This window comes from Diabrotica virgifera, chromosome 8 (assembly GCF_917563875.1).
Source record: "Diabrotica virgifera virgifera chromosome 8, PGI_DIABVI_V3a".
NCBI classification, from domain to species: Eukaryota; Metazoa; Arthropoda; class Insecta; order Coleoptera; family Chrysomelidae; genus Diabrotica; species Diabrotica virgifera.
The window spans coordinates 58520272-58808629 of NC_065450.1; the positions used below are offsets into that span (position 1 = coordinate 58520272).

The following is a 288358-nucleotide window of genomic DNA, read 5'->3' on the forward strand; positions in this document are numbered from 1 at the left end:
CGCTTAAAAGTATTTGCCCACCCCTGTCCTAGACGAAAGTATCATGCTTTCATTTAAACAACATATTGGCTAATTACCAATTAATAATCCACTTTGAACGACAGACTCCTCAATCATACTAAATACCCAAAATATCTAGATGTGACACTCGATAGAACGATAAGCTTTAAAGAACATCTTACAAAGACGACTGCAAAACTTAGAACACGAAATAATATTCTACAAAAGGTAGTCCGTTTGGGGTTCTTCAGCGACTATACTTAGGTCGACAGCACTGGGACTCGTGTATCCCGTTGCAGAGTACTGTGCCGTGCACCGGTATGCATATTTACAGATGCTAGCGTGTGTAGACACCAGGGTGTGGAAATCAGTTAGGGTTTGGAAAAACAGTACATTTACAGATGCTAGTGCGTGTTGACACTACGGTGTTGAAATCAGTTAGGGTTTGGAAAAACAGTTCGTTTACAGATGCTAGCTTGTGTTCACACTAGGGTGTTGAAATTAATTAGGGTTTGGAAAAACAGTACATTTACAAATAACACAAAAGAACAACATAAAAAATAGTGTTGTTGTGAAGCTATTTTCATGTGGCATTTTTATAATTAACTATTTAGATGGGAAATAAGCCACAATTAAATTGAAAAAAATAATTTTATTAACAAATCAATGGGGAAATCCCAATAGTTGGCTGTATACCATAGTTTAAAAAAACCAATACAGAAGTGAAAACTTCGAGATGTATTCTGGTATAAAATCGTTTATTTAAAACTATAATAATACTATATAATAAACGATAATAAAACGATAATAAAACTATAATAAAACGATAATAAAACTATAATAAACGATTTTATACCAGAATACATCTCGAAGTTTTTACTTCTGTATTGGTTTTTTTAATTTTATTAACGTTTCGACGCCCAAATCGGGTGTCGTTGTCAAAATACAAAATACTACTAAATTAAACAAAAATGTTGTTGCTTAGTAAAAAATACCTTAAAATGTATAATATATGTCTGAATTGCCTATATAAATGAGTCAGATTAAACAAATTTAAAACCTAAGTGGAAGAAGGACGTAAAATTTCCATAGTTTCTTAGTGAATGAAAGTGGTATGTAACTTAACTACCATATTATGCCACTTTTACTGTACCTCTAAAAAGGTTAATAAGAGATATTCTAGTGGATGAAGGAGGTATGTAACATGTAGAATACAATTCTTGAATGGAAGAAGGAGGTATGAAACATTTTTCGTCTTTTTCAGGTTTAAATTGTTTATAACTCGAAAACTATTAACTTTAGAGAAAAATTACAAAACACCTTTTTTGTTTCCAATGATCAAAAAACCTAAAATAATGTACACAGGCTGAAAAAATTGATTTTTTTAATTTGTTTAAATTTTTTTTATAAATGTATTTAAGGCTACGGTAGCTATTAATAAAAAAGGCAAGTTAGACGGAAGAAGAAACGCCAGGTCGAAGAAGAAAGGCCTGGTCACAGAAGACCGTCATAGCTTAGACACTTGTAAGAATGGTTTAACAGATCCTCTGCATCCCTTTACGGGGCTGCCATTAACAAAATTACTATAGCCAGTTTGATAGCCAACATGAACATAGCAACATGAAGAAGAAGATTATTTTGTGTTCAATTACATAAATTTGTGTAAAACTGAATATAGAGCATTATTTCATGCCACATACCCCCTTCATTCATTCAGATAAACTATCGTTAGACAAACTAAAATTAATGGAAGAAGGCGGTATGTACGGTTTTTATTTATTTTTAGAAAAAATATTAAAAATCAAAACAAATTATCAACATTATATGTAGAGGAATGCTTATAGCAATATAAATAAAACCAAATAACACAAACAATATTTTCATGATAAAAGTAGAGGAATAAAAACTTTAACTGCCCATATCTAAAAAGGTAGGCTTTGTAGCATACCTCCTTCTTTCACTTAGGTCTTCAATTATTAGAAGAATTTTTTACTAAGCAACAACATTTTTGTTTAATTTAGTAGTATTTTGTATTTTAACAACGACACCCAATTTGGGCGTCGAAATGTTAATAAAATTATTTTTTTCAATTTAATTGTGGCTTATTTCCCATCTAAATAGTTAATTATAAACATGCCACAAGGAAATAGCTTCAGAACAACATTATTTTTTATGTTGTTCTTTTGTGTTAATATTATTGTTTATATCCTAGCAACGTTTAATTATTTATTAATACCTAAATCACTTAAATATTTTTCCACAGCAGTAGGTATATAAAATCAATGTCAATAGCCGTTAGCATATGCATGTATACCCACTAAAAAAGCTAGCTGCTTTCAACACTCTGGTGTCCAAATCTGTTAGTATTTGTAAATGTACTGTTTTTCCAAACCCTAACTGATTTCAACACCCTAGTGTCAACACACGCTAGCATCTGTAAACGTACTGTTTTTCCAAACCCTAACCGATTTCAACACCGTGGTATCAACACGCGCTAGCATCTGCAAATGTACTGTTTTTCCAAACCCTAACTGAGTTCAGAACCCTGGTGTCTACACACGCTAGCATCTGTAAATATGCCACCGGTATGGCTCAACAGCCCACACACCAAACGTGTGGATGCCCAACTAAACCAGGCTTTGCGTATTATATCAAGGCCACGCCAACGTATTAGCTACCAACACTAAGTCACATATTATACAGTGAGCACGTAAGGGTTGGAATAAATTCATTTTCTCGAAAATGGACGATTTTGGAAAAAAATCCCGAAACAGGTCAATTTTTATTTTTAAATTACGACTTTTTGGCATATATATCATACTAGTGACGTCACCCATTTGGCCGTGATGACGTCTTCGATGATTTTTTTAAATGAGAATAGGGGTCGTGTGATAGCTCATTTGAAAGGTAATTCAATTATCTATTCAATAATATAAACATTAACATAATTATTTTACAGGGTGGCGAAAAAAATTTTTTTGAATTAAATTTATTGACATAAAAAGAAGAATACGTGTAATTTATTTAATTCAAAATACATTTTACTGCTCTCAGAAAACAGAAAATAATGTTTACTTGAAAAAAATTCTTGCTTTTCGCTTAAATTAAATGCTCAAATTGTCAAGAGGCAGGTGGGTGGCTGCTTTAATATTGAATTTGCAAAAAACCATATTTATTTGTCAAATAGACATTTTTTCCTGTTTTATGATAGCAGTAAAATGTATTTTGAATTAAGTAAATTACACAGATTCAAAATTTTTGTTGCCACCCTGTATAAATAATTATGTTAATGTTTATATTACTGAATAGAGAATTGAATTACCTTTCAAATGAGCTATAACACCACCCCTATTCTCATTTAAAAAATCATCGATGACGTCATCACGCCCAAATGGGTGACGTCACTAGTATGACATATATGCCAAAAAGTCTTAATTTATAAATAAAAATCGACCTGTTTCTGTATTTTTTTCCAAAATTGTCCATTCTCGAGAAAATGAATTTATTCCAACCTTTACGTGCTCTCTGTATGTCGAGAACATGCCCTTGTCAGAGAATATAGAAAAATTAACGCCGATCCTGTGCTCCGCTCTCACGTTAGTATTAACGACAGAGACATAAGCAGGCGTCGTTCAAGGAAAAATCCTCTGGATTCTGCAAGGATACTAATTGAAAGGAATTTCGAAATAACCAACCGTTGGCAAGAAGATTGGGAGAAGAATGCTCCGCCTAACATCCGAAATATGCCATGTTTTACAAGCAAGCCAGAGGGTTTCAATCAACCAAGATTGTCTAATCTGGTCGACACTAAACAGAATTAGAACCAACTGTGGCAGGTCACAGTTGATATGGAGGGAGGGAGAAACTGCAGGAATAATGGTAAATGGAACGCCAATTAGCAACATTAGATATTCGGACGATAGTATCATAATACCGGAAAACCTTTAAGACCTCCAAAGCTAATGAACAAGATAGTTGAGTATGGAGAAGAATATGGATTATCAATAAACATCAAGAAAACTAAATTTATGAGGATATCAAAAACCAAATAACAATATCAAAAACTGAAATAAGACTTGAGATTTTTTTATTTAGCGTATGGCTTAAGTATATCACAGAATATAGTTAGATTTATGCATTATACAATGCATCACAAACAGATGTCCAATTTTTTTATATATTCGATTGACCCTTCGGTTGCCATTACAAAGTCTATAGGGTCGCCTGTGTATGCTCTGCGTGGGCAGTCCTGAACAATGTGACTGATCGTCTGTCTTGCAGCGCCGCAGTCACAAGAAGGCGAGGGGAGTTTACCCCATCTGTGGAGGGAGTCGGCGCATCTTCCACAGTTTGTGCGAATTCGATTAAGGGCTGCCCAAATCTTACGGGGACGTTCAAATTCGCCAGGTTTCCCTATGATGTCCGGTAGACTATGGTAATGCGGATCTGTCCTACTTTCCCAATCTTCTCTCCATCGGGTATTTAAGTCAAAGTTGGATTGCTGCAGCGCTTGAGCAGATTGTAGAGGGGGTAACCTGGATCGGAGACGGTTTCCAAGAATATCGGGGATGTCGTTGTGGACTAGAAGCTGGCGACTGTCCATTATTTTGTTATATTCTTTAACCAATGCATGTTCGCGGCGTAGGTTGGGTGGTGCTATATTACTAAGGGTAGGTAGCCACATTGTAGGGGTGGGCTTTATTGTGCCTGTTATCATACGCATAGTACGGTTTAGTTGGGTGTCGACCAGGTGGGTATGCCTGCTATTTAGCCACACTGGAGCACAGTATTCTGCCACCGGATATATCAGGCCAAGAGCAGAGGATCTTAATGTTGATGCTGTGGACCCCCATGTAGTGCCGCAGAGTTTCTGTATTATATTGTTGCGTGTTTTCAATTTTGCTGCTGTTTTCGTCAGGTGTTCTCTGAATCTGAGCGTTCTGTCTAGAGTAACCCCAAGGTATTTCGGGTATTTATTGTGTTTTAACAGCTTGTTATTAAAATACACTCGCAATTCTCTGTTTGCCAACTTGTTGTTTAGATGAAAAGCTGATACTTCAGTTTTTGTAGTACTTGGCTGTAGTCTCCATTTCTTAAGGTATTCGCTGAGGATGGATAAGTCATTCGTGAGAGTGATTTCTGTAGTTTCTAAAGATTGGTGGCTTGTTGCAAGGGTCCAGTCGTCAGCATATCCAAACTTCCGAGATTCGGTTTCAGGCATGTCAGCAATATAGAGGCTGAAAAGTAAAGGGGCAAGGACAGAACCCTGTGGAAGACCATTGTTAAGTTTCATCTGTCTACTCGTCTCCTTTCCCATTATAACCTGGAAGGCTCTGTTGGTCAGCATGTTGTCAATGAGGTTAATTATCTTTCTGCAGGGGATAATGCGGGCCAGTTTATATATTAATCCCTGTCTCCAAACAGTATCATATGCTGCTGTTAGATCTATAAATACTGTTGCTGTCTTTTGTTTCTTTTGAAAACTAGCTTCTATAAAAGTTGTTAATGACAGCACTTGGTCCGTACAGCTTCGATGAGGGCGGAAGCCAGCTTGTTCAATGGGGACATTTTCTAGTATCCTGTGACTAATTCTGTTGAGGAGAAGCTTTTCTAATAGTTTATATACCATGCTGAGTAGAGCTATGGGGCGGTAGTTTTCTGGCTTATCGTTTGATTTGCCCGGTTTCGGAATTGCAATTATCTTTGTTCGCTTAAGTGAGAAAGGAATGTTACCTGACTGAAGTATATCATTAAAGAACATTGCAAGCCACTGTTTCGTGTATGCACCACTGTGTATCAAGAACTCTGGATGGATACCATCAAACCCAGGTGCTTTACCTGATTTCATTTCTTTCAGCGCATGTGTGATTTCAGAAATAAGTATTCTTGCTGAATATTCGGAGTTCGTTCTGTTCATTTGTTTTAATGCCCTTAAGTCTCTTTTCACGTTGGTAGTATGTGTTCGATCTCGTGGAGCTCTGGATAGAGATACTATATGGGAGGCAACCTTGTTAGGAGACATTTTAGACTCTCTGGATTCCAGCTGGTTAGCTCCTCCAATTTTCCGCAACAAGGACCATGCCTGCCGGCTTGATTTTTTGAAGTCAAGGTTTTCGACAGTCTTTATCCATTTTTGGCGTCTAGCTGTATCGATGTTGTGTAAAAGCTCATCGGCTATTTCTCGGTCACCACTTTCGAGAAACTTCGTGTATAAGTCTTCACATGTTTCAGTCCATTCAGGCACATATTCTTTGCGATACCCCCTAGGGATGGTTTTCTTGGCAGTGCTTATTACTGCGCCCACAAACCTCTCATAATGTTTGCTGGTTGGAGGGACCCAGCTCAAGGTCCGGTCTAGTTGTTCAGAGAATTTCTTCCAGTTTGCTTTTCTAAGATTCCACCTGGGTCGAGGATATGATCTAATTATTGGAATTGATATTCCGATGGTGATAAGCACCGGACGATGTTGAGTATGTGGGAAGTCTGCAAGGACACTTCTCGCAGTTGTTAGTGGTCTGTCATTGATATCTTTTGAGACAAAACATAGGTCTGGGTTATATTCTTTTCTCCATGCAGCTGATTTAAATGTTCCTCTGTCTTTGGCATCAAAAACTAGGTATGTGTTTTGCTCTTCGGACCATTCTACTAGTGCCTCCCCATTTTCATCATTCGTGGTGTACTTCCACATTTCGTGGTGGCTGTTGAAGTCGCCGATGTATATAGTAGGATGTGGATGAGTCTTTAGCACTTCTGGGTTCCATGTAGTGGCTGGAGGTTTGTATATGTTAACTACGGTAATATCTCCAATCTTGGTGACTACTTCATGTATATTATTTTCATTGGAAGCAGAAAGTAGGAAACCATTTTCTATATTGCAGCGAATGTAGGTTGCGACGCCGTAATGTTTATCATAGGTGGCTCCCAGTAAATCGTAGCCAGGTATCTTTCCCCTTAAATCAAGCTGGACTTTGTCTTCAGTATGGGTCTCTTGTATGGCAACCAGGTCAATGTCGTTATCGTGTAGGATTTTTTGCAACACTTGGCATTTTGCCTGGCTTATGCCCTCGATGTTAAGGTGACAGACTCGGATACACGGTCCGAGATCTCTAGTCAGTTGGTTCTGAGAAGAACCTTTATTTGTTCCCATCGTATGTTTACGTATAGATAAGATTTCTGTTTGTGATCTGTGATGTTGGCAGGATATTGTTTTTGTTTTTCGTTCGTCTGCCGCCAAATTTTTGCTAGTTCATTTAGCGTTACCCAGGGTGCACCACATGGAGGCGAACTAGCATTACACCCCAGTAAGACTTGAGAGTTAGGCTGGCAAGGTGATATATTTTCTCGACGCTGCTTTACGCGATAGAAGCATGGACATTTAACGCGTCAACTACTAAGAAGTTGGAAGCATTTGAACTGTGGGTGTATAGAAGAATCCTGAAGATATCATGGACCCAACATGTAACAAACAACGAAGTCATGAGAAGAGTATACAAAAGACTGGAAATATTGGAAACCATCAAGATACGAAAGCTGCAATACCTGGGGCTTGTTATGCGTAATGACAGATACAACATACTTAGTTAATTATACAGGGGAAAATCCAGGGCAAAAGAAGTGGAGGAAGGAGAAGGATCTCATGGTTGCCTAACTTGAGGGAATGGTAGGGAGGCACATCAATCAACCGAACTATTCAGAGCAGCAGCATCTAAGATCAGAATAGCCATGATGTTTGCCAGCCTCCGTCGCGGAGATGGCACGTAAAGAAGAAGAAGAAGAAGTGGTTGGTACTCTGACTCACTTTTTAGATTTGGAAAAATACCTTCTCCAAATTGCGATTGCGGTGCTGAAAGACAAACAGTGAAGCATTAGTGATTCAGTCAATTTGTTCTCTACGAGCTCCCATGTGGGAAAGTTTTGGGGTAGTTCTGATTTCTTTCATTATATATGGATTTTGGGCTGCTGAATCCGAATATGAGGTTTGCGGACAAAATTTCTTGCCGGAACATTGAAAAAATCGCGAGAAAATCGAAAAATTTCAGCTTTTTTCCGCTTTTCTGCTCAAATCTCGACAACTATTAACTTTTAGTAAATGGTCTGTCAACAGAAATTAAAGTACTTAAAATTATCTACAAACATAACTATTTACTTTTTTTTTCAGATGAACCGTTCGGTCTAAAGTGCAAGTTAAAAATTGCCAATTTTTAACGGTCTCGGCAAAATCCACTTTTTGCATTCCAAAACTTTAGTTTTTATTGAAATGCTGTCATTTGATAAATTTCTCCTAGTTTTCTGTACAAATAATAAATGTTAGTTCATAATATGAATATGCTATGTCTCTTCTCATAGCTTCTATGAATCCATTCCATCCTAAAATACCGATAATGTCTCTGCTTTTCCCTTAGAGCCACAGAAGATCAGGCACAGATGGAGTCACAGTTTCAGTTGGTGTGAACATTCCCTTCGGATCTTAATTTCTGATAAATCTTGAGGTTTTGTCCTTTCAAAATATATTAGTTGAACGGCTCTCTGACTTCCATAAACCTCAGGTGCGGGTTTAGTTTTTAGCCGAGGAATGGATTGGTTAGAAGTTAGGAGCTATTGCATGTTTTGGTGCAATACAAGAAATGCCACCCATGACGTAAAAAGTGTGGTATCCGTCGATTGTATGTACGTTAACCCTTTCTGTCTCAACGCTGCATAATATATATGTTTTTAAAAAAGTGGGTCTGTATTCCCAGCCCCGTATATATACGTTCAAGGTTATGGTCTCAATTTACCAAAGCCGAAAATATGCGTTGCTTATAAAATTTTAGACTCATTGGTGTCACAACGCCGTAGAAATTTGTCCGAAAATGTTAGATTATTGTTCCCAAAGCCTCAAAATGTTGGCACCTAAGACAGGTCTTGCGGACCCATTGCCGTTTACATTTGTTCACATATGTTAGATATATTGTAGGCTATATTGTAGCACTGGTGGCAACGCTTATAGGTAGCTGCTAGAAGGTGAAGCGTTTGTAGCCACAGAAAAGACCAGAAAAAAAAGAAGCGAATCGAGATACATGTGTGTAAGATGCGGAGTCGGCGTTTGCGTAATGTCATGTTTTGAGGAGTACCACACAAAAGAAAACTTTTAATGTTAATTTACATTACATTATTTTGTTTAAGTTAGTTACATTGGTTCAAGTTGGTTTTGCTCTCTGATGAGTACTTTTGAAAAGAAAACGTTTAAGTTGGTTAAAAAAAAACTCATAAAAAACATGTTTTGGTCATTTATTTGTTTATTTATATGCGACGTATATATAAGGCAATTGGACTCTAAGCAGTAAGGGCCAGATAGTTGGTCTCACCATTCCTTGCAGGGTTGGCCGTTTTCTCTACAAAAAGTACGGCTCACGAAAATAGGTTGATGTAGTTTCCTCTTTGGGGTTTTGTTCATCCTATACAGAAGCTGTGCGCCTGGAAGTGTCAGCATTCGCAGGCGATCCGCAGAAAATTGACCTGCCGTGCTTTACACAGCAGGTGTACGATAACGCTGATTTTAACGTACATACAAATGACGAATACCACACTTTTCACGTCATATGGTGGCATTTCTTGTATTGCACCTAAACATGCAGTAGCGCCTAATCAATCCATTCCTCGGATAAAAAAGAAACCCGCGCCTGACGTTTATGGAAGTCAGGGAGCTATTCAACTAATTCATTTTAAAAGGACAAAACCTCAAGGTTTATCAGAAATAAAGATGACAGATCCGAAGAAAATGCTCACACTAACTGAAACTGTGACTCCATCTGAGCCTGATCTTAGGACGGAATGGACTCATGGAAGCTGTCACAGGAGACATACCATACCTATGAACTAACATTTATTATTTGTACAGAAAACTAGGAGAAATTTATCATTCTAATAAAAAATAAAGTTTTGGAATGTAAAAAGTGGGTTTTGCAGAGACCGTTAAAAATTGGCAATTTTCAACTTGTACTTTAGACCGAATAGTCTAGGCGCCAGATAGAGGTCACCGTGTCATTTTCAATTCTGATGGACAAACTCAACGGTTTCTTATGGATTTTGGGCTGCTGATTACGAATTTCGAGGGGGATTTCGATCCGAGTGGTCAAAAATTGTTATAAACAATTTAATTGTTTATAAATTGTTTATAAGGCTCTGGCTCATAAACTAAAAGAGATAAAAAAAAATGTTTCAAATAAAATGTGTTAACTAATAAAAAACGAGGAAACAACCGTCTACTAAACTTAAATCCGACCATTAGAACTCAAGATATTGTAAAATTAGTGCACAATGCAAATTGCAAATTGCAAAATAAGTATTTTTCGAAGCTTTACCGATCGTAACTCGGCTTCTACGCATGCAAATGAGCCTTATAAGGTGTCCTTTTAAAGCTTAATTAAGGGGCTTCCAAACAAAGTTTGTTAAATTATTTCATCTTCATTTGTTTTAAAGTTATACCCGTTTGAAGTTATAATTTTCTTTAAAAAATTGTACATTAATTTGTTTATAAAGGTTTCAAGCAAACTTGAGCTATAAACATTTATACTTTAATTAACAATAATGATAAAACAACTCAAAAGGAACAATTTGAGCTTACGAAAATGTTCGTAAGTTTATTTTTGGCTAAGAGGTCGATATTTTAATGGCGCGCTATGAGGCGCAAGATTGCTCACAGTCAAGTAAGCATGTATTCTTCGACGCTTTATCGATCGTATCTCGGCTTCTACGCATGAAAATTAGCCAATATGTGATATCCATATAAAAATGGATCGAGTTCTTTTGCAGCATCATCATTGCATATAAAACGAGCATTTACGATGTGGCGGCATACACACAATTGATGGGACTTGATGATGCTGCAAAAGAAATAGATCCACTTTATATGGATATCATATAGATAATTAGACTCTGAAGCCTCAAAAAGTTTTAGTTTTACTGCCTACAAGAACAGACTTGTACCACCATGTAACTGTTAAAATTTCGCTAAGAACTTATGCAGATGTAAAAAAGCTGATATTCCCTGTATAACGGTTCGTCTGAAAAAAAAAGTAAATAGTGATATTTGTAGATAATTTTAAGTACTTTAATTTCTGTTAACCTTCGGATGACCAAGCGGGGGAAATGGTGACCCCAGCGTATGTTTTTCTTTAATAAATTCAAAAGTATTTTCAATTTTTAACTCATTATTTTTTTATTTGACTTTAATATCATTCTAGATATCTTCATATTTTGAAATAAAAAAAATTCCCTATATTTTACGAATAAAAAATATATTCTGAAGTTAATGTTTAGTAAAATACCGTCTATTATGTGTAATTCCAAGTAGTTTTACGCTAATGACGTTGACTTTGAAAAGTAACAAGACACTTACTCAACATACACACTACACATGACACTAATACTCATGTTGTGACTGGCTGAATGACATAAAGTCCATGCCATAAAAAAAAACTTCATTTTTTGTTAATTGTTATTTTTGACATTTTTGACCTGGGGTCATTTCAACTCCCCTTGGTCTTGGTCATCCCTGTAACAAAAAAAGGTTGGTCATCGGAAGGTTAACAGACCATTTAGTAAAAGTTAATAGTTTTCGAAATTTGAGCAAAAAAGCGGAAAAAAGCTGAAATTTTTCGTTTTTTCGCGATTTTTTCAATGTTCCGGCAATACATTTTGTCCGCAAACCTCATATTCGGATTCAGCAGCCCAAAATCCATAATGAAAAAAATCAGAACTACCCCAAAACGTTCCTAGTCAAAACACAATTTTATTGAATCATAGGTGGAGGAATGCCCCATCAGATCCTACAGTGGCAATCGGCCCGATTTTTTAGTGGTGACTAATGAGTTGATTGAATATATTTACCAACTAAATTTTTGTTTATAAAAATTAATTATTATTTATTTATAATGTATTGTTATCTTTATTTATATACAAAACTGTGATATAGCCACACGCTAAATATATAATGGTGTAATAAAATATTGTCCTGACCTGTCTAATCAATCTTATAACAAGTGCGTATTACTCTATTATCTAAAAATATATTTTACGATGCAATTGCATACTGTTGCATACAAGTAGCAGCAAGGTTACAAAAATAATGTATTTAACGGTATTCTCGTATTTAGCACTCTGTGCAGGAATATTGTATTTATATCTAAAATGGAAGTTCACATATTGGAAGAGGGTAGGTCTGGAATACCTGGAGCCCGTAGATCTGGTCTACGGAAACATCAAATATATGGTTCTACAGAAGCTCTCAATTGGGGACTATTTTCGTAATGTATATAACGATTTTAAAGCGAAAGGTCTGAAGCATGGTGGTATATACTTTTTCTTCTTTCCTACCTATGTTCCTGTTGACTTGGATATTGTTAAAAATATTTTTATACGAGATTTTGAATATTTTGTGAATCATGGTGTTTATAAAAATGAAGAGGGTGAACCTCTTTCTGGACATCTGTTTGCTTTGGAGGATGATAAATGGAGAAAACTTAGAGCGAAATTGTCACCTACTTTCACAACTGGTAAGCTAAATTTTTAATTAATTCGACTTTCTCTTTTTCTTCTTACCGTGCCTAACCGCATCTGAATGTTGTCATTCTGCTAAAATAATTTTATTTTGTCTACAAATATTTAGTCGGGGAAATGAAGCATTTTGGCTCGCAATTTTTTTTGGGTTTACTTGAAATTTTCACAGAAGGTAGTTTTTTTTGGGTTTACTTGAAATTTTCACAGAAGGTAGAGAATAGTCCAAGGATCATTTTCTATATCATGATTGTAATTCTGTATCATGCTTGTAATTGCTATATCGTTTACAATGTTTTTATATAGGGTGTTTCATTAATAATTGTCCATATAGTAGCTGGAGAAACCTTAGCACAAAATACGAAGATTTAACCTAAAACACTTATATAAAATGTGGTTCCTTACTCAGTTACAGGGTGTATTATCTAAAAATCTAAAAATTATTTTTGCTCAGCATTTTAAAACTATTCGACGTATCCTTTTCATACTTGGCAGGTAGTATAGGTACTGTACAAACTACTAAATTATGTTAAAAAAACGTTTCTGGATATTACCAGAGGCGTACGACGGGGGAAAGTGAATTGTTGACCCTTTCAAAATTCTACGCCACTGGCGAAATTGCTATTTTAGTTCAATTTTTGGATTCCAATACTTTCTACGAAGATAATATACTCTTCATTCGTAACAATAAAGTCATTACTTTTCGGGATCTTTGAAGTTAAAAATGAAACGACACGGTTATTTTGATTAATGTATTGTGTCGCTTCCTTTTTAATTCCAAATATTTCGAAAACTAATTATTTTATCGTTACGACTGAAGAGTATATTATTTACATAAAAGTATTGCAAAATCAAAAAATTACACTAAAATAGCAAATTCGTCAGTGGCGTAGAATTTGGGAAGGGGCAACCAGCCACTATCCCCTGTCGTACGCCTCTGGTAGTAGCTAGAAACATTTATTTATCTTAATTTAGTAGAGTGTACAGTACCTACACTTTCTGCCAAGTATAATAAGGATATGCCAAATAGTTTTAAAGTACTGGGTACACATAATTTTTAAATTTTAATCATATGAATCATATCATAATTAATCAAAATAACTGTACCGTTTCATATTTAACTTCAAATATCTCGAAAACTAATGACTTTATCGTTACCAATGAAGAGTATATTATTTACATATAAAGTATTGGAGATTCTAAAAATGGCACTAAAATAGTAATTTCCCCAGTGGCATAGAATTTGAGAAGGGTCAACCATTCACCATCCCCTGTCGTACCCCTCTGGTAGCAGCTAGAAACGTTTGTTTATCATGATCTAGTAGGGTGTCTAGTAGTCGCACTTTTTGCCAAGTATGAAAAGGATACATCGAATAGTTTTAAAATGCTGAGCAAAAATAATTTTTAAATTTTTAAATAAAACAATCTGTAACTCAGTAAGGAACCATATTTTATTTAAGTGTTTTAGGTTAAATTTTCATAATTTGTGCTAAGGTTTCTTCAGCTCATATATGGACAATTATTAATGAAACACCCTGTATAATTTTTGACAATAAGGAGTAGTTTACACCCCTAAAAATAATCAACGCCCTTGAGCATGATATAGATTATGAAGTACAGGGTGAGATGATCCTAATCCCAAATTTTTATGTAAATCATTGCAAGCTGAAATTATTCTTTTAGGATAAGTAAATTTTTTATATATAGCTCCAACAAGGGTGGTTTTAAGGGTTGAAATATTTATGATAGTACATATATCTTAAAGCATAAAACAATCATTATGTAACTAATAAGAACCAAATTTTGACAATATTAAAGTTTAAATTGTTATTTTATAATTTTTTACAATTAAGGGTAGTTTTCACCCTTAAAAAACCAAAAGCGTAAAACGGCTCAATATAGAAAAAGAACTAGAGGGTGCAATGAGCCTAATCCCAAATGTTTGTACAAATCGACGCTGGACGAAAAAATTGCGAGGTTTTGCCATTTTTTCAGTTTCATTTCCTCGACTAATTATAATTTTCTAGGTTTTATTTTGTAAAATATTTATTTTTACCTCAGGAAAAATAACTTAAAAAATGTAAAAATTACTAGGCTATATTTTTTATCTGGAATATATCTCGAGGGTATTGAAATTTTTACAGAGTTAGGGTTTTTTATTAAAATTTCCGCATAAAGGCGACATTCATTATTTCAATATTATGAAAAACTACGCATTTTAAATGAAAACGTTCAACAGATATTTGCCGCTGTTGTCAAATGCAAACTCTTTGCGCTTGCTCCATTTTTGAAAGTTCTAGTTAGGTACATAATGTTTTTATAATTTGAAGTAGTTTTTTATAATTTTTTTAATTCGCTTTTTAGTAACTTTCTAATTTGTATATTAGGGGAGTGCAATTAGAACGAAAACATGCATTGTTTCGGAAAAATTCAAACAAGCTTATATTTTTCTTAAACTTTTTTGTTAGTTTATATACTTGTTAAAGTAAAATGTTCTACTCGCAGATTTGGCCGCTAATTGTTTATTAATTGTTTAAACAATAACAATTGTTTTGTATATATAATTTTAAAAATATCGTTAAATTCATCATTTAACTTTGATCAAATATATTTCTATTTTGTTTTTGATTATGCCGAATCCGAATATGGCATTGCAATTTGAAAATTCTTATGCAGAAGCTTTTAGACAGTATATCAGCGTAGCTAGGAACCGCATGGAAAACTTTTTTATTATCAATTGTACGAAAAAAGTTATTGTTCATAAAATGCTCTGGATAGTCAAAAATCTAAAACTCAAGCATCAGATATCAAATTTTATCAATTTTATACGAGTTATGTCAAAAATATGAATTTTGTTAAAGAGTAAAGTACCTTTATATTCCAGAAAATCAAAAAATGATATGAAAAGTTGTTTGAAATTAAAAACTATGTTTAAATATAAAATTACATCATTCTAATCGAAAACAATTATTTCAATTTTTTCTCAAATTACGGATACTCATCATTAAAGCTTGGATTTATAGGCAACAAAAACTGAAGAAAAAGGCGCCTATATAGGCAAAGATTTTTATTAAAAAAGGCAGGAATATTAACATTTAGGCAAAATATAGGCAATAAAGGAATATAACTTATTATTTATAACCACTTAAAATTTTATCATTAATAGAAACAACTAAATGTTTTTCAATATTTTCGGTCTTAAAACTATGTCTTCGATCACTTAAAAGTAATTTGTACATTGAAAACGAACGTTCGACATCGACAGATGCAATTGGAGCATATTTCAGAGCGGATAATAAATCTGGCATAATTTGTAATTCCTCGGAAAATGTCCCATTCAAAACTTTAGCAACATTAGATAAAAACGAAAAAACTTCATTCTTGTCGAAAACATATTTCATTTTTTTTTAATTAATTGATCATTACTTCCAGGTGCCGATTTAATTTTCGTCTTTAAATTATCTATCAATTTTACTGACTCACATAAATTTATCTCTTGTTTTTTTAATAAGGTAATTGCGGTAACTATTAATTTATAATTGTCATTGATATAAGCGAGTTCCTGGTTCAATTTGTGATTTTTTAATATTTTTTTTGCTTCTCGAATGGCTTCGGAAATATCATCATTAAATTCTGACATAACTAATTCTATTTCATTGCAGTGTTCAAAGTAAAAAAAACTGCTTCGAGCCAGGTTCCCCACCTTGTAATTACTGGTTTAGGTGGCAAAGGGACACCGGGAAGTCTTTCTTTATATATTTGCACCCTCAACGGAGCCTTTACAAAAACTTTTTTCATAAAATTTGTAAAATTACTTACCAACGGAAACAGATTTCTTATTTCTTCAGCAATTCTATTTACCCCGTGGGCTACACAACTGCAATGAATTAAATTAGGATAAAAAATCTTTAAATTAACAGCAGCTTTTAACATATATGCCGCAGCATCTGAAAGCATTAAAACTATTTTATTCACTGGTATAGGGTTGGGTAAAAAGAGGTTTGTTAAACTATTTTGTATAAATCGACTTATTGTTAAATTGTTTGTTTTTTCCAATTCTTTAACGGCAACTAAATAAGGTTTTCTCACAAAGTTTTCGTTCAAAACTCCAATCATTAAATTAGCTATATACCTGCCGCATACATCTGTCGTTTCATCCACGATAATATACAAAAAATTGCCCTCTAACTCCCGCTTAATTTTTGAAATACATTCCACATAACATTTTCCACAATATGTTTTCTCAATGTACTCTCGTCCGGTAAGGATTTATTAAGATATTTTTCGAAAAAGCATTTAAAACTAGGGTTATTAACTTTATATAGAGGAATGTTGGATGCAATCATCATCTGGCATAAATCAAATTTAAATGCGTCTTCCTCCTTTTTTTTTTAACTGCTTAAACTATCCCGCAGAGATATTTGGGCTAACTTAGAGGAATTTAATTTTTCCAAATTACGTTTATGAACTGGGGTTCCACAATGCTGGTCAATAAAGTACTTTTTTCTACTTGAAATCTGAGAATTTAAAAAAAAATAATTAGAATTCTAAAACCGCTTTAGAATTTAGTTATGTTGTGGGACGAGAAAAAAAGAGAAAAAATAAAACTTACTGATTTGCCGCATGGTTTACAAAACGCTCCATCTCCTTCTAGAGAAAGTTCCGAAGGTGCGATCCATAGCCTTAATTTAGATGTCATCTTTTCACACAAATGTCTAAAACGTTTTAAAACGTGTTCTTTGCTTTTCGGTATACGCAACAAAACTAAACTAGGATATAGCAATTTGTGACTAAACTCTGATACAGTAACCGACTGTACAACTGATAATAAACTAATAAAGCTTAGGGATTTCCAAATAGTTAACCCTCAAGTCTCGATCAGGTACATTTTCCTAGAAATCTGTTATATAAACAAACCATTGATATTTTATTATTGACCCAAAATTTTATTATAGAATGGTTTAGTAATATCACAGATTAACCTTGGGTTAACCCTAATGTTAGGTTAATCTGTGGTAATACTTAAAATAATATCATGGGTAGTACCATGAAATTTAAAAAAAGGCACAAATAAGCGGAATTTACGAAAAAAGGCAAAAAGTGCAAAAAACAATTATAATAGGCGAAATAGGCAAAAAAAGGCATTTTGCCTATAATCCGAGCTTTACTCATCATCATTTTATTACAATTATGAGAACTATATTATTATCACTTTTACGAAGAAAAGTTATTCTTCATAAAATGCTCTCTCTGGTCTAAAATCTAAGATACAACTATCAGATATCAAAATTTTTTAATTTTATACGAGATATGTAAAAAATATGAATTTTTCTTAAGAGATAAGTGCCTTTATTATTCACAATATTTTAATTAGAAGAATGTAATTCAACACTTTAACAAAATTTTTAATTCCAAACAACTTTTCTTAATAACAATTTTCGATATTGTGAAATATAAATGTACTTTACTCTTGAGTGAAATTAATATTTTTTGACATATCTCGTATAAAATTAATTAAATTTGATATTTGATGACTTCATCTTAGATTATATGTGATGCAGAGTATTTTATAAAGAATAACTTTTTTTCGTAAAACTGATAATAAAAAAGTTGTCAATAGGTTCAAAGTTACGCAGACATACTGTATAAAAGCTAAAAAAATTTTTTTACTGAACATTTATTATTGTTGAAGCTTAATATTAAATGTATTTTAGGTAACTTTTACAGAAAAAAGTTTTGATCATTTTGTATAAACATTTTTTTAGCTGGTAATTTTTGGTTTTTGTATTACATTCTTGATATCTTTCTTAATTTTCTCAAAAAGCAATAGTGTATTTCATTTCTAAAGTAAAATAATTTAGTGCATTTTAAAGATTACATGCACTTATAAAACTGTAACAGATCTGTTCAAACTTGAGTAATACCGCCTTAAAGTGGTGGTAATTCTATAAAACTACGAAGATTTCAAAAATTACATTTTTTTAGACGTCATATCATTTGAATTAAATTTTTGAGCTTTTTTTTGAATGAAACATCATTTGGTAATTTGCTTGAAATGTAAGTTATGCAAAAATGAGAGTTTTATAAGAAAAATTGTATTAGTTACACATTTTTAAATCATTTTTAAACAAAATTCATGTAAGGCTCATTTTCCGTCCACACCGTATTTATGCCCATACATTTTATTTCTTTTTATTATAACCATAAGATAGCTTAATTACTCTTCTTTCACGTTCAATTTGTAAAATTTAATTTGATCTATTAGTTGAAGAATTACATTAAAATAACTCAACCGTGCACTTCGCCGTACGCTAGTTTACAGTGCGCCAATGTTTGTGAGAAGGGTGACTTTAGCGTTATAAATAAAAAATTATAGAAGATACAGATTTTATTTTAGTAAATTATTTATATCAGGGTTTTTTTGTAAAATTTTCTGAATTTTTAATGGTCAAGTCAGTTTTTTTCTAAAATTTATATTTTCGGAAATTTAAAAAAAAACATCCAATTTGTTTAATAAAAAATTAAGCACCCACTTCTCGAGTAGAACTTTTTGATATGTTGTTTATTAAACATTTCTTAATGAAATTACAAAAAGTTCTGTCTTGTTTGATTTTTTCCGAAGTGAAAATCTATATGCACTTCCCTATATAATATTTTTATAACTTGAAGTGGTTTGTGATGTATTAGATGAATCGATAATATGACTACAATCATTGAAATGATTACAAAGTTAACAAAAATAATTATCAATACTTATTGTCTATTATTTTTTTAAAAGTGATCAAAATCTATTTTATTAATTTAAACTGATTATTTCTGTTTTTAAAAAAGCAAGTATATGTAAGAAAAAAAAATTAGGCAAAAACATTTTATAAAGACATAATAATATGCTTTGTCATAAACAAAATTGGTATTTAAAGGAGTTTCAAACATTGTATTCTTTCAAAAAATATAAAGAAAATTGAGTAATTAATAAAAATATTAATAAAAATAACAAATCAAAAAATACAAACAAAAATAAAATATGGAAAAACGCTAAATTTTTACGGGTTGGTAGAGGTTTTCTAGAAGTGAAATATACAGTATATGATACAACTGATCCAAAAGATGGCATAACCCAGACATCCAAAGTGAAAGTTATCCTCCAACACCAAATTGTTTTATATGGTCCACAGGGTGGGTTGTGATTGCGCGCAGCGGTCAAATACCTCCTGCGGTTCTCTCACTCTATTACCCGTAAGTTAGGTTTGGACCGAAGGGTTAGGTCTTCCTCCTTTCTGACCGCTGCGCGCAATTGCAGTGTGCCCGGTCCACATACTGTTCAGAAAAACTCCCCCCCGGGTTTGGGGGGGGGAGAGGGGGGAGAAATCGGTAAATTCGTAGTTTTTTTGGTTTTTCGTCAATATTTCTAAAACTATGCGGTTTAGCATGAACAACCTTATATACAAAAATGTTCTACATTAAATTTTAAAAAGGCATTAAAAGTAAAAAGGCCTTACGCATAATCCTTCTAAAATGAACGGTTCCAAAGTTACGGAGGTAGTATAGTGTAATTGGTCCAAAAAAAGGCATAACCCAGACATTCAAAGTAAAAATTTTCCTCCAACACCAAATTGTTCTATATGGTCCACATATTGTTCAGTAAAAAGTTACACCATTTTGAACGTCCGGTTTGGGGGGGGGGAGGAGATGAGGGAGAAGTCGGTAAATTAATAGTTTTTTACGTTTTTCGTCAATATTTCTAAAACTATGCTTTAGCGTAAACAATGTTCTACATAAAATTTAAAACAGAAAGGTCCTATACATAATTGTTATAAAATCAACGGTTCCAGAGTTACGGAGGATGAAAAGTGGAGGTTTTCGACACTTTTTATATTTTTTAAGCAAATGATGATGATTTTGGGTGGTTAGGCTGACGTTTTTCAAGGGCTTATCACTAACATACCATCGGCCACTGAAATAGCAAATTTTATTTACAAAACACAATCCTGAAAAATTTCTTTTATCAGTAATAATATTAGATATAAATTGCCCAAAAAATATAAAAAGTATCAAAAACCTCCACATTTCACCCTGCGTAACTCTGGAACCGTTGATTTTATAACAATTATGTATAGGACCTTTTTTGTTTTAAATTTTATGTAAAATAATTTTGTATAGAACATTGTTTACGCTAAAGCATAGTTTTAGCAATATTGACGAAAAACGTAAAAAAACTCTAATTTACCGATTTCTCCCCCATCTACCCCCCAAACCGGACGCTCAAAATGGTGTAACTTTTTACTGAACAATATGTGGACCATATAGAACAATTTGGTGTTAGAGGAAAACTTTTACTTTGGTTGTCAGGGTTAGGCCTTTTTTGTACCAATTATACTATACTACCTCCGTAACTTTAAAACCGTTCATTTTAGAATGATTATGCATATGGCCTTTTTTATTTCAAATTTAATGTAGACATTTTTGTATAGAAGGTTGTTCATGCTAAACCGCATAGTTTTAGAAATATTGACGAAAACCGTAAAAAACTACGAATTTACCGATTTCTTCCTCGTCTCCCTCACAAACCCGACGCTCAAAATGGTGTGACTTTTTTCTGAACATTATGTGGACCATATAGAACAATTTGGTGTTGGAGAATAACTTTCACTTTGGATGTCTGGGTTTGAGTCTAGTTATACCATACTAATATTAGAACTTATTATTTAGACGAGCTACCCCAAATAAAGTTAGCGGCCGTGGAGTAACGGCATAATCGCTAGCCTCATACGCCAGTGCACGTGGGTTCGAGCCCTGCCAAAGACAAACCATTTTCAACTGACCGGAACTGACCGAAAGGATCTCCCCGGCAAAAATGCCATACGATATTATTATTATACCTCAAATAAAATAAATTAGGCCCTACATTTTGTAAAACCGTATTGCAGTTTTTCAGTTTTTCAAACGCGCTCAACGCGCATGAACGCCATGTCACCTCGGCGATTTTCTTTTGGTTTATGTTTAATTATGCATATATTAAACCTAATTTAATTTTAGATAAAAACCTAAAACTTTATTGACAAACAGTCGAAAGGGTAGTCCCCTCTCCCCGTCAAGATAGGCAAAATGCGCCCATTCCCACTATTCAATTTTTTTCATTTTTGAAGATATTCTTCTTTAGCGGCGAATCGATTGAGGGTAAAATTGTACATGAACCACGCGCCTGCGCACACTGACAGTATGTAGTTCTGACAGTATGTAGTTCATTGCTAATCTTTCAAGATAGGTATGTATGTATCTGTAACCGTGCAAATAAGACATTAAAAGAATATATTAGTGGTTTTAGGAAATGTATTATTTATTATAATTCTTGTGTTTTTGGATTTGTGTTTCCCTGTAGTAAAATAATAAAATATGTAGGCATAACATTTTTACAGTTTGTCGCCGTGTTGTGTAATTATATCCGAAACTTACGTGTCAATTCAAGTGGCTCGATGGCGTAGTTGGCAGAGCGGTGGGACAGAGAACGGAAGCACACGGAAGGTCGCGGGTTCTAATCCTGGACGATTCATACTTTTTTTATTTTTCGTTATTTTAATAAAAATTTTTTGAAAGTGGTAGATAAGAAAGTTAGTTTAATTTTTAAATAAAATACAAATAACCTGTTAAGTATATTTACTTCGTTTAAATTACCTATATAATAGAAGAATATCTTCTTACGTGCGTACAAAGTACACACACATTCTTTTTTACGTTCTATGTGATTAAATATTAGGTTTGGCTGGATTGAAACTCCACCCCTTCCCTCTTCGGCTCCTCCCAACAAAATCGTCATTTTTTCGTTTTTATTTTTTTTATGTTTACAATTAATTTACAATTTCAAAAAATTCACAGCCATGGTGTAGGCCTACATATCCTCAAAATGCATTTTTATTTTATTTTATTTGAGAAATTCGTATAATTTTTTTTTGAGATGGCTTGAGGTCAATTTTTGTGTTTTGTGTACTTTATTAAAAATTTTCAGATTTTTCCATAAAGTGTGTGATCTTGAAAATTCAAAAAACTTGTTTTTTAGGGGTTTTTTGGGAATTTTTCCCATTTTATAGAATTTCAAAATAGACCAAATCAAGAATTTTTTATAGGTTATAAAATATATAATTTAAAGTAACTCAGTCCTTCAGAACATTCAAAAATGGGAGAAAAAGGTTTAAACCTCCAAGAAAGGTGGGAGGTCTTTATTGGGGGGTTTGAACGTCTTGAGTAGTTTGAACGTTCAAACCAGTTTTTTAGATTTTTCAAAATGGCTCATCTTACGGAAAAATTTTTAAAAAATTAAGAATATAGTTATTGATAAAATACATAAAAATGCAAAAAATTAGACCCTCAGCCGTCTCCAAAAAAAGTTATAGGTAGGTAAGCATTTTTCAAAAAAAAACTAAAAATGCATTTTGAGGTCATGTCCACTCAACTTACGGGTCTATACAAAATAGACATGTTTTGTAATGGTAGGGGAGCAAAGTATGCTAAATGTGCAGTCACTCCAGCGTTATGGGGACCTATTGGGTTGTGAAGAGTAGGTCCTAAAACCAAAAAAAGTTAAGTAAAGTTTTCCATTTTAGTGGGGACTTTCCATTTTTAATTTAATTTTCTATTTCCAACAATCGTTTTTTTAAAATATAGCGCCATCTACCCATAATTAGAAAGAAAGTCTCAAATAAAAGGTACTTATTTTTACGTAAGGAATCAAAATCTGCAATAAAAACGCTGGACAGAAGGGCCGCCCCAGAACTTTATCGTACCGATCTATTATCGTTATCGTACTAGATACTGGCATTCTATAAAGATAACAAAGTTACTGGTTATTTTGATATTTTAGAAACACCTTGTATACTTGAAAATATTTTATGGTTCTACGCATCATTAATTCCCGCATTTGAGAAAATGTTCGGGGACACACTATAGATTATTGCATAAATCAATAGAATATTAGTCATACTTTCATTTCAAAGTAGTCCATTTTTTTGAGAAATTAATAGTTTACAATATCTGCATTTTACTGCATGGATTGTAATGAAATTTTGGGAGTAGTCCAAAGCCCAATCTCCTAATTCAAAGTCTATCCTATATACTATGGCGCTTTTATCATGGGGGCGGTTCTCACCACTTCTCGGGGATAGAACATTTTTATTTTCGAATTGCATGGAGCAAAAGGAAGAATATAATTTGATCTTATTTTTTTCACCCGTCCAACTTTTTGAAAGCAGAAATAACACTATATTAAGAGCTATTGCAACAGAAAAACAATGCATTTAAATTCTGGTGAATGAGGGGTTAAATGTATGTACTTCTCATTTTTACTTTAAGTATATTAGTCATATATTTTTTTGCACCATATCTCGCTTAGTTTGAATGTAACCGACATTTAACGGTGCTCGTTTTAAAGGCCTTTTCAAACACTACAAAAGCATGAGCACTTTGAGCATGCACCAAAAAACAAACTCTTTTTACCTACCATATCTCTTTTTGTATTATAAATAGAAAATTTACGAAGGAACGAATCTCTTTGTTATTTATAATTAAAAAAAAATTTATATAGTGTTTTTAGTTTGGTGCATAGTTTTTAAGGTATTCACAAAAAACCGTCCGAAAACGTGTCATTTTTAAATGAAAATGGCCAATTTTCAACTACGCATAACTCAAAAAGTATTGAGTTCTCAAAAAAAAGTATAGATCAGTTTTTGCTTAAAAATAGGTTCTCTAGCCACTTCCAGGCTTATTTTGACCAATAAATTATCCACCCCCTTGAATGGATGGGAATTGCCCCAAGATAAAAGCGCCATAGTATATAGGGTAGATTTTGTTTCTTGAGCTATTCCCTACTTACTGTGAAAATATCAAGTACATCGATGTAGTAGGATGGAATTCGGAGCCAAATACCCTCATTGACTGCCCTATAATAATGCTCTGCTATGATCGCGTGAGAGGGGACACACACAAGATTCTAGCAAAGATTCAATTTTCTGTAACTTTTCGAGTTTTTGAGTTACAGCAACGAGTTTTATGTCATTTGAAAGATAATTTTACATTCTTTCAAAATATGTAAAAATATATAGGGCGTATGTAAAAAATTAAGATTTTTTTTTGATTTCCGGTTAAAACGGAAGCCATATTGAGGTAAAATTTACTGTGCTAATAGATAACAAAGTACTATATAAGTCTGCCAAATTTTAAATTTTAGTTTCTATTACAGAGGTAGTTACGGGCACTCGAATATTTTTTTATAAAAAATTCATAACTCCCCTCCTATGAGGAGCTAAGAAATCTGACTAATGTTATTCAATTTACCGATAGGATATCAAAAATATATTAAAAAATAAACAAATTCCTTGGAGTCATTTTTGAGAAAATTTAGTTCAAATTTATGTCAAATTTTGACCCCTTAAATATAGGCAACCCATAACTTTTTCTGAAAAACAATAATATTCTTGTTATAGCCCCATCTTTAGGCTATATAAATGTTTTTTCAAATTAAATTTATCTTAAACAAGTTTTTAGATTGGTAGGGAAATGTATCGGGTGGGCGGTCGGCCATGCTGGCCGCCATTTTGGATTTGGAAATGTCAAATTCCGTATTTCTATTTACCTATCGATGAGCTAACTTTAAGTTAAATTTCATTCGTTTCTATCAAAATTTGCAAAAATGGACCCCAAATAACCCCCCTATTTCGGCCCCCCTTTGAGAGGTTTTTTCAAAAGCTTAGTTTCTCGACAAAATTCTCTTAAACTTACTCATACCGAATTTCATCGAAATCGGTCCAGTAGTTTTTGCTGGGCGGTGGCGACATACGTACGTACATACGTACATACTTCCGACATGTTTTTTTTTATTTGCTTTTTAGACTCAGGGGGACTCAAAACGTCGAAAAAAAGTGAAATCTGAAAAAAATTTTTTTTGCACGATCCTATAACTTTATCTATTATACTCATACTGCGTATGTAGTACGATAAAGTAAAAATGGGGGCTCCCATTTAAGATTTTAAAGTAACCCCCCACCCCACCTCCGTGGGGGTCGTGTTAGGTGCCATTCGATAGATTTTTCAAAAATATTGAATAAGTGTTTCAGTTTTTCGAGTTGTTCTAAGGATAGTTTTTTTTCGGTCCCCCTTAACGAACTCCCCTGCATTAAGAGCCAATATATGGCAGAGGTACATTTTCAGGGTACAAGGTTTCTCCCCATATAATAATCCGACGCGCTCGAGTAACTGCAAAAATCCCTGCTTGTGCTCCCCTACCATAATAGCCTCAACTATGCCTGTGAAATTTTGAAATTTTTAAATTAATTGAATCCTACCTAAACAATAATAAAAACGAAAAAATGACGTTCTTGGTGGAGGTGGGGAAGGGGGTGGATTATTAAATGCTTTGTTTCCTGGGGGTAATGCTCAGAAATATCCAGTGCTGTAATACCTACGTATTTGGTAAAGTGTAGTTTAAAACTTATAATAGTTATTTATGTACCAAATCAGTAAAGTGACTCTTTATCGAACGAGTCTGATATTATGAGCCGAGCGAGCGTAGCGAGCAAGGCGAATAACAGACGAGTTCGATAAAGAGTCTTTACTGACGTGGTGCATACAAAATTTTATCGCCAATCATAAAAAACATTAACACTTACTTAACAGTTACTTAATTACATCCTTTTAATGAAAAAAGAGTGTGTGTACTTTGTACGCACTAAAGAAGTTATATTTCTATTATCATGGTTTCAACGAAATAAATATATTTTAAACAGTTTTATCGTATTTATATTTAAATAATATACTAATGTTAATACTTAAAGTAAAATACCAAAAATTAAAAATACCGTAATAGTTACGTCATTGTTTATGAAATGTATCTTCCCGCAGCGAAGTTGATTTTCCCGTGATGAATAGTAGAAAATCTAAGTAAATATATTTGCTAACGAATTATCAGTACCTACATATTTATCACCGTCCTATATACAATCGAATTAACAAAAACACCATTTCATACTATAATTTATATATTTACATTAATACGAAACTTAAAAGATTTAGGAATTCTTTTACTTTTACACGAAATAAACATTTCGTATGACAGTGACAGTAATGACAGAAGGCTCTTGAATGATGGCTGATTTCGATGTTTAATCGATAGTTGTTAGGTATCAATATTGAATACCTAATTACTAAATCTGTAAAATCTTGATTTATGTTTTAGTCCAAGCTGTGGGTGAAAAATAGGTCGATTTCAGGATATAATTCAGGAATTTTTGAAACCTATCAGGTGTTGTAAAGTACGATGCCAGGAATAACTTATACTAAAATGTAACCAAAAATTTTGTGCGGCTTTTTAGTTATGACGATTTTCATTTGTTAAATTTACAATTTTTAAAGATTTTTAATTTTGCAGCTTAGGATATTCATTTTAGAGAAAAACTTTTAAATATAAAATTGTATTAAATTAAAAAACCTACAATTTGAGCTATTTCAAGTTTAATTTTATTAATACGTTATTGCAAAACAGCCTGCGAAAGGTTCAAAAATGGCCGTTTATTGCAATTGCGTTTTTTATTGTAAAAATAACTTTTATGTATTTTTATGGCTTTAAAATTAAGATCTTTCAATATTAAACAAAAAAATTTGTAGTGCCCGATTTGTGAACTTGTTGCTTAGATATTATAATTTGTTTATCCCAAGAGGTCAAATGTCCAAGGCTATAACTTTTTGAAAAAAAATCGTACAGAGTTAATCCAAGATCCACTCTCCTTCTAAAGACTTATGTTTTCATATTCTGATGTAAATAAATGCGTATAACATTTTTCAACCTCTTGTTTCGGGTTTGAAAATAAGGGGGCAAATTTCGTTATAAACATTTAGAACTGAAGCCGCCCCTGTATATCCTATGAGTTTCTAACTTGCAGATTATTGTTGCTGAAGCCAAAATAAAGATTCAAAACCAAATAAAAATATTCTACGACCAACTGAAGCCGAGATAATTGTTTTTGATTTCTTAAATCGTAGTGACTTTATTTATAACAATTGAGAAATTATTTCACAGTCATTGACTAAAGAAAGACTGATATTATCTTAAAATAAAAATTATTTTGACCGAAAGTTACATTTAATTATTAGAAATGATTTTTAAAATGTAGTGGAGATTTATTTTTCGTTTCGACTGTGATTTATTGTGTCGGTTGCCCTTAGCAACGACTAGCAACTTATAATACATTGAATCACGGTTTTCGCTTTAAATTTTAAAGCACCGCTTGGATTGACATGAAATTTGGCAAACACATAGATAATATGTTAAAGAATAAAAATGATATTGGGCCTCTGTGTGCTTTTGTCCTAGGGGTGAGTTTCACCCCTTATAAAGGGTGAAAACATATATGTTCAAAATAAGTTCGGAAATGGATAAAACGTCTAATTCTAAGCACCTTTTATTCTATAGCATTTTTTCACCAAGTTAATACCATTCGAGTTATTTTCGAGTAAATACCTTCATTTTTCAAAAACAAAAAAAACACGTTTCTAGGCGGAATTTTACAAATAACTCAAAAACTAAGTATTTTATTGAAAAAAAGAGTTTTAACAAAAATATAGCAAATTAAAAATTGAAAAAAAATGGTGTACGCGTGAAATCTCTAGACCTAGTAGAAACAAAGTTCTAGCTAATGAAAAAGAGGTTCATATGCGTCAAATTTCAAAGTGAATTATTTCAACGTGAAATAATCGAAAAATTATGCACATGTTGATCTCTTTTTTTTTTGGTAAAAAAACTCGGGAAAGTCACCCCCTAATTAGCGTCAAAAATGAAATTAATCAATTTTACTTCAACGTTGTTTTAATCGTGTATGTGTCGTTTATGTTTGTAAGTTTCATCGGTTCAAAGTGCTTATTTTAGAAGGGACAGTAGTTAAAAGGACTTGAACTAGTCAATAATCACGAGTGTATGCAAATTTAGAACAGCCATATCTTAACAAATTTTTGCCTTCCAATAAAATCAAAAAATCCAAAATATTCATAACAGCAAAAACTAAATTTTTTACTCTTTGTGATTTTTGGTAACATTAATAAATTTTAAGTTATTTAGAAAAAAACATTTTTTTAAACTAAAAATTAAAACAGATTTACTTAAAAACCAATTTTTTTTAATAAGCCCTTTGAACCGATGATACTTACAGATCATATAAATAATACATGAGCAAAGTACCTTGTGAAGCGGTAATGATTAATTTGATTTAAGATGCTAATTGGGGGTTGACTTTCGAGTTTTTTGACCAAAAAAAAGAGATCAACTTTATTTTCAGTAACTTGCTTACTTAAAAAAATGATTTTTCTCCTAAAAGTGCATGATTTTTGATTATTTCACGTTGAAATAATTCACTTTGAAATTTGACGTGTATGAACCTATTTTTCATTAGCTAGAACTTTGTTTATACTGGGTCTAGAGATTTCATGCATACATAATTTTTTCAATTTTTAATTTGCTATATTTTTGTTAAAACCCGTTTTTTCAATAAAACACTTATTTTTTGAGTTATTTGACAAAAACCGCCTAAAAACGTGTTTTTTTTTGTTGTTGAAAAATTAAGGTATTTACTCGAAAATAACTCGAAAGGTATTAACTTTGTGAAAAAATGCTATAGAACGAAAAGTGCTTAGAATTAGACGTTTTATCCATTTCCAAACTTGTTTTGAACATATATTTTTTCACCCCTCATAAAGGGTGAAACTCAACCCCAGGACAAAAGCACACAGAGGCCCAATATCATTTTTATTCTTTAACATGTTATCTATGTGTTTGCCAAATTTCATGTCAATAAAAGCGGTGCTTTAAAATTTAAAGTAAAAACCGTGATACAATGTATTATAAGTTGCTAGCCGTTGCTAAATGCAACCGACAATAAATCATAGTCGTAACGAAAAATAAATCCCCATTACATTTGAAAAATCATTTTTAATAATTAAATGTAATTTTCGGTTAAAATAATTTTTATTTTAAGATAATATCAGTCTTTCTTTAGTCAATGACTGTGAAATAATTTCTTAATTGTTATAAATAAAGTCACTACTATTTAAGAAAACAAAAACAATTATCTCGGCTACAGTTGATCGTACAGAATTTTTATTTAGTTTTTAATCTTTATTTTATCTTCAGCAACAATAACCTGCAAGTTAAAAACTCATAGGATGTACAGGGGCGGCTTCAGTTCTAAATGTTTATAACGAAATTTGCCCCCTTATTTTCAAACCCGAAATAATAGGTTGAAAAATGTTATACGCATTTATTTACATCAAAATATGAAAATATAAGTCTTTAGAAGGAGAGTGGATATTGGATTAACTCTGTACGATTTTTTTTTAAGTTATAGCCTTGGACATTTGACCTCTTGGGCAGTGGCGGCTCGTGATTTTTACAATAGGGGAGGCTATACCTAACTGTAAAATATCTAGACAAATTTGCACTAGCAAAAAAATGCGCCAAAAAATGTAATTTAAGGCCCCATCTTTTGACCATTTTTTATTTACATTTCATAATATCATCCTAATTCATAATTTCATGATATCATCATTTTAAAAATAGTTAGTCTAATAGTAAAAGTTTAATACCAAAGTTTGTGTCGTTTATTTGTTAACAATTCCATCTATTTGTAAATAGATACCTATGCATATCAAAATAAATACAGATTTGAAGTCTTGCAGTCCATACATAATGAAGCTTCAAATTTTTAAGATACTCAACTGAATTTTTTTAATTCTAAACGCGGCCTACTGCGAATTCAAAAACACGATAAATTACCGATATTTTGCTTTGAGTTAGAGATATCGGAAAAAGTTATTTGAGCAAGTTGTTCCAAATATTATTATAACCCCACATACCAAATTTCATAACAAAATTCGCACTTTTAGATTTTTCATTATATTTAGTCAGGACCCTAAAATTCGTTGTCCTGAGACACACCCAACCACCCAACGGAGCTGAGAAGCTACACTGCCTCCCTTGGTATATCTCCGGGCAACGTGTGATGGCGCCGTAGATGCCACTGTTAGGAGACCGGGTCTCCTTAAACGCCTGCTGCGCTGCACGGAGCATTAGCAACGGAGAAAGCTGGGCTTCTCGGCTCCGTTCGTGCATCTCGGGATAACCCAGGGTCCTGCCTACAATAATATGTAATAAAACTGAGACGCGATCATGCATTCTAATGCTAATGCTCCGTACGTATGGATAATTAGTGATAATATGGAATTTACACGTTGTATAATAGTGAGAGTAATTGTTGTTTTCGCGATTCATGATAAACAAAACAGTATAGAGTGTGTAAAAAATTTATGGGGAGGCTGAGCCTCCCTTGCCTCCTCTGATGAGCCGCCACTGCTCTTGGGATAAACAAATTATAATATCTAAACAACAAGTTCACCAATCGGGCACTATAATTTTTTTTTTGGTTTAGTGTTGAAAGGTCTTCATTTTAAAGTCTTAAAGAATACATAAAAGTTATTTTTACAATAAATAAGGCAATTGCAAAAAATGGCCATTTTGGACATTTCGCAGGTTGTTTTGCAATAACATATTAACAAGATTAAACTTGCTATAGCTTAAATTGTAGGTTTTTTAATTTACTACAATTTTCTATGTAAAAGTTTTTCTCTAAAATGAATATCCTAAGCTGCAAAATTAAAAATCTTTCAAAATTGTAAATTTAACAAATGAAAATCGTCATAAATAAAAAACCGCACAAAATTTTTAGTTACATTTTAGTATAAGTTTTTCCTGGCATCGTCCTTTACAACACCTGAGAGGTTTCAAAAATTCCTGAATTATATCACGTTTTTTCACCCACAGCCTGGGGTATTTATAAATATAATTGCAAAATACTACAGAATTTCATTTTCTGACATACATTTAATTAATCATAACGTAAATTTTGTACATACAATATTTTTAATAATTAAAGTAAATAAATTTTAAGGTCACTCAAATAAATAATCGATTACTGCCATCGACCACTTACATTCAATCTCGGTTAATTTGATTAATCGCGGCAGGTAAAGTAAAATCCTTCTTTCAATACAATAAAGTGTTACTTTACTGCCGCAAATGAGAGCAAATGAGTATAATAATGAATGACTTTAGTGACGGTTGGCGATAAAGAAAATTATTAAAAGCTGTTTAGACATAACGTTAAGATGCACAAAAAGTATGGCTTATATATATTTTTTTTATTTTTAGGAAAAATTAAAATGATGTTTCAAACACTTTGCTCTACATCTAAGGGATTAACTGAGGTTCTAGAAGAGCATGCTAAATTCAACGAAGTATTAAATATAAGAGACGTAGTTGCCAGATTTACGACTGACGTCATTGCAACAGTTGGATTTGGATTGGAATGCAATTCCCTAAAAAATCCAAACGAAGAATTTAGACATAAAGGCCGCAAAATATTTGATTTAAGTGCCATTGAACGTTTTAAGGAAACACTTTTGTTTATATTACCGATAAAAGTTGTAAACTTTTTTAACTTGAAGACATTTCCAAACGACGTTACCAATTTTTTCCTGGACGTCATTGAAAAAACTGTCAATTATAGAGAAACAAATAAGATCAGCAGAAAGGATTTCATGCATTTGCTGCTACAATTGAAAAACCGCGGAAAAGTTGCCGATGACCAGTTCATATTTAAACAAGAGGGAGAAAAAGAAGGAGAGAATTTCATAACTTTCAATGAACTGGCAGCCCAGTGTTTAATATTTTGGATTGCTGGTTATGAAACTTCGTCAACTGCAACGAGCTTTGCATTATTGGAGTTAGGCAGAAACAAAGATATTCAGAATAAACTTAGGGATGAAATTAAAAGGGTGTTGGATAAGCACAATAATGAATTGACTTACGAGGCCATACAGGAAATGAAATATTTGGAACAAGTGGTTTATGGTAAGTGTCTCTATTTTTTAATAATTATGCAATACAGATCTTCTTCTTCTCAGCTTATTTGCATCCACTCCTGGACAAGGGCCTCCCCATGAGCTCTCCACTCTTCTGTTTTGTGCTATTTGGTGCCAGTTTCTCCCCACTTTGGTTTTGATGTCATCTAGCCATCGTTTTTGTGGTCTTCCTCTACTACAACTATGTTCGCGTGGTCTCCAATGTACAATGTTTCTCGTCCACCTGTCGCTGTTTTGCCGTGTCACCTGCCCTGCCCAGTTCCATTTCATTTGCGCTATTCTTCCAATTACTTCTTCCACCTTCGTCCTGTTTCGCACGTCCTCGTTTCGTATATGTTCTCTCAGAGATACTCCCAACATTGCTCGTTCGATGGCCCTCTGTGTTGTTCTTAATCTATTGGCTGACAACTCTGTACGATATCCCTTTCATAAGTCAAAACTGGTAGAATACAACTGTTGAGTACCCTTTTCTTTAGATTTATTGGTATATTTTTGTTTTTCAATACATTACTGAGTCTTTCTACTGCTGTCAAGTCATTCGGATTCTTCTAGTTATCTCTGCCGTTTGATTCTGTTTGCCTAGTTTGATTGTGTGATCTAGCTATATATACATTTCAACACTTTCGATTTCACTTCCATTTAAGTCGTTTGTGATATTTCGATTTATCATAATATTAGCTCCGAATTCTATCCTATTCTATACTGCATGGATTTTAATGAAATTTTGAGAATAGCCTGAAAATATCTTCTTATTCAAAGTCTACCCTATGCCGATGTGTGCTTTTGTCTTGGGGGCGGTTCCCACCCCTTCTCGGGGGTGGAAAATTTTTTGGTTAAACAACTACGGAAGTTGCTAGAGAACCCAATTCTAAGCAAAAACTGTTCTATAATTTTTTTTTTCGAAAACTCAATACTTTTTGAGTTATTCGTGGTTGAAAATTGGCCATTTTCATTGAAATATAACACCGTTTCAAACGGTTTTTTGCGAACACCTTAAAAACAATGCATCTAACTAAAAAAATTATATAAAACATTTTTGTAGCTCATAAAAGACAAAGAGATTTGTTCCTTCTTCAATCTTCTACTTATAACACAAAAGGAGATATGGTAGGTAAAAAGAGTTCGTTTTTTTGGTGCATGCTCAAAGCAGTGTATTCAACTTGAAATCACAGAGAAACTGTCGATTTTATGTATATAATGCTAACAATACCTTATATTGTGCTTGAAAAGTCCTTTCAAATAAGCAATATTAAATGTCGAGACAAATTAAACTAAGCGAGATATGCTGCAAAAAATTGATGACTATCTAATTTTAAGAAAAAAATTGAGAAGTATAATATTTAACCCCTCACCCACAAAAATTTAAATGCATCGTTTTTCTTCTACAACACATTTCACTACAGTGTTATTTTTATGTTCAAAAAGTTGAGCGGGTTTAAAATGAATGGTTTTTGAAAAAAATAAGATCAAATTATAGAGCGCATATTTAAATTTTCTTAAAAATCTTATTTTTCTACATGTAACTTGAAAATGATAAGACATACTGTTATAAAAAATAAAATCAAAATGTTTATCTAAAAGAAACCTTCATTTTTGTATGGCATCTTTTTTTTGGCATCTCTTATCATTTTCTAGTTACATGGAGAAAAAGGAAGATTTTTAAGAAAATTTAAAAATGCGCTTAATACTTTGATCTTATTTTTTTTTTTCAAAAACCATTAATTTTAAACCCGCCCAACTTTTTGAACATAAAAAGAACACTATAGTAAAATGTATTATAGAAGGAAAACGATGCATTTAAATTTTTGTGGATGAGGGGTTAAATATACTTCTCATTTTTTTCTTAAAATATGTTAGTCATCAAATATTTTACAGTTTATCTCGCATAGTTTGAATGTAATCGACATTTAATATTGCTTATTTTAAAGGCCTTTTCAAGCACAACAGAAGTTATTGGTAGCATTATACACCTAAAATCGACCGTTTCTCTGTTATTTCAAGTTAAGGACACTGATTTGAGCATGCTCCAAGAAAGCAAGTTTTTTTCACTTACCATATCTCTTTTTCTGTTATAACTAGAAGATTCATAAAGGAAAGAATCTCTTTGTTATTTTATAAGCTACAAAAATGTTTTATATAGTTTTTTTAGTTAGATGCATAGTTTTTAAGGTATTCGCAAAAAACCGTTTGAAAAGGTGTTATGTTTCAATGAAAATGGCCAATTTTCAACCAGGAATAACTCAAAAAGTATTGAGTTTTCGAAAAAAAATTATAGAACAGTTTTTGCTTAGTATTAGGTCCTCTAGCAACTTCCGTAGTTATTTAAGCAAAAAGTTTTCCACCCCCGAGAAGGGGTGGGAACCGCCCCCAAGACAAAAGCACACATCGGCATATGGTAGACTTTGTTTCTTGGGCTATTCCCTACTTACTGTGAAAATATCACGTAAATCGATATGGTAGGATAGAATGCGGAGCCACATACCCTCATTGACTGCCCTAAAGGCAGTACAGCTTTTTCGTTTGATTTTTATACGTTTTTTATCAAATTTCTTCTCACTTCATATCTTATTATAACCAAATAACCTATGACCTATGAGTTGTTAGCTATACCACAGTATAAAGAGGTTCTGGAATATACTGTGGCTATACAATTGGATCGCTATACTGACTGTTATTTCCTTTAATCGTATGCGATTTTATCAATAAGTTATATTAAAATTTGACGTTAAACTTTTATACTTACTTATTCTATTTATATATTTTAGAAACTCTTCGAAAACATCCACCTACTCCAAATCTTCCCAGAAAATGTACCAAAGATTATCCCGTTCCTGGAACTAATGTAACGATTAAAAAGGGAGTCCAAGTCATTATTCCAATATTGGCTATCCAGAATGATCCAGAGATTTATCCAGATCCGGAAAAATTTGATCCAGATCGGTTTACAGATGAAAATAAAGCCAACAGGAACCCAGCAGCTTTCTTGACATTTGGAGAGGGTCCCCGATATTGTTTAGGTAATTAATTCAATTAATAATTTAAAAAAAGGTTAAATGATAATAATCTTAGGAAACAAATATTACCAGCATGAGCCTAATAATATTTAGGAATATCCTTCTTAAACTACTTTCTTGTTTAGATTTAGATTTCTTTATCACCTACTATTTTTATTTGGAATAGACCACAATTTTATTGAATATAGATACCTACGTTATACTTAACATTTATATTTTTACCTCACAAAATTATTGAGATCGACATGTCATCAACTCCGCCTGGGTTGTCTGATGAGTATCGATTAATTCATCGGATGACACTGCCGGTCCCAAGCCCGGACAAAGGATGAGGGTTCCTATGGTGAGGTTAGCGACCTACCTGGGGTAAAAAACCCATACTACAAAGGACCCAAGGAGTCAGATCAACAAAGCATCTGCATTGCCAGTTTGTCTGTGAGAGATAGTTTGGTCAAATTGGTATATGTGCAAAGATAGTAAAATTAGAATCTACAAGACTTGCATACGACCGATCATGACATATGGTACAGAAGTGCGCGAAGACACCAACAAAACGAAACAGATGCTAAAGGTTACCGAAATTAAACCCCTAAGAACAGTAGCGGGGAAAACAAGAAGAGACAGAGTGAAAAATACAAACATTAGAGAGCAATGTAAAATTCAAGATATTGTAAGATGGGGAAGGCAGCAAAATAGGATGTGGTAAAACCATATAAGACGAATAGATGAGAATCATCATCCAGCCTCAAAAGTCCACTGCTGAACATAGGCCTCCTCCTCTTTTTTCCAATCACGTCTACCCTGCGCTGCTCTCATCCAGTTTTTATTTAGCTTTCTCAAGTCGTCATTCCATCTTGTAGGCGGTCGACCGACGCTTCCCTTGTCTTCTCTTGTCCAATAATCTCTTTGTCCATCGCCTATCTGTCATTCTAGCTATGTGTCCTGCCAATCTTCACTTCAACCTGACTATCCTTTCGATGACGTCAGTCACCTTTGTTCTTCTCTTGATTTCTTCGTTTTTGATTTTGTTTCGCAGAGTTATTCCTAACATTGACCTCTCCATTCTTATCTGCGTGACTCTTAGTTTGGTAGCCGAGGCTTTAGTTAAGGTAAGTGTTTCTGATCCGTACGTCAAGACTGGAAGGACGCACTGATCAAATATCTTTCTGTTTAGGCATGTGGACAACTTACTTTTAAAAGTTTCTCTCAGTTTTCCATATATGTTTCCCACCCAAGACCGATTCTTCTCTTCAGCTCATGAGTCTGGTTGAGAGTCTGGATGAGAATAGACTCCTAGAAAACAACCCTTCCGGTTCAAGGCCCCACGGAAGCCCACCTAAAAGGTGGAGGGATAGTTGACAATCTACCTGCCAGGAAATACACCAGAGGCAGCTTCAGAATTAAACAGATCGAAAGATCTCCAAAAAGTAAAAGAAGAAGAAGAAGAAATGTCATCTATAATGTATTTCCATTAGAGCAGGTTTTTCAAACTCCATCATACAATTATTTGGTAATTACTTTTTTGTGTTTGGTTTTCTATAAACTTTGGTTGTATACCCTGTGTCCTCATGTGTAATTATCTGAATTATCTGGAGGTGTTAATGTATCTCTCTGTATCTGTATCTGTAAAGTAGGGAGGGCGAGTCAAGTCCCACAACACTTAGGCCACAATTAGGCAATCCAAACCACGTGATTTTTTTGACATTTTTAATGGACGTATGGCAGACAACACAATCGATTTTTATTGGATATTTTATTTAAAATCAAAATTTAATATTTAAGATACAATATTTAATATTTCAAATACAATATTTTGTTGAGTTATATTAAGATTGATATTATTTCTTTATAGAAAATAATTATTGATTATTTATAATTTTATCTTGAATAAAATGTTGACTTTTTCACACACTTTTTCATATTTTTATTTTGGGAGGTAATGCTCTCATCCATTATTGTCTGTGTTTAGCAGATAATAAGTGGGCAGCATGTTTAAAATTCAGTGGTTTGGAAACAGCAAAGAAAGGTACTTTATCTCTATCCAACCTGCTTCCACAGTTAGATACATAGAGGTGTAACCAGCATGATCCTAGGGGGGGGTTACATCTACTTGAAGGTCTCTTTGGCGTATGTAATAATAATGGTGTTAAGCGTATAGAGCTCAAAGTACATCCAAAGGGGGGTTATAACCCCTAAAACCACCCTCTGTTTACGCCTATGACAATACATTGTCAGTCGCTTAACAACTATTACTATTAGGTACCTAAAATAATAAAATATATATTTAGTCCGTTCTTTAACGGTAAAATATAGCAAAACTTCTAAATTTTAAAGAACCGCTTGGATTGACATGAAATTTGGCATACACATAGCTAACAAGTCAAAGAAAAAAAGTGATATTGTGCCGATATGTGCTTTTGCCCTGGCTAAATCGATAAACTGGCTAATTTTAAGTAACTTTTGTTGTATAGAGTTTTTTCACTAAGTCGATACTTTTCGAGTTATTTGGCAGTGAATATGTTCATTTTTTCAACAAAATAACCACGCTTTTAGACGGTTTTTCGCAAATAACTCAAATAGTAAGTATTTTGTCGAAAAAGCATTCTTAGCAACAATATAGCCTGTAAAAAATTTAAAAAAAAAATGGTGTATATTTCACGTCTCTACACCAAGTAGAAGCAGAGTTATAGCTAATGAAAAATAGGTTCATATTCGTCAAATTCCAAATGGAATACTTTAACGTGAAATAACCAAAAATGAAGCACATTTCAGGGAAAACTCATTACAACTTATTTAAAGTGTTTAAAAAAAGCTTCATTTTTGTTTTATAAAAAAAATTCTAGCATAAAAATTAAACAAGTTACGCTCAAAATAAAGTTAGTCCCTTTTGGGTTTTGGTAAAAACATCGAGAAAATCACCCCTAATTAGTATCTTAAATGAACTTAATCGTTACGACTTCACAAGTTTCTTGACTCGTGTATATATTGTTTATATGATCTGTAAGTTTCATCGGTTCAAAGTCCTTATTATTGAAAGGGCTGTAGTTAAAAGGGGTTGAACGAGTCACTGATCACGAATGTATGCAAATTTAGAAACACCAAATCTCAATCAATTTTTATCTAACAGAAAAACAAAACATACATGATATTCAGAAAAGCAAATCAGACTTTTTTTGTTTTTCGAGATTTTTGGTATCTCTAAGAGTTTTTAAGTTATTTTGAAAAAAAGCATATTTTTCAAAATTAAAATTTTTAAAATTTTAATTTGAAACCAAATTTTTTCAAAAATAAGCACTTTAAATCGATGAAACTTACAGATCATATAAACACAACATAAGTAAAATAATTTGTGGAGGGGTAACGATTAATTTCATTTAAGTTGCTAATTAAGGGGTGGTCTTCCCGATTTTTTTTTTGCAAAAACAAAAGGGACCAACTTTATTTTGAGCGTAACTTGCTTAAATTTAAAGCTAGAAACTTTTTGTAAAAACAGAAATAAATCTTTTTTAAACACTTTAAAAAAGTTATAATGGCTTTTTCCCAAACAGTGCTTAATTTTTTGGATATTTCACGTCGAAATATTCTATTTGAAATTTGGTGAATATGAATATATATTTCATTGGCTATAACTCTGGTTCTACGAGATACAGAGACCTAACGCGTACACCATTTTAATTTTTTATAGGCTATATTTTTGCTAAGAACATTTTTTTCGACAAAATACTTACTTTTTGAGTTATTTGCGAAAAACCGTCTAAAAATGTGGTTATTGTGTTGAAAAATGAACATATTCACTCGCAAATAACTCGAAAAGTGTTGACTTGGCGAAAAAGCTCTATAGAACAAAAGTTACTTAAAATTAGTCAGTTTACCCATTTCCGGACTTATTTTGGACATATATTTTTTCACCCCCAAGAGGGGGAAAGTCACCCCCAGGGCAAAAGCACACATCGGCACAATATCACTTTTTTTCTTTGACATGTAAGCTACACGTATGCCAAATTTCATGTCAATCCAAGCGGTTCTTTAAAATTTAGAGCAAAAACCGTGAAAGAATGGACTAATTACTACGATGATTAATTTTACCTAAAATCTATTTTAGGGATGCTCAATATTATTTTTTAATAAACTTATGAAATATAAAATTTGTTCAATCTTCCAAATTACTTAGTGAAAACTTTTTAACTACTTATTAAAGTTTATTGAGGTAAGCAATAGTTTTTACTATGTCACAGAAGTATTTAGCAATACTACTTACACGGACATAAAATACGAAAATTGCTTTAAAATACTAAAATAACAATACTAAAATAACAATAATCATATGCCTTCAATGTATTGTATGCCATAGGCCAGACATATTGGAATAATTTGACAGATCTTTGGATCGCCTAATGCTTTGCATTGTGCATCCTTCCAGGGGGTTGTCGTCCTTAGTCCATTATCCATCCTGCCATTTCCAGGAAGGTGGACAAATCGCTAGGGCACATCTCCCCTATGTCGGCAGGTGTTAATGATTATTTACATTTTTTTTATTTGATTAAATTTTGTTTTATTTCTTTTAGGTGCCCGCCTTGGTTTAATGCAAACCAAAGTGGCATTAATCACATTTATTAAGAATTTCCAAGTGGATGTGCACCCAAAAACCAAACTTCCAGTAAAATACATTTCCCAACGATTTATTCTGGCAATGGACGGTGGTATATGGTTGTCAGTTTCTAAATTGAAATAATACTGTTGCAAAATTATGTAAGAACTTTTGTGTGGATGTGTATTTTTGAGATAGACGCAAATCAATTCAAGCAATTTAATTGGCAACAAAAATATTCATAAAACACTTGTATTAATTTTTATGTATTGTGAAATGCTTATAATCTCCAACCGCTAATCTATGATAGGCAACCATAGATACACTAACATAACATTTTACCATTACCATTATTTTCAGAATTCTCTGTTAAAATATGTTAAAAATATGCCTTGGAATAATAATAAGAATTGACAATTTTTTTATTTTATTTGACTTGGGTACTGCTCCCTCATAGGCCGATCAGATGACCTCATATTCTAACGCCCAAGTTTTTTTTTCATTTAAAAATCTTTACTTTTAGGGTTAATTTGATGAAAATGTTAATAATTTAATCCAAAAAAAAAGTTTTTCGGTTTCCTGTCTTTTTTTTTAAATTATATGGTGTTACCATATAGTAACGCTGGGCGCTTAAGGAATTTTTAGGATCGTTGAAACCAAAATTTTTAATTTTTTTTAATATTTATTTGAGAATATTTTCATCGTCTGGTGTGGTATCCTATAAAACAATTAACACACAAACCAACGTTGCATTTTTTACACATTGTTTGTCCAGATGTTGTACATCTGTCTCCAGCACATCGCCTTCTACTGCTTGATGTAACAAATGGTCGAAGCGGTCAAAACGAAGATCTGGCAAGTTCTGTCTATGTAGACTAGGTCTTCCTGTATATAGGGGACGACTTCCATATCTTGCGAGAAGAACTTGGGCCAATTCTCTCCTAAACGATAGCCAGGATATATTTTTTTATATAAATGCCCTGAATTATGGACTGCAACATCCAACAACCATGTTACAATTTGCCAGTACCATTTTTACTGCAAATTGCTACTCGATAGGTTGAAACACCTTGATCCATCCAATCGGTACCCACCATATTTTGTTGTATTCAGCAATATAGTGAGGCCGACTAACTTGAATGTGGCCTTTTTCTTCATGAGAAAATCTTTTTACCTTGCCCAATGCTGAACCACCACAACTCGTAGATGCTATTGTAACAACAGAGTTATCCTTCCATCGCACCAGTAACACTATCGCTTCTGCTAACAAAAATCCACGACTGAAAAAAAAATAAGATTATGACTCCGTAAGCGCCCACTGCAACCATATGGTAACGGCGTACTTTGACTATTCCTACCGAATTCGCTACATTTAATTGTTGATAAAATACAACAATTTTTAATAAGTTGTGGTATAATAAACTTAGTTTTTTTTTAAATATGAAAATATAGTTACTAGAAAACTATCAAAAATTGCTTACGCAAAACGGACGTCCATCTTTTTCTATAAATTTAAACCACCCTGTCATATGATTATCTCTCGACGGTTGAGAAAAGGCTAAAATACGAATCTGTTACGTTTTATGGGTGCCTGAAGTATTCCTAGAAACGATAGTTCTCAAAATATGTGGCTGACTAATTCCATGGGCAGAATTTTTAAAAATCATGTGTTTTACGTTACCATATGGTAACGCTGGGCGCTAATGGGCTAAGCGCCAGATTCATATTTAGAATTTTATACTGACGCGTTAGGGCGAAGTCCCATGTATCCGATTTCCGATATCCGATATACGAAAATCGTCTCTTTTCGTAGGAGCTAGTTTAGCAGCTGTCACATGGTTGCGATTATCGGATACGAAAATCCGTATAAACTATCAACTGTCCATGGTCAAATGTAAATTTTTTGTTTATTGTTTGACATTTGTTTTTGTTATTTGTTTGGTTTGGTTAGGTGCTAATAGTAATTGCAATATTGTTGTGAATGGATAACGTTGAAGAAATAATGGAGGTGATGCAAGAAACTATGAAAGAGTTGAAATATTTAATATTTATATTTAATATTTTCTTGGCCGCATTGCACGTTTTGGTTTGGTTTGGTTAATTTGGTTTTGGTTTGTTTTTGCGAATTAAAAGAAGCAGACATAATAATAGGATTTTATTAAATTTACGAACATAACTTTTTCGAATCAAATCCATGTTTCAATAAGTTGAATGCACAGAAATAAAATGAGGTTACGTTACAATTACAAAACGTCCGTTTTATCGGAAAAAGTTAAAATAATTTCAACTTTATCCGATGTCGGAAGCGTAGTTAAAACTTTCGAATGAAATTCGGCGCGAAAATATTCTGATTCGATTCTGACCAATGAGAATACATTCGGATCAACGTATCGTCGGAAATCGGATACGTGGGACGTCGCCCTTAGCCTTTTTGTTTTTCCGATGGCCTGGCTGGGCTTGAACTCACATACCTCACGTCGAAGTGAAGTGCGGGTCAGCCGCTAGCAGCACTGAGCTATCCGATCGGCTTAAAAACCGTTAAACTTAAATGTAATCTAGGTCAACTGTATTGAACACATACTTTTTTTAGCTTGTTCAGTTGTGCTTGTTCAGTTTCTATAAGGGTCTGACGATGGCATATAAACTGTGAATGTCGAAACAGGTGGCTAACAAACTGTTTTAAATAAACACCTTTAATAAGATTGTGAGTATTAAGTATTAGACTCCTCATACCCTAACATCCCAGCTAACATTGTTCGTATATATGACGTCAAACAAACGTCAACATTTTGGGAGAAGTTACGTCAAAAGTTACATCAAATTTTACCTAAAATATACGTATAAAAATCAGAGCGATGTTACGTAACAGTTTTACGTAATTTTTACGTAACCTTTTTAACGTCACAAAAACGTCACTTTCTAGTTGAATTTTCGGTATAAATAATATATAGGACTTTTCATCGATTGTCATTTGTTTCGAGCTTTTGTCATGTGTCACATAATATTAATATATCTACGTCATACGTCTTTGGTTTGTATTATTGGTATATGCCAATAACGTATGACGTAGATATATTAATATTATGTGACACATGACAGAAACTCGAAACAAATGACTGAATGAAAAGCCCCATAAGACCTTAAAATTATTGTGTAAATAAAACCGCATACATGATTTTAACACATTTATTAATGTGTTAAGATCATGTATGTGGTGTGTGTCTATTTGAAATAAACATTTATTATATACAGTCGACTCTCGTTAATTCGAAACTCGAGGGACTCTTAAAATATTACGAATTATTGAGTGTTTGAAATATCAAATGGTTCGAAATTTGTGAGGGAAAATAAATAAAACTTCGAATTATTAAGTGTTGATCAATTATTATTTATTAACTGCTATTCTATAACGATGACAAAAGTTTAGAGGTACATTCGTGTACATACATGTATGTATTCATAATGTGAATTAATCAATCTTTCGAAAGAACTCTATTATACTATACTGCTTTGCTTCAAAGCACATTGCTGCTGCCCAGACTGCTCAATATCTTTTTTTAAGAGAAAAAGTGCCTGAAATGCTTTTTCATCACTTTCGTTCTGTAGACAAGGTATCGAACGAGGATCTTGCTTCCTTAACTGAAACAAAGGCGCGTTGAAAGAAGTTTGAAAACTGTACTTACTATAATCTTTTCGCCTCTTTCTCTCTGCAACTTTGAATTGTCGAGGGTTGGACGCCGATGAGTTCGAATTAACGCGTCGTTTTGTCATATAGCAATGATTTTTTTCTCTCGAATTACCAAGTGCATAAAAATGTATTGATTTAGTTCGAAATATAAAGAGATTTTGTAGGGAACTCGTGATAACTTTGAATTATAGATAGTTTCGAATTATCGCAGGTTTGAGTTAACGCGAGTCGACTGTATTTGACTTTTATGTGAGCGGTAGCTACTTTATCTAATACATAAACATACCCTTAAAGTAATCTTCATTCTTAAACTGTAAACTGCACACTTTCATATAGCGACTAGGCTCCTTTCCCATCTTTAGAAGATATTTCCATACATTTCTTTTTTCAACTAAACTGCCATTGAATAGAATTCTATCTAGTTTATGCTTTTTAGGGAAAGAATGAAACGACAAATTACTATTACGCTTTATCCAAGAATCACATTGAGGCACACACCATTCATAATTCGATTTTTTGCCATAACTCAATAAAAACTAACACGATTTTAAGAATTGAAAAATGTAAGGTTATGTATTAAAGTATATTTGAAAGGTTCGAAATAAATACGCGATGGCGCTGCAATCTTCAACGAGATTGTCACGGTGGCTATACCACCAAAAAGCCATGTTTTAGGGACGAATAAATTCATACGTGTTAAATACCTACCAAAGAGCCACGTTTCAGAAACGAATAAATACATACGTATAATATACGTGTTAAAATTTCGTATCAGTAATGTCATTTTTTGATAGATGTTACGTAACAATACAAAAAAACCGAAATTTAACGTTAAAGTAACGTTATCTTGCTAGCTGGGATATTAATCATGTGCTTGGTAATGGTATATGGTAATGGTATATCGGGGCAGGACCCACTTGTGAGCCCTTCAGACACTTAGACCTCCGACGGCGGGTCCATTGTATCACCCCTATCTTGCTGATCAGATCAGGTCCATAAGAACCTGGTCTTCGGCATTTATGGGGCCCAGGCTGCACCGAGCTCCCATGCTAGTCCCCCAGAAACCTTATGGCCTCACAGAAAGCCACAAGTCTCTTGAAAGACATCTCCCTCACCTGGCTCGGCTGCATAGATGCCGATCCCAGGATCTGCCACCTCCGATAGGCCAATACCGGGCACTCCCAGAGGACATGTGAGGAGATTTCCTCCTCCTCATTACATAGACGACACCATGAGCCATCCGCCAGTCCAAGCAGATGAAGGTGCCGTCGGAGTCTACAGTGGCCGGTGAGCATACCGACCACCAGGGAGCATCTTCTACGATCCAGAAGAAGCAGTCGGGCTATAAGACTTTTGGATGGCCCCACTATGTGGAGCCTGGCCTGTCTCATGCTTCTACAACTGGCCCAGTAGTCCTGGAACCTCCGCATAAGAAGCTCCCTGAGACTACCCCGACCAGTACTGAAGGGCACTCCAATCACAGGTTCGGGTCCCACAGGCAGAGAGGATGAGCCCCGTCTTTCCAGGGCATCAGCCCGTTCGTTACCTTCCACACCTGTGTGTCCCGGTACCCATACCAACCTAACCCTGTTGGTTATAGCAACATCATCCAGAGCTTTCTTGCACTCAAGAACCAGCTTAGAGCTGATCCTGGGTGCTTCCAGAGCGCTTAGCGCTGCCTGGAATCATGTGCTTACACTAGCAACAATTTCATCATTCGAATTCAAAAGGTTTCATAACGATCCGTCTTACTTTAAGAAAATATAGAGGTGTAACCCCAGTTTCACACACTAAGAATTTGAACGTGCGATCCCTAGAACGCACGATTACATTCCAATGGTGTCTTTGGCAACCCCATGGTAACTTTTTACGTTATACTCACTTTCACGAACCTATATCACACGGCGCGGCGGTTGGAACGTTCGCTGAAGTCGCCGTGTAATGGGAAAGTTACCATGGGATTGCTTGAGCTACCATTTGGAATGTCATCGTGCGGTCTAGCGATCACACGTTCAAATTCTTAGTGTGTGAAACTGGGCTTATGCTTTTTTTCCTTGCTTATATGTTAATTTTGATGATCAGAATTGATTTGCTATTAAAACTTACACACGCCCAAACTTATATGGAATCATCTGATATTTCTTACTATTTCGTGCGAATTTAATAAAACGAACACACGAAGTCAAACAATATTTATTTTAAAGCAATTTAATAACAAATACATAACAACTAAATAAAACAATAAAGTATTTAACAAACAAATTTAAAGTAGTTGTTTTAAAGACAATAGCATACAAAATTTCAATATAAACCGAATACTGTTTAAATTGTTTTTATTTATTTTTTTGTATTTTGTGGTACTCAGTGTTTTGTCTAGTCCTTATGCAAGCTTCAGTTTGCGTGGGCACGCTCCTAATCAAATTATTAAAATTTTGTTGTCGTAGGTTGCTCCATCCTTTAAGACCAGCTTGTACAAGCCTTGCGGTGTTTTGTGGATTATCCTGACGAGCTCTAATTTTCCTTTTAAGCATACCCCACAAATACTCTATAGGATTAAGCTCGGGTGAGCGAGCAGGCCACTCCATACAAGGGATACTTTCTGCTTCAATGATGTCTGTAGTCACTCTAATGGTATGTAGAGTGTCGAGGTCCATTATCATGCAATACAATTAAATTTTCTCCTGTTGCTCCTCTCCAGAGCCTGACTACAGGTTATCAACATACCTGTGAGCAGTTAAAGTTGATTGGATAAAAATTAAAGGAGTTTTTTTGCGGATCACAATTCCTTTCCAGAACATTACACTACCCCTGGTATATTTGTGAACAGATCTGACAGTTTTCGTTATTGCTTGTCTTCCTCGACCTCTAAGTATACGATTTCGTGGGTCATCTGATTTTACACAAATCCTGACTTTTTTGAAAATAGCCCATTTTGTCAATTTCCAATGTTCCGTTTAATTGTTTAATTTTTGATATTAAATTACGCCCTCTAGCGGTTGACCTACAATTATGAAAATAATTTCCAGGCTTTTCCGGAGGTAACTTTTGTTATAAATATTTTTTTCTCAAAACTGTACAATAAATGGTTCCTGAGCTTTGGCTAAGAGCCATTCTTATTGGGACACCCGGTACATCCGTACCATTTTCTGCGTCTCCTTATGTTTCTTTTTCCGTGACTCATTCCCTGTATAATCAATTGAAGTAAGTTATATCTCTCTCCACGTGTAACATATCCGAGATATTCTAATTTTCTTGTTTTGATGGTATTCAAAATTTTCATTTTTTTAATACGTTTTTCTAAGAACCTCTTTGTTTGTGGCGTACTCTGTCCACGATATGTTCAGAATTCTCCTGTTCGCCCACAGCTCGAATGATTATAGTTTTTTCATTGATGCCGCATTCAAGGTCCAAGCCTCCATTCCATAAAACAAAGTCGAGAAAACGTAGCACCTAGCCAACCTAACTCTTAACTCCAACTTCAAATCTCGTGCAGAGCATTTTTCTCATTTTTTTTTAAATTGGCTCTAGCCTTTTCTATTCTGATTTTGATTTCCTGGAAGTAATCACATGTGGAGTTGATCGTTGTTCCAAGGTTCTCGTTATTTCTTTGAGTTTTCGATATTCTCATAAATTTTTTATTCTCGACGTTCATTGTTAAACCGTACTCTTGTCCAAACTCCGTTATACTGGTCACCAGCCTCTGAAGATCCTAATATTTTCTGTGTGTTATACTAAATGTCCATAATTATTTTCGTCAACAGAATGTTTCTTATACCGTTAACATTCCAGTTCAGACATCATCCACAGCAAGGTAAAGGGATATGGAAAATAACTATACAGTGAGGACGTTTGAGTTGGAATAAATTCATCATCTCGAGAATGAGCTAATTGGAAGAAAAATCCTGAGACAGGTCGATTTTTATTTTTAAATTATGACTTTTTGGCATCTATGTCATACTATTTTCGTCATCCATCTGAGCGTGATGACGTAATCGGTGATTTTTTTAAATGAGAGTGGGGTGATTGCTCCGGAGAGTGTAGTTACTTAGTGTAGTTAGGTCCTCGTTTAGAGCTCGTTCTCCAACTTCCTTACTACATATTATCTTGGAAGCCAATAACTAGGTCGTCTGCATAAGCGAATTTTCCCGATTTTGTTTCAGGTATATCTGCTGTATAAAGGTTAAATAATAAAGGAGCTAGCACTGAGCCTTGAGGTAAGCCGTTGTTAAGTTTTATAACGTTACTTCGTGCACCATTTATATAAACCTGAAACAGTCTGTTAGTTAGTAGATTGTTTATCAGCTGACAAGTTTTGAGACAGGGTATGATTTTCATCAACTTATAAATAAGGTCCTCTCTCCACACAGTGTCATAGGCAGCCGTTAGGTCTATAAATGTTATGGCAGATTTTTCACGTCTTTCAAAGCCAGCTTCGATGAATGTAGTTAAGGACAGCACTTGGTCACAGCAGCTTCGTCCTCTTCTAAATCCAGCTTGCTCAATTGGTACAGCGTCCTCAATGGTGTTACATATTCTATTATATAAGAGTCGTTCTAGTAATTTATAACAGCAACTGAGTAAGGCGATAGGCCGGTAACTTTCAGGTTGTCTTTGCCAGGCTTCTGGATTGCGATAATTTTTGTTCTTTTGAATTCTGGGGGTAGCATAGCTGTAGTCACAAAATAATTCTTTGAGCCATTGTCTTGTTTTTGTACCAGTGTGGACTATAAACTCAGGATATATTCCATCGAAACCAGCTGCTTTTCCCGTTTTGGTTTGGTTAAGTGCTTCGTTTATTTCATCCAATGAGAAGGCACGTGAGTATTCTGATGTTGCGGAAGTATTTGCTTTAAGTTGTTTAAGAGCTTTTTTACCGTCGATGTATGAGTTTTCTCAGATAGAGCTCGAGAGTTCTCAATTATTCTATTGGCTGTCTTATTTGGCTCAATTATTGATTTGTTTAAGTGTTGTGCTCTGCTTGCTTCGCCCAGTTTGCGGATCAGTCCCCATGCCTTCCGACTGGAACGGGAGAAATCAATATGTTCTACGGTAGACTTCCATTTATTAAGTCTAGTTGACTGATTTAAAAAAATTCGTCATATAGTTTTTGGGCTTTCTTCCGTCCAGCCTGGGATGTACTCCTTTCGGAAACCTCGGGGGATATGTTTTTTGGCAATGGAGATAACCATTCTAAAAAACGGTGATAATTGTTGGCCTTCGGGTCAATGAAGCGAATGCAGGTGTCCAGCTCTTTGGTGTATTCAGGCCAATTTGCTTTGTTAAAATTCCAACGTGGTTTCGGCGTGGATTCAACGATAGGAATTTGTATGCCTATTTCGATTATGACAGGTCGATATTGGCTGCGGGGGAAACTAGGCAGTACAGTTCGGGAGCTTGGGAGTGGTTGCAACTGTGAATTACTCGAAACCCAGCATACATCGGGGTTGTAGCCTTTGCGCCATCTTCTAGAAAAGAAAGTAGTTTTATCTTTTAGACTATGGATAAGGTGAATATTGTTTCCTTCGGCCCACTCCAGGAGTTTTTCCCCATTTTCATCATTGTTTTCATACCCCCATTTGTTATGGTGACTGTTAAAGTCCCCAATGGAAACTGTAGGTTGGTTGTCCTCAGCTTTGATTACATTTATTGGCCATTTAGTTAATGGTGGTTTGTAGATGTTCTTTCTGGTTATACCATTCACTTCTGTAGAGATTATGGATACACTATTTTCGCAGCTGCAGTCCGTTAAATACCTTGGAATTTTGTATACTGTTATGCACGTAAGTTGCAGTGCCGTAAACATTGCTGTAAGTGGCTCCAATCATGCTATATCCCTGAATTTTACCCCTCTTAAGAAGCTCGGTTTATGATGGTGCGTGAGTTTATTGAATGACTATGACGTCAACGTTATTTTCGATTAGTTATTTTGAAAAAATTCAGATTTTGATCTACTAAGTCCCTCTATGTTTATTTGACATATACGGAGAGTTGGTCCGATACGTCTCGTCAAATGGTGTTGATAAAAACCTTTGTAGTTTTCCATATTCCTATATGGAGATTCCTTTTCTTGCTTTTCTTTATCTTTCTGGTTGCCAGGATAGCTCAGCGGCTAGTTTGGCGTCCAAAAATTGATAGACCATTTAGCGTTACCCAGGGTGCACCACGTGGACGCGATTTATTACTACACCCCAATGGTTTAACTGTTTACCAGGTAGTTCTTGAGTCCCTACGTAAAGCCTCATTACTTGCTGATCCCCAGATTCAGAGCTTTATATTGGGTCAATTCAAGTTTGTCGAATTGGAATGTTTTTGTAGCAGATCGGGTAGCAAATACACAATCAATAAAGAAAACCTTTGTTTGGTATCAGGTTATATCTTATTGGAATCCACCAGACATGTTCAATAGAGATGTAGCAGTGAAACATTTGTTGGTTTATTTATATTGATGGCATGTCACACCATTTTTATCACTTTAGGTAGGTAGGTATTTAGGAATAATATTTATTTTACGCAATATTACAAATATTCGACAAAAAAAGCAGATTACCTTGTCAAATATTCAAGGACAAAGTAGCATTTGGTTATCAGCTTGGGAAAGATATTCGTCATTTAAAAATATTTAAATTAAAAAAAAATAATATTTAATTCCTAGCGAACTAGTTCAAAATGCATATAAATTTTATAGTACGGGGGATGCAACAAAAACATGTTAATAAAGTTTTGAAACCGTTTTCTTGAGATAGGACTGCGAATGGGCTGGCTGGATTAGTGGTACATCTAGTGGTACCCTTATTAAAATACACGATTCTTTATCATCTATATTTTGTTGTGGCCAATCATTTTCCTTTCTGTAGATCAAGACCAGTTTCTTTACCATTAATCTGAAGCTATTTTCTTGTGACATCTTTTTCAAATTTACTATTTGAATTGGGAATAGGCCATAATATACATACATTCAGTACATTCAATTTATTAGATGTTTCGACTGCCACTTCGGAACATTTTGTTAACGATTTCCAAAAAGAGAGAGAGAGAGAGAGAGAGAGAGAGAGAGAGAGAGAGAGAAATTTTTTCCTTTTTATCAAATGATGAGGATAACAAGCATAATGTTGCCATTTTCTTCCTCGAATTATATTTTGCGTAGGCTTTATAGTCCATTAAAATGTTACATTTTTTAGGCCGTACCTTGCATTTCTTAGAGGAGTCAATTTTATTTCTTTAATGTGTAGGGGGGATCAGTAGAAGCTTAAGTTCAAGTTTATGGGGTCGCCATCCTTATCCCCCGGTCGCCATCTTGGAAATGGGGTGCAAAGGGGTCTCGCGCTATATCTCGTAAAATACCAACCCTATGGAAAATCTAATTAAACATTAAATGTAGCAAATTAAATTTTTCACAATTTTGTTTCTATTACTTTTTATCGTCAAGTGACCAACAAAAAGATATAACCAAAAATATGTAAATTTTTTTTAACAAGTTTCCTTTTGGATGTTTTAACTTTTTTTCAGTTCATTTTAAAATAGAATAACATTATAGCAATTTTGTAGAGGGTTTTTCAGCGAAAAATTTCCACTATAAACTTGTTTAATTCTATTTATTTATAAGGTTTTACAGCGCTCCAAACTTGACCAGATTCTCGAATGCTCATAGGGATACAATAAAAAAAAAGTTAGGCTTACTTTTCTATCTATATATATTTTTTATTCATACAATTTATTATGATTTTAACATTCCTATGCTATTATTAATCTGTTTTTGACCTTTCTTCCCACTATAAAACTTATAACTCTAAGCATATATAGAAAACGCCCAAGAAGTTGTTTGAGGACAAATTCGCCGCTTCACAAGAAGAATGACGCAACCGCAAAATGTAAAATTCTTAAGCAGAGCAAAAAAACGATTTTTGATATCAAGATCATAAAGTATGATAAAAATTAGCCATTCACCACACCGTGGTCAGGATCTCGAGATATAAGCGTTTTTTGGGGTGTGCCGCTTGTATATGAAGTAACATAACTTTTTTCCTATTATATATTTTGACTTAAAATTTTCCAAAAAACTTCTTCATGAACTATATTTTATTGTAGTGTTGGTTAAAATTATAAACTAAAAAGTTTGTCACTCAAATTTTTTAAGTAAACATGAAACTAACGAAATGTGATGACAAAATGTTAATAAATTAACAACTCCTTTTTTAATGTGTTTAAACATTTTGGACAAATTTTATTGTTATCTACATACTTCAAAGATGACACACTAAATTTTTAAAAGGAAATATTTACAGCGACCAAAGATACAGCGAGGTAAATTTGAAAAATCATCAAAATAGATTTTTGGCATTTTTGTATAAAATTTATTTTTTTAACATGTTCCACCAACTCTAGATAAAAATAAACTTCATATTCGAATTCAGCGACCTCGAATACATAAAAATAGACCAACATTGACCATTCACCTTAAATTTGATTTTCGTGGTTGGCCTAACGGTTAATGCCGCTCGTCTAATATTATAGATAGAAAAGCATTATTTTTCTACGAGAATTCCAGAATCTGGTCAAGTTTGGAGCGCTGTAAAACCTAGATAATAAATAAAATTAAACAACTTTATAGTGAAAATTGTTTATTTAAAAATCCTCTACAAAATCGCTATGATGATATTTTATTGTGAAATGAACGTAAAAAAAGTTATAACCTACAAAAGGAAATTTCTTACAAAATTTTCTCTTATTTTTGTTTATAACTTTTTTGTTGGTCACTTTACGATAAAAAGTAATAGATATAAAATTGTAGAAAATTGAATTTGCTTCATTTTATGTTAAATTAAATTTTCTGTAGGGTAGCTAGTTAACGAGATACAGCGCGAAAGCCCTTTGCACCTCTTTTCCAAGATGGCGGCCGGGAGACAAGGGCCTCAACCCCAAAAACTTGAACTTAAGCTTCTACTGAACCCCCCTAGATATTAAAAAAATAAAATTGACTCCTCTAAGCAATGCACACTAAATGTAACATTTCAATGGACTATTACTCAATACATTTTTTTTCTGAGAGCGATATACATTACCGTGAAAACAGACTAGGAATTATGTTGGAGTGTTAGTAAGATAAAAAGTCGGAGCGTGAATGGAGCCGAGTGTCCAACTAGTAGTTCTTCCCAATCTGAACGTGAATACCCCGCTCAAGTAGTCTGTCCAAACGTGGACGATAGACGGCTAAGAAGAAGAAGAAGAAGAAGATTGAATATTATTTATTATTACAGTACCATTTCCCTTGTCCGCTGGTAAGATAATTAGCTCCCGAACAATATCTTTAATTCGATCTTTAATCCCGTTTTAAATTTACCTACTTTATCTTGATTGGCGTATTATTATAACTATGCTTATTAGACTGACCTTGACAATACAAAATAATTAAATCTCTTCTCTGAAGACAATATAAATAAACTATAGATTGGTGAATGTCCATTCTACCTGTTTTTTTTTTTGGTTTGAATCGCTCATTTGAATAAAGATTTTTGTAAATACGTAACAATGAAATTTTTGAGATATGTAACCAGTAAAATATTATTGGTTGCTCTAGCTACTAATTTTGTTACTGGGGTAAGTAGATATTCTATAAATTTATTATCGATTTTTCAATTTCGTTGTTTTTTACATCTAAATAGTCTAGCCGGTTAAGATAGCGAAAATGTCTCCAGTGGTACAGCAATATTCCAAAAATAAAAATACTACGTTGTTATACATCAAAGAGTATTCAACTAAATTAATTTTTAGACTCCTAGCCCCACCCATAAACTTCCAAAAAATTTAAACGTGTTTTTTCGTTTTTTGGCAATATCTTGGGTTCTAATCATACACTGAACCAAAAAAGTACGTAAATATAATGAAAAAAACATTGATTCAAAAACGGGGAGCATTAATTTTCGTTCAAAGATCAGTATCATTGGTCCAATGTAAGTAGATACATTAACTAATGCCCAAAAACATTAATTTTTATGAATTAGTACGTTCGTTCAATGTACTTTCTAGTTAAGAATCAATGTATCGGTACATTAAATCAATGTATCGGTACACTGAATCAATGGATCGGTACATTAAATCAATGGATCGGTACATTAATTTTTAACTAGAAAGTACATTGAACCAACGTACTAATTCATAAAAATTAATGTTTTTGAGCATTAGTTAATGTATCTACTTACATTGGACCAACGATACTGATCATTGGACGAAAATTAATGCTCCCCGTTTTTGAATCAATGTTTTTTCATTATATTTACGTACATTTTTGGTTCAGTGAACGGCATCTTTATGTATATTTGTACATAACATACAAATAGTTAATAAGTAAACAAAATGACGACTTAATATCTACATAAATATTTCTCATATAGGTTAAAGCAACGATTTTTTGCCGATTCTCAAACTAATGTTAAGTATTATCTATAAGTTTAAAGAAAAAAACATATATTTTTAATTAACAGAAACAACTTTTTATAATGTAATTTGGAAAAAACTGAATAACTAAATATAACAGAAATTGATTCTTCTTATAAAATATATAAAAAATACAGTGCTAGTCAAAAGTCCGTACCCCCCTCGTATCTTTTGAACGGCTGTACCTATAATAGTGAAATTTGGAGGGAGGAAATAAACGGACGTAAGCTTCTTAACTAGTTATGACAGGTGACGTAATAGTGACAGATGACGTTACAGAGCCACTGTGACCGATAATTTTAAATGGGACCGTATGGCAAGTGATACCTCGTTTGAAAGGTATTGAAAATACCTATTCAGTCATAATAATTTTGTTTGAGTTTAAGCTAATTTTGATGAACAAATGAAATAAATATAAAATTGTAGATTGTAGTTTCGCATTTAATTAATAAAAATTCAAAATTCCGCCTATGTTTACTTGTCAAACAGATTGACGTTGACGTAAAAACTACTAGAGAATTAAAAAACGTTAACTTTTTTGACAAAAAATCCATAGGCGGATATTTGAATTTTTATTAATTGAATTCGAAACTACAATATTATATTTATTTAATTTATTCACCAAAATCAAAATCAACCTAAACCCAAAAAAATTAATATGACTAAACAGGTATTTTAATTACCTTTCAAACGAGGTATCACTTGCCATAAGGTCCTATTTAAAATTATCGGTCACAGTGGCTCTGTAACGTCATCTGTCACTATTACGTCACCTGTCATAACTAGTTAAGAAGCTTACGTCCGTTTATTTCCTCCCTTCAAATTTCACTATTATAGGTATACCCGTTCAAAGGATACGAGGGGGGTGAGGACTTTTGACTAGCACTGTATATATTTATATTATATAAAAAATGTATACCTGATATCGTGAAAATAAATACATCTACAATAACATCTCCATAAATACAACATCTCTGTGGGATTAATTATCACCACCCATACAAAAAGCAAATGGTTGAATGGCATTTTTCTTTGATTTCAAAAATCTAATATGATCTTCGACTTCTTGCTGGGTCTTCCCGATGTAAGAATGATTACTGAAAATCTCTGATGTATATTTGATTAGTTCGTACAAAATATCGATGTAGAACCCAAAGAATAACTGCATGTTAGCCATATACAATTTATTATAATAATTATTATAAAAAAATAAATCTAAATAGTGAACATAGTTGTATTTTTGGGTATCACTTTTTTTTATAGAAATATTTTAATTTATCCTGAAAAAAAAATGCTAGATGTTGAGATGTTTATTTTTACTTTGATAGATACTACCGACTGCAAGAGTTAATAATATTTTTCAATTATTTACGGTTTAATCACCTAAAGATTTAATTTACTAATCTTTTATAAGATTACACCATTTAGAAATATTTTCAAATGGTTCTTATTTTCTTTTACCTATGGGTCGAATTAGCTTTTGAAAAAATTTACAGAGAACAAAAATTAATTAATACTGGATATGCAGGATTGAATAATAAAATAGGTACTTACATTCCGTAATGTCTTCAAGGGTAATCTTTTCAAATAAAAATTTATTTGTTTTACCCTTGATATGACTTTCACACTGAAAAAAGGAGATAATTCTTTCGAAATTGCTGTCCCATCCATCAATAAGTCCATTTCCATTTCCAAATGCCACTCCAAAGTCCATATCAATCTGCAAAAGTGGAAATAGAAGTACAACTTTTCTTTATAGAAATCCAACAAAATAATTTATAAATACAGTTAAAAATATATGTAAATACATACCTTAGAAAAATCAACCAAATCACTAGTGCCAAACACCGCTCCTCAGAGTCTGCAGGGTGACTATCTGCTAGGAGGCTGCAACTGTTGTCACGTGATTTTTTTACACCAATAAAAACATTTATAGAGTTTTAAGAAATGTATCAGTTTATGTACAAGATCATTGCTCATTGTACATTGCTCATGTCAAGATCATGAATTGATCATTGATTCAGGTATATTACATTAATACAATGATTGCGTTACATCAAAACAATGTATCGAGTTATTAATCAAAGTCGAAAACATTGATTTAATGTTACGAAAACAGTGATTCAATAAACGAGTTCGTAATTTAAAGAACACTGTACATTAGTGCAACGTTTTATATTCATTAATTTAACCGCATAATCCTGATGTATAATTTCATATACATATACAATGAACAAATTATTAGTATCATGAAAAAAGTCATTGGATAGATAAAAAGATTCATTGGATTAATGATTCTATTCAATATTTTTTAATGAATAGAATTACATTGTAATAATGAATATGGTCATTACTTAATGACTACGTGTTTATAGTATTACCGAAATTTTCATTGAGTCAATGTAAAAAAAGTCAATGGTTGGCGTTCATTGGTACTATGTACAATATTTTTTTCAGTGTAGTCGAAACTTCTTTTTTCTTTCACTTTGTATTTTTTTTTAATGATCAACACAATATTTTTCTTCAAAATTTTTGGTGCGAAATTCAATTTTTTTGTTTTTGAAAATTTTAAACCTCGTTTAAAAAAATAGGCTGGAGAAATTTTCTTTTCAGACTTTTATAGGGTGAGGGGCATCATGGTCAAAATAACGAAAATTAATTTTTCGGTATTTTCTTTAATGGTTTTGGACTCCGATTCAATTTTAAAATCATTTTCTGCCTTAATTTTTCTTTTAATACAACCCAAAAAAGATCAAAAAAATTTTTTTAGAATCCTAGACCTGAACACAATTTAAAAAAAAATCGAAACTTATTTTTTCGTTTTTTGGCGTTATATTCGGTTCTAATCATCGTAGAAACTTCTTTTTTCTTTTAGTTTGAAGGTTTTTTATTTCCTCAACCATACTCAAAACGGTTAAAGAAAATACTTAAAAATAGGATGGCGGTTTTTGACAAAAAACGGTTTTTGGTTTTACTGGTTTTTTGCTTACGGTTTAACCTGGCGGTTATAACCGGCCAAATAAACCAGTTTTTGCAAAAACCGGTTTTAGGTTTTTTTAATCCAATAGGTTACAATGTTACATTTACGATGCACCACTCGACTCGATACTCGATATCAATATGATCAAAATTAGTACCTACTATCGAAAGAACATCAATATCATTATAAATAAAACACAATCTTTAATAAAACTATTTTATTCTATTATTATATTTATTTATTAGTTTATTATTATTATGTATTTATTGATGTTTAATATAACATAGCGCAAGATTAATATATACATATTGCAATAATATAGGGTGAGGCAGATAACTGGCCTATTAGAAATATCTCGAGAACTAAAGGCAACAGAATCATGAAAATTGGAGTAAAGGGGTTTTGAAGGATGATCTATTAAATGAAAATATTTTCATCTCTTCCGGTTATACCGGAAGTTGCTTATAACTTCGTTTTTTTTTAATGGGACACCCTGTATATTTTTACATTTTTGGATTCTCTTCGACGTCTTCTTTCTTAAAATATGAGGTTTTGTTATATTACACAGGGTATTTTAAAAGATAATTACGTTTTTTTATTAATTTCGTAGCAATATTCACACCCTGTAGAATTGTAGTAGTTTGGCATCTAAAACTCTACTTACGTTCAAATGATTTTTAATATATTCTACTATTGTTAATAATCATTGGTATAGCTAAATTTTTTATTTTAGTATACAGGGTTGGTCGAAACTCGGAATGAGTATTTTCTGAGTTTTCTTAAATGGAACACCCTGTATTTTTGTATTGTATTGAAATGATATTTTATAGTACTTTTTTATTTCTTAAGCATTCCCTATACCTAACTGCTTTAATTTGTGAGTTATTGGTGATTCAAGCTAAACATTAATTGCAACAAAAAATACGTAAAATTTTATTAGGTTGGCCGTGAAAATACTCAATCCCAAATAATTTTTCAGAAATTAAATACATATTAATCCAGACTGGTCCTTAAAATTACCAATAATGGTGTAGCTATCAAAATACCTACGTAGTTAAGATTGTTGTTGCGATTAACAATTAATCACAAATTAAAGCAGTTAGGTATAGGGAATGCTTAAGAAATAAAAAAGTACCACAAAATATCATTTCATTACAATACTAAAATACAGGGTGTTCCATTTAAGAAAACTCAGAAAATACTCATTCCGAGTTTCGACCAACCCTGTATACTAAAATAAAAAATTTAGCTATGCTAAAGAAGACATCGAAGAGAATCCAAAAATGTAAAAATATACAGGATGTCCCATTAAAAAAAACGAAGTTATAAGCAACTTCCGGTATAACCGGAAGGTGCAAAGAGATGAAAATATTTTCATTTAATAGATCATCCTTCAAAACCCCTTTATTCAAATTTTCATGATTCTGTTGCCTTTAGTTCTCGAGATATTTCTAATAGGCCCTTTATTTTCCTTACCCTGTATACAATTTAACCCAACCATTTCAACTTATAAAAAATTTCCCAGACTCTTTCAAATGGGATTTAAAAATAAAATAGTATCAACATAAATATTTTTCTTAAAAATAAATTGAATAATGCAATTTATCTTTTATTTTTACTAGGTACCATCAAAAGAAATTTATCATGTATTTCTTTTAACACGTTTGTATATTTGTATAATAGGTACATTTTAACTGATTTAATACTTCCTGTATGGGTGTATCGTTTTGAAAAGGTAGGGAAATCCTTGGAGATTCGTATTCGCAATCGGTAATTCGATATTCATAGTCAGAACATTATTTTTGGCAATCAGAAAAAGTCATTCACCCACTTTCAATATCAAAAGTCAAGTGTGAAAAATAGATGATGTTTGCGTCTATTTCAACCAGATCACTTCTTATGTAAATATTATGATTACAAATACCTTTTCAACGAAATATTATAATAAAACTTAATTGTTTCTGGCTGATTTGAGTTTGCACTTTCAGGTTGCTTCTGTTTTTATAAAATAAAATTTGAATTATGGTTTTGTTTGGAATAATTACTTGAGAATAATAATTATGATTGAGATCCAAAATAATACCTAACCTAATCCTAATCACCGTAAAAACGTAATAACCGGTTTTTACTTTAAAAAGAAAAAACCGGTTATAACCAGGACCAAAAACAACCGGCAAAACCGGTTATTGCGAAGTAAAAAAACCGGTTTTAGTTTAAAACCGGTAGGTTTTTCTCATCCCTACCTAAAAATGATTTTTTGTTATTTTGACCATGATGCCCTATAAAATCTGAAAAAAAATCGTGGAGATAACTTGACATGCAACAAATAATATATTTATTATTCGGCATTTTGTTCCGCCCAATCTTTTTAAACGAAGTTTAAAATGTTGAAAAGTAAAAATAATTTAATTTTGCGTAAAAAATTTTGAAAAATAGAATGTGTTGCAGAAAATAAAAAAAACCTCCCTACAGTAGGTATAGTGCAAATAAAAGGAATAAATTCGTTATTTCGTAAACCGGCGATATTAGGGAAAAATCCCGAAACAGGTCGATTTTTGTTTTTAAATTATGATATTTTGGCATATATGTCATACTAGTGACGTCATCCGTCTGGGCGTGATGACGTAATCGATAATTTTTTTAAATGAGAATAGGGGTCGAGTGCTAGCTCATTTGAAAGGTCTTATCATCATTCTCTTTGCCTTATCCCTATGCAGGGTCAGCTTGCCTAATTGCATTTCTCCACACAATTCTATCTTGGGTCATATCAATGTTAATCCCCTTTACCAACATGTCCTGCCTAATCGTCTCCCCCAGGTCTTCTTTGGTCTTTCTCTCCTACTCCTTCCAGGAATCTACACTTCAGCTATTCAACATTATGACTAACTTTTCTGAAAATATCTACAGGGTGGGCGTATTTGAACCTTGTTTCTCTGACCATCGAGCACAATTTATATCTATTGATTCTGATCTTAAAGTTGTTGACACTAATCAATCACTTCAACGGTCTATTACTTCTTCTGGTTTGCAGAAGCTTAAATATGCACTAGCTGGTACAAAGATGGACTTTTTCTATGACACCAATAACGATCCCGATGTCTTGATGTTCTTTTTAACTGAAACTTATAACAACTTAATATTAAAGTTTTTTCCATTAAAAAAAGTACGACAAACTGCTAAAATAACACCCGTGCAATGGTTTAATGACGAATTAAGGTCTTACAGATCTAATCTTTCTCTCATTAAACACATTGCAGATGTCACTAAGGATCCCGATATTTTCAAACTATATAAACAACAAAAATATGAATATAATCGGCAGTTACAAAATGCTAAAAAGTCGGCTTACTCTGGTTTTATTACTAACTCCAATAATAAACCTAGAGACTGCTGGAAAATATTAAACTTCGAAAGAGGCAATACAAGATCCAGTTCGGTACAACCAGATCTATCTCCAGACGAAATAAATCAATTTTTTATTACAATCGCAGAGAATATAATTACATCCCTTCCCACTATTAATAACGATATCCTCTTCAGTTACAGAAACTATCCTTCCCCGAGTAAGTCCTTTTGTTTCCGACCCGTTGTGGAAGATGAGATCTCTCAAATAATTAAATCTCTTAATAATTCCAATTGTAAGGACGTTCACGAAATTAATAGCAAAATTTTAAAAGAAACTTACCAAATAGTTTTAACACCTTTCACTCATCTTATTAACTTAATTTTATCAACTGGAGTATTTCCAGAAGCACTAAAGTACTCAAAGGTACTACCTATCTATAAAAAAGGTGATTCCTCGAAAGCTGACAATTACAGACCCATAAGCATTGTTTCTACATTCGGGAAAGTGATTGAAAAGGTGATCAAACAACAATTATATTCTTATTTTGAGTCTAAAAGTTATTTTAGCAACTCGCAATATGGATTCAGAAGTGCTCGTTCTACTACAAACGCGGTATACAGGGTGGTGAATCGGAAAACGGGCCATAGGAAACTCAATGTAAAATTTTAAACTGTTGAATTCCTGCTTCCCTAATTATGTTACATCAAAAGTCATGAGAAGTTATTTGTAGAGGATTGAAATCTGTATTAAAAACAGAAGTTACAATCGTTCTACGATTTAAACACATTCCAAAATTTTGAAGAGTATAATGTATTTACCGCAGTAGGTATGTGTGGGCATGTTAGGCCACACGTTATTATTTAACTGACAGTGAGCACACTATTGACTGAAGAAAATATCTTTATTATTAATACTTTCTCCTTAACTGAGGGTATCTGATCAACTTTATTGTGTTTTAAACAATAAATGATAAAATAAATAAAGAAATTGACAGTTCAAATTGTTAATATAATAAATTCATTGTCACCGAATGCACTCTTATACACATTATTGCACTGTGTGTGGCGTAACTTTGGCGTATTTCTCTGAAAATTGTATTATATTTTTACAAAATTTTGAATAATTATTGTTCGTAGAACAATATTAACAGTTGTTTTCAATACAGATTTCAATTCTCTACAAATAGTTTCTTATGACTTTTGATGTAAAATAATTAGGGAAGCAGGAATTCAACAGTTTAGATTTTTACATTGAGTTTCCTATGACCCGTGTTCCAATTCACCACCCGGTATAATATTGTGAGCGAGGTGATTGAGGGGCTTGAACGTGGCAATCGCATAGCAATTTCTCTCTGCGATTTGTCGAAGGCTTTTGACTGCGTTTCACATGACATTTTGCTCCACAAATTAAACTATTATGGAATCAGAGGTATCCCTCTTAAGCTTATCTCTTCGTACCTATGTGGTAGACACCAGGCTGTAGTGTCTAAAGGTTATCTCTCCGATTTTCGACCCGTAAAACATGGAGTCCCACAAGGTTCGGTCTTGGGACCTCTTTTATTCATTATATATGTCAACGATTTGCCTCATTTCATATCTCCGTACAAATCAGTACAATTTGCGGATGATACGACATACATAATATCAGGTAATAAAAATGAGGATTTAAAAATGGCTTACGAGGAAGTCTCTGATAAATCTAGCACATGGTTTGCTGCGAACAAACTAAAACTCAATACTGAAAAAACGCAGGACTTGATTATATCTGCAAGTGGTTTACATGGCGATCCAGATGACAAAGACACTGCTAAACTATTAGGAATAACCATAGACAATCGATTGAACTGGTCGGCTCATATTTCACAAGTAAAGGCGAAGCTGTCTAGTTCATTGTTTCTTATTCGTCAACTATCAAGGGTTGTCAACTTTGAGACATTGAAGGTGACATATTTTTCTTTATTTCACTCACACCTAAGCTATGGATTAATCTTATGGGGCAATTCAACAAATGCTCTTCAAATTTTCAGGATGCAAAAGAAAGCTATCCGGATTTTAGCAGGGGTTAGTTATCTGGAACATTGCCGACCTCTCTTCATCAAATTAAAAATTATGCCGCTACCTACTCTGTTGATATATCAAGTTCTGACTGAAATTCACAGAAAAAGGTCCCATTTAACAAAGCAGTCTGATGTTCACGTTCACAATACGCGATACTCTCACTATTTACGAACAAATCGCTCTAGATTGCGTCTTTCAGATAAAAATTGTCTTAATTATAACTACTACAATATTTTACCAAAAGATATTAAACAGCTAAGCTGTAACAGTTTCAAAAAAGTAATAAAAAGGTATCTGTTGAAACATTGCTTTTATTGCTCGGAAGAATATATGACTCATTGCAGAACATCTACTGAAATGCTTACCGTGACACAAAATATTTTTTGTTAATCTATATTCTTGTTTGTGATACATATTTATAAGTTGTGTATTATATTTCTGTTTTATATACCTTGTGATTTTATATACCTTGTAATTTTTATATTCCTTATTTTGACTTTGTAATTTTGACTTGCTACAAACAATTTTTTTTGTAAAGTAGTTAAATAAATCTATCTATCTTCTTCGTATTGGGTAAATAACGTCGCGATGTTGAACATGACCTATGCTCTCTCATTTTGGCATCAATTGGTGCAACACCTAGACTTCCCCTAATATACTCATTTCTAATTTTATCCTTCTTTGTCACTCCACTCATCCATCTGACCATTCTCATTTCAGTCACATGAATTCGTTGTTCCTCTTTCTTTTTCACTGCCCAACATTCAGTTCCGTACAGCATAGTCGGTCTTATGGCTGTTTTATAGAATTTTCCCTTCAGCTTCATTGGAATTTTTCTGCCACACAACACACCACTCGCTTCTTTCCATTTCATCCATCCAGCCCTAATTCTACTGCATGCATCTCGATCTATTTCTCCATTACCCTGTAATACCGTTTCATCGTTCCTTCTTAGGGGACCTAAGTCCTAGGTACTTAAAATTATTGCTTTTCACAATCATTTCACCATCCAAAAATACCATTTTATTTGTAGTAACTCCATCTTTAAATGAACATTCCAAATACTCTGTTTTTGTCCTACTAAGTTTTAAACCTATTTCCTCCAGAGCTTGTCTCCACTGTTCCAGTTTTTGTTCTAAGTCTATTTCACTATTTCCTATTAACACTACATCATCAGCATACATTAGGCACCATGGGATGCTACCCTGTAGTTTCGCTGTTATCTGGTCCAAAACTAATGAGAATAAATAAGGACTAAGCACCGAGCCTTGTTGCAATCCTACTTTCACTTGAAATTTATCAGTCTCTCCCACACCTGTTCTAACACTAGTCGTTACTCCCTCATACATATCTCTCACAATCTTTACATATTCGCCAGGGACTCCTTTCTAATTGAGTGCCCACCACAGAATCTCTCGAGGAACTCTATCATATGCTTTGTCAAGATCAATAAATACCATATGAGCGTTGTTCTCTTTATTCCTGTATTTTTTCATCAGTTGCCTTACAATGAAAATTGCATCTGTTGTTGATCTGCCCTGCATAAAGCCAAATTGATTATCGGATATTTCGGTTTCTTCACGTATATGTCTATCAATTACTCTCTTCCATATTTTGATGGTGTGGCTAAGTATGTAGTTTTATAATAGCCCTGTAGTTTGTACATTGTTGTATGTCTCCCTTGTTTTTGTAGACAGGTACTAATAATATACTGCTTCTCCATTCGTCTGGCATTTGTCCAACTTCCATAATTCTATTAAATAAACCTGCTAGCCAACTTATTCCTGTCTCTCCCAATGCTCTCCATACTTCCCCAGGAATGTCATCTGGTCCGACTGTTTTTCCTTTCTTTATTTTTTGAAGCTCTTGAGCCACTTCCTTGTTTGTTATTCTGGTAACCATTGCTGTTACTGTCTCCGTTAACTCCACAGGCTCTGTCCGCTTTTTAAATGAGAATAGGGGTCGAGTGCTAGCTCATTTAAAAGGTCTATTTAATAATATAAACATTTACACAATTATTTTTATAGCGTGGCCAAAAAAAATAATTAAATTATTTGACAAAAAAGAAGAATGCACGTAGTTAATTAAATTCAAAATATATTTTACTGTTGCCCAAAAGCAGAAAAAAATGTTTGTTTCAAAAATAAATATTGCTTTTCGATTAAATTCAATGTTCAAGCCAGCTCCCGCCAGCCATCTGCCTCTTAGGAAGTTTGATCATTTAATATAAGCCAAAAGCAATGCATATTTGTGATATAAATTTTTTTTTACTGATTTATAACAGCAATAAGTGTATTTTGAATTAAATATATTACAGAAATTCTTCTTTTTTTTGTCTAATAATTTAAATTTAAAAAAATTTCTGGACACCCTGTATAAATAATTATATAAATATTTATATTACTAATTAGAGAATTTAATGACCTTTCAAATGAGCTAGCACACGACCCCTAGTCTCATTTAAAAAAAGTCATTGATTACGTCATCACGCCCAGATGGACGACGTCACTAAAATATGGCAAACTATCATAATTCAAAAATAAAAATCGACCTGTATTGGGATTTTTTCTTAAAGTCGCCGGTTTACGAAATAACGAATTTATTCCTTTCATTTGCACCATACTGTATAATAATATAATAGTTTTCGATATACAGGGTGTCCAGAAACTCTACCGACAAACGAAGACAGGAGATTCCTCATATAATTTTAAAACATTTTAACCCAATTCATCTTGTCCGAAAATGCTTCCTACGGGAGCTAGAACTCTTTGAAGATGGCGTCTTCTAATTAGTTTTTGTTAAATACCTGCAGAACGCTTCTATTTAGAAAAACAAAAATGTTTACGCATATTTATTTTCCAGACATAAATCGATTCCATTTATTGTGAATTTCTAGTACCGGTCATAGGCGTCCGTTTTGGGTAGGGCAACGGTTATTTTATCGCATAACTTTTTTGCCTTTAACTTTTAAGCATTTTGATACTGGATTATTATATTGTGAGATATTCTAGTAATAAAAGGTACTCTTGATTTAAGTCGGTAGGACACACCGTTTTCTAGAAAAATCGATTTGAAAATTTTTCGTTTTTTGAATTTGAAAAAAAATTGAAAAAAATTTTCAAAAAAAAAACGGTGTATTTTACCAACTTATACCAAGAGTAACTTAGTACTAGAATACCTCATAATTTAATAATCTAAAGTAAAAAATTCTTAAAAAGAAAAAAAATTATGCGATACAATAACCCTTGACCTACCCAAAACATACGCATATGATCGGTACTAGAAATTCGCAATTAATGAAATCGATTTATCTCTAGAATATAAATAAACGTAAATAAACTTTTCGTTTTTCTAAATGGTTTTTTTTAATTTTTTTTTTTGGCAATTCAAAAAACGAAAAATTTTCAAATCGATTCTTCTAGAAAACGGTGTGTTCTACCGACTTAAAGCAAGAGTACCTTTTAGTACTAGCATACCTCATTACTTAATAATCCAGTGTCAAAAATGCTTAATAGTTAAAGATATAAAAGTTATGCGATAAAATAACCGTTGCCCTATTAAAAACGGACGCCTATGACCGGTACTAGAAGTTCACAATAAATGTAATCGATTTATCTCTGGAAGATTAATATGCGTACAGATTTTTCATTTTCAACGAAAACTTTTCGTTTATAAATTTGCAAAAGTCTGTGTGTTATTGCATCGCCGCTCCTGCAATACTTAGAGCAGATGTATCGATGGATTCTTATGTAGTTTTGTCTTCTGAATCCAAATCTGAAAACGGCATTTCGATATCTCAAACCGTCTTCGAGATAATCGACCTCAAAATCTAAAATGTGACGTCACAATCCGGTTATCTCCTATCAGGCACTAAACGTCAGCTGAAATCTTTGATTAGGAAGTAGGCTACTTTTTTAATCTGAATTTGTTAAGCAAAGCAAATGTTATTATTTATATTTGAGTTTGACACTTCGTTAATGTCAAACTAAATTTTAAATTATTTAGCTATAGGGCTTTTCATTCACAGTCATTTGTTTCGAGCTTCTGTCATGTGTCACATAAAATTAATATATCTACGTCATACGTTATTGGCATCCACCATGATACAAACCGAAGACGTATGACGTAGATACATTAATATAATGTGACACATGACAGAAGCTCGAAACAAATGACAATCGATGAAAAGCCCTATTAATAAAATATAAATGACATTTCATAGTGAATTTAATTATTGTAATAATATGTGTAATAAATGTATAAAAATACAATTTGAGTATATTTTGAAAGCAATAATACATATTATACTATATTAATAATGAATCAGTACAAACGATTATATTTGGTAAATTCTCCACTTGACCAGCGACCAGCGCACACAACTCAAAACACAAGTACGCAAATACGGTTGCGTGAAGCGTGGCGCAAAGCCGTGTAATTTACGAGACTCGCTAGGTCTGTAGATCCAAGTAAAGTTCATCAGTAAAAAGTATCTTTATCATGTATGTATTATTTATTTCACAATATTGGAAAATTGTTATTTAAAATGTAGTTTGGAATAAAAAAGTATGTTCTGATATATGAAATTACATCCTTCTAATAAAAAAAAATATTTGACGAATTTTCTCAAATTATGGATACCAACATCATTTTCATTTATAACTCTTGTATTTTTAATTTGACGAAGAAAAGTTATTCTTCATAAAAATCTCTTCTTGGTCTAAGATTTATGATGCAACCATCATGAATCAAATTTTATTAATTTTATACGAGGTATGTAAAAAAATATGAATTTCGAGTAAAGTATCTTTATAGTTCACAACATTTAAATTAGAATGATGTACTTGCACATTAAAACATAATTTTTAATTCTAAACAGTTTTTCGTAATAGCAATTTTCTATATTATGAATTTAAATAGGTATATAAACAAAGTTTTCGTTATGATAATGCTCGCAATTTCAGCTTGTTCTAAATAAAAGCGTTCTGGAGTTATTTAAGAAAAACTAATTACAAGATGCCATCTTGAAGAGCTCTAGCTCTTTTAGGAAACATTTTCGGACTAGAAGAATTGGGTTAAAATGTCTTAAATTTATGTGAGGAATATCCTGTCTTCATTTGTCAGTATAGTTTCTGGACACCCTGTATTGGAAAAAGAACTATTTTAATTTTGTAAATGCAAAGAGCTGTAACTTTTTTTATGTACACATTTTTACTAAGGTGACTAGAGTTAATAGGCTATTGATTATGTATTTTAGAAAGGAACTAAAACGTTAACGGGGTTTTATTATTTCATATAGTCAGTGGACCTCTAAATATGTAAAAACCGCAGAGTGCTACCATTTAAAAGGGTGCGTTTTGAAAAAGGGGTGAATTAGTTCCTAGGCACAGGGTGCATTAGGGTGAGTTGTACAAACACGTCTACAGAAAAAATTTTCCAGGTTCAATTTACTATCAAAACATCACATTTGAAGTCAAAAATATTTTTTTTTTACAAAAATATATTCAAAAGAAAAGCAAGAAAAAAACACGAAAGATAGCAATTTTGGTTTTGGCCCCATAACTTTTTTCCACAGGAACATAGGTATAGGCATTTCTTTACAAAAAAAAAACTTACATCCTTACTCTTTAAAATGACGTTCGGAAAAAGTCTCTGTGATTTATGGTTTCCAAAATATGATTTTTCAAACTTCGCCACTCACAGCGATTTTGGCCCATTTTTCTTGTTACTTCTCAAATATTGTTCTGTAACTTTTTTCTACGTAGCTTTAGGTATATGCAATGTACATTTGATAGGAAGAAAAGTCAATTAGCTTTAAAATGGTCTACTGTGAAAGTCTGTATGACTATTTTTAAGCAAGATATGGTTGTTCAAAGTTTTATACTTTGAATGATTTTTGATATTTTAGGATTATTTTTAAATTTCTCATTACATATAACTTTTTTCATTGTATATTTACATACATTGTACAATAAAAAAGAAAGCTTATTGTGTTTATTTTTGGTGCATGTAAACAATTCTAGGACTATTTTTAAAAAATATATGCTTTTTCAAAATGTGACATATACACATGCAATAGGTCCCACTGGAAAGTTGGAACCATTGGAAAATGGTATTTTTTATTATTAACTTTATGAAAAAAATTCTATATAAAATGCTCTGCATAGTCTAAAACCTAAGATGCAATCATCAGATATAATATTTTATCAATATTGTACGAGGTATATTAAAAAATATGAATTTCGCTCAAGAGTAAAGTACCTTTATATTTCACAATATCCAAAAGTGTTATTAAGAAAAGTTATTTGGAATTACAAATTACGTTATAATGTGTAATTATATTCTTCTAATTGAAAAAAAAATAAAAAATTTAAATTTTTTCTCAAATTAAGGATACCCTTGGATATCCTACGGATATCTTGTTTAAAAATAGTCCTAGAATTTTTTTCAATACACCATTTGAAAGTAAAGAAAATAAGCTTTTTTATTCCACATTGTATATACCTAAATGGCGAAGAAAAAAGTCGTAATGAAAAATTTCAAAAATAATCATTCAAAATATCAAAGATCATTAAAAGTATAAAACCTTGAAAAAGCATAACTTGCATAAAAAGAGCCGTATGACCTTATACGATAAACCATTTTAAAGGTAATTGATTTCTCTTTTTAATATATGTAAATACCTAGAGATGCGTAGAAAAAGTTACAGAACAATGTTTGCGAAATAATGGGGAAAATGGCCCAAAAATGCTGTGAGCGGCGAATTTTATAAAATCCTATTTTGAAAACTGTAAATCCTAGAGACTTTTACTAAACTTCATTTTAAAGAGAAAGGAGGTAAGCTTTTTTCTGTGAAGAAATGCATATATCTATATCCCCGAGGAAAAAATTTATAAGGGAAAAACAAATTTGCTATCTTTCGTGTTCTTTTCTTGCTTTTATTTTAAATATATTTTTGTAAAAAAAATATTTTTGACTTTAAAATGTGATGCTTCGATAGTAACTTTAACCTAGAGCAATTTTCCTGTAGACATGTTTGTACCAAAAGTGCATAAATCTCACCCTATTTCACCCTGTGCCTAGAGACTTATTTACACCTTTCTCAGAAACGCACCCATCTAAATGGTAGCACTCCGCGGTTTTTTCAAATATAGAGGTCCATTGACCATATGAGACAATAAAATCCCATTAACGTTGTAGTTCTTTTTAGCTCTCTTTTTTTGTTCCAAGGATATGTGATTTAATTTATGACAAGCCTTTTTGTTACACCCTGTATAGACGCATAAATAGAACTCTAGCAGTATGCCTGTTGAGATATTTTTATTGGATAATAAAATCTAATAATAATAAGAGGTAATAAAAAAATAAAAGGGATATAGGAACATAACAATTTATCGAGAAAAATAAAAAATAAAACCGCTATAAAAAAACTGCACATTATTATGCTTATTAGACTATTATTGGCAATATAAAACAATTAAATATTGTCTCTGATGATATTATATTATTATATATTATAAGCTATAAATTGGAGAATCTAGTATCTATATCTAGTTTTTTGTTTTAATCGTTCATTTGAATAATAACGATTTTTGTAAATACGGAGCAATGAAATTTTCGAGAAATGTAACCAATACCATATTTTTTTTTGCTCTTTTTGCTGTTACTTTTGTTGCAGGGGTAAGTATATTATATTCTATAAATAATTAATTTTGGATTGTCCTTAAGGACATAATATTCGCAAAATGACGCCTGTCAAAATGTTCAATGTATTTTAAATGTATTCATTTTTTTTTCGAATCGAATGAGAAAACTAATAAGTACTATTGAAAAATTTATCGGAACTATAGCGGAAGAATAAGAACCTATGAGCTGAGAAACTTGCAAACAAGAAATGAGTATATAGAAAAACAGAAAACAGTTTGCAAGGATTGAAAAGAGAAGACAAAGTAGAAATGTGGAAGAAAAGTGGATCAGATTTAAGGCAATACTATTAGAAACAGCAGGGCAAGTTTGCGGGTATACCAGAAGAAATAATCATAAAAAGCAGACAAGCTGGTGGAACAACGATATTAAAAAAGAAGTCAGAGAAAAGAAAAGGCTATGGAAAATGTACATACAAAAAGAAATCAAGAGGCATACGATAAATACAAGGAACAGCGCAACAAAGTTAAAGTAAGGATAAAACAAGAAAAGCAGAACGCCTGGGAAGAATTTGGAAGAACTATGGAAGAAAATAGTACCCAAAATACAAAATTATTTTATAGAGTATTAAAGAATATGAGAAGTAAAACGGAAATTAAACTACAGCAGATAAAAAATAGAAACGGAAATATAATAACTGAGGATGAGCCCATTATAGAAAGGTGGAGAGAATATTTCAAGGAACTTTTAAACAATGAAAATACAACAGCAGAGAATCGCACACAGATAACAGATGAAACACCTGAAAGAGGGCAAGAAGCCGTTTATGAAACTAAAATAAAGATGGAAGAAGTTGAAGATGCACTAGAAAAACTAAAAGTTGGTAAAGCAGCAGGGATCGACGGAATAGATGCTGAATTATTGAAATATCTTGGACAACAGGGTAAACAAGAATTACATGACCTACTAAATTTAGCGTGGACAAACAAAAAAATCCCAGAGGATTGGAACATTTCAATAATACTGCCTATACACAAAAAGGGAGACACGAAAGAGTGCAGTAATTATAGGGGTATATCACTTCTCTGCTCAGCGTTGAAAATCTACGAAATTATCCTAGAAAAGAAACTACGAGAAATAGTTGAGCCTCGACTGGCGGATATACAAAGTGGATTTAGACCATCACACAGCGTACAAGATCATATATTCACACTACAGCAAATTACTAAAAAAACACTGTTAAAAAACGATACACTGTACCTGGCGTTTTTAGATATGAAAAGGCGTTTGACATGGTCAATAGAGAAGGAATATGGCAAAGCCTGATAAACAAGGAAGTAGATGAAGAACTTGTAAGTGTAATAAAGAGTTTGTATGTCAACACAAAAAACCAGGTCAGGACAAGTAACTTAATCTCCGGCGAATTTTCTAATAACGACGGGGTTAGACAAGGTGGAGTGTTGAGCACACTGTTGTTTATTTCCGTTATGGATGAAGTTATTAAAAAGTGTTGGAAAAAAACTAAAAAATGCGCTATAGGCTATAGAAATTTGCAACAAATAAAAATTGAAGCCTGTGCATTTGCTGATGACATTGTATTAGTTGCCAGAACTGAAAAGGCTCTCGCAGATAACATTAGAATCTGGGCTGAAGAACTAAAAAACTACAGCTTAATAATAAATATGGAGAAAACTAAAGTAATGACAATAGCCAACAAAGAAGCAACTGTAAATATTGAAATCGAAGGGCAAAAAATCGAGCAAGTAGACCTCTTTAAGTATTTGGGAATAATGTTAAACAACAAAGGTACACAAGAAGATGAAATTGGAAACAGAATAAAATTGGCAACTAGAACTTATTATTCACTGTATAAAAATTTCCTAAACAAAAAAGAAATATCGAGGAAAACCAAAATGACAGTATATAAAGCTGTATATATGCCAATTACAATATATGGGGCAGAAAACTGGGTACTTAATGACAGACAAAGAAAAAAGATTACAAGCTACAGAAATGAGATACTTAAAAAAAGTGGTGGGAGCAAGAAGATTAGACAAAAGAAGAAACGAAGATATAAGACATGAATTACAGGTAAAATCGCTCAACGAAAAAGTTGAAGAAAAGAAGTTAAAATGGGCTGGACACATGATAAGAATGAGTGGTGAGAGACAAGTGAAAATGACATGGGAGGCCAAAGCAGTGGGTAAAAGCACGAGGGGCAGACCAAGGAAAAGCTGGAACACTAGTGTAAACGAAATACTCAGGAAAAGAGGAACATCGTGGCAAGAAGCAAAAGTTTTAGCAGCAGATAGGAAGAAGTGGCGTAAATTTGCAGAGAGTATTATATAAAGGAGGAATCCTCGACACCTAATGGTAAAAGAGGCAACAGATTATGTATGTATGTATGAAAAATTTAAACGCAGAATGACAGATTTCATTATTTCCGAGGGCCGAAAGTCTCTTAGAATATCCAAAAAGTTTCTTTTGAATAATATATTTGAAATTAAATGTCACACTACATTTTCTCTTTTTCACCCCTGTAACTTATTAAAATAAACATTATAGAAGTTTTCAGTGACTTTGCTTTTAAATTTTTCAAAAATAGTTTCTCAAGATTCGAAAAAACTGAATACGTTTTACAAGAATAACATACCTTGGAAGTAACCTTGAAGAAGAAGATTGAAGGAGATTGAAGAAGACGTCTGAAAAAGGCACGTACAGTGTACAGTGCACGTACAGTACTTTACGAAATGCAAAAAGTTCTTTGCAACCTTCTTGTTCTTCTTCTTCTTCTACGGCACTACAGCCCAAATTGAGCCTTGGCCTCCTTTATTTTTTACCTCCTCCCTTGCTTGTCTGCGGCTGGCCTTCTCCATACACGGACTCCTAAAAGGGCTTGTGCGTCGCTGTTTACTGCGTCTTCTCAGTGCTTTTTTGGCTTTCCCACCGGTCTCTTTCCCTGCATTCTGGCATTCGGTGCTCTTTTTGGTAGCCTATCCTCTCCCATTCTTATCACATGTCCGGCCCATTGCAATCTTTGTATTCTAATGAAGTCTGATAGGGGTGCTTCCTTATAAAGTTGATTCCGTTTTCCCTCATAGGTCCTAATATTCTCCTCAGTACTTTCCTTTCGAATGTGTTGAGTTTGTTTTTGGATGTTTCTTTCAGGACCCAGGCTTCACTGCCATAGCATGTTATTGGTCGAATTAAAGTTTTATAGATTCTCATCTTTGTATTTCGGTGGACACTTTTAGACCGAAATATATGGGAGAGGGCAAAGTAAGCTCTGTTTGCCTGCGTTATTCTCTTCCGTATTTCTCCATCTTCTGATCCGTCGGGATATATTTCTACTCCCAGGTATGTAAACTTTCCAACCGTTTCAATGTCATCTTCATATATAATATTTTGTGAGACTATATTTCTTCTCGTTTGAGTCATTATTTTTGTTTTTTCTGTGTTAAGTTCCAGACCTAGCATTTGTGTTTGGATTTTTAACTCTTTGCAACCGCCAGCTGGATATCTTATTGAGAACTAGAATACTTAAGTGTTATATTTTCTCTAAGATGTTGAAGCCTTAACAATGACAGCAGCAACACAAAAACGAATCCAAGCATTCGAACTCTGGTGCTACCATAAAATGCTCAGAATATCCTACATGAGCCATACGACAAATGCGGAAGTCTTGCGGAGGATGAACAAGGAAAGATAGCTTATACTTATAATAAAAGAACGGAAAACACAATATTTTTGGTCACATCGTAAGAAATCCAAAGTATCAACTGCTCCAACTTATAAGCGAAGGCAAAATCAATAGCAAAAGCGGACCGGGAAGAGGACGCAACCCTTTGTTTAAAAACCCACAACAATTGACGAATATGACCTCCAGAGAACTAATCAGGGCGGCTGCAAATAGGATTATTGGGCAAATATAATGGCCAACTTCCTTAAGGATAAGGCATGGTCCGTAAGAAGATAAACTTCAGAGTTCTCAGTGTAAAAATGTCAACATTTGTGAAAAAAAGGTGCAATTTTATTTTTTAATCTATATGTACAAATAAAAATGAATGTTCGTATGTATGTCAGTCTGTACCTCATACACTCGCAAACTATGCATTTCATCATGTATGATGACCTTAATGAAAGTTGTTGTACATGAACCCGGGAAGGTTTATGACTTGATACGACCAACCTAAGTAAAAAAGGGACTTTGCCCCCCTCCCCCCCCCCCCATAATTATTTTTCATTTTTTTGGACAAACTGTTCTTTATTCATTTTATATGATGTAGAACCAAAATATACTTCTTTTTTTTTAGTGCCTATTCGTTTCGAATATTGGCGATCATTCTGGCTATAATTATTTTATTAACTGATGCTTTAAATAGATTAGTTGTTATTGTGGAGAACCATTTCATCAGGTTCTTAAACCATGATATTCTTCTTCTCCCAATTCCTCGCTTTCCGAATACTTTACCTTGAAGGATTACCTTCAGTAATCTGTATTTAGTGCCGTTTCTCATTATAGTCCATTCATTAACGGTAAAATATTGCAAAACCTTTAAATTTTAAAGAACCGCTTGGATTGACATGAAATTTGGCATACACACAGCTAACAAGTCAAAGAAAAAAAGTGATATTGTGCCGATATGTGCTTTTGCCCTGGGGGTGGTTTTCACCCCCTCTTGGGGGTTAAAAAATATTCGTCCAAACAAAGTCAGGAAATGGGTAAACTGGCTAATTTAAAGTAACTTTTGTTCTATAAAGTTTTTTCACTAAGTCAATACTTTTCGAGTTATTTGGCAGTGAATATGTTCATTTTTTCAACAAAATAACCACGCTTTTAGACGGTTTTTCGCAAATAACTCAAATTCTAAGTATTTTGTCGAAAAAGCATTCTTAGTAAAAATATAGCCTATAAAAAATTTAAAAAAATAGTGAATATATCACGTTTTTTTATTTAGTAGAAGCAGAGTTATAGCTAATAAAATATAGGTTCATATTCGTCAAATTCCAAGTGGAATATTTTAACGTGAAATAACCAAAAATGAAACACATTTCGGGGAAAACTCATTTAAACTTATTTAAAGTGTTTAAAAAAAGCTTCATTTTTGTTTTATAAAAAAAATTTCTAGCATCAAAATTAAACAAGTTACGCTCAAAATAAAGTTAGTCCCTTTTGGTTTTGGTAAAAAAATCGAGAAAATCACCCCCTAATTAGTATCTTAAATGAACCTAATCGTAACGACTTCACAAGTTTATTGACTCGTGTATATATTGTTTATATGATCTGTAAGTTTCATCGGTTCAAAGTCCTTATTATTGAAACGGCTGTAGTTAAAAGGGGTTGAACGAGTCACTGATCACGAATGTATGCAAATTTAGAAACACCAAATCTTGATTAATTTTTGTCTAACAGAAAAACAAAAAAATTCATGATATTCAGAAAAGCAAATCTGACTTTTTTGTATTTCGAGACTTTTGGTATCTCTAACAATTTTTAAGTTATTTTTAAAAAAAGCATATTTTTCAAAATTTAAATTTTTAAAAATTTTATTTTGAAACCAAATTTTTTCAAAAATAAACACTTTAAAACGATGAAACTTACAGATCATATAAACACAATATAAGTAAAATAATTTATGGAGCGGCAACGATTAATTTCATTTAAGTTGCTAATTAGGGGGTGGTTTTCCCGATTTTTTTTTGCAAAAACAAAAGGGAACAACTTTATTTTGAGCGTAACTTACTTAAATTTAATGCTAGAAACTTTTCGTAAAAACAGAAATAAAGCTTTTTTAAACACTTTAAAAAAGTTAAAAAGGGTTTTCCCCAAAAAGTGCTTAATCTTTTGGATATTTCACGTCGAAGTATTCTATTTGAAATTTGGTGAATATGAATCTATATTTCATTGGCTATAACTCTGGTTCTACGAGATCCAGAGACCTAACGCGTACACCATTTTTTTTTAGTTTTTTGTAGGCTATATTTTTTCACCCCGAGGGGGTGAAAGTCACCCCCAGGGCAAAAGCACACGTCGGCACAATATCACTTTTTTTCTTTGACATGTAAGCTATGCGTATGCCAAATTTCATGTCAATCCAATTCGGTTCTTTAAAATTTAGAGCAAAAACCGTGAAAGAATGGACTATTATGTGTCCGAGATATTCTAACGTTCTCCTTTTAATGGTATACATCACCTCTCTTTCTTTGCCCACTCTTCGTAATACGGTCTCGTTGGTTATCTTGTCCGTCAATGATATACTTAGGATTCACCTGTATAGCCACATCTCGAAGGCTTCAAGTTTTTTCTCCATTGCTTCAGTGAGTGTCCAGGATTCAACTCCGTAATACAATATTGAGAAGATATAACATCGTCGGAGCCTTAGTTTTATCTCCAGGTTAAGATTGTGGCATTTAAAGAGATTGGTCATGTTATTGAATGCACTCCTAACTCCTAGCCTTCTCTATTCTACATTTTATCTCTTGTGAGTGGCCCCATTGTTCGTTTACTATTGTTCCAAGATAGTTATACTGTTTTACTCGGTCTACTGGTGTATTAATGATAAGTAGTTGGGCGTTTCTAATTTTATTTTTGCTGATGATCATAAATTTAATTTTTTATATATTTACTTGAAGTCCAAAACTTTCACTTACTTCATTTACTTTGTTTCTTAGTTACTGTAAACTGTTCAAACTGTCTGCAAAAATAGCGGTGTCGTCTACATAGCGAATGTTGTTTAGGCGTTCTCCATTTAGAAGTATTCCATGTTCGCAAATTTCCAAGGCTTCACTAAATATTTCCTAAATATTTCAAAATATATATTCAACCCTAAATTCTCACTTTTCTATCTCCAACCGTTATTTTTTAATAGCCATCTAAATATTACCTTTTCTATATAAATAAAAATGAATGTTGTTTGTATGTACAGTCGGAAAAATGAAAGAATACCCATGAAAGATCACATCAATCACTTATTTTTGTATTTTTTGTCTTTTTCTATAAATAACAAACGTTTGTTATAGAAAAAGATAGCACATACAAAATAAGTGATTAATGTGATCGTTCATGGGTATTCTTTCATTTTTTCGACTGTATGTATATATGTACCTTATAGACTCGCAAACTATGCATTTCATCATATGATTACCTTAAGAGGAAACAGTAGCGATCAACAGGTAGCGAAAACGCGTTCCAAGATTGCGGCTGTAATTTTGAATATTTTTTCGAGATATTTGGCACACGTATTTGTAATATAATAAAGAATGGCGGTACAGAGCCCAATTTGAAAAATATATTAATATGTGGAAATTACTCTGTAATTAAATACAATATTAAAAAAACGAGCCTGTACCGCCATTAAGGAGAACAAAAAAATACACTTTCTTCAAATAAACTTTTTTATCCGATGCCTAGATTTTGTGTCATTTTGGAACTACTAAAATTTTTTATTTCATTAAAGTGTTTGGTAAAGTGTAGATTTAAAAAAAATAACTTTTATTACAGAAATGAATTTTTTTGAACAAATATTTAATTTATGTTATCACCCAATCAACTGATTTATTCAAACTAGAAAAAAATCAGGCCCGGATTTAAAAAATTAGTTTGTTTGGGTCTTAGAAAAAATTTCACCTTGTATACGTTTTTTGAAAACTCTAATGTGAATTTTACAAATAAGACAAATAGGCAATTAAAATGGCATATTTATTTTTTCCCCACACGATTACTTATTTTTTTATTAAAAAATCAAATTTGACTATGCATAAAAAGTTTGGCAAAGTTTTTGCACAGATTTAAAAAAATTAACTTTTTTTACAAAAATTAATTTACAAAAACAACGTTTTTCTTAAAATTAAAAGTTTTACAATTTTTTTTTTTTTTTTTCTATAACACGTCTAGATCTAAAACTTCCCATAACACTTCTTTTGGACTCTATAATTTAACATAGACGTGATCAAATTGATAAATTTTAAATTTTTCCACCTAATTTTTGCGATTTACAAGTTTGCAACTTTTACAAGAAGAAGACTGAAAGTCTACAACAATTTTCATAGTCTTTACAATGGTAAGAGGTATGTGCTGTAAAAATTTCAAAAAAAAAATATTAAGATGGAACAGAGTTGTAGCGAGTTAAACCGTGAGTTCATTTTTTTTTATTTTTAGGTTAAAATTCCGATTTTGACAAATTTGATTTTTTTATAAAAAAAATTAAGTAATCGTGTGCGGAAAAAAATAAATATGCCATTTTAATTGCCTATTTGTCTAATTTGTAAAATTCATATTAGAGTTTTCAAAAAGCGTATACAGGGTGAAATTTTTTCTAAGACCCAAACGAACTAATTTTTTTAAAGCCGGACCTGATTTTTTTCTGGTTTGAATAAATTAGTTCATTAGGTGGTAATAGTGTAACGATTTACCAAAATAAGAGACACATCGATCTGACCGTTCAAAAATTATGACGAATACAAATTTCTGTCAAAATGCGAAACTCGCCCTGTATATTATTAAACAATGGGAGCAGACACTTTTTAATGGTCATTTGTTATTCCCCATAGGAGCCTCTATACGAGGTAGGAGTATGTACAGTTCCTCATGACTCACCCTGTATACCTAATTCTGTGAAAAAATATTTAAGTGATTTAGATATTAATAAATAATTAAACGTTGTTAGGATATGAACAATATAAAGATACAGGGTGATTCATTAAGACTCCAATCTCTGAGTTGTAGATTCTAGACCTCAAAATAATAAGATTTAACCTAAATGACAGATAAAATGTGGCTCGTTACTGAGTCACAGGGTGTTTTATTTAAAAATTTAATAACCATTTTTACTCAGTAATTTAACACTATTTGACGTATCCTTGTCATACTTGGCACAAAGTGTAAGTACTGTGTACCCTATTAAATTATGGTAAACAAACGTTTCTGGCTACTACCAGAGGCGTACGACAGGGGAAAGTGAATTGTCGACCCTTCCAAATTCTACGCCACTGACGGAATTGCTATTTTAGGAGAATTTTTATATTCTCCAATACGTCCCATGTAACAATATATTGTTCATTCGTAACGATAAAATAATTAGTTTGCGAGATATTTGAACTTAAAAATGGAGTAGCACAAAACATTAATCAAAATAGCTGTGCCGTTTCATTTTTAACTTTAAATATCTCGAAAACTAACGACTTTATCGTTACGAATGAAGAGTATAATGTTTAGATAGAATGTATAAAAGAATCTAAACATTGAGCTAACAATTCTGCCAGTAGCGTAGAATTTGGGAACGGTCAACAATTTAATATACCCTGTCGTACGCCTTTGGTAGTAGCCAGAAACGTTTGTTTATCATAATTTAATAGGGTACACAGAACTTACACTTTCCGCCAAGTATGACAAGGATACGTAAAAAGTGTTAAAATAAATCTTTTTTTTAGTAAAATTGTGGCTTATTTTCCCATTAAAAATAGTTAAATAGTGTTAAAGTACTGAGTATAAATAGTTATTAAATTTTTAAATAAAACACCCTGTAACTCAGTAACGAGCCACATTTTATCTAAGTGATTTGGGTTAAATCTTATTATTTTGAGGTCTGGAATCTACAACTCAGAGGTTGGACATTATTAATGAATCACCCTGTATTAACACAAAAGAACAACATAAAAAATATTAGGTTAATGAACAGATCCATGCCCTTTAGCGTTAGGTTGGTTCTGTGTGATGTTTCTCATCAGGTTTCTACTTTTTTTTTTTCGTTTTCTTACCTTGGTTTGGACGGACGTCCAGATTGAAAAAAAAAAAGAAGTAGAAACCTGATTAGAAACATCACACAGAACTAACCTAACGCTAGAGGGCATGGATCTGTTCATTAACCTAATATTTTTTATGTTGTTCTTTTGTGTTAATACAGGGTGATTCATTAAAAATGTCCAACCACTGAGTTGTAGATTCCAGACCTCAAAATAAAAAGATTTAACCCAAATCACTTAAATAAAATGTGGCTCGTTACTGAGTTACAGGGCGTTTTATTTAAAAATTTAATAACTATTTTCACTCAGTACTTTAACACTATTTAACTATTTTTAATGGGAAATAAGCCACAATTTTACTAAAAAAATGATTTAATTTTAACACTATTTAACGTATCCTTGTCATACTTGGCAGAAAGTGTAAGTACTGTGTACCCTATTAAATTATGGTAAACAAACTTTTCTCAAACTTCTCAAATTCTACGCCACTGACAGAATTGCTATTTTAGCTCAATGTTTAAATTCTTTAATCCATTCTATGTAAACAATATACTCGTCATTCGTAACGGTGAAGTCGTTAGTTTTCGAGATGTTTGAAGTTAAAAATGAAACGGCACAGCTATTTTGATTAATGATTTGTTCCCCTCCATTTTTAAGTTCAAATATCTCGCAAAACTAATTATTTTATCGTTACATAATATATTGTTACATGGGAAGTATTGGAGAATATAAAAATTCTCCTAAAAAAGCAATTCCGTCAGTGGCGTAGAATTTGGAAGGGTCAACAATTCACTTTCCCCTGTCGTACGCCTCTGGTAGTAGCCAGAAACGTCTGTTTACCATAATTTAATAGAGTACACAGTACTTACACTTTCTGCCAAGTATGACAAGGATATTATGTCAAATAGGGGTAAAGTACTGAGTAAAAATGGTTATTAAATTTTTAAATAAAACACCCTGTAACTCAGTAACGAGCCACATTTTATCTAAGTCATTATGGTTAAATCTCATTATTTTGAGGTCTAGAATCTACAACTTAGAGATTGCACATTCTTAATGAATCACCCTGTATATTTGTATTGTTCATATCCTAACAACGTTTAATTATTTATTAATATTCAAATCGCTTAAATATTTTTTCACAGAAGTATATATAGCCGTTAGCATCTATGCATGTATCGCCACTAAAAAAGCTAGCTGGTTTCAACACTCTGGTGTCCTAATCTGTTAGTATTTGTAAATGTACTGTTTTTTCAAACCCTAACTGATTTCAACACCCTGGTGTCTACACACGCTAGCATCTGTAAATGTACTGATTTTACAAACCCTAACTGATTTCAACACCATGGTGTCAACACACGCTAGCATCTGTAAATGTACTGATTTTCCAAACCCTAACTGATTTCAACACCTTGGTGTCAACACACGCTAGCATCTGTAAACGTATGTACTGTCTTTCCAAACCCTAACTGATTTCAACACCTTGGTGTCAACACACGCTAGCATCTGTAAACGTACTGTCTTTCCAAACCTTAACTGATTTCAACACCCTGGTGTCTACACACGCTAGCATCTGTAAAAATATACCGCCGGAGCCGGGTCAGCTAGTTAATAATATATTTAAAAGCTTATTTATGTCTGATAAAAATACATACCAGAAATGAGCACGTTTCATCATTTGTCGTAATTTTAATTGCCTGTACATTTTTTTCAAATTACTTTTGGATTTAGTTTTTTATGTTATTCATTTGTAAATATGTGTACTTATAATCATTAAATAATTTTATCCTTACAACAAGTAGTTACATTAATTATAGGAAAATGTAAATCTCCAATTTAAAGTCTTTGATTGGAACCTTTATTTTATTCTCAAGCACACAATCATGTAATGCTTCTTTGCAACCATTCCTACAAAAATTCGACTGTTTTCAATAATTTAATTAGTGAATTAGTAGAATTTGTTCACTGCTGAACATAGGCCTCCTTTAAAATTTTCAACCTATTTCTATCTTGAGATTCTTGCATTAAATTTTTGGTGAGGTCTTTTTTATCATCTGTCCATCTAGTTGGTTGTCGTCCTCTGCTTCGTTTTGTCTCTTGTCTTCGTCACCATATAAGAATCTTTCTGGTCCATCTATCATCCGTCAATCTGGAAATATGTCCGGCCCAAGCCTATTTAGACGGGGCTATTTTTTTAACTATTTCTTAAAACTAAAAACCTAGATGAAAGAGATTTAAGACTAATAACAGCCCTCTATTACAATCAGCAAGCAGTAGTAAGAATTGAAAAAGAAACATCTGAAGAAATGGAAATAAAGAGGGGAGTCCGGCAAGACTGCATACTATCACCTCTATTATTTAACGCTTATTCTGAAGAGGTAATGCGAGAAACTCTGGAAGATGAAACAGTCGGCATAAGAGTAAATGGAGTGTTAGTTAACAACATCAGATATGCAGATGATACAGTAATAATAGCCGATAGTTTACAAAACCTGCAAAGACTCATGAATAATATAGTAAGGTGTAGTAGGGAGTACGGACTCTCTCTCAATATCAAAAAGACGAAGTTTATGAAAATTAGTAAATACAACCATAATACTAACGAAATATTGATAGTAGAGGGCCAGCAGGTCGAAAGAGTAAATAAGTACACTTACCTAGGAACACTTATAACAGAAAATAATGACTACACTGCAGAAATCAAAGTCAGAATCGAAAAAGCACTTTCTAATTTTATGAAAATGAAAAAGGTCCTATGTAGCAAAGATTTAACATTAGTTCTAAAAGTACGCCTAACAAAAGGTTATGTATACAGTGTACTATACTATGGAGTGGAATCATGGACGTTAAATGTAACAATGGGACGACTTAATGCCTTTGAAATGTGGACCAATAGAAGAATTATGAGGGTTTCCTGGGTAAATAGAGTTACGAACAACGAAGTACGGAGAAGAATAGGTAAAGAGAAGGAAGGTGAACTTACAATTAAAGAAAGAAAACTACAGTATCTCGAACATGTGATGCGGGGCGAGAAGTATGGCATCCTGCGACTCATAATGCAAGGGAAGATAGATGGCAGAAGAAGCATCGGAAGAAGGCGAATTTCATGGCTGAAGAACCTGAGAGGATCGTTTGGGTGCAACTCAAAACAACTATTTAGAGCTACTACTTAGCTACGGAGATTTTTTTTAAGTGCATGGGTGACTGCTGTTCTTCTTCCTATCTCTAGGTTTGTTACTTTAACTCTGATGGTAACACCTAACATTGATCTTTCCATAACAAACTAAATGAAATTGTAACATTAGCAGAAGAACAACAAGGTTTTAGGTCGGGAATATTATGCACGGGTGATATATTTATAATGAGGCAAGTTCAAGAGAAATCATTAGAATACAACAAACCGTCATATTTATGTTTCTTGAACTTTAAGAAAGCATTTGACAGGGTCAAATTAAAGGAGGTTATTCATTTGTTATACTCAAGAAAGGTACCTCTAGGAATAATTAAAACGATTGAAAACATCTACCAGAACTACACAATAAAAATAAAAGTAGAAGACGTACTAAATGACTATATTGAAGCTGGCAATAGGATAAGACAGGGGGATTCCTTGAGTCCTTTATTGTTCAACCTGATCATGGATGAAATAATTAAAAAAGTAAGCACTAAAAAAGGATAAGAAATGGGAGAAAAACAACTTAAAATAATCTGCTATACGGACGATGTAATACTAATCTCTCACAGTGAAGATGATTTACAACGTCCCAAGTAGCACAATTAAGTTTTATTTAAGGTTTATAGAGGTTTTATTGTGGTAAATAAGAAGATAATGGTTTTAAAGTTACCTTGTAGATATATTGCCAGAACTTTAAAACTCGTAAGCATTTGTCACTAGTTTTAAAGTATCTAATAAGAGTATCAAATAAGACTAATTAATCTTAATAGGTAATTTGTCTTATTGTAGTTTTAAAATGGTTTATTCTCAGTTTACTTTAAAACTAATCAGTTTTATGAAGAGCTTCCGGACTGTTTGGTTTTATTAAATTCAAGTTTGTTACCTTTTAGTTTTATTGCAGTTTTAAAGATTCTCGTAATATGACTAATAAAACCTAATATTAAAACTACTTGATCTCAAGACTAGTATGTCAGTAAAACATATGCCATAAAACTATTTTTTTAGTTTTCTTTAAAGTTGCTTTCTTAAAAGCAGTTAATAGGCTATATTAAAACCAAACGCTCTTAACTGAATCAATTTGATTATCGTAAAGACTAAACTATGCTTATTGTTAGAAACATTAAAACTAAATTCATCCCCTATTCTTTCATGTCCAAAATGGTCGGCCATTTGTTTTAGAACGTAACAATGGTATAGTGTGTTATAAAAAGTGGAAGTACAGTTAGTATGTAAAGTAAAACATTAAAATTGTAGATAACTTTTTTTTCAAATTAATATTTTTTGGATTTAAATTTTTTTATTATTTTTATTTTTTAATCGCCAAAACTCAGAAATTTAGGGCGCGTGAGATGTTTAGACCTATTTTTGTAAACATTATCAATAAAGTTGGTGTGCAAGTGTTTTTCTACCTTGACTGTACGACATAACCAAGTACTTTTTATTATTTTATAGTTACAAATACGTATCTACCTATCATAACACATGTAAAAATTTGTTGGCCTACATGAAGCATATGGGTTTAAAGAATCATTTAATATTGTAAATTGTCTTTAAAAGTCTCCATTTAAGAAACCTTTTTAAGTTAGTATAAAACTGCCTGCACTTAAACTGTCTTTTTACATGGTTTTAAAATCACCTTTACAGCAGCTTTAAAACCAGTTGCTTAACAAAACAAAGTTTTAAGAAGGTTTTTATTTTTGGTTTTATTGACCTCTTTCAGAGTGGGCCCTTTTATGCTGAAAGCGGTTTTATTGCAACCTTAAGAATTACTAAAAACAAAATGGTTTTAATTTTAGTTTTATTTTACAGTTTTAAAGCATCCTTAAAAGACTAAATAAACCCGTGCGGTGCTACTTGGGGTATGCTACACCAAAAACGCCAGAAAATTTAACATGTTAATTTCAGCAAAAAAGACAAAATGAATTGGAGCTGGAGGGTCAGATAATAAAAAAATTGATGGAGTATAAATACCTAGACACCACACTATCTTGCTACGGAAGGCTTGAAACAGAAGTGGAAAATCAAGTGAATAGAGCAAACAGAGCCACAGGTTGCTTGAACGACCGACGCAATGGAGAATTAAAAATATCAGAAAAGAAATGAAGCGTATAATTTACAAAACAGTCATCAGACCAATAATGAAGTACTCGGCAGAAACACTACCTGACACTAAGAGGACAAAAAATTGCTCGAACTAGCGGAGATGAAATCCATTCGAAAAATCCATGGTAAGACACCATGGGATGGGGTACACGACAATTGTATATCTCTGGCTCCTGTGAATAAGCACATAAGTCAACTTTAGTAAATTTTTCAGGAGAGCCGAAACAATGTTTACGGGATCGTGCAAAATCGCAGAATAACGTTGAAACATTTAAAAGCACTTTTTTGACGATAACAAGAAGCTATTATTGGATAAAAATATTATTAGTTACATTACATTAAATTTTAGAAGATATTGAATGACTTATCCGGATATTCACGGTTGTACTTTAGGTGCGAATTCGACATAACTCAAGATATCTTAAATAGTGATATGTATTACGCGCATTTAGCGATGATTTATTTGCTTACATCTAAAATAATTCCAAAAAATTTTAATCACAATACTTTATTATAAATCAAAGTAGCACAAAAAATATCTAAATATCATCAGGATCGACCTCCACTAAATCGGGATCGAGGTCAGGAACATCAGCTACCAACAACTCTTGATAAAATGGCCAAAATTGTTTATCTATGAAAGGCAAAAGCTCCATAAGGTTTTTCTTCTTCTCTTTGCTTATTGGAACTGGCCCATCATGCAGCTTTAGTATTTGAAGCTGGGCTGATTGTTTTCCCCTTCTTCGTAGTTGACAGACTTAAATTCTTCTTCATTATTAAGTGACGACTTGAAATACAGAGTTGTAAAATTATCTGCAGAATAACGTGCCCACTGCAGATCTTTCCAAAGAAACTTTTCGCCACTCTCAGTAACTTTTTTTGTATCATATCAGTTTTCAATAATGCTGCAAAATTATGAAAATCGTTGGATTCCATTACTTTTACTATAAAAGAATTCTTTTGTTTACAGCTTCTTATAAGCTGTACCCAATCATACGGATGGTTAAGTTTCATCGTAGTTTTCTTCTTCTCCTTTTCAATAACAGAATGATCTGCATCACATTCCATATGTGTATGACCACTTACAAGAAACTTGTAAATATACTCTATTGTACTTTTGTTTTGCAAAACGCGCATAAACGTTGCTGACACGTGACTGTTTTTATTCTGACCCTGGCATGTCTCCGAATATAAACATACTCTTTTTATGGTTGATGGAAGATCCATAAGATGTCGGTACAAACATAAGGCAATTTGATTTCCTCCTCTGGCTGAAACAGACTCATTCCAAATATAGCAAGTAGCTATACCAGTAACTAAATTGTGGACAGTTAGATTGTAGGTCCAGAGTTGCTGTTTGTAAAATGAAATGGATGTTTTCAAATAAGGGGTTGGCAAACATTGTTGCAAATCGAAAGCAAATACTGCAGTTGTCGCATCACTTATGGCTAAAGTTTTACCACTTGACTTTGCGTTATACGCTTCTTGAGCTGCTACGTGATGCTTTTTCTGCTCTAAGATTGAGTTTTCCTTTTCAGTTTCTTCTGAATATGATATTTTAATTGCTAAATTATCGCATTTAGAACACGTATCTTTTTGGGGCTTTTAAGTTTCATAAGTTCCATATTTTTTCGCCATAAGTTCCATATTTCTTTATGGCTTATGGCGTCATAAACATCTAATTGACGATGGCGTGAGAAAAGAATGACAAAGAATAACATTTATAACATGGGTAAAATGCCTACTATAGAAGTTTCAAGTGAACCTAGTCCGATAAATCGCGTGGTGAATAAGCAAATAACTGTACTTATCGCCTTGTTTCCAATTCGCATAAATTTATTGAAACCGTATAAGACTAGTTACTCCGTTACGTTTCATAATTTTCGAGATGTTTAAATATTCACATGCTCATAATTCTCTAAATTTAAAAATATTGGACTTATTTGTTTATGCATAGGCCGGGGAATTACATTTTAACGTTAAGTACATAATATCTCAGTTTTGATAATTTGTTGACTTATGTGCTTATTCACAGGAGCCAGAGATATATGTCTTTTTGTTTATTGTATTTCTTTGTACTATTTTATATTATAGACTGTTTAAATTGTTACTCTCTACAGTCTGATATAAAAAATTTTCAACCGTTAAACAAATTAGTGAAGGTAAAAATAAATTAAGGGTAGAGTCACGTTAACACCATTTTAACTGTTTATAATAAAAGAACTGCTTTTCGGTCTTCTGCTGTTCGGTCTAGTAAGGTTTCGGTAAAGTGCTTTTCGGTCTAATGAGTTTGGTCTACGGCGCTCGGTCTAATGATTTCGGTCTCTTTAAAGTAAACCATGGGATAGAGCTAGAAGTAGAGATATACAACGGTGATGCAAGGTGGAGAACATTAATAACTGTGTAAGAAGCAGAAGAGTAGATTGAAATGACCACATAAGTCGAATGACAACAAATAGGATAATAAATAGTAGGATAATAAGTAGTAATACTCTGGGCTAATTAGCAAAATACAAGGAAAAGTTAACGAGATAGAAAAATCAAATCTTATGATTCTATATATTAATAATATAGGTATGCAAAGTCAGCAGATGGTGTGCTACTTTTTTTATAAATAAAACGGCGAACGAAAATCGTGTTTTTTTTTTAAATTTTGCTCTATAACTCCAAATATTTTAACTTTCCACCAAAAACACCCAAATAAAAATTCACCGTAGTTAAATTATGCATAGAAACGTGTTTTTCCCGATTTACTTCGACGAAAATTTTCCCCGGAAAATGCGGGTCTTTCCAACAAAATCTTTAATTTACAACAAAAATTTTAGATAAGTAATTGTTTATCAACAATTAAATAACTTGGCAACATTAAAGCTTTTTTCGCATAGATTACAATTCCAGAAGCCGATAGAAATTGAATTAACAGTTTAGCAACAATTGAATTGTTAATTAAAAATTTACGGTCGCTATAATAACCACAATAATTATGGTACATAACTGGTACAAGAATAACTATGATTTGTGTATAAAAAGACACTGTACCTATCTAATGTAGTTTACAGAATTGAAATTGGACTATTTAAACGGCCTCAGCCTTATTTTAAAATTATAAACAATTTTTTGGCTTATAAACAAATAGAATATTTCAGTCAATATTAACTTAAATTAAATCGTGAAAACGGTGTTGGAAAAAAAGCGGCAGGACGCTTCTTTTAAAAGCAAAAATGTTTAATTGTGATAAGTGGTTCCTCAGATACAACCGGTCAAAGTTGACCGGCATTTACGGCACATATATAAACAACAGGATCATAATTTTTAAACAATCACCTTTTTATTTTTGTCCTCTTTCTTCACACCAATTTTTATATCTTTAAAATACTCATAACAAATAATATTGTAATAAAAATTATCGATATTACGAGTGAAAATTGCCAAAAATAGCAAAATTCCAATCAAAAATTAGGTTGGAGAAAATGTAATCTCAAAGTTCAAAATCGGTATACTTTAAAAAAATGCGATTTCTCGGCTTCCCATGGAGCAATTTTCTTCATTATTTTTTTGTTCCCAAGTAACTCGAGTAGAGCCATCTAACTAACGCATTATTAAATGTCAAACTTGCTTTTGCTTTTGTTATAATAGATTAATTTATTTCTAAGAAAAGAAAACTACATATTTTTTCCTGTTGCAGACTTTTTATAGATAAACTTACTACAAGTGTACCTTTTAACGTTAAAAACACAAATATTTTCATTTGAAAGTTGTATAATTATTTAAACAATTTTTATTTACACAAATTAAAAAATTTTGTTACAATAAATAAATTAATTTATTAGAACAAAACAAAAGCAACTTTGACATTTAATAATACGTTAGTTAGATGGCTCTACTCGAGTTACTTGAGAACAAAAAAAGAATGAAGACAATTGCTCCATGGGAAGCCGAGAGAATGCATTTTTTTAACGTATACCGATTTTGAACTTTGAGATTACATTTTCTCCAACCTAATTTTTGATTAAAATTTTGCTATTTTTGGCAATTTTCACTCGTAATGTCGATAGTTTTTATTATAATAATATATGTTTTGAGTATTTTAAAGATATGAAAATTGGTGTAGCGAAAGAGGATAAAAATAAAAGGTGATGGTTTAAAAATTATGATCCGATTGTTTATATCTTTGCCGTAAATGCCGGTCAAATTTGACCGATTGTATCTCAGGAATCACTTATCACAATTAAACGTTTTTTCTTTTAAAAGAAGCGTCCTGCCACTTTTTTTCCAATACCGTTTTCATGATTTAATTTATTTTAATATTTCCCGAGATATTCTATTTGTTTATAAGCCAAAAAATTGTTTAAAATTTTAAAATATTCCTGAGGCCGTTTAAATAGTCTAATTTCAATTATGTGAACTACATTAGATAGGTACAGTGTCTTTTTATATACAAATCATAGTTATTCTTCTGTATCATAATTATTGTGGTTATTATAGCGACCGTAAATTTTTAATTAACAATTTAATTGTTGCTAAACTGTTCATTCAATTTCTATCGGCTTCTGGAATTACAATCTATGTGAAATGAGCTTTTATATTACCAAGTTATTTAATGATTGATAAAAAATTACATATCTAAAATTTTAGTTCAAAATTAAAGATTTTGTTGGAAAAACCCGCATTTTCCGGGGAAAATTTTCGTCAAAGTAAATCGGTAAAAACAAGTTTCTATGCAGAATGTAATTACGGTGAATTTTTATTTGAGTGTTTTTGGTTAAAGTTAAAGTCTTTGGAGTTATAGAGTAAAAATTTAAAAGACACGATTTTTTCGGGCGCCATTTTGTTTATAAAAAAAGTAGCACACCATCTGCGGACTTTGCATACCTATATTATTAATATATAGAATCATAAGATTCGATTACAGCAATAAAATTGCTGGTAAATAACTATTCAGACTATGAATGGAAAGAAAATAGACTATTCACCGATATAATCTGCCCAGACTATAAGGATAGCGAGAGGCGGTTCCCCAATACCTGGGAACCTACTGTAACTTACTAGAGGCACATGGAAAAAACAGACTGCGTCATGTCTATACAAGAAGAAGAAGATCTTCCCATAGCGTGTTGAGTAACTTTTATTTTATTTCTTGTTACTTTTGTCAGAGGTACTGATATGTTTCTGCACCATATCTAACAACCAGTAAACAACATTAGTTAAAACATTTTTCTTTGAACAAACTGGAATATTAGACTTGAAAATGTTCTTTAATCTACAAAAGGCAGCCCATTAAAGACAATTTAAATTTTGCAATAATTATTACTTAAAACTTCTTGAAATTTTTCCGCGACGATGAGCTGGCTAGATACCCAAGTAGGTGGAGGCCAATAAACTAAAGAAGAAGAAAAATATACCTAAATATAACCATAACCATAATCATAATAGTTCAACTATGTGACGTCACGGATCGTATGAACTATTTTAAATCACAGAAGATTTTAAATTTGTACTTCTAAGTTATTATGAGTTTTTGAAGCGTGAACTTTTGGAACTCTCATTTTTAAACAAAACTAAACATGATTATGAAAAAAAAATGTCCAGTTCCCTATTTTACGACAATAATAATTTAATTGGAACATACACAAAAGTTTGGGGGTGGTGGGGTTAAAGGGAACAATACCCCCATAAAAGTTTTATAGGGTGTAAAAATTTCAATGTTATTATTTTTTTAAGATGTTTCTACCATAAGAATGCCATATGTGCATTTTAAGTACAAAATCTCGAATACTTTTCGATATGTTTTAAAAAAATCGATTTTCATTTTGTAACTTCAAAGGGTCTTAACTTTTTTTATGTGCATATTTGTACTAAGGTAAGTTAGGTTCAATCGAACTATTTTTGTTTCACCCTGTATATATTGTCCCCAAATTTATCAAAAACAATTGTTAGATACCTGTATCAGTGTGTCTTAGGAAAATCGTTATTGCCCTGGTCTAGTTCATTAATAATTCAATTACCTATTTACGATTAAAAAAATATTATTTATTATAATTAGGTCCTTTCAGGATGTGCGTGCATTCATGTCGTACTTTTCTATTAAATAGCAAAAAATTAGACAAAGCAGCCTTGAACGTCGACGCTCCTCATCATAGGTATAATATGTTTAAAGTTTGGTGATTTGTTGAAAAGATCTATTAAATAGATACTGTCATGGTAACTTCAGTAACAAAATGAGCGCTACGGTAAATTTTGTTGTAGGAATCAGTGTTGCATATATTGCCTACCTTTTTATATTCAATGTAAGTTTTTATTTTTTTATAATTTATTTATTTCAAAATTGTCTCAATAAATAATATTTTTGTAAGATATTTAAATATAGACACGACCCTTATTTTTTGCCACTGTTTTTTCTTGCTTGAATGGATCATAGAGCCGTAAGCTATTGTTAGTTTTTTGTTTTTAACAATTTCATCAATCCTCTTTTTTTTATATAAAAAAAACTGTACATTTCCCTTCGCATCTTTTGATATATTAACAATTTATAGTAGAAAATCCTAGTTTTTCGAGTTTTTGTTCACCATTAAAAAACTTAATAATTGAAGGATAATTATAAAACTTTATTTTTTCAATCATAAAAAACATTAAAATAGTTGTTGCTAAAATTTGTAAAATTAATTTACTGTTTAGAAAATTTCAAAATAAGTCAAAATCATTAATTGTTTATAACTATAGTAAAAAAAATGAAATATATGTAAAATTTAAATATTTTGTAATTGAATCGCTTATTTCAGAAACAACCTAAGTCACATTTTGGCGATTTTGAGTTCATTTCACCAACTTGAATTTCTAAAGTGGGACTAAAGTGATTTCAGAAATATATGAATATTTTAAATCGGTATAAAATAAAGTATGCTTTCAAAACTTAGGTGTATTCTGCATTAAATTGTGTATAACCCACAGAAATATTTGTTGGTGCAATAAACTCAAAATCGCTAAAACGTGATTTAGGTTGTTTCTGAAATAAGGGACTCAATTGGATATTGTGGTCCTTAACAAACCCCTTAAAATTTCAGATCGATCCATTAATTTGTTCAAAAGTTATTTAGTTTTTTTATCCCAGAGATCTTTTTTGCAATAACATTAATCGGAAAAATACTGAAGACATCCTAATTCTACGCATAACAAATAATAAAAGTTTAAAAATTCAACTACAAATAGACATAAAAAAAAAACTTGAAGAATTTATAAGAATTTTTAACGTCTAAACAATTAGAATAACCTTCTAGATCATAATCATTCTTTCAATGAAGAGTTTCAAATTCTGCATATTCAAAATAAAGGCCTTAAGCTATCTTTTTTAGAATATATGGAAATTAATAAACTGAAAAATACAGATATAATTCTGAATGACCAACTCGAGACAAACAGCTCCCCACTCCTCAACCTCTTCAGTTGAAGACTTAAAAAGGCAAACACATTATAAACTATATCACTTGAGAAAGGCACTCTGCCGAAACAGCTGTAGTCACTTAGTTATAATAAATTTTGTGGAGGTATAGAAAACAAACGTTTTCAGTGTTTTATTGTTAGATAAAATGAACTTCCATCAAGTAACGGTCGAATCCATCAATTAATTAGAATAGCTTTTAAACTATTACTCTTAGACGAAATATTTTTTCATGTTTAAAAATGTGACAGAATTGCCCGAATTTAAACAAAAAAGAGCTATCCTAGAACGATTAGATAAGAGATAGGGGTAATAATAAACAGCTTTTAGTCCAGGGTAATAAGGTATTTTCCGTGACACTTGAACAGCCAGGGTACTGAAGCGTTTTTTCGACAGGTAATACCTATAAGAGCAAATTCTAACTATTTTCTGCGTAGGATCTGGCGGCCATTTTTATTTATAAACAATTAAGTGTCAAAAAATGGCATTTTTCACTTTTTTAAATCAATGGAAAACAGGGAAACTTATGGTTTTTTTAGTACAAATATCTTCGAGATTATGGAAAAACTTTAAATTGACGTATTACAAAGTTTGATATACTCATTTATTGTTAATATAATTGCAAAAAAAGGTCGGAATTGCCAAAACAAATATTTTCGCAATAACTGTTGTAAAAACTAGTGTACAGCTTTGAAATTTTGTCAAATAAGGGTTCTTTGGTGCTTAATATGTGATAAAAATTTCAAAGCGATTCATTCAATTCTTTAAATTTTGAAATGAAGAAAATTACGAAATTAAGAAAATGACGTTAGAACCATTCCACAGGTGTCAAATGAAAGAGCATGAGCTATATTTTCAACTTGGTTTAAAAAAAGTGAATAAAAAATGCATTTATTAGTAATAAATAATTATGCAAAAGTATCGTAAATCTTTCCTTATAAACTTTTTATTTTGTTATATAAGAAATTATACATATTTATTACAATTTTTTATCAATTATGATAGAGATAACATTACTTGGTAGTTGTACACTTAAAACAGGGTAAAAAAGTTATTTTTTGTTTTGGAAAAAGTTATTCAAAAAGTTTATAAAGAAAAATTGACGATACCTTTGCATACTTATTTATTACTAATAAATGCATTTTTTATTCACTTTTTTAAACCATTTTGAAAATCTAGCTCATGCTCTTTCATTTGACACCTGTGGAATGGTTCTAAGGTCAGTTTTTTCCGACTTATGTTATTGCAAAAAAATGCTCTCTGGGATAAACAATTTGAATAAAATTTAAACAATTAAATGAATCGCATTGAAATTTTTATCACATATTAAGCACCAAAGAACCCTCATTTGACAAAAATGCCAAAGCTGTACACTAATTTTTACAACAGTTATCGAGAAAATATTTTTTTTGCAATTCCGACCTTTTTTCGCAATTATATTAACAATAAATGAGTATATCAAACTTTGTAATACGTCATTTTAAAGCCTTTTCCATAATCTCGAAGATATTTGTACTAAAAAAATCATAAGTTTCACTGTTTTCCGTTTATTTGAAAAAAAGGGGAAAATGCCATTTGTTGACAGTTAATTGTTTATAAATAAAAATGGCCGCCAGATGCTACGCAGGAAATAGTTATAATTTGTTCCTATAGGTATTACCTGTCGAAAAAACGCTTCACCACTTTGGCTGCTGAAGTGTCACGAACAGGGTATATTTTGTCTTATTACCCTGGCGTATTTGTCTGTGTGAACTAAAAATGAGGCTGTAATGAAGATTAGTCGGATAATTTTAAGGGGGACCGAAAATTCAAGCGTTCAAAAATGTAAATGAACTTCAAAATTAAGTATCCTAATCTCTGTTTCTTATTGATGCATTTTGATATTTTTTTTTGTATGTACTTTTTGCGTAAATTACCAACATATAAAGGGTTTTTATTATATTTTATTTCATCTTGCCTGACATATGGTCCGTAGTAGGTTAGGGTTCTTATAACCGGAGTTTTCAACGTTTCGATTTTACTATTTTAAAAACTGAATTCATAATTTCAAATTTATAAAAGTCGACTTTTTTTAATTTGGAGTACCTACCTCGTTGCATGCATTATAAAAATGCAAATAGTTATTTTATTGGTTAAATTGTGAATTGTTTATGTAATAGTAATTATAGTAATCTTTTAAACAATTTAAATTATTAACATTATTAAATTGTTATTAGTAGAAAAGGTTATGAACTGATAGGTACCTAACTTAAATATTTATAAATTAAAAATTAATTAAAAAAATAAATTTTTTATTTGAAAGTCATGACTAATATTTTTAAGGTGTCGATAAAAATCTGCAGTATTAAAATAACATTTGCCATATAATTACGTATATTGTTTATATCAGCGTTTTTTTGATAATTTAAAATAAATGTTTTGAGTAATAGGTATAATATGATAGGAAAATAATATTGGGTTCTTCTGATAAAAACAAGTTTTACTAGTAAATTAAATTAAACAGTTAATAACTTGTTTTGTAATTAAGAGGTATAGGTTTAGTTTAAAAATCCATGAAATATAGCAATATTTAGAAGGCACTATTCATTTATTACTTATACAATTATTGCTATTATGTACCGGGTGTCCCAATAAGAATGGCTCTCGGCCATATCTCAGGAACCGTTTATAGTACAGCTTTGAGAAAAAAATATTTATAACAAAATTTGCCTCGGGAAAAGCCTGAAAATTACTTTCATAATTGTAGGTCCACCGCTAGAGGGCGTAATTGAATATCAAAAATTAAAAAAAATCAAAATTTTACAAAATTTACCTAATGAAAGGGCACTGGAAATCCAATCATCGTATTCTTCATACAATTCTGCGCATATTTGATTTCACAAGTTTAAGTCTACCTTTCCAAATAAGAGGTGGGGGTGAGTGGGAACCTTCTTAAAAAAATTACGAAAAAAACTCTTTTTCGTCAATGTAAGAGTCTTATTTTCGAAATAGCCTAATAAGTAATATGCCAGTAGTAGGCGTTATTTAATTATTTTCGATCTAGTTTTCTTTGGAGAATACTAAATAGAAGTATGCATTTTTAATCCTGTATTACAAAATTAGACCAAATTAGCAACATAATACCGAAAACCTCATGTCGATACTTTTTTCTATCTCGAGATATCTTAAGAAACGTATAAATTTTAAACAACTGTTAATGTCACCGACAAACGAAGTTAAGGAAAAGTAGTGTGTTATGAAAAAAACAAAGAAATATTTTCCAGATGTGAATGTATATAATTAATTAAAACAACAATAAGACAAACAACACTATAAAATATAACAAAGAAATAAAAGCAACTACTTACTTAGTGACGACCTAAATGTTCAAATTGTTGCCCAACATTTTTGATGCAAGCATTTATTCTTTTAACAGCAATCTCAATTTCTGCTTTCGCAATGTTTTGAATGGCGTTTCGTATTCTCTAGATTCTAGATCATGTTTTCTCGAGTAGTGGACCTAGCGGCAAAAACAAGGTCTTTAACCCGTCCCCATAAACAAAAGTCTAAAACAGTTAAATCTGTTGCTATTCAATCTAGTTTTGAAAGAGTAAATGCTTGCATCGAAAACGATGGGCAACAATTTGAACATTTAGGCAGTCACTAAGACTCAGTAAGTAGTTGCTTTTATTTCTTTGTTGCTAGTTGCTTTTATAACTTGCACTACTTTATAGTGTTGTTTGTCTTATTGTTGTTTTAATTAATTATATTCGTTTACATCTGGAAAATATTTATTTCTTTTTTCCTTAGCACACTACTTTTCCTTAACCTCGTTTACCGGTGACAGTAGCAGTTAGGTTTAAAATTTACACATTTCTTAAGATATCACGAGATAGAAAAAAGGTATCGACATGCGGTTTTCGGTATTATGTTGCGAATTTGGTGTAATTTTGTAATACAGGATTAAAAATACATACTTGTATTTAATATTTTCCAAAGAAAACTAGATTTCTGAATATAATTAAATAACGCCTCCTAGCTTGCAAATTACTTATTAGACTATTTAGAAAATAAGACATTTACATTGAGGAAGAGGAGCTGTTTTCAACAAGACCAAGTATGCCAAATTCGATTTAGCAGAACCGGACTTACAGCCATTTTTTCATAAGAAGGTTCCCACTCACCCCCACCTCTTATTTGCAAAGGTAGACTTAAACTTGTGAAATCAAATATGCGCAGAATGTTATGAGAAATACCATGATCGAATTTCCAGTGCCCTTTCATTAGGAAAATTTTGTAAAATTTTGATTTTTTTATTTTTGATATTCAATTACGCCCTCTAGCGGTGGACATAGAATTATGAAAATAATTTCCAGGCTTTTCCCGAGGCAACTTTTGTTATAAATATTTTTTTCTGAAAGCTTTACTATAAACGGTTCCTAAGATATGGCCGAGAGCCATTCTTATTGGGACAACCGGTACATATAACATACATTGTCTTGGTTTGTTTATTTCTAGTGCATCTTTATTGTGATTTTAGTATAGAATTTGATCCGTAATTAAACTATGCCTCGTTGCCTAAAAGCTGTCATTAATATAAGAGGGAGAAATGCACTCCATTGATGAAGATTTTTTTCCGATAATGTTTAGTTTTATTCATTTTATTTTGTCAGTTTCTTAACAATCAGTCGCACTTTGTTTTAACTGTAAACTTTTTACTTCTTCTGAATAAAGGTCAACAATCAAAATATTGCTATTAATGAAATATTGATTGTTAGAGTTAGTTTACAAAATACAGTACCAATAGTTTACAAACGCAAACAAAAGTTTACAACCGAAAATGTCAACGAGGCATCACAATTTCAATGCGACCTAATTTTTTTGCACGTCAGTGTACAAATATAAAACACAAAATATTACATCCAATAAATAACATTTATACGTACACAATAAGGTTATATATTAATATATTAAGGTTATATATTAAGGTTATATATTAAGGTTATATATTATTATTATATAGCAGTAACATAGATTTTTATATTGGCAACATGAATTTTGACAAAAACTGCCATCAAAATAGCACGAAAAATAGAACACGTTTTAATTTTTCGTCTAGCACAGGAATTGAATGAAAATAACGCGTGGACATGCGCAGTTGCGCATAGCTCTTGCCTAGCATGAAAATTGCATAATGTAAAACCATCTTTAGAGAGTGTCCAGGTTTTTTTGAACCATATGCGAGTACCAGTCTTATTAAGGTTTTGTATATTTGGTATTTTGTTTCTCTTGTGACGTTATCTGATCTTAGTTGCCTAATTAAACCATGGTAATATTAATTAGTAATGAATATTTGCCACTTTCCTTGTTCCCTTTATCTGCGACGTGGCTATCAAACTTAACAAGGAATCCTAAGTATTTTTGATCCTCACTGACACATTCTGGGACGAGTGGCTCTGAAATCTCTTATTACATGTTTTTCTCTATTGTTTACTATGAACCCAATGCCCAAAATGAGATCTTTAGGATAGTAACTGTAGAAAATCGAATGATTGTATTTTATGCCAGAAATACAGTTTACGTATGCAGTCTTCTTCTCTGAAATCCGCTACAGTTCTGACCTCGTTACAATAGGCATTCATCATCATCATCATCAACCCGTACTCGTCCACTGCTGGACATAGGTCTCCCTCAGCTCTTTCCATCTTTCTTTGTTTTGTGAGGCACAGCGTGAGCGTATTGTCCAGTTGCCGACAATACGCTTCAGATCGTCAGCCCATCTGGTTGGTGGTCGTCCTCTGCTCCGTAGTGCTTCTTCTCGTGGCCTCCACTCGACAATACGTTTTGTCCATCGGTTATCTGACAATTTGCCGAAGTGTCCTGCCCAATTCCACTTGAGCGACGCGATTCTTTCGACGGCGTCCGTTGTTTTTGTTCTACGACGTATTTCTTTGTTTGGGATTCGGTCCCTCAGGGAGACACCTAAATCTGACACTCCATAGCCCTCTGAGTTATGCGAATTTTGTGTACTACATTTTTTGTGAGTGTTAATGTTTCCGCTTCATAAGTGAGTACAGGCAATACACACTGGTCAAAGATTTTCCTTTTTAGGCATATGGGTAAGTCCGATTTAAATACATAGCTCAGTTTACCAAACGCTGCCCAGGCTAATCCTATGCGATATGCAACGTAGGTGCTCGCACGTCTGATTATCTCTTCCCAACCGAATTTCATGTCCCACGTACTTATAAGATGCCGTCTGCTCAATATCCACTCCATCAACAACAATATTACGATTTAGCAGCAGATTAGTCATTGTTTGCGTCTTGTTGATGTTAATCTTTATTCCGACCTCTAAGGAAGCGTGATATAACTTGTTTAACATTATTATTGCATCATCCATACTGTCGGCTATAAAGACGATGTCATCTGCGAATCTCAAATGACTGAGCTTCTCTCCATTTATATTGATACCACATTCGTTCAGTTCAGATCTGCCTTTTAAAAGTGTGTTCTAAAAGGGTTGTGAAAAGCTTTGGTGAGATGGTGTCTCCTTGCCGTACTCCTCGATGCATACATAATTTATTATTTTGTTGATTAGAGAGTCTTACGCTAGTCGTTGCATTGTCATTGTGGCAGATATATTTTATCATGTTAGTGTAGCGATGGTCTATTCGGCATTCTGTCAATGCTTTTAACATTTTCTGTTGGTTTATGGTATCGAACGCTTTCTCGTAGTCCACGAATATCAGTGCCAATGGTTTGTTTTATTCCGCCGACTTCTCTATCAAGTTTTTATTACAAGTAAGTGGTCGTTAGTGCTATATCCGGATCTAAACCCAGCTTGTTCTCTAGGCTGATGGAAGTCTAACTTAGCCTCCAGTCTTTTTTTAATAATTGTTGTGAAAAGTTTATATATGTGTGATAGCAGACTGATAGGACGGTACTTTTTTAGATGTGTTATGTCACCTTTCTTGTACAATAAAACAATGACTGCATTGTTCCATTGATAAGGGGTTTTCCGTGCCAGTTTGCAATAGAATATGCCTTAACAGTTTGAAAATCTAGACACAACATCAAAATTAAATGGGGTATATCAAGAATATATTGAATAATAACTATACTTGACAAAGTAAAGAAGAGTATGGTAAATAAAGTGAATAATCCTGGAAATGTAAAAACCATTGGTGTATGGGATCTGTTTCGTAGTTTTAACGGATTTTACTCCTTTCTCCAGATATGGAATTTTACGTTGTTGTATTCCGCCGACTTCTCTATCAAGTTTTTATTACCAGTAAGTGGTCGTTAGTGCTATATCCGGATCTAAACCCAGCTTGTTCTCTAGGCTGATAGAAGTCTAACTTAGCCTCCAGTCTTTTTTTAATAATTTTTGTGAAAAGTTTATATATGTGTGATAGCAGACTGATAGGACGGTAGTTTTTTAGATTTGTTATGTCACCTTTCTTGTGCAATAAAACAATGACTGCATTGTTCCATTGATAAGGGGTTTTCCTTGCCAGTTTGCAATAAAATATGCCTTAACAGTTTGAAAATCTAGACACAACATCAAAATTAAATGGGGTATATCAAGAATATATTGAATAATAACTATACTTGACAAAGTAAAGAAGAGTATGGTAAATAAAGTGAATAATCCTGGAAATGTAAAAAACATTGGTGTATGGGATCTGTTTCGTAGTTTTAACGGATTTTACTCCTTTCTCAATATATGGAATTTTACGTTGTTGTATTCCGCCGACTTCTCTATCAAGTTTTTATTACCAGTATGTGGCCGTTAGTGCTATATCCGGATCTAAACCCAGCTTGTTCTCTAGGCTGATAGAAGTCTAACTTAGCCTCCAGTCTTTTTTTAATAATTTTTGTGAAAAGTTTATATATGTGTGATAGCAGACTGATAGGACGGTAGTTTTTTAGATGTGTTATGTCACCTTTCTTGTGCAATAAAACAATGACTGCATTGTTCCATTCATAAGGGGTTTTCCTTGCCAGTTTGCAATACAATATGCCTTAACAGTTTGAAAATCTAGACACAACATCAAAATTAAATGGGGTATATCAAGAATATATTGAATAATAACTATACTTGACAAAGTAAAGAAGAGTATGGTAAATAAAGTGAATAATCCTGGGAATGTAAAAAACATTGGTGTATGGGATCTGTTTCGTAGTTTTAACGGATTTTACTCCTTTCTCAATATATGGAATTTTACGTTGTTGTATTCCGCCGACTTCTCTATCAAGTTTTTATTACCAGTAAGTGGCCGTTAGTGCTATATCCGGATCTAAACCCAGCTTGTTCTCTAGGCTGATAGAAGTCTAACTTAGCCTCCAGTCTTTTTTTAATAATTTTTGTGAAAAGTTTATATATGTGTGATAGCAGACTGATAGGACGGTAGTTTTTTAGATTTGTTATGTCACCTTTCTTGTGCAATAAAACAATGACTGCATTGTTCCATTGATAAGGGGTTTTTCCTTGCCAGTTTGCAATACAATATGCCTTAACAGTTTGAAAATCTAGACACAACATCAAAATTAAATGGGGTATATCAAGAATATATTGAATAATAACTATACTTGACAAAGTAAAGAAGAGTATGGTAAATAAAGTGAATAATCCTGGAAATGTAAAATACATTGGTGTATGGGATCTGTTTCGTAGTTTAAACGGATTTTACTCCTTTCTCCATATATGGAATTTTACGTTGTTGTATTCCGCCGACTTCTCTATAAGTTTTTATTACCAGTAAGTGGTCGTTAGTGCTATATCCGGATCTAAACCCAGCTTGTTCTCTAGGCTGATAGAAGTCTAACTTAGCCTCCAGTCTTTTTTTAATAATTTTTGTGAAAAGTTTATATATGTGTGATAGCAGACTGATAGGACGGTAGTTTTTTAGATTTGTTATGTCACCTTTCTTGTGCAATAAAACAATGACTGCATTGTTCCACTGATAAGGGGTTTTTCCTTGCCAGTTTGCAATACAATATGCCTTAACAGTTTGAAAATCTAGACACAACATCAAAATTAAATGGAGTATATCAAGAATATATTGAATAATAACTATACTTGACAAAGTAAAGAAGAGTATGGTAAATAAAATGAATAATCCTGGAAATGTAAAAAACATTGGTGTATGGGATCTGTTTCGTAGTTTTAACGGATTTTACTCCTTTCTCAATATATGGAATTTTACGTTGTTGTATTCCGCCGACTTCTCTATCAAGTTTTTATTACCAGTATGTGGCCGTTAGTGCTATATCCGGATCTAAACCCAGCTTGTTCTCTAGGCTGATAGAAGTCTAACTTAGCCTCCAGTCTTTTTTTAATAATTTTTGTGAAAAGTTTATATATGTGTGATAGCAGACTGATAGGACGGTAGTTTTTTAGATGTGTTATGTCACCTTTCTTGTGCAATAAAACAATGACTGCATTGTTCCATTCATAAGGGGTTTTCCTTGCCAGTTTGCAATACAATATGCCTTAACAGTTTGAAAATCTAGACACAACATCAAAATTAAATGGGGTATATCAAGAATATATTGAATAATAACTATACTTGACAAAGTAAAGAAGAGTATGGTAAATAAAGTGAATAATCCTGGGAATGTAAAAAACATTGGTGTATGGGATCTGTTTCGTAGTTTTAACGGATTTTACTCCTTTCTCAATATATGGAATTTTACGTTGTTGTATTCCGCCGACTTCTCTATCAAGTTTTTATTACCAGTAAGTGGCCGTTAGTGCTATATCCGGATCTAAACCCAGCTTGTTCTCTAGGCTGATAGAAGTCTAACTTAGCCTCCAGTCTTTTTTTAATAATTTTTGTGAAAAGTTTATATATGTGTGATAGCAGACTGAGAGGACGGTAGTTTTTTAGATTTGTTATGTCACCTTTCTTGTGCAATAAAACAATGACTGCATTGTTCCATTGATAAGGGGTTTTTCCTTGCCAGTTTGCAATACAATATGCCTTAACAGTTTGAAAATCTAGACACAACATCAAAATTAAATGGGGTATATCAAGAATATATTGAATAATAACTATACTTGACAAAGTAAAGAAGAGTATGGTAAATAAAGTGAATAATCCTGGAAATGTAAAATACATTGGTGTATGGGATCTGTTTCGTAGTTTAAACGGATTTTACTCCTTTCTCCATATATGGAATTTTACGTTGTTGTATTCCGCCGACTTCTCTATAAGTTTTTATTACCAGTAAGTGGTCGTTAGTGCTATATCCGGATCTAAACCCAGCTTGTTCTCTAGGCTGATAGAAGTCTAACTTAGCCTCCAGTCTTTTTTTAATAATTTTTGTGAAAAGTTTATATATGTGTGATAGCAGACTGATAGGACGGTAGTTTTTTAGATTTGTTATGTCACCTTTCTTGTGCAATAAAACAATGACTGCATTGTTCCACTGATAAGGGGTTTTTCCTTGCCAGTTTGCAATACAATATGCCTTAACAGTTTGAAAATCTAGACACAACATCAAAATTAAATGGAGTATATCAAGAATATATTGAATAATAACTATACTTGACAAAGTAAAGAAGAGTATGGTAAATAAAATGAATAATCCTGGAAATGTAAAAAACATTGGTGTATGGGATCTGTTTCGTAGTTTTAACGGATTTTACTCCTTTCTCCATATATGGAATTTTATTTCATTAAAATTATTTTATTGCAAATATTAATATCACAAGATATAGAGAATAAATTGAAAATAGAATAGAATAGAATAGAAATATGCTTTATTGCCATGAAAAATTTTACAATTTTATCGACAAAGCTTATAAATAGTAAAAAAAACAAAACAGTAACAATCCAGTTTACTAAAATTACATAAATCGTCAATAAGTTAAAAAAATAAATAAATAAATCGAAGTTAAAACAGAAATAATCAATTGCAAAAATTTAAATAAATTGCAAATCCATAGTCTATCTAATAATTAATAAAAAAGGTTTAAAACTTAAAAAGTTAAGCTGCTGCATATGACACCCAAATATATATAAAAAAATAATAAAAATACTACTTGTGCAAAGGGTACTGTAATTTCTTAGTTATTGACTAAAATAATCTTCTACTGAATAATATGGTCTTTCAGACAGGTAGGCTTTTGTCAGTTTACGGAATTTGGGAAAAGATGGTGCAGATTTTAGTTGTAGGGGGAGATGGTTGTACATTTTTTTTGCGGAATATAGTATCGATTTCTTTACTAACTCCGAGGACGGGGTCGGCAAAAAGACGTCAAACGTAGAATTTCTCGTGAAGTAGTGATGATTAGGTCTTGGTGGAAAGACATGTAGATGTTTACGAATTAAGCAAACAGTTTCTAAAATATACAAAGATGGAAGGGTTAAAATTCCGTGATCTTTGAAGTAACTTCTGCAGTGTGTTGTTCTTCTGAGGCCAAACAGATATCTTATAGCTCTTTTTTGTAATTTGAAAATAACATCGAATTGGGCAGCTGTACCAGAACCCCAAAAAGGAAAACCATAACGAAGATGTGACTCGAACAAAGAAAAATATGTTATTTTGGAAGATGCTAAATTGAGTTCATTCGAAACAGATCTTATAGCAGGCTGAAGAGAGTTTCTTCCGTAACAAATCGATATGGAGGGACCATTTAAGGTTGCTGTCTAAAAAAATGCCAAGAAATTTTACAGAATCAACGGTACTGATCTGGCTGTTATTAAGGGGTAAGGGTTGAAGAGTTCCTTTATAAGATAATGCTACTGTTTTATCTACGTTAAACGAGAGTAAATTTGAGTCAGACCAGGTTTTTATTGTAAGTAGATCAGAAGTTATAGTAGCATAAAGAGTTGCAATATTTGAGTTGCTCCAAGTGATACTGGTATCATCAGCAAAAAGAAAGATGTTTCCATCGATTTTTAAATTAGTGATGTCATTAATAAAGATAAGGAAAAGTAGAGGACCCAATACTGAACCTTGAGGTATCCCACATACAATGTTTTTGAGACTAGAGTCTTTATCATTTGCTCTAACCAGTTGTTTCCTATCTTCCAAGTAAGATTGGAACCAATCTAAAGAAATACCTCGAATTCCGTAGAAATTTAGTTTTTTTATCAAAATGTTGTGATTTACACAATCAAAAGCTTTGGCATAGTCACAAAAAACGGTGGCAGTGCAAAGATTATTGTTCAGTGCTTGATATACCTCATGTAGTACAGAAAACATGGCATCAGTGGTGCATTTATTATTTAAAAAGCCGAACTGATTTTGTGATAAAATGTTGTTTTCAACTAGAAAGGACATAAGTCGGGCTTTTATGAGTCTCTCAATAATTTTGGAGAGTACCGGTAGTAGTGCAATAGGTCTATAATTGCAGGTATTAGATATTTCACCACCCTTATGAAGAGGAATAATGATGGCTGTCTTCAGGCACTCTGGAAATTTACCTTTCTCAAAAGAATCATTAATTAGTGAGATGAGGACTTCTAACACATTTTCTGGAAGATTAGAAAAAATTTTGATCGATAGACCATCAGTACTACAGGAAGATTTGCTTTTGATACTATTAATTGTTTGGATTAGTTCAGATTTAACGACTGGTTTTATAAAGAATGAATTCGAGACCTTTCTTGAATTAGGGAGATATGAAATGGGATCTTGTTGTGGCAAAATAGTTGATGTAATATTTTTACTCACATTAACAAAGTATTCATTTAGATTTTCAGGGTCTGGAAGGGAAAATGTTTGAGTAATAATAATAATAAAATAATGCGACAATTTTTCTAAAACTTGTTGCCTGGCAATAGACACAAGAGCTCGCAGGGCTCGAGTGACTATTTCCGAATGGTAACAAGTTTTAGAAACAAACTGGAGAGTTATTTTCTTATTTATTTTTACTATCGTATGATACTCGACAAGAATATTTTTTAATACATACATACAAAATTCAAGTTTTTGTTAAAAAAAAATAATCATAAAAATAAATCTACGATAAAGAAGCCTGTAACTATAAGCAAAAATCTCTTCTTATTTTAACTCGTTAAAACTAAAAATAGTTTATAGTTCTACAATCTCAATCAAGATCATAATGTATTACCATAAAAAGATGATGATAATGCTGTTTGTTCAATACTTCGGGGAGATTTTGACACATATCTATTAATTATATGAGCAAACTGTAAAAGGTATTTTTAATCATTTATCTAATTCTAGCTAATAGTCTACACATATCTTTATTATTGTACAATAAATTGTGTGTGAAATATAATTTTTTGTTTCTAATCCTAAAGGATTTACATCAAAGAAAAATATTTTATTGGCCCAATAAGCTTTGATACGTCGAAATACGTTGATAAGTTAATAAATGGAATGGATATTGAATCGGTAAAAAACAAAAGATTATCAAAACAAACAATGAAAGCTATGGACGAAGAATACTATACTAAAATCAAAATAAAGATGAACTAGAAATAAACAAACCAAGACACATTGAAACGAGGAGCACTCCCGAATCATGATTTACAAAATATAAACTTTGTAAATCCTGATTTGGGATTTACAATGTATATTGTTATGATCTGCTTCTTATTAATTTTATATTAATTATTAATTTGATTAATTATTTAATTGTCGCAAATCATACATAAAAAATGAATAAAAAATCTCAGGGTGCCTTTTTATAATATCAAGAAAATGTCTAAATTATCTTAAGTTATACTTATCTTCTCTCGTGGGTTCAGTATCTCTCAGTTGATCCTAATCGGGATAAAATAGGGAAAAGAAATAAAGCAAAATATTAAAATAAAAATACAGAATTGTCTTTTATTTATCAAAATCAATACTCTAAAATCTATCAAATCTGAAACCTGTGGAATGAAACTTTTACCACTTAAATTTATTTTAGTTAAAAAAAAACAATTTATCGGTTTATTCCCGATGACTTTGGTAAAACAAACTAAACAAAACAAATTTATGTATTCGCAAGATTACCTATATTTACTATTTACTTTTTGAAATATTGGCATTTTAATTCATATGCTTTTTACTCAAAAATTTAGTTTCCGAATATAAAAATCTCTTTCACATAAATTGACTGACCTTTTGCTTCACTCACTCTGATGTCTTCTCGTGACCCAAAACAGCTCTCCCTCGTTGACTATGTTAAAGGCTACTCATCAAAGCCCTCTCCGTTCTCCAGCTTCAAAACTGTCAGCATACCAGCACCAATTCTCCAACAAGCCGGGCCTCTTTTGACACGTACTCGATTCAAACAAAACTCCAAAAATTCTCTGCTCTCCTTCTCACAATAATACAGAATCAAAGAGGTATTTCGTCTCAATTTGATCTGTCTCTCGTTCCACTTTTCAACACTATTCTCCACTATCAAACAAACCACTGGTACTTGCTAACTATCTATTCACGAAAACGTCGAACTGCTCCTCAGCGATGCCAAAAACATAGTGACTTCTTTTTCAAACTCTCTCAATCATTCAAACCACTTTTCCCCTTCCAACTTGCCAAGAATCATAAACAATCTTTTCCATTCGACAAACAAACAGTCTTTTTCAAAATTATTCCGACCATCCTAATTACTTTCGGGGAACTATACAACATTTACTCGTGTTGAACAAAGATAATAAAATTCCAAACTTTCTTTTAAAACCACTTTTCTCGAAAATGATAATTACATCCAGCTGTGGATTCTATAGTTTCCGTAGTAAACAAACTTTCTCCATTTTAAACCTAAATACATCGTCCTTTTCACTTTAATTATTCACAAAAGTCTTTAATGGTTCATCGGAAAGCTCATTAAAAAGAGAAATCCACTTACATCCAAACTAAATTCTAATAAATATTTACAGCTCAATATACAGGGTGTATCAAATTTATGTGCCCGCGTTATTTAAAAAAAAAATTAATTTAATTTTCATTTTGCTTTTGATTGATAAATTGAAAACACAATAATATGTTACCGGCCAAAGCCGATTTCAGGACAAACTAGTTTGGCCTGGGCCAAACTTGTTTGTCCTAAGCGCGTTAGGATAAACTAGTATAGCCTAGACCAAACTAGTTTGTCGTAGGCCAAACTAATTTATCCTGATATAAATACACACACTTCAGGCCACACTAGTTTATCCTGCAGTGTATGTTTTTATATCAGGATAAACTAGTTTAGCCTAGTCTAAACCAATTTAATCTAGTCGAAAGTACATAATTGATTACAGATTGGTGGCTGATTTACGTTAAGTTTAGAAGACACTACTAAGAGTTGTAAGACTTTTAAGTATTTAGGGCAAATGATAAACCGAGATTGCACTTGTATGAAAGATATAGAAATGAAAATAGTCCGGGGAAAAACACGAAAGCACTCCAACTAAAGAAAACAAAAAAAGATTTTTCAGGGCACAGTGTTTAATATTATCCTACAAGAGCGGAAGAATGGCCAGTCACAACAATAATACGAAATAAAATACGAACAGTTGAATTGAAGTTTTATACGTTGAATAACCAATATGAACCATATTTTAATAGAAAAGAAGCATGCAAACAATGTAATAAATGTAAAGAGCATGAGAGGAGCGGACTGTAACTCTGACCACTACTTGGTGAGAGCAGAATACAAAATCGAGCATAACATAAAGCGAAACAATAAAACAACGGAAAAAATTGGAAAACAATTCAACATAGGACTACTAAAAGATAACAACACACAGAAGAAGTATGAACAGGGAATAACAAACAGACTAATCAGGGAACAAGAAACGTCAAGCCCAGACAAACAATGGCAAAATATCAAAGAAGCAATCTTGAACACAAGTAAAGCAATCCTAGCGAAAACCAAAAGAAAACACAAACCAAAAGATTGGTATGATGAAGAATGTCAAGAAGTAGCAGAAAAGTAAGACTCAAAAATCTCACAAATGACGAAGAAAGCACTAGAGAAGAATACAGAGAATTGAGAAAAATCATGAAAAGAAAATGTAGAAGCAAAAAGAGAAAATACAATGAGAACAAACTGAAAGAAATAGAAGAAAAAATTTCAAAAAAAAGAAATAAGATCATTCTACCAGGAAGCAAAAAAAAATGGAAAGAGGATATCAAAAAAACAACCCATATATGAGAGATGATAAAGGTATGTTGCTAAATGAGCCGGAAAAAATAATGGAAAACTGGCAAAACTATTTCACAGAACTGCTAAATAAGAGCGAAGTACAAAAGGAAACAAGCCATGAAATTAAAGATGATCAGATAGCAATAGAAATACCCACAGAACAAGAAATAAAGAACGAAATAAAGAGCTTGAAAAATAACAGAAGCCCAGGAATAACAGAAATATCGGCCGAAATGATAAAATCAGGAGGGAAAAGACTACAGAAAGAGATATATGACCTGATAAAAACAATATGGGAAGTAGAAATAATGCCAGAAGAGTGGACCATAGCAAGAATATGCCCTATACATAAAAAAGGTGATAGAATGCTATGCGAAAACTACAGAGGCATCGCACTATTAGAAATAGTTTACAAAATCTTGGCACAAAGTATACGAAAAAGGCTAAGTCATTATTCGGAAAAAATACTGGGGGAATACCAGGCAGGTTTTAGAAACAACAGATCAACGACTGGCCAAATATTTGCCTTAAAAGAAATACAGACTACCTGTTACGAACATAAAACAGTACTATATGCTTTGTTCATAGACTTTAAGCAGGCTTACGACACAGTAAATAGACAGCAGATGTACGAACTGATGAAAGAACTGGGGATACCAAGTAAAATTATTAGGATGATAAAGATGACGATGGAAAACACAACAAACGAAATAGCTTGGAAAGGGTATACATCCAAAAAGTTTGAAACCAAGGAAGGATTACGACAAGGAGACCCACTATCAACAATGGCATTCAATCTAACATTGGAAGGAATAATCAGGAAAGGCAGAATAAACATGCAAGAAACGATATTTAAAAACGGCCACCAATGCATAGCATTTGCAGATGATCTGACGCTATTAGCAACAAGCAAAAAAGAACTACAAAAGTTAATGAAAAACATAATAACGGAAGCCAAAAAATTCGGACTTAAAATAAATGAAGAAAAGACAAAGTATATGATAATGGGAGAGATCCAAAAAGAAAAAGAGAATAACATCATAGTACAAATAGATGGAGAAAAAACATACTCGTTCAAAAGAGACAAAGAAATTATTTATCTGGGAGCCAAAATAGATGAAAATGGTCATGAAGAAGGGGAGATAAAGGCAAGAATAGCTAAAGGAAATAAAAAATATGGAGCATTACCCACATTATTGAAATCCAAATACGTATCAAGAAAAACAAAAATAATAATTTATAAGACTGTTATCAGACCTACAGTAACATACGCAAGTGAAACATGGGTGCTCAAAAAGTCAGAAACAGACCTATTAGAAAGATGGGAGAGAAAAACGCAAAGAGCAATATATGGAGGTGTGAAAATAGAAGGTCAGTGGAGAAGTAGAACCAATAAAGAATTGGAAGAACTATATCAAGAGCCAACGATTACGACGACGATCAAAGCACAGAGAATACGATACTTGGGGCACATAGAGAGAATGGGAAGTAAACGAATGCCAAAAATGGTACTTTCACGAAGACCAATACAAAAGAGGAGGAAAGGCAGGCCAAGGAAAAGATGGAAGGACAGTGTATATGAAGACTTGAAGAAAAGTAACATTGAGAGATGGAAAGAACTAGCATTGGACAGAAGGAGATGGAGAGAGGTTGTGAAGGAGTGTATAAAAAGACTGAAGTGTATTTAAATAAAATTTACAAGTTTTATAAGTTATGTAAGTTATACTAAGTTATTTATTATATTATTTATGTAATCAGAAATGTAAACATTTTAGCCCTAGGCCTACAAGGCCTGTTGCGCTTAATAAACAAATAAATGAATTGAAGTTTATGAGAAGGTGTTTACAAATTACCAGGTAGGATAGAATAGAACAGAAGCAATATGAAACAGAATAGAAGTAGAATGCTCAATTACAAAAAAGTTGTGGTAGTAAAAGTAGAGCCCTGAAATGGTACGGGCATGTACAAAGAATGCCGGAGCACAGGTGGCCGAAAATATTACTGGACTGGGACCCGCGGAGAGGAAGACGGAGAGGAAGAGCTGCTGTGAGATGGAAAATTCACATAGGAAATGCTATGATAGATAGACACCTCAGAGATGGCAGCTGAGAGAATAGAGTGCTGTGGAAGACGAAAACGGCAAACTCATAATGGGAAAAAGCCAAAAAGAAGAAAGTAATTTAGCGAACTAGTACGGCTTAATATAAATAATAAATTGAATCAAATAGGGTAAACGGGACAGTGATTGGCACATTAAGGAATATTTGCTGGCTTTTATTATAATAAATTTTTTTGAGTCGATTTAAATCAGTTCTGAATTTTTTATTTGATAGTTTGAAGCATCCTTTACCGAAGCCCCCCCCCCAAGAATTTTACACCAAATTAATGTGAAACTAGCAAAACAATTTAATTTATTAAATTGTCAAATGTGATAGTGATTGGCACCTCCGTACAAGTTATTGGCATTTATCAGACAGTCATTGGCATATACTCTACTTCGAATAGGATTAATTAGAAAAAATAGTTTGATTATTGTTAAGCTTTATTTTAAATAAAACTTCACAATCTTAAAAATGTTTGGCAAAAATTAACTTAAAAATTAACAATTCATTAACTTTTTGCGGCATACATTGCAGTAATACAAAACATTAGCTGTTGTAATTTCTCTTTTTAAAATACAGTTTATGTGGAATGTACGTAAACAATTGCCGCACTTTATTCCATTATTTACTGTGGAAATATCGCCAGTACAGAAGAAACATAGTTTTCTTGTTACGATAGTGTTGGTAAAGGGATTTACAGATTCACATAAACCTGTTGCGCATTTATTTATCAATTTAGTCTTATTAGTCTTCACAATTGGTTGTTTTTCATCGTTATTATTATTGTCTGCGTTTGTTACTTCGTCGTTAAGTAAATTTTCTATTTTAATTGCGTTGTTAGTCGCACCGAACGGCTGTAATTTGATGGTTTTTTCACGGTTCTCTATTTCTAATTCCCCTTTAAACAGGTCTTTAACATAACCAGGTTTTCCAGAAGCAACTTTCACATCTGAGATTATATTAATTTGGTCCGTATTCATTTTAAACTGAGTTTCTTTTATATTTTTTAATGCTGCTTTTCCAGGTTTTTTACTTTTCTTTTCTTTCGCTAAAGCTTCCTTTTCCTGCTTTTTTTGCAGTCTGGCATTTTTCTTGTTTTCCTTTTCATTCTCTACACGTTTTTTCTCTTCTATCTTATTTGTTTGCATTCGCTTCCACAAAGAATACGTTAAAACAAATGGCAGTTTCTCTACTTTTCTTTGGATTTTTCTTTCGGGTGTGACGGGATAAGTTAGATATTCTTCCAAGGAACAATTAAGAGACGTTACATCCCCTGCCTTCATGGGACGTATTTCATTATCATGTTCATTATCGCTTTGCTGCACAAATACAATATTTTCTGGTCCTTCAAACAAAACTGGTATATTCTCGATATCGCTTTGGGATAAGTTCTCCCCATATGTAGAATCATTTACCGCAAATAAAAATGAAGCGTTATGCAATTGCTCCTTGTCATTTTCCTGGCCTAATCTGTTTTCACTTTGATCTAAGTTTTTATCACGTGCTGAATCATTTACCACAAATAAACCCGAATCATTATACAGATCTTCATTCTCATTTTTTTGATCTGATATTATTTGAATGTCTTCACATTTACTCAATTCGTCAACTTTCTTTTCGTTCTGTTCCGCACATGACTTGAACGATTGATATAATTTATAAAGCAAAGTAAGTTCATTACTGGTATCCTTTGTTTCACAGTATTGTCTTATTAGCGCAAGTTTGTCATCCCCTATTATTTGCTTAAATTCTTTTAGTGTTAGAACATGAGAATCGATAATGTCTTCATCGGCCACTTTCTCTTCATTTTCTTTAAAATTTACAGAATTTTTTCCAAGGCAGCATAAAATTAGTCTCATCGCCGTTGAAAACTCTTTGGGGATCTGCCAATACCTCTAATAAATATTTTTCCCTTAAATAATTTTCTATGTCCTGAAACCACTTTCGTATGTCAGATTCTGCAACTTTTGAACTTGCAGAAGACACGGCCTCGGATGTCCTAGTGGTTATGTTAGGGTGCCTCTTTAGAAATGCGCGATACCACCCTTCACCTGGATAATTGTTCGGAAATGGATTTTTCCTCTCAGAAGCGGCTAGAAAACCTTTAACGGACGCTTTTACATCTTCAATCCTCCTTGGAAATCCTTTTGTGTGGCTACTTATTATCCAACTCTCCAAAAGTTTTTCTTCTTCCATGGTTAAGATAGGATTAAGGCCAAAAGTTGTTTTGTTTCTAAATTTTGCACTTTGACGAAACTGGATTGTCGCTCTGGGAACTCCAAATTTCTCCGCAGCAGCTTTAATTGACAGGCCATTATCAATTGCATCTAGGGCCTTAATTACATCGTTTTCAGTGTATTTTCGTTTATAGGTGCACCCTTCTTTGACTTTAGGCAACTTAAGTTCAAAAATCTGTAAAAATATAAAGATAAATTAAAATTATTCCATTGCTAATATACACATTATATTAAATGCTTGGGTTAATTTTATAAGGTAGGTATAATATCATTGTTTAAATGAACGTCTAGAAATTATTACCTCTTTAAATTTGACAATTTTTTGGATAAATAAAAATAAAATATTGGGTGTGCTAATAACTATTTAAGAAACAGCTTTATTTATTTCAGTTATTGGCAGAGCATGCCAATTACTATTTTAATGCTAGTTTTTATGTATAGTTATTAACACCCAACAAATATATAATTTCTAACCTCAAAAGCTTTGGAATTGCCTCAAATTCTTGAAAGTGAACATATAATAATATCAAAAAGTAATAGCGTAAACAAAATAGTGTTGTTTTCTACAAGAAGGACCTTAATTACTTACCCAAAATCCCTAACAGTTTTACGAACAAATAGCTTATTTGTGGAGAGCTTCACCAGCAACGTCACCTTGAAAAACAGTAGCGCCAACTTAGCCTCTAAAACTTTACCACTATAATAAGAGAAGTACGAACTACCAACATATGATTTGAAATCATTCGTCGGTAACACAGAACTCTTATAATTTACGTTTTTATTAAACAGTGCCAATAACTGTCAGGGTGCCAATCACTGTACTGCTTACCCTACTTTGTTATTGGAAAAATAATCATTTTTATTAAAATTATAATTATTCGTAAAAAACACACAATAATATTGAGTTATATTCGCGGTCTCATGGACAGACAGCCTAGGTCAAATTTCTCACCTTTAGTACCATCCTTGGATTATAAGCTTTCATTTGACACCTCATCTGTCATTCTACCTGGTATAATGACGGATGATTTGAGTTCAGGGACAGACTAGTTTGGCCTAGGACAAACTATGACAAAACTGTAATCTAAAAATTTGAAATAAATTTTCTCTTAGTTTTTCACCCCTGTAACTTATTAAAATAAACATTAGAGAAGTTCTCAGAGACTTTCGGCCCTCGCTAATAACGTAATCTTTCATTTTTCGTTTAAATTTTTTAAAAATATTTAGTAGGGTTCTTATGATTCGAAAATCCCATTTAAATAGCATTGGAGCAAAAACTATGTACCGATCCCCTTAGTAGTATTTATAATTAAAGTTTTATTTGAATGGTATCGGTTTTCTGTCGTATTTATGGTAATTATTATTTCTAGGACTACGCAAATTTAGAAGACGCAAATGACCATCTAGTTGTTCAATTAGCTAGTCACGAAGGCAAAGTTAGGGGACATACTCTTCAGAGTACCAAAGGGAATACTTATTATGCTTTCCAGGACATCCCTTACGCTGCACCACCAGTAGGCAAACTACGGTTTAAGGTAAACGAATTTCAAAGTTTTGTTTCTAAAATTATAAAAACATTATGCGGGCTCTGAATTTTAGAGATTTTTATTTGTGTTTTAAATACAGAATAAGGGACCGTATCTACTATCTACTCATTGCAAAAGTTTTCTTTTTGGCATTTGGAGCGAATAATTTTGATTATTTTTGTCCAAAACATGTCTTTTTTATTGCTGGATATTGATAGATGAGCTGATGTAGGATTGCTTACTGCTGATGTGGTAGTCTAATAACCAATTTTTATTCCTAATGTAGGAAATTAAACATAGTTTCTGGAAACAGTCTAACTTTTTGGATTTTAATGCCTTCTATTTGAAAAACTACCACCTTTTCTTTCACCATTTATGTTTTCTAGTGCTTCTTTGAACATGTTTTGACATCATCATAATTTCGGTAATTCAAAATAAAATCAAAACTAAATTTCAAAATCCTGTCTTGGCGTTTTTTTGCTTAAATGTTTTTTTGTAAACCAACGGTTCACACTATAATATATTATATACAATGCTTATACTTTAAAATTACAGGTACCTCAAGCACATCCAGGATGGACGGGAACTATTAATGCTACAAGCAATACGAGAGTTTGTCATCAACCAATTCCCACTGATTTACCTCAAAGTGAGGATTGTTTATTGATTAACGTTTATACGCCTGTGGTAAGTATAGCTTTTTTGTAATATTCATAATAAACAAAATAGCCGATAAGTATAGCCGTCGGTCAGATTGCTCAGTGGGCAGAGGCGCGCTCGATCGATAAATCTAGTGGATATACGATCCAGGTTCGAGCCCCAGCCCGCCAAGGGCGGATCCAGAGAGGAGGCCATGGGGGCCATGGCCCCCTCTGGAAATTTAAAGAAATATAAATTTAAATAGTTTCAGTTCAAATGTTTTTAGTTTCAATTACATAATATATATGTACAAAACAGGGGATAAATATGTTTTCTAGACTAGAATTAAACAAAAGCAACAACGCAAGCTTCAAGAATGGCATAGGATGTTTTGTATGGCAAAGTGCCAATTGTTAGAATTACCTTGGCAACCATCAAAATCGTATCAATTTCCATCCACAGAGAACGACAGTTCTCACCAGTGGCGCACAACACCCCTACAAGCGACACTATATATACACGAAATTTTCGATTTTCTAAACCTGACTGAATTGAAAATTGGGCCAAATCCCATCTTAAAGTTTAGGAAAAGACTCGTCCATCCATATGTTACCTCTCCATTTTGGTCCAAGGGTGTGGATTTTACGGCCCTTCCCATTTAAAGCCTGTTTTTCGTTCTCGTCCCCAAAACTCCCAAAAATTTCAAAAATTTAAGCCCGACCTTTGCGGCTTCTGATAGCACAGATCATTACCTTTCCAACGCATGTTTAATTTTGAAAATCGGTTATACCATTCAAAAGTTATCGAGCTCAGAAATATGACTCAATTTTTATTTAAAAAATGGAAAATGTTTGTGGATATGTATGTATGTATGTATGTATGTATGTGTGTGGAAAAGTTACACCGATCTGAATTTTTTTTTCTGTGTTTCAAGAAGGTGTGAGGGCCTATTCAGAACCGGTCTAATTTTTGACTTCTGACTACCCGTAAGCCAGCTAGAGGACTAGGTAGATACAAAATAGCATATTTTTTGGGCGTATATATCTTAGGTTCAAGGAAAGACAGGAAAACCGCAAATACACCAAATCAATAGGGTTGAGTTAAGCTTTCAAGTGGCGCCTAAGCGATCAAGCTGAGACATACACACTGCTCGCCATAGCCAAAAAACTGAAAAATTAAACTTTGAAAATTTTGGTTTTTCGACAATTACTCAAAATTTCAACCTACGAATTAAACCAATAACTGAGCGTTTGTAGAAGGACTCAGGACGCGTCTAACGGTGTATACCTCATATCTGGGAAAATTCGAATTTTTAAGTTATAGGCTTCATAAGTATAATCAAATCTATTTCTTACGGGAAAAACGGTTATTCAAGCTCAATAATTCCTGTAATACGTTCAGTTATCATACTCGATCTTGGATGCTGGTCAGATACTACTTGTCAATACGTTTCAAATTCATGTTTAGCGATCAACATCAGGTAAACCGTTCAGAAGTTATATAGCTCCAAAAGTATAATTAGTCCAGGAACTGAAATTTTTCACTTCGCAATTTTTACAGAATGGATAGATTTGCTTGAAAATTTGACAATAAGTAGTGGATAGTCCAAGGATCAAAATCTATATGATGCCGAAAGACGCTTTTACCATGGGGTTGTTGCCACCTCATCTCGAGGGTGGAAATTTTTTATTATATTTTGACCGCAAATGCTGGTAAAAATATTAATTATAAGCAAAAAATGTTCATTATACATTTTTTTGATAAAATTAATAGTTTTCGATTTATTGGTTATCGAAGCTGTTAGTTTTATATCGAAAAAATTACCAGAGAACGGCAGTTCTCGCCAGTGGCGCAGAAATACGCCCCCCTACACGCGACACTATTATATACACGAAATTTTCAATTTTCTAAATCTGACTGAATTGAAAATTGTGCCAACTCTCATCTTTAAGTTCAGAAAAAGACTCACCCATTCATATGTCAACCATCCATTTTGGTCCAAGGGTGTCGATTTTACGGCTTTTCCTATTTAGGTCTGTTTTTCGTTCTGGTCCCCAAAACTCCCAAAAACTTCAAAAATTTAAGTCCGACTTTTGCGGCTTCTAACAGTACTGATCATTACCTTTCCAAAGCATGTCTAATTTTGAAAATCGGTTATACCATTCAAAAGTTATAGGGCTTAGAAATGTGACTTAATTTTTATTTAAAAAAGGGAAAATGTTTGTGGATATATATGTATGTGTGTTTGAAAGTTAAACCGATTTGATATTTTTCCTCTGTGTTTGAAGAGGGGGTCAGGGCCGATTTAGAACCGGTGTAGTTTGTGACTTTTGACCACCCATAAGCCAGCTATAGGACTTGGTAGGTACAAAACGGCATATGTTTTGGGGGTATATATATTCGGATCAAGAAGAGCCAGGAGAACCGCAAATACATCAAATTAATAGTGTTGACTTAAGCTTTTAAATGGTGTCTAAGCCGTCAGAATCAGACATACACACGGCTCAGTATAGCCGAAAAACTGAAAAACTAAACTTTGAAAATTTTGGTTTTTCGACAATTACTCAACATTTCAACCTACAAATTGCGCCAATAACTTAGCGTTTATAGAAGTACACCAGACGAATTTAACGGTGTATACCTCATATCCCGGAAAATTTGAATTTTTTAGGTTATAGGCTTCATAAGTATGATAAAATCTATTTCTTGTGGGAAAAAAGGTTTCTCAAGCTCAATAATTCCTGTAGTAGCTTCAATTTTCATACTTGACCTTAGATCCATCAGATACTACTGGTCAATACGTTTCAAACTCATGTTTACTGATCAAAATCGGTTAAGCCGTTTAGAAGTTTTTAAGCTACAAAAGTATAATCCAATTTACGATTATTCCCGAAATGGTTTATGTAGTTGTAGTGGTTACGACGCTAAATTTGATCTGGCAACGGGCAATCCGACTTCATTTACCGGCCATCTCAATTTTTTTTCAATCTATTTCGAATAAAAAAAAATCTAGTGTACATTCGATGGACACTAGATCATTTGGGAGATAATGCAACAAAGGTGACCATTTATAAAGCTTGACGTGTAATAGAGGAACATTGCATTCAACTTCATACATTTAATTTATAAATAACTTTGAAAAACTCCTGATACAAGAATAAAAAACCGCTAAACGCCGTAAAAATGAGTGGCGCATAAAATATTCCAGCTACAAAAGATCTGATATGAATATTACGTGGCGCGAAAATGGATTTTCATTTGATGCAAAACAAAATTCTAGTTTTATTTTAAAAGATTTTTCCATAATATTTGCTAAATTTGAAGTAAACGCGCCACAAAAGAGTTTCAAAATTCAAACTGTATCAAAATTACTCTTTTGTGGCGCGTTTACTTCAAATTTAGCAAATATTATGGAAAAATATTTTAAAATAAAACTACAATTTTGTTTTGCATCAAATGAAAATCCATTTTCGCGCCACGTAATATTCATATCAGATCTTTTGTAGCTGGAATATTTTATGCGCCACTCATTTTTACGGCTTTTAGCGGTTTTTTATTCTTGTATTCTGTACACACAAAGAATAAAAAAAAATGAAGCGTTACTTGGATCACGATCACTTAGAACAAAGTAGTTGGTTGGTACTTTCTCACAGTCAAAAGGGACTGTTTTACAAGTATTGCGTTTTATTTTTCTAATGAAAAATATGATCACAATAAAGAAATGACAGCCCAAAGCCTTGTCATGAAACCTTTAATATCTCTCGCCAAACTCATGGGCAAAGACGGAGCCATACAAACCGATGAAAAAACATCATACCACAAGAAGTGCGTTCAGATTGGGCTGGATTTTCTACAGAGTTATCGCAACCCGCAAAGTCAGTCATTAACCAGATAGATTTTCAGAGGTCTAAACAGATACATGTAAATAGAGAAACACTAATATAGTCGAGTCAATAGTGTTTTTAGGACGACAAAATATTCCTCTAAGAGGCCATCATGATGATGGCCTCCTGCTTCTGGATGAAGATGCTGGAGCTAGCAATGAGGGGAATTGTTAAGGTTTAAAATCGCATCAGGAAATAAGACTATTAAACAACACCTATCCACAGCATCTTTCTGAGCAACATACATTAGTAGCACCAGTCAAAATCAATTGATAACATGTTGTGGTGAAGAAATAATTCAATAAAATAATGAATCAGGACGCGACGTATCCCATGTGGAACAACTTTCTCTAAATTTGAGATACATACACAATAACAGCTTTCGTGAAGACTTTGACGGTCATTGACTCTTATGAGAACATAAAAATAATTAGTGGAAATCAAGAAATAGGGGAAGAACAAGGTCTGACAGGAGAAACATTGGGAAAAACAGTATTAAACTTGTTGAAAGAACTTCACTTGGATTCAAAGAAATGTGTAGGAATCGCTACTGTCTTAACTAATACTGTAATAACGATAAATTTTGAATGTCTTAATGAAACTCAAAAGTGTGTAAAAGTACCTTAAAACTCGGCGTTGTAACCTATTTTTTTAAAATTACCCCCAGACCCCCGGTACCCTCCCCAAAAAAAGTTCATGGCCCCTCACGAAAATCGGTAATGGATCCGCCCTTGCAGCCCGGTCATTTGAAAAATAAGAAGGCCAACGTCGGTCGTAGTATAAAATTCTATATATAATCTACGACTTGGTCTGGAATAAACTGGTGTCTCATGGGCCTATGGAGGAGCGATACGGCAAGGGATAAGGGCTTACGGCTTGGTGATACTCCTCCATAGATCCCTACCGAAGAACATTGACGCTTAAAAACGGTGTATACAGTGAGCACGTAAAGGTTGGAATAAATTCATTTTTTCATGAATGGGAAATTTTGGAAATAAATCCCGAGACAGGTCAATTTTTATTTTTAAATTACGACTTTTTGGCATATATATCATACTAGTGACGTCACCCATCTGGACGTGATGACGTCATCGATGATTTTTTTAAATGAAAATAGGGGTTGTGTGATAGATCATTTGAAAGGTAATTCAATTCTCTATTCAGTAATATAAACATTAACGTAATTATTTATACAGGGTGTCCAAAAAAATATTTTTTTAATTAAATTTAGTGACATAAAAAGAAGAATGTGTGTAATTTATTTAATTCAAAATACATTTTACTGCTATCAGAAAACAGGAAAAAATGTTTATTTGACAAATAAATATTGTTTTTTGCATAAACTCAATATTAAAGCAGCCACCCGCCTGCCCATTGACAGTTTGAACATTTGATTTAAGCGAAAAGCAATGGATATTTTTCAAATACTTTTTTCAAACACTTTTTTCTGTACTCTAAGAGCACTAAAATGCATTTTGAATTAAATAAATTACATACATTCTTCTTTTTATGTCAATAAATTTAATTCAAGAAAATTTTTTTTGGACACCCTGTATAAATAATTATGTTAATGTTTATATTACTGAATAGAGAATTAAATTACCTTTCAAATGAGCTATCACACGCCCACTATTCGCATTTCAAAAAATCATCAATGACGTCATCACGCCCAGGTGGGTGACGTCACTAGTATGATATATCTGCGAAAAAGTCGTAATTTAAAAATAAAAATTGACCTGTTTCGGGATTTTTTTCCAAAATCGCCCATTCATGAGAAAATGAATTTATTCCAACCTTTACGTGCTCACTGTATATTATACAGTGCATTAGTAAAGTGTGGAAACGGTCTATTATCTCATGACTTAAATATGTTCAGAGTTAAAGCTCAGACAAGTCGATTTTTATTTTTAAATTATGATTTTTTGACATATAGTACATAATAGTGACGTCATCGATTTGGGCGTAACGGCATCATCGATGATTTTTTTAAATGGGAATAGGGGTCATGTGGTAGCTCATTTGAAAGGTGATTCAATTCTCTATTCAGTAATATAAACATTAACATCATTATTTGTACAGGGTGGCCAAAAAATAGTTTTTGAATTAAAATAATTGACGCAAAAAGAAGAATGTATGTAATTTATTTAACTCAAAATAGATGTTACTCAATTTAATCATTTAATCATTTTAATCAAGTGTGGTCGTGTGGCTCACCATGGTTTTTTAATTTGCGGATAAGATAATTTTGGATTTAAAAATTTATTGATTGAACGTCATTAATAACAAATAACATAAAATGTCATCAAATTAACTATTTAAATGTTCGAAATAACATTCTCTGAACTCCATACAATTATACAGTCTATTTTCAAAGCCTCTTCGTATATTTGCAAACACCTCAATATTATATAGGGTGAGGCAGATAACTGGCCTATTAGAAATATATCGAGAACTAAAGGCAACAGAATTATGAAAATTGGAGTGACCGGGTTTTGAAGCGTGATCTATTTAATGAAAATATTTTCACCTATTTTCTACTTCCGGTCATACCGGAAGTTGCTTATAACTTCGTTTTTTTTAATGAGACACCCTGTATATTTATACATTTTTGGATTATCCTCGATGTCTTCTGTCTTAAAATATGAGGTTTTGTAACATTATACAGGGTAGTTTAAAAGATAATTACGTTTTTTTCTAACTTTCGTAGCAAAATTCACACCCTGTAGAATTGTAGCAGTTTGACAACAAAGACTCTGTTTATGTTTAAATGGTTTTTAATATAGTCTACCATTGTTAAGAATTGTTAGTTAAGCTAATTTTTTAATTTTAGTATACAGGGTTGGGCGAAACTCGGAATGAGTATTTTCTTAAATGGAACACCCTATATTTTAGTATTGTAATGAAATGATATTTTGTGATACTTTTTTATTTCGTAAGCATTCCCTATACCTAACTTCTTTTATTTGTGATTAATTGTTAATTGAACCAACAATCTTAATTACGTAGTTATTTTGATAGCTCAACCAATACTGCTAATTTTAAGGATCAGTCTATATTAATATGTATTCATTTCCGAAAAATTATTTGTGATTGAATATTTTCACGGCCAACCTAATAAAATTTCACGCATTTTTTGTTACAATTAATATTTGGCTTGAATCACACATAACTCACAATTTAAAGCAGTTAGGTATAGGGAATGCTTAAGAAATAAAAAAGTACCATAAAATATCATTCTCTTACAATACTAAAATACAGGGTGTTCCATTTAAGAAAACTCAGAAAATACTCATTCCGAGTTTCGACCAACCCTGTATACTAAAATTAAAAAATTAGCTATACTAACAATTAATAACAATAATAGACTATATTAACAACCATTTGAACATAAATAGAGTTTTTGATGTCAAACTAATACAATTCTACAGGGTGTGAATGTTGCTACGAAATTAAGAAAAAAACGTAATTATCCTTAAACTACCCTGTATAATATTACAAAACCTAATATTTTAAGAAAGAAGACATCGAAGAGAATCCAAAAATGTAGAAATGTACAGGGTGTCCCATTTAAAAAAACGAAATTATAAGCAACTTAAATAAGTAGCAAATAGACGAAAATATTTTCATTAAATAGATCACTCTTCAAAACCCCTTCATTCCAATTTTCATGATTCTGTTTCCTTTATTTCTCGAGATATTTCTAATAGGACTTTTATCTGCCTCACCCTGTATATTGATATTCAACCAATAAATTAGTTAAATCCAAAATTGTCTTCAGTTATTAAGTAAATTAAAAATAGGGTGTCTTGTAGATAAAAAAAAATTACATTTCAAATGATGTGCCACTCGATCACACTTGCTATTTAAAAAAAAACTGGCGGTTGATGCGGGGCAGTATGGGGTTACATTTGAGGGTATGAATTTGGCACGAAAATCCGTCTCCCCCTCCGAGTATAAATTGACGTGTTTTTTTTTTTTTAATTTGGAAGAAACTCTTGGTCTCTGAGTTTCTGGGGGTCTAATTTTGTACGAATTTGTACGAATAATTATACCGCATATTATTATTTTGTGTTTTCTTGATCAGGCAAATTTTATAAATCTCTTTTGAGAACTTGTTTTGAAGGTCGGTTTGCATATAAATTAATACGAAATATTATAATGATATGGAAACAAATTTACATATATCATAAATTAATATAATTTTTTTTATAGTATTAGCACAGCGCTCCACAAAATCGCCGAAATTCGGAAGCCGTTTAAGAAAAGTGCTACGCAAATAAATTCAACTAATAATTTTTAATAGGGTTATATTGTAGCTTAAAGAGTATCGTTAATAGTGGCAGTTTTTTTTTCCTTCTGGAAGCCGTCCGTGCATGCAGCCCGGTCGCACTGCAGTCTTTTGGCTTATTGTGCTTTCTTCCATTTGTTCTCATGACTTCTTCTTCATGTACCATGTCCTTTTAGAACGTTGGTTACCGCCATAGCTATCCTAATTTTATTCACTGCCACCCTAAATAGCATGCTTGTATCAACACCATACCAATCTCGCAAGTCCTTCAACCATGAGGTTCTTCTTCGTCCTGGACCGCGTTTGCCTGCTATTTTTCCTTGCATAATATTTTGTAGCAACCTATATTTGGGACCTCTCATTACTTGTCCGAAGTACTCCAGCTTTCTCTGCTTGATGCTTTTTATGATCTCAGTAGTCTTGCTGAGACGTTCTAGTATTATGGAGTTTTGAATCTTCTCCACCCAGGAAACTTTTAAAATTCTTCTATAGCACCACATTTCGAAAGCCTCAAGGCGATTTAGATCGATTTTATTCACAGTTCAGGACTCGACACCATAAAGTAAGACCGAGAACACGTAGCAGCGAAGTAGGCGGATCCAATATACAAGTGCCCTTTACTAGCCTGTAAAGGTCCATTGGGTAAGTGCCATATACTCTCGGACTTGGTCTCGCACAATATATGTCTGAATGTCTCGGTATCTCTATTGCATAGTCTGCAACTGATATCTCCATTGTATAGTCCTATCGTATGTAGGTGTCCTTTTACTGGAAAGTGTCCAGTTAGGAAACCTGTAGTGATTTTGAGCTGATTCCTGTTCATTTTGAGCAGTTCTTCAGCTCTTTTTGCGCATATCTGAGGTATAAATCTCTTCGCATGCTTTTGCGTGGGAATTCTTTCCCAGTATTCTTTGTGTTATCTTCGTATCCAGCCTCTTAATTGGTCTCTGATTGTGCTTTTGGGCACTCCCAGAAGTATCTCGTTGCTAATCCTCGTCTAGCACGTTCGTCAGCTTTCTCATTGCTAGCGACCCCTTAATGTCCAGGCACCCAAATAAGTTTTACCTCATTATGTTCCGCCAGGGTGTCAAATTCTTCGCGGCATTCCCATAAAAGCATTTAGGTTATCCTTGGGTTCTTTAAAGCTCTCAAGGTCGCTTGGCTTACTGAACAGATATTGATTCTCTTATTAGTACAAGTCCTCAATCTGTTCATCCGTGCACAGTGCAGGATTGTATATACTTCTGCCTGAAATACAGAGGTATATTCTCCTAGTGGGATGGAACCGTTATAGCCCTTATCCTCACTATGTACTCCTGATCCCGAGCCATCTTGTGTTTTGGACCCACCTGTATACCTGGTGAAGCCCTCATACTTCAGATATCTACCAGGATCTCCCAATACCTCCCTGGAGTTTATTTCCACCTGGAAAGGTATTTCCATTTTATATTTGGGGATTGAATTATCTGTTATCATCTCTTATATCGGATCCCTGCATTTATGATGCTTTGCATTGATGCTTCAGTGTTCTTTGCCCACTGCAATTTTGCTTTGATTTCCCTTCAGTCTATGTAACCTCATCCTTGCCTCGCCCTTCACTATAGTGGCAGTTAGTATTTCTTTTTTTTTTATTTCATCTTCATCCAATTTACAGCATTTAAATATGAAAGCCTCACCGGAGGGACCGCAGACATTCGGATACAATTAGCGTCTCTTTGCAAAGACCATGACGTCGACTTTGCAAAGTAACAAGACACTTACTCAACACCGTACCTATCATGCCAATGGCCATTAGTTGTCGAGGCATTAGCTAAATAAAAAAATATATGAAAGCCTTGAATTATACATGTCTGTCTGTCCGTTCGTAAACACAAATACTCCGTTATTAGAACAGATAGAATAATACATGAGACGTCGAATGGGGGCTTATAACTCACAGATGAGAAATTTGACCTAGGAGTTACAACCGAAAGTACAGTACGATATGTTATTCGACGCGAATTTCAAATAACTAAAATAAAGAAAAAAATTATAAAATAAGTTATTAGTATTCTATACAAACTATTTTGCATATTTATACCTTTCGTGTCTTCCTAAAATATAGTGTTTTAGCGGCTTCCTCAAATAAAAAAAGCAAGGACAAAATCATTAAACGTGTATGTACCAAAAAATATTTTGATATCAACATATTTATGTAGGTAGGAAATGTAAATTATTCTAACAGTAGGGGAGCCCAAGCGGGGATTTTTGCAGTTACTCGAGAGCGTCAGAAAATCTCAAGGGGAGTTACCTTGTACCCGATAAATGTAACTTTACCGTTTTGGCTCTTAATACAGGGGAGTTCGTTAAGCGGGTCCGAAAAAAAATCTATCCTTAGATAAACTCGAAATCGTCAGATTAAGATACGGTACCTAATCGAAAAACTGAAAAATACACGTATTCATTATTGAAGTGAAAACTTATTTAGGGACGTTGTGCATTTTTTGAATGGAGAAAAAGCATTGAATTCGCGACCGTTATCGCGACCGTCAGGTATTTGGTAGAACCAGTAGAACCTAAAATGAGATTAGGTGATGTTGAAAACATACATCTGAGCAATATAGCACTTGATAGCACGTTCTTAGAATATTCTTAAAAATATTTTCTTCCCATACAAAGATGTGCGGTAGTACGTTCTAAGTATATACATAGAAGGTTTATAGCACTTCCTTTAAATGTTCTAAAAAGTATATTCTTGGTATATATTGAAAAGTGCGGTAGTACATTCTGAGTATATACATAGAACGTTTAAGTACTGTAATGTAGTATCTACTCAGTATCTGATCTGCACATTCGCAATGGTAATTACGCATATTCTCAGTACATATTGTTATGATCTGATTTTTATTAATTTTATATTAATTATTATTTTTCTGATTAATTATTTAATTGTCGCAAATCATACATAAAAATGAATAAAAAATCTCAGGGTGCCTTTTTATACTATTAAAAAAAATCTAAATTATCTCACGTTATACTTATCTATTCTCGTGGGTTCAGTATCTCTTAGTTGATCCTAATCGGGATAAAATAGGGAAAAGAAATAAAGCAAAATATTAAAATAAACATACAGAATTGTCTTTTATTTGTCAAAATCAATACTCTAAAATCTATCAAATCTAAAACCTATGGACACAGATGTCCGAATGAAATCTTTACCACTTAAATTTATTATAGTTAAAAAAAAACAATTTATCGGTTTGTTTCCGATGACTTTGGTAAAACAAACTAAACAAACAAATTTTTGTATTCGCAAGGTTAGCTATACTTCCTATTTACTTTTAGAAATATTGGAATTTTAATTCATATGCCTTTTACTCAAAACTTTAGTTTCCGAACATAAAAATATCTTTCACATAAGTTGACTGACCTTTTGCTTCACTCACTCTGATGTCTTCTCGTGACCCAAAACAGCTCTCCCTCGTTGACTATGTTAAAGGCTACTCATCAAAGCCCTCTCCGTTCTCCAGCTTCAAAACTATCAGCATACCAGCACCAATTCTCCAACAAGCCGGGCCTCTTTTGACACGTACTCGATTCAAACAAAACTCCAAAAATTCTCTGCTCTCCTTCTCACAATAATACAGAATCAAAGAGGTATTTCGTCTCAATTTGATCTGTCTCTCGTTCCACTTTTCAACACTATTCTGCACTATCAAACAGCCACTGGTATCTGCTAACTATCTATCCACGAAAACGTCGAACCGCTCCTCAGCGATGCCAAAAACATAATGACTTCTTTTTCAAACTCTCTCAATCATTCAAACCACTTTTCCCCTTCCAACTTGCCAAGAATCATAAACAATCTTTTCCATTCGACAAACAAACAGTCTTTTTCAAAATTATTCCGACCATCCTAATTACTTTCGGGGAACTATAAAACATTTACTCGTGTTGAAACAAAGATATTAAATTCCAAACTTACTTTTAAAACCACTTTTCTCGAAAATGATAATTACATCTAGCTGTGGATTCTATAGTTTCCGTAGTAAACAATCTTTTTCCATTTTAAACCTAAATATATCGTCCTTTTCACTTTAATTATTCACAAAAGTCTTTAATGGTTCATCGGAAAACTCATTAAAAGAGAAATCCACTTACATCCAAACTAAATTCTAATAAATATTTACAGCTCAATATACAGGGTGTATCAAATTTATGTGCCTGCGTTATAAAATAAAAAAATTTAATTTAATTTTCATTTTGCCTTTGATTGATAAATTGAAAACACAATAACATTCCCGCCTTGTTTTGAGATAAAATCAGTATTAATAAGTGCAACAAAAATATGATTTTCTCTCGACAACAACACTTTTCTATTGTGTCAAAATATTGAGTCCCACCTGAAAAACAATTGCTTTCTTTTTCCCAGTGTCTGTACTTAGATGGGATAGGGTAAGTTTTCGATCGAAAATTTCCTAAGTCTTTAGTCTCAAATGAATTTTCATACTTTTTGGCTACTATGTTTTCTTCATTTATTAAATTTTCACATTCCCTCAATATTACACGCAGTTCCTTTTCCTTTTCTTCTCCACATATCAATTTTCTTTCTTTTTCCTCCAATTCTCTACACATGTTTATTGTGTATTCTGTCTTCTCCATTTTGCATACTTCCTCTTTAAATACCGCAGTCTCAATTGTATCTTTTTCGCCTTCTTTTTCTATTCTGATCTCTTCTTCTTCTGGGCTCATCTCATCTTTTGAGGAATCCCAAGCTTCATTTTCCTGTGTCAATCTTTTTTCTTCCTTTTCTTTTTCTGGGCTCATCTCTTCTTTTGAGGAATCCCAAGCTTCATTTTCTTTTGTCAATCTTCTTTCTTCTTTTTCTTCTTCTGGGCTCATCTCTTTTTTCGAGGAATCCCAATCTTCATTTTCTTTTATCCATCTTCTTTCTTCTTTTTCTTCTTCTGGGCTCATCTCTTTTTTCGAGGTATCCCAATCTTCATTTTCTTTTATCAATCTTCTTTCTTCTTTTTCTTCTTCTGGACTCCTCTCTTTTTTCGAGGAATCCCAATCGTCAATTTCTTTTGTCGCTCTTTTTTCTTCTTTTTCTTCATCTGGGCTCATCTCTTTTTTCGAGGAATCCCAGGCTTCATTGTTTTTACTTATCTTCTGCTGCTTTCTCCTCTTTCTTCCATATCCTTGCTTCATTGCCAAATTCATTTCCACCGTTTGTTTTTTGTCTACATTTTCCTTTTTTCGTTTCTCATGTTCCTTGTCCATTTTCAGCATGTTCGGTTCTTCTTCTTTTCCATCTGTGATTTTCATCGTGTTATTTTTGAAATCTATCACCACATATTTTTCTGACAATTCATCCATTCCTACGATCATATCATGCATCATGTTTGGCATTATAACACATTGTAGTGCATAACTTTTCTTCCCCAATCGAACCTTTATTCGTATTCCTTCATTTATTGTTGCCAAAGTCCGTTTATTTGCTCCCACTAAATTTACCCTGGGAATTTTGTAAATCAAATTCGTCAAATCAACCTCTTCTATTAATTTCCTGTTAATCAAAGTAATTTCTGAACCAGTATCAATCATAATTTTAATCGGTTTCTCATTAATAAAACCATCTACAAATTTTAAATTAGATCCACTTCCTTTATCATTTTTTCCTGCTAATTTAATAAATTCCTTCGGGTGACAAAAAATTCCTATTTGTTCTTTTGTTTTTAGTGAGCGCTTTCGTGAACAAAACGCTTGCTGTTCTTCTTCGCTTCTTCTTCCGTCGCTTTGTCTCTCATCCTCATATTCATATATTTGCGTGTTGTTTACCGCTCTTCTGTTTTCTCTTTGTCTGTCGGACCCGTATCGGTTTCCACGATTTTCCTGTTCATTCCTTCTATTATCATTTCTGTCCTCTTGATTTGTACGGGTGTTATTTCTATTCTGGTTTTCTCGATATCTGTCTTCGTTCCATTGCCGATTTCTTTGTTCATAGTTTCCTCTTCCGTTGTCTCTATTTTCGTTTTCTCTTCTTGTATAATCTCTCCTAAAGTTCTGTCTTCTATCTCTATGGTCTCGATTTTCGCGTTGTCTATAATTATCTTGCGATCTTCTTATTTCTCTTTCTCTCATTTTTGCTTCTCGTATTTGTAAGAATTGGCACAAACTGTCGATATCTTTGTAGTTTTGTAGAGTTATGTGATCTTTTAAGGTATCTTCAAAATGTCTGGCTATCAGTTCTACTAGCTGTTCGGATGAATAATTATTGTACTGTAGATGTTTTGCATTATTATATAATTGTAGTGCATATGTTTTCTCTGAAATACCCATTCTATCATGGTACCTCCCATTTTGCAATTCCTTGTTTATTTCTAGCTGTTGTATTTTTCCCCAGAAATAACTCAGGAACTTTTGTTCGAATTTATGCCAATTGTCCAATTCTTCTTCTTTGCTATCGAACCATAAACTTGCCTCATCTTTAAGATGGTTCCTTATCGTTTCTTTGGCTGTCTCAAAGTTACCGATGTGTCGTATTTTCTTTTTTAAATTGTTTATGAAAATTACTGGGTGTAATTTTTTTACATCCCCGCCAAATCTTATTTTCACATCCTCTGTACTATGGATAATCGTTTCCCTTCTTTCTCCGGAATGTTGTTGATTTCTGATATCATCAATTAGTTTTTCATTATTTCGGAATCTTTCTTCTATTTCTTTCTTATCTTCTTGCAAATCATTTTCAAATTTGGTTTCTAAATTTTTTAGTTCCTTTTTCTGGCAATTGTTTATCTCCTTCATTTTGATTTTGATTTCTTTAATCTCTATCTCCTGTTTCTCGCTCTTTTCTGCAATCTCTTCGATTTTTTTAATCATTTCCTTTTTGATACTCTCTATATTTCTGTTGTTTTCTTCTATCGCTTGTTTTGTTTCTTCCTGATTTTTATCCATTGTCCTTTTTGTTTCTCTTTGATTGTCATCCATTTTTTGATGTGTTTCATCCATTTTTTTATGTGTTTCATCCATTTTTTGTTCCAGTTTTTGTGACTGGAGTTGCATCAGTTGTAATAATTTATCTATTCCTGATAATTCCTGCTGTTCTGATGCCATGATTGTTGTTTCGAAAATGTCTTCCTGTTCTATATGTTCTTCTTGTTCCAAATGTTCTTCTTGTTTTTTGTTTTCTTTGCTTTTGCTTCTGGTTGTTATCGACATGTAGTTAAAATTTATCCCCGCCTAATATGAAATTCGAAAATACCTTGTATGCTGTCGAGACGAAAATTTTTCTCTCTCCAAATATAATCAATTTATCCCACAAATTTTTAAATATTTCAAAATTCAAATCAATCAAAAATAAAATAAATATGTAAAATTGTACCTAGATAAAAAAATTAAGTCAAACAAATATTTCAAAAATTTTAAATATATCAAACTTTTTCCGACGGGCAAATAAATTCTTCTTCACCTGTTTCTCCGTTTCCTATTCCCTTCAAATTGGGGATTATTCCCCAAATAAATTCCCCATTAAATTATTCAAAAATGAATAAAAAATCTCAGGGTGCCTTTTTATACTATTAAAAAAAATCTAAATTATCTCACGTTATACTTATCTTCTCTCGTGGGTTCAGTATCTCCTAGTTGATCCAAATTGGGATAAAATAGGGAAAAGAAATAAAGCACAAATATTAAAATAAACATACAGAATTGTCTTTTATTTGTCAAAATCAATACTCTAAAATCTATCAAATCTAAAACCTGTGGACACAGATGCCCGAATGAAATCTTTACCACTTAAATTTATTATAGTTAAAAAAAAACAATTTGTCGGTTTGTTTCCGATGACTTTGGTAAAACAAACTAAACAAACAAATTTATGTATTCGCAAGGTTAGCTATACTTCCTATTTACTTTTAGAAATATTGGAATTTTAATTCATATGCCTTTTACTCAAAACTTTAGTTTCCGAACATAAAAATATCTTTCACATAAGTTGACTGACCTTTTGCTTCACTCACTCTGATGTCTTCTCGTGACCCAAAACAGCTCTCCCTCGTTGACTATGTTAAAGGCTACTCATCAAAGCCCTCTCCGTTCTCCAGCTTCAAAACTATCAGCATACCAGCACCAATTCTCCAACAAGCCGGGCCTCTTTTGACACGTACTCGATTCAAACAAAACTCCAAAAATTCTCTGCTCTCCTTCTCACAATAATACAGAATCAAAGAGGTATTTCGTCTCAATTTGATCTGTCTCTCGTTCCACTTTTCAACACTATTCTCCACTATCAAACAGCCACTGGTATCTGCTAACTATCTATCCAAGAAAACGTCGAACCGCTCCTCAGCGATGCCAAAAACATAATGACTTCTTTTTCAAACTCTCTCAATCATTCAAACCACTTTTCCCCTTCCAACTTGCCAAGAATCATAAACAATATTTTCCATTCGACAAACAAACAGTCTTTCTCAAAATTATTCCGACCATCCTAATTACTTTCGGGGAACTATAAAACATTTACTCGTGTTGAAACAAAGATATTAAATTCCAAACTTTCTTTTAAAACCACTTTTCTCGAAAATGATAATTACATCTAGCTGTGGATTCTATAGTTTCCGTAGTAAACAATCTTTTTCCATTTTAAACCTAAATATATCGTCCTTTTCACTTTAATTATTCACAAAAGTCTTTATTGGTTCATCGGAAAACTCATTAAAAGAGAAATCCACTTACCTCCAAACTAAATTCTAATAAATATTTACAGCTCAATATACAGGGTGTATCAAATTTATGTGCCCGCGTTATAAAATAAAAAAATTTAATTTAATTTTCATTTTGCCTTTGATTGATAAATTGAAAACACAATAATATATACTTTTTCTGAAAAGTATGTTCTATGAATCTACTAAGAACATGTTATGTGGGAAATTGTTATGTGGGAATAAGCTACAGTCATTTCATGTGGTGTTACAGAAGGATGCTTAGAATAGCATGGACACAGAATCAAACGAAAACGGAAGTATTGCGAGAATTGGGTAAAGAATGCGAAATAATATACACAATAAAAATAAAAAAGTTACAATATCTGGGACACGTAATGAGGGGACAGCGATATGAAATGCTAAGACTGATAATACAGGGAAGGATAAGAGGCAGAAGGAGTATAGGAAGAATGAGAGTGTCATGGTTGAAGAATTTAAGGGACCGGTCTAAATGCAGTTCAATACAACTCTTCAGAGCAGCAGTACATAGAGTAAAACTAGTGATGATGATATCCAACCTCCGATTATGAGATGGCACTTAAAGAAGAAAACAGTTCGTTGAATTTTTTCGAATTTTCAATTTAAATTTAATTTGGTTTTCAATGGTTACATAATCTTTGTCCCAATAATTTTTATTCTTTTTTTAATTCGTAAAAAATCTTTTTAATACTTGAAATATTTTTAGAAACCAGATCCAGATGCTAAATTGGCAGTATATGCATGGATACATGGCGGTGGGTATGTTGTTTGGGACGGCACTATTCATCGATATGGGCCTGCCCATCTGATTGACTACAATATCATTGTAGTAACATTTAACTATCGTCTTGGTGTCTTAGGTAAGTAATATTATTGAAAATACAAGTAAAACTGTAAATCAAACTTTTTTTTGAAAACCAATAGATGAACAAATTACAAGCCTGCTGGAGGCACATTGAACAAACAGATAGAGTCATGTCTATACAAAAAAAGAAGAAGAAATTAGAAGCCTTCGAGATGTTATCAAATCATAGAGTGCTCAACATAGTCGAGGAAATGAAACTGAAAAAATGGCAAAACCTCGCAATTTTTTCGTCCAGCATCGATTTGTACAAAAATTTGGGATTAGGCTCATTTCAACCTCTAGTTCATTTTCTATGTTGAGCCGTTGTACGCTTTTGGTTTTTTAATGGTGAAAACTACCCCTAAAAAACGATGGAAATAATTTGTTTTTCTATTGACGCCTGTTTTCTAATGAAATCATCTGTAACGATAGCTTAAACCTAAAACTAAGGCAAAGAATGATCAAATGCTGTATTTGGTGAGTGTTGTAACATGGCACCGAGAGCTGGACTCTAGGCTGATACGATCAATCGCCTAGAGGCGTTTGAAATGTGGTTGCATCGAATAATGCTTCGAATACCCTGGACAATTATGCAGACCAACAAAGGTGTGATAAATAGAGAAAATTCTGTTCGTGAGTTATTTAAAATGCCAATGTTCTTAGAGGAAATCGGTGCAGAATCATTCATCTTATCATAAAAGGTAAAATCTAGAGCCACAAAGGAATTGAAAGGAACAAAGTAAGTTATCAATAGAAGTAGCACAAAAAACGACAATAAATATCGTTCCCATACCACTAGATTGACAACAGGTGGAATATTTTCTTTGGTTACACCTCCTGAGATTTTAAAAAATTATAAATCATACAGGATGCCGAGAAAATTAAGATAAGAGAATTTTAAATAATTCAAAACTCATCCGCTCAGCGTGGTAAAAGTTCCAACAAGAAAGATTCCTTAGTACACCTACAAAAGAGTAAATAATTTAAAAATGTATAAACATTTTCAATTTCTTTGCCACACGAAAATGCAGCAGCTGCATAACACTCTGGTTAAATCGGAGAGTGCAGGGAGAGTCTATACCGGTTTCGGAGATCTTTTTCCCCTCATCAGTAGTCCCATATCCTCTTCTCTCCGATTTCTCCAGGTATCATACTTAGTCCAGAAAGCCACTGCGCATTCCACCTGTTGTGGATCTGGTGGTATGGGAACGATATTTATTGTCGTTTTCTGTGCTACTTCGATTGATAGTGGCTCTAGTTCATCCGAGACATTTCTTTCTTTGCAATTCGGAAAGGCCCAAAGTTAGTCCAGAAAGCCACTGCGCATCCGCTAGAAAAAATATTCCGAATCGGATTTTTTGCACAATCTTACTAAAAAAGGACCCCTTTTAACAAATTTGCATGTTGCCAGGACCAGAAGTGGGTCAAAAATTTTTTAAACGTTTTTTTTTGTTTTTTTCCTAAAATTATTTTTTTTTTTGCATGGAACAAAGTTTTTTTAGATTTTTTGGATTATTCCAAACAGAAAAGGTCTTTAGTGACTTTTCTCTAAAGTTCATAGTTTTTGACATATAAGCGATTAAAAATTGAAAAATTGCGAAATCGGCCATTTTTAACCTTCAATAACTATGTGAAAAACTTAAAATTTGAATGTTGCCTAGGTAGGTAGATATTCTTTAAACATCGGTTGATGAAATCCCGAAGAGTTTTTTCAATACAGTATTCAAAACTCCTTGTTTTTTAATTTCTAATCACGCGTGCGCGACACTATTTTCCACCGTTGCATGTGTATACAGTACCTATGGTACAAATGAATGTAATAAATTTGTTATTTCGTAAAGCGGCGACTTTAAGGAAAAAATCCGAAACAGGTCGATTTTTATTTTTAAGTTATGATATTGTGGCATATATAGTATACTAGTGACATCATCCGTCTGGGCGTGATGACGTAATCGATGATTTTTTTAAATAAGAATAGGGGTCGTATGGTAGCTCATTTGAAAAATTCTTCAATTCGCTATGCAGTAATGTAAACATTTACATAATTATTTATACAGGGTGTCCAAAAAATTTTTATTAAATTAAATTATTTGACAAAAAAAGAAGTAGGACACCCTGTATAAATAATTATATAAATGTTTATATTACTGAATAGAGAATTGAAGAACCTTTGAAATTAGCTAGCACACGACCCCTATTCTCATTTAAAAAAATCATCGATTACGTTATCACGCCCAGATGGATGACGTTACTAGTATACTACATATGCCACAATACCATAACTTAAAAATAAAAATCGACCTGCTTCGGGATTTTTCCTTAAAGTCGCCGGTTTACGAAATAACGAATTTATTCCTTTCATTTGCACCATACTGTCGGTGGAAAATAGTGTCGCGCACGCTTGATTAGCAATTAAAAAACAAAGGAGTTTTGAATATTGTATTGCACAAAACTCTTCGGGATTTCACCAATCGATGTTTAAAGAATGGGTGCGTTCGGACTACTACAGCGGCTGGACAGCTGAGCCAGCAGTAGCTGTCAGACGTCACCGCTGGAAGTCATCCGCTGAGAGATTTACTAAGCTTTCCCTATCACTGCTGGATACAACCACTCAGCCGATTTCTGCTGACAGCCAGCCGCTATGTCGTCCGAACGCACCCATTATCTAACTTGGCAACATTCAAATTTTCAGTTTTTCACATAGTTTTTGAGGGTTAAAAATGGCCGATTTCGCAACTTTTCAATTTTTAATCGCTTATATGTCAAAAACTATCAACTTTAGAGAAATGTCACAAAAGACCTTTTCTGTTTGGAATGATCCAAAAAACCTAAAAAAAACTTTGTTCCATGCATTTTAGGGAAAAAAACAAAAAAAAACGTTTATACATAGTTATTTTCCTAACAAGTGCAGAAAGTCATACTTTTCCGCACGCGACTGCAGTTTGCCGAACGACGCGAAGCGGGAGTTCGGCAAGCAGTCGAGTGCGGAAAAGAGATGGATTAGAAAAACATGAACACAATAAGATATATTTGAAATAAATTAGTAAATAATATCTAAATATTAGTTTATTGCATGTATTATAATTACTTTAAGGCCATATTATATATATATATATATATATATATATATATATATATATATATATATATATATATATATATATATATATAGTGGCTAAAACACCCCCGTCGGGGTAGCGCCGCCTTTACAGGCTCTCTAGATCCATGTTTTCGAGGTGGATCAGTCCTCCATTCTTCTCTTTCTTAAACTGCATTACATATCCGGTTCCAGCTCCTTCTGTCTTTTGCTTTTTCTTCTGCATTTCTAATTCCCATGCCCTCTAGATTTCGCTTCACCTCTTCCAGCCATTTGGACCTCGGTCTTCCTCTTCGTTTCCTTCCCGCCGGAGACCACTTTGTCACTATGTTTATTATCTCTTCTTCTCCTGCTCTCCATACATGCCCAAGCCATCTCAATCTTTGTCTCTTTATTCTCCTGACTATATCTTGCCCCTTCAATTCTTCATTTATTTCGTTATTTCTTCGACTCCTGTATTCACCCTCTGCTGTTTTTATTGGACCTAATATTGCCCGAATTATTTTTCTCTCAGTTCTTCTCAAATTTTCTTCGTCTGTCTTGGTCATTGTCATCACTTCAGCTCCATACATTAATGTCGGTCTAATTAACTTTTCATAGAGCCTTAATTTAGTAGTTTTTGTTAATATTTTGCTTTTTATCATTTTTTTGTTGGCTTGGAATGCTCTATTTATTGCCAATGTTTTCTCTTTTATTTCGTTTTCTCTTGTTCCATCACTTGACAGAATGACTCCTAGGTACTTATATTTACTTACTTCTTCAAATTTGTATCTTCCCCCTTTGACTTCTCTATAGTAGGATTTTTTCCTAATCTTAACATTTTTGTTTTGTTTTCGTTAATACTCAGACCCACTGTTTTTCCTTCTTGAATGAGTTCCTCTACCATTTGCGTTAATATATCTCTTCTCTTTGCCATTATCACAACGTCATCGGCATGTGCTACAATTTGACCTCCTCTATTTCTGAGTGTACCTTTGTTCATTTTTCTGGTAATGTATTCTATTGCCATGTTGAATAGTGTTGTGGATAAACTATCACCCTGCTTCACTCCTTTGTTTGTTTCGAACTCTTCTGTTTCCCCTATTTGCGTTTTTACACTCGCTCTGGTATGGCTCATCGTCATTTTTATAAGTTTTCTTAATTTAAGCGGTACCTGAAGCGTTTTTAATATTTCCAATAGTTGGTTTCGTTTGATGGAATCAAAAGCTTGTCTAAAATCTACTAAAAGTATTTCTAAGTTTATGTTAGCTTCGTTCGCCTTCTCCATTATTTGTTTTAGTATGTATATCGCATCTATTTTGGATTTTCCTTTCCTGAATCCACATTGATATTGACCTATCTTATTGTCCGCTGCTTCCTGTAATCTTCTTTGTTAAGGCCATATTAACATATCTAAATTAACACGCGTGCGGAAAAGTAACACGCGTCCGGAAAAGTAAAACTTTCTAAACTAAAATGCGTGCGCGAAAGTAGACATTTTTTCACGCTCGTAGAAAAAAAAATTTTTGACCCACTTTTGGTCCTGGCAACATGCAAATTTGTTAAAAGGGGTCCTTTTTGAGTAAGTCTGTGCAAAAAATCCGAATCGGAATATTTTTCCTAGCAGATGCGCAGTGGCTTTCTGGACTAACTTTGGGCCTTTCCGAATTGCAAAGAAAGAAATGTCTCGGATGAACTAGAGCCATCTACCGAAAAACAAAGTAAGTTATCAATCGAAGTAGTACAGAAAACGACAATAAATATCGTTCCCATACCACCAGATTGACAACAGGTGGAATACTTTCTTTGGTTACACCTCCTTAGATTTTCAAAATTTATAAATCAAACAGTATTTTTTTTATTTAAAATTATTTTGCAATCTGTTGAGTTTCAACAATAAACAAAAGTAATTACATTGACTAAGGACAAGGAAGATTTTACCCACTGGCAAAATCAAAGTACAATTTTTATAAAGTTGTGTACAAAATAATTACATTTCATAACTACTAACTCATTAGTTTAAAAGTTTACTCTAAATGGTAAGTCCAATGGTTTGACCCTCTTTAACCTACGCTGTTCTTGGGAATTGTCTAGGAGGTTAAGTGCAAACTGGTTTTTATGATCCTCCAACTTGGCAATGTAAGCAGCGCTACGTTTTGTGATGACTTCTTGTACCGTATCAGTTTTAAGGTCTCGATGAATAATTCTGTTGTTGATGTACCAAGGTGCATTAGTGATGGTTCTGAGGGTTTTTGATTGGAAGCGTTGGATGATTTCGATGTTGGAGTGACTGGCTGTTCCCCATAGTTCCAACCCATATGTCCAGATTGGCATAAGTAATGCCTTATAGAGCAGCAATTTATTATCCAGAGATAGTCTTGATGAACGGCCCATTAACCAATACATATTTCTGAATTGGAGACCTAGTTGCTTTCTCTTGGTCCAGATATGTTTCCTCCATGTGAGACTTCTGTCCAAATGAATACCAAGATATTTTACCTCGTTGGCTGATGGTAATTGGTGATTGTTTAAAGTTACAGGAGGACAAGTTCCTCTTCGTGTTGTAAATGTAACTTGAATAGATTTTCCTTCATTCACTTTAATTTTCCATTCCAAAAACCAAATTTGTACTCTGTCTAGATACGCAAATGTTCCTAGCATCATTTCTTCTGTAAGTGGTCTCTCCTCTAGTGGTTCCTGAAGAGGTGGAGGTATATCTGCGGTAAACAAGAGATACAAGGTAGGTCCCAGTACGCTACCCTGTGGTACGCCAGCTTTGATAGAATAGAGTTTGGAAATTGCATCTTAGTATTTAATAAAGTAACACCTACCTGACAAATATGACTCAAGAAGAATGTAAAAGCTGTGCGGTAATGTCTTTTTTAGCTTGTATAGGAGGCCTTCATGCCATACCTTGTCAAATGCCTGCCTAACGTCAAGAAATGCCGCTGAACAGTACCTTTTGGCCTCAAAATCAGCATTAATATGTTTTACCACTCTGTGAACTTGTTGGATTGTTGAGTGATGGGATCGAAATCCAAACTGGTGGTCTGGAATTAGATTTTTGATCCAGGGTTCGAGTTTTTTTACTAATAGTTTTTCGAAAACTTTAGACGTGATTGGCAAGAGGCTGATTGGCCTGTACGATGTAGTTTCTTCTTGAGGTTTCCCCGGTTTAAGAATGGTTATTATCTGAGACACTTTCCATTGATCAGGAAAGTAACCTAAGTTTAATATGGCATTGAATATAATCGTTATAAGTTTTATGCATTTGATAGGTAATTCTTTCAATACTTTTCCACTGATCAAGTCGTACCCTGGAGATTTTTTATCGTTTAAATTATTAATAGCCAAGATGACTTCGGACGATTTAAATTTCGGAATAGGCAAACTCATTTGATATGGACTTTGAAGAAATGAGAATACGTCTACTTCCACAGGTGAATTCACTTGATTGGGAGTAAATACTTCGGAAAAATACTCTGCAAAACAACTTGCTTTCTCTTGTGCACTACAAGCCCATTCTCTGTCCGATTTTCTAATTGGAGGTGACGGTTTCTGGGGTTGTTTCAGTTTTCTCGTGGCTTTCCATAGCGAATAATCGGTATCTTTAGTGGAATCTAAATTTTCCAAGTAGTACTGAAGTGATTGGTTTTTGAGATCTTCGAAGAGCTTTTTTAATTCCCTTGATGCACTATTGAATCTACGCTTGTCAGCAGGATCTCTGGTCTGTTGCCATCTTTTCCTGTCTTCTCTTTAGCAAAATTTTTTCTTTGACAACTTGTGGGCAGTCATTTATTATGCATTTATTTTGTATTGTTGGTGTTGCTTGCCAGGCAGCTGATTGGATATTTGTAGTTAGTTGTTCCACAGCAAGAAGAATGTCCTCTTTGGTTTTTAGTGGAATGTCTAGAGACACCTTGTTCTCCAGGATAGATCTGAATTTTGGCCAGTGTGTGCGTCTGTTATAAAGTGAGGGGGATTTTTCTTTAATAAGTACCTGGGTTCCAACTGTGAATAGTATAGGCGAGTGATCAGAAGATAATTCGTAGCATGATGTAGCTTTTATATTAGACCTAGGGATGTTCTTAACTACAGCAAAATCGACCAAATCGGGGATTTTATTTCTGTCCGAGGGCCAGTATGTTGGTTCGCCGGTTGATGAATAATCCATATTATTTGACTCTATGATATTTAAGAGAACTCTACCTCTCGGAGTGATTAGTCTTGATCCCCACCTGGTATGTTTGGCATTATAGTCCCCTGCTGCTATGAAGCGGCTCCCAAGTGAATTGTAATAATCTTTAAATTGTTCGTTTGTGATAGAGTGTCGTGGGGGGCAATACAGCGCAGATACTGTAAGTGGTCCATCCCAGTCTTCAACCACAATATTGGTCGCTTGAATATGATTTGTTTGGTACTCGCCAGCATTATGATGTTTTATTGTATTTCTAACTATAATAGCAGAGCCTCCATGTGCTGATCCATCTGGATAATTAGTAGTATATATAGTATAGTTTGGAATTTTAAGGTAACTTTTTTGTGTAAAGTGAGTTTCGGATACTAGCAGTATATCTATTTTATGAAGGTGTAGAAAGTATTTGATTTCCTGTGTATGTTGTGATAAGCCATTGGCGTTCCATGAAGCTAGTTTTAGAAACGCCTCCATCTTAGGGTTTTTTAGCAATGAGAGCGGTTAAGAGGTTTAACATTGTGCTCATTTGTTCTACCAATTGTTTGATCATATTTTTAAGTTCGAGCATGTCAGTGGATTGTTGAAGACTGGGAGCTGTATTTGATGGTATTTGATTACCAGCGGTTGCTACCTGAGCATAGGTTACATTCGGGACTACTACGTGTTGGTTTGATTGGACAGGCTGACTTGTTGGTTTGCTTCTCAGTTGTGGAAATGCTCTTTTTTGCAGCTCTTTGTGGACTAAGCACCCACGATAGTTTGCTGGGTGATTTCCTTCACACAGCACGCATTTCACCTGGTTGTTTCTTTCTTTGTAAGAGCACTGATCAGATCTGTGGTTACCCGCGCATTTAACACATCTTGGAGAAAGGTAGCAAAAATTTTTGGTGTGGCCGTAGCGTTGGCATTTTATGCACTGAGGTACTACACGTTTTTTATGTGGAGGTTCAAAAATTACTTTATAGTTCAACAATGAATCGATCTCATATATATCTTTGTTATTCTCGGCTTGTTTTAGTTCAACGTAGAACAGTGGTAATGGCTTTTTAGTACCTGATTGACGAATGTTATTGATATTTATGACTTCGTGCCCTACGCTTTGGATTTCCGCCTTAATTTCGTTGATATCTGTAGATGGATGTACATTTCTTAGTACAACTCTGAATGAGCGATCTTCTTTGAGTTGGTAGGTATGAAATTCAGTATTTTTGTCTTCTAGTGCTTTTGTTATGACAGAGTAGACTTCATTATTTTGAGGCATTATTTTTACTTGGTCATTGGCGAGAGTTTTTAATACATAAGCATCTTTTGCAATCGTTTGTAGTAGTTTGGTAAGCGGAGTAATATTTTTAACACTGTAGACAAATATTGGTGGCGTTTTAGTAGTTGTATTTGTATTTTGGCTCTGGTTTTCTTCTGTAGTTGTATCCTGATTTGCATCGTTTTGTTCTTCTGTAGCTGTATCCTGATTTGCATCGTTTTGTTCTTTTTGTAATACAGAGAATTTGTTGGAGGTCGATATTGGTGAGTTTAACCAGTAATCATCTATTTTGGATTGTTTTGTTGCTCTAATATATTTTTCCGGGCTATCAATTCGATTTCTTTTTTTGTTATGTACGTGTTTCCAATCATCTGGTGCAGATTCAGCTTGGGATTGCGATTGAACAGGTAGTACAGGATAATATTGTGCTGCACTAGTAGAAGGCTGCATCGGTTGTGAAACTAAATGCGGTTGCACGTTTTGAATACTCTGAGCTGTGTTATTTATTATATAAGGACTGTTGAATTGGTACATATTGAATTTGCGCGTACGGTCCTGCACATTGGTTTAGTGAATTTAGTGATGGATTTATAGTAATGTCCTGTTGTGGATACTGTACATACTGAGTATTATAATTTTGACTCATGGTTTAAAGTCGTTAAGATCTGAAGCATATTCTCATGCGTTATTAAATAATGTATTTTATTATCAATAATTTTGAATCTAAACACTAACCTCTTATTTACAGTTAACAGTTTTTGGTATAATAAAATATTGTTCTACTTTTCTTATTTTTTTTTAATTTTTATTATTTTTCTTGATTTGATGTAAAAAAAACCGCGAGAGGGGTTAATTTCAGTTCAACCCTGCGGAAAATTAACCCCCGTCGGCTTTTTTTAATGCTTTTGTAATCTCTATATTTATAAAATTGCAATATTTATTTAAATAATAATAATGAAATAATACGTTACTTTAAAGCGGTGATTCCCACCTTTATACTGTTGTCAACACTTACAACAAACCGAAGAATGTTTTGACACAAAGTTCGAGTTTTTTTTCACTAATTAGCACTGGCGCGGAACAAAAACACTCTTGAAAATGACATAAATGTTTCTTATGAGACAACGGAAACTTTGCATGTTCGAGTACATCTAATTCGCGTGAATCTAATTTCTCCAAACACTTTAAAAAAAAAGAATTTAAAAAAAAAAAGCAGATTTAACCAGAGTATTATGAAGCTGCTGCATTTTCGTGTTGCAAAGAAATTGAAAATGTTTATACATTTTTAATTTATTTACTCTTTTGTAGAATTATTAAGGAATCTTTCTTGTTGGAACTTTTACTGAAAAATCTCAGGAGGTGTAACCAAAGAAAGTATTCCACCTGTTGTCAATCTGGTGGTATGGGAACGATATTTATTGTCGTTTTCTCTGCTACTTCGATTGATAACTTACTTTGTTTGTCGGTAGATGGCTCTAGTTCATCCGTGACATTTCTTTCTTTGCAATTCGGAAAGGCCCAAAGTCTGATACCTGGAGAAATCGGAGAGAAGAGGATGTGAGACTACTGATGAGGGGGAAAAGACCTCCGAAACCGGTATAGACTCTTCCTGCACTCTCCGATTTAACCAAGGTAGTATGCAGCTGCTGCATTTTCGTGTTGCAAAGAAATTGAAAATGTTTATAAATTTTTGAAAGGAACATATTATCATGGCTCAGGAGAGACTATATCCGGAGAACAAAAAAAAGAAAGTATCAGTCTCTCTGCTAAAAGTTGCACCGATGTACCAAACAGTTGGGAGTTAACTTGCATGGACAGCTCACAGATAACAGTCTTTTGCAGATAACAGATAAAGCAGTATTTTGATTGTTTCTAGCAATGGACGAAAGTACGAACGTATCAGATATAGCATAGTTCCTCTTAAATTTATACGTGGTATTGTTTGTGTCAAATTGTTAGTCACCAAATAATTTTTTTAGGGAATGTTTTAAAATGGTGACCGTTAAGATTTTTAATGATTAACCTCAAGCCAACTCAATATTGTGAAAATTATGGCAGCTGTCTCAGTTCAGATATCCAAACGTAAAACTAAATAATAATAACTGAAATTAAAGGTTTATATTTCTTTTTAAAACTAAAACAAACTTTTTACCTAAAATATCGAATGACTTACTGATGCCATGTTATGTTTTTTAGGCTTTTTGACCACAAATGACGGCGTAATACCTGGTAATTTGGGACTTAGAGACCAAAATTTGGCTTTACAATGGGTAAACAAGAATATCCACAAATTCGGAGGTGATCCAGATAAAGTTACTATTGGAGGAGAGAGTGCAGGCTCAGGATCTGTTAGCAGTCAAATTCTAAGCAAAATGAGTCGAGGTAATTTAAAAATATAATGATATTATTTATTCAAAGACATCTCCATAAATGTGCACTTTTTAACCATACATTAAAATGTAACCAGACATTAAAATTTATAGTTAAACCCTTATGTTTAAACCCTTATGGTTAAACCCTATATTTTTATGTTTTTAAAAGCTCCTTGCAAACCTGATCTCAAGTATTTTATAGGGCCTCTTTTGAATAATACAAGGTAAAATTTTAAAAGGTCCTTTTGGAAGGATCATGTCTCCCTTCCTCGCCCTGATCTTACTTTCCACTGGCTTGGTTAGCCAATATCTAGCAGGGTTGTATATATTCTCAACAAGTAAGAATACCTATAATTCTAGTAATACTTAATCCTAATAGACCGGTCTAGTTAGACTCAAAAATAGGAGTGAAGCTACAATAATTACCATCAAGCTGAAAATTGGCAGGATTGTTCAAAATACCATCATAAATGAAATCTAAAAAGTCCTCATAAATCCTACCCGTGCTAAAAAATTTACGCGGGGTCAAAGGTCACCAAATATGGTTTTTAGCGATTTTCAGCGAAACGGTAAGTTTTATCGTAAAATTAGTTCTAACAAAAAATGTAGGTTAGATAATTATCTATAAAGAATATCTTAATAGTTTTTTTCCTAAGAGCCACTGTTTTTGAGATACAACGATTCAAAAAGTTGAAAGTTCTAATCGTCATTATATATGTATTAGTACACCAGGTACCTATATACATCACTGAAGCTGTAATACAAGTAAACATAATATTCTATCGGTCAACTTAACTTATATTACACATAATAATATAAGATTATAAATATGATAATGTTTCTACTATACAGCTTGCGGTCTACCGAGGGATGCAATGTATAAGCTGTATTATATTACAGTGCCAACAAAAAAATCTTTACAAAGTGAATGTAACGCAAAAATAATAAGAATTACACCAGTTAATAGGGAAAAAAATCATCGATTTCACGTAAAAATGTTAAGCAGGGTTTTGAAGGTTTTAAGCGATAGATGAGGTATAAATGATGATAATTCCGTGAAGACGTACAGCTAATTTTTCTTCTTCTTTTTTTAAGACAGTTATAAAAAATGAAAAACTAAGTTTTTTTACTATAAAACGTTTCTTATCCATTTTAGAGAAAAATGTTTCAAATAAATATTGTAGACCTTAAAAAGTTCTTCAATTTGGTGTGACACATATTGCAATATACAGTATAAATTAAAGAAATATGGAACATAGCTTTTTAAGACACAGTGTTTGAACTGCATTTGAGATAGTGGACCAATATAAAAGTTCCAGACATTAAAACCAGAAATCATAGCAACATTAACATTGGCATGTAGAAAATATCTTTTAACTAGAACCTCCTACTTCTATCTCTCTTTTTGGGAGTTTACTAAAATAGCGAGCCCAGCCGAATGAGCCGAAAGTACATAATCGGACTTAAGGGTCCGCACCGCGCCAAGGAATAGAACCGAACCGAACCCACTACCTACATGCACAGACAAGGCGATTGCAGATACGCGGTACGAATGGGTTATTATTTTTATAAGTTTTTTATGTATTTAAAACATATAATTTAACCTAAAATATTTATTTTAATATTTATAGTGCTAAATATTTCATGTGTATCTATTTACGGATAGTGATGATTGGTGTACATAATATTATGTATATTGTTCTAAAGCTACTTTTTGTGGCGTTTGTGTAATTTATTTTTATAAATGGGAAATAAGCCACAATTTAACTTAAAAAATGATTTTGTTAACGTTTCGACCTCCACTTCGGACGTCGTTGTCAAAATACACAGTATTAATAAATTAAACAAAAATGTTGTTGCTTAGTAAAAAAAATTTCTTCTAATAATATAATTTATTCTAACTTATTCATATCGGCAATTATTAGAAGATTTTTTTTACTAAGCTACAACATTTTTGTTTAAATTATTAATATTTTGTATTTTGACAACGACGTTCGAAATAAAAGTTAACGAAATAATTTTTTAAGTTAAATTGTGGCTTATTTCGTATTTAGAATAATAAATTACATAAACGCCACAAAGAAATAGCTTCAGACAATATTTTAGGTGAAAAAATATGTTTTAAATAGGTACGTATCCATAAACCTATATATATATATATATATATATATATATATATATATATATATATATATATATCGGTTTTAAAACGTTCTCCTACGTCTTCCGATGCCTAGTCGCCATTCACTTCGGTCCATCCAAAGGTCTTCATCCAATTCTCTTTCTCTCATTTCTCGATTTATGCCTTCTCTCCAACTCAGGCGGGGTCTTCCTCTTTTTCGTCTACCATGAGGGGTCCACGTTAGGATTTGTTTCGGGAGTCGTTCTTCGGACATTCTTTGTACGTGTCCATACCATCTAAGCTGTTTGGTACTAATGTCATCTACTATTGTGTGTTTCACATTCATTATTTCCCTAATTCTGTTGTTGGTTACCCTTTCTAATCTTGATTTTCCTGCTGAGCGCCTCCAGAAATCCATTTCTGTTGCTTCAAGTTTTCTCTTGTATCTTTCTTTTATTTGCCATACTTCACTGCTGTAAGTGATTATACTCTTAACGATTGTATTGTATATTCTATGTTTGTTGTTGTTTGATATTGACTGGTCCCAGAGGATGCTATTGAGAAGGGTAATTGCTTTTCTTCCCTGGTTGTTTCTTTCTTCTATCGTCCGGTCTACGCTTCCTTCTTGTGTGATGGTCATACCAAGGTATTTATATGCGTCGCAATGTTTAATAATTTCGCCATTCCCCAGTGTAAGGTCCTGCTGTGTCCCACCGATACACATATATTCGGTCTTCTTTATGTTTATTTCCAAACCACCTTTTTTGTACTCCTCTATTAATTTCCTTGTCATATATTCTATATCATCGTAGTCTTGCGCTAGTACAAGTTGGTCGTCTGCAAATGACAAAGTGTATATTGTATTGTTGCTGATCGGTAATCCCATGTTTTTGCATTTGCGTTTCCAAAGTTTTAGAGTTTGTTCGAGGTAGATCTTAAATAATGTCGGTGAAAGGCAGCACCCTTGTTGTAGGCCTTTGCTAATTTGGAATCCTCTCGATAGCCTGCTTCCAACTTTCACCCTTGATGCAGTTTTGGTATACAATTGTTTCGTCGCTGTTATTAAATTTGCGCTTATATTGGTTTTCTCTAATGCTTCCCATAATTTGTTTTGTGGGATGCTATCATACGCTTTTCTTAAGTCCACATATAACAGATGCACCTCCTGGTTGACGGCCAGTTTCTTCTCAATAATCTGTGTAATACAAAACAGATGGTCAACCGTTGATCTCCCTGCCCTGAATCCTGCCTGTTCTTCAGCTTCTATATCTTTATATTCGTTTTCGATTTTATTTTTAATCAGTTTTCCGTATATTCGGCTGATCGAGTTCGTTACAGCGATGCCTCTGTAGTTGTCACATTGATCCCGTCTGCCTTTTTTATGTATGGTGGATATACATGATGTCTTCTGTAAACCTAAACTTATAAAAATAAAATAATCTATTCGTACCGCGTATGCACAAAAAGCTAGAAGGATCTGCAAATTCTGCAATCGCCTTCTGCATGTAGTCAGGTCGCCGGTCGGTTCGGTTCTATTCCTTGGGGCGATCGCGAGGCGGACCCTTAAATAGGAACCGGTCGTATAATAATTCTTATACCTGATTCTGACCTAGAGGTGGGCTAGAAGTATTTGCAATCATGTAACCGTAACCAAAACAGAGCAACAAAATAGTTATTATTTTGTCTAGGAGTCTAGGTCATGATTATAAAATTAGGTCTGTTAGAATGAGAAACAATTTTATTCAAAAAGTAGTTTTTGTAATGAAAATAATATTGCATTAATAAATAATTTCATGTTTTTTTCATTGTCTTAATTGTTATTAGAAAATCTAACAAGAGCATAGGCACCAAATTTCGGGCCAATGCTTTCTCAATGCATTCATTTTTTTCGAGTTTTAAGAAAATAATAAGTATTTTTGAAAAATATAAACGCGGAATGAAAGATTACATTATTATCTAGGGCCGAAAGTCCATTAGAATAAAAAAACTGTCATTTGAATGAGATATTTGAAATTAAAAATCACACTCAATTTTCTCTTCTTTTTACCGCTGTAACTTATATTAGAAGTTATAGAACACATTATAGAAATTTTCAGGGACTTTTAGCACTCGGTAATTATGTAATTTTTTATTCTGCTTTTAAATTTTTCAAAAATACTTACTAGTTTTCTTAGGATTCGAAAGAAATAAATGCATTTAAATAGCATTGTCCCGAAATTTTGCGCCTACCCTCTTAAAAACGAAATACAAAGTAAACTTTAAATACCAGTATTTGCTAAAAATACTTATTAGTTACTATTTGGTACTTTTAAATTAAAATTTCAGAATAGCAGCCTTTTAACCTTTTTATAATTAACTCGAGTTCTTCAATCAGAAATAATTAGACCAGCTTTGGAAATAACCGTTCGCAAGGCACTGATGTTCCAATGACACTAATTCGTTCTTGAGCTACTTGTGCATGATAAGGAAAAATATATTTATTTTCTCTCCGCTATTTTAACGAATCTTCATTTCGCGCCAACCGATCGCATTCCCTAAATCTTTGCATTTCTATTATTGCCCTGCTTGTCGTAGTGCCTCGTGGCTGATCCTGCGATCCCATAATAGCATCCGGATCTGCAGATGTTTTCTAATGTTCTAATAAAATTTGAGTCGTAAATCCTTTATCTCTTTGTTCCATTCCAAGTTTTTCTGCAATAAGAGCGATTCTATTTTCTGTGCTATTTCCGCATTTGTTGGATCCTTAAAAGGAATTAGTCGAAACCTTATTCTGCCGCGAAAAGTTGAAACAGTTTATCGACAGTTTAATAAAATACTCATACATTGTTGAACTAGTGTTTACGTACATATTTGTTATGCTTATAATAGCCTTAACAATTTCTTCTAGCTGAATAAGTCTTTCCAACATATAAAATGTCGAATTACAACATGTGGAAACATTTCCTGGATTTTTTCAAAATCTAAAAGTTTAGCAGTTGCTTGTAGAACTCTTTTTAAAGTGGCTAATGGTATTTTTTATTTTGGTTAAATTTTTAATGATTTTCTTATATCACTTTTGATAACAACATCTGAGGTAGAAGTTGAAACGTCAATAAAATCATTTTTTTAAGTTAAATTGTGGCTGATTTCCTCATCCTTTAAGCCATCGTTCACAATAAAGTTTATTTATTGTGTGTGCAAAGCATCCAAAATGTTTCATTTTCACATCATTTTCTACCACCTTTAACATTTTGTGCATTATAGGAAACAATAATGTGTTAAAATTTTGTTTTCTAAGTTCTCTAAGTTTGATAAGACAGCTTTATCTTACAAATATTGCATGATGCATAATTATCATCCACTTATATAAAAACGTTCCATAAACTACTAAATTTTTCTATTTTTGTTTGACACTAATGGCATGGTATGCGTTCTAATAGCAAACCCAATTTTGTAATAGTGACCTAAACAAAATAATAACACGTGTAGAATTTTACGATGGTCCACATTGGTAACACTTTTTATTAGGAGTTTAATATACGAATATTTCGTTGCTCTGTTAAATCACAATCACGATTATTTTTTTAAATGGGAATAGGGGTCGTGTGATAGCTCATTTGAAAGGTAATTTAATTCTCTATGCAGTAATATAAACATTTACATAATTATTTATATAGGGTGTCCAAAAGAAATTGTTTTGAATTAAATTTATTGACATAAAAAGAAGGATGAATGTAATTTATTTAGTTCAAAATACATTTTACTGTTCTCAGAAAACAGAAAAAATGTTTATTTGGAAAATAATCATTCCTTTTCGCTTAAATCAAATGTTCAAACTGTTAAGAGGAAGGTGGGTGGCGGCTTTAATATTGAGTTTATGCAAAAAACAATATTTATTTGTCAAATAAACATTATTTCCTGTTTTTTCTGACAGCAGTAAAATGTATTTTAAGTTAAATATATTACACAAATTCTTCTTTTTGTCAATAAATTTAATTCAAAAAAAATTTTTTTGGACACCCTGTATAAATAATTAGTTAATGTTTATATTACTGAATAGAGAATTGAATTACCTTGCAAATAAGCTATCACACGACCCCTATTCTCATTTAAAAAAATTATAGATGACGTCATCACGTACAGATGGGTGACGTCACTAGTATGATACATATGTCAAAAAGTCGCAATTTGAAAATAAAAATTGACCTGTTTTGGGATTTTTTACCAAAATCGTCCATTCTCGAGAAAATGAATTTATTCCAACCTTTACGTGCTCACTGTATAAAATATTGTATTATCTCGGAATATCCAACTATTAATGAAAATATTTTTACGTTTCCTTAAAAGTTTACACATTGTAACATGAATTGTTTTCACAATGACTGATTCAGTTACAGACAAAAATCACAATGAATAAAATATCACTATCGTAAATTAGCCCACCTCTAGACTCGTTCAGTTGATTTAAAACAGAATGAAACGGTAAATGTAGGCGGGCTTTTGCATTTACGTAGCTTAGTTCAGAATCCAGCAGTCGACTGAGGTATTGTACTTGTATAATATAATAATTATTTGAAAATATTTTGTTGGCCAACCACCTAGAGCCGTAATACGTGTATTGGCTATGATCCGTTTAAATCTCGCTGGACCTGTACATATGAAACTAACAAGACCATTGTAATAATTGGTAATGATACTGATATACTCATAATATTGACGCAACTCTCTGCTCCGGACAATAACATATATTTTGAAAAAAAAGGCGCAAAAGGAAAATCTATCTATTATAGTTGTAATAGTTTTAAACATTCTCATCTAAGAAAATACGTTGGGTTCTTATATATTTTTACTGAGTGTGATACAACTTCCTCTTTTTTAATCAAGGAAAATTCAAATTATTAGCTGCATCGTCAGAAATTGTAGATCTGATAAATATTTTTTATGACGAGAATGCTAACAAGGAGGACATCATGAAAAACGGATGTGATATCATTGTTGCTTTGTATTCTGCTGCAATTGATGTTACATATAAAAAAAATAATAACATATTGGCATTAAATTAGTTACGTTTTTTACAATTTATAAGAAATACAGGGAAAAAATCTTTTAAATTGGAAAATTTGCCCCCAACAGAAGGTGCAGGTTATCAGCATGTACTTCGCGTTTAACACTGGTTAGGTAAAAAACTGGATGCTACCCAGTATGGATGGAAAAAAACTGATACGGGTTTTGAACCTATTTACACCTTAGATTGTTTGATACCTAAAGAGATATTAAAACAAATTACATGTAAATGTTCAACGGGTTGCAAAAGTACAAGATGTGGCTGTAAAAAATATGGTATAAACTGTACGGATCTTTTTACAAACTGTGCAGTGGAAGAAGAGGAGAAAAAATGTTGTAATCGCGCTGCAGTGGTTCTTGACGATGTCGAGTCAGACTTTGTAGAGGATAAACGGTATCTTGCCGAGAAGCGATTTAGAAGTTATAGACGTTCACTAGAATAATCAAATTAAAATTCATAAACAATGTTTTACTTTTTTATTTTTATAATTAATTATATGAATTTATTAAAATATATATATATATTACTATCAAAACAAATATACGAATTTTATTCTAATTATTGAACTTAACATACATCATTAAATAATAGTGCAAACATATTACATATTTATACTTATTAGATGCCTATCTAAACAAATATTAATAGCTTCATTAAATTAAATAACATGTCATAACAATTCAAAAACAAAATAAAACAAAAATTAGTTTTTTAAAAACTATTAAGGACTTTTAAATACTTTTTAATTATTTCAAATAAAAAAAAATAAATAATGTATTGTACTAATTTATAATTATTTTATATTTATATAAAAAATATACTTTAATTAATAATTTAAATAATTTTTAAGGAATACTTGTAGAGTTCAATAACTTTTATAATAAAATTCAATTAATTGATTTTCACGGGATTTTCCAATTGTGCAAGGTGAAATTTACACAATTTTTAGTGTTTTCTTGAGCTACTCCAGTTAAAAAATAAGGTTGTGCATGCTATGGAAGGTGATAATATATTGCAGTTTTTTCCCAAAAAAGGAAGCGAAGCTTGAACAATTCCCACCTTCACTTTTGTTGGAGGTGTTTCACGAGTACCATCAGTTTAACAGGTCATAAGTTTTTATTATTTCACTGCATATGCAATCTATAAACTGGATCGTAAAATATAGATGTTTATAAACAATGCAAAATTTGATTTATAAAAAAAATACTAACTTAATTCCTATTTGTCATATAAAATTATTTTTTCTTTTTTAATATGTATTTTTTCACCAGCTTTTCAGTGAGCCTACATGCAAGCGTGTGACATAAAAACTGTCAAAGTTATTCAAATTGTTTATAACCTAGAAAGTAGGGTCTTTTTCAAACGAGTTTTTTAATAACAATTTTAATAAAATGTTAATTTTTTCTTAATGCATCTTAAAAGTAGACTCTCGGATAATTGATTGCGATTTGCTAAATATCTCTAGATTCACTGTTAGGGCAAGAACAGTTGTATAAACAATTGCTCTCTGGGATAAACAAATTGAATAACTTATAAACTATTTGGTCAATCTGGTTGAAATTTAGTGCACTTAAAGAAACCATTAAATGGCATAATTTAAAGTAGTTAAATTATATATCATTATGTAAAAAGTAAAGTTATTAATATTTAAAAATTAGTGCAAAAATGAGAGTTGTTTGCAATTATCTAGGTCAATTGTTTATGTATATTAATATGAGTACTATCAAATTCAAGAACTTTTTAAGATCTACAACACTTATTTAAAATATTTTTCTCTAAAATTTACAAGAAACGTTTTATAGTCAAAAAACTGAGTTTGTCATTCTTTGTACCTGTTTAAAAAAAAAGAAGAAGAAAAATTAGCTGTACGTCTTCACGGAATTATCATCATTTATCTCTTATCTACCGTTTAGCACCTTCAAAACCCTGCTTAACATTTTTTCATGTTTTTTTCCCTATTAACTGGGGTAAATTATTTGAATTTTAAAGCTTAATCGAAACAAAAATAGTAAATTGATATGACAAAGTATTAACTTATAATAATTATTTTTATTTACGCGCCTTAGTTCAATTTGTAAAGATGGGCTTTTTCGGAATAAACACGTTCGTCGGCTAATCTAATCACCCTACCTATTCTTTTCTCAGAAGGGTTTGAACATAATGAAAGACAATACGATTACGATTGTTTTCAGAAGGTAAATATTAATATTAACAACATAAAAGCGACATACATCATTGATGGAGGATATCTATTACATCGCATTGTGTGGGATAGCAAAGAAACATTCAACGTTATCTTAGATAAATACGTTCAGTATGTACGGCGTCATTTTGGTCCCAGAGTTACTGTCGTATTTGATGGCTATAATGATTTTACGAGAAATATTAAAGCTGCAGAACAACGTCGTAGAACTTCAGCAACATCTGTAACAACTAGCTGATGATTTTCTGTTGGAGTGAATGAAAAGGGAGTGGTAAACTCCAACAGAAGTAGTAAAAAGAAGAAGGTCTACTTAATGTAGCCAAAGGACAAAAATGTGTGGCTTCTCCGTTGAAGAAGCTGGAGTAACTAAAATACAACTTTGTAGTAGTATTTGTATGGAAGGATGCCAAGACAAAGAATATCGAATTGATACAGGACTAGAGATGAGAAATCATTAACAGATAGATATAACTTGAATGGCTAGCTAAATATGTATGAGAAGGGCCACTTGACACTCAAGGAAGGATTCGGCCAATTTGCACGGCTATTTTTGGCCAGACAATAGATTAAAGGAAGTGACAATGATGGCTCGAAAAGAAGATATGAAGATAATGTTCAGAAAATAGATAGAGTAAATATAATAATATACTGAAAATAGAATGAATTTTTGGGCGCCAGAAGAAGGATAACTAGGTTAACGCTCTTCCAGGTATTCTACGCTGCTATAGAGTATGTTAAGTTTGTAGTACAAGTATGTGAAAAGTTATTAAAGATTATTAAATTATAAAATATACCACTAAAAATAAAGGAGTAATAAGAAAAAAAAAATCACAATAAATGTATATTTATTGAATGTAACTACTAGATCTTTTTAACAATCTCTGAGTTAGGACAAGTAACTAGTGTGTAACTCTAACATGACAGGAAAAAGTGATACTAGTGAAAGTCAATTACAAAATCATCATACAACTATGATCTAAGAATACTCTTTATAAGGTTAGAAAAACTGACTACGGGTACCTCTAATACAGGAAGTACAACTTACAACTAGGTTAGTAGAACCCTCACCAAATAATAATTGTACGTTTATAATACGTACACCTTAATTAAATACTACCTGATACTATATATAACATATAAATACCTCACTGTGAGTGGGACAGGCACAAGCCTTATTGAATAAATAAACCTACGAGTGGATACACAGATCCTTTTCCTAACTCGTGGTTTATAATAGTAATAATAACAAGTGAAACCAAAAACTAATCTGAGGGATTAGAATCCAGAAGTTCATATGAATTTAATAAATTAAAGTTAAAGTTAAATAAAGTTAATAAGTTAAAGTTAAGTAAAGTTAATAAGTTCAAGTTAAATAAAGTTAATAATTACAATTTTGACTAATATGTGAAGTTAATTTTTTAAAAATTTAATTAAACATATACTAAAATAATGGAATGAGTTTAAATAATTATACAAAAGTGGAACACAGCCTAAAAATAATCAAGATAAGAGTACCGACTACTATTATCAGGGAAAATATCTGAGCTCAGAAATTTATACCTTTATAGATTGCAGAGTGTTGGGGAACGCTATCAATTAAATATTATGTTGTAAAGAAAAAAAAACCTATAAAAAATATAAAGCAGGAAAAATGTGTGTGCAATTGAACTATAAAAAAAAATGTACTAAATATCACAAAACCAGTCTGTCTTTAATAAGAGCACAGTAAATGTTCCCAAACAAACCACTCTTTCCTAATCTTGAAGTTGATGTAATGAGCACCCAAGGGTGCTAACTCTCGCTAGCAGCTGTCCTGCTGGAGGTACAGGAGAGGAAAACTGTTGGAAAGCAGCTGGAGGTACTCAAAAAAAGAAAATGTGGAAATAATCCAGGCTGGTCGCCTATTGATTGTTTCTCTCTGTGTGGTCTGGCCTTGGTGTTGTTGTAGGGTGGCTTTAAGATTTCATGGTAGGTGCTAAAAAAAAACACAGTGTGGTGTTACTACCAATCTACCAATGTCAAAAAAAAGAAGCAAGAGATACGAGGAGGTGTTTTTATTCCTATGGGAATAAGAAGAAATAGGTCATTAAGTCCAAAAACTTGAATGACTAGACAGCTTGACCTTTTATCAGGTTGCTATCAGATGACCTTGGTCAAATAACACAAGTAATTTCCAATTGAAATACAAAATATAATTACTGTGAAAGAATATTTTATTATAATATATACACCGGTATATAGATATATTATACAAGGATGAAATATAGTAAGACTAAGCGATGGATACTTATTTGATCATCGTTCAAAAGATAGGAGTTCTGTAGACTTGAAAGGAATATAAAAAATGGAGTTTAAATTAGCTCTATTTTCCAACTGGAAGCACAAATTAACAACGAATATTGAATTATCTCTAGATGAGTTTGATCCATGAAAATAAAACATAAAAACCATGAAAATAGACTATGTGAAACTTAGTTAGCAAATGTCAAGGACTTCCAAAATGGCTGAATAAAATACTTAATAAAATGTGTATTTACCGGGGTAGAACTCATTGGATATAGTATGCTCTAAAATTCTTCAAATCCACTGCTGCTGGATAACTTCACTATACTTTTATTGTAATATTTAATCAATTTGGAACTGAGAATTAGAGGTGAATAATTGAGTCTAATGACCCCGCACACTACGATTCAGACCGAACACTCGAGAAACAATGGCAATCCAAGGCTCACGTTCACAGCTGAATCCTTCGTACCCCTCTACTAAGCATTGGCTGTCAAAGTGGGGAAACCAATGTTGCCACGTTTTAAATGTGACGTCATCAAGCATTTAAAAATTCTGAGATGGGTTTAAGTTCTATTTGAATAAACATTGAAAGAAAATAATTCTGAAAATAATTAAATAATATTTTGGATAGTTAAATAATATCTTCCCATCAATAATCGATTCTATAAGGGGCGGAACGTCACATTCCCTTTCAACCACCAGAAAAAAAATTTTATTTAAAAAAAATTTTTTTTTTTTTTTTTTTTTTTTTTTTTTTTTTTTTTTTCAAAATATTAAACTAGAGTAGTAGTGCTTAGTGTATCATTCCCCGTTGATTCGCAAGATTACAAATAATCACCACTAATAATCAAGGGAAAGTAGGATGGTCACTGCAGCAAATAACGGAAATTGCAAAATATGACCCGAAGTCCTAGTAAAAGTGCTAAAGATGAGACATAATTTATAATGACAAATAAGTGTCGAATTGGCAGTAAATCCAAAGTTGAACTATCCATGGACATCAGATTTATAAGGAGTATATCCAAGGACGAACAACCAGGCAAAGGTGAGAGCCAATTCATACCATAACGCAAGTACATATACTAAAGTCACCAATGAAATCAATAACTATAATAAGTGAAGAATCAAACACTCAATCCTAAATTGGACTAGCAATGGACACCAGATTCGTAATAGCATATCCAGAGAAGAACAACTAGGAATATTTATAGAATAATTTTCACCAATACCAACTAATATAAATAGTGAACATACCAAAGGAATGCAAACACATTAACCAAAATAAATGTGGAATCAGACACTCAATCCAAAGTCAGACTATCAATGGACAACAGATTCACAAAAGCATATCCAATGAAGAACGACCAGGAAGATTTATGGACCAATTCACATCCATACTAAATCATATAAATAAATTAGGTCTACGTACACCCACATCCGGTAATACGAACCTATACAACCAAATAAACAAAATAAGTGAAGAATCGGACACTTAATCCAAAATCGGACTAGCAATGGACACCAGATTTATAGGAGCATATCCAAAGAAGAACGATCAGGAAGATTTATGGACCAATTCTCACTAATACTAAATAACTAACTAAATTAGCTCTAGATCTACCCTCATCCGGTAATATGAGCCTATCGAAACTAAATAGTAAAAATAAAGGATGAACTTATAAGTTCTATGACTCCATGGTAAATACAAAATATGACGGGAACGAGCTCCCAATCTTTCATAAGACTGTATATTCATGTGAACATACATAGGATTATCCAGGAGATATTCCTGAATCTAAGCAACAATTAATGCCTAAGGAAAGAAGAGGGAATCTACTAAAAAGAAAATCAATAATTTGTCCCAGTGGGTTAATCACTAACATTACGACTCTACGTCTATGGAAAGTCAAGCATCAATATACTATGAACTAAGAGACATAAAATAAGCAAACTAGACTTCCCTATTATCGTGTGAAAATGTGCCTGGAATATTTGGAACAATTGCACAAGAATGGTTAGGAAGTGTTGTACACCATTTCCCAACCAGAAATATTATCATGGATAAACATCTGCCTACTCTGACAAGAAAGACATGGATTACGAAATCGGATAGCAGTGATCAGTTGCTGAACTTCGAACCCACGTATTCACCAACTTTGAGCATTAACAGACTAGTTCATAAGAAGAAATATGAAGGACTCAAGAATTCATTTATAAATCAAAATTCCAAATTCATTCCAGAATCATCCTGTGGAGGAAGTAAGAATCCGAATTAATATAAAGTATTTAAGGTACCTGTGACAAATATCAATAAAGTAACCCAATAACAAATTAACAACCACAACTTCTTTCCAATATGGCAAATCCAATGACATGATATAAAAACAATAAAAAAAAATAATAGGTATGTAATCAAATATCCAAGATATAACACATAATCTAAGATATGGTAGTGTAACATAGCTCCATCTATATTAAGCAAGAATACTTGTATGAGCCCACACATCCAAATATCTTAATATATAATAATCAACAGCCCTTTTATTCTGAGAGGTTGAGTACAAAACTAAGAGTACAAGTGGAGGTTATTAACTTGGTAATACTACTGGCTGGATTAGTATTTGAGAATATTTGTCGATAATGACTCAAATGCAATCTATAATACAAAAAAAATAATAATAAACTCATACAAGCGGTATTACACAAGAATTCGGTACCTAATAACTAATACGTGAGAAATCATCAAGCCATGCCGAAGGATAAAAATTGCTATGGTCAGGCATTATCTGGTGATTAACAATTTAAACTAAAATACTATACCATAATAAAACTAATTAAAGGCAAACACAGGAAGATATTAGCTTAAACAACCCTGTTAAGCTAATCTTCTTCCGATGAAGTTGAAGAATCCACATCGTCCATGGTGTTGTCAGGCAGTAAATCCTTTACATGAAATTGACCAATTCGCTTATTAGTCGAATTGTCCTTTAATTCATAAATCAAAGGAGATATTACCCTTGAGACAGTACATGGGACATATTTCTGGCAAAACTTTGCAGAAATGGCATCACCCTTATTGAATTTGACAAAATTGCGCTTTAAGACTCGATCACCAACAAAGAATCGCAGATCTCGTTTCCTCAAATTATAGTGCTGCTGGTTCCTTAGGTAAGAAGTTTTTAACTTCTTCCTAATGTCTGCGAAAATATGAGGTAACGTCTGGAGATCATCTAAGCGATGAAGTTTCTCAGATATTTGAGGAAGATTTTCGGAATTGTCTGAAATTACACCAAAATAATCACCTGATAAAGCCACATTCCTACCAAAATTCAAATATGCTGGAGAGCACTGGGTAACTTCATGGACAGAAGTCCTTATGGCTTGAGCTATGGAATGAATATATTGATCCCAAGCTCTGTGATCAGGGTAAGTATAGGACCTTAGAGCTGTGACAATACTGCGATTTACTCTCTCAGTATGATTTGCTTGTGGATGGTAGGCAGCATTATAAAAGGTCTTTTGAACCTTATATTTAGCTAGAAGATCTTTAAAGGCCTTCGATACAAACTGAGGACCGTTGTCACATGACACAATTTGAGGAACACCATACACCAAAAAGACTTGTTCCTCCAAATATTTTAAAATTGCTGGAGTTGTGGCCTGGCGAAGGGGACAAACTAAAGGAAATTTAGTGAAATAATCCACAACTACCAGGCAATAGGTATTACCCTTGTAACTCCGAGGATAAGGTCCAATGAGATCCATTGAGATCATCTGCCAAGGAAAATTTATGTTCCTGAAGGAACCCATAAGTCCAGCCTGTGGTAGGTTACTTGGTTTACAAGTAGCACAAACCATGCATTTAGAAATGTACCTTTTTATAGACTTCCGCATACCAGGCCAATAATATAATTCGGCAATACGGTGATAAGTCTTATAAAAACCAAAATGACCCGCCGTAACTTCATCATGAAACATATGCAGAATATTTTCCCTATTTGGCGTAGGTACAACTATTTTCCACTCCGACATATTGGATAAGGACTCTATCGGACTTAAGATGTGTTTGTACAGAATATTATTCTCTACCTTAAAATCAGGATATTTTTGTGGGTCTTGAGTGACCCTATCAATCATATTCTGATACCACATATCAGGACTTAACGAGGACAGATCTAGGACATTAATATCATGGACACGTGAAAGAGCATCTGCGACCACTACCCCGTTTGCCTTTCTATGGACAATCTTATATGAATAGGCAGCCAGTTTGCATATCCATCGAGAAAGCCTCTGTGAAGGGTTTTTCATACTATGAAGCCATACTAAGGAACTATGATCAGTAATTATAGTGAAATTACGACCTTCCAGATAATAACGAAAAGCTTCTAACCCATGGATGATAGCTAAGAGTTCTTTCTCCGTAGTTGAATAGTTTTTCTGGGCCTTGTTCAACTTCTTACTAGTGTACGCTATGGGGTGTTCGGAGCCATCTTTCAACTGAAATAATACGCCTCCAGAAGCTGTATTAGAGCAATCTGTCATTAGATAAAAATGCTCATCAAAATTAGGTGACATCATAACCGGAGCGCTCGTTAAAGCATCTTTAACGCGCCTAAAAGCTTCGTCAGCCTCAGGAGTCCAAGTAATGGTCTGTCCCTTTTTCCTGTTCTTCAAAAGATCAGTAAGAGGTGACAACAAAGTAGAGTAGGACGGTACAAATCGCCGATAATAGCCACACATTCCCAATATCCTACGGACTTGGGTGGTGGTCTTTGGTATAGGAAAATTTTTGATAGCAACTATTTTCTCAGGATCAGTCCTCAGCCCCTGGTTATCCACAACATAACCCAAGAACTTAAGACTAGGGCGACAAAACTGACATTTATCCAGATTGACCGTTAGATTAGCTTCCTTAAGACGTAAAAATAACTTATCTAAAATTTCCATATGAAGGGAAAAATCAGGAGTGACAACCAAAATATCGTCTAAATAATAGAAAACATAGGGCTCTAACGGTGGACCAATGACTAAATCCATCAGACGACACATTGTCTGAGGAGCAGAAACAAGACCGAAAGGCATGGTGACAAACTGGAATAATCCTTTACCACTGACAGCAAAAGCAGTATACTTCTTGCTCTCTTCACTCAGTGGGATCTGTAGGAAGGCCTTAGACAAATCAATAGAAGAGATGTATTTGGCATTCTGAAGTTTGCTCAAAATCACATCTATTCTGGGGATAGGATAAGCATCCCTGTTAGTTGTGATACTGTTTAGTTTTCGACCGTCAAAGCAGATCCTGAAGGATCCATCCTTCTTCTTCGTTAACCAGAGCGGAGAACAGTAGGACGATGTTGAAGGTTCTATGATATTTAAAGCAAGCATCGAATCTACTTCCTTTTCTAAATCTGCCTGCCAGGCTTGAGGTATGGGGTACTGATATAATCTGAAAGGAGTGGGATTTCCCACTTCGATAGTGTGAGAGATTAACGACGTACGACCTAGTTTGTCTTTTGAAGAAAGAGTAGTAAATTTAGAGATCATACTCTCTAATTGCCTTTGTTCAGAGCTTGATAAACTAGCAAAATCGTGAATAGCACTAAGGGTAGATAAATTAAATTCAGATATGGAAAAAGAAAAATCAGAACAACTTAAGGTACTATTGAAAGCATTGAAAAAGTCCATACCTAAAATTATAGAATTCTGCACGGAAGGAATAACATAAAATGTAATTTCCCTACATAAATCTGCCACTGTGATTTTAATTTGGAGTTTGCCCGTAATGGACTGAACTGTACCATCTGCAGTAGATACTTGCAAAGATGAAATGGGCATAATGGGAATACTAGAATTTTTCAATAAATTTAACGAATGTGCCCCTATCAATGAAATATTAGAGCCACTATCTAACAAAGCTAAACACGATTGTCCTAAAATTTGAATAGGAAGATATGGCCTATTATCATTTTGTTTCCTAACTAATAACGAATTAATATCTAGATCTAAAGTATTTGGTTGTCTACAACCGTTATATGGAACTAACCCAGACGTATCATCATCATTAACAAAACTAGAATCTAATATAGATAATGGAACCACATTACTATCACAATTATTATTGTTACGTTGAACACTACCAATCAAAGAAGCGTTTGTAAATGACCATCTGTGATCATTTGAATCAAGCGAATCTAACGTATTATCTATAGAAATAAATTTCTGGTTTAATTTTGTTTTGTGGTGTGTGCTGCTTTCTTGAACGACACCCCTTTCCCTTTTCGTGAAGATGGGTTTGGGTTGCTGGATGTGCTTGGTCCAGCAGTTTCGTTTGACGATGGGGTTTGATTCCCTGATTGGATGTTGGACGGAGAAACGTTCAGGGGACGGACCTCCGACGTGTCGTTTCCCGAACACTTAGAACAGTTTCTTTTAAGGGTGTTCTCTCGGCCACAACCATGGCAGAAAATACGATTTTGAGGAATCCCACAATTGTAAAATGGGTGACCAGGCTGATCACAATTCCAGCAGACAAGAGAACTAACAACCGAAACATTATGTTCATGACCCTTATTTAGCCAAGAACGTTGCCTAAAGGAAGTTGGCTGAGAAGAAGAGTTAGAAGAGGATCGAGATGTGGATGGAGGTTGAGAAGACCAGGATAACGTTTCCTCCAAACGTTTGCATTTTATAGTAAGGTCATCAATGTTCTGAATGTCCATAAGAGCTAATTGTTGATGATAAAAGGGCAATAGACATTTAAGGATGATTTTAATTTTAGCTAAATCTGACAAAGGAGTGTCTAAACGACTACACATACCTAATATAGTATTAATAAACATAGTAACAGATTCCCCAGGTTTCTGCTTATGATTCTTAATTTGATCTAATAAATCATCCTGGAATGAATACGGAAGAAAATCCGACTTCAACTTTTTAATCAGATCAGACCAACAAGAAAAATTACCCCTGTTATTCATAAACCATGTAAAAGCGGTCCCGGTGAACAACTCAGCAGAAGCAGCAAACAAATCCTCTTCAGAAACACCTCTAGATATTCGAAGACATTCAACCCTTTCTAAAAATGACATCACATCAGTGTGCTGTTTTTCACCTGAAAATGAAATACCCCATTTGTGTACTTGAACAGGTTTGGAGTACGTAAAGCTAGGTACATTGACTGAAGCATTAGGAGTAGAGGTAGCAATGGGATTAACTCTAGAATCAAGTTCACCCTCTAGTGTTAATATTTTAAGAGAAACAGACCTCTTGAACGGTTCCTGTTCTTCAGAAGGACAGTGTAGCAAGTGTACACGGGCAGAAATATGGCCTAGACAAGATGTTAATCGCGCATACTCTGTATCCTTTACAGTTCCCCTAAACTTTTCGATTTTTTTAGACAAGCTGTCCAATGTTTCAGTGATTCCTTTTTGTTGTTCCTCAAAAGGAAGGGATACAGCTGAAATTTGGAGAAAACTTCTATTGCCAGCTTCTTGTTTCAAAGCACCTCTCAAAAGATTGCGTTTTTTATCGACAGTTGTCGACTCCTCTGGCATTATGTCCCGAATCTTTAATTCATAATCCAATTCATCCACCAGAAGATGTTCAGCTTTAAAAGCACACATGATGAGAGCAAAGTTATTGACAAATAGTCCAAAGAACAGAAATATGAAAAATATGAAAATATGAAAGTTTGCACGCAAAATATATATAATATAAACCGAGAAAATATCAGCAACACACCAACAAAATCAAAATAGCCAGCAAAAAAAAAAATATATATATAATGCAGTATATAATCTAATAAATAAGATCAAATAAATATATAAGATCAAATAAATGGATAAATAATCCAATAAATATTGTATACTCAAGTAAACCTACTACCTAAATACTGGAAGTAACTTTTTTTATTTATATGTAACTTACCACCACTCTAGAAAAAATATATATCTATAATAATAATAATAATAATCAACACTTAGTTGTACCTCCAACTATACCACTATTGACTGAAGAAATAAAATTGTTATATGAATTATATTATTAATAGCAATATTAAATATAAGTTCCCAATAAAAATTCAAAATCTAACCCAGAATGTAAGCTGCACAAACATATACTATAATGAGGTCCCAAAATATAAACAAAAATCAAAACAGCGTTTAAGAATACCTGATATGTATCAGAAATTAAAAATAAAATAAATAAGTAACAATATGTGTATAGGATACCAAACGGAAATAACAAAGAGATTTCAGATAAAAGAGAAGAATTGACCTAAATGAATACTGTCTCAGACCAAAAATAAAGCCACCACGTTGGAAAGCCGATGTAACAACTAGCTGATGATTTTCTGTTGGAGTGAATGAAAAGGGAGTGGTAAACTCCAACAGAAGTAGTAAAAAGAAGAAGGTCTACTTAATGTAGCCAAAGGACAAAAATGTGTGGCTTCTCCGTTGAAGAAGCTGGAGTAACTAAAATACAACTTTGTAGTAGTATTTGTATGGAAGGATGCCAAGACAAAGAATATCGAATTGATACAGGACTAGAGATGAGAAATCATTAACAGATAGATATAACTTGAATGGCTAGCTAAATATGTATGAGAAGGGCCACTTGACACTCAAGGAAGGATTCGGCCAATTTGCACGGCTATTTTTGGCCAGACAATAGATTAAAGGAAGTGACAATGATGGCTCGAAAAGAAGATATGAAGATAATGTTCAGAAAATAGATAGAGTAAATATAATAATATACTGAAAATAGAATGAATTTTTGGGCGCCAGAAGAAGGATAACTAGGTTAACGCTCTTCCAGGTATTCTACGCTGCTATAGAGTATGTTAAGTTTGTAGTACAAGTATGTGAAAAGTTATTAAAGATTATTAAATTATAAAATATACCACTAAAAATAAAGGAGTAATAAGAAAAAAAAAATCACAATAAATGTATATTTATTGAATGTAACTACTAGATCTTTTTAACAATCTCTGAGTTAGGACAAGTAACTAGTGTGTAACTCTAACATGACAGGAAAAAGTGATACTAGTGAAAGTCAATTACAAAATCATCATACAACTATGATCTAAGAATACTCTTTATAAGGTTAGAAAAACTGACTACGGGTACCTCTAATACAGGAAGTACAACTTACAACTAGGTTAGTAGAACCCTCACCAAATAATAATTGTACGTTTATAATACGTACACCTTAATTAAATACTACCTGATACTATATATAACATATAAATACCTCACTGTGAGTGGGACAGGCACAAGCCTTATTGAATAAATAAACCTACGAGTGGATACACAGATCCTTTTCCTAACTCGTGGTTTATAATAGTAATAATAACAAGTGAAACCAAAAACTAATCTGAGGGATTAGAATCCAGAAGTTCATATGAATTTAATAAATTAAAGTTAAAGTTAAATAAAGTTAATAAGTTAAAGTTAAGTAAAGTTAATAAGTTCAAGTTAAATAAAGTTAATAATTACAATTTTGACTAATATGTGAAGTTAATTTTTTAAAAATTTAATTAAACATATACTAAAATAATGGAATGAGTTTAAATAATTATACAAAAGTGGAACACAGCCTAAAAATAATCAAGATAAGAGTACCGACTACTATTATCAGGGAAAATATCTGAGCTCAGAAATTTATACCTTTATAGATTGCAGAGTGTTGGGGAACGCTATCAATTAAATATTATGTTGTAAAGAAAAAAAAACCTATAAAAAATATAAAGCAGGAAAAATGTGTGTGCAATTGAACTATAAAAAAAAATGTACTAAATATCACAAAACCAGTCTGTCTTTAATAAGAGCACAGTAAATGTTCCCAAACAAACCACTCTTTCCTAATCTTGAAGTTGATGTAATGAGCACCCAAGGGTGCTAACTCTCGCTAGCAGCTGTCCTGCTGGAGGTACAGGAGAGGAAAACTGTTGGAAAGCAGCTGGAGGTACTCAAAAAAAGAAAATGTGGAAATAATCCAGGCTGGTCGCCTATTGATTGTTTCTCTCTGTGTGGTCTGGCCTTGGTGTTGTTGTAGGGTGGCTTTAAGATTTCATGGTAGGTGCTAAAAAAAAACACAGTGTGGTGTTACTACCAATCTACCAATGTCAAAAAAAAGAAGCAAGAGATACGAGGAGGTGTTTTTATTCCTATGGGAATAAGAAGAAATAGGTCATTAAGTCCAAAAACTTGAATGACTAGACAGCTTGACCTTTTATCAGGTTGCTATCAGATGACCTTGGTCAAATAACACAAGTAATTTCCAATTGAAATACAAAATATAATTACTGTGAAAGAATATTTTATTATAATATATACACCGGTATATAGATATATTATACAAGGATGAAATATAGTAAGACTAAGCGATGGATACTTATTTGATCATCGTTCAAAAGATAGGAGTTCTGTAGACTTGAAAGGAATATAAAAAATGGAGTTTAAATTAGCTCTATTTTCCAACTGGAAGCACAAATTAACAACGAATATTGAATTATCTCTAGATGAGTTTGATCCATGAAAATAAAACATAAAAACCATGAAAATAGACTATGTGAAACTTAGTTAGCAAATGTCAAGGACTTCCAAAATGGCTGAATAAAATACTTAATAAAATGTGTATTTACCGGGGTAGAACTCATTGGATATAGTATGCTCTAAAATTCTTCAAATCCACTGCTGCTGGATAACTTCACTATACTTTTATTGTAATATTTAATCAATTTGGAACTGAGAATTAGAGGTGAATAATTGAGTCTAATGACCCCGCACACTACGATTCAGACCGAACACTCGAGAAACAATGGCAATCCAAGGCTCACGTTCACAGCTGAATCCTTCGTACCCCTCTACTAAGCATTGGCTGTCAAAGTGGGGAAACCAATGTTGCCACGTTTTAAATGTGACGTCATCAAGCATTTAAAAATTCTGAGATGGGTTTAAGTTCTATTTGAATAAACATTGAAAGAAAATAATTCTGAAAATAATTAAATAATATTTTGGATAGTTAAATAATATCTTCCCATCAATAATCGATTCTATAAGGGGCGGAACGTCACACATCTTCATCTTCTAATATTTTATTTGATCAATCTATGACAGTATCTACCGCTCAACAGAAATTTCTTGCAAATACTCACAACAAATCTCGGTTCATTTCAATGCTGAAAGATAAGTTTATTGCTGAAAATATATCGGTAAAACAAGCTAATAATGATGCTGACGTAATGATAATTGAAACAGCCATAGAGCAATTCAATTTAACAAATACAACTATTGTTGTAGGTGAAGATGTAGACTACTTGCTCGTATTACTCACTGGTAGAACTCCAATCGAAAAAACTATTTTTTTTTAAAACCTGGAAAAGCTCAACACCAATCGGAAATATATTCATCGAAAAGTTTATCTACTTTTGCAAAATGTCAAAATCATATACTATTTTTACACGCAATAACTGGCTGTGATACGACATCTGCATTTTTCAGGAGGGGTAAAACGACTGTTTTTAAAATGTTTGAAAAACAAGATTTACTTGAATGTGCTGACGTTTAAAAAAAAACTAATTCAACTCCACAAGAAGTTATTTCCAACGGAATTAGCTTTATTCTCTCTGTGTATGGAGCGCCTAAGAAAACTGCGTGCTTAGATAAGTTTCGATATGAATGTTTTTTTAAAAGTACTCGAAACAAAAAACAAGTGCAGTTATCTTGTCTTCCTTCAACCTCAGCGGCTGCTCATCAACATCTTTTTCGGGTATATTACTAAGTTCAAGTGTGGCTTGGTTATCAGCTAGATCCAAAAGACTGAGGATGGAAATTAGTCGAGAGTTCATTAGAACCAATTTAAACTTTACTCCCCCCTGCGCCGCAAAAACTCCTAAACACAATTTTTTGCAACTGTAAAAAGGGATGTAGCGCTAAATGTGGTTGCAAAAAAGTTGGACTGTTTTGTTCGGTAGCATGCACTAATTGTCAAAACCGGTCGTGCTCCAATGTTGAATCACCAACAATTGAGGATTCATTTGATTCTATCGAGGAGCCATGCGATGTGTCATTATTTGGAAAATTTACTTGCACCCAGGATGAACAAGAAGAAGAAGAACAAGAAGAAGAAGAAGAACTAGAAGATGAAGAAGAGGAAGAAGAACAATGAGAAGAAGAACAAGGGAAGCAGAAGTATTAGAAAATTATGAACCAGTTTGATAAATTTCCCTTTTTTTAATTTATACCGCTTTATATAACTTTTATCATTTTTAACCCTTGCCAATATCAATTATTAAATAGCTTTAAATTAAACAGAATCATAACCGATCCGTGGAATAGGTCTACTGGGAAAACCACGTTAAAAAAACGCGCTAAGTACACTACCTCAAAGGTGGTGTGGAAACGTGTGCGCATATTATGACGATTACCACTTTTTAATCGTTATATCTCAAAAACGGTGGCTCTGAAGAAAAAAATTAATAAGAAATTTTTTATAGACAATTATCTAGTCTACATTTTTTGTTAGAACTAATTTTACGATAAAACTTACCGTTTCGCTGAAAATCGCTAAAAACCATATTTGGTGACCTTTGACCCCGCGTAAAATTTTTAGCACGGGTCGGATTTATGAGGACTTTTTAGATTTCATTTATGATGGTATTTTGAACAATCCTGCCAATTTTCAGCTTGATGGTAATTTTTGTAGCCTCGGATGCGTAAGTTGAACGGAGTATAATTGAAAGTGAATAATCATTCACTGAAAATGAAAAGCAAAAGAGGTAGATGATCAGGATGAAGGAGAGCAACATGATCTTTTCATTAGACGTAAAAAGTTATTTATATCGCCAATTAGGAAAAGGTGTGATGATTAATAATTGAATGCAACATTAATTAAATATATTGGTGAAGATAGAGCAATCCGAAAAACCCAAAAGAAGCGTTAATATTAGAACAAAAGTACACTAAAATTAACATAGTACGTCACTGATCATGATTTAACAAAAGCTATGTATGAATAATAAATGGTTAAAATGGAACCGAACTAATCAAAAGCTCTAGAAAAATTAATACTCCATTCAGGTAAGACGAAAAAGGCCTAACCTTACAAGGTGAACTGCCCCAAATTTAATTATTTTATCCTTTAAAGAGGTTAAATGGTAGTGTAACACGCGACTGAATTCCTCCGTTGCGTTAGCCGCCATCTTGAATTTAATGGAGAACCGTTAGAAAGAAATTTAAAAAAATTATAAATAAAGTGATAAAGGTCAGTTATTTTAACAAATTATTGGAGAAACGGAATAAGCAGATAATAAATTGGCGGCCATTGGACTTTATGACAGAAAGAAGAAAGCCCTCGGGTAAGATAGACGAAGGGCGTTAAAAAATATGGCGAAACAAGATGAATCCTAACAACACTGTATAAAGAACAACAGAAGAGTCAAGGAAAGGACCAAATATAAGTGTAATAAGACACATACATAACTAAGCAGGGTATAGATATTCGTGTTAAACTTTAGGTAAACAAGATATCAGTATTTCGAGTTATAACTTTTGAAACTAGGATGTGAGAAATTGGACCTAGTTACCAATCAATCTAAACCATGTCATATTACAACTTCCTAGTTATCTCTATTTTATTGAATTTTTACTAGCTAATTTTTGTATTTTTTTATTTTAGGTTTATTTAGGGGAGCTATTTTGGAGAGTGGTAGTGCTTTGAATACCTTTTCAAATGTTCCAAATCCAGGCCAATACGCATTCAAACTAGCTCAAAGGTTGGATAGTACTTTAGATGATAAGGATACTACACGACTATTAGAAGTTCTGCAGAATGTTCCAGTAAAGGATATTGTTGATTTGTCAGCTACAGTAAGTTTTATGTAAAAGCTCACTCCCTTTAAAGGCAGAACTTACTTATTCCAAGTATCAACGTATGAAAAAAGATTAAGCTCTGATAGGCTCATTCAATATGTACAAAAAAGTTAAAGAAGCTGCAGGCTTATACAAACCTAGAAGAGTTGGGTGTTTGGCAGATAACCAAGGCAAACCATGGTTGAGTGTGGAAGAAAAGCTAGACACGTGGAAGAAATATGTAGAAGTAACTTTTGCAGATAAAAGGCAGAATATCATTGAAGACACTGAATGCCAAACAGGACACCGATTACCATTGAAAAAGTCACATCAGCTATTAAAACAACTAAAGATGGTAAAGCTGTAGGGCCTGATCAGTTTTATGTAGAATTCTTAAAACTTATGGATGAACAAGGAATAAAATGGATAACAACTGTATTCAACAAAATATACGTAACTGAAAAAATACCCCAAAGCTGGTTAAAGTCGACCTTCGTAACTTTACCCAAAAAAGTAAATGCCAAAACATGTGAAGACTACAGAACAACTAGCCTAATGAGCCACTTACTTAAAACGTTTCTGAAAGTGATACACGGCAGAATATATAAAAAATGCGAAGAGACACCCGAGAGGTTCTATTCGCTGTCCAAGTGCTTATGTAAAGATGCAGGAATGTTGGCTGTGACGTGTATATTTGTTTTATCGACTACAAAAAGGCGTTTGATAGAGTAAAACATGACAAACCCATGAACATCTTGAAAGAAGCGGGAGTAGATGATAGAGACTTGACAATCATATATAATTTGAATTACAACCAAACTGCCAATATTAAAGTGGATGACCAATTGACAGAGGCAGTCTCCATAGATAGAGGAGCGAGGCAAGGATGCATCCTGTCCCCGGTGCTGTTTAATCTAAATGTATCTTCGAGCAAGCGCTGGGAGAACTACAGGAAGGCGTATTAGTCAATGTAGTGCGTCTTAACAACATTAGATATGCCGACGACGCTGTAGTTTTTGCAGACAGTCTAGATGGTTTGCAAAGAATAATGTCGTGCATATCAGATATAAGTAGAGAATACGGACTTGATCTCAATACGAAAAAAACAAAGTACGTACCAAAGGCTTCTTTGAGAGAACTCGAGGCATTCGAGATGTGGTGTTACAGGCGCATTTTGAGAATTTCGTGGGTAAATCGTGAGAGAAATTTTGAGAATAGGCAAGGAATGCGAGATTATAAACACAATCAAAGAGCGCAAACTGGAATATCTGGGCCATGTTATGAGGAATGAACAGATATATGGCTTGTTGCAACTCATTCTTCAGGGCAAGGTATTTGGAAAGAGAAGACCAGGGAGAAGAAGAATATCTTGGCTTCAAAATCTGAGAAAGTGGTTTAATACATCGACAACCGGACTGTTCAGAATAGCAGCAAGCAAAGTTAGGATAGCCATACTGATCGCCAACATCCGGAACGGATAGGCACCTTAAGAAGAAGGCTCTTTCCATATTATCAAGCTTTAAGTCACCTAGTGTGCCGGAGTGTCTTCCTAAATTTTCATATACGTAGGGGAGAAGAGGGAGACTTGATCATATGGAAGACTTGATCACTCTTTAAAATTTCAGTAAAAAAGTAGCCTAAAATTATACAACCGGCAACAAAGCGTAGCTGTTAGTATGTATGAAGATCCCATTTAATTTAGTTTGTATTAGAATGCACTCGAAGAGCACGTGTTTATTACAAGTTTTTTGTCCCTACTGAGAAGTGTTTTCAGAATTATTTCAAGTTGATTTTCTTTAATATTCGTTAAGGTGAGTTTTTCGTATAATTTTTATTTAACACCATAATCATTCAGTTTACGTTTTGCACAGTTTGCAATGAGTTCTAGTTTGTCGTCATATTTTTATAGACAAAAATATTAAAATGGCGTCTTGGGGAGACTTGATTCCATCTTATCTGAGAGATATGATCCCGGGATCAAGTCTCCCAGAAACTCCTTATAGATGAGTGTTTTTTATTTTATAGATATGCCACGTCAATAGAAAAGGAGGGAAGGAGCAAAGAAAATAACACCAGTCAACAGCCAGAAGTTAAAAGAAGCTGTTTTACACGTTATTAATAACGGAACGTCTCTCAAGGGAACGCCAAGTCGTTATCAAATAAATGTTATGACATTAAAAAGATGCGTTCGCCGACGATCCGAAAATGTTGAAATAACCTATTATCCTGATTACAAAAAGGCTCAAATATTTACAAATGCAGAGGAAAATATGTTTAAAGATTATTTAGATGTTGCCAGCAAATTACGCCATGGCTTTACAACCAAACAAGCAAAAGAACTAGCGTACGAGTTTGCCGTAAGAAATAATAAAAAATACCTGCTTCGTGGAATAAACATAAGCAAGCCAGTTACGACTGGCTATACGGATTTCTGAAGAGGATGAAGACCTTATCACTACGATCTCCAGAAGCAACCAGTCTTAGGTACTAGAGCAACTAGCTTCAACAGAAACAATGTATCAAAATTTTTCATAAATTTACAGACAGTTCTTGAAAGCAATGGAATTAGACCAGAAGCAATTTGCAGCGTAGACGAAACTGGCCTTTCAACTGTCCATAAGCCAAAGAAGATCATTGCATGCAAAGGTGCAAAACAGGTTGGTAAAATTACGTCAGGGGAACGTGGAGCAACAGTAACTCTTTGTTGTGCAATCAACGCAATTGGAAACCATAAACCGCCTTTTATGGTTTTTCCTCGAAAACTTTGACAAGATCACATGATTGATCATTGCCCACCAGGGACCAACGGCGTAGTTTATGAAAGTGGATGGATGACCGCTTCTAATTTCGTCAAATTTTTGGAACATTTTCAAAAACATGTAAAGGCGATTACCGAAAATAAATACTTAATCATAATGGGCAATCACGATAGCTACGTTAGACTGGAAGCCATAACGTATGCCAAAGAACACGGAATAGTTCTTCTTACAGCTACAACTACAATAGATGAAGTCGGAGGATGCTTAGCTTACGCTTTCCCCCTAGCTTTTACTCCACGTAATATTGAGAGTGGATTCGGAGTTACGGGTATATGGCCTTTCAATTCCAATATTTTACCGATGAAGATTTTATGTCGGCGTAAATCGCGAAGATCCCGAAAACAAATCCACTTTATCCCAGTTTGATGTTGCACAACCAGCCATAGATAACAATAACCTACCCTCCACTTCAACTGGCACTTCCACCACCATCAAGTGGATCCATTTCACATAATCAACAACTACGACGAACACTAATTGAGGACAAAAATCAGCCTTCTACTTCTACTGGCACTTTCACCACACCTCAAATAATTAGATCCCACTCTGTAAATGGAGATACTTCGCAAAATGAACAGCTACAACAAACATCAAAAGAGCACAATAACCAGCCATTCACTTCTGCCACTTTTGCTAGCCCAGAAATGATTAGACCCCACCCTAAAGCCGCGCCCAGGACTTCAACAAAGGGTAGAAAGCGAGCAACTACAAAAATTCTCACAGCAACACCAGAAAAACTTGCGCTTGAAGCTGAAGTTAAGGCTAAAGAAGAGAAAAAATTAGAAAAAGAGCCAAAATAAGAGCACTAAAAAGAATAACTAAACAACAACTTGAGGATTTGAGGGAATCTTTAAGTTCGGGGGCAGTGACATTATATGACCATCGTCAGAGTCTGAATATGATCCTAATGATGAAATTCAAGTAGAGACAGATAGTGAATGTGAATCGGAAGCAGAAGGTGACGAGTTTGAATTGAGTGTGCAAGATTGGGTAATTGTCAGCTGTGTCTCCGAAAGAAACTGAGTCCATCGTTACGTAGGACAGATAATGGGAAAAAAGAATGAGGATTTTAAAATCAAATTTTCCCAAAAAAGGGATGAAGAAACCTTTAAGTGGCTAAAAAAAGAAGACATGGGTGAAGTCGCACGTGACCATATTTTAAAAAAAGTTACCAAGCCCGACTTTTAGGAACTACAGTAAGCGCATAGGATGTTTTGTCTTTCCTAAATCACTAAGATATTTTCAATATTCGAGAATAATTTTTTTTCTTGTATAATTTTTCAGTATAATTTTCTGCCGAAAGTGTTATATATTTTTAATAATATTATTTATTATAAGTCATGGCTGAGTAAAGTTAGTTTTCAGCATCCAATTTTTGGTGTTATTTTAATATCGTAAATCTGTTTTATTTTAATATCGTAAATCTGGAAAGGCATAATCAAGTCTCCCATACACAAGGATCAAGTCTCCCGGAGTACGGGGAGACATGATTAGTTTCTCCATCTTACGAGATTCTACAAAAACTCGTTATTTATTAGCAGTATATTTTTCGGGTGTATAATACCCAAAACTGTGATAAATTTAAAAATGTAACGGTGGGATCAAGTCTCCCTTTTCTCCCCTATACAGTGAGGAAGTTTGAGTTGGAATAAATTCATTTTCTATAGAATGGACAGTTTTTGAGAGAAATCCCAAAACAGGTCGATTTTTTGTCGACGTCGATGACAGGTGACGTCATCCGTCTGGATGTAGTCTTTTATATCCGAGTTCATTCCCATTCTTTTCTTAATCTCTATGTTATTTGTTATATCTCTTCTTGTTACTCTGCTGCAGCCTCTGCTTAGGAATTCCATGTCTGTTGCTCTAATTTTGGTTTTGATTTTCTCATTTATTGTCCAGTTTTCACACCCACAACTAAGGATACTTCTTGTCATGGTGTTATATATTCTTTTTTTCTTTTTACATTGATGTAACAACTGATGTAACATCAATCTGTAACAACAAATAAGTAACGATTTTCCAATAATATTCAAAAACTAAACGAAATAACCACCTATATTTGGCAGATGAAATTAATACTCTATGACTATATGCCACCTACACTCTTAAGTTTAGTTGTCTACAAATTATAATAACATAGCATAGGTTATTGAATTATAGTATGTGAGAAGCCGGCAGTGTTATCATTTTAAGTCCATATTTCTAATTGAGAACTAAGCGCAGTGTAAATTCTAGCACCTTTTAGCAAATGGACAATTAAGTATGAGACTCCTGGCACGAAACTAAATTTTCTATATTAAGCGAAAGTTTTATTTTAATAAAATTAAAATAATAAAACTTCTATTGAGACCAATTTCCTGGTAACGCCTTCGCGGTTTCTTTAATTTGCAAGCCATACGAATGCTGAGGCAAAGAAGGCTAGGGGAGATATAAGAATTGCATCCCACTTCCTGCTTGCTCAGCGTGGTAAAAATTCCAACGAAAACTTGGTCCCACGTACTCTGTTCTAGTCCATTGAAATGTTACATTTTTTAGGCCATACCTTGCATTTGTTAGAGGAGTCAATTTTATTTTTTTAATGTGTAGGGGGATCAGTAGAAGTTTAAGTTTTTGGGATCGCCACCCTTTTCCCCGGCCGCCATCTTGGAAAAGGGGCACAAAGGGGTTTTGCGCTATATCTCGTAAACTACCAACCCTACGGAAAATCTAATAAAACATAAAATGTAGCAAATTAAATTTTCTACAATTTTGTTCTTATAACTTTTTATCGTCAAGTGACTAACAAAAAAGATATAAACAAAAATAAGTAAAAATTTTTAACAAGTTTCTTTTGGAGGTTATAACTTTTTTTCAGTTCTTTTACAATAAAATAACATTACAGCAATTTTATAGAGGGTTTTTTAGCGAACAATTTCCACTATAAAGGTGTTTAATTCTATTTATTTATCTAGGTTTTACAAGGATACAATAAAAACAAAAACTTAGGCTTACTTTTAAATCTTAATATTTTTTATTCATACAATTTATTATGACTTTAACATTCCTATGCTATTATTAATATATTTTTGACCTTTCTTCCCACTATAAAACTTAGAACCTTAAGCATATATAGAAAAGGCTCAAGAAATTGTATGAGGATAAATTCGCCGGTCCAGAAGAAGAATGACGCAACCGCAAAATGCAAAATTCTTCAGAAGAGCAAAAAAACGATTTTTAAATATTTAAAATTGGGATTAAATAAAGAGTAATCGTCCAGGAGCTTCGGTATGGCGTTTGTTTTTTGACAACGATGGCTTTTATTTTCATCGATATTGGTTCGAATTTCATTATCTTAATTTAATCGCCCCATTTTCAACCCTATCTACAGTTGCGTCATTATGCATCTGAAACAAGGTCTAACATAGCGCGTATTTCAGTAACGGCGCAACTACCCTATAGTGGCTCAGCACATTTCTACAGTTTGGTCTTTTTGTATCATCTTTACATAGTATTTTAGAAGTTAATTGCGCAATAAACACGAATTGACAAAATTTGAAATTACGTCAATTTTCTTCGGTACCGGACTGAATATTTGCCTGCTATTACTTTTATTATTATAATTTATCCTAGGTGGCACAGCAGTCGGTTCCCCTCTACTTAACTTATGCTTACAGTTGTGCTACCTATTTGGCCACGTGCAGTCGTTTTAAAAATTATGAGAAGTATTTTGAGTTTTATAGATAATACTATTGAGAGTCTTGTGGGTAAAAGTTATATTTTTGTGATTAGATAAGCATTTTGTGTTTTTTGTAAGAGCGCATCATGAGTGGTGATTTTATTTGTAAGAAACCTCTGGAGAAAATTATTTGTCAGTGGGAAAGTCTAGCCATCTTTACTCACTGTTATCGGCAAACGTTTTTCGTCTCTTTATATGCCGGAAATAAAGACGATTCTCTGGAAACCCGGAGATACAAACGATTCGTTAAAACAGTGACAAAAAATGCATTTAATATCTTCTCACTTCCTCCAACACAAGATGCAGCCCGTTTTCAGACTCCGAGTGTATCACCAGATTCAGTCATGGCTCGGTAAACATTATGATCCAGAAAATTGGGGATAGAAAAAGCATGGAAAATTTTGGATACGAATCCAAACTTCCATAAGCCTCCAGTACCTTCGAGCTTATGAAATTCATCTTTAGCAGATGCAATGGAAACTGCAAGTGCATGTGGTTGCCGAAAAGCAGACCTCAAATGTTCAGCAGTGTACCTCTATTGTGGTGGTGAAAGTTGCAGCAACATCGTGGACATATCAACATTAATTATTGAAGAAAATGAATTGGTAGATGAATTACCGACAATGACACCAACTCTAACTCTCATTATACCTCAAAAATTCACCTCGGATACTGATTCAGATCATGACTCGCAACCTGGACCATCGAAAAAATGAAAAAGTAATAACTACGATGGATCTTTTTCAACATATAATAATAAATAATATTATTTTGTCTAGAAATTGTCCGTGGATTAGGCCTTTTGGGGATACCACACAAAAACGCGCCTCCAGACTCTACCTCATAGGTGGCCGGGAAAAGGGTCAAAAATAGCTTAATAATATCATAGGAATATTAAAATCATAATAAATAAATATATAGACAGAAAAGTAAGCCCAAGGTTTTGTTTTTATTGTATTCCTATGAGAATTCGAGAATCTGGTCAAGTTTGGAGCGGAATGGGGCGTTTCATCGCCGCCGGTTCATCGCCGCCGTTTCGATGCCGCCGGTTCATCGCCAGTCCATTTCATCGCCGTCATATCTCGCATTTCCTAGAATTCCTAATTAATACTAAAAATAAATAATAATTGTAACTGTCCAAAATTCGGAAATATATCAGATAGCGATTAATTGACTGGCGATGAATCGGCCGGCATCGGCATCGAACTGGCGGCATCGAAACGGCGGCGATGAAACGTCCTAGACCCGTTTGGAGCGCTGTAAAACCTAGATAAATAAATAATAAAATTAAACAACGTTATAGTGGAAATTGTTTGCTGAAAAATTCTCTACAAAATCGCTATGATGTTATTTTATTGTATAATGAACGAAAAAAAAAGTTATAACCTCCAAAAGGAAACTTCTTACAAAATTTTCACGTATTTTTGCTTATAACTTTTTTGCTGGTCACTTGACGATAAAAAGTAATAGTTATGAAATTGTAGAAAATTTAATTTGTTACATTTTAATTGAAATTAAATTTTCTGTATGGTTGCTAGTTTAGGAGATACAGCGCGAAAGCCCTTTGCACCCATTTTTCCAAGATGGCGGCCGGCCGGAGGACAAGGGCGGCGACCCCAAAAGCTTGAACTTAAGCTTCTACTGAATTCTCCTACACACTAAAAAATAAATTTGACTCCTCTAAGAAATGCAACCCTAAATATAATATTTCAATGGACTATAGGAGTAAAACTCTAGTTTTCGTTTTACAGCAAAACTATGATTTATAAACTTTCTGTATTTTTAGTTAGTTGATGATAAAGCTACGCAAACAGTCAGTATAATACCCGATCTTATTTGGGCCCCATCAGTTGAAGAAGAATATATTGAAGAGCCTTTCTTAACCAAACCTCAACATCAAGCATTTTTGGATGGAGATTTTAACCATGCTACTTTATTAGCTGGATACACATCACAAGAACTGTTGTGGTTTATTCCGTGTAAGTTTTTATTTAATGTATTATTTTGACGGTTATTTTAACTTGACGATATTACATTTGTGAAGGACTTTTTAGAAAGCTTTAGTACATAAAATTGATGAAACTTTATTAGACATTATAGTAGACTTGTTTAACATAATATACACCACAGGACATATTTATACTGGTTATACAATGATTACTTTCCACTTTTTTCGAACACGATTACAAAACGGAAGACAGGTATATCTCTAAAGAAACTGAAGCAGAAGAGAGAATGACGATCCTAAAGAATAGAAAATCGCCAGATACTGATGGAATACCGATCGAACTGCTGAAATACGGCGGTCAGAAACTCACTAATTGTCTCCCAACATTGTTTAACAAAATCTTAGACAGAGCAGAGAAACAACAAAACTGGCATCACAAATCACAATACCGATTTTTAAGAAAGGACAAATATCATGCCCAGACAACTATAGAGGAATAACTCTCTTATACGACAATGAAGTCTATCCACAGGCATACTCAAGAGTAAATTGGAATCATAGATAAAGAACAGAGAAGAACAACAAGGATTCAGAAAAGACACGTCAACGGCGGACACAATATGTGTCATGAAACAAATGAAAGAAAAGTTGATATAATATAACAAACCCGCATACATTTGCTAACGAAAGCATTTGACAGAGTCAGACTTAGCGATGTATTACAGAAAATGAAACAAAAAAGGATACCGGCAAACATTGTTGAAGTCATAAAACAAATGAACAATAACAATACGGCAAAAATTGAAACAAACGGCGCTACTATAGGCAACATACCAACAACAGGGAAAATCAGGTAAGGAGACAGCCTCAGCCCATTTCTATTTAATATGCTAATGGATGAAATAATAGAAGATGTTGAATCGCTACAACTCGGTCACAGTAGAGTCAGTATATAGTGTGCTATGCGGATGATGTAGCCCTGATTGCAGAGGATGAGGATGACCTACAAAGACAACTTTATCGATTCTACCAAGCATTTCGACGACTCAACGTAAACATATCCATGCAGAAAACAAAATGCATTACCAATGAAAAAGATCCAATTAGATGCAAACTTGTGGTAGAGAAGAAACCTATAGAATAGTTAAACTAGTTCAAATATCTAGATGCAGACTTATCAAGTTATCATGACTCAGCCAAAGAGCTAACAGGACAAATAATCAAGGCCGTAGTCATGTCCGGATGTTTGAGAGATGTGGTCTGGAATAACCCATATATGAGAATGGAGATATTTACCTGAATAATTACGACAAGACTAGAAAAGAAGTTAGATCTCTACCAACCCCGAGAACAAGCTGGATTCCGCTCAAAATTCGGAACAAACGATCACCTACAAACAGTAAAAACCTTAATAGAAAAGTCGATAGAATATAATACACCACTGGTGCTTATCTTCGTAGACTTTCACAAAGCCTTCGACACTGTGGAATTAGACAGCATTATAACTGCTGTGAACAATAGTAGAATAGATTACCGGTTTACAAAGTTAGTGCAAACATTATACCAAAACGCCACAATGCGTGTAAAAGTACATGATACTACCAGAGAAATTCATATCAAGCGGGGTGTGAGACAGGGCGACACTCTCTCACCTAAATTATTTATAGCGGTCCTCGAATACGCCTTTAACATGCTAAAGTGGGAAAATAGAGGAATAAAAATAGATGGAGAAATGCTCAATCATCTGCGTTTTGCCGACGATATAGTACTTATTACCGAAGATCTGGGTGAAGCACAACAAATGCTACTAGAATTAGAAAACGTATCTTCAACAATAGGTCTAAAAATGAACATCAGTAAGACCAAATTTATGACAAATTTAGTTCCCAGCGAACACCTAACCATCCAAAATCAAGTGGTAGAATTGACACAAAAGTACATATATCTCGGTCATGAAATCAGAATAGGCAAGGACAATCAGACTTGCGAATTTCAACGATGAATAACACTTGCTTTTGACCAATACGTTCTTCCTATTATGACATACGGAGCAGAAACCCTCACGCTCACAAAAACAACAGCACTAAAAATGCGAGTGGCACAAAGGCGCATGAAAGATCGATTCTCGGCGTGACAAAGAAAGACAAAATAAGGAACCAAGACTTAAGGAAAAGAACAGGTATCACTGATGTCGTTGAACGTATAGCCAAGCTGAAATGGAATTGGGCAGGTCACATAGCGCGACTGAAAGACTCCAGATGGACCAGAAAACTAATTGACTGGCGCCCAAGAGAAGACAAACGCAGCAGAGGACGACCACCAACACGCTGGATGGACGACATTAACCGAATATCCAAGAAATGGTAACAAGAAGCACATAACCGTGAAGAATGGCGAAGAATGGGAGAGACCTATGTCCAGCAATGGACAGAAGAGGTTGCATAATGATGATGATGATGGGAATGAAGAGCAAAGTTAGAATTTATAAATCTTGCATTAGACCTGTTATAACCTATGGCATTGAATCAAGAGAAGAAACCAATAAAGCTAAAAGCATGCTACGAACAGCCGAAATGAAGACTCTAGGAGCAATAACAGGGAACAGGGAAGACAAGAAGGGATAGAATACGAAACATTATTAGGGAACAATGTGGCGTGCAAGATGTAGTAAAATGGGGTAGGCAAAGACGAAGAGAATGGTTCAGTCATGTAAAAAGAGTGGAGTGTTCTCCTCCATTCAGTAATGATGGAATGTATTCAACGTGGAATGAAGTAAACAACGTGGAATAAAGTAAACACTTATGTTGTATATAGGCATATGAATTTATTAAAATTCATAAAATTTATCCAGAAGGGAGTGGAAGTACAAAACATTTTCGGTCAAACTGACCACCATCAGTGTAAACCTGGAAATAAGTGAACCACTAAGATTAAAAATCAAAAGGGTGAAATTTTGACAGTTGAAAAAAATCTAAGAAAATATGGTTACTTACGTCCAGTGTACAAGTAATTGTAACTAGCCACTTCAATAGGTGTAAAAATCTCTAAATTACATTATTGTTACATTCTATATTAAAAAGTAGCTAGTCGACATTAAGTCGATATCTTAAGATTTTAAAGATCACATGTGAATGTATTTCATCCTTGCTCGAAAATTGCACAAGGTACTTGTGTTCTAGTGAGAAGTTAACGACCAACTGATTATTAGACAGTTTGGCGCCAGCAATGTATGACAAGATGTCAAAGGAAGTTAGGTGGATTTTTCATCAGTTATCCGAAAAATTTTATATAATTTTAATTGGTATATTGAAATATGCAGGTATTAAAAAAGTTTATTGTAAGTTTTAATTTGTAAATAAAGGTTAATGAGTTGTAATACATTCATTAGTACAAATTGAATTTAAAAGCAAAAGTCTGCTGAAACATTATGTACCGTCATAAACTGTTTTTCAAAATTAACTGAGTGGAAAAATTAAATTTAGTTAAGTAAAGTTGTGATATTGTGATGAATGAATATTGTTGAAATTGTCTAATAGTTATTTATGATATGTGTTAAAAGTACACGTTTAAGGAGGGCATGTGAAAGTTTGCAGAATGAGCGAAGCGAGTTCTGCAATTCACATGAGTTCCTTAAAAATGTACTTTTTAACACGCATATCATACAATATTTTTTCTACAAACGTACAAACGACTGACATTCCATTTTTATATTTTTTTGACATTACATCAAAATTGCCTATACGGTCAATACGAACTGCAGTGTCTTAAAAATTTTAAAGCACTAGTGCCTTAAAGTGGGATTTTTAACGCTCGTATGGAGTCCTAAAAATTGCATTTTTAACACGGTTGTAGAAAAAAGTATTTAAAAACAAATGTTATTTTAATGGAATAATAATATATATAGTAAGAAACTATTGGTATTGAATACATGGTTGGTGGCATATGGTTGACGTGACTAATTTTAATAGAATAAGAAAATACTATTAATATCTGTAAGTTGTGTGAAGTATAGAATGGAATAAGAACTGATATTAAATGAGGAAAATATAGTTGAAAGAGATGTAAGTGTCTTAACCAAAAAAATTATTTTTCTTGATTGTAGAGACCTGAATGTAAAAATTTTTTACTACATATTGAACTATTGAAAGTTTAGATTTGAATATTAGGTATATTAATAAATGTTAAGATATTGGGATAAAATTAATTAAGTATTGATAGCTGAGAATTTATTTTTAATTTTAATAGTAATGAAAAACAGAGTTAGTGGAGTCACTGAAGGTTTTCACCTCCGATTTCGTTGAACCTTCATCGATTTTCATGAAAATTGGTGAGCACTTAGAAGATACTTCAAGGAACAAAGGTGACATGATGCCAACTTGCGCTTTTACCCTGGGGGTGCATGCCACCCCTTCTCGGGGGTGATATTTTTTTTATTAAAAATAATACCAGAAATCGATAGAGGGGCAACTTCTAAGCAACATTTGTTATATAAAGTTATTAACATAAATCAATACTTTTTGAGTTATAAATATCAAAGATTTTATTTTTTCTTAAAAAAATGCATGTTTTAAATCTGTTTTTCACGTACTACTCAAAAACTATAAGCTTTTGTAAAAAAGCTATTATTACCAAAATTAAAGATAATAAAAAACTCAATACACTCCCACTTAAAGAACTAAACTGATGTTATTTCAAAGTGAGTTATAGGAAATTGAATGTATATTTTTTTCTACGAGTACTCAAATCTAAGTAGTCAAGCTTACATGACGGGAAAACGATGCATTTTATAGAATATACGTATTAGGCACTTGTCAAAGTACTTTGGAATACCTATCAAATGAGCTCCAGTAGAAGTTAATAGCATCAAAATTAAGCTAGTTATTATGAAAATAAAAGATCCCTTTCGATTTTTTTAGGAAAAAGTGAAAAATAAAACATACGCCATTTCCACAAAAATTAAAATTTGTAGTAATCCACACAATAATTTCTTTAGGTTAACATAGTTAATGATTTCAACAATTTTGACCGGTTTAGAATGCATATTTTTGAAAAAAAAGATATAATTTAAAGAAATCAAAATTTTTAAAATTATTGTACTTTTCATTTTCTTTTGACACTAACTCCAAAAATACTCAATATACGTAAAAAATGATATAAAACTAAATTTTAGTTTTTTCTGTTTCAAATACTTTACCCATTTACTATTTCCGCAGAGTAAAAACTAACCGAGATAGAAACGTTTAAAATTTCAATTTTGCTGCGAGAACCATGTAACCGGGGCCATTTAACCTTTTATTTTTAAAAAGGTAAGAAGTTTAAAAGACTAATTTTGACGTTTTTTAATAGCTCTTGGAATCAACTTTTAACTAGTTCTTAGCTGAACCTATTGTCTTAAAAATTAACGGAGTTATTTACAAAAAAAACCATAACATTTTTTGGAAAAATTTTTAAAAGATACATTTTAAAACATTTTTGGTGCATAAATTTTAATGCTATCAACTTGTTTGAGGACTTATTTGATAGATATTTCTATGAACTTTGACAAATGTTTAATAAGTTTATGTTATAAAATGCATCATTTTCCCGGTATTTAAGCTTGAATACTTAGATTTAGGTACTCGACGAAAGAAATATACATTCAATTACCTTAACTCACTTTTAGTTAACATTGAAAGGTTTTTCTAGTAAGGAGTTTATTTGATTTCTTATTAGCCTCAATTTTGATTATAATAAGTTTTTGTAAAAATTTATAATTTTTGACTTATTTATGAAAAATCGGGTAAAAACATGCATTTTTCTCGCGAAAAATTAAAATCTTTGATCTTTAATAATTCAAAAAGTTTTTATTTATTTTAATAACTTTATATGCCAAATGTTGCTTACAATTTGTCCCTCTATCGAATTGTGGGGTTATTTTTAATAAAATAATTTTTACCCCCGAGGAGGGGTGGCATCCACCCCCAGGGTAAAAGCGCAAGTTGGCACCATGTCACCTTTGTTCCTTGAGATATCCTCTAACCACTCACCAATTTTCATGCAAATCTATGGAGGTTTAACGAAATCAGAGGTAATAGCTCATGTCCACCTTCAGTGACTGCACTAAGTGAGTAGGTGAAAAATGTAGTAAATTCAAATGTAGTCTTGGAGTCTATCAAGGGTTTTCCCCTTTTTAAAGTTGGAATGTATACAGTACATTCATAATCTCTAATTCATTGAAAATGTCAACGAACTAGCTAAGATAAATTTAGTATAAAAGCAATATACTTTGCAGCATCTTCTGTCCGTACTCCATGGAGCGTTGACACATGGGAAGAGTTTGACGCAAAATCTAAATATGCTGATGGTGATCCCAGCAGACTTGTACACCCTGAACTTAACGTGGCTGAAGCTGACAGAGCTACTGTAGGAGCATTACTGAAACAGCTGTATACAAATACCACATTTCTTGAAAACCGAACTACTTTAATCGAGGTAATGTATTTATTCAAAATATGTTAAAATATATTAAAATGTACTAATATAGCTTCTTATTCTTCACGTGCTATAGCAGAATTATCCGACGTTGGCGATTACCATTGCGAAGGCTTCTCGATCTTCTGCATTATGGAATAATTGGCCTGCATTTAATATCTGAGTCCATTCACGAATGTTTTTAACCATGATACTTCTTGTTTTCTTCCTACATTTCTACAGCTCTCTATTTTGCCTTTAAGAATCAGTTGTAGTAGTTTACATCAATTTCCCCTCCTTATCGGTCCCAGAATAGACATTTCCGGGTGTTTAACAGTCTTCAGCATTTCTCTATCTTTGTTGACCCTCCTTAGCACTTTCTCATTAGTTTTTCTTGCTGTTCAAGGTGCCTGTCTTCAGCATCCGTCTGTCCACATGTGTAATGCTTCAATCCTGTTCATGGTCGATACTTTAGCGTCCACATTTCTGTACCATACAATTGTAGCACTTAACCATTCTTCGTCTTAGTTCTAAACTGTGATGATTAGTGCAAAGAAATGAATTCATTGTCTTAAAAGTAGTTTTAGTCATTGCTATTCTGCGTTTTCTTTCTATGTCTCGATCTAGTTGGTCTATTATGACAGTGCCCAAATATGTCATTTTGTGAATTTTTTAAGCTGTGACTTCATTTAATTAAAGCTCTGCATCTGGATATGGTTTAGGACTAAAAACTAAAAATTTGGTTTTACTTGAGTTTATTTTAATTCTCGTTTCCTCTTCTACTTCATGAATACGATCAAACAGAATTTGGAGACCTTGAATAATATTTTGTCTAGTACTTAAGACGTAGAGCACGAATATTATCATAAACGTCTATTATCTTTTATCTTCAATAATCTTTCTAGCGGGTAAACGAAGGCAATATTTTTACCTGACTCTCAGATAGGCTAAGCGAGAATTGGTAGTACTGGAACAATCCCAGCACTACCTGGTTCTGGCCAAATGCTAGGCCAAGACTGACATTCTCACATATCGATGATGTTTGCTTCTTGGTGTTTGTCAATCTAAATAAACACGTATGATTCTTCTAGCGGCCTTTACCAATGCAAATAAATGATTGGATTTTGTTTATGCTATCGATTCTATCGAATATTTTAGAATTAAGACGCTAATTAAAACCCTATGCACGCTGAAATAAATATCTACTACAGGTTCATACAATATTTTGCGGTTTCAAATATAAAATATTATTTTTAAATTATTTAATATTGCAACGCCTCTTCTTATCTGTTTGACATGAAATAAAGGTTTTAGAGGGCGCTTTATGACGCACACTGCCCTTTCTTTCTAATACTTTCAAATATATATTTATAACTATGTGTATTTACTGTAATTACCTATGTGTATCTTCTTATAAAATAAAATTAATTTTATTTTAGTTTAACAGCGAATACTTTTTTACGAATGGAGTTATTCGTCAAGCAGATTTGACCTCACAGTATGCTCCCGCATATCTCTTCGAATTTGCGTATACACCCACTAACCAGATTGGTATGTATTTTTTTATCATTTATTTTATTTGTAGAAATAGTAAGTTACTACAGTGAAAAAGTATCGTAACAAAATCGACGAGAACATTCATCGATCAGTACCAACAATAAGTTATTGAAGATCAAATTAATTCACTTTATTATAATATTTTGTATTCAAGATAACCTACATCAATTAATAATAGTAGCCTAATAAAATAAAAAAAGTCAAAATGTAAATTCGTACAGGTTAAAACAAATTTAATATCAAAGTTTAGGTGGGTACAAAAGATATTTTCAAGAAAGTATCCAAATCATACAAGGGGATCATTGTTTAAATAATTAAAAAGGGGTCATTTTTGCAAAAAAAATACTTTTTTAACTGCTGAGGTAATCCACTTATCGATGAAGGTCTACGGGATTTTTTCTGCAAAGTTGAAGAGAAAATCTTTCACATAAGACTTACTAAATTAAATTTGACCCCCTATTTATTTAAATAATTGTATATAAAACTTTAAAAACAAATTTGCAAAAAAATATTTTTAGCGCTTTAAATAAGCACTATAAAATATTTTCAGGCTAAGTTGCGCTGTGTTACCAGTATTAATAAAAAAAATTTGGTCAAAAAATATTTAATATTTTTTGAGATATTGAATTTGTTTATTAAAAGTTACTATATTTTCAATTGCAAAAAACGCGGTTGTTGCCAAAGAAATATTCATCTGCTTAAGATATCATTATTTTTATGTATATTTTCGATAAATGTATTGATAAATTCCAATTTCAATTAAACTCCCCCCTAAAATGGCATTTGAAAATTATTCAAATTTGTTTATAATTTGTTTTTTTAATAACGTCGCGGGGATTAAGTGTTTTGAAATGCCGTTTCGATAATTGGGTTCCTGGGAACTTTTTTACTAATTAACAAAATTTTTTTGTCGTTTTTTCTTCTTCTTTTTTTTTTTTTTTTTTTTTCTTGGAGTTATATTACTACGGGCCCTTTTAGAGTTAAATTTTATTAAGAATGTTGAATCTCTGAGTTGTAGATTCTAGACCTAAAAATATTAAGATTTAACTAAAATCTCTTAAATAAAATGTGGCTACTTACTGAGTTACAGGGTGTTTTATTTAAAAATTTAAAAATTATTTTTACCAAGTATTAAAACTATTTGACGTATCCTTATCATACTTGGCAGGAAGTGTAGCTATTATACACCCTACTAAATTGTGATTAATAAACGTTTCTAGCTAGTGCCAGAGGCGTACGACAGGGGATAGTGAATGATTGACCCTTCCCAAATTCTACGCCACTGAGTGAATTACTATTTTAGCGAAATTTTTCGATTCTCCAATACTTTGTATGTAAATAACTTTATTGGTATCGATAAAATCATCAGTTTGAGAGATATTGGAAGTTTAAAATGAATGAATGGATGAATCAAAATAACTATGCCGTTTCATTTTTAACGTCCAATATCTCGAAAACTAATGACTTAATCGTTGCCAGTAGAGAGCATATTATTTACATAGAAAAAATTAGAGAATCGAAAAATTTCGCTAAAATAGTAATTCCTTCAGTGGCGTAGAATTTGGGAAGGGTCAACCATTAACTATCCCCTGTCGTACGCCTCTGGTAGTAGCTAGAAACTTTTGTTTATCACAATTTAGTAGACTGTATAGTGTATAGTACCCACACTTTCTGCCAAGTATAATAAGGATACGTCAAATAGTTTGAAAGTACTTGGTAAAAATAATTTTTAAATTTTTAAATAAAACACCATGTAACTCAGTAAGTAACCACATTTTATTTAAGTGATTTTAGACCAATCTTAATATTTTTAATTCTAGAATCTACAACTTAGAGATTCGACATTCTTAATGAAACTTAACCCTAAAAGGGCCCGTAGTAATATAACTCCAAGAAAAAAAAGAAGAAGAAAAAAAAAGACAAAAAAAATTATTAAGTAGTGAAAAATACCCAGGAATCCAATTATCGAAACGGTATTTCTTCTTCTTCTTCTTTCTCATAATCCTTAGTGCCCTTCAGGGCGTCGGATGTCGGGTTCCGCCTTTTATCCACTTCTTCCAATTGCTTCTATTGGTGGCCAGGTTCTTCATATCCCTCATACTGATGTGTCTCCTTTCACCTATATCTTGGATCTGGTCCATCCATGTCTTCCTCGGCCTTCCCTTTTTTCTTTTGTTTCCCATTTTGGCTTCATGTACCTTCTTTGTAAGTCTATCTTGCTCCATTCGTTGTATGTGTCCAAACCAGCTTAATTGTTTGTTTTCGATCTTCCTAATTATCGGTTCTTGTTCCAACTCTCTTCTTATATCTTCATTTCTGAATCTGTCAAACTTCGTAACTCCGGCTATTTTTCTCATGTATTTCATCTCCGTCGCGTTTATCATTGATTCATGTTTCTTTTGGACAATCCATGTTTCCGCCCCATATGTCATTATCGGATTTACTATGCTGTTATATACTCTGAGTTTAGTTTTGTTGCTTATTTCTGACTTTCCAAAAATTGTATTATTTAAAGAGTAATACACGCTAGTTGCCTTCTTCAGTTTATTACTTATTGCCAAGTCCGTTTTCCCATCATCTGTTATTATATTTCCCAGATATTCAAAAGTAGATACATGTTCTATTACTTTTTCCCTTACTATTATATTAGTATTCCTTTCTCTTTTCTCATCTTCATTTATTATCATAAGTTTTGTTTTGTTGAGGTTCATTTCCATTTTTAATTTATGTATCTCTTTTTGCCAAATATCTATTAGTTTCTGCATTTTCTCTACTGTGTCTGTGATTAGAACTATATCATCAGCGTATAGAAGGGAGTTGATCTTTATTGCATTTAAGTTTTTATATCCTACTATGTATTGAAGGTTTCTTGTTTGATCTTTGGTATTTTTGATTAAAGTATCCATGACTATTATAAACAAGAGGGGGCTTAGTCCATCTCCTTGTTTAATTCCCTTATCCCATTTAAAAGTGCCTGATCTTTCTCCATTTATTTGTACTTGGCCTTCTACTTCCATATATATATAGATTTTATGACTTTTATCATCTTTTTTGGTATATTATAGCTCTCCAATATTTTCCACAATATTTCTCTGTTTATCGTATCAAATGCCGCCTTCAGATCGACGAACATGAGAAATAGTTCATTCCCTTTACGGCATTGTCTCTCTATTATATTTCTTATGATGTAGACGTTATCGTTTGTTTGACGGTTTGATCTGAATGCAGCCTGTTCGTCTTCCAATTCTTTCTCTATCACTGATCTTAGACGCTTCTCTATAATTCTCGTGTATACCTTGAAGGCGACCGATGACAAGCATATTGCTCTATAATTCTCGCATTCATTATGTTGTCCTTTTTTGTATATTGGTAGAACTATGTTCTTCTTCCAGTCATCTGGGATTTTCTCTGTACTCCATGCTTCCTTGCATATCTGTAATAGCCAGTCCTCTCCTTTTTCACCCATCCATTTTATCATTTCTGGATCTAGTTGGTCCTCTCCTGCCGCTTTTCCAAGTTTAGTATTGTTTATAGCTTCTTCCAGTTCTTCCTTCCTTATACTCTCTGGTTCCTCTTCCTCCTCCAGTTCTGGTCTATTTCTTCCTGCTTCATATATTTCTACTTCTTCGTGTTTGAATTTATCTTCGTAGTATTGTTTCCATACTTCTACTATTTCTATTATTTTTATCTTTGATTCCATACTGTTCCCTACCTTTTTTCCCTCTTAGACCCTTTATACGGTTCCAGAATTTTCTGTTATCTGTTTTGTAATTTGCTTCCAATTCTTTTCCGAATTCTTCCCAGCTCATATTTTTCGCTTTCCTTACTGCTATCTTTGCTCTATTACGTTTCTCCATGTATTCTACTTTGTTATTTTCATTTCTACATTGTTGATATTTTTTCCAGGCTTGCTTCTTTTCCTTTATTATTTTCTTTAGTTCTTGACTCCACCATTCTGTTCTCTTATGATATTTATTTATTGACTTTTTTCCACAAATTTTCTCTGCTGTTTTATATAGTGTGTCTTTTAGTATTTTCCATCTTTCTTCCATATCCAATTGCTCTCTTTCCAGCTCCATTCTTTGCAATTCCTCATATATTTCTTGTTTATAGTCACTTTTCTCTTTCTCTGTTTTCAGCTTCTTAATATTTATCTTAGTGTATGACTTATCGACTATATATTGCTTTTTCTTTGTAGTCATTTCGGCTACGAGTAGCTTGTGTTGAGTATTAAGTTCTGCAAATTTTTCTGTTTTTATATTTTTGATAATATTCATTTCTGCAGGAATCACGATGTAATCTATTAGACTTTTGGCATTTCTTTCCTGTGCTTCAAAAGTGTATCTGTCCTCCATATTTTGATACCAGAATGTATTTCCAATTTTTAAGTCGTTATTTACACAAAATTGTATCATCTTCTTCCCATTTCTGTTCTCAGCTTTTTCTCCATACCGCCCAAGGCTTCCAAGTCCCTTGTTGATGTCATTTCCAACTCTAGCATTCCAGTCTCCCATAATAATTATGTTCTCAGTATCTTCTCTCACTTCGTCTAAAGCTGTTTGGAGTTCGCTATAGAATTGAGACATTTTCTGTTCTTCTGTGCCCTCGACTGGTGCATATATTTGTATTATGCTAACTAACTCGTCTAGTTTTATACTTACGGTAATTATTCTAGAGTTTATTGCTTGGTATTTTACAACTCTCCCACTCAGATCATCCGTGATTATAAAACCGACTCCCTCTTTTGCTCTTTCCATTTCTTGTACACCTGAGTAGAAGAGCTTGTAACCATCGCCACATCTCATATTTCCTCTTCCCTTCTTCTTCGTTTCACTCAGGCCTAGGATGTCAATGCCGTATGTTTTCATTTCCTCTGTCAATTCGAATTCTTTACCATAAAGACTTGTGATATTCCAAGTACCTATTATTGTTGTTTCCTTTCCATTATTTTCGTTGTCCTTTTCCATTTGCGTTGTCTTTTTTACTAGTATCTTTGCAGTTTTTGGTGCCTGTGTTTTCAGTTTTTTGAGTTATATGCTCCCCCTTCTGCTGTTCTTATTGATTTTGGTATTTGCTGTATTTCGTTTCCTGGGGATCTTTCACTCGCTTTTCTCCCCTTTGTTTTTTGTTCCTCTGCTCCATTTTCAGGTTGAATTTCTCCATTGTTATCATTTTTGTAGCCCAACTGCTCCGGGGTATATATTTCTCCATCTATTTTGAGCCCGTTATAGTTTAGGAACGCTCTGTAACCTTTATCTCTAGCCAATTTCAGTTGGTGGATAGAAACGGTATTTCAAAATGTTTAATCCCCGCGACGTTATTAAAAAAACAATTTGTAAACAAATTTGAATAATTTTCAAATGCCATTTTAGGTGGAAATTTAATTGAAATTTGAATTTATCAATACATTTATCGAAAACATACAAAAAAATAAAAATAATAAGATTTAATACAGGTGAATACTTCTTTGGCAACAACCGCGTTTTTGTAATTGAAAATAGAGAACATTTAATAAACAAATTCAATATCTCTAAAAATATTAAATATTTTCGGACCATTTTTTTTTAATTGATACTGATAATATAGCGCAACTTCTCCTGTAAAATAATTATTTAAAACGCTAAAAATAATTTTTTGCAAATTTGTTTTTTAAGTTTTATGTATAATTATTTAAATAAATAGGGGGTCAAATTTAATTTTGTAAGTCTTATGTGAAAAATTTACCCTTCAACTTTGCAGAAAATATTCCTATACACCTTCATTAGTAATTAAATGACCTCAGCATAAAAAAGCAAGTTTTTTGCAAAAATGACCCCTTTTTAATTATTTAAACAATGATCCCCTTGTATGATTTGGATACTTTCTTGAAAGTATCTTTTGTACCCACCTAAACTTTGATATAAAATTTGTTTCAACCTGTACGAATTTACATTTTGATTTACATGCAGTGTAATTTTATTTTACTAGACTATAGGTATACTTTTTAATATAGTAGTATGCCAGTCCCTGATAACTTCTTTTAAAAAGAGAAAAAAAACAAAAAGAAAAGAGAAAAAACAAAAAAAAAAGAGAAAAAACAAAGGAAAAAAAAGAAAAAACTAAGAAGATGTAAACCTCCGAGATGTTGAATCGGGTTTATGTCTTAGCGTAGTAAAAAGCAATTAAAAAAAAGAATAGAAAAAATACAAAAAAAATAAATATATACAAAAAAGAATATTTACATCCAAAACAGTGTATTTTTTTAGATAGTAGTATATTAGTTTGTTATGTACATATATTTAGAGTTAGAAATACAGAAAAAAATCCTCTGATTGAAAAAAAATTGTTTGTTTTTAAAATAAATTGTTTGACTAATTGGCTCAACCAAGGTCATCAAATTCACACAGAAAAAAACTTCTTTTACACATTAAGTTTTGCTGATGGTAACGGCTCAACTGAAGAAGATCTATCCTGTATGCTCCGAAAATTAGAAGAGGAATACACAAAAAATGGACTGAAAATAAACCTAGAAAATACTGAATACTTAACAACAGAACAAAAACCGGTGAGAAACTTGGAAATAGACGATGAGAGGGAAATTAACGGCACTGAAAAATTCAAATTCTTAGGATTCGTACTCTTAATGTATGGAACCACCGAGCAAAAGATAATTTGTAGATTAGCACAGACAAGAACATGTATTAAACAAATGAACGGTGTATGGTGGGATAGACAGATTACCAGAAATACAAAGAAGAGAATATACAGGGTGTCCCGAAAAGATTGGTCATAAATTATACCACAGATTCTGGGGTCAAAAATAAGTTGATTGAACCTCACTTACCTATATACAATAGTGCACACAAAAAAAGTTACAGCCCTTTTGAAGTTACAAACTGAAAATCGATTTTTTTTCATATATCGAAAACTCATAGAGATTTTTTATTGAAAATGGACATGTGGCATCCTTATAGTAACAACATCTTAAAAAAAATTAAAGTGAAATTTGTGCACCACATAAAAATTTTATGGAATTTTGTTCCCTTAAACTCCCCCCCCCCCCCCAAACTTTTGTGTGCGTTCCAATTAAATTATTATTGTTGCAAAAACACAATATTTTTAAAACTTTTCTGCCTCTCAGTACTTTTTCGATAAACCAGTGTTTATCGAGATATTTTGAATATTTGTCGAATCCACCACATATTTGTATATAATATATACATATATACTTAACCATATTATGGTTAAGTACGATTATAGAGAGCTGTTAATAATCTGAAAATTTATTTACAATGTACATTTTTGGGTATATTTTGAAAAAGAAGCCACATCTCGATAAAAGGTGACTTATCAAAAATAGACTAAGAGGCAAAAAAGTTTTAAAAACACTGTGTTTAACTAATGGTACCACAATAATAGTTTAATTAGAACGTACACAAACATTTGGGGGGTTTAAGGAACAAAACCCCCATAAAATTTGTATGTAAATATATTAATAAAGAAGCCGCATCTCGATAAAAACTCGCTTATAGAAAAAATACTAAGAGGCAGAAAAGTTTTAAAAACGTTGTGTTTAACTAATGGTACCACAATAATGAATTAATTGGAACGTACACAAAAGTTTGGGGGGCTTAAGGGAACAAAACCCCCATAAAATTTTTATGGGGTGGACAAATTTCACTATAATTTTGTTTTAAGATGTTCATGCCATAAGAATGCCCCATGTCCATTTTAAATATAAAATCTCTAATAGTTTTCGATATATTGAAAAAAATCGATTTTCATTTTGTAACTTCAAAGGGCTGTAACTTTTTTTATGAGCACATTTGTACTAAGGTAAGTTAGGTTCAATCGAACTATTTTTGACCCCAGAATGTGTGGTATAATTTATGACCAATCTTTTCGGGACACCCTGTATAACACCTTGGTACGTAGTATAATGACCTATGGAGCAGAGAAATGGGCAATAAACAAACGAAACATGTCCAAAATTACAGCAACTGAAATGAATTTCATGAGAAGAAGCTTCAGAGTGACAAAAATAAATCGCATTTGAAATGAGAAGATAAAACGAAGAATAGCCGTAGAACAAGACATATTCAGCTACATCGAAGAAAAACGTTTATTTGGTATGGACATGTGAGAAGAGTAGATCCTACAAGGTGGATATCAAAGATTTCTGATTGGAGCCCAATAGGAAAGAGAAGGAGAGGTAGACCCCGATGATCATGGAGGGATGAAGTGAACGAGGCCATGGAAAGACAAGACCTTAAAAATGGAGAATGGGAGAAAAGAAAGGACTGGAGACGTTGACTGAAAGAAGGAAGGCGGCGACAGCTGTAAAAATCCTTATATAGATAGATAATATAGTATTGTTTAATTTTTTGTGAAATGTTATCTTATAATTCCATAAGGTTCAAAGTATAAAACTTATAGTGCAATAAGGTTCCAAGTACACTGCAGACGTCAGTAAATATGTTACAAAATTGCACATTAGAATTAAACTTATGGCATTATCTAACGTGAAGCGTTATCACAATTTACCACACTGTAGTATGAAATAATTTTAAGATTACCCGTGTTGAGCTGCCCCCCCCCCACTTACAAAAATCAAAAAACAAATAGCTCTGATTTATGAGCTATTTATGAGCTCTCATATTCCGCAAACTAAAAATTTTGAGCTCGTTCCACTGAGCAGGAATTTGATACTTTAGCAGGCTGAGTCAGCCCCCCCACTACTTAAAAATAGGAATATTGAATCGGTTTTTGCGGCAGAATTACGAGCTATTTATGAGCTCTTGAAATTATAAAGTTTCGATTTTTGAGTTCATCCCCTTCACCCCCAAACAACCCTTTAATTGATTCAACTTACGAGAAAAATGCTGAGAAAACTTAAAATATATCGTATTGCGGATATAATTCCCATAGCGTATATACTCTAAGAATAAACTATTAAATCACGTGTATTTCGATTATTGAGCTACAACCCCTTCGCAAGAAAACCACCCTATCTTCCCGGCTTAAGAGAAAGTTGTACTTCAAATGCATTAAATTAATTATTTGGCGACTACATATCATTTAATAATTTATAAGGTTCCAAATTACGCGCATTTAAATCAGCAAATTGCCATTTATTTTGTATAGTGCAGTCACTGAAAGTAAAAATCAACGATTACCTTCAATTTCGGTGAACCTTCATCGATTTTTACGAAAATTGGTCAGTGGTTAGAGGATACCTCAAGAAACAAAGGTGACATGGTACCACCTTGCACCTTTACCCTGAGGGTGGATACCGCACCTTCTCGGGGGTGAAAATTATTTTATAAAAAATAACTGCACAAATCTATAAAAGAACAAATTATAAGCAAAATTTATTATATAAAGTTATTAAAATAAGTCAATACTTATTAAGTTATTAAAGATCAAAAATTTTAATTATTCATGAAAAAAATGCATGCTTTGAAGCGGTTTTTCGTAAATCACTGAAAAACTGTAAGTTTTTACAAAAAAGTTAATAGTAGTTTTATTCGTATAGCTTATATTCTAAGAATAAAGTCTTAAATCACGCGCCTTTCGATTATTGAGCTACAACCCCTTCGCAAGAAAACCATCCCATATTCCCGGCTTAAGAGAGAGTTGTACTTAAAATAATTTAAATTAATTATTTGGCGACTATATATCGTTTAATAATTTATGAGCTCGCTAAATATACGCATCTCAATTATTGAATTGCCATTTTCTTTCTATAGTGCAGTCACTGAAGGTAAAAATCAACTATGACCTTCGATTTCGGTAAATCTCCATTCATTTTCACGAAAATTGGTGAGGATTTTGATGCTATTAACTTTTTCTAGAGCTCATTTTTGATAGGTATTTCTAAGTACTTTGACAAGTATTTAGTACCTACGTATTATAAAATGCATCTCTTTCCCGCTATTTAAGCTTGAATCCTTAGATTTGAAGAGTCACAGAAAAATATATACATTTAATTACAATTAACTAACTTTAAATTAACATTAAAGGGTTTTTCAAGTAAGCAATTTATTATATTTTTTATTAGCTTCAATTTTAGTGATAAACACTTTTTTCTAAAAACTTACAGTTTTTGAGTTATTTATGAAAAATCGCTTTAAAGCATGCATTTTCTTTCACAAAAATTAAAATATTTGATCTTTAATAACTCAAAAAGTATTGATTTATTTTAATCACATTATATAACAAATTTTGCTTACATTTTGTCCCTCTCTCGATTTGTGGGATTATTTTTAATAAAGTAATTTTCACCCCCGAGAAGGGGTGACATATACCCCAGGTTAAAACCTCAAATTGTTATTGTTAATTCGTGAAAATGAATGGAGATTTACCGAAATCGAAGGTCATAGTTGATTTTTACCTTCAGTGACTGCACTATAGAAAGAAAATGGCAATTCAATAATTGAGATGCGTATATTTTGCAATCTCATAAATTATTAAACGATATGTAGTCGCCAAATAATTAATTTAAATTATTTTAAGTACAACTCTCTCTTAAGCCGGGAATATGGGATGGTTTTCTTGCGAAGGGGTTGTAGCTCTATAATCGAAAGGCGCGTGATTTAAGAGTTTATTCTTAGAATATAAGCTATACGAATTAAACTACTATTAACTTTTTTGTAAAAACTTACAGTTTTTCAGTGATTTACGAAAAATCGCTTCATAACATGCATTTTTTTCACGAATAATTAAAATCTTTAATCTTTAATAACTTAAAAAGTATTGACTTATTTTATTAACTTTATATAATAAATTTTACTTTTAATTTGTTTTTTTATTGATTTGTGCGGTTATTTTTTATAAAATAATTTTCACCCCCGAGAAGGGGCGGTATGCACCCTCAGGGTAAAGGCGCAAGGTAGTATTATGTCACCTTTGTTTCTTGACGTATCCTCTAACCACTGACCAATTTTCGTGAAAATCGATAAAGGTTCACCGAAATTGAAGGTAATCGTTGATTTTCACTTTCAGTGACTCACTGTACAAAATAAATTGCAATTTACTGATCTAAATGCGCGTAATTTGGAAGCTTCTAAATTATTCAATGATATGTTGTCGCCAAATAATTAGTTTAATGCATTTTAAGTACAACTTTCTCTTAAGCCGGGAAGATAGGGTGGTTTTCTTGCGAAGGGGTTGTAGCTCAATAATCGAAATGCACGTGATTTAATAGTTTATTCTTAGAGTATATAAACTATAGGAATTATATCCGCAATACGATATATTTTAAGTTTTCTCAGCATTTTTCTCTTAAGTTAAATCAATTAAAGGGTTGTTTGGGGGTGAGGGGGATGAGCTCAAAAATCGAAACTATATAATTTCAAGAGCTCATAAATAGCTCGTAATTCTGCCGCAAAAACCGATTCAATATTCCTATTTTTAAGTAGTGGGGGGGCTGACTCACCCCCCCCCCCCACTAAAGTATCAAATTCCTGCTCAGTGGAACGAGCTCAAAATTTTTAGTTTGCGGAATATGAGAGCTCATAAATAGCTCATAAATAAGGGCTATTTGTTTTTTGATTTTTGCAAGTGGGGGGGGGCCAGCTCAACACGGGTTTTAAGATTTACAGTCCTTCAAATAACGAAGTTATGATAGTTTAAAATTAAAAATTTGTCTCCTGAAAAATTTATGAAATGGCGCTTGGAATCTTATTGTTCTCAGCCCTCCATCTGCAAACCAATCATTGGTCTACTTGCACCTCGTGGCAAGTAAAGATCCTAAAATGACTGACTGTTTCTAAAAGGCAGGAAACTGCACATTCTGTCAAAATAACTAAATTGCTAATTTTCTTGCAGGTGTTGAACACACTGAAGAGTTACAATATATGTGGAAAGGTGACACCGACAAATATGTCAATGATTATCAACCAATTTATAGGAATGTTGTTTGCAAACTTTGGAGTAATTTTGTTAAACATCTGTAAGTATTAAGAGTAAAATCATTTACTTAAAATTATTTTAATTATCACTTAGTCGTCGTTTATTAGTGAGAAGGCGTATCACAGTATACAGGGTGTTTCATTAATAATTGTCCATATAGTAACTGGATAAACCTTATCACAAAATACGAAGATTTAACCTAAAACACTTAAATAAAATATGGTTCCTTACTGAGTTACAGGGTGTTTTATCTAAAAATTTAAAAATTATTTTTGCTCAGTATTTTAAAACTATTCGACGTATCCTTTTCATACTTGGCAGAAAGTGCGACTACTATACACCCTACTAAATTATGATAAACAAACGTTTCTAGCTACTACCAGTGGCGTACGACAGGGGATGGTGAATGGTTGACCCTTCTCAAATTCTACGCCACTGAAGGAATTACTATTTTAGTACCATTTTTGTATTCTCCAATACTTTCTACGTAAATAATATACTCTTCATTCATAACGATAAAGTCATTAGTTTTCGAGATATTTGAAGTTAAATATAAAACGGCACAGTTATTTTGATTAATTTATGATTTGATTCATATGATTAAAATTTAAAAATTATTTGTACCCAGTACTTTAAAACTATTTGGCGTATCCTTATCATACTTGGCAGAAAGTGTAAATACAATACACCCTACTAAATTAAGATAAATAAACGTTTCTCGCTACTACCAGAGGCGTACGATAGGGGATAGTGGCAGGTTGACCCTTCCCAAATTCTACGCCACTGGCGAAATTGCTATTTTAGTGTAATTTTTTGATTTTCCAATACTTATGTAAATAATATACTCTTCATTCGTAATGATAAAATGATTAGTTTTTGAGATATTTGAAATTAAAAATGAAGTGACACAATACATTAATCAAAATGAGCGTGTCGTTTCATTTTTAACTTCAAATATCTCGAAAACTACTGACCTTATCGTTACGAATGAAGAGTATATTATTTTTATAGAAAGTATTGGACAATTCAAAAATTGAACTAAAATAGCAATTCCGCCAGTGGCGTAGAATTTGGAGAGGGTCAACCATTCACTTTCCCCCGTCGTACGCCTCTGGTAATAGCCAGAAACGTTTGTTTAGCATAATTTAGTAGTTTGTACAATACCTATACTTTCTGCCAAGTATGAAAAGGATACGCTGAATAGTTTTAAAATGCTGAGCAAAAATGATTTTTACATTTTTAGATAAAACACCCTGTAACTCAGTAAGGAACCACATTTTATTTAAGTGTTTTAGGTTAAATCTTCGTATTTTGTGCTAAGGTTTCTCCAGTTACTATATGGACAATTATTAATGAAACACCCTGTATATGTTACATTTCAAGTTGATTATCCATTTGGAGTTGACTATTCCTAGTTCGAGTCAACTCAAACGACTGGTTTTAGTAAAAGTTGATTATAAATATAAAATGAAGATTTTTATTCAACATTTACTAGTATAAGTAGACTCCAACTAGAAAAAGTATACTCTTCCCAATGTTATTTAGTAAAAGTTGATTCACACAAAAAAACAACCGATTCTAGAAATTAAAAATGTTACTCGATATGTTCAAATAGTGATATAGTCCAGGCTGTATCGTCGCCGCCGTTAGGTAAATTATTCCGATTCGATTGTTTTGCACTAACTTACTCAAAAAGAGGTCCTTACAACAAATCCACAGGGTTCTTACAAAAAATACCGTGGTCGAAAAATTGTTTAAACAATTTTTTTTAGACAAATTCACAAAAAAAAATTTTTAATTCGAACAATTTTTTTAGATCATTTGGGTCATTCGGTGAAAAAAAGGTTTCTTGTGATTTTTCTCTTAAATTGATTGTTGTCGAGTTATACGTGATTCAAAATTTGAAAAACACGAAAAGAGCCATTTTCAAGGCTTGATAACTCGGTTAAAAATTAATATTATGAAAGTCAGGAAGCGACCAAATCAAAATTTAAAGTCCCCCCTACAAGATCCTGAAGAAATTTGTGTCATTATTGTATTACTAAGCGGTTATTTTTAATTATTAAAAATGAGCGCTAAGCGCGTATTAGGCGGCCGTCAATGGTGAGTACGAAAGAGATGCACTATTCCGACCGTCCAATGGTGCATCTCACTCGCACTCACAATACGCTTTTACTGCTTATTGTTAACAATTAAAAATAACAGCTTAGTAATAAAATAATTACAAAAATTTCTTTAGGATCTTGTAGGGTGGTTTAAACTTTGATGTGGTCACTTTCTATCTTTCATAATAATAATTTTTAACCGAGTTATTAAGGTGATACAGTAGCGATCAACAGGTAGCCAAAACGCGTTCCAAGATTACGGCTGTAATTTTGAATATTTTTTCGAGATATTTGGCACACGTATTCGTAATATAATAAAGAATGGCGGTACAGAGCCCAATTTGAAAAATATATTAATACGTGGAAATTACTCTGTAATCAAATACAATATTAAAAAAACGAGCCTGTACCGCCATTAAGGAGAACAAAAAAATACACTTTCTTCAAATAAACTTTTTTATCCGATGCCTAGATTTTGTGTCATTTTGGAACTACTAATGAAATAAAAAATTTTAGTAGTTTCAAAATGACACAAAATCTAGGCATCGGATAAAAAAGTTTATTTGAAGAAAGTGTATTTTTTGTGCTTCTTAATGGCGGTACAGGCTCGTTTTTTTAATATTGAATTTAATTGCAGAGTAATTTCCACATATTAATATATTTTTCAAATTGGGCTCTGTACCGCCATTCTTTATTATATTACGAATACGTGTGCCAAAAATCTCGAAAAAATATTCAAAATTACAGCCGCAATCTGGGAACGCGTTTTGGCTACCTGTTGATCGCTACTGTTTCCTCTTAAGCATTGAAAATGGTCGTTTTCGCACTTTTTAAATTTTAAATCGCGTATAACTCGATAACAAAAAATTTTAGAGTAAAATCACAAGAGACCTTTTTTGCTCCGAATGACCCGGATGATCTAAAAAAATTTGTCCGAAGTGAAAAAATTGTTTTTGAGAATTTGTTTAAACAATTTTTCGACCACGGTATCGCCTGGTACCCTGTGGATTTGTTATAAGAACATCTTTTTGAGTAAGTTTGTGCAAAAAAATCGAATCATAATAATTTACCTAACGGGGGCGACGATACAGCGTGGACTAATAAGTAGTTGAAACGGTCAAAACAAAGAGACGCACACTCATCAAAAAAGCACGTGAGATTATACTCGTATAATCTAATCTACATTTACTGAATCGATCTAGGAATAGTCAACTCAAACTAGTAAAAGTTGAATTAAATTTTTCAAATCAACTTTTACTGCTCGTTTTAGTTGGAGTTGACTCTAACTAGGAATAGTCAACTCTAACTGAGAATCAACTTGAACTGTAACATATACACTACGTTTAGTTTTCGATTAGATATACGCAACTGAAGGAAATGCTAAAATCGGCAACATTGCTTATGGGAATGGGAATACGTGGCATTGCCAGTGTAAAATGACGAATGACTGAATAAATCGGTATAGTATATCTAATTTAAAACCAAACAGTTTGTATTCTTTACAGACCAAACCAAACGAACCTTTTTTTTTTTCAGAAATCCAACACCAGAAAAGGACGAAGATCTCGGAAATGTGATATGGCCCAAAGTTAAATCGAACAACATAAAGTTTATGAGTATAGACAAAACCTTAGAAGTTAAAACACACCCAAAGAGATATAAAGAGACTAGAGAGATATTTGACGTATATTTGAGGCCACCATTTTACTCGTATTAAATAGATAAAATTAAAAATTTAAATTTTAAAATGTTGTACTATGTCTTTCTTTGATCATTTTGGATTTAGGTACAAAATGTTCTTTTAATAATGACGCAAATTATAAATATAAGTGTAAGTATAAGTATAAGTATAATTTAGTGATACAATTATACCTCAAAACGCTGAAAATTAATTGGGCGCTGTATATACTTATTTTAATAAAGATTTTATTACTTTATAGTTTTACTTTAGTTTTCTTGAATGAAGTCACACTGTGCCCAATTTATAAAAGAAGGGGATAAAAGTGTGTGTCATAAAATTACATAGGAAAAGCGCTACTAAATATTGCATATAAAATACTTTCAGTACATATATATCAATCGGTTTTAAAACGTCTTGCGACGTTGTCCGATGCCTAATTTCCGTGACACTCTATCATCCCATTGGCCCTCTCTAAGATCTCTTGCGCTCATCGCCTTCGTTACTCCCTCTCTCCAAGATTTCTTGGGTCTTCCTCTCTTTCTGCGGTTTGGTGGTACCCATTGCATAATTATTTTAGGGAGTCTTGAGTTATCCATCCTCTGGACGTGTCCGTATCATATCAGCTGTTTTCTTTCTATGTCTGTTGTTAGAGAGCCGTCAACCCCCATTCGCTGTCTTATCTCATCATTACGTATTCTCTCTCTGCGTGACACTCCTACTGATCTTCTAAAAGAGTCCATTTCTACTGCCTCCAGTTTTCTTCTGTTGTTTTCGGTTATCCGCCAAGTTTCTGCTCCGTACAATAGACTGCTTTTAATAAGAGATTCGTAGATATTGTGTTTTCCTCTTTTACCTATTTCATGATTCCACAGTACGCTGTTTAGACAACCTATTGTTTTTCTGGATTGTGTTATTCTTCTCTTTATTTCTTCATCATCTTTCCCCGTTGTGTCAAAAACGATTCCTAGATATGTGTAATGGTCGCAGGGCATGATGATTTCATTATTTTCTAATGTGATGTTCGATAGTTCGGTACCTATTGGCAGGTATTTTGTTTTTTACTTTCAGTACATATACAAAATAAGATATCACATAAAATAAAAGACATATGAGAATATCAATATGGATCAGAAGCGGACGCAGCACTGTAGATCAAATTTTCCTGCTGCGTGAAATACAAATAAAAGAATGATAAAAGTGACACTCACAAATACGGAGAATAGGGTTAAAATAAATGGAAAAGAAGCAGATAATTTTGAAGTCAGTGAAGAAGTATGACAAAAGGATCCCTTGACATCATGGTTTAGTATCCATCATGAAATCGTCGTCAAAGATGTTGTAATCAACTGGCAGGCCCGCCGAGAGGGCGGTACAGCCGGTACATTTTACCGAGGCCCGGTGATGTAAGGGGCCCGGCGCGGCGTCGAACAAACCAAAGAAGTAATTTTTCCATAAAATCAGAAAATCAAAAATAAGTAACCATTATTTGAGATATTTTTTTCGAATTATGGATAAATGGCTATATAATTGGAACAAACGGTTGGTGGAAATGGAAAATTAAATTAAAAAATGGAAAGTCCCCCACTTTATAAAAAACTTAACTTTTTTGGTTTTAGTACCTACTATTCACAACCCAATAGGTTTCCATAACGCTAGAGTAACTTCAAATTTAGCATACTTTCCTCTCCTACTACATGGTGTTAGAATTGTTTGCTCTCAATCGAATGCAGTTATGTTTTTTTCTTTCACCACTAAAAAGTACTCCGCTCTAAAATGTATGGCATACACACTTATTTTGTAATAGAATTTTATTGAACTTGCCTTGTCTTAAAAATTTAAGAACATGCTAGTTCAAATAAATTTCATTAAAACATCTAATATATTGTCAAAAACTCTTAAACACACTTATCTTATAATACTTACCTTTATATCTAACCTTGTAACGCATGCCTTTCTTATAATTTGCTATATAAATCAATGTTTGTCTAACAGGTAGTAAAATAAAAGAAACAAAAACCTTTAAATTCTTTATTAAACACAAATGAAAAGCAAATACATTAATATCCAAAATTATGTTAATGTTAACATTTTATGGCAAGAAATTATAAGTTTATTTAGTATATAGCTATAATACAGTGCGCTGGAATAAGTGTTACTCCCCCTCCCCCCTTATTAACTTATTTATTTCTAGCACATAAGCGAAACGCTCGGACAGGTCGATTTTTAAAATAACACGGGTCTGCGACCAAAATGTTGTTTAAAATTTAATAAGTGATTTTCATACTGTTTTCAACGCTGATGTCGGGAAAAATAGTGAAAAAATTCCATCACGTACAGTTATTTCACAAAATGATATAATAAAACATAATTAGGAGAAAGCAGAAGTATTTTGATGTCAGCACTTGTTCCCGCCACGCGCTGTACCCCCTCCACACTCACTTGCTTGTGGATCCCAAAAAGTTGTTACTTCAACAACTTCACATTAAGTTGGGGCTGATGAAACAATTTGTCAAGGCACTGATAAAGAAGGGGAGTGTTTCAGATATCTTTGTGGACAGTTTCCTGGTTTATCCACGGCAAAGCTAAAGGAAGGAATCTTTGTCGTACCGGACATTAGAAAACTAATGAGAGATCCCAACTTTGTGGACAAAATAGAAACAAATGAAAAGGCAGCCTGGACATCTTTTAAATTAGTTGTTACCGGTTTCCTCGGTAACGAAAGAAATCCAAACTACAAGACAATCATCGCAAATATGATCGACAACTTTAAGAAGCTTGGCTGTAATCTGAGCATTAAACTTCACTTTCTCCACTCACATCTTGGCTACTTCCCGGCCAACCTTTATGACGTCAGTGAAGAGCAGGGCGAAAGGTTTCACCAAGACATCAAAGAAATGGAAAGAAGATAACAAGGAAGATGGAACGTGAGCATAATAGCAGATTACTGCTGGATGATGAAAAGTGATGATCCTCAACAAGTCCACAGCTGGAAAAGCACTAAAAGAAGCTTCGACAAAAAACGGAAGCGTTATTATAAGGACTTTTGAGCTTAAAGATAAATGTAGGTGTACTGAAAATATATTTTAGAACATAAATAATAAATAAACTAAATTTTATAACGTTGGAAAAAGATGAAAAATTGCTTATATTGTGTTATTATACCTAAACATGCTCCCTACTTTGTGAGAAAAACTGACGTGATAGACAAAAATGGTTTGCACTTTTGAAATCAGCGCTGAAAAGTACATAAAATCAGTTATCAAATTTCTGTGTAATCATAGTACCTTATAGCATCAATGTTTCGAACTTTACGCCATCCCTCTTCAGGTGACAGGCATAACTTTGATTTTTTTTAAATGGGAAAGTAGATCATGTGACACCTCCTTTAAAAGATTTTGAAATACTGATTACAAAAATGTATAATACTTTAATCTTTTTTGAGAGCATAGGCGAAAAATTTCGCTGGAATTATTTTTAAATGTATTCACTCTCTTCGAATCCTGAGAAAACTAATAAGTATTTTTGAAAAATTTAAACGCAGAATGAAATATTACAGTATTATCGAGGGTCGAAAGTCCCTGAGAACTTTAATGATTATTTGAATTAGTCACAGTGGTGAAAAAAAGAGAAAATGTAGTCTGATTTTTACTTTCAAATATACCATTCAAAATAAAAATTTTGTTTTTATTCTAATAGATTTTCGGGCCTGGGTAATAATGTAATTTTTCATTCTGCGTTTAAACTTTTCAAAAATACTTATTAGTTTTCTCAGAATTCGAAAAAATTGAATGCGTTTAAAAATAATTCGACCGAAATTTTAATCCTAAGCTCTCAAAAAGGATTAAAGTGTTATACATTTTTGTAATGAGTATTTCGAAAGCTTTTAGATGAGGTGTAACATGATGTACTTTTCCTTTTAAGAAAATCAAAGTTGTGCCTGTCAGCTGAAGAGGGATCGCGTAAAGTTCGAAATGTTGATGCTATAATTTACTAGGATTATTTTTACAATCGACCTGACCGAGCGTTTTGCTTATGTGCTAAAAATAAATAAGTTAATAAGGGGGGGTATACTACATTCGCTCTCGCGAGATTTTTTTTGACACTGACGTTAGTAATTTCTTTTTTGAAAAATTCAGTTGTCAGAAGTGACTGGAAATTACTACAAAACCAACGCACCTGCTCATATCCAATATTATTAATAGTAAACAGACATAAAAATAACATAAACCTTACGCCAATCAATATTTATTTATTTATTTAAACCATTATAATGTATTGATAGCAAATGAGAAAATTATTTATTGTACAAAATAAAAATATTTTGTAGAAATAAACTTCACAAAATTTTATGAGATTAGTAGACACTCCCACTATTTCTAATAATTCTTCTTTTTTTAATGAAAGATTAAGTTGATTTGAGTTGATTTTAGCAGTTAATAGTGTGAGGTAGGAATTTTTGTGTTGTACGTTTCCTATTCCGAATGTCTCAAAAAAAATCTCGCGAGAGCGAATGTAGTATAACACTTATTCCAGCGCACTCTATAAGAAAAATAAGGTAAACTAAAATGGCAGACTACAGTAAAAATATAATTTAAACATTTCGTTAGCTCTTTAGAGTTTTGAAATATAGGGTGTCAGGAGTTCAACTGCCTTTATTTTAAGGATCCTAGTTCTTGTTATAACAAACAAAAAAGTATTATAAAACATCATTACTATCTCAACCATTAACGAAAAAAAGATAGTGCATAGTTTTATAAATGTGAGAATACTATGAGAATGCTATGTTTGGTCCGTACTTTTGTTTAGTGCAGAAGTGTGGACGCTAAAAGTGTCGATTATGAACAAAATTGAAGTATTGGAAATGTGGATTCATAGATGAATGCTGAAGATACCTGTAACAGCAAGAAAAACTAATGAAGAAGTACTAAGGAAGGTCAACAAAGATAGAAAACTGCTAAAGACTGTTAAGCATCGAAAAATGTCTTATCTGGGACATATAGTGAGGGGAAGTCGATATAAAATATTCGGGCTCGAGTTACTATTGCCGCATGGAAACAAGTTTGAGAACAAAAATTTGAGCATGATTTTCTTATTTATTCTTACTATCGTGTGATATTTGACAGGTTATTTTTTAATACTTACATAAAATTCAAAAGTCTTTGTATAAACACAGTTTTATGAAATAATCTTACCGAAGTAAACTCGAGCGCTTAAAATTGCCGCTTTTTGTTCTCCTCGTGACAATTTGACATTAGATGCAGAACTAAAAGTTTATTATGGATATTTTCTTAAATGTCACAGTTGTCAAAATTAGGAAACTGGTTGCAATTAAACAGAAACAATCTACTTAAAATTATTCCCACTGTAATAATGTACAGTAGAATATTCCCGCTATAATAATAGTCTGATTGGACTGAATTAAACACGTGATGAAAAATCTTACTACACGATTTTAAGTTAAAATCATTAAAAAATAACCGCTATAATTTTCATTCTTGTTAGTCTGGGCTGATTATCGGAGAATAGGCCATTTTTGGGAAAAGTTATTTACCAGCAATTTTATTGCTGGAATCGAATTATAAGATTCTATATATTAATAATATAGGTATGCAAAGTCCTCAGATAGTGTGCTACTTTTTTTATAAACAAGATGGCGCACGAAAATCGTGTTTTTTCAACTATTGCTCTATAACTCCGAAGATTTTAACTTTACAACAAAAACACCCAAATACAAATTCACCGTGATTAAATTCTGCATAGAGACTTGTTTTTCCCGATCTGCTCCGACGAAAATTTTCTTTGGAAAATGCGGGTTTTCTTAACAAAATTTTTAATTTTCAAATAAAGTTTTAGATAAGTAATTATCTACCAATAATTAAATAATTTGGTGACTTAAAAGCCTTCTTGGTTTAGATTATAGTTCCAGAAGCTGGTGAAAATTGAACGAATATTTTAGCAACAATTCAATTGTTAATTAATAATTTACGGTCGCAATAATAACCAAAATAATTATGATACACTGATCAAACTTTGAAATCTTATAAAGATGAGATGCCTATTTAACATTTTCTCGACAAAATATAAATTTTCAATTTTTTTGCATAAACTTTAAATGTTTTTAAAAAAATAGTTATAAACAAATTAACGTTTTTCAGAAAGTTTTTATTATATTATAATTTTAAAAAATAGCTAAAATGCGCATTTCAAATATCTTGAAAATGAATGCTTTAAAACTTTTTTGCAACCATTTGCAAAAAGTTATGAAACAGCAAAGTAAACATACGATTATTACGGTGTTTATCATTTTTTTTTAATTCTTTCAAAGCGTAGAAGCGAGTTACATATGAGAAAATTACAAAAAAAAAGTATTTTTAATCTCTGATTAAAATATAACAATTGCACTAGTTTTTGACATTCTTTGTGAATAATTAGATTGTACCATAGACTCACTTTTAAGCTTTGAAACAATTAAAACAAATTATAAACAACGGAGATATCGTATATTTACTTTGCTGTTTCATAACTTTTTTGCAAATGGTTGGAAAAAATTTTTAAAGCATTCATTTTCAAGACCTATGAAATACGCATTTTAAGTATTTTTTAAAATTAGAATATAATAAACAATTTCTGAGAAATGTTAATTTGTTTATAACAATTTTTTTTATTAACATTAACATAACATTTAAAGATTATGCAAAAAAATGAAAAATTTATATTTTGTCGACAAAATATTAAATAGACATCACACCTTTATAATCTTTCTAAGTTTGACCAATGTGTCATGATTATTTTGGTTATTGCGACTGTAAATTGTTAACTAACAATTGAATTGTTGCTAAAATATTCGTTTCATTTTCAACGGCTTCTGAATTTATAATCTATACCAAGAAAGCTTTTATTTCACTAAGCTATATAATTATTAATAAATAATTACTGGCCCAAAAAAATTATTTGAAAATTCGAGATTTTGTTGGGAAAACCCACATTTTTTCGAGGAAAATTTTCGTCGGAGCAAATCGGGAAAAACATCCCTCTATGTAGAATTAAATTGAGGTGAATTTTTATTTGAGTGTTTTTGGTGTAAAGTTAAAATCTTCGGAGTTTTAGAGCAATAATTGAAAAAAATACGATTTGTCGGCGCCATTTTGTTTATAAAAAAAGTAGCACACTATCTGCGGACTTTGCATACCTATATTATTAATATGGAGGATCTTATAATTCGATTCCAGCAATAAAATTGCTGGTAAATAACTTTTCCATGAATTTTGCTAATTAGCCCAGAGTATGTAGGCAGTGCCGGATTTAGTTCATGGACCGCCGGAGGACAAGTCATACTATACCGCCACTCTCCAGTAGGTATAGATGCGTCTTAGGTTAACAATTCATTAAAACTATTTTAATATTATTAGGTAATTTATTACAAATATACAAAAAAGCCACAAAGACACAAACTCACAACTTATAAAGTGAATTAACATAATTATTTACAAACAAATGGGGCTGCACATGATACATATTTTACCAAACTATTCCTAGATTTTATTCGGGCTTGGAGACCGCTATAAACGCCAGACATGTTAGTCGCATTGTCATACGATTGTCCTCTGTAGTCATTGATATTTATATTCACGTTGGACAAAATTTTTACAATGCTGGCTTCCTTATCTTCGGCTTTGTGACCAGTGTTGTCTAAAAACTGTATGAACCTCTCGACAGGTATCCAGTGGCGTGCTGGCCATATAAATGAATCGGTGCAATCACCGAGAGGCCGCGGCCTCTTGAGGCCGGTCAAATAGGTTTTCACAAAAATTCTTAGATGTAACAAAAAATATTTTTTTAATTTCTAATCGGATGTTAATTTTGCTAATAAAATAATAAAACATTAAAAAAAAATCAATTTTTTTTTAATTGTGAAATACAATTTAAGTAAATGAGTAAGACTCTATAGTCTATATAATAAATATGTACATAAATATATTGCTGCAGATAATATTATTTATTTTCATACATACAAGTATATTATATGGAATAATAAAAATGTGTACCATTTTTATTCGGCTGCAATACGAAGGAAAAACAATCTTACTTTTTAATTAGAATAAGGAGTGCAGCCAGTCCCTTTAACTGCAGTTTTCTGCTCTTATTGGAGCGTCATCAGAAGAAACGTAGGCACTGTTCTCCTTAATCCAATCAAATTGCATCGAAAGGTTTTCCCAAATATTGCAGCCAAAGTGATGGTAATGGGTGGCTAGCGCCATCTGGCCGTAAAAATACGAAGCAAGTTTTCAATCCTAATAGCAAATAATTAATATTGAAAAATATCAAAATTATTTGCTATTAGGATTGAAAACTTGCTTCGTATTTTTACGGCCAGATGGCGCTAGCCACCCATTACCATCACTTTGGCTGCAATATTTGGGAAAACCTTTCGATGCAATTTGATTGGATTAAGGAGAACAGTGCCTACGTTCCTTCTGATGACGCTCCAATAAGAGCAGAAAACTGCAGTTAAAGGGACTGGCTGCACTCCTTATTCTAATTAAAAAATAAGATTGTTTTTCCTTCGTATTGCAGCCGAATAAAAATGGTACACATTTTTATTATTTTATTTTCGTATTACTCACTAGAGTAACTATGGTGCATCTTTCAGTTCCTAGCCGGCTGCAGACGGGGGATTTGAATTGCAAGGTTTAGAATTCCTTCCCTATCGTCTTTACTGCAGCATCCATATGACTTGCAAATTGTAGAAGTCTTGGAGGCGTATACATGGGGATGTACCAGTAAGTTTTCAATTTAAAAATCTTTTAGTGATTTTTGATATTTTTCAATATTAATTATTTGCTATTAGGATTGAAAACTTGCTTCGTATATATATATATATATATATATATATATATATATATATATATATATATATATATATATATATTATATGGTTTTCCAATTTCCTTTAAACATGTATGTACTCTGCAGAATTAAAAATGGAAAAACGTCTTGCTCATTTTTGACCGAATTATTGAAAGTATCTAAAAACGATTTGATCAAGACAAATCAAATCGTTTTATGATGATATAAGCACTCTACATCCTAGAAATTTTGATACAATACAAAATGGTATACCTTTGATGGCATTTAAATCATTTACTGAAAAATTAAGAAAGTTTTATCCTACCATATCTGCGACTGCAATTAGAGAAGAACTCATGGATTTTGCTGATAAATGGATTGTATTAAAAATAGGATTTTGCAAAATTATACAAGATGGAGTTAATGATAAATATGTTCAGCCGACAGAAAATATGAAGGATGATATTATTAATCAAAAGTGATAATGAACACGAAATAACAAATGACAATGTTGATATCGTGAAAACCTCACCTCCGTGTAGTACTAAAAAGTGTAAAGATTGTATAGCTTGTTGTTAGGCTGTTTTGCATAAATACAACTTATATCAGTGTGCTTATCCAAATTTAAATAGTACCTATAGTATAAAGCATTTATTAACTCTTTCAGTGACACAAGTATTTTGCGAAAAAAGCTTTTCAACATTGAAATACATAAAAAAATCGGTTAAGTAGTACTTTAACACAAGATCACTTTTATGCTAATGGCTATAGAAAAAGAAGCTTTGTATAAGCTTAAAAATGATGAAATAATCGACGAATTTGCTCAAAAATCTATTTTAATGCGGAAATTATTGATCGAGAGTTAAGTAATTATTTTATAAAATACTTGCAAAAGAATATTTAGATTATTGCGTTGTATTAACATTTTAAATATTGTTAAGTTAAGGTATTTGCACTGTACTTTATACTGTACTTGTACACTGTACTTGTATTTATACACTGTACTTGTATTTGTACTCTCTTGTATAATTGATTTACTAAAATGCAACTTGATTGCATCATAATTGAAAAATTCTCAATGTTATTTTACTTGTACCTTAATTACATCAAATTCATATTATATTTATTTAGGAAATTATGGTTTTTGCCTTACTGCATACAATATTGTCATGCATGTCAATTATTATTTGTAAGATTTACTTTTCTTAAATGAAAAAATATAGCAAATTAAGAAAAAAATCATTGAATACAAAGTTTTATGTTTGATTCAACAATAATTTATATCTTTGTTTTTTTTTGTTTTTTTAAATACCGAATAAAACATCCTGATAATAGAAGGTAAAATGAGGATGGGAGGCCGCTTTTCTATAAAATCACCGGACCGCTTGAAAAGTTCCAGCACGCCACTGCAGGTGTCCGAGCAATACCTAATACTGAATGTCAGTTGATCTGCAAGTGTTATATTATCAGGCGTAGAGTCAACACTGATTGAATAATATTTGTCACAATGAATTTGTTTTACAATTTCTTATGTGGTCCGAAAGCACTTGCAAAAATTCAAATCAAATCGTTTTTGATGAATAAGATACTGAACCACAGCCTTTTGAAGCATATTTTTCAATATGTTCTTTTAAAAGAGGATCATATTCCGCCAACAACCCTAGTAATCCAAGGTCGTTGCCATTGCTAGTAGAACCAAATTTTTCGTCGGTTCCTCTAAAAGGTAGTCCCTACTACCTAAGAATTTTATGACACTAACGACTCTTTGTAATATGTTTCGCCAATATGTGGTCTCATGCTCAATCTGTTGCCGCAGAGAATCATCAATATTTCTAATACTTAATGAATTTCTTGAAATAAAATTTTTAAGATGTTCTAAATGAACGACTGACCTTTCATGACTGTCACATTTTTCTTTAGCCTTTTTCCAGTCGTCAAATCCAGTAAAAAAAGGAAAAAGTGCAATTTTCGCTTGAAAAGAGTCGAAAATATAAGCAAAATAAAGAGCCTGTGCTTTTGGAATACACTAACCAGTCACGCCGAATTTCTTCACCATTCTTTAAAACTTTATAGAATAGTGATTTAGTGCAGTACCTGTTTTGTTTTCCTATTTCCTATTTTTCTTTCTGAAGATTATTGACTAGCCAGTTGGTTGCTTAAACCAGTGCCAATAAAACTCCACACACTTTTTAAAGATTCAAAGTCTAGAGAATTAAGATCCTGTGTTTTGATTTCTTTCAACACTTCATCTAAACAATTTCTTGGCCAGTATTTTGGATCTTATAAATCAACTCGATTAACACCACTACCCAGATAACAATATATACTTGTTTCAAACTTGCAACAAGTTTGATACATCAAACATGAAAGCTTGCTGCAGGTTTGCCATGGCAACTTTGCAAACTTGAAGCAAGATTAAATCAAACTTGCTAGTTGGTGTGTGACAAACTTGCATGAAGTTTGTTTTTTCAAACTTGATACAAACTTGATATAACAAACTTTCTGAAGGTTTGTTTTTGTTTTGTTGCATAAAGTTTGTTTTTTCAAACTTGATACAAACTTGCTTAAGGTTTATTTTGAGATACTAGCCACGATTTGAATAAAACAATGTGAATAAAAAATACAATACCATTTTATATAACTATTTATTAATCACTTGACTAAAATACAATCTATTGTATAAAATTATTCATTGGAACTTACATTAAACACCCTAGCTTAAGATTCCGATGCTTGGTTTTGTCTATCAGCTATGAAACAAATAAAAATTGTTAAAAACTCTTGTTGTGTGAACAGAATTAATATATGTTATTAAAAGAGGTAAAAAGATGTTAAAGTAACAATTTTACAATAAAACCTAAAATTTATTTATTATATCTATTTTATAATATATAATTTATTTTAAATAGTATGTGAGTACAGTTAGAAGCTACAAAAAACATAAAAAGGCTTACCTCTACCTCAATGCCACCAGAGTTGACCACAGCAAAATGAGTATAGGTACTAATCTGTCATGCAGTTTGGTCTATTACCAATGAAGAAAATAAGCTTCAGCTTAGTAATAATAATTAAGGTAATAGTCTCGGAGAATTGTACGGAAAATTTAAGTTGTAAAGAACTTGAAGAAAAATATCAACATAACCACAACAACAAACTATCACCGCTTACGCGTAGCATCAAGTAAGCTTTTTACCTCAACTTACCTTAAAAATTCTCACTTTTATGAAAAAATTCGCTCCTATTTACAAAGTCTGCGAAAATATGTTGAATTATTTTTGAATTTTTTTAAATATTGTGCAATTTGGACTGGAGCAAAAATTCCCTTTTGAGATAACTTTTTCAATTGTATGTTGAAAATTCTCGCTAACACAGAAATTTCCCTCCGGGTGGCAACACTTTCGTTGTCGTGCGGGAATCGAAGCGGGCTGTGCAAAGCTAAGCTTGAAGCAAAGTTGATACAAACTTGAATAATCATCTTTGTCATAACAATATTGCAGCAAACTTGTCACAAACTTGCCTCGTCATATTTGACGCAGCAATTAAAAATCAAAGAAGAATCAAACTTGCCACAAGTTTACATGCTATCTGGGTATCGACTAGAATTTGACGTTCAGGAGAACTCTTTTCAGAAGGTAACTCGATATCACAAAGTGGGTCTGAATTTGCTGTGGATGAATCATCTCGACATGATGAAGATCCTGCTGCAAATTTTATTTTAATAAAAAAGTAACTAAAACAGTCAAAGAAACCTACCTTCTAAAACACCTGAAACTGTTGCAATCGGATAGTCTTGAAGAGAAGTGCTCGTTGGTATACTATCTTGCTTAGATTTGGTAAAAAAAAAGCTGAATCTTGGCTTTTTTAATACTGCGTTTAATTTTTTTTGTTTTTCTAACTTTTGTCGTTTCCAAAATGCACCTCCTTCCTTTCCGCTCATTTTTTAGAAACGTCACGCAAACACTTCACTAATAAATAAGTAAAATTTGAGACTAGTCTCGAAAACTGCGCTAACACGACTGACGACATAGCCTGTTGAAGCCGGACCCGGACACGCTGCCGCCAGGCGCAGTGGCGCTGGCCGATTTCCCAGAAACATGAAACGTGTTTTTGTGCGACCTGCTACCGCAGGCACGGATCTTATCGGTGACGAGACGAAGTTTTATTACCATGCTATTTCAGAAAATCAACCCCATAAATTTGAAATATCCACATATAGAATTAAAACGTGATGGGAGCGACGTACCGCCTCTCAAAATTTACCGCCGGGGGCTAATAGCCCCATAGCCCCCCCTTAATCCGGCACTGCTTGTAGGTTTCTATTGGTCAGAATCTCTGTGAATGAAATAATCGCGCTAATTTTATTAAAACATAAAAACAATAAGATAAATTTGAAATAAATATTAGTAAATTATATCTAAATAATAGTTTATTGCCTGTAATATAATATATTATAAAGCCATAAAGTATTCTGCTTTTCCGCACTAGAAAAGCAGAATACTTTATGGCTTTATAATACATTATATTACAGGCAATAAACTATTATTTAGATATTATTTACTAATATTTATTTCAAATTTATCTCCCAAAGTGCAACTTTGGAAAAGAAAATGCATGCGGGAAAGTGGCTCTTTTAGCACGGCTGTAGAAAAACAATATATTACTGCGTTAGAGATTTCGGGAATTGTGCCAACTTTGTTATGTATTTTTAAAACAATTATTTTTATCAATTAAAAATTTAATGTAACTATGAGAACTCAGTTCGTGTTGACACAAGATTTAAGATACTTTATTTGTGCATTATTATTTTAAATAATTTATAGATAAGCAAAATAAACTACCATCGTCTTACACAACTTATCTACAATGAATTGGTATTGTAAAAATTTAAATTTATTCATAAGTTGTATTTGGTGGGATAGAATAGGTTCGCTGAAGTTCATCATATGTTAGAAACGAAAACTGGGGATGGATTATACACTGGAAAAAGTAAAAAACGATAAAGATAATGAAGGAAAAACGGATCAGTTAAAACGTAAGATATTTTAGATATATTTCTTTTTTTTTTATTTTTGGGTAATAGTTTTTGCAGTTATGGAAGTAGGCAATAATTCTTTCTTTTTCCTAGTTACAAGTTTTTTCCAGTCCTTACTGTGTTTTACCATTTCTTTTGCTCCATAACATGTTTTTCTCTTATGCCCCAATATCCTTTCAACCGCATTATCCCAATTGTCTTTAAGTCTTCCCCTTCTTCTCTTTCTTGTTGATTTTACTTCCCATATTAGCGTAACAAGTATTTTGTTACTTATTGTGCGCAAGTAGAGATTGTAATTGCTGGATCCAGCATCCAGCAATCCAGATGGTTTCAGCGCTTTTTTACATACTTTTTAGAATTAGAAATATGCTTTATTGTCATAAAAAATTTAACAATTTTATAGACAAAGCTTACAAGAAACATAAATAAGAACAATAACAAACACAATTTACTAAAATTATATAAATCGTCAATATAAATAAAACATAATAAAGTGAAATAAAAATCGGTAGCAATCTAAATTAAAAAAAAAAAATCAAATTGCCTAATCTACCTTAAGAAATTTAATAAGTTAATAAGTTAAGCTGCTGCATATGACACTCAAATACATATATATATATACAAATAGTATCTTAATTGACTTATTAGGAAATACGAATTTCTCTATTTTTGGGTATAGAAGTCAAACTGGGGCCTTAAAGTACACTATTATCCAATATTCAAGCTTTCGGAAATGTTTATTTCCTTTCTCAAGAATTTCTACAATGCAATAAGATAAAATTTAGAACATATGTATGAAAGAATAAAAAATATTAATGAGTAACTTACCAGAATTTAGATTATAAAAGAATGTTGATTACAATACATAATTAAAAATACTATTACTAAAACGGCTGTTTAACATTTCAAAAAACATAGAAACAATAAAAATTCTTCAGAAAACATTTTAGAAATTTTTTAATCTTTTCTAAAATGTTTTCTGAAGAATTTTTATTGTTTCTATGTTTTTTGAAATGTTAAACAGCCGTTTTAGTAATAGTATTTTTAATTATGTATTGTAATCAACATTCTTTTATAATCTAAATTCTGGTAAGTTACTCATTAATATTTTTTATTCTTTCATACATATGTTCTAAATTTTATCTTATTGCATTGTAGAAATTCTTGAGAAAGGAAATAAACATTTCCGAAAGCTTGAATATTGGATAATAGTGTACTTTAAGGCCCCAGTTTGACTTCTATACCCAAAAATAGAGAAATTCGTATATATATATATATATATATATATATATATATATATATATATATATATATATATATATATATATATTAAGATTCTACTTATACATAAGAGTACTGTAATTTCTTAGTTATTGGTTAAGAAACTCTGCTATTGAATAATATGGGCTTTCAGATAAATAGGCTTTCGTCATTTTACGGAACTTGGGGAAAGATGTTGCAGATTTAAATTGTAGATGGAGATGGTTGTATAGTTTTTTTGTTGAATATAATATAGATTTCTTTACTAACTCACTGGACAGGATCGGTAAATAGATGTCAAAGATAGAATTTCTGCTGGAATAGTCACGTCTAGGTCTTGCTGGAAAGACATGTAGATGTTTACGAATTAAGCAAACAATTTCTAAAATATATAAAGAAGGTAGTGTTAGAATCTATGTGTTGTTCTGCTAAATCTCTTCTGAGGCCAAACGGACATCTTATTGCTCTTTTTTGTAATTTAAAAATAACATCGGATCGGAAAAAGGAAGACCATATCGAAGATGGGACTCGAACAAAGAAAAATATGTTATTTTGGAAGAGGCTAAATTCATTTCCTTCGAAACAGATCTTATTGCAAAGCAAGTTGAGGATAGTTTCTTGCTTAACACATCGATATGAAGGGACCATTAATTTAAGGTTGCTATCTAAAAAAATACCAAGAAACTTTACAGAATAAACGATACTGATCTGGCTGTTATGAAGAGGTAAGGGTTGAAGAGTTCCTCCTTTATAGGATAATGCTACTGTTTTATCTACGTTAAAAGAGAGTAAATTAGAATTGGACCAGGATTTTATTGTGAGTAGATCAGAAGTTATAGTAGCATGAAGAGTTGCGATATTTGAGTTGCTCCAAGTAATACTGGTATCGTCAGCAAAAAGAAAAACTTTTCCATCGATTTTTAAACTAGTGATGTCATTAATAAAGATCAGGAAAAGTAGAGGACCCAATACTGAACCTTTTGGTAGGTACCCCACATACAACATTTTTGAGACTAGAGTCTGTATCATTTGCTCTAACCAGTTGTTTTCTATTATCCAAGTAAGATTGAAACCAGTTCAAAGAAATACCTCAAATTCCATAGAAATCTAGTTTTTTTATCAAAATGTCGTGATTTACACAATCAAAAGCTTTGGCATAATCGCAAAAAACAGTGGCAGTATGCAGATTATTGTTTAATGCTTGATAAACCTCATGTAGTACAGAAAACATGGCATCGGTGGTACATTTATTGTTTAAAAAGCCAAACTGATTTTGTGATAAAATCTTGTTATCAATGAGAAAGGATATAAGTCGGGCTTTTATGAGTCTCTGAATAATTTTGGAGAGTACCGGTAGTAATGCAATACGTCTATAATTGCAGGCATTAGATTTTTCACCACCCTTATGAAGAGGAATAACGATGGCCGTCTTTAGGCACTCTGGAAATTTACCTTCCTCAAAAAAATCATTAATTAGAGAGATGAGGACTCCCAACACATTGTCTGGGAGATTTGAGAAAATTTTTATGGATAGTCCATCGGTACTACAGGAAGATTTGCTTTTGATACTATTGATTGTTTGGATCAGTTCATATTTATCAACCGGTCTTATAAAGAATGAATTCGAAACCTTTCTTGAATTAGGGAGATAGGAAATGGGATCTTGTTGTGACACAATAGTAGATGTAATATTTTTACTCGCATTAACAAAGTATTCATTTAGATTTTCTGGGTCTAGAAGGGAAAATGTTTGGGCTGTGTGAGTTACAGCAGAGCGGATCCGCAAACGTGTTAAATTCGAAATAAGTTACTTAATGTCTTCATTAGCCTCTTTATTCAAAGCTGTGAGTCGGCAACTTGCCATTCTATCGCGCTAGCAGTAGCTCAGTATGCTGGAAAATTTGCATCGATAAAGGGTTGATAGACATTGATTCTGCGATAATATTCTATACTGGCGAGTGGTCAATAATCAGTGAGTGGATCGCCACTCTTTAACCGGTGAAACTGGCTGTAGAAGCTCTTTGCAGAAGAGAGACCACTTTGATAACGGCCGACACAAACATGAAGTCTTAGACTAACTAAATAGCCAGGATTCTAGCCTTAATGCCGATCCATCGGAAGCATTACACATCAGAATCGCGGAACGGTGCCTCTCTGAAATTACAAGTACATTAATGTAATTACAAAATCCAAAAAAGTATAACGAAGGACTAAACAACAATAAATATAATAAAACAAATACTTATAGTAAAGAATAAAAACAAATATGAAGTGTCAATACCGCAACTGTCAAATAAATGTTACAAATTTATGCCAAAATATCTCCTCCGTTCGATTACAGTTACAGTGCGTTCCGAACAAATGTGCTTCATAAAAACGCTTTATAATCCATTTATACAAATTAAATGAAACACATTATTGTTTATTTCTTTAAGTTAACATTAATAGAAATTTTGAAATATTATTTCTACGTGTATATAATAAAATATGTCTAGTGGCTGTAATTCCAGTGTACTCGGCAAAATGATTATAAAAAAGAACACACCTACCGCCTAAATATTTCGTGTTGGTATCATGTGCCTTCACGGGCTATAACGCGGATGAAGTGCAACGCTAAGTATATTAGACGGAGTATAGAGATGTTCAAAATTATGGAATAAATTAATTTTTTCGAGAATAGGCCAGTTTGGAGAAAAATCCCGAATCAGGTCGATTTTTATTTTGAGATTTTAGATTCTTTGGCATATATATCATACCAGTGACGTCATCCATCTAGGCGTGATGACGTAATCGATGATTTTTTTAAATGAGAGTAGGCTTCGTGTGCAAGCTCATTTGAAAGGTTATTCAATTCTTTATTCAGTAATATAAACATTAACCTAATTATTTATACAGGCTGTTAAAAATAATTTGTTTTGAATTAAATTAATTGACACAAAAAGAAGAATGTATGTACGTACTTTATTTAATTCAAAATATATTTTACTGCTGTCAGACAACAGAAAAAAATGTTTATTTCATAAATAAACACTGCTTTTCGCTTAAATTCAATGTTCGAGCTGCCAGCCACCTGCCTTTTGGCAGTTTAAACATTTAATTGAAGCGAAATCCGTTTTTTGTGCGAAATATACATTTTTTTATGTTTTCTGACAACAGTAAAATGTATTTTGAATCAAATAAACTAAAAACATTCTTCTTTTGATGTCAATTGTTTTAATTTAAAGAATATTATTTTGGATGCCCTTTATAAACATTTATTTTAATGTTTATATTACTGACTAGAGAATTGAAATAACCTTTCCAATGATGTAGCAAACGACCCCTATTCTTATTTAAAAAAAATCATTGATTACGTCATTACGCCCATATGGATGAAGTCACTAGTATGATACATATTATACATGTGCCAAAAAATCATAATTTAAAAATAAAAATCGACCTGTCTCGGGATTTTCCTTCAAAGTTGCCTATTTTCGAAAAAAATAATTTTTTCCATAATTTTGAACCAGTCTGCATAGAGGAAAATTTAAAATATATAACGTCATCACTTTTTCAAAATCATAAATCGTAATAATTACTTACTAAATTAATTACTTAATAATGCAACATCACTTTATTAAAGCTACCACAAATATTTACATTATTACAATACCTATTTAATAAGTATGTGATAAGATTGTTTGTAGCTTTTAATATTAAATACTGAATTAAAAAATTACTACCTGTATTGTATTGCAAAAAACTGTTGTTTATTTAACATAAAAAATGTTTATAAACCAGTTAATAATCAAGAATTAACTGCTTATTTTTAATTACATAAAAATTCTTAGATCATCCATAAATTTAGCACTTAATGATTAAACAAGGCGAGAAGATTTAAAACATGCATATTTTTGGGTTTAATTTGCAATAACTTTTTTGTTCATAAACATTTTTTAGTTTAGAAACTTTCATTTTAAAGACTCACTGTTACTAATAAAACAAGTAGGTATAAGCCAAGCCGCACACCAAAGAAACATGAAACGAAAAACATGAAATATGAAACGAAAAACATGTTTCATGAAACTAAAACACTGCTAAACAAATCTCAAAGTCCGCCTGCCAATGAAACGAGTGTGATTCATGCTCATGACACATTTTTATTTTTGGAGAGTTTCATAAATGGCCGGATGTATATTTGTTTAGCAGTGGTTTATTTCCATGAAACGTAATTTACGTTTCATGTTTCTTTGATGTGCGGTCGGGCTAAAAGTTATACTAGGAATAAATCAGGTATAGGCAAAACAGGCAAAATCACTACCAATAAACCTGCAATCACTTAGATACCTATAGGTTATACTTGATATAAAAATTGAGTCCAAGCTTGATACAAGAATTTAATCCGACCCACACCCTTGTTTAAGTCTGGTATAACCAACGAGGTAACCTATTTTTCGACTGTCAAAGTCATCATAGACAAAAATATATTAAACGTTGGAACTTTGAAAAATCTCGTTGGAACTTTACCGCGCTGAGCAGATGGGACGTGAATTGTAAATTGTAGAATTCCCTCATCTTCCTTAGTCTCAGCATCCGTATGGCTTGCATATTGTAGAAGCCTCGGAGGTGTAACCAGAGAAGGTTCCCATTGTTTTCATTCTGGTGGGGTGTAGAATAAATAGCATTATGTTGTTTTATATGCCATTAGAGTGAAAACTTAGTCTTGTTGTAGCAGTTGCCGCTAGGGCATCTATGCCATTTCGTTCGTTGCAATCCGGGACTGCACGCTGGAGTTTGTTTTGGTTGGATCAGGGAGAGCAGCATATGTGCCTCCTGATGAGAGACTAATAAGTTTCGAAACCGGTAGAGGTGCTTGCTGCACTCTCTGATTGGACTAGAATATGGTTCGGTTGTATTTTCGTTTTGCAACGAAATTGAAAATGGTTATTCATTTTTGATTTACATTTACTCTGATTAGAGTACGAAGGGAATCATTCTCGTTGGAACTTTACCGCGCTGAGCAGATAAGACGTGAATTAAAAATTGTAGAATTCCTTCATCTTCCTTAGTCTCAGCATCCGTATGGCTTGCATATTGTAGAAGCCTCGGAGGTGTAACCAGAGAAGGTTCCCATTGTTTTCATTCTGGTGGAGTGTAGAATAGCATTATGTTGTTTTATATGCCATTAGAGTGAAAAGTTAGTCTTAAAAATATATTATTTTTTGATTTGTCTTAAGAGTAGGTATACAGGGTGTCCCCGAAAATAGTGCGTTCCTTAGAGGTATAGATATAAGGCACAATGTAGAGCAAAAAACTCTTATAACATTTTTTTCTAAATTCAGCCGTTTGACCAAAAAACGAAAATACATTTTGATATGCAAATTGAAGTCTGGCAACACCGTGCAACACAAAAGGTTAAAATTGACACATTTAAAAATACTAGGTTTGTAGGTCATTTGTATCTGGTAGTAGGTAGTAAAGCAAAAATGTAAATATCAACCAAATGGCTAGTGTTTACATTTTTTCATCCCGTCCTGGTCCCCTCATATCAAATAAACCAAGAATGCCATCAAAGCAAGAAAGAAACCATTGCTTGATGTTATTGACATTTGATATTTGGGGTAGTTTAGTTTTATTCCAAAAGAACAGGTATTTCTTAACAAGGAGGAATTTGTAAAGGATACAGAAAGGGTAAAGGGTACAATATTTTATGAATTACCCAGAACACTAAATAATTGAGAGGCCTATAAATGTTTTGCAAAATGTTTTGCCGACACTTCTTGAAGACGTGCAAACAAGGCGTAAAATGTGGTAATAATTATTAAACGTTGTCTGTTGTATTTAATTTCCACTGTTAACTATGTAATTTAGTTAAAATCCTTGCATTCAATACCTTTAAAGCTTAAGAAATACAATAAATACATAATACTAGTTTAGTTAAAAGATAAAGTGTTTCTTATTGTAAATAATTGACATTTTATCAATTCGTTTAAAATTATTCCATATTTCAATAGATTTCAGAAAAACATTAGATACAAATCATTTTTCCCAAGACCATTAATTACATTTTAGGAATTAAACCATAGTTATGTACTTATAGTCCTGTCGCCAGGGGGGGTACAACGGCCTCCTTAATTCAGATGGACTTATCCAAGTTTTTTTATATATATTTTGACCCGTAGAACACGAATTTTTTGGGTAACAGTTGATCCGGATGTCGATAAGATTGTTATAAACAAAGAACTTGAGGAATTACATAACAGAGATTTCTCGCAAAACAAAACATTGTTTTGTATTTTTTGGGTCATTCTAAACAAAAAATGTTTCTATAAGTTTTTTCGTAGGATGCATAGTTTTCGAGATAACCGCGGTTAAAATTTCAAAAAATCGAAAAATTGCAATTTTTGAACCCGAATAACTTTTGATTTAAAAATAAAATAGGAATTCTGCTTACCGTATTTGAAAGTTCAAGTCAAATTATATCGGTTTTGATTATTTGCATTGCTAAAAATTTATTTTTTTATTATTAAACAAAGCTATAAACACAGTGTTTCTCGTACCTAATACATGCGTTTTAATACATCCTACGTAGATATTGCCTCGCTTGCACTTGTACCTACTCTACCTACTTGTTCGATTCTAAATGAGAAATCATTGAAAACATCACTCACGCACTAGGTGTTTATTACTGTTTATAGCTTTGTTTAAGAATAAAAAAATTTATTTTTAGTAATGCAAATAATCAAAACCGACATAATTTGACTCGAACTTTCAAATGCGGTAAGCAGAATTGCTATTTTATTTTTTAATCAGTTATTCGGGTTCAAAAATTGCAATTTTTTGATTTTTTGAAAGTTCAACCGCGTTTATCTCGAAAACTATGCATCCTACGAAAAAACTTGTAGGATGAACATTTTTTGGTTAGATTGACCCAAAAAATACAAAAAAATGTTTTGTTTTGCGAGAAATCGCTGTTATGTAATTCCTCAAGTTCTTTGTCTATAACAATCTTATCGACATCCGGATCAACTGTTACCCAAAAAATTCGTATTCTACGAGTCAAAATACATGAAAAAGACTTGGATAAGTCCATCTGAATAAAGGAGGCCGTTGTACCCCCCCTGGCGACAGGACTATTAAGTAAAAGTTATAATTTATGTAAAATTTCGAGCTTTAATCCAAAACCTTAATTAATTTGGATATTAATAGCAAAAATGCCACATTATTAAACCAAGAAATTTTATTCATAATTAATATTTTTTAAGGTGCTGAAAACGAAAATAAGGTTTATATTGAATTTAATGTGGGGGCACATTGTCAAAATCGCAATTTTAACATTAAAAATAAAAAAAGACATTATGTTTTTTTGCGTTTACCTCGCTACAACTCTGTTCAATTTTAATATTTTTTTCTGAAATTTTTACAGCATATACTCTGACATTTGTACCTGCTTTAAGCTTTAATTCTTATACTGATAAAGGTTATGAATTTTTCAAAGAAAAATGTGCGGATTTGTGCATTGCAAAGTTTAATGGCAAAAGTTGAGTAACGAAATTTAAAATTTAGCCTTTTAATCATTTTTGTGTTAAAATAGAGAGTACAAAGAAGTTTTCTGGAATAAATTCAAAGTATATGACGAGTATATTGAAAAAAAAACACAGCAGATCCGTGACTGATTGTAGAAGCTACAGAGGAGCAGATGCGGACATATATTGACGATAGTTAAACTGAAGCAAGAAATTCCCATAATACCAAGAAAAAGAAAACAACGGAAAAAATACCAATTAGAGCAGCTTCAAGATAAAGAGGTAGCAAAAAGAATAGACAAACAGATAAACAAAAGTTTGGGAAGAATCACAGCGGAGAATGAAGAAGTGGAATGGGAACTAATACAAACAGCCGTGATAGAAGCGACAGATCTTAGCATTGGGAAAGCAGAAAAGGAAAAGAGAGAACAATGGTTCGATGAGGACTGCAAAATAATTCTAGAGCAGAGGAACAACGCAAAAATGGAAAATATTAGAAACAATACAGAAAAAAGTAAAGAGAATTATAAAAACCAAAGAAGAGAAGCTAAACGATTATGCAGGCAAAAGAAGAGAGAATTTTTGGAAAAACAACTAGAAATAATAGAAGAAAACTATGCCCAAAAAGAGGTTAGAAATTTTTATCAAGAAGTAAAAAACACACGAGCGACACAAAATAAATACACAATGATTTGCGGAAATAAAGATGGTACGTTATTGGGAGACAAGACAGAAAAATTAAACGGGTGGGCAGAGTATTTCGAAGAATTATTAAACGATAAAGGCCAAACTGCCAAACAGAAAAAGAAATGCAACAATAAAGACAAAAAATAAAACAACAACAAATACAAGAAACAGAACAGCAACAAATACAAAACCCGACAGAATTTGAGATAAGATCAGTAATAAAAGATCTAAAAAATAAAAGTACCAGAGAAAGCGGAGTCCCAGCAGAGATATTAAAGGTAGGAGGAAATATGCTCCAGCAAAAGATAGCTTGACTAATAAAGAAAATATGGGAAAACAAAAAAGCCAGAGCAATGGAACACAGCAATCATCTGCCCAATTCACAAGAAAGGTGATAAAGCCATCTGAGAAAATTACAGAGGAATCTCACTGTTAAAAGTGGTATATAAGGTGTTGGCAAAAATCATAAGAACCAGAATAAAAGCCTATGAATCAGAAATAATAGAATACCAGGCAGGTTTCAGACAGGGAAGAGCAACAATCGAGCAAATTTTTATGCTAAAATTGTTACAAAACAATAGTTATGAACAAAATATAGGCTTGCATATGCTCTTTATTGATTTTAAACACGCTTACGACTCCATCTCACGAAACGGACAATATGAAGCAATGAGATCACTAGGAATACCGGAGAAACTGATACGATTAGTTAAAATGACGCTAACCAATACAGTCAATAAAGTCATGATTGAAGGAAGTTTAAAAAAAAATTTCAAAAAAAAGATTTCTTGTTAATAATAACTTATTTTGTTTTTTGTTTTAGATAAAGCTGACTTTGAAGAAGCTGTGGTAGCTACCGGATTTGGAAAGTTTAACATTTACTTGTTAATGCTACTAATTCCATCTTCATTTGCACAAGCATTTGAGCAGATGGGATTGTCTTATGCAGTACCAATAGCAGAATGTGATCTTAATTTGACATTGGAACGAAAGGGACTTCTAACCGCAGTCTCTTTTGGAGGTAAATAAAAGTGTGACGTAATTCACTATAAAACAATTCATCAGGTTTTTTCGACAGATAGTAAAGCTTCATTTACACTTGGCAAGTTTACTGGCTGAAAGTACTTGCGTCCACTTAACTTTCCATGAAAAAAAATGTATACAACGTTTTTTGTAGGAAATTTTCCATACTTTCTGATTCGCCTAATTAGAAAACCCTAAGAGATTATTTTCACATGTTCTGTGACATTTTCTATTATCATTTTGAGAACCCTAAAAATATGAAAGATATCTAGAAAAAATTCCACCCAAAAAGTATCAAATTTTTTTTAAATATATACATACATTTATACTTATCTCACTGTTTTTAGAGTGTGCATGTATGTATATAGGGTGAGGCAGATAAAGGGCCTATTAGAAATATCTCGAGAACTAAAGGTAAGAGAATCATGAAAATTGGAATACAGGTGTTTTGAGGTATGAACTATTTAATGAAAATATTTTGGGCTCTTTGCTACTTCCGGTTATACCGGAAGTTGATTGTTACTTCGTTTTTTCAAATGGGACACCCTATATATTTTTACATTTTTGGATTCTGCTCGATGTCTTCTTTCTTAAAATATTGGTTTTGTAATATTATACAGGGTAGTTTAAAAGATAATTACGGTTTTTTATAAATTTTGTAGCAAACTTCACACCCTCTAGAATTGTACTGATTTGATATCAAAACCCCATTTATGTTAAAGTGATTTTTAATATAGTCTATTATTATTAAAAATTATTAATATAGCGAAATGTTTAATTTTAGTATAAGGGTTGGTCGAAACTCGGAATGAGTATTATCTGAGTTTTCTTAAATGGAACACTCTGTATTTTAGTATTGTAATGAAATGATATTTTATAGTACTTTTTTATTTCTTAAGCATTCCTTATACCTAACTGCTTTAATTTGTAAGGTATTCGTAGTTCTTTAAGCCAAACATTAATTTCAACAAAAATTACGTGAAATTTTATTAGGTTTGCCGTGAAAATATTCAATCATAAATATTTTTTTGAAAATAAGTATATGTTAATCTAGAATGATCCTTAATTTATTAATATTGGATGAGATACCAAAATGCCTACGTTGTTAAGATTGTTGGTGCATAAAATATTAATAAAAACAGTTGGCTATGGCTTGGACAATAAACTTGACTAAACATTAGACATTATATTATTTTTATAGTTCCAGTTGCTTTGTTACCATTACTAATATAAATTTTTGTAATGGGGAACTGATTGGTAAAGTTTTTGTTCTAGGCGAGTAAGTATAACAAAAATGTACTACTAGCAATAAGAATTTATAATCTGCAACTCCCTGATACACGACAGCCAAGAAGAATACTTTTCAAAGTTTAGAAGAGAAACTTTTCAAAGTTTACTAGTTTCGACGTACTAGACACTTTACGAGAACGTTCATACTAATATGCAGATTCTCAGTGACACTAACATTTAATTCATTTTAATCATTTAAAATAATTTTTCTTCGATCAGATTTCTCGTAATCTAAATTTCCAGTTCGTTGAAACCGTTCTAGTAAATTTTGAAAAGTTTCTCTTTTTGGTGGTCATCTATCATGGAATTGCTGATGATAAACTCTTATTGCTAGTAGCACATTTTTATTTGTTATACTCTCCTAGAACAAAAAAACATCTGAATCAGTTCCTCATTAGAAAAATTCATATTAGCAATGGTAGCAAAGCAACTGGAACTTCAAAAATGGTAGAATGTTTAAGCTTAAGCAAAGTAAATGTTTAAGCATATTTAGTGTCAGTCATAGCCAACTAGATAGAATGTTGTATGTTTTTATTAATAATAAACACACCAACAATTTTAACTACGTAGGTATTTTGATATATCAACCAGTATTAATAAATTAAGGGTCAGTAGAGATTAATATGTGTTTATTTTCAAAAAATTATTTGTGATTGAATATTTTCACGGTAAACCTAATAAAATTTCACGTAATATTTGTTGCAATTATTGTTAGGCTTAAAAAACTACGAATAACTTACAAATTAAAGCAGTTAGGTATAGGGAATACTTAAGAAATAAAAAAGTACTATAAAATTTAATTTCATTACAATACTAAAATACAGGGTGTTCCATTTAAGAAAACTCAGATAATACTCATTCCGAGTTTCGACCAACCCTGTACACTAACATTAAAAATTTCGCCATATTAATAATTTTTAATAATAATAAACTATACTAAAAATCACTTTGACATAAATGGAGTTTTTGATATCAAATCAGTACAATTCTACAGGGTGTGAAGTTTGCTACAAAATTTATAAAAAACCGTAATTATCTTTTAAACTACCCTGTATAATATTACAATAACTATATTTTAAGAAAGAAGACATCGAGCAGAATCCAAAAATGTAAAAATATATAGGGTGTCCCATTTGAAAAAACGAAGTTACAATCAACTTCCGGTATAACCGGAAGTAGTAAAGAGACCAAAATATTTTCATTAGATAGTTCATACTTCAAAACCCCTGTATTCCAATTTTCATGATTCTCTTACCTTTAGTTCTCTAGATATTTCTAATAGGCCCTTTATCTGCCTCGCCCTGTATACACATGCAAGAATGTGAATATAAATAATAATACACAACTAAAATAGATTTTATAAATAAAATATAAATAAAATAGATTGAGGCATATAGTTGAAATTATTATACAATGGACAAATGAAAATAATATGACAATGTCCACAGAAAAATCCAATATTATGTTTTTCACCAGGCATAGGTTGCGCGCACCGGGAAACGTAACCTCGAGTGGGCGTACTATACCAGTGGTGAATCAGTATAAGTATCTAGGGATAGTACTAGATAATAAACTTCTGTGGACTAAACATATTCAATACATCAAAGGTAAGTGTGAAAAAAAAAATAAATATACTAAGGTGTATTACCAACAGAAAATGGGGTGCAGACCCCAAAACAGCTTTATTGTTCTACAATGCTTGTATTCGATCAGTCGTGGACTATGGGTGTTGGATATATGGATCAGCAAGCAATACGAATTTAAAAATATTAGATCGGATACAATACAGATGCTTGAGAATATGTTTAAGTGCAATGGTATCCACTCCAACAAACGTTATGCTAGCAGAGTGTAATGAAATCCCATTAAATTTACGTAGACAATTTTTAGCTCAAAAATACTGCATAAAGCTAAGAAACACTGAGTCAGACCTTTTAACAAATCTGGCTTTATTAAACATGGAAAACTTAACTAGCAAATATTGGAGAATAAAAAATTCACCACCACTAACAGATGCATTCATTGAAACCAGGAATTATACAGATTTACACAACAGTAAATTATTACCAATTTATAAATTTCCGTATAAAACTTTGATAAAAAAACCAAGAATCATAATTCCTAAATATACAGAATCAAATCATTTAAATTATATTTTAGTAAAATCTATACTGAGCGACTTTGTGGATTATACAGTAATTTACACAGATGGTTCTAAAAATCAAACAGGAGTAGGATGTGCTATGTATGTGCAAAATACCCATCAACATAATAATTATAAATTATCTAGTATTAGGAGTATTTTTACAGCTGAGATTATAGCCATCGAAAAAGCTCTAGAATGGATCAAAGAGAATAATATTGAAAAAGCTGTGATAATAACAGACTCCAGATCTGCAATATATGCAATTCAAAACACTAATTTTAATTTATACAAATCAAAAATTTTATGTAATATAAAAAATAATTTGTCTAAAGTGGAAGTAGTATTTATGGGCAAAAGGGCATGCCGGTATACTGGGTAATGAGAAAGTGGATGAGTTGGCCAAAGATGCAATAAAAAATGGTGAGATCCTAACTCAGATCTTATCGACAGATGCAATAAATGACGTCAAAGATAGAATAAATAAAATATGGAAAAAGCAATGGAAAAATATTTCAAGCATATCAAAAAATTTATATTTTTCTTTACATCAAGAACTTCCTCCGCCACCTGAATACATGTTTAAGTATAACCTGCCAAAGCAAGATATTTCTACTATCGTCAGATTAAAAACTCGACACGGAAAATATGAGGCACATCTGCACAAATTAGGAATAGTTAATTCATCAGTCTGTTTTTGTGATAATGTTTCGATTAGAGATTTGAACCATATTTTCTTTGAATGCAAAATTAACGAGAGATATATAAATCAATTGTATTACAATTTACGACAAACACAAGTTCATTTTCCAATTAGTATAGAATATCTACTAAGTTGTCATAAAATGGAAATATTTAAATTACTCATAAACTACTTGAAAGAAACAAATATAGTCATTTGAGTCAGATAGATGGGAATATGACAAAACTAATAAATTGAGGTAAAAATAAAATAAAAATCTGTGGCTAACGGACCCGCATCCAAGCCATTTTTTTACACACACACACACACACACACACACACACACACACACACACACACACACACACACACACACACACACACACACACACACACACACACACACACACACACACACACACACACACACACACACACACACACACACACACACACACACACACACACACACACACACACACACACACACACACACACACACACACACACACACACACACACACACACACACACACACACACACACACACACACACACACACACACACACACACACACACACACACACACACACACACACACACACACACACACACACACACACACACACACACACACACACACACACACACACACACACACACACACACACACACACACACACACACACACACACACACACACACACACACACACACACACACACACACACACACACACACACACACACACACACACACACACACACACACACACACACACACACACACACACACACACACACACACACACACACACACACACACACACACACACACACACACACACACACACACACACACACACACACACACACACACACACACACACACACACACACACACACACACACACACACACACACACACACACACACACACACACACACACACACACACACACACACACACACACACACACACACACACACACACACACACACACACACACACACACACACACACACACACACACACACACACACACACACACACACACACACACACACACACACACACACACACACACACACACACACACACACACACACACACACACACACACACACACACACACACACACACACACACACACACACACACACACACACACACACACACACACACACACACACACACACACACACACACACACACACACACACACACACACACACACACACACACACACACACACACACACACACACACACACACACACACACACACACACACACACACACACACACACACACACACACACACACACACACACACACACACACACACACACACACACACACACACACACACACACACACACACACACACACACACACACACACACACACACACACACACACACACACACACACACACACACACACACACACACACACACACACACACACACACACACACACACACACACACACACACACACACACACACACACACACACACACACACACACACACACACACACACACACACACACACACACACACACACACACACACACACACACACACACATAAAATAGATTTATCTAAGTTATTCTGAAAAAATGTTTTTTTATTTTTTTCCTTCGTTTTTCCCTAACTTTTTGTCCGACAAAACTTTTTGCGTTACAAAATATAAGTTGTATACAAAAAAAATCAAAATTAGCTTGCTATTTATCACCAGCATTTTTGTCTATATCTTACAGGTTTAGAACGTCGGACTACGAAAACTTCCCAATAATTTTGTCGGACAGAACTTCTAATTGCTTTTTTAACCTTTCATTAAACTCTCATGCAAAAATCAGACTGCTATTTATAGGTCTGGGTCCCCCATTAGAAAAAAAAGTTGATTAATAGCAAGCTGAAAATTTGTTAATAGCTTAACGGTGTCTAGTCGGATAAACTTTGATATATGGGAACACTGGTACAGGGGAAGTTTTAATGGTGGAACAGGTTAAAAATTTGGAACGTCAGACTACGAAAACATCAGATGTATTTTGTCGGGCAGAATTCCTAATTGATTTGTTGTCCTTTCATTAAACTCTCATGCAAAAAATCAGACTGGTGTTTATCACCAACTGGGCATTTTAATGAGTGGAGCAAGAAGAACATGTCAAATGACAGGTCAAACATGTTGGTTAGTAATAGCGATTTTGCATGAGAGTTTAATGAAAGGGTAACAAATCAATTGGAAGTTCTATCGGACAAAATACATCTGACGTTTTCGTAGTCTGACGTTCCAAATTTTTAACCTATTCCACAATTAAATCTTCCCCTGTTCCAGTGTTTCAATATGTCAAAGTTTGTCCGACTAGACACCCTTAAGCTATTAACAAATTTTCAACTTGCTATTAATCAACTTTTTTTTAGTACGCGGGATCCAGGCCTATTATCACCAACATAATTCCTGTCATTTTACAATATGTTCTACGTTTCGGACTCGTTAAAATGCCCAACATTTTTGTCGAACAAACATTTTTTCATATATTATACATATAACGTTGGCTATTGAATAAACTTAAAAACAACATGTTATTTCTCACAATCATAAACTTGTCAGGATGAGATGTTTATGATGTTCCACAATTAAAACTTCCCTGTTCCAGTGTTCCCATACATCAAAGTTTGTCCGACTAGATACCGTTAAGCTATGAACAAATTTCTAGCTTGCAATTAATAAACTTTTCTTTGGTACGCGGGATCCAGGACTATACAGTTTTTATAACATTCAAAAAAACTACAAATTGTTTTGTAAGTATGTATCACAGCATGGTAGATGTTTACTTATATAATATGCTTTATCATTTATTTTTAGTGAACTGATGAAGCTTTTGATTATAAAGCGAAACGTATTCATTAAACAATTTTTTTTAGGTATGATTACTAGCGGCATATTTATGGGAATTCTCTCTGATATATTTGGTAGAAGAAAACTAATCTTATGGGGATATTTTTTAAACGGACTTGCTAACATTGTAGCAGCAATGTCACAAAACTTTTTAATGTTAATGATAGCAAAATTTTTTTGTGGACTTATGTAAGTATATGAGAAGCTCTAAGTTTTAGTCGGAGAGATAGAAGCGGATTTTACTCGTGATAAGTAATATGGACAAACTATATGGGGATATGTTAAATCAGTTACATGTACATGACTTTCCCACACGGGCGGAAAACAGAGCGGTGGACGAGGGTAGTTATAAGGGGTCAAAGTCGCGGTTTTTAATTTTTTTTTTGTAACGCCTATTATCGAGATGCACCAAAATTTGGGAATAAGTAGGCCATGACGTAATTAAGTAAAATCTCCAGGAGCGGAACGCTGCGTGGTGGACAAAGGTGTGGGGCAAGGTTGAATATAAAAATTATAAGGGGTTTTTGGGAAGTTCGTGATCGAGACAGTGCACCGTCGCGGTTCTTATTATTTTTTTGTGACGCTCATGATCGAGTGCACCAAAATTTAGTAATAAGTAGGTCATGACGTAACCAGGTAAAATCTCTAGGGGAGGAACGCTGCGTTGGTGACAAAGGGGGGCAGGGGTGAATATAAAAATCATAAGAGGTTTTTTGTGACGTTCGTGGCGAGATTGACGTTCGTGATCGAGTGCACCAAAATTTGGGAATAAGTAGATTATGACGTAACTAAGCAAAATCTACAAATTTAGTGCACTAGCTCGATCATAAGCGTCACAAAAAAATAATAAAAACCGCGACTTTGGCCCCTTATAACTACCCTTGTCCCCCACTCGGGTTTCCGCCCGTGTGGGAAAGTGATGTACACGACTAATTCAACATATCCCCATATAGTTTGTCCATATTACTTATCACGAACAAAATCCGCTTCCAGCTCTTGGACTATTTGTATGTATTACGTATTTGAATATTGGGTAATTTAGTTAATTTTCACTTTTTATGTTTTATGTTTAAAGTGCTTTAAGCAGGCATGACAACCATTCTGCTGATTTAAAGCCTGTATTGCGCACCAGCGCAGCGTGCTGTCGCATGTCGGTGAGTGGAAAATAGTTGGAGAATTGGGGAGTGGTGGGCTGGTTCCTGATCACACGAGCGAATCCCACTCATCCCCATGAATTTTAGCACCCAAATGTCATTCTAGGGAGTGCGCAAGCCTCACGGGCTAGATTCAGTACTATTGCTTGCTTCAACGGTAGCTTATCCTGCATAATATTCAGTACGTTGTAACGTTCACCTTCTACGTTATGGTACTTTCAAGAAGTTGAAAACTTTCTAAATGTTAAAATGAAACTTTTAAAATAACATATGTTAATAATTTTCAGATTTAATGGTCCATTCTCTGCTAGTACTACCCTTCTCACGGAATATCATGCTTCACAATACAGGTCAAAAGTACAACTATTCAGGGGTGTTACATTTGCGCTTGGATTTTTCATACTGCCACTTGTTGCTTGGGCTATTTTACCGCTCCATATTGAGTACGAAATGTTTGGATTTATAAGTAAGTGTTTAATGATTTATTTTCAAATAAACTGCTCGTCAAAAGTTAGGGATATGGAATATTATGCTCATTTTCATAGTTGATTTTTTCGTGAACAAATTAACGGATTCCGCAATTTTTTTTTATGATTTTAGATTTTTCATTATTATTTACATAGTTGTACAGAGGTTTACTCAAACTTCTTTTTTGTACTTATACCAGGTGGAAGAAAAGAAATGTTTTTCTTATGTTAAGTGTGTGCCACCCTGTAGGGAGGACGAGGTGCAAATGTTAGTATACATCGGAATCACATTGTAGCCCTATATCTTGTGAACATTTTCTTTTTTAAAAGTCCTTGATATCTTCAGAAACAAAGAAGATAGGTGGTTTTAGTCTTTAACATGTGTTTTAACTGAAACAAAACTAAATTAACGATAAAAAAATAGCAGTTAACAAAACTTTAAAAAAAATGCACATAAAGTAAACAATTCCTATCGACACCTATAAGAGTTATTTTTTGTCAACCAGGCAAGCGGCATGCACAGCGCAATATAAGAGATACGAGATTGTTTAATGGAGGCCCTGGGAGGTTTTGGGGCGGAATTTCCTTGAGAATAAGTACGGATTTGGTGTCTACGTGGAGGCCCTTTAAATAGCGAGAGGTACAATACACAGATTTTTTTCTTTAAACACTGTTCCTTTCGCACTATATTATGTAGAAAATAATTTCATCTTCGTGGTATGACAAGACATGGCTTCTTCACGTATCGCATGTCGTCAGTTAAAACACATATCGTCCCTTAGCTAACAACACCGCATAAGTCATTTTTACAAACTTTACAGGAGACGAAAAAAATTACTTTTTGAAAGACCGCCTAAGTTAAAAAAAATACGGTTAGTAAACACCGCTTAAGTTATTTTATTATCATTTCTTTCTATATTAATACGCGTAAATGAATAAACACTATTTTATTATATAGCTTACCTCTTAATTCTATAAAAACTTCTTGGATACTAGACTTTTCAGCAGTAAAACTCACGAACAAACATAATAATAACAGAGCGACTTGTGCGGTGTTGACCATGATACAGGTGTTGACGACTTGCGCGGTGTCACTACTTTTTGAATTACGGCATCTGATTGACTGAAATCTAAATCATGTGACAAATGGTTTGATGCGCAATGAGCAAATCTATTAAGTGGTATTAAAATCCGAAAACCGTTAATTTTCGACTTGAGCGGTGTTGTAAGCTAAGGGACGATATTGAAGAATAAAACCGTCTAGTTTCTTTGTTATTAAATATATCAGAGAAATTAAAAAAATGAAATATTCGCAAAATATGAGACTACAACATAATATCGATGTATGCCCACCTTTGTGGCTTTTCCTCCCTACAAGGTGTCTCAAACTTTTGTTTCGGTTAAAACATAATATGTTAAACTACAAAACCGTCTATTTTCTTTGTTTTTAAAGATATCAGGGACCTTCAAAAAACAAAATGTTCACAAAACATAAGACTACAATACGATTCTGATGAATACTCACATTTGCAATTTGTCCTCCCTAGGGCGTCTCAAACTTAACATAAGAAGAACATTTCTTTTCTTCCACCTGGTATAAGTACAAAAAAAAGTTTGAGTAAACCTTTGCACAACTGTGTAAATACTAAAGAAAAATCTAAAATAATAAAAAAAATAGCTGAATCCGTTAATCTGTTCAAGAAAAAATCAACTATGAAAATGAGCAGAATTTTCTATATCCCTAACTTTTGACGAGCAGTTTATATAAAATATACTTAAAACATGTTGATATAATAATATGTACTGGTATTACCGCTATTAAATGTAACTTTAACACGTTTGGTGTTATCGGTCTATAATATTATAACTTAAAGTCATACAATAAATTCTCATAAATCCCCCCATATTAACTCGTTTATTTTTAGCACATTAGCAAAACGCTCGGACAGGTCGATTTTTAAAGTAATCGTATATAATGGCATCAATGTTTCGAACTTTATGCTATCCCTCTTCAGGTGACAGTCATACCTTTGATTTTTTTAAATGGGTAAGTTTATCATGTGACACCTCATTTAAAAGCTTTTGAAATACTGATTACAAAAACGTATAATACTTGGGCAAAAGTTCGGTCAAATGCTTTTTAAATGCAATAATATTTTTCGAATCCTGAGAAAACTAGTGAGTATTTTTGAAAAATTTAAAAGCAGAATGAGAGATTAGATTATTACCGAGGGCCAAAAGTCCCTTCGAATAAACAAAAAGCTTTTTTTTTAATCATATTTGAAATTAAAAATCATACTAAATTTTCTCTTCGTCTTCACCCCTGTAACTTATTAAAATAAACATTATAGAAGTTTTTAGGGAGTTTTGGCCCTCGGCGATAATGTAATCTTTCATTCTGCGTTTAAATTTTTCAAAAACTCTTATTAGTTTTATCAGAATTCAAAAATAAATGAATGTATTTAAAAAGCATTGGATCGACATTTTGCGCAAGTATTATACATTTTTGTAATCATTATTTTAAAAGCTTTTGAATGAGGTGTCACGTGATGTACTTTCCTATTTAAAAAAATCAAAGTTATGATTCTCACCTGAAGAGATATCGCGTAAAGTTCGAAACGTTGATGCTGTAATATATAGTCGGTTCGTTAAATTCAGACACAACCGGCTAGTAATTTTAGTAAGTAATTTTGCCAATTTTGGTAAAATTGGCAAAAAAAATACTAAATAGTTAATAATTACTAAATAGTTACTAAATTTTTCCAATTTTGTTTTCTTATTGGCTACAATTTTGTTCGTTGCTCTTTTGTTCTTTTGTTAAATAATTAAAAAAATTTGTTATTCATGAAAAAGGGTTATAAAACTTGAGATTTTTCAATGAAAAATACATAGTTTCAATCAGGGCCGTGCGGTGCTATGATGCGGTGAGGCAGCCACATCAGGCGGCATCACAAGGGGGCGGCATAATCAGTAAAATTAAAATACAAATTGAGCCATTCAATAATTAAAAGTATATATAGGACCAAGTGTCAGCCGAAAATATTTAGCTGGTGATGGTTTAACAGACCTTATTTTGACAAAAATAAGTTCTTGAAAACATAGTTCTTGATTTAAAACTACTCGGAGGACAAGTTTATGATAACGGGGTTTATATAAAAGTAATAAGAAAGGGTGTGCAAAACAGAATATTAATTTGAAAAATATCCGAGAGCGTTTTACGTGCCCTGCGCATGCCATCTTAGTCATAAATGACGCAGCGTCTTCTTATTCAGAAACAACAAACTTTTTTTGTATTATACAAAAACTGTACACTTTTTTTCTGGTTTTACAAAGCGTTGTAGTAATTTTTATTACTTCGGCTTCAACGCTGAAGCCCCTTCATTTCTATTTTCAATATAGACACAACTATTGAGTGATAAGTAGTATTCTCTATTCATTTTTATTCCTGAAGTAGTAATCATTTTTTCATTACTTCTGTTGGAGTATATCACTCCAACAGGAGTTCATTTTTGTTACACTTTTTTGTTACTCTGAAAAAAACATGTTTCACACTAACACTAAAACCGTTGAGTACTACTAGATGGTTAAGTCGAATAGATGCATCGAAACCTCTAAGATTTCAATTTTGTGAAATACATAATACTTACTTACTTACTAGCCAACGCCCACCCTTGGCATGCTAGCCATTTGGCGGCGCGCTGACCAGTATAGACGAGCCGTTTCTCGTAGGCGATCTTCATCCTCCTCGGGTGGGTCTGTTATCAGGGCTGGGCACTCTGGGAGGTGAGCAGCATCCATCTGGGGCTGATTACATAGTGGACAGTTGTCATTTTCACGGACGCCGATGTGATGTAGATGGGAGGCCAGGTAGTCATGCCCCGTAGTTGTTCTGAACGCGGCTACACTGATGGGTCTCGGCAAGTTGTGAGGGATTGGTGACTCTATTAGGTGAGCCCAAGATTTTCCAGCACCGGCTTGTATTTGCTGGTCTTTTATCTTCGCTTTGATTCCTCTTTTAATGGTGGACTTTGCTGATGTGTACGATTGGAAGCTAGGGGGCTGTGGAAGAGTAGTGCCTTCTTTTGCAAGTTCATCCGCCGCTTCATTCCCTTCAACACCGACATGACTAGGGATCCATTGTAAAGTAATCAGCCACCCTTTTTCCAGCAAGTTCGATAGTTGGACGCGGCAAGATATTGTTTGGGCACAGTCGGTATATCGATTTGTCGACAGGGCGAGGATTGCGGCTTGGCAGTCGATGAAGAAGGCAACTTTTTGGGGGTGTTGGAGATTCTCGAGACTTTTAGCGGCTTCGTGTATAGCAGCAATTTCGCCATCATAGTTGGTGAGAGGGGCACAGCTATGGAGCCTTTGGAGAACGTTGAGACATATCCTGCTCCTGTTCTTCCCGAGTCCGGCATCGAGGAGCCATCGCAATAGATGTGGAGCCACTCATGCACTGGGTAATTGGTGTGTATCGTCTCTAGGGCGGCTTTCCTTAGGACAATGTCTGACGATAAGTGCTTCGGGTCGTTATGGTTTTCAAGACGCAATTCTGTGTTTGGTAGACAGCGGGCGAGTGTAGTTTGCGCTGGGAAGGGGGCAGCTTTCGACAGGTCAATGTGGTATTTTTCCATGATTTGATTTGCTACTGTAAGCGGAGTGGTTTGTGTTTTAAGACGTGAGGCTGCTTGTCTATATTCGTCCCATTTTTGTGGAAGTATTCGTCTTTGCCTTTCCCAGAAGGTTAACGCGTGTTGCTCTCTGCGGCATTGTATTGGTTCAATACCGGTCTGGGCTTCCATTGATGTAATCGGTGTTGATTTTGGAGCACCGGTGATGACGCGAAGGGCAGTGTTCTGGGCGACTTCAAGCTTGGAGGTGGTGTTTGTACTCGCAGTTATTGTAGCTTCACTCCCATATTCTAGTATCGGCCGGACATAGGTTTTGTATGTTGCTACCAAGACATCTTGCGTGACGCCCCATTTTGTTGCTGTGAGACGTTTGAGCAGTCGACATCTCTTTGTGGCTTTCTCTGCAATGTCGTCGATTTGAGGTTTCCACGTCATTTTCTTATCTATGTACACCCCCAGGTATTTTGTTACATCCTCTCTTTCCAGGTCGACTCCTTTGTATGTCAGCTTGACAGCAGTCTGCTTTGTTGAAAGGGTAAGTACTTGATATACGGTTTTGGTTGTACTGACAGTTAGGCAGTTTTTATCCGCCCATTTTTCTAGATTTTTGAGAGCCTCGTTCATTACTCCCTCGAGCGCTTTCAGACTGCTACTTGATGCCCATATTAGGAGGTCATCGGCATACAGGAGGGCATCAACACCAGGTGTCTTTCTAATCATTGCGAGCACATCGTTTATCATTAGGTTGAACAATTGACAGCTGATGACAGCTCCTTGTGGCAGCCCTTGTCTTTGTAGTCTGAATTTGGAACAATGGTTGTGAAATTTGACTCTCTGATACCTTTCACCGAGAAAAGATTTTATCCAATTGAACAGTTTACCGTCAATTCCAGACTTCGCTATCTTGTGTAACAGCAAACCTCTCCATACTGTGTCGTATGCAGCTTTGAGGTCTACTAGCACTGCAACTGTTGACATCTTACGGTGGAAAGCATCCTTGACTTTTTGAGCAAACTCGACTACATGGTCCATGGTGTTCCTGTGTTTCCTGAAGCCAGCTTGTGCGTCGTCAATCAGTTCAAGATGGGTTATGGCTCGGTTCAGTCTGTCCATAACCATTTTTTTTTTCGGCTACTTTGCATAAGGAGCTTGTGAGGGATATTGGCCGGTAGCTATCATAATGCTTTATTCGAAATAATAAAAGACGTCAACAATAATTCAGAAACTAAAGTCAAAGCATGAGGATTAGTAAAAATATTAAAAATTATAAATTTATAATCGGTGTAGTTATTTGGCATGATATTTTATTTTATATAAATTCAGTCTCGAAGATGTTACAACATGTAACTATAAATTTGTCAGATTGTGTAAAAATGTCAGAAACTATGGAAAAAATGAAAATTTACTGACAATTTGGCTATGACCAATTGAAAATTACTGATAATGAAATTGCAGAAAATCTTGTAAATAAGATCCGAATTTCCTGCTGAAAACGAATATTGAAGCAAGAGAAAAATGCGTCAATTTGATCTGTGGATTAGCTCTCAACAGAGAAAGTTAAAAAAGTAAATTTTTTCATCTATATTTTAAATATTGCCTTTAATTCTTTGATTGATTGATTTTCGCTTTTAGCAACTCGTAATAAAAATTTTAAATTTTTATATATTTTTAAATTTAGGGAAATATAAGAAAAGGGAAATATGATAAAATACTAGAAAATATTCATTCAATACTTTTCATAGAAAATGAATCGGATATAGAGGCAAATGATTTTCTAGAAGATTTATTGCATGGTTTATCCCAAATGATACCATAGTCCATGAAACTTTTAGAGGTTTTGAACTATTTGTTCCAAAATAACATAATTTCTTTATATCCAAATATAGTTGTATCACTAAGGGCCGGTAATATCTATTCCAATTAAAACCCAGTTAGAGGAATTTTATCATGCGAGGTGCAGAAAGTACCGGCCCTAAGAATTTTATTAACACTCTCTGTCTCGGTAGCTCGGGGAAAGAAGTTTTTCAAAATTAAAAATGATTAAAAACTATTTACGAAGCTCCATAAGACAAACAAAACTAAAAAAATTAGCACTTATTTCAATAGAGTCCTCACTAGCTGCTACTTTAGACTACACCAATCTGATTGACGAGTTTGCCAAAATTAAAATCAAAGATGTTCATAAATGTTATTTAATGTTAATACATATTATTTCATTTAATTTAAAGTATGTTTTGTTTTTAAAATAAAAGTTTTCGTTCATTTTTTCTAATTTCATTTAATAAAAATAAATACTAGTATTAAAGTTTCAATAATATTTAGGGGGCGGCATTTCGAAGACTTGCATCATATTGAAAAGATGTATCGCACGGCTCTGGTTTCAATCACTAATAGCTTGGGAAGTAGCAACTTTGCAAAAAAAATTGTATAGAACAAAATTTACTCAGAATTGGTCAATCATCTGTCGACTTACTAATTTTTTTTATTAAAAAAATTTCATCCGCTAGATGGGGTTGTTTTCATCCCCAGGGCAAAAGCCCGCATCGGCGTAGTAGTATAGTATAGTTGATCCAAAAGATGGCATAACCCAGACATCCAAAGTGAAAGTTATCCTTCAACACCAAATTGTTCTATATGGTCCACACAATGTCCAGAAAAAGGTCACACCATTTTGAGCATCGGGTTTGGGGGGAGAGGGGGGAGAAATCGGTAAATTCGTAGTTTTTTAAGTTTTTCGCCAATATTTCTAAAACTATGCGGTTTAGCACGAACAACCTTCTATACAAAATTGTTCTACATTCAATTTGAAATAAAAAAAGGTCCTATGCATAATCTTTCTAAAATGAATGGTTCCAAAGTTACGGAGGTAGTATAGTATAACTGGTCCAAAAAAAGGCCTAACCAAAATGTTCTATATGGTACACATATTGTTCAGTAAAAAGTTACACCATTTTGAGCGTTAGGTTTGGGAGGGAGATGGGAGAGAAGCCGGTAAATTAGTAGTTTTTTGTAAGTTTTTCGTCAATATTTCTAAAACTATGCTTTAGTGTAAACAATGTTATATACAAAAATGTTCTACATGAAATTTAAAATGAAAAATGTTCTATACATAATTGTTATTAAATCAACGGTTCCAGAGTTACGGAGGGTGAAAAGTCGAGGTTTTCGATACTTTTTATATTTTTTGGGCAATATTTATGATATAACTATACCAAAAACCCAGACATCCAAAGTGAAAGTTATCCTCCAACACCACATTGTTCTATATGGTCCACATAATGTTCAGAAAAAAGTCACACCATTTTGAGCGTCGGGTTTGGGGGGAGAGGGGGGAGAAATCGGTGAATATAAAAAGTATCGAAAACCTCCAATTTTCACCCTCCGTAACTCTGGAACCGTTGATTTTATGACAATTATGTATCGAACCTTTTTTGTTTTAAATTTTATGTAGAACATTTTTCTATAGAACATTCCTTACGCTAAAGCATAGTTTTAGAAATATTGACGAAAAACTTAAAAAACTACTAATTTACCGAATTCTCTCCCCATCTCCCCCCCCCCAAACCGGACGCTCAAAATGGTGTAACTTTTTACTGAACAATATGTGGACCATATAGAACAATTTGGTGTTGAAGGAAAACTTTTACTTTGGATGTCTGGGTTAGGCCTTTTTTTGGACCAATTATACTATACTACGTCCGTAACTTTGGAACCGTTCATTTTAGAAGGGTTATGCGTAGGGCCTTTTTTATTTAAAATTTAATGTAGAACAATTTTGTGTAGAAGGTTGTTTATGCTAAACCGCTTAGTTTTAGAAATATTGACGAAAAACCTAAAAAACTACGAATTTTCAGATTTCTCCCCCCTCTCCCCCCCAAACCCGACGCTCAAAATGGTGTGACTTTTTTCTGAACATTATGTGGACCATATAGAACAATTTGGTGTTGGAGGATAACTTTCACTTTGGATGTCTGGGTTTGGTTCTAACTATACCATACTATAGGGTAGGTTTTGACAAAGGTTATATTATGTAAATACTACCTAAATCCAAATTTTCAAGCAGATCGACCTTGATTCTTAAAATTACACGAGAAAATGGCTGTTGATTGGACTAATTTGTAAAATTTATTTTTTTATTGACCTCAACATAAGGCTTCAACATCAGATTCTTTTCAGAAATACATTCCTGGAATATATTTATCTTATGTAGTTCCATGGGAACATTCTTGTCTGCTATTGGATTTTGGTTTATACCTGAGAGTCCAAAGTATTTGATGGCTTACGGCAAGAACACAGAAGCACTTGCGGTTTTTCAAAAGGTATATAGATGGAACACTGGCAAAACAAATAAAGACTATCCGGTAAGTACCATTTTAGCATTATTAAAACGTTTTTATATACTTGGCTTCAGTGCCGGATTAAGGGGGAGCTATGGGACTATTAGCCCCCGGCGGTAAATTTTGAGAGGCGGTACGTCGCTCCCATCACGCTTTAATTCTATATGTGGATATTCCAAATTTATGGGGTTGATTTTCTGAAATAGCTTGTAATAAAACTTGGTCTCGTCACCGATAAGATGCGTGCCTGCGGTAGCAGGTCGCACAAAAACACGTTTCATATTTCCGGGAAATCGGCCAGCGCCACTGCGCCTGGCGGCAGCGTCGCAGCGTGTCCGGCTCCATGTCGTCAGTCGTGTTAGCGCAGTTTTCGAGACTAGTCTCAAATTTTACTTATTTATTAGTGAAGTGTTTTCGTGAAGTTTCTAAAAAATGATCGGAAAGGAAGGAGGTGCATTTGGAAACGACAAAAGTTAGAAAAACAACAAAAATTAAATGCAGTATTAAAAAACCCCCAAGATTCAGCTTTTTTTACCAAATCCAGGCAAGACAATATACCAACGAACACTTCTTTTCAAGACGATTCAATTGCAACAGTTTCAGATGTTTTAGAAGGTAGGTTTATTTGACTATTTTAGTTACTTTTTTAATAAAATAAAATTTGCAGCAGGATCTTCAGCACGTCGAGATGATTCATCCACAGAAAATTCAGACCCACTTTATGATATCGAGTTACTTCCTGAAAAGAGTTCTCCTGAACGTCAAATTCTAGTCGAAAGTGGTGTTAATCGAGTTGATTTACAAGATCCAAAATTCTGGCCAAGAAATTGTGTAGATGAAGTGCTAAAAGAATTCAATACACAGGATCTTAATTCTTTAGACTTTGAATCTTCAAAAAGAAAAATAGGAAACCAAACAGGTACTGCACTAAATCATTATTCTATAAAATTTTAAAGAATGGTGAAAAAATTCGGCGTGACTGGTTAGTTTATTCCAAAAGCACAGGCTACTTGTTTTGCTTATATTATTAGGTTTCTTCTTGCAAACAGTCAAACTAGTCAAAAACCGTCAGCAAACAGTTGGTCAGTGAGAAAACATAATACAGTCACCAGTGCTATCCCCTCTACTCGCGCTGGTCCACTATTCACTGATGGTTTTAAACCGTTTGAAACTGATGCTAGAACAAACCTATTGTCGGCTCTTTTCAAGCGAAAATTGCACTTTTTCCTTTTTTACTGGATTTGACGACTGGAAAAAGACTAAAGAAAAATGTGACAGTCATGAAAGGTCAGTCGTTAATTTAGAACATCTTAAAAATTTTATTTCAAGAAATTCATTGAGTATAAGAAAGATCAACTCACAGTGCTACTTGTGTGATGGAGCTTATGCATAAAAATAATATAATTGGAACCTTCCCAAACTTAGAAATAGCACTAAGAATCTTCTTATCGTTGATGGTTACTAACGCAACTGGTGAAAGATCATTTTCCACTTTAAAACGGGTCAAAAATTATTTAAGAAATACGATGATGGAAGAAACATTAAATTCGTTAGCTGTTTTAAATATTAATAATGCTCTGCTTACAAAATTAGATTTTAATAAAATCATCGACCTGTTTGCATGTAGCAAGTCCGGGAAAATTTGTTCGTAAATAATTATGTTAATTTACTTTATAAGTTGTGAGTTTGTGTCTTTGTGGCTTTTTTGTATATTTGTAATAAATTACCTAAGAATATTAAAATAGTTTTAATGAATAGATAATTATGTTAATTTACTTTATAAGTTGTGAGTTTGTGTCTTTGTGGCTTTTTTGTATATTTGTAATAAATTACCTAATAATATTAAAATAGTTTTAATGAATTGTTAACCTAAGACGCATCTATACCTATTGGACAGTGGCGGTATAGTATGACTTAGCCCCCGGCGGTCCATGAACTAAATCCGGCACTGCTTGGCTTGGTATTTGTAACTATGTCACTATATCCGCAAATTTTGTAATCCATTTTAAAAATAGTTCTAGTCTGCCTAGGCACCTGAAATTTTCAGACTAGCTCACAACTAGCTAACAATGCAATATTTAACTGCTATTATATGGCAGTGGCACACCCAGGGGGGTTTTGGGGGTTAAAACCTCTCACAGGGCATATGAAAAATATATACAGACAAAATGTTTTTAAAACTTTTTTGCCTCTCAGTATTTTTTCGATAAGTAAGTTTTTATCGAGCCGCAGCTTCTTTTTTAATATGCTTACATACACATTGTATGGGGGTTTTGTTCCTTTAAACCCCCCAAATGTTTGTGTACGTTCCCATTAAACTATTATTGTGGTACCATTAGTTAAACACAGTATTTCTAAAACTTTTTTGTTTCTTAGTATTTTTTAGATAAGCGACCTTTTATCGAGATGTGGCTTCTTTTTTAAACTATACCTAAAAATGTAAATTATAAAATAAACTTTTAAACAGGTATCTCTAATCGTACTTCCATATACAAATATTTGGTAGATTCGACAAATATTCAGAATATCTCGATAAACACTGGCTTATCTAAAAAGTACTAAGAGGCAAAAAAGTTTTAAAAGTATTGTGTTTGGTACCACAATAATAATTTAATTGGAACGTTAACAAAAGTTTGGAGGGATTTAAGGGAACAAAACCCCCATAAAATGTTTATGGGCGCACAAATTTCACTATAATTTTTTTAAGATGTTCCTACCATTAGAATGCCACATGTCCATTTGCGATAAAATATCTCTAATAGTTTTCGATATATTGAAAAAAATCGATTTTCATTTTATAACTTCAAAGGGCTGTAACTTTTTTTATATGCACATTATTTGTACTAAGGTAAGTTAGGTCCAATCGAACTATTTTTGGTCCTAGAATATGTGATTTAATTTATGACCTGCACTTTTGTTACACCCTGTATATTTTATCTATATAATTAAGTTATAAACAAATTTTGTACCTTTTTAAAAAAGTAAATAATTGTATCTGACTATGTTTTTCTTACTTACTATGTGTATAAAAAACATTTTTTGAACATAGTACTTTTGCACCTTATTTTATTCTATTACATCATTAAATTTTATTACATATTGGATTGCATATTTGGTAATAAAAGTCAATATTTGTGCATATTTTCATGAAAAAAGGTGCATATATATTCGCATATTTTTTCAAAAACATGTTGCATATATTCCGCGCTTTACTCATCACTTCTTCTTCTTCCTTCTTGTATGTAGGCTTTATAGGCTGTTTCTTCTTCAATATTAACCTCTTATCTCGTGCTATTCGTTCTATCCTATCCTCTGCCATTCTACTAATGTGTTCGTTGTACTCCTGTTTCCGTTTTGTCACCCATCCATTTATGTCTTCTACATTGCATGATCTTCTTATGTTTTCGCTTCCCTCCCTATCCAACAGGGCAGCTTTATCCATTAGGCAATATAGGCAGTTGCCTAGGGCGGCATATTATGAGAGGGCGGCAAGAATACTATACAAAAAATATTTGTAGATAAAAATTATGGATCTGGGTTCTGTCAATAAAAAGTATGAAGCTCTTTCAAATTACTTTACCAAAACTTACTTTACTTTAAGCCAAAAAATTGTGCCCAAATAAAACATATAAAGAAATAAGAAAGAGAAAAAGAAAAATTCAATTTGACGAGGAGACCGATGATGAACTAAACTTTTCAGCTAGTGATAAGATGAAAATCAACACATTCTATATTCTATATTATAATCTACACCGATAAGACACCTGAATAGACGTCTGGAATCTTATCGACTAATTTAGTGACTGCACTAACTTATTTATCAACGTTTTCGTGTTACATATTAACAGATTTGCCAAAAGTAAGCAATGAAGAAATTATTAAAGAAGCTGAAAATCTGATACAAAATAAAGACAACCAAGATACATCATTCATACATGAATCATCCAGCCTCAAAAGTCCACTGCTGAACATAGGCCTCCTCCCCTCGTTTCCAACCCCATCTATCCTGCGCCGCCCTCATCCAGTTTTTATTTACCTTTCTTAAGTCGTCAGTCCATCTTGTAGGCGGTCGACCGACGCTTCTCTTGTCTTCTCTTGGCCTCCATTCCAATAACCTCTTCGTCCATCGCCCATCTGTCATTCTGGCTACGTGTCCTGCCCATCTCCACTTCAACCTGGCTATCCTCTCGATGACGTCAGTCACCTTTGTTCTTCTCCTGATTTCTTCGTTTCTGATTTTGTCTCGCAGAGTTATTCCTAACATTGACCGCTCCATTCTTCTCTGCGTGACTCTTAGTTTGGTAGCCGAGGCTTTAGTTAAGGTAAGTGTTTCTGATCCGTACGTCAAGACTGGGAGGACGCACTGATCGAATACCTTTCTCTTTAGACATGTGGGTAACTCACTTTTAAAAGTTTCTCTCAGTTTTCCAAATGCTGCCCACCCAAGACCGATTCTTCTCTTCAGCTCATGAGTCTGGTTATCCCTGCCAATCGTAATTTCATGTCCCAGGTATTTATATCTATCTACGAGTTCTATTTCCTTCCCACCAATACTGATGTTCTGGTTGGGTACCAAATTTGTCATTATTTTTGTTTTTGAGATGTTTATATTTAAACCAACATTTTCTGTAGCTACAACGAGTTCTTGTACCATCTCTCTTGCCATACCTAGATCCTCAGCTACTATGACTATATCATCGGCGAAACGTAAGTTGTTTAGGTATTCTCCATCTATTTTTATTCCCTTTGTCATCCAATCCAAATGCATTCATACATGAATGCATTCACTTAAAGGGTCATTTGGATATCACAATAAAATCACTAAATTGACATAAGAAGAGTTAGTGCAGTCACTTAATGTGGATATGAGCTATTACCTCCGATTTCGTTGAACCTCCATCGATTTGCATGAAAATTGGTGAGTGGTTAGAGGATATCTCAAGAAACAAAGGTGACATAGTGTCAACTTGCGCTTTTACCCTGGAGGTGGATGTCACCCCTTCTCGGGGGTGAAAATTATTTTATTAAAAATATCCCCAAAATTAGATAGAGGGGCAAATTCTAAGCAAAGCTTGTTACATAAAGTTATTAAAATAAATCAAAACTTTTTGAGTTATTAAAGATCAAAGATTTTAATTTTTCGTGAGAAAAATGCATGCTTTTAACCGATTTTTCATAAATAACTCAAAAACTGTAAAATTTTACAAAAAAGTTAGTGTTACTATTACCAAAATTGAAGCTAATAAAAAATGAAATGAACTCCTTATAGTATGGTATAACTAGACCCAAACCCAGACATCCAAAGTGAAAGTTACCCTCCAACACCAAATTGTTCTATAGGCTCCACATAATGTTCGGAAAAAAGTCACACCATTTTGAGCGTCGGGTTTGCGGGGAGAGGGGAAGGAAATCCGTAAATTCGTAGTTTTTTACGTTTTTCGTCAATATTTCTAAAACTGTGCGGTTTAGCATGATCAACCTTCTATACAAAAATGTTCTACATTAAATTTCAAATAAAAAAGGTTCTATGCATAATCCTTCTAAAATGAACGGTTCTAAAGTTACGGAGGTAGTATAGTATAATTGGTCCAAAAAAAGGCCTAACCCAAACATCCAAAGTAAAAGTTTTCCTCCAGCACCAAATTGTTCTATATGGTTAACATATTGTTCAGTAAAAAGTTACACCATTTTGAGCGTCCGGTTTGGGGGGAGAGGGGGAGAAATAGGTAAATTCGTATTTTTTTACGTTTTTCGTCAATATTTCTAAAACTATGCTTTACAGTAAACAATCTTTTATAGCATCAACAACCTTTTATACAAAAATGTTCTACATTAAATTTGAATAAAAAAAGGTTCTATGCATAATCCTTCTAAAATGAACGGTTGCAAAGTTACGAAGGTAGTATAGTATAATTGGTCCAAAAAAAGGCCTCACCCAAACATTCAAAGTAAAAGTTTTCCTCCAATGTCCAACACCAAATTGTTCTATATGGTCCACATATTTTTTAGTAAAAAGTTACACCATTTGGAGCGTCCGGTTTGGGGGAGATGGGGGAGAAGTCGGTAAATTAGTAGTTTTTCACGTTTTTCGTCAATATTTCTAAAACTATGTTTTAGCGTAAGCAATGTTCTACACAAAAATGTTCTACATAAAATTCAAAACAAAAAAGGTCCCATACATAATTGTTATAAAATCAATGGTTCCAGAGTTACGGAGGGTGAAAGTGGAGGTTTTCGATACTTTTTATATTTTTTGGGTATGTTACAACAGTATTACTGATGAAAGAAAAGTTCTTTAACAGGATTATGTTTTCTAAATAAAATTTGCTATTTCAGTGACCGATGGTATGTTAGTGATAAGCCCTTGAAGAAACGTCAACTTCACCACCCAAAATCATCATCAATTGCCCAAAAAATATAAAAAGTATCGAAAACCTCCACTTTTTACCCTCCGTAACTCTGAAACCGTTGATTTTATAACAATTATGTATGGAACCTTTTTTGTTTTAAATTTTATGTAGAATATTTTTGTATAGAACATTGTTTACTGTAAAACGAAAAACTTAAAAAAACTACTAATTTACCTATTTTTCCCCATCTCCCCCCCCCCCCCCCAAACCGGACGCTCAAAATGGTCTAACTTTTTATTGAACAATATGTGGGCCATATAGAACAATTTGGTGTTGGAGGAAAACTTTTACTTTGGATGTCTGGGTTAGGCTTTTTTGGACCAATTATACCATACTACCTCCGTAACTTTGGAACCGTTCATTTTAGAAGGATTATGCAACGGATCTTTTTTATTTCATTATTAATGTAGAACATTTTTGTATAGAAGGTTGTTCATGCTAAACCGCACAGTTTTATAAATATTGACGAAAACCCTAAAAAACTACGAATTTGCCGATTTCTCCTCCCTCTCCCCCCAAACCCGACGCTCAAAATGATGTGACTTTTTTCTGAACACTATGTGAACCATATACCGGGTGGTGAATTGGAAAGCGGGCCATAGGAAACTCAATGTAAAATTCTAAACTGTTGAATTCCTGCTTCCCTAATTATTTTACATCAAAAGTCATAAGAAACTATTTGTAGAGAATTGAAATCTGTATTGAAAACAACTGTTAATATTGTTCTACAAACAATAATTATTCAAAATTTTGTAAAAATATAATACATTTTTCAGAGTAATACGCCAAAGTTAGGCCACACGCAATACCATAATGTGTATAAGGTTGCATTTGTTGACAATAAATTTATTATATTAACAATTTGAACTGTCAATTTTTTTATTTATTTTATCAATTACTGTTTAAAACACAATAAAGTTGATAAGATACCTTTAGTTAAGGAGAAGTATTAATAATAAAGATATCTTCTTCAGTCAATAATGTGCTCACTGTCAGTTAAATAATAACGTGTGGCCTAACATGCCCACACATACCTACTGCGGTAAATACATTATATTTTTCAAAATTTTGGAATGTGTTTAAATCGTAGAACAATTGTAACTTCTGTTTCTAATACAGATTTCAATCCTCTACAAATAACTTCCGATGATTTTTGATGTAACATAATTAGGGAAGCAGAAATTCAACAGTTTAGAATTTTACATTGAGTATCCTATGGCCCGTTTTCCGATTCACCACCCTGTAGAACAACTTGGTGTTGGAGGATAACGTTCACTTTGGATGTCTGGGTTATGCCATCTTTTGGATCAATTGTATCATACTAGAACACGTCGTCTACGAGTCAAGTACAAATAATACGAATATAGCGTTCGCATACAGCTGCTCGGCTCGCATATTTGTATCCGGCTTTATATGACGGTTTTCAACTTAAGAAGGTGGCTACCGGGCATAACCCACATAACAATTTCATGTTCTTAGTAGATTCATAGAACATACTTTTCAGAAAAAGTATATACTTAGAATATGCGTAATTACCATTGCGAATGTGCAGAGCATATACTGAGTATATACTACATTACAGTACTTAAACGTTCTATGTATATACTTAGAATGTACTACCGCACTTCTTTTCAGTATATACCAAGAACATACTTTTTAGAAGATTCTAAGGAGGTGCTATAAACCTTCTATTTATATACTTAGAATGTACTATCGCACATATTTTAGTATATGGGAAGAATATTCCAAGGAAGTGCTATATACCTTCTAGTTATATACTTAGAATGTACTATCGCACATATTTTTAGTATATGGGAAGAATATTCCAAGGAAGTGCTATATACAGTGGAACCCCGTTAACTCGGATTAATTGGGACCGCGGCCGATCCGGGTTATCGAAAATCCGGGTTAGCCGGAGACAAAGGTAAAAATTAATAAAATATGGTATGCTTACAGATAAACTCCGTTATAATTGTCACACAGACACTGGTAAACCACGTTCGCATTCCACACAAAACCACACATACAAAGCATCGTCAAAAGTCTCATTCTTAGCTTTATTAGCTTTGCTCCGATTGTCCAAACTGTCTTTTGTTATCATTTTGAAAAAAAAATTCTTCGATTTTAGTTCTATTTTTCTTCCAATCCGATACTGTAGATGTACCGACACCATAATATAATGATGCAAGATTCACCTTTATCAGTTCTACTTAATGCTTCTAGTTTCTTTTCCATTATCACTACAACATTTTTACGTTTTGTTGCCCTTATAGACAAAAGACACGCAAACACAAAATCTGAATAAATTTACGAACGATTACAAAACACGACTTTACTACACACAATACCGTCTCTGATGTTATGTTATTTAATAACAGTGATGACTAAGACCATTGTTAAAAAAATAATTTTAATAGTCTTTTCTAAACAATGCAAGACAGTTTCAAATAAATAAAGGATAATACAGGTGCCTGTTGTTTTCGACAATGAATGTGGTGTGCCATGAGTCAATCCGGTTCCATTATCTCTCAAATATTATATTACATAGAGTTGGTACAAAACCTCGTGAACCTTGAAAATGCGTATGTATAACCGAAATAAAATGAAGCCAAAAACATACGACTATTTTATTTGCTGCGAATTGCGCGACAGGGTCCCATCTGCACCCTGATATTTTCAGTAATCGTTTCGTTCGTATATTGACGTCACCAAATGAATGAATTAGGTTCACGAGATTTTGTAACAGCAATACATTTTTATTGTTGAAATGATTGTCTGATAAAAATCGGTCCGGGTTAGCCGGAGTTCCGGGTTATCGGGGGCCGACTTATCGGGGTTCCACTGTACCTTCTATGTATATACTTAGAATGTACTATCGCACATATTTTTAGTATATGGGAAGAATATTCCAAGGATGTGCTGTATTTCTCAGAAGTATGTTTTCAACATCACCCAATCTCATCCTATAGGTTCTACCAAAGAATACTAACACACCCACTGGGTGTGTGTATTCTTTGGTCCTACTAATATATTATAGTTACATATTCTAATTGCATATGAGAATGTAGTTATTACATTCTACAATATTACGTAAAAAGTAAGTAATATATAAACTTTAGTTAGTTATATAGGTACCTATGTATAATAAATATTATATGGGTAAGTAGCCTATATATAAAATATAAGTAATATATTTAGTTATTATGTGCACATCAAAATAAAAATGCTGCTTATATAATTATATAATAGCCAAATATATAAATATGTATGTAAATTACTAAAATTTATAGGTATCTATATACATTATACATACTTTTACTTACTAGGTATTTAGGAAATATTGAAGTACCAATATGAATTTATTATTTTCAAACTGCTTTTTATGTTCTTAAAAATGTTTTAGTCCTTGTAGCTAGAAATACTTGGTCCTACCTAACATCGTAGACATAAATGCATAACTGTACTGGAAACTATTTTCATATAATTTTGCTCTTTTGTTACCTACCCCCTTCCCTTGTGCAGGTATAAAATGCAATGCAAGGGTCAGAATTTACCCGAATAGGGAGAAGTTGGTTTTTTGCGGTTTCCCAACTTCATTGCACAATTATACCTGTTCGTCCCAAGAAAATAGCCGCAACTATTTTCTACACTCGAACGCACACTGTCCACGCTGCGCTCAAAGCCACCTCCTGACCGCCGACGAGGGACGCAGGTTCGCCTGTCGTTGTACAATGGTTTCTAGGGAGAATGGTCTAGAGCAAAGCACGGACAGTACACGTAAATGTCTATGGAACCAACAACAATCCATCAAACTTTCTTCTCTGTTGACTTCTTAGCCTTCTGGACACCACCGTCCGGCATAACCCAGGATCCAAAAAAACACCAGGATACGGCGCTTGCCCCAGTGTGTTTTTCGGACTGTTTGATTTTGCTGCCAACATTATACATTCACTACAAACCCTGAAGAGGACAAAATCCTAAACGGGGACAATCATTGATCGCATTTCCACATAGCATTATATCTATACACGCAAATCAAACAATGATAGTAGTAGTAGTCAGAATGACAATGAATGGCCGTTTCCGGATTCCCGAAAATTATAGGTAAAAACACTTAACGCTTATGGTATAAACTCAAATCAAAATGGTATTTCATTTCAACTGAAAACGAAACGAGAATTTCTCATTTTTCTTCAATAGAATTAAGTTTTAAACTTTTTACCATACAATTAAAACGGTTTAAAAAAAATGAATTAGATAGTTCAGTAGTACCTACCAAAATACATAAATTTTATTAATTATTCTTAATGCGAAGTTGATAATCTATAGGCTAACATATTATTCTTCTTCCTATAGGTACATACAGTATATTATTTTTAAGATATTTTAAAAGTATACACAAGGATGTGTTAAGCATATACTTTTGCATATACTAAGAATATTCGATTAAGGTATATTCTAAGAATAAACTTTTACGAACATTCCGAGATACTACGTACCCGAATGTGCTCAGTATATTCGGTGCAAGAATATTCTTTGAGGCACATGCAAAGAACATGAAATTTAGAATGTTTTTTATGGTACATGCTATGCTTGTACTACGCATATACTAAAAAGGATATACTTCGACGAATGTTGGTAGGATATGCTTAGAACATGATCCGAACATCATTGTTATGTGGGAAGTATTTTTACACATTTTTCTATCTAGACTAAATACACACCAGCACTGATATGAACGAACACTCAAGCGATAATGTAGCTGGTAGTGGTGGTTGGTGCAGCGCTAACCAAAAGTTTTAAGGATTAGAAATTTAATGCCACAAGCCTTAAATGAACTCTTTCTTATTAAAAAATTAAATTATTGTTCTAGATAAAGGCGCTTAAGGAAGAGTTGGAAGCTACGATTAGAGGAACCCAAAAACGGAGGGCATCCGTCCAAATAGCTGTTAATAAATTTTTTGTTCATTTGAAGCCTTTATTTAAACCTCCTGTTGTCTTTCATCTGATTTTAGCATGTACTATGTCATATATGGTTATGATGAGGTAAGTAAATATAAATATAAACTAATACGTTCGAGTGGCGAAAGACATGACAGAATTCTTGAACGTAACGAATGTTTTTGCTGATACATATACAGTGTGTTCAATTATTAAGTCGGCATCATATGGGAAACTTTTTTATTCTTAGTTTTATGAAAAAAGTTATTCTTTATAAAAAGTTGTGGATGGTCTAAAACTTAAAATACAACCAGTAGTTATCAATTTTTTTAGGCCGTATACGAGCTATGTCAGAAAATATGAATTTTACTCAAGAGAAAAGTAGCTTTATTTTTCACAATATTAAAAATTGTTATAATGAAAAGTTGTTTGGAATTAAGAACTATATTCTAATATAATTTCATTGTTCTAATAGAAAAAAAAAATTGAAAAATTTTCTATCATTATTTTCAGTTATTTTAATTATAATAACTCTTTTATTATTAATTTTACGAAAAACAGTTATTCTTTATAAAATGTTCTGCATGGTCTAAAACCTAAAATCCAATTGAAATATAATAAAAATAAATATAAATATAATAACATATACCTGAAATCTTATATCAAATTTTGTCGATTTTATACGAGGTATATATCAAAAAATATGAATTTGCTCAAGAGTACTTAAATAAAATACCGTTATTTTTCACAATATAGAAAATTGTGATTATGTAAAGTTATTTAGGGCCGGCGTAGCTCAGGCAGTAGTATGCTTGGCTAGAGTGCTGGTAGGCCGGAGTTTAAATCGCACCGCTGGCAAGAACAACTAGACATTTAAAAAAATGTCTATAGGTCCAGGTCGACTCAGCCCGAATAAAATGAGTACCTTGGGTAAAACCAGGGGTAATAATAGGCGGTTGAAGCGCAGCCTGTTATGTAACTGGCCCTGTTACCTTTTTATTTCCTTGTATACCGTAGGCACTAGATATAGCAGACTACCATGCTATACTCCCAAAGCTACGTGAGCGGTATAAAACGGGAGATTATTATTATTATAATTTAGAACTAAAAACCATGTTCCAATATGTAATTACATCCTTCTTATTGAAATATTCTGAACTATAAAGGTACTTTATTCTTGATCGAAATTCATATTTTTTGACATACCTCGTATAAAATTGATCAAATTTGTTGTATGAGATGGTTGTATTTAAGTTTTTTCACCATGCAGAACTTTTTACAAAGAATAACATTTTTTCGTAAAATTAATAATTAAAGAGTTATCAGAATTAAAATAACTGAAAATAATGTTGCATTATCCATAATTAAAAAAATCAAATTCTTTTTTTCAGTTAAAAGGATGAAATTGCATATTAGAATATGGTTCTTAATTCCAAACAACTTTCCATTATAACAATTTTCAATATTGTGAAAAATAAAGCTACTTTAATCTTGAGTAAAATTCATATTTTTGACATACCTCGTACCTACACGGCTTAAAAAAATTTATTTAGGTACTCGGTTTACATTAAGTTCACTAATTCACGGTCAAGTGAATGAAAATATCTATTACTGAAAGAAGACGGACTCATTTTCTTTATGCATATTTGCCTGTTGCATATAAATTCGTGGTCAAAAATAGATGCATCGTATTTTAGTCTTCAGAAAACCTCAGAAAAGTCCTCAGAAAACTGAAAAAGTGCGATGAAAAATGTGCTGCTAGAGTGACATAACAATTATCCTGTTTTCATGAATGCTTCAATTATCCAATACCAGCATAGCTCCAGTTTCACCTTATCTTTAGAAAACAACGGAACAGTTGCGGTTTTAGGGGGGAATAGGGGAATTCCCCCCGGTAACAGGGTCCAGAATTAAAGAAAAAATTGTTATTACACGTTGAAATATGTTAGCTTACATGCAACTTACAACAGACAGACAAATTCAATCCAATTATCTCGACAGTTAGGAAAATAAAGGGAACTTAATGCACATGTTATTATCTTTTGTCTTTTATGTAGTTTCGGTTTATCTATTTTATATATTTTGTGGTTGATGTTTTATTGGAAGTCGCCCCCCTGCCCCAAGGCAAATATTCCGCCACTACTACTGAAGTATCGTGATAAATCGTTAGTTAATACGACATATGATGCATCTAACCGAAATCAGCAACATCTTACCGTACAGATAGTCGAAGATGACATAAACCCGATTTTTCCATAGAAGATTGTAATTAATATTTCGCGTTTACCTACTACCATGTATGTACTTTGTTTTTTCTTTTCGTATTGAGATCAAGTCCATTTTTTCTACTCATATCTGATATGCTGGAGATTATTCTTTGCAAATCATCTAAGCTATTTGCAAAAACTAGTGCTTCGTCGGCATATCTAATAATTTTTAGAGGCACTCTATTCTCCATGCGTGAAAACGTGAAATGTCTTGTTCTGCTCTAGCAGCACTTATTGTGGTTGTTTTTCTGAAAGCGCTTCAGTAGCAGTGGCCTTGGGAGAGGGGACGACGTCCAATAAAACATCACCCCAAAATACATAAAATAGATAAACTCAAACTACAAGACATAGATAATCACATGTGCAATAAGTTCCCTTAATTTTTCTAACTGTAAAGTTAGTTGGGTTGAATTTGTCTGTCTGTAGTAAGTTTCATATCAGCTAATATATTTTTTCTTTAATTCTGGACCGTGTTACAAAGGGAATTGCCCTATTCCCCCTAGATCCGCCACTGTTAGAGTAGAAGAAATATCTAAAAATAAGCCGAATCTGCAGCTATGCTGGTATTGGATAAGTCTGAACCATTCATGAAAAAAATGATAATTCTTATATCGCTGTAGCAACACATTCTCTATCGCACTTCTTCAGTTTTCTGAGTACCTTTCGGAGGATTTCTGAAGACTAAAATACGATGCATCTATTTTTAACCACGAATTTATATGCAACACGCAAATAGGCTTTAAGAAAATGAGTCTCTCTTCTTTCAATAATAGATATTTTCATTCACTTAACCGTAAAACGGTGCACTTAACGTAAACCGAGTACCTGAATTTAAGAACTTCAGAAGGCTGTAGCTCGAGAATAATAGTTTTTCAGACTTAGGTGTCATGGACTTTTTTAATCTATTCACTGAGAACTATTATTAACCAAAGTTTCGTTAACCCGGCACCTGCCACGTGGCTTTGCAAGGCGCCAACTGCCACGTGGGGTGCTCACAGCACCCCTTAAAAATTTTCTGTGATCTACTTGTTTAAAAAATTAAATAATGTGTCGAGTAACACAAGAATATAAAAAAACATGTTTTATTAACTTATTAGCCACTAATATGTTATAAAAGTTAAAAAATAAAATGAAAAAGTGTTATAAGCAAATTAGCAAGTACCAAGCCATGATAAATGAAGTTAAGTAAAATATCTAAAAAAATTCAGATTTAGTGAGTGTAGAGTCTATATTAATAATCTAAATCAGTTATTTCAATAAAAAATGTAAATTTGACCTGTTTATCAAAAATACAATAAAAACTTTAAGCAATTGGATATGGTAATTGAGTCAATACTCGCAATCTTTAGTTTGTATTTTTTATTAGTTGTTATGTAATCATGGGGCAACCGGTTTCGAGTCTTACAATATATGACTCATCATCAGGCACAGTACAAAAAGTCTTCTCTATACAAACTACAAGCTAAAAAACACAAAACGAGAGACATGTACACATATATATATAAAACATGAAAAACAACTTTGTCTTGGTTTCAATCACATACAATAAAGCCAAGCAACTGTTTAGTATTGAACTCAACAGTCCATATCATGTAAAATGAGCCATTATATCATTGGGAGCGACCAATCTGATGAAAAGTGCTTGGTATATAATTTGATATATATACTACCATCAATCCTTAACTAGTCAAGGGTCGATGGAGTCCTGGTAAGATAGTATGCGATCAAAAGACATAATACAAAATTTCTTTAGTAAACAGTATCTACTTACATAACAGCCATAGAAACTGTTCCACAGCTAAAGATGTACCTGGAAGTCACCAGCCCCATAAGAAGAGTTGACCAATCAAACGTTTGATTGTGTTCATGTGTACATGTCTCTCGTTTTGTGTTTTTTAGCTTGTAGTTTGTATAGAGAAGACTTTTTGTACTGGGCCTGATGATGAGTCATATATTGTAAGACTCGAAACCGGTTGCCCCATGATTACATAACAACTAATAAAAAATACAAACTAAAGATTGCGAGTATTGACTCAATTACCATATCCAATTGTATAATGGACTCGCATTGGCAACCCTTTCATCATTTAAAAACTTTAAAATTTAAAGTGCCAGATGATGACACCCCAATTCGACTTTAGAGGTATAAGTTCAGAATGACACTAAATAACCACTTCAAACACTAACACATCTATGCTATATAATATTATAGAAAGCTACTATGACGCACAGATCGGTTACCAAACTTGAAATACCAAATATTTGATAAAAATGTGTTATGGGGTGCTGGTAGCACCCCACGTGGCAGGTGCCGGGTTAAATTTGACCGGGACCACTGTGCCATAAGGAGTGTTGCGTTGTCCTTTATCTTTTTTGACATACCTCGTATAAAATTGATAAAATTGTATATAAGATGGTTGCATTTTAAGTTTTAGACCATTCAGAACTTTTTATTAAGAATCAATTTTTTTGTAAAATTAATAATAAAAGAGTTATCAGAATTAAAATAACTGAAAATAATGTTAATTCAAAACAAATGTTTTTTAATTAGAAACATGTAATTGCATATTAGAATATAGCTTTTAATTCCAAACAACTTTTTATAATAGCAATTTTCAATATTGTGAAAAATAAAGCTCTTGAGTGAAATTCAAACTTTTTGACATACCTCGTATAACATTCATAAAACTTGATATCTGATGGTTGAATCTTGGGTTTTGGATCATGCAGAACTTTTTATGAAGAATAACTTTTTTCGTAAAATTAATAACAAAAAAGTTTTCCATATGGATACAACTTACAAGGACATACTGTATATAAAGGTAGTCCAAGTTTTTTGACTAGTTTGGAAAAAATATAATACTTATTTCTTTTTTCTTTTCTTTTTGGGAGTAGTAGTCAAATAAAAATATTGCTTTGCTAGAGCATATCTACTATTTATTCTGTTACAAGCTTTCGGGGGCGATTGCCTGCTTTTTCAAGGTTCTACAAAGAAATTACTTGATAAGTAAGTATTTTAAATGAGTTACAAAAAGTTTTAAACTTACCAGAAAGTTAGGTTAGGCAAAAAACCGACATACGTTAAAAACGAACTTATTGAATAAAAGATAAAAGTTAGAGTTAAAACACATAACTGATTTTACAAATAAAATAATAAAACGACAATCATTATGTATTTATTTTTTTGTAATTCTAATATACTTAATTTAAAATTTTACAATATTATAATAGGTATTGTTATCACTTAATGTTATTTTTAACCGGTAGGTATTCTTGTTATCCGAAACGACCTCCCGTCAATTATTTCGGTTAACGGAGGTTTTATTGTATTCCAAAAAGAAGTTTGGCAAAAACGAACTCAAAAAACAAATTCAAAAAAGAACCATGGCATTTTGTAACACTTTTTAAATAAATTTACTACGAGTAATTTCAGCATGAGCACAGAAATGAAGTAAATAATAAACATAACCTATCTTTTAGTCTAAATTCCAACATTGACCGATTAACAGCGGGCATTGTTGACATTGACCGGACAATGATGGAACTGTTATCAATAATTTAAAATTATCATCAATGTCCAGTTTCTATGAACAATAACGTTAATATCCGACCATTGTCGACAATGACTAATTCAACAGGCCATTGTCGATATTGACCGGTTATTAACGTTATTAGCCGGATTTACGTTATTGCCCGTAACATATACATTTTTTATTGCAGCGGGGGTATGCTGAAGTATTGGCTTCCACAGATTCTACAGTATTCTAATAGTAACGAATTTTCAAATAACTCAACTACATTTAGCGTTTGCAATATGATCAATACTTTAGCTAAACCCAAAATAGAATCTTCAGAAGTATGTCGTGTGGTAAGTTGCATCCATAAAATAATAATGTTTTTATTTTATTGATTTACAAACAACTGGTCTTGAAGCCTGAAGCGACTGATGCTTGGTTAGTTATACAGTTTCTCTAGCTTCCTGTTCGTTCGTTGAAACCAACCTTTCACCGTGTTTTTGCCTCCATATATAGCTCTGAGCATGTTCCTTTCCCATCCTTCGAATTTATTCGTATTTTGCTTTTTTCATTGTAGCCTAATAAAATAAAAAAAAATCAAAATGTAATTCCGTACAGGTCGGAATAAATTGTATATCAAAGCTTAGGTGAATACAAAAGATATTTTCAAAAAAGTGTCCAAATCATATGAGGAGATCATTATTTAAATAGTTAAAAAGGGGTCATTTTTGCACAATATTTACTTTTTTATTTGATGAGGTAATTTACATTTTAATGTAGATCTTTAGGATTTTTTTCTACAAAGCTGAAGGATAGATCTTTTACCTAAGACTTACTAAATTAAATTTGACCCCCTATTTATTTAAATAATTATATATAAAATTTAAAAATCAAATTTGCAAAAAAATATTATTTGCGTTTTAAATAAGCACTATAAATTATTTTATTTAATAGGAGAAGTTGCGCTATGTTACCAATATTAGGCAAAAAAACATTGGTTAAAAAATATTTAATAATTTATGAGATACCTAGTTAATTTGCTTATTAAATGTTACTATATTTTCAATTGTAAAAGCGCGGTTGTTACCAAAAGAATATAAATCGGTGTAAAACCTCATTACTTTTATTTTTATGTATGTTTTCGATAAATGTGTTCATAAATTCAAATTTCAATTCAACTCCCCTCTAAAATGTCATTTGAAAATTGTTCTAATTTGTTTATAATTTGTTTTTTTAATAACGTCGCGGTGATTAAACATTTTGAAATGCTGTTTCGATAATCGTGTTCCTGGGAATTTTTCAATAGTTAACAAATTTTTTTGTCGTTTTTTTTTTCTTCTTTTTTTTCCTTATAGTAAAAGAAATAGTTTTGCTTATAGAGGGAAGTATTATAGCTTATAGAGAAATAGTCTCATTAAGAATGTAGAATCTCTGAGTTTTAGACATTTAAAAAAATGTTTTTGCTCAGTATTTTTGAACTATTCGACGTATCCTTTTCATACTTAATAGAAAGTATAAGTACTATGCACCCTATGAAAATATGTGAAATACGAGTTTCCAGCTATTATCAGAGGCGTACGACAGGGGACAGTAAATGGTTGACCCTTCCCAAATTATACGTCACTGGTGAAATTGCCATCTTAGCACAACTTTTAGATTCTCCAATAATCTCTATGTAAATAACATCCTCTTTACTCGTTACGATAAAGTCATTATCTTTCGAGATATTTGAAGTTAAACATGTAACGGCACAGTTATTTAGTTATTTTGATTAATATAATATTGTGCCGCTTAATTTTTAGTTTCAAATATATCGAAAACTAATTATTTTATCGTTAAGAATGAATAATATACTCTTCAGTCTTAACGATAAAATCATTAGCTTTGGAGATATTTGAAATTAAAAATTAAGCGGCACAAAACATTAATCAAAATAACTGTGCCGTTACATGTTTAACTGCAAATATCTCGAAAACTAATGACTTTATCTACGAAGTGAAGAGTAAGTTATTTACATAGAGAGTATGGGAGAATCTAAAAATTGCGCTAAAATGGCAATTTCGCCAGTGACGTAGAATTTAGGAAGGGTCAACCATTTGCTTTCCCCTGTAGTACGCCTCTGGTAATAGCCTAAAACCTGTATTTAACATAATTTCATAGGGTGTATAGTACCTACACTTTCTACCCAGTATTAAAATGATACGTCGTCGAATAGTTTTAAAATACTGAGCAACAATAATTTTTTAATTTTTAATTAAAACACCCCGTAACTCAATAAGAAGCCATATTTTATTTAAGTGATTTTGGTTAAATCTTAATATTTTGAGGTCCATAATCGACAACTCAGAGATTGGACATTTTTACTGAAACCCCTTTCTATAAGCAAAACTATATCTTTTACTAAAAGGAAAAAAAGAAGAAGAAAAAACGACAAAAAAAATTTGTTAGATAGTGAAAAATTCCCAGGAACCTGATTATCGGAACAGCATTTCAAAATGTTTAATCCCCGCGACGTTATTTAAAAAACAAATTATAAACAAATTAGAACAGTTTTCAGATGTCATTTTAGAGGGGAGTTAGATTGAAATTTGAATCATCAATACATTTGTCGAAAACCATTGGACTCAGTTATTTACATAAAATTGTGAAGCCAAAATTATTTGAATAGGTCACAATCTAAGCACCTTCACATGTTGTCAGGTATTTTTATTAAAATTTCTTATTCGCGTATCTCTGAAAATGTTACTCTTTTATGTCGTGTCTACATCTATCAGATGCTATCAAACTAAAATAATAATTTTTCAGTTATACTAATTTACATATGAATTGTAATTAAAATATCAAGTGTTCATATCATTGAATAATAGATATCAACCAATTATTGTATTGTAATTATTGTATACGTAGAAGCACTGAAACTATTAATAAATGGCAACGGTGTTTACATTTCTGTCTACAAACGTCCATGTCAAATATTCCATGTTTGTTTACTTTTTAAGGTAATTGAGGAAGAGTTGTTTTTCGCTATTTTGGCTATATTTTGAGCGATATTTTGTGAAAAGTGAAATAAACATACATAATAATGGTGCTACAGTGTTGCATTTGCAAAAAAACTAAACATTTATATCCGGATCTTTCATTTCATTTGTAAGTACTGGTTATTTACATTATAGAAGGATGAGGAAGTCTGTTTACATTTTGAAATATGTCTTTCATAGGCGTACCATTGGGTCCTTCATATTAATGTATTGAACAAGATATTAGTTCATTAAATTGTATAGATATTTTTAAATTGTAAGTAGACATCATCTGATTAAAAAAGATCTGTTTAGTAGCTTTTTAATTTGATATTTCTCATGAATTCAAATAAATTAGTGAAATTAATAAAAAATTATTTATTTTTCTATGTAGGTTTCCAAATAATATTGACGATCGAACTATTTGGGTAGCAAATTTAGGAGAAAACATAAAGATTTCAAAATATTCCCTAAATATTTATACAAAAAACCATTATCCCCTAAAACAAAAGAACAGTTTTTCAGCTATTTACATGTTCTTAAAGAATATATAATCAATCTATCCTATGGGTTAGTTAATATTTTAGAAACTAGAAGAAAAACTGGATTTCTAGGTTTTGTTGTCTGTAAAGAGAGTCTGAAAGGTCTATATGATACTTATTTGGTGAAAAATAATAATTTACAATATATTCTAACGTATAAAATTTCTCAGGACCGTCTAGAATTATTTTTTGCTGCTGTGAGGAGTCGTGGAGGATTCAACAATAACCCTACCGCAAGACAATTCGAAGGAGCATATAAAAGATTAATAGTTCAGTCTGAAATAAATGCTGGGAATACAGGTAACATCATCAACTTTGATGCAACCTCAATACTGTTTTGTGGTAGTGGACAAAAATTGGAAGATGATATTAACAACCTAAATTTTCTAAATTCCTCAAATTGGTGTTTGTGGATGATATTGTCTCTTATATTTTAGGTTTTGTTTCAAGGGGTTTGAGTAATATCATAACATGTGCTAGATGTAAACAATTATTATTTGATACAAATGATGAAACTTACTCTAAACTTCAACAGAGAAAACAGTATAAAAACCTTTCAAAAGCATCTTTTTTGGTTATTAAAGCTTGTAAGGAAGCTGAAAAATATTTCAGATTTTTCAATAAAACATTAAATATCTACAACAGACGAGCTAAAAGCCTTATGAATATTTTGATTAAGAGGAAACAGTAGCGATCAACAGGTAGCAAAAACGCGTTCCAAGATTGCGGCTGTAATTTTAAATATTTTTTCGAGATATTTGGCACACGTATTCGTAATATAATAAATAATGGCGGTACAGAGCCCAATTTGAAAAATATATTAATATGTGGAAATTACTCTGTAATTAAACACAATATTAATAAAACGAGCCTGTACCGCCATTAAAAAGAACAAAAAAATACACTTTCTTCAAATAATCTTTTTTATCCGATGCCTAGATTTTGTGTCATTTTGGAACTACTAATGAAATAAAATTTTTTTTGTTATTTCTAGCGATATTTTGCATATAATTTAAAATAAGATATTATTTATTTAAAATTAAAGTATTTTACACATTTTCTTGTCATTGTTTTTTTTGTATAATAAACGTTACTTACAAGGAATTACTTTTAATTTGATTTTGTAAAAGCTTCTAGTTAATATATTTTCCTGTTCGACTCAAAAAATACGATAAATTTTACTTGAATTTGTAATTTAAAATCGCGGTTTCGAAAGCGGTAGTCCGAAAGTCAGACTACCGACGTCATCAATTGCGACGTTGCCTTTTTCTCTTCATGGCTTGTAAAGTAAAGGTGGCTATGGCTGTGCTAAAAGAGCCACTTTCACGCACGCATTTCGTTTCCGAAATATATATATTTTGAATATATTATAATACATGCAATAAACTAATATTTAGATATTATTTACTAATTTATTTCAAATTTATCTTATTGTGTTCATGTTTTAATGAAATTAGCGCGATAATTCGATGAAATAAAATTATTTTGACATAATATTTAAAAGTCAGATCAGTAGACAATTACAATGGTTTTGAATCGTCGTCATGGAAACCAATATCGTCGTCGTGGTAACCCATTATATCGAAAGGTTTGTTTTGACAACCTTGTCAAAGAATTAATTTGTGTATTTTCACTTCTAAATAAAAATTGATATAACTCTATTTTTTGTGGCTTTTTTCCAAACGTACGGCTCTAGAAAAAATATTGTTCCTAACTCATGCGGAAAGTGTCTTCCCCGCACTCGACTGCTTGCCCGAACTCCGCTATCGCGTCGTTCGGGTCAACGGCAGTCTCGTGCGTGAAAGTATCACTTTCCGCACTAGTTAGGAAAATAACTATTGTAGCAGAAATCCTTACTTTGTCAAAATTAAATAAATATGTTTTAGTACATTAATAATAAATATAGGTATGTACTTTAATTTGACCAATGTATGTTTTTTAATTGATTTGTTTTATCGTAGTATTATTTGATACCTATTAAAAAATTAACTTGAGCTTGATTGACTATATTGACATTATATTAATTTTAATATCAAATAAAATTTTATTTTATTTTTTCTATAAAATCTTAATTGTTTTTATATATTTATATATTTATTTTATATATACGCTGTTTTTTTAATTAAATTCTTTGAACGTATTTTTATAAATTATTACTACTTCCAATTATTATAAACGCCTGAATTATTATCCCCACGAGTAAAAATTCAAGCACGCTTATGCTCATTGAGGAAGCGTCACATTCTATCGATACCCGTTTTACTCCCCTTTACCCTCTGGCCAAGGAGTAACGAAGCTTCAAAACAGTGTGTATTCAAGGTATGGTATTGCTGAGTCCATCTGTGTTTATACGTCCATGTCGAAAACATACATAAAAATAAAAATAATGAGATTTTAAACAGGTTTATATTCTTTTGGTAACAACCGCGTTTTTGCAATTGAAAATATAGTAACATTTGATAAACAACTTAAATATCTCATACATAGATTGTTAAATATTTTTTAACCAATTTTTTTTTACTTAATACTGGTAACATAGTGCAACTTCTTCTATTGAATAAAGTAATTTATAATGCTTATTTAAAACGCAAAAAATATTTTTTTGCAAATTTGATTTTTAAATTTTGTATATAATTATTTAAATAAATAGTCAAATAGGTCAAATTTAATTTAATAAGTCTTACGTGAAATATTTGTCCTTCAGCTTTGTAGAAAAAAGCCATAGAGTCCTTTATTAAAATGTAAATTACCTTAGCAGTTAAAAAAGTAAATATTGTGCAAAAATGGTCCCTTATGGTGGTAACGCGTTTTTACTACCCTAACGATGGGGTGATTAACTGGAAGACACTATATTTCCCATTAATTACTTTATTATTATAGGTACATTTAATACTCGTTACTAGTACCCAGTTGACGATGGGATGAACGTCCTCTCTTCGAGGTGGCACTCTCTACAGAAACCCCAACATTAGACTGTTAGACTGCCCTAAATATTTCTGTGTATGAATACTTATTGATTACCTATGTTTGTAATATTTTCGTATATGTATGTCAAGATTATTATTTCAATAATAATATACAGAAATGCAATCTTGCACTAATACCTACATGTGAAAGTTTTGTTTACAAGACTACTTAAACATTCGGCATGCTTGATTGTTTACTAATATATTTAAATATATTACAGTGGAATAATTTTAAGATATTTGAAATTATCTGAAATATTGCTAAAATCTAGGACACCCTTTTTATTTATTTAAACTATGATCCCCTCATATGATTTGGATACTTTCTTGAAAATATCTTTTGTGCTCACCTAAACTTTGATATAAAATTTGTTCCAACCTGTACGAATTTACATTTTGATTTACATGTCGTGTAATCTTATTTTTCCGCAAATCGCCAGGAAATTTTGACATTCCTGTCAAAATTTCTTGAAGAAAAAGTCAGGACTTCCTTACTGTAAGGAAATGTCATTTCCTTACTGTAAGGAAATGATATTTCCGTACAGTTGTTAGTGTTCTACATAAATGATAGAAAATTATTAATAATCCATAAAACGTCTGTATGCATTTTCGTACTTTTCTCTTGATTTCTTTGGCAATAATTCTAATGAAGCAGTATTCACTGCCTCAACCAGCTCTGGAGGAGTCCCAGGAATGGAAATTTCATCATCACTTATCATTTTACTTTCGAGAACACCAGCAATTAAATTTATAAGCGTCAAGTTTGACAATTCAACCTCAATACGTTTCCATAGTAACCCAAGTAATTTTATTAGGAATTTCAAAGCACCATTTATTTGGGAATAAAATTATCGCGTTTTTTTTAAATCAATCAATATCTGTCGAATTTTAAACGATTTGCGGAAAAATAGTATGTTTACCTCGTAGGAAAAGCCACATTCCTGGACTCTGTGTTGCTAAGTCTCGGCTTGCGCCTCGACTTAGCAATCTTCACAGTCGTCCAGGAATGTTAAGCTTTTCCTACCCGGTAAACAATGTACTATTACTAGACTATTGTCCATTCCCTACCATACGTCACTGTGGGCCTTATTACCGTTTTATATATCCTTAACTTTGTTTTTCTCGATACATATGTATCCATTGACTTCCCATTGTACAGTTTTCCTTTAGCCCACCTTATTTTGAAAGAATAAGAATAAGAAGATATGGAAGAAGAATTGAAATTGTTGTCATAGCTACTTAATGTTTTTTTATGTAGATCAATTTTGTTTTTTATACTGGTTTTGTAAATTGCATTATCCTAATACATGTTTAATTAATACATTTAAATCGGTATATTAATTCAATCGCTGGAAACACAAAAAAGAGAACCACCCTGATATACAGTCCAGCTCCAGCCCCAAGTTTATTCATTGGTCCTTCGAACCGGAGGGTCCTTTTTATTTCCTTTTGCCAATCTTTGCATTCAGTGACCTTTCTTATCTATAATAACTCCCCCCCCCCCCCAGATACGTAAAATTGACCACTCTCTCGAAATTATATTTCCTTGTTTCATTAGATATGATCTTTTTGCTCTGTTTTTGCGGATAATATGTACGTTAACTTTTCCTGGTTTATTTCTAGGTCAAAATATTTTGCCTCCTTTTCTAATCTTTTCATAACATTTCTAAATCTTTTCTTGTTTTCGTTAGAACAGTAAGATCATGAGTAAAGGTCAGACATTGTAGTTGCATTAACAATTTTTGTAAGAAAAACTGAAAAAGCCATATGTGTTTTATAAACAATTATTTTTTGTATTTTGTAGGTTATTAAAACATCAGTCTACAAAAATGCCTTAATAATAGCAGGACCTGAGGTTTTAATATTTGCTCTTTCAGGGTTAGTTGTCAGTTATTTCGGCAAAAAAAAGTTAATTGGTGAGTAAATCTTCCAAAACTATATATAATTTATTTGCCCAGGGCCTCGCCGTCCATAAGGGCGAAGATGGGCTGTGCCCCCCGACGCCGTATTCTAAAAATCACCGGTAGATGCCGAAGAACAAATTTGACAATACCGAAATTACCAGAAATACAAGGTGTAACAAAAATACAGGTTGTAAATTAAATCACATATTCTGGGACCAAAAATAGTTAGATTGAACCTAACTTACCTTAGTACAAATATGCACACAAAAAAAGTTACAGTCCTTTGAAATTACAAAATGAAAATCTATTTTTTTCTCATATATCGAAAACTATTAGAGATTTTTTAATGAAAATGGACATGTGGCATTCTTATGGCAGGAGCATCTTAAACAGAAATTATAGTGAACTTTGTGCACCCCATAAAAATTGTATGGGGGTTTTGTTCACTTAAACCCCCCCCTCCCCCAAACTTTCATGTACGTTCCAATTAAATTATTATTGTGGTACCATTATTTAAACACAATGTTTTTAAAACCTTTTTGCCTCTTAGTAATTTTTCGATAAATCAGTTTTAATCGAGATGCGGCTTCTTTTTTAATATGTTTGCATAAAAATTTTATGGGGGATTTGTGCCTTTAAACCCCCCAAATGTTTGTGTACGTTCCAATTAAACTAGTATTGCGGTAACATTAGTTAAACAGAGTGTTTTTAAAACTTTTCTGCCTCTTAGTATTTTTCCGATAAGGCACCCTTTATCGAGATGTGGCTTCTCTTCTAGTATGGTTCAAAATGTTCCTCAAACTAATTATTTATAAATAAATTTTCATACCAGGTCTGTATAATCGTACATAACAGTATACAAATATTATGTGTGGTGGATTTGACAAATATTCTAAATATCTCGATAAAAACAAGCTTTTAGAAAAAGTACTAAGAGGCAAAAAATTTTGTAAATATTGTTATTAACTAATGATGCCGCAATGATAATTTAATTGGAACGTACACAAAAGTTTGGGGGGGGGGGGTTTAAGGGAACAAAACCCCCATAAAAGTTTTATTATATAAGTTTTACTATAATTTTATTTTAAGATGCTCCTGTCATAAGAATGCCACATATCCGTTTTCAATAAGAAACCACAATTAGTTTTCGATATATTGAAAAAATCGATTTTTATTTTGTAACTTCAAAGGGCTGTAACGTTTTTTATGTGAACATTTGTACTAAGGTAAGTTAGGTTCAATCGAACTGTTTGTGGTCCCAGAATATGTGATTTAATTTATGACCTGTATTTTTGTTACACCCAGTAGAATTTTATTACCTTGTACAAGTGAAAACTTCCAATCGTAGGCTGTTAGCTTCTGAAGTTTGAAAGGTTTTTGGGCCCCAGATGCACCGGTGGTCGGTTCTAATGGATGTTCGTCTTCAGTAACCCCAAAAAACCCCTCGAGTAATCTGTTTGCAACAATTTAAGGCCGAAAAAACCTCGAAACGCCTGAAGATAACGTGCCTTAGCGGTGACACTGGGCACCAGGTGCTCAGTTCTGATGACGTATTTGTCCTCAGCAACCCCAAAAACCGCCGAGTAACAAAATCTGGCCCCTAATACACTTATTTTGAGATGTTTATGCACTTTTGGATGCATTTTATGCATTTTAAAATGCAACTATGCATTTCCACCCATTTTTCTCTTGTAGACTTTTTCCTGACATCATCCTGAACACAATGCAAAAAGCTGTAAGTTTTTCGGTGCTGCATTTAAAAATCGATTTATTTTTTCCTGAATGCACTGAAAGCATTGCTGAATGAATTTAGTAATCATACCACTGATTCATCTTGTCAAGGTTAGTTCAGAGAAATAGGGAAAAAAGTATCCTGTTGGTGACACAACCCAATCCAGGCAGAAATCATTTTTTTTTGGTAGTATGGACATCTATAATAATAACCTATATGTTTACTGCAGCCGATTTTGATGATATACATATTTATAAACAAATGAAGATAAAAAAACGGTAAGTTTTCGCTTTTTTCGTCTATTATCAAAAAGTTAAGCATTTTAAACTTTGAGAGTAAGAATCTCATAAATCGTACAAAAAACTTCAATATGGCAGTGGCGGCTCCTCTTTGAGGCCGCATGGCCGCGCGCCCTCCCAGATATAATGTTGGTTAAAAAATTCTGATACAACCAACTTCAACATTTTCTATTCTAATTTTAATTTGTTGAAATTCACATAAAAACACTGTCTGATATTTTTCCGACGCTCAACCAGCTTGTCATAGCTTTATAGGACGTAGGCGATGGTTGAGACCACGTTGAGAGGGCACGCACGATATTTGGGCGCAAGAGAAGTGCGGCCACGTAACCATAGCAATCGAGGACGGTCGACCAACACTCCCACTCATCTTTAGACGTTGCGTGATGTTGCATTTTGGCCGCTCTTCTTTAGCGGCCTCAGTGAGCAAGAAAGCACGCGGCAAGAAGCTTTGCAAGCAGTTATCTCTGACAACAATAAAGCGAAAGCAGTGGAAAAGTTTGCAGTAGTAGTGTTTAAAGTTTCACTTATTCTTATTACGTAAGTACACATATTTTTCATATTATAACAAATGGGCTAATTAGAACGAATTTATTTTAGCATCATGAATACTGTTCATAATATATTAAATACGAACTTTTCCAATCTGCCACTTGAAGATAAGTTAAAAATTAAAGAATTGGGCAGGCCGTTGCCAAATTTGAAGTTAACGCAAATTAGTGAACGCAAAGCAGAAAACAGAAGTTTCACCCGCCATTTTTCAAGAGACATTTATACAAGAAATAATTGGATTTGTGGTTGTGACGTTTCGAATTTATTGTACTGTTTCCCGTGTTTATTACTTTACAATGCCGGATCAGGGATGGACCGAAATTGGGCAAGAACAGGGATAAAAGATCTTCACCACCTTCCTGCAAAAATAAAAAAACATGAATCGTCTCGTGGTCATATTAACTCATGCACAGGGTTCGCATTGCTTGGCAAAGTCAATATTTTAACACAATTGAGTTCTGCATACAGGGAGTCTTTAGTACTACACAATAATAAAGTCAGAAAAAACCGACACATTTTGAAAAGAATTATTAGCTGTGTAAAATTTTGCGGTTCTTTTGAACTAGCACTTAGAGGTCATGACGAAAGCGAGGGATCTGAAAATCGAGGAATATTTAGAGAGTTGATAGATTTTACTGCAGAGTTGGATGCTACACTTAAAGAACATTTACAGAAAGCGACTGTGTTTAAAGGAACCTCCAAGACCATACAAAATGATACTTTGGACTGTATGCTACTAGTTTGTCGGGAAGAAATTTCCCATCAAATTGAAAAGGCCGACTTTTTATCTATCCAATGCGTTGAAACCACCGATGTCTCAAATAATTGTCAAATGGTATTGATATTACGGTATTTCTACGAAGATTCCATTTATGAAAATTTTTGGGGCTTTTTAAGGGTTATGGATAAAACAGCAGCTGAGTTAAAAACCTGCATTGAAAACGAAATAGATCCGTTAATTTTAAAAACTCCTCAAAAACTAATAGCGCAAACTTATGATGGTGCAAATATTATGAGCGGTTCTACCAGCGGTGTTCAAATCCAAATTAAACAGAAATATCCCAGTGCACATTTTATACATTGCTATGCCCATCAATTAAACCTAATTATGCAGAAAGCCGCATCGCAAAACCCTAAAGTGCGAGTGTTTTTTAATAATCTATCAGCTATCCCAGCGTTTTTTTCAAATTCTTCCCATCGATGCGATATTTTAGAAGAAATAGTAAATAAAAGATTACCGAGAGTGGCCGTCACTAGATGGAACTATAATATTCGTACGGTTAATTCTGTATATGAAAATCGTGAGAAACTTATAGAAGTTTTTGAAGAGGTCGAGGACAGATGTGAAAAGAGTGTTACTTCCAATGAGGCTTCTGGCTTGAGGCGAGCGTTAGAAGATCCAGAATTTATGTTTTGGTTAACGATTTTCCATAAAGTCTTGCCGCAAGTCGATATACTTTATAATCAACTCCAATCAAGAAATAAGGACAGTGTTGAATTGAAGAAGGACTTAGAAATTTTTGAGCAAAGTATTACCAACATTCGAAATGATACTGATGAAATTAAAGAAAGTGTTGAATCAAATTTTGAAAGTGCTAAAAGAAGAAGAACTGATGATAATATGCGAAGTGTTATTGCCAAGGAGGTGTGTGATGTAATAACAACACAAATGAAGGAAAGGTTCTCTTATCGGGGCCATTTGCAAGCGGCTGAACTATTCAACAAAGACATGTACTCAAAATATTCGAAAACTTTTCCAGTTAATATTCTAGATGCTGTAACTACTTGTTATCCCGTGTTATGCAAGACCAGATTAAAGACTGAATTAGAAGTAATATATTCGAGGCCAGACTTAAAAGAAATTGTTGGAGCTATGAACATTCTCACGTTTATGTTAGAGAATAATCTTGCCGAAACCTTTGCAGAAACAATAATGGTGTTAAAAATTATTGTGACAACTCCAATGACAACTGCAGAATCGGAACGTTGTTTTTCAACCCTTAAGCGCATAAAAACATTTTTGCGAAACACAATGCTTAATGATCGACTAAATGCCCTAGCTATGATGTCCATAAACCGAAATTTACTTCATGATGGGATCAATGATTTCGAGGAAAAAGTTATGGAAAAATTTATTGCTATGAAAGACCGTAGAGCCGATTTTAATTTTAAAAAGTAATTGTAATGTATTAATTATTATGAACGCAATGTCGTAGTGTATTTCTTGAATAGAACTATTAAACTATTATAAATAAAATTTGTTTGTATTTGAAAATTTAAATATGTAGTAGGTACCTAGTTCCTGTAAGTTGTACCTAACTATTTTATTTTGACCAGAGCCGAAAGTCGGTAAGGTTGGTTTTTCCCATAATTTGAGAAATTTGCCGACCAGCCCATCGTAAAAATTATTGCCCCTATTTGAGTATTGCCCTTCATTGCGTTTACCTGCGTAACGCCAATTTAATGTTTTCTACGAACTTGAAACCGTTTGCCGCGTCAAAAGCTTTGCCGTCATATTTGCCCATCTGCGTATATAAACCTACAATAGTTCTCAGCAAACATTCTAGGGAAAAAATTGCAAAGACACCGTTCAAATAGTAAATGGAAATCCACTTTGCACCCGATAGAAAAATGAAAACCCGCTGCCCCTGATCAAATTCCTACTAAATCCCTGAGGGCAAATTTTTGTGTGCAATTGTTATTATCTGCTCCCTCCCTGCTCAAATTCCACGAGCCGCCACTGCAATATGGCGTTCGCGGAATATGTCAATCCTTATTTTTCGCTTAGAAAATTGAAAAATAAATCATACATTTTTGAGTTTTTATAAATATTCATAACTTATGTAAAAAATAACTTAGAACCCTCTTATTACACGGAATGCTGAGACTTCTAGTGCTTAAATCATACCCTAAATTTCAGAGCAATTGGTCAAATAGTTTAAAAGTTATTTAATTTGTTTATCCCAAATTAATTTTTGAAGTTCTTTAGGCACGAGGGTGAATTTTTACATTCCCTGGCGCATGCGCACACCTACAGTAAGGTATTCGTCACTACATATTTTAAATTATGTAGCGCAAATAAGGTGGGGGTGAAAAGAATATACAGGGTGTCCCGAAAAGAATGGTCATAAATTATACCACAGATTCTGGGGTCAAAAATAGGTTGATTGAACCTCACTTACCTATATACAATAGTGCACACAAAAAAAGTTACAGCCCTTTGAAGGTACAAAATGAAAATCAATTTTTTTTCATAATCGAAAACTCTTAGAGATTTTTCATTGAAAATGGACATGTGGTATTCTTATGGCAACAGCATCTTAAATAAAAGGTAAAGTAAAATGTGTGTACCCCATAAAAATTTTATGGGGGTATTGTTCCCTTAATCCCCCCCAAACTTTTGTGTACGTCCCAATTTAATTATTATTGTGGCACCATTAGTTAAACACACTGTTTTTAAAACTTTTTTGCCTCTTAGGATTTTTTCGATAAGCCTGTGTTTATCGAGATATTTTGAATAATTTTCGAATCCACCACATATTTGTATATAGTTAAGTACGATTATAGAGACCTGTTGATAATCTGAAAATGTATTTATAATTTACATTTTTAGGTATATTTTGAAAAAGAAGCCACATCTCGATAAAAGGTGACTTATCAAAAAAAGACTAAGAGGCAAAAAAGTTTTAAAAACACTGTGTTTAACTAATGGTACCACAATAATAGTTTAATTGGAACGTACACAAACATTTGGGGGGTTTAAAGGAACAAAACTCCCATAAAAATTTTATGTAAATATATTAAAAAAGAAGCCGCATCTCGATAAAAACTCACTTATCGAAAAAATAATAAGAGGCAAAAAAGTTTTAGAAACGTTATGTTTAACTAATGTTACCACAATAATGAATTAATTGGAACGTTTGAGGGGGTTTAAGGGATCAAAACCCCCATAAAATTTTTATGGGGTGGACAAATCTCACTATAATTTTGTTTTAAGATCATTCTGCCATAAGAATGATACATTTCCATTTTCAATAAAATATCTTTAATAGTTTTCGATATATTGAAAAAAATCGATTTTCATTTTGTAACTTCAAAGGGCTATAACTTTTCTTATGAGCACATTTGTACTAAGGTAAGTTAGGTTCAATCGAACTATTTTTGACCCTAGAATGTGTGGTATAATTTATGACCAATCTTTTCGGGACACCCTGTATATTATTAGTGTCTTTAGTCAATATATTTATTATAATTTTTATGTCTGTGGATTTGTCTTCCTCCTAATAAGTATTAATGAAAATGTTTATTTTCAATTAATGTATCTGTCACCGTGATTGTAATTATGATTATGTCCCAGAAATGTTCGACTGAATACAAAAGCTGTGGTAGCTGATCAGTAGAGCATTCGCCTAGAGGGATCGAGAGGTCCCCTGTTCAAATCCCGGACAAAATCATATTTTTTTTGGTATTCTTTTTGTTCTTTCTAAAATGTGTTTAATATTTACATACAATACAAGAAAATTGTTTAAAGTAGATAGGCATATTGATTTCATTGAAATCATAATTTGAAGATCATATTATGATCATAATATGAGCTTATATTATAATAGAAGTATAACTTCTTACGTGCGTACATAGTACACACACATTCTTTTTTTGCAACACTATAAGTCAGAAAATGATGAAATTGCAGTAATACTTTGGATAGTTTGTAAAAGAAGAAGATTTACACTATTAATTTAATTAAAAAAAATGACAAAAAATAATTCTAAATATTGCAAAATTATGTGCAAGAATATGTGAATTAAAAGAAGGGGGGCTAACTTCGTCCCTAATTGTCCTAGGACAATTGTTTTTCTTTCTAAATGTGTATAAAAATTCAGTCTTTCTTAATGTGGAAAAATAATTTTTCTACGGGTAACGGTTAAAAAGTTATTCTAATTGTTTATAAGTAAGCAAAAAATCGAAATGTTTTGCAAAATAATTTTGCACTGCTTAAAATTTTTTTGTCATTTTTATTTAATTAAGTTAATAGTATGAATTTAATGTTCTTCTTTCATAAACTCTCCGAAGTATTACTGTAACCTCATAATTTTCTGACTTATAGTGTTGCGAAAAAAATGAATTTGGGATAAATAAATTAAATAACTTTTAAAATATTTTACCAATTATTGCTTTGAAACTTAAAATATAATTTAAACACAAGAAGTCTCAGCATTCCGTGTTATAAGAAGGCTAACTTAATTTTTACATAAGTTATGAACATTTATAAAATCTCAAAATGTATGACTTATTTTGCAATTTTCTAAGCAACATATACTTATATAAACTGTAAACTATATTTTATGATTTTTTATATGATTTATGAGTTTCTTATTCCCAAATTTATTTAGAATGTTTCACTTTTTAGTAATAGACGAAAAAGCGAAAATTTACCGTTCTTTGGTCTTAATTTGTTTATAACTATGTATATCATCAAAATCAGATGCAGGAAACATATAGGTTATTAATATAGATGTCCATACTACTCAAAAAATTTGGTTTTGGCCTGGAGGGGGATGTGTCACGAGAAAAATCTTATTTCTCTGGACTAAGTTATCAAGCCAAATGTTTAAGCTCGCGTACTTGTAAATTGTGCACGTCGTGTGAGCGCCTTGCTTGCCATCGCAATCTCAAACTCGTATAGGGGAGAGTTGGACAAAACCGGGTACCACTCCAGAAACCGTCTGTATCTTTTGCTATGTGGGAGTAGCAAATGTTTACTGCAGATTGAAATATTCTCAAATGACTTAAGTTTGATATGCCAATGCCAATTTTTAAGAATATTCTTAGATTTTAGAAAAAATATTGCAAAATACCCGGTTTTATCCAACCGGTATGATAAAACCGGGTAGTAACTTAATTACCATGTAAAAATACTAATGGGCAGAAAATAAAATATTTATTAAAAGTATGTGAACAAAAATCGAAAATATATGAACAGAAGTCACAAATATAAACTTCATTTACATCATCATAGGCACTACAGGCGTCATAAGCCCATTTGGTGCAAGACACACATTTTATCCAGCCTTCCTTCGCATTATAATTTAAAAATATGTAGTTAATTGTAATATAGACACGCATCGTCATTATTATCTTCTTCCTCCAAACTCTCCAAAATTTTGTTTTTGGTGCAGCCCTTTTTACCACGTTTTTTCTTTTTTTTTTGTCCAGTTCATTTAGTTTTAATTTTTTTACGACTGGAGATTTTTTTAATTTTTCCTACTAGCTTTCTTACTAGCTTCTTCAACAGAAGAAGCCACACGTTGTATTTAACTAAAAGCAAAAAAACCACTGCAGAAACTGGAAGTAACAAGAGGTCTGATAAAATCGGGTACCCGGTTTTGTCGATTTTCGGACTATCCGGTTTTGTCAGACTCGTAAACAAGACATTAAATGTTATTTAAATTTTTAAATTATGCTATAATATTCAAATTTTTGGCCAAATTAAAGGTAATATACTAGGTTACATGTATTAAATTTTGAAATTGCCATTAGTTTTCATTAGAGGAGAAAACAGCTATCAACTTACCTTAAAAATCGAGTTTCCTGCATCAAAAAACAGGTGAGGTCTTACTGCTCCGCCACAAATTACTCAAATGAGGTAGAAATGAATACACACGACTGTTGGTGGTAAAGGGACACTAATTTTAACATTGTCTAATCCATAGCAGCAGACAGTTAGAAGAATTAAGGAATACCCGGTTTTATCAACCTACCCGGTTTTGTCCAACTCTCCCCTACTTGCAAAGTACGCGAATAATTTTGTATTTGCCAAGTACACGAGTCGTTTGAGTCCGCCTTTACATTAATGTTTTAATTACAGCAATACTTTGTATTATATCATCGGCATCAGCTATTGGTTTGTACTTTGCTCCAAATTCGACATTAATGATTACTCTCTTCGGAATATACATACCATTTGTAGATTTAGCAGCAATCTTTGGTATCACTATTACTTTGGAAGTGTTTGCTACTCATTTCAGGTAAGAGTTTATATTATAATATTAATTTTAAAAAACTCATACAGAAGTAAAAACTTCAAGTTGTATAGTAGGTTCTTGCCAGTTCAAAGGGCACAGACCAACTGTTGGTCAGTTGGTCTGTGCCCTTTGAACTGGAAAGAACCTAGTATTTTAGAGCAGGAAAACATGTTGCCCTTTGGGCATGTATTCAAATTAATCTAATAACATCGACTTGTAGTCACCATATTTTCTTAAAATATAATATGTAAACCATATATTATGAGGTTACCCCTTTAACTAGTGTGTTAGTTCCAATTACTCATCATAATGCACTGAAGATGTTCTGAATTAGAACGAAAATGTTTTGCAATCCATTTGGATGACATTTTAGATAGTTTTTAATAAACGATTTTATACCAGTATACAACTTGAAGTGTTTACTTCTGTATGAGTTTTTTAAACTATGGTATACAGCCAACTATTGGGATTTTCCCATTGATTTTATATTAATTTTCACATCATAGTTATTTTCCTAACTAGTGCGGAAAGTGATACTTTCACGCACGAGACTGCCGTTGACCCGAACGATGCGATAGCGGAGTTCGGGCAAGCAGTCGAGTGCGGGGAAGACACTTTCCGCATGAGTTAGGAACAATATTTTTTCTAGGGCCGTACGTTTGGAATAAAGCCACAAAAAAATAGAGTTATATCAATATTTATTTAGAAGTGAAAATACACAAATGATTTCTTTGACAAGGTTGTCAAAACCAAACTTTCAATAGTAGGTAGTTGAATCTAGCCACAGAAATAAGTCAAACGGCCGTTAAATTACATTAGGTTTGTTCTAGCAAACAGTCAAACTAGTCAAAAACCGTCAGCAAACAGTTGGTCAGTGAGAAAACATAATACAGTCACCAGTGCTATCCCCTCTACTCGCGCTGGTCCACTATTCGCTGATGGTTTCAAACCGTTTGAAACTGATGCTAGAACAAACCTATTATTAAACCATTTAACGTTTACAACAATACAACATTAAGTCGATGTTAATGGAGGTATAATTAACCTGGGGATGCGCTCATCCCTGCTCAAAAATGTTGGTCTTTGCCTCTTATGATAGCAGAACGTGCATTTTCGAGCACAGATGAGTGCATCCCCATGTTAATTTTGCTTCCAATAACATGGACTTATTCTAAACGTTAAATGGTTTAATAATGTAATTTAACTGTCTTTTGACCTATTTCTGTGGCTAGTTTCAACTACCTATACACTATACGTTTACACTGAGGATGGTCTGATATGACTGAAAACATTCCGTGATGTTCATTAATACATTTGAATAATTTTAATTTTTTTAATACAATTTAATATAAGTACCGTTCTTTAACTAAATTATTTATTCCTGTTTTTCTTCAGATTAGATGTACTGTACTTGAATTTTACTATTTCAGAACCTTAGCTGTATCGTTTCATTTAATGTCAGCCAGATTGGGATCCATAACAGCAAATATGTTGTTTTCTTCGCTTGTTGCCACTGGATGTATCACACCATTCGCTGTTTGCTGCATATTAACAGCAAGTAAGTGCCTTCAGTAGATATTTACAGATTACTAATAGATTTTTATTTCAAAGGGATCATCTTTTAACGATATAGATATTATATATCTGTCATTTGTTAACCCCCTTCCCCCCAGTAATACAAACCCGTAATTTTAAATAGGGAATAGACCATGTATGGCACATGATTATGAATACGAACACGTGAATATGAACGTTAACAATATTACAAAACGATTATAAAAATGAAAACTGGTCTTACCTAGGTATCTGGGTATTAGTGTAACCAGTTCTGTGGGAAAGCTGTATAGTAGAGTTTTAAAAACAATAATCGAGAAGTATTTCCCAGAAATCGAAAAGCAAAGCGGATTTCGCGCTGGAAGATTCTGTTTAAACAATACCTTTGTATTACAGCAATTGGTAGAAAGAGAATGGAGAGAAATTTGACAACTCATCTAATGTTTGTAAATTTGGAAGAGGCTTACCGATAGTGCGCCAATAAACATGATGTTTAAAGTGCTCCAAGAATCTGGTTTAGATAACACGTATGTAAAAACTTTTGATAATATATACAAAAATTCGGTTAGTAGGATAAGAATAGGAGACAATTTATCAAAACCCCTTAAAACATCTAAAGGTCTAAGACAGGTATGTTGCCTCTCTCCTACGCTGTTCAAAATATTCAGCTTGTAGTTGTCATTCACAGCTTGTAGTTGTCATTCTCAAGCATACTCTCAAGGACGTATTGATAATATGGGAGATGGTCCGTTTGGAGAAGTCCCAGCTTGATAGCTATCTCTTGATGAAGAATCTTTCCTACTGCGTCATGCCGTTCCTTGTATTCAGTTGCAGCAAGTGCCTGGCAAATCCCTGTAAGATGTTGGATGGTTTCTTGGGCTTGACATCCATATCGGCATTTGTCGTTTTGGACCTGAGGGTCTTTGACGACATATTTCAGGTAATTTTTGGTTGGTATAACCTGATCCTGAATGGCCAGTAATGAACCTTCTGTTTCAGGAAACGTCTTTCCTGATGTCAACCAATAGTTCGACGTTGTATTGTCGACACAGTCTAAGCGCGGAACAAGCGTAGGTGTTTAGTGTCTTAAACAAATTTTTATTGTTAAGCTGTGAACTAAGCAGCTGTTTTACCCTTCGTATAAACTCAGTAGTTATCTCAATTTTCATCTACTTATGGTCAATTTTTCGCGCCTGCTTTACTAAAAGATATTTCTACATATCGTTTTCACCCATGGCCTCGATGTTCTGGCCATTTGCATATCGAATCCACCGGGATGTACCTTTCCTCTGACTATATTTAAAATACGGCACTTGTCTAGTCCGAAGTACATACTAATATCATTAGAGAATGGTTCTACAGTTTTTAGCATCTGTTCTAGGTTGTCTCGAGTGGAAGCCATTAATTTCAAATCATCCATATACAACAGATGATCAAGCTTCGCTACGACACTGTTGTTGTTTTTAATTTTAAAACCTGAGTCAGTGGAGTTTAATAGCTGGGATAGGGGGTTCATAGCTAGACAGAACCACAATGGACTCAGCGAGTCTCCTTGAAACAGGCCCCGGTTGATTGCGATATTTTCCGTTTCGATATTATGTTTTCACCAGGTATTTGGAGGTGAATTTTAGTCTTCCAACTTGTCATGATATCCCTTAAAAAGGTCACAATGTTATCATCGACTTTGTATATTCTTAATATATCAATATAATATAAGCAATTCATGCGGCACTGAATCAAAGGCCTTTTTGTAGTCAATAAAAGCAGTAAAGAGGTTCCTTTTTTGGTGAATGCCTGGTTAGAAATGACTGAGTCGATGATAAGTTGTTCTTTACAACCCATGGAACCCTTAGCGCATCCTATCTGTTCAGGCTCTATGATATTTTTCAGAGCACAGTGTTGGTAGATACGCCGGGCTACACAGGATGTGACCAATTTATACAAAGTTGGAAGACAAGTAATTGGGCGGTACTTGGCTGGATCTTGGGTGTTATTTTAATCCTTCGGTATTAAATAAGTGGTTCCCTGTAACTTTGTACCTCCTTAGTCGTCCTGTATAAACGGAGAGTTTTTGTTTTAATGTATACAGACACTGTTGGGCTGTGTTGTTTTCTGGATCATATCTCGAGTATCTTACCGTACTTCGCATTATTTCTTCAGCTCTTCTAATGACTTTTCTAGTTGTTACACCTCTTATATGTTCTGTGACTTGGCCAATATCCCTACGCAGTAATGCAATCCTTCCGAGCAGTCTTTTTTCCCAGGGTGCAATTATGTTACCAGTCCTTCCGTTGTTAGTAGTACCCCGTCGTGTTCTGATCTTAATGCCCATTACATTAGCAATTGCTGTTGCTGCACAGTAGATTAGCATATGCAGCTATTCCAATGTGTGGACTTCTACGACATAATTGGGTAGGACTTCAGTGTTCACAATACAGTTCACATTATATTTGAGTTATTAATAATATTTTTATTTTTAGCAATATCTTTCTTAACTTTTCTATATCCCAATACCGAAAATAGAGACCTGGAGTAGGACGGAGGTCAACCAATAATAGAGAGATAGATTGTCTTCAAAGTTTCAGGGATAGGAATAGTTCCACTATTTATTGTAAATATTTATTGTAAATATAGTAAATTGTAATTTTTTTATAATTTTAAATTAGATATTTAAGTTGTTATTTCTTATTCATATGACTAAATTAATATTTTTGTAAATAAATATAGTTTTGTTCGTGTTTTATTTGTTTTTTAATACCTAAATAAACTTAGTACGTGCATAAATTTTATAATAAATTAGAGATAATCGACGTGAATGACACCATTATTGTTGGAAATAAATGGCTTATTCAGGTGATATGCGGGACATGTCTAGTTACATTTTAGCACGTTGAGATGGGTGTACATTTTAATGTTTTTAAAATTACTTTCTTCTAATCATTTTGAATATTCCTAGTAGACGGAGAGCTGGAGCTGAAAAATCACTGTCATCAGTAATATGGAGTCTATCCCGTAAAATATGTCTATTGTACATTAATTAGAATTATGATCCCGTGCAGGTTGACTCCGAGGTGGATACAGAAAGTAGCAACAAGGAGTGAATATTGAAAATTTTCAAGGAAAAATCGTCATCGATAATATTCTTTAAGATTTCCCCGATTGAAGCTCTTTAGCTTATTAAATACACTACTCCAAGAAATTATCGCACCACCGTAAAAATTGATCATTTTTTGATGTCTCGAATTTTGTCTCATTTTTTGATGTTTTATTCTTTAACAATATCAACAATATCGCTGTAATGATATTGTTGCTAGACAGGTAAATTGTCATTGTATACCGGCTGTACAAATCAAACTGTGTTTTTTTCTCAAAGTTCACCACACCCTGTGGGATATTCTAGCGTTTATAAAAGTCTGAAATTAAAACCCAACTATAGCCTCAGATTTTCTTAACATTCTGTTTTTTGATTCAATCGCTTATGTTGGATAATAAAAAATTAGGTACTTTAACAACTAGCGACGTTTTTCATCAATAGAGGGTGTGCGACAAACTTTAAAGGGTAATTCTACATGAAAAAGAAATAGCAGTTTGCTTTATAAAGTTATGTCCGCAAATGCTTCGTTTCCGAGATACGGAGTGTTGAAATCTGCATTCATTGGCGTGCATACGGGTAATATCACCCGTATGCGCGTCAATGGTGAATATAAAATTATTAATTGTATGTCAAACAATGCGCAATAACTACCTCTTAAAACCTACCAAATTTCAATTTCACGTCACAACCGTTTTTAGAGCAATAAATAAATCGTCAGTTTGTAATAAAAATGTCAACATCCCGTATCTCGGAAACGAAGCATGTGAGGATATACGTTTATAAAGCAAACTGTCATTCTTTTTTCATGCAGAATTATCCCTTAAAGTTTGCCGCACTTATTTAGAAACAACCTGTATTGATGAAGAACATGGCTAGTTGTTAAAGTACCTAACTTTTGTATTATCCAACATAAGCGAATGAATAAAAAACAGAATGTTAGGAAAACCTGAGGCTATAGTTGGGTTTTAATTTCTGTATTTTATTAATGCTAGAATATTTAACAGGATGTGGTGAACTTTGAGAAAAAAACACAGTTTGATTGGTAGACCCGGTATAGTGACCATTTACCTCTCTAGCAACAATTTTATTACAGCGATATTGTTAAAGAATAAGGCTATTTTAAGACATTAAAAAATCATTTAAATCGGACAACAGCTTTAGGAAATTCGAGACATAAAAAATGACCCATTTTTAAGATGGTGCGTTAATTTCTTGGAGTAATGTAAAATCCTAGACTGATACTTGGAAATTTTTTTGTTGGCATTCAAAAAATACATTGTGTGTATACGAAAAAAATTGCTTAGCCTCATAAAAAAAATCTGTCTAGTCTAGCCTAGCCTTGTCTTATCTTTACACTTGAAACTACCAAAGTAAGCCAGCCTCCCGCTTGCTTATCTGTTACTAAGTTAGTAACCTAGTCAAAAGCTACTTGAAGGATAAAGAAATCTCGACAATGGAGAGCAAGTGCCTCAGCAGGGATATCAGTATTATGAAAAAAGCTTTGCAAAAATAGAGAAGTGGAATAAGGATAGGTGAAGAGGAGGATACTGGCACCCACATAGGGTCTTAAAGCCAGATGATGATGAAAAAAGAAACACGATCCTTAAGGCATGTATCCACCATGTTCGCGCTCCTGTAACTCCCCCACATAGTGGATACGTTGGCGCTCCCGAACCGTGCTTCGGTGTGCGCTCCAATCGGTGGCGGTTTATCCCTCTTTTTCTTCTTTAGGTGCCATCTCCGCGACGAAGATTGGCAATCATCATGGCTATTCTGACCTTCGTGGCAACGCTCTAAACAGTTGCCTTGAGCTGCAACCAAGCCATTATCTGAGGTTCTTCAACCAGAAAACGCGTCTCCTTCGTACGCTTCTCCTACCCTCTATTTTTCCTTGAATTATGAGTCTCAAGATGTTGTATCTTTCGCCTCTCATCACATGTCCGAGATATTGCAGTTTTCTTTCTTTTATTGTGTTTTCAATTTCCCTCTCTCTGCTAATTCTCCTTAACACTTCTATTTCTATATTCGTGACTCTATCTACCCATGAAATCCTTAACACTCTTCTAAATGTCCACATTTCATACGCGTAAGTCGATTTATTGCATCACGGTTTAATGTTCTTGATTCAGTTCCATAGTAAAGCACACTGTGTACCGGGTGTCCCAATAAGAATGGCTTTCAGCCATATCTCAGGAACCGTTTATAGTACAGCTTTGAGAAAAAAATATTTAGAACAAAATTTGCCTCGGGAAAAGCCTAAAAATTATTTTCATAATTGTAGGTCCATCGCTAGAGGACGTAATTTAATATCAAAAATTAAAAAGTCATTTTACAAAATTTACCTAATGAAAGGGCACTGGAAATCCAATCATCATATTCTTCATAAAATTCTGCGCTTATTTGATTTCACAAGTTTAAGTCTACCTTTGCAAATAAGAGGTGGGGTGAGTGGGAACCTTCTTATGAAAAAATGGCTTGTAAGTCCGGTTCTGCTAAATCGAATTTTGCATACTTGGTCTTGTTGAAAACAGCTCTTTTTCGTCACTGTAAGAGTTTAATTTTCGAAATAGCCTAATAAGTAATATGCCAGATAATAGACGTTATTTAATTATTTTCGTAAAACTAGTTTTCTTTGGAAAATATTAAATACAAGTATGCATTTTTTATCCTGTATTACAAAATTAGACCAAATTAGCAACATAATACCGAAAACCGCATGTCGATACCTTGTTGCTATCTCCAGATATCTTAATTAAGAAACGTGTAAATTTTAAACAACTGTTAATGTCACCGTAAACGAAGTGAAGGAAAATAGTGTGCTATGGAAAAAACAAAGAAATATTTCCCAGATGTAAACGTATATAATTAATTAAAACAACAATAAGACAAACAACACTATAAAATATAACAAAGAAATAAAAGCAACTACTTACTTAGTGACGACCTAAATGTTCAAATTGTTGCCCATCATTTTCGATGCAAGCATTTACTCTTTCAAGAGTAGATTGAACAGCAGTCTCAATTTCTGCTTTCGCAATGCTTTAAATGGGGTTTCGTATTCTCTCTAGATTCTAGATCATGCTTTCTCGAGTAGAGGGCCTAGCGGCAAAAACAAGGTCTTTAATCCGTCCCCACAACTAAAAGTCTAAAACAGTTAAATCTGTTGCTATTCAATCTACTCTTGAAAGAGTAAATGCTTGCATCGAAAATGATGGGCAACAATTTGAACATTTAGGCAGTCACTAAGACTAAGTAAGTATTTGCTTTTATTTCTTTTTTATATTTTATAGTGCTGTTTGTCTTGTTGTTTTAATTAATTATATACGTTAACATCTGGAAAATCTTTATTTGTTTTTTTCCATAGCACACTACTTTTCCTTAACTTCGTTTACCGGTGGCATTAACAGTTGTTTAAAATTTACACGTTTCCTAAGATATCTCGAGATAGAAAAAAGGTATCGACATGCGGTTTTCGGTATTACGTTGCTAATTTGGTCTAATTTTGTAGTATAGGATTAAAAATGTATACTTGTATTTAATATTTTCCAAAGAAAACTAGATTTCTGATAATAATTAAATAACGCCTTCCAGCTTGCATATTACTTAGTAGGCTATTTCAAAAATAAGATACTTACATTGACGAAAATGAGCTGTTTTCAACAAGACCAAGTATGCAAAATTCGATTTAGCAGAACCGGACTTACAGCCATTTTTTCATAAGAAGGTTCCCACTCACCCCCACCTCTTATTTGCAAAGGTAGACTTAAACTTGTGAAATCAAATATGCGCAGCATTTTATAAAGAATACGATGATTGGATTTCCAGTGCCTTTTCATTAGGTAAATTTTGTAAAATTTTGATGTTTTAATTTTTGATATTCAATTACGCCCTCTAGCGGTGGACCTACATTTATGAAAATAATTTCCAGGCTTTTCCCGAGGCAACTTTGGTTATAAATATTTTTTTCTCAAAGCTGTACTATAAACGGTTCCCGAGATATGGCCGAGAGCCATTCTTATTGGGACACTCGGTACATAACATTTAATTAGTCTTATTCTGAGCACCAATGTCAAATCTTTGCTGCATAAAATCTTTTTTCATTTTCGCGAAGTTAGCACGTACTTTTTCAATTCTCACTCTTATTTCTGCAGTAATCGTTATTTTCTGTGATTATCGTTCCTAAGTATATTTTTTTAATCTCTCAATCTGAAGGGCGCCTACCTTTAATATTTCGTTTGTATTGTTGTTCTTGCTAATTTTCATAAATTTGGTTTTTTTGATGTTAAGAGAAAGTCCGTATAGTATAGGTACTATACTATAAGGACAATATACCGAATACTATATCTTAATATTTTGTTCATTATTCTTTTTAAGTCTTCTAAGTTGTCGGCTATTATGACTGTACCGTCGCCATACCTAATGTTATTAATTAAACTTCCATTCACTTTTATGCCGACTGTCTCGTTTACCAAAGCTTCTTTTATGATTTCTTCAGAATAAGTACTAAACAATAACGGCGACAGTATGCAACTTTGCCTGACCCTCTCCTTATCACCATTTCTTCTGACACTTATCTTCCAAATTTCACCTTTTATCGTTGGCCGTAGTATAAATTTGCTATCAATGTTGCATCTCTCTTATCCAGATTCTTGTTTTTGAGTAATTTTTTTACTTTTTATCCCTAAGGCGGGTTTGCATGCTGCAGGCATAAATGTAGCGCTGGAATAGCAGAACAATAGCTAGAAATTAAACCGCCTTTAGGCGGTCCTGCCTGCTAGTGGGATAAATGTAGAGGAGCGCATGCCGTATCCATTGAAGCAGTTGCAGGGAGCGCAAGAGATTAATAAAATACCATTTTTAAAGTAGTAATATATTTTCATTTGTTTACAATAGTATTACAACATACTTGCTCCTAAGCTAAAAAACACTGTACATAAAAATTAATCTCAAAACCATTCTTAATTTCAATATTT

The 288358-nt window shown here is 32.9% G+C and overlaps 3 protein-coding genes across 5 annotated transcripts; all 3 read left to right on the forward strand.

The window, feature by feature from the left end:
• Positions 1-12011: 12011 nt before the first annotated feature.
• LOC126889289 (probable cytochrome P450 6a14) lies at positions 12012-40510 on the forward strand. The gene is made up of 4 exons (XM_050657415.1): positions 12012-12536; positions 31775-32476; positions 35253-35504; positions 40067-40510. Exons 1-4 carry the CDS (start codon positions 12110-12112, stop codon positions 40231-40233), a joined length of 1548 nt encoding a protein of 515 aa, XP_050513372.1. The 5' UTR covers positions 12012-12109; the 3' UTR covers positions 40234-40510.
• Positions 40511-53241: 12731 nt separating this feature from the next.
• Positions 53242-201859, forward strand: LOC126889288 (cholinesterase 1-like). 3 transcript variants are annotated; one of them, XM_050657414.1, is made up of 11 exons: positions 53242-53371; positions 114483-114647; positions 115194-115325; positions 132879-133032; positions 143745-143930; positions 169259-169449; positions 177752-177944; positions 184185-184384; positions 185803-185914; positions 197729-197852; positions 201454-201859. In XM_050657414.1, the coding sequence occupies exons 1-11, from the start codon at positions 53303-53305 to the stop codon at positions 201632-201634; spliced, it is 1707 nt and encodes a 568-aa protein (XP_050513371.1). In that variant the 5' UTR covers positions 53242-53302; the 3' UTR covers positions 201635-201859. The 3 variants fall into 3 exon arrangements, with proteins under 3 accessions (XP_050513371.1, XP_050513369.1, XP_050513370.1); XM_050657412.1 differs by lacking the exon at positions 53242-53371 and adding an exon at positions 70068-70271; XM_050657413.1 differs by lacking the exon at positions 53242-53371 and adding an exon at positions 91377-91541.
• A 13352-nt stretch (positions 201860-215211) lies between these two features.
• LOC126889290 (uncharacterized) lies at positions 215212-283032 on the forward strand. The gene is made up of 11 exons (XM_050657416.1): positions 215212-215477; positions 225753-225950; positions 233002-233164; positions 234417-234595; positions 243407-243591; positions 254851-255023; positions 260906-261053; positions 269030-269141; positions 278581-278740; positions 280168-280295; positions 282772-283032. Exons 1-11 carry the CDS (start codon positions 215411-215413, stop codon positions 282825-282827), a joined length of 1569 nt encoding a protein of 522 aa, XP_050513373.1. The 5' UTR covers positions 215212-215410; the 3' UTR covers positions 282828-283032.
• The last annotated feature ends 5326 nt before the right edge of the window (positions 283033-288358 follow it).

Bases quoted from the DNA above. Each gene is read 5' to 3' on its own strand.
- LOC126889289 (XM_050657415.1), top strand. From the start codon at position 12,110: ATGTATTTAACGGTATTCTCGTATTTAGCACTCTGTGCAGGAATATTG. The intron at 32,477-35,252 runs GTAAGTGTCTCT...TATATATTTTAG, and splicing joins TTTGGAACAAGTGGTTTATG to AAACTCTTCGAAAACATCCA. The intron at 35,505-40,066 runs GTAATTAATTCA...TATTTCTTTTAG, and splicing joins GGGTCCCCGATATTGTTTAG to GTGCCCGCCTTGGTTTAATG.
- LOC126889290 (XM_050657416.1), top strand. From the start codon at position 215,411: ATGGATTATACACTGGAAAAAGTAAAAAACGATAAAGATAATGAAGGA. The intron at 215,478-225,752 runs GTAAGATATTTT...TTTTTGTTTTAG, and splicing joins AAAAACGGATCAGTTAAAAC to ATAAAGCTGACTTTGAAGAA. The intron at 261,054-269,029 runs GTAAGTTGCATC...TGTATTTTGTAG, and splicing joins CTTCAGAAGTATGTCGTGTG to GTTATTAAAACATCAGTCTA.
- LOC126889288 (XM_050657412.1), top strand. From the start codon at position 70,200: ATGAAATTTTCGAGAAATGTAACCAATACCATATTTTTTTTTGCTCTT. The intron at 114,648-115,193 runs GTAAACGAATTT...TTAAAATTACAG, and splicing joins TAGGCAAACTACGGTTTAAG to GTACCTCAAGCACATCCAGG. The intron at 169,450-177,751 runs GTAAGTTTTATG...CTGTATTTTTAG, and splicing joins TTGTTGATTTGTCAGCTACA to TTAGTTGATGATAAAGCTAC.